Genomic DNA, 288,358 nt, shown 5'->3' with positions numbered 1-288,358 from the left:
GTTTGAGCTGATTTAGTAGAACTTGATATTTATATTGCTCGCTGAGGTGAGGATGACTATTCATCAAGTTCTCTAGCGCCATCTTGAGTAGGGCGAAATCACTTTCCCGGCCACTCTCAAACCTTGGAAGTACTGGTTTGGGAATGCCATAGGATGTAGCGATCAGCGTCTCGATGCCCGGGTAGGACCAGGGTGGTGCTGCCGGGGCTGGAGTAGCAGATGGTAATGTGTATTGAACATACTGCCCAGCAGGAGGAGGTGCACCAGCTGGAACTGGTGGTTGTGGTACAGAAGTTTGCATGGTTTGTGGCACTGCGGCTGCATGTGTCATTGTTGATGCATAACTAAATGTTGGAAAGACTGGTATATGTTGACTTGTGAAAGACCCAGATGCAGGCAAGGTGACAGAGACAGGAGCTGTGGTGGGGGCTACTAAAGTCGGGACACAAGTTTGTGCACTTTGGACAGGAATGGGAATCGATGTCAATGGCTGTGTAATCGGGATAGCGGCAGCGGATTTCTTTGGAGTTATTGATGGGAGCTGAAGCATGTCAGCAGCGGGCGGAGCTGACGTTGTTGACATTGCATCATCTTCAGACTCCGACAGGAAAGACTTGACAATACGGGCAATGTGTAAGTCTTTCTCCAGTTTCTTTAAGCGTCTGCGCCGTTCCATTTCCCTTGCCATATTCTCCTTGGCAAGGTGAGCATCCTCTTGTAGTCTTTGTCCTTCTTTAGCTTGTGCATACAATCTATTCGCCTCCAAGTCAGCTTTCCTTTCCTCCTCTATTTCTTGCTGTAGGTCAGCAAGCTCCAAACCTTTAATTCGCTCCTCTAGGGCAGCTGTTTGGACATCCGGAATATTTTGGAGCAGTTGAAGCCCATGCGATCGCCGAGAGGATCGACGTGAAGAAGCAGATGACTGGTACTCTGACGCACTCCTAGCTCTGGTTGGCCTTGCTTCACCGCGTTGTCCTACTGGTAGTGAGGAGATTTGGGCAGCAGGCAGTTGAGAGGGAAGGAGGGTGACATCCAAATGCTGTGGTAGTCGAATGTCTCTCTTTGGCCTGACAGAGGGCTGGTGATCAGCAGGTGATGACTCCATAGTGTCTGATGGTGGAACTCTATCCGGCTCGAAGGACCAATGTAAGGAAGGGATAGTAGTTCTTTTAGAGTTGGGACACAATGGACAGATTCCGGCCAGAGAATCCTTTAATCATCTTTATTGCTGAAAGGTAGATTTGAATGTGTATGGTTTTGTGTGTGTGTGTGTGTGGTCTAAACAAATAAAGAAAAGAGGAAAAATTACAATCCAATTATATACTCATTAATATGCAGCAATATACATGGATATGCATACATAATATAACATAATATAATATAATATAAAGGTGTGCATAACAACAACATATATACTGCATTTAACTATGTATGAACTTCCAACAAGTTTCTAAGCTTCAGAGCCATACATGGCGATTATGTGGTCTCTGTCGCCATCTAAAGGCCAAACTCCGCCATCGCAGTTGCAATGACGTTAAATAAACTACACGTGAATGTAAACGCCGTCAACGAGACTAATTAGCTCTCAATCGACCCAAAAACAACTGATCTTAGCATACAATGCACCAAACATTTGCAGAAGTAGCAAGGCACGACAGTCAGTTCAAATGCTGTAACAGTATGTGACAAAACTTACATTTAGTCGTCAACGCACACAAGGCTGGCTGCCACCACTGATTGAAACCGGCTATTCTGACAAAGACGTGCTTTAAATGGGAAATGACGTCACAGATTGACCTATCAACTTAAAGACACAGAAACATTACAGAACTGGTTAAAGGCGCACAATAGGCTTTCGTACAATGATCGACTTTGTAGTTGTGTCATCGGATTTGCGGCCTCATGTTTTGGACACTTGGGTGAAGAGAGGGGCGGAGCTTTCTACCGATCACCACCTGGTGGTGAGTTGGCTGGGATAGTGGGGGAGGATGCCGGACAGACCTGGCAGGCCCAAACGCATTGTGAGGGTTTGCTGGGGATGTCTGGCAGAGTCTCCTGTCAGAGAGAGTTCAATGCCCACCTCCGGAAGAACTTTGAACATGTCACGAGGGAGGTGCTGGACATTGAGTCCGAGTGGACCATGTTCCGCACCTCTATTGTCGAGGCGGCTGATTGGAGCTGTGGCCGCAAGGTAGTTGGTGCCTGTCGTGGCGGTAATCCTAGAACCCGTTGGTGGACACCGGCGGTGAGGGATGCCGTCAAGCTGAAGAAGGAGTCCTATCGGGTTCTTTTGGCTAATAGGACTCCTGAGGCAGCGGACAGGTACCGACAGGCCAAGCGGTGTGCGGCTTCAGCGGTCACGGAGGCAAAAACTCGGACATGGGAGGAGTTCGGGGAAGCCATGGAAAACGACTTCCGGACGGCTTCGAAGCGATTCTGGACCACCATTCGCCGCCTCAGGAAGGGGCAGCGATGCACTATCAACACCGTGTATGGTGAGGAAGGTGTTCTGCTGACCTCGACTGCGGATGTTGTGGATCGGTGGAGGGAATACTTTGAAGACCTCCTCAATCCCACCTATGAGGAAGCAGTGCCTGGGGAATCTGTGGGGGCTCTCCTATTTCTGGGGCTGAGGTTGCTGAGGTAGTTAAAAAGCTCCTCGGTGGCAAGGCCCCGGGGGTAGATGAGATCCGCTCGCTTAAGGCTCTGGATGCTGTGGGGCTGTCTTGGTTGACAAGACTCTGCAGCATTGCGTGGACATCGGGGGCGGTACTTCTGGATTGGCAGACCGGCGTGGTGGTTCCTCTCTTTAAAAAGGGGAACCGGAGGGTGTGTTCTAACTATCGTGGGATCACACTCCTCAGCCTTCCCGGTAAGGTCTATTCAGGTGTACTGGAGAGGAGGCTACGCCGGATAGTCGAACCTCGGATTCAGGAGGAACAGTGTGGTTTTCGTCCTGGTTGTGGAACTGTGGACCAGCTCTATACTCTCGGCAGGGTCCTTGAGGGTGCATGGGAGTTTGCCCAACCAGTCTACATGTGCTTTGTGCACTTGGAGAAGGCATTCGACCGTGTCCCTCGGGAAGTCCTGTGGGGAGTGCTCAGAGAGTATGGGGTATCAGACTGTCTGATTGTGGCGGTCCGCTCCCTGTATGATCAGTGTCAGAGCTTGGTCCGCAATGCCGGCAGTAAGTCGGACACATTTCCAGTGAGGGTTGGACTCCGCCAAGGCTGCCCTTTGTCACCGATTCTGTTCATAACTTTTATGGACAGAATTTCTAGGCGCAGTCAAGGCGTTGAGGGGATCTGGTTTGGTGGCTGCAGGATTAGGTCTCTGCTTTTTGCAGATGATGTGGTCCTGATGGCTTCATCTGGCCAGGATCTTCAGCTCTCACTGAATCGGTTCGCAGCTGAGTGTGAAGCGACTGAGATGAGAATCAGCACCTCCAAGTCCGAGTACGTGGTTCTCGCCCGGAAAAGGGTGGAGTGCCATCTCCGGGTTGGGGAGAAGATCTTGCCCCAAGTGGAGGAGTTCAAGTACCTCGGAGTCTTGTTCACGAGTCAGGGAAGAGTGGATCGTGGCGTCTTCAGTAATGCGGACGCTGTATCGATCCGTTGTGGTGAAGAAGGAGTTGAGCCGGAAGGCAAAGCTCTCAATTTACCGGCCGATCTACGTTCCCATCCTCACCTATGGTCATGAGCTTTGGGTTATGACCGAAAGGACAAGATCACGGGTACAAGCGGTCGAAATTAGTTTCCTCCACCGGGTGGCGGGGCTCTCCCTTAGAGATAGGGTGAGAAGCTCTGCCATCCGGGTGGGGCTCAAAGTAAAGCCGCTGCTCCTCCACATCGAGAGGAGCCAGATGAGGTGGTTCGGGCATCTGGTCAGGATGCCACCCGAACGCCTCCCTAGGGAGGTGTTTAGGGTACGTCCGACCGGTAGGAGGCCACGGGGACGACCCAGGACACGTTGGGAAGAATATGTCTTCCGGCTAGCCTGGGAACGCCTCGGGATCCCCCAGGAAGAGCTGGACGAAGTGGCAGGGGAGAGGGAAGTCTGGGCTTCCCTGCTTAGGCTGCTGCCCCCGCGACCCGACCTCGGATAAGCGGAAGAAGATGGATGGATGGATGGATGGATGTTACTGAATACATAAGCAGACTAATTAAGAGCCTTTGTTTGCTTACTTACTAATAAAAGACAAGCTGTCTTGTATGTTCACTATTTTATTTAAGGACCTAACTGCAATAAAAAACATATGTTCAATGTGCCCTAAGATTTTTTGTTGAAATAAAGCCAAAAATGCTATTTTTTTGTGGTTCCCTTTATTTAGAAAAGTACCGAAAAGTATCGAAATAATTTTAGTACCGGTACCAAAATATTGGTATCGTTACAACACTAATCTGTACAGTAATCTATTTATTCATATCTGCACATTATTGCTCATTTATCCTGCACTACAACGAGCCAATGCAACGAAATGTTGTTCTTATCTGTACTGTAAAGTTCAAATTTGAATGACAATAAAAGGAAGTCTAAGTCTAAACAAAGAAATCAAACACTGAATACATTTACAAGACACTTCCAAGTGAGAAAAACTATTGTATCTGTAAATGAAACATTAATACAACATTTCTACTAGCCTCTGTGATCAAGCAGAATGTCTGCATCATCATCATCATCACTACAATACCCGTAAGTTCCAGAGTGTACCAGTTATCTCCAAATGCTCCCGCCAGCCAGTTATACTCCGCCACATGCCCTTCCATGCACTCACATATGCATTCTTACACCTGCATGGGAGCTAATGTAACTTCTTGCGACTGTCTGCATTGTGAGGATGATGAAATAGCCATCAGCCACAGGCAAGCACGTGTGAATCCCAAATGAAGACGAGTGTCTCCTTCGCTAAATTGTAAATGAATGGAACATTTGGAAGTGGAGGCAGTGTGTGAATGTGTGCCCCCAGGCTAGCCGTACTACACTATATGTCCTTATAAAGCGCCTCGCACTCACTGAAATAAAGATGCAGCCACCAATTACTCCCTCGCTTTTAGTTTAATCCCCTTGTGCTGCTTTCGGCACTTTTACTTCTCTCTTTGAAGACGGTGCAGCAGGAAGTGGGTCAGCAGAGAGCAGCGTCAGCTGTTTGCTGATATTTGCACTGTGTGGAAATGAGGCGTGTGTGTGTGCGTGTGTGTGTGTGTTGTGTTTGATGTGAGTCATGCCCATGCTGATGTTCATTAAGGTGCTCTCCAAGGGTCTTGCTCATTCATGATCAAATGCTGATGAAGGCCCAGCCCTAATACTTGATGGCAATTTAAGCACTTGAGGGGCTGTGACTATTAAAGCTACTCCATAAAACGGAAGGTCTACAATTCAAACGCACGCTCCTTGCCTCCATTGACACGACAAATGAAACGTTTGATTGCAAAGAAATTCTTTGCATTTGTTCGCTTTTTCCAAGCTGCTGTTTCATCGAGTGGAGGGGAAATTATACATCTGAAACACTGAAGGTCCACGTGGTTTTATTCAAAACATTTGAACAATGCATCTTGCAATCACTTGAATTGGAAGGGCAGTTCTTTGTGATGTCTCTTCCACTTCATGTCCAATAGAATGTTTATATATATATATATATATATATATATATATATATATATATATATATATATATATATATATATATATATATATATATATATATATATATAAACTCTTAATGTATGTACTGTATTTGGTCATCTGTCTGACTGCGTGTGTGCACACATATTGATTTCAATTACATATTTTCAAAAAGATACAATGCTCAAAGTGTCATTTTAATCAACTGTATTGTAGATTGATTCACATTCACAATTTAATTAATTTTCTTGGTTGCTTTGTTGGGTCTGCTTTTGGGTGTTGAGAGAGTTGGGTCGAAGATAATACCCAGATTCTTTACCGAGTCGCCTTGTTTAATTGTTTGGTTGTCAAATGTTAAGGTAGTATTATTAAATAGATGTCGGTGTTGAGCAGGACCGATAATCAGCATTTCCGTTTTCTTAGCGTTGAGTTGCAAAAAGTTAGTATTGTTTAATTTCATTAAGACACGCCTCCAGCTGACTACAATCCGGCGTGTTGGTCAGCTTTAGGGGCATGTAGAGTTGAGTGTCATCAGCATAACAGTGAAAGCTAACACCGTATTTGCGTATGATGTCACCTAGCGGCAGCATGTAAATACTAAAGAGTGCAGGGCCAAGAACCGAACCCTGGGGAACTCCGCACGTTACCTTAACATAGTCCGAGGTCACATTGTTATGGGAGACACACTGCATCCTGTCAGTAAGATAAGAGTTAAACCAAGACAAGGCTAAGTCTGTCATCCCAATACGCGTTTTGATACGCTCTAATAAAATATTATGATCAACAGTATCGAAAGCGGCGCTAAGATCAAGAAGCAACAACATAGATGAAGCATCAGAATCCATCGTTAGCAATAGATCATTAGTCATTTTTGCGAGGGCTGTCTCCGTAGAGTGATTTGCCCTGAAACCGGACTGAAAAGGTTCACAGAGATTGTTAGACGCTAAGTGTTCATTTAGCTGCTGTGCTACAATTTTTTCGAGGATTTTCGAGATAAACGGAAGGTGGGACACCGGCCGGTAGTTTACCAGGAGATCAGGATCGAGGTTAGGTCTTTTGAGTAGAGGATGAATAACCGCTTTTTTGAATGCTAGGGGAACAGTGCCAGAGGAAAGTGATAAGTTTATAATATTTAACACTGATGGACCTAGTAATACAAAAAGCTCCTTGATAAGTTTCCCAGGAAATGGGTCAAGTAAACATGTTGTTTGTTTTGTCCCATTTACACATTTTGACAATTCCTCCAATGTTATTTCATCAAAGAGAGAGAAACTATTTTGGAGGGCAGTGTCCGTCGTATATACAGTCGTATTTGTGTTAATAGAACCCAGTTGTAGCTGAGATGCATTGTCTTTAATCTCTTTTCTAATGACTTCAATTTTCTTATTAAAGAAATTCATAAAGTCATCTGCTGAGTGGGTGGAGCTACTGGAAGAAGTCCCTTGTTGGGTTAGCGATGCTACTGTACTAAACAGAAATTTAGGATCATTTGTGTTGAGGTGGATGAGATTTGAGTAATATTTAGCTTTAGCTGAGGTAAGCATGCGTTTATAAGTTATTAAACTATCACACCATGCTTGATGGAAAACCTCAAGTTTAGTCGCACGCCATTTGCGTTCCAGCTTTCTACATGATAATTTCTGGGCTTTAGTTTCTTCTGTAAACCATGGGGTACGCCTTTTAGGGGCCCTTTTTAGCTTTAGCGGTGCTACAATATCAATGGTGTCGCGCAGGGCGTCATTAAAGTTGTTAGTGAGGTTATCAATAGAGCCCACATAATTTGGGAATGGTGCCATTACCGAAGGCAGTAGGTCAGTAAGAGTCGTCGTTGTGGCAGCATTAATGTTGCGGCTGCTATAGTAGTTATTATTATTATTATTAGTTTGTAGACAATGAGTCAGAACTTCGAATTTTATAAGGTAATGATCGGACACTACTTTAGTGTACGGGAGTATCGTAACTTTAGAGGTGGTGACACCCCTGACAAGCACTAGATCTATCGTATTACCGTTGCGATGCGTGGGTTCATGTATTATTTGTGTAAGACCACAGCTATCAATTATAGTCTGGAGCGCCACGCATGGAGGGTCCGATGGGGTATTCATATGGATATTAAAGTCCCCCATTATGATTATATTGTCGGCGTGCGTCACTAGATCAGCAACAAACTCTGAGAATTCACTGATGAAGTCCGAATAGGGCCCAGGGGGGCGGTAGATAACAGCCAGGTGGAGAGGCAGCGGTGTGACAAACCTCAAAGTGAGCACCTCAAACGAGTTATATTTATTATTTATGTTAGGTGTAAGATTATAGTTTTCATTGTATATTAGTGCGACACCCCCTCCCCTTTTAAGAGGTCGGGCAACATGTGTATTGGTATAGTTAGGAGGAGATGCCTCATTTAGCGCAAAAAAATCGTCTGGTTTGAGCCAGGTCTCGGCGAGACCAACGACGTCAAGTTTGTTGTCTCTAATGACTTCATTAACTAATAACGTTTTGGAAGATAATGATATTATGTTTAAAAAGCCCATATTATAGGTAGTGGGCTGTTTTGAGGATTGTTTGTTGAAATTTTCCGAAGTAGCAATATTAATAATGTTGCGTTTATTATGTGTATTGCACTTTAAATAGTTTCGACCATATCTAGGAATTGATACGACGGGGATATTCAGATTGTTTGCTTGATGTTGCGATAAACTGAACGCATCATAGTTAGCTACCTCAGTATGTATGTCTGCCTCTGACACGGTACAAAAGAAAAAACATTATGTGAGTTGTGTTTTATTCTAAGAGAATTGCTATGTGTGCAGGGATTATCCAGCCTGACGCCGGCTAGTTCTAGTTTAAATGGCTTCTTACCCGGAGACTCCACACTTCTTTGGTTAGCTTTTGTCTTTGTTGTTAGCCCAGCTCGGCATCCCCGCTTCTGCTTCCGCTCGCACCGCTTATGTCGTCTCCATTGGCGGTCACCGCTAGCACTTGACTCCGCTGCTACAAAAGCCGCTCGATGTAGCCCACGAAGTATTCCCATGCTAGCGAGGAGGTCCACCGTACATGCATCTTTCAGTCTATAACGACCCGATCCATCCACATCCAGAATTGTCTGTCGGTCGTATGTGATCACAGAGTGTTCACGCTTTGAGCCAGCCATGAAATTGACAGAAATGACGGGTGTTTTTTGCCAAATCGCTCTACACTCCCAAGAGCGTTAGCATAGCCGCAGGATACCCATGCGCCGCCATCTTGCCAATATATATATATATATATATATATATATATATATATATATATATATATATATATATATATATATATATATATATATATATATATATATATATATATATATATATATATATATATATAAGAACATAATGTCATGGCTGTCTTGAGTTTCCAATAATTTCTAAAACTCTTACTTTTTTGTGATAGGGTGATTGGCGCACATACTTGTTGGTCACAAAAAACATTCATGAAGTTTGGTACTTTTATGAATTTATTATGGGATCTACTGAAAATGTGACCAAATCTGCTGGGTCAAAAGTATACATACAGCAATGTTAATATTTGGCTACATGTCCCTTGGAAAGCTTTTGGTAGTCATCCACAAGCTTCTGGTTGAATTTTTGACCACTCCTCTTAAAAAAATTGATGCAGTTCAGCTAAATTTGTTGGTTTTCTGACATGGACTTGTTTCTTCAGCATTGTCCGCACGTTTAAGTCAGGACTTTGGGAAGGTCATTCTAAAACCTTAATTCTAGCCTGATTTAGCCAGTCCTTTACCACTTTTGACGTGTGTTTGGGGTCATTGTCATGTTAGAACAGAGGGAGACGGCGTGGCGCGGTTGGGAGAGTGGCCGTGCCAGCAACCTGAGGGTTTCTGGTTCGATCCCCACCTTCTACCAACCGAGTCACGTCCGTTGTGTCCTTGAGCAAGACACTTCACCCTTGCTCCTGATGGGTCGTGGTTAGGGCCTTGCATGGCAGCTCCCGCCATCAGTGTTTGAATGTGGAAATAGTGTCAAAGCGCTTTGAGTACCTTGAAGGTAAAAAAGCGCTATACAAGTATAACCCATTTACCATTTACCATTTAGAACACCCAACTGCGCCCAAGACCCAACCTCCAGGCTGATGACTTTAAGTTGTCCTGAAGAATTTGGAGGTAATCCTCTTTTTTCATTGTCCCATTTACTCTCTGTAAAGCACCAGTTCCAGCAAAACAGGCCCAGAGCATAATACTACCACCACCATGCTTGATGGTAGGAATGGTGTTCCTGGGATTAAAGGCCTCACCTTTTCTCTTCCAAACATATTGCTGGGTATTGTGTTTCATCTGACCACAGAATTTTCCTCCAGAAGGTCTTATCTTTGTACATGTGATGTCATACGAAACAAAAATTTAGCTGGCAACCAGAACAGCTGTGTCCTGATTTTCAACCAGGACAGGTGAGGGAGCCAGCACTCAGACCAAAGGAGTGGTGGTCAATGTAGGCTAACAGGGACTTGAACGTAAAATAAAGGTGCAGAACAGGAAATAATATCAATTACAGGAACTAATGTATGTAAGATCATGACACCGCTTGTTTATGACTATGCAAATTCATTGCTCTTGTCACAAAGATATATGAAAACAATTACATCATAACAAAAATTTGTTAATTTGACTTTTGTCTTTACTGCACAAAAATGTTTGGGATTTTAACTGGCATTTTTTTTTCTGTTGTTTTCATCCCTTTATCTCCAATACCACTCAGGTAATTCAAGGAGCGTGAGTCTACCCCAGCTGCTGGAACCGGTCATTTATTTATTTTTTTATTGGTGTGTTTTTAAGAGACTTACTGTGTGTTATCATTGTGAAATAGAACAACAAACCCAGCAGTAACCATCAATTGTATCACACTCGCATGTCCTGTCATACATGTGCCACTTGGCCACTGCCAGCGGTGTTTGCGATGCGTTCAAGATCGATCGATCACACATTCTATGGTGTGTCGTCTGTCTTATCACAGGCAAGTGTTGCTTGCTGTGATGGTCCAATCGCTACGGCTGCATCGCTGTGCGTGTTTGCATTCATTTGGGCTGCACTCGCTGTGTACTACTATGCACTATTTATATGCATGCGTGCTCTTATTGCTGTAGGTGCGCTTATAGTTAGGCATTTTACTGTGTGTGTGTGTGTGTGTGTGTGTGTGTGTGTGTGTGTGTGTGTGTGTGTGTGTGTGTGTATATGTGGCTGAGAAACACTGCGTTAGTCGCCCTCAGACACAAAGAGGCTAATATATGTATGGAAGGGCCTCTGTGTCCCAGTCTTATGGAAATACAGTCCAGCTCAGTGTCGCCGTGCTCCCTGCTAATGCATGCTGCTAAAGCCCGAATGGAACCATTATGAGTCTGCAAGAGTGGGAGGGTCAAGAGACCCCTGATGGAAATTGGCATAGGGGGAGCAGGGATGCATTAATTCAACTTAGGTCTAGTGAGCCTCTCAAATCCCATGTGTTCATTCCACAATGCATGCACACCAACACACACACACACACACCTACGCATAAATTTACATTAAATGTCTGAATATGCGCATATACAAATAAGACGCATGTAAACTATGAAGGGTATACATGTATGATGACCTCTGCATTCAAAGATACACACGCACAGTCTTAAGACACACAACAACATAGGAACATTTTTCTTTGTATGCTTGAATCGGGGTGGACATTGAACTAAATGTCCTTAATCAGAATGTTCTGAACTTCTATTTTCATGACAGCGTCGTATGGATAAGGATAATACGACTTGGAGCTTTTCATCGCAGATGTCTGCTCGTGGGCCTTAAAGGTTGCCATATGTAATAATTTCATGTCAAGCCATCATTAAATGGCCCTGATATGTCAAAAGGAATTAATAAATAATGTTCATTTCGAATACCTCTATAACTGATAACAGTAGTTCAGCCGGGATATGCTTATTTCAAAATTAAATTTACAGCCCCAAAATCTTGTTTATGTGTTCATTCCGATTCCCCGCCCTCGACCGTTCAACAAATTAGAAAGTCCGTGAGTGTGTCACATCTAGGTTGCCAGTTTCGCACCGCCATCTTCGTCTAGCTACTGCCACTGGTAAAGTTACTAAACATGTCAGAATTTAGTAAATCTAAAAGGCCTTGTTACGATTCTCAACTTATCCATGACAAAGCCAGGAACAAAACGAGGGTTTGTATCGGGGATGCCTTTGAAAGATGGAGACGATTGAAGGCGGAGAAGATTTTTTCATGTGACGCATGTCGGTCAGTGACATGTCGACATATAGGCTAACGGGGGAAATATATGCCCGTTAGCCTGTCAGGGACTGACAGGGAAAAAATATGTGGTTATGGGTAGTGTCCGTGCCTATTTCGTATGCTGAGGAAATGCGTTCCAACATTAGCACGGCTGTGCTAATTTTATGACCTCATATGATCCAACGCTTCAACCTACGCTGTTTTGTTATGTTGTGGAATATGCAGCAAACATCGCCTTTTCTGGGGGATATACCGTAGAAGTATGATTTAGACAACATAACTTATTTTTATCACGCCAAAAATGGGCTCTGGGATGAACCAGAATGCATGAAAATACATGTTACAAGAAGTAGTCTTATATAGGGATGGGTACCGAATCCGGTACTTTTTTGGCATTGACCGGATCCAGCCAGTGCTACCAGGCACTGATTTATGAAAAATCCAATGGTGGCATATTACGGTACGTGGGTTGCGCGTGACGTCACGCCCGGTTGCGTACTTCGGCACTTGCCAATCACTCCAGCAGTACTGAGAGCGGGTTCATTCAAATTTCTTCTAGGTAACGTTGCAATTTTCAATGCCAACAAAGTATTTGACTCAAAATAATGCTCCAACGTAAGAAAGGTAAGGCTCTAATTTTACAAAAACGTGCAAGCTTGATGCTATAATACATTGGCTTTATTATTGACAGGCTAGAGATTAGCATTAGCGATTTTACATGTCGATTTCAACACCTCCAAATTTGTTTAGGAAAACTGCAACCAAAATGCACATTACAATCAAACAGCTGGTGCGTAATAAGTACTTAATAACTTTTTGGGGTGGGCAGCATTCATGCAGCCCCAGACCATGATGTTACCACCATGCTTGACTGTAGGCAAGACACATGTACGTTGCTAAACACATGTATTTAGACAAAATTGCTGATTTAAGTCATTTCCGTGGCATTTTAGATATTTATATCAAGGATGTCCAAAGTGTGGCCCAGAGGCCATTTGTGGCCCGCATTTTTTTTTATTTGCCGGTGACACCTTCTACAGACAAAATGATCACATTTTTGATTAGAAAGCAGCCCAGCCCAAAGCAACCCCCTAACCCCCCCCCCCCCCCCCCCCCCACCACCACCAAAATGGGACCAGAAAACCAAAATGGCCGTTAACCTGTGCATCTTCTACATGCCGTTTCATTAATTATGTACACATTTCTAAAATACTGCAATAACTAAAACAACTGAAATAAGTAAAACAACTGAAGGAACTAAATCAACTAAAATAATGTAATTACTAAAACAACTCAAATAAACAACCAAAACAACTGCAAGAAATAAAGAAACCTACAATACCTAAAACAACATACTTAAAACACCTGAAATAACTAAAACAAATAAACCAACTGAAATAACTAAAACAACTGAAACAACTTAAATGCCAAATCAACTAAAAAAAAAAGAAGAAATAAAACAACTGAAATAACTGAAACAACTAAAACAACAGAAATTACGGAAATAAATAAAACAATTAAAACAACTGAAATAACTAAAACAACTGATACAACTAAAACAACTGAACTACTAAAACAACTGAAATAACTAAAACAATTCAAACAAATAAACCAACTGAAATAACTAAAACAAATAAAACAACTGAAATAACTTAAATACCAAAAAACTAAAAGCAATCAAAACAACTGCAAGAAATAAATAAACCTACAAGCCATTCCGGCAAATAATATTGTTGATGTAGATATCACCAGTGTCCTTGGGCACTGTTTTTCATTCAGCTCTAAGATTTGTTACTGGCTGTCGTAGTCTCACCCACCATTGTCAACTGTATATGAAGTCAGACTTATCTTCATTGAGTGCACGCAGATACACACATTGGCTGACTTTAATTTATAAGGCTCTTTTAGGTTTAATACCTCCATACTTGTGTACTCTGTTACAAAGAAAAAGCAGCTCTTACGCATTACGTTCTAACAATTTGTATGTTTTAACTGTTCCTCATGTACGGACTGAATTTGGCAAAAGAGCTTTTGGCATTGCTGCCCCTATGGCATGGAATGAATTGCAGACGAAACTGAAACTTACAGAACTACTTCTATTTGGAGCCTTCCGTTCTGTCCTGAGGGACAAACAGCGAGAGACGTTTGCACAGTGCCTGTGTTTTTAAAGATGTAAATCTCTGTTGTTTTACAGTTCTCTTTTGTATTTTAAAATGTATGTCTTAATGTATTTATTTTGAAACTGCTCTGTGACATGTGCTGTTGACCTCTTGGCCAGGTCACCCTTGTGAAAGAGATCTTGATCTCAATGGGTTTTCTTATCTGGTTAAATAAAGGTTCTAAACCAATATCTAACAGTACAAATTTGCTTTACAAAAGAGAAGTGTGGAATTCTCTTGTTGCCTTATTTGTATTTGACTTTATTAAATCGGTTTATTCAGTGTTTGGTGCAGCCAGGGATAGAAAGAAGAAAAAAAAAACAGAGGGGGAAATTGCGGGGACAAGAGGGGCATAACACAGAAAGACAACAACAACAACAACAACATAACTCCATCAGCAAATAAATATGATACCAACAATTCTAAAGAAGAACCAGGTGATGAAGTAGACAATGAACATTATTGCACTATAAATTTAACAATAGAAATACTAATACAAATACCACTATTTATAAGGAATAATAATAATGACCTCTATTATCAACATTACAATTGCTTCAAATGCAACAATTCATAAATATAATGTCTCCTTGGGCTTTTTACTGTCAGGGAGTGTTGGTGACGAACCCCAAGATGCAGAGATGGCAGGCTTGGTGCAGGAAAACATGATTTAATGTCCACAAATGCAGGTAAAACACGAACCAGGAACCAAGATAACAGGTTACAGGATACCAGGAAAACAGGTGACAGCACACAGGAACCAGGAAACAGGCAAACAGGAAACGAGGAACTAGGAGACCGCAAACTGCAAACAGCTATCAATACTCCAGCACTGACTGGAGGGCGAGGCAGGTATAAATAGTAGCCTGATTGGCAATTACCACCAGGTGTGCCAGACTGCCAATCAGGTACAGGTGAGGGGAAACAAGCGCTCAGCGAGACGTGCAGGAAAAGGAACCAAAATAAGAGCGCTGACAGGAAATAAAACACAAACACAGAGGAAAAACCAAAACATAACCAAACTGTCTGTGACGATCTGTCACTTCCTTTCTGTTTGTTTCCTTGTTTTTGTATTTACTCCCCATCAGTGCTCTTATTTTGTTCCATTTCCTGTTTGTTACACGGAGCACTGTTTTTTCCTCACCTGCCGTTGATTGGCCTGCTGCCAATCAGCATATGTTGTATTTATGCCTTGTCTCGAGCACTCCTCAGTGCTCGAAGGTCACTTTGTGTTGTGGAACATTTACGTGCAAGACTGCTTCCTCTCTGTTGATGATAATAAACTCATCTTACCTGCTCCTTGCTCTCCTGGTTCCTGCATCTTGGGGTCCCAAACAATTGCAGCAATGTATGCAATTGTTTGGGACGGCATCAGGCTTGTGAGGAACTCGCATGGCTGAAATTGTTTGGGACCCCCAGATGCAGGAACCAGGAGAGCGAAGAGCAGGTAAGATGATTTTATTATCATCAACAGAGAGGAAGCAGTCTTGCACGTAAAGGAGTGCTCGAGACAAGGCATAAATACAACATACCGTATGTCCTTGAATTGCCACCGGGTATATACTATGCGCCTGCCTAGAATTACCGCCGGGTCAAACTCGTTTCGCAAAATAATTAGCGCATGCTTGGAATTAGCGCATGCTTGGAATTACCGGCAGGTCAGAATTACCGGCGGGTCAAACTCGTTTCGCAAAATATTATTTTTATTAGCGCATGTCTAGAATTACCGCCGGGTCAAACTCGTTTCGCAAAATAATTAGCATATGCCTAGAATTTCCGCCGGGTCAAACTCGTCACGTCACGAGTGACACCACCTGTCATCATTTTCAAAATGGAGGAGGCTGATTTCAATCATTTGAAATCGCATAAAGGGAAGAAGATTAAGAGCTATTCGGTAGGATTTCAGGTCCAAGCTATTGAATTTGTTAAAAAGAACACTAAGGAGGGGACTGCTCGAAAGTTTGGAGTAGATGCTGCAGTCTGCAGGTGTACCTAATGTTGTGGCCCAGCAGCGACTGCAGCACGGATTTCATATTTCAGTCATTCACAACTCCTCCAACACAAACATTATTGTTTTTGCACTTTTTGGCTTCTTATGAAATAACTTTTTTAAATAGATTCAATCTTGCACGTGGAAACTTTAAGTGTGGGCTTTAGTTGATATAACACTCCCGTTAGGGGGTGTATTCTACGGCGGGGGTGCATTATCCGGCACAACACCGGGATGATTTATTGTGCTTTAAATTTTATTGCGGCATTAAGCGATGTCACGATGGTATCCTTACATCCCACTCAAATTTATAAGCGCATGCTTAAATTTACCGCATGCCTTTGGTAAGCGCCGGAGTGAGAAGGGGGGGGGGGGGGTTTAAAATAATTAGCGCATGCTTAAATTTACCGCATGCCTTTGGTAAGCGCCGGAGTGAGAAGAGGTTTTAAATTAATTACCGCCCAGGCGCTAATATCAAGGAAATACGGTATGCTGATTGGCAGCCGGTCCACACCTGCAAACAAAGGCAGGTGAGGAAAAAACAGTGCGCTGCGGAACAAACAGGAAATGGAACAAAATAAGAGCACTGAAACAAAAACAAGGAACCTGGGGATAGGTTGATTGGCAACACTAAATTGGCCCTAGTGTGTGAATGTGAGTGTGAATGTTGTCTGTCTATCTGTGTTGGCCCTGTGATGAGGTGGCGACTTGTCCAGGGTGTACCCCGCCTTCCGCCCGAATGCAGCTGAGATAGGCTCCAGCACCCCCCGCGACCCCAAAAGGGACAAGCGGTAGAAAATGGATGGATGGATGGAAACAAACAGAAATGAAGTGACAGATCGTCACACTGTCAGTGACAAGCCTGGAATTTACATCTTTATGCTTCAACTTTATCAGATCTTGCTGGTAAACGTTTGGACACTCCTGATCTATACTGTTATTCAAGTTGTACACTGACTACTTGTGAAGTTTAGTTTCTATAATATTTTTCTTTGAGGAGATATACCGGTTGCTAATGGTGTATAATCAGGCCACTTTGTTGGCGAATAAAATCAGAAAGGCCACTAACAGCAACGGTGTTCCTCCATTACTGTTACTGACGCACGCTTCCATTAAACACACGTCATTTTCAGCGAAGACGCTGACATTTTCAAAAATCCTCCGCGTTTCAGGCTGGCATGTAAATGAACGTCATTTTCCAAAAACAGTCAGGCGCCCTTATCTCGTACGCTGAATCCCACGATGCACCAAACTCCATCCCATAATCTGCACTGACCACATGCCTGAACAGATCAACGGCGTGATTAGAGCAGAATGTCTCTTGTCTTCGCCCTCTTTGGTCCTCTGCGCTCTCCAGTGCCACCTAATCTCTCCGACTTAATCAAATTGCCAGTGAGAGGTAGAGGCTGCAGCTGAAGGTTGCGGGGCGGGGAGAGAGGGTGAGGAAGATGGAGTGAGAGGAGGAGGAGGAAAAGGAGGAATGAACACAAGCAGCTTTAGAAAAGGAGAAAGGTGTGGTAGAAAAATGTGGAGCGATATTCTCTGTCAGCACCTTGGCGCTCAGTTCTGGTCTTGAGTGGCAACACCATCGCTCCTCACACCACCACCTCCCCCCTTAATATAACCTTCTGTTATCTTTGTCTGTCCATCTCTTCTTGGACACCTCCTGTCTTTCTTTGAAGTCCTCAATGTGTGTCTTTTCCAGCTCTTTCTCTGGTCTGCTGTTGTCAGCATGCATTAATTGACATTTTGCATCCACCCCCCATTCCTCCCCCCCCCCCACTATCGGCTGCAGGCGCGCGTCACCAAGGCAACGGCGATAGGCCCACCTGTCTACTATGCATGGCAGAATGAGACAAGGGGGTGGGGGGTGGGGGGTCTGCTGGCCTGTACATTGACTTGTTCTCTATAACACACACATGCACAGCCATCCTTTGACCTGGCAGGACCCTGAGCAGCCCACTAAGGGAATAGATAATAAGTAGGGGAAAAAAATAATCATGAAGGTGGCCTTCAATAAGGGCGTTTAAGCTAATATAAGGAATTAATGAGCATTTTACGATCCCCCAGGGCAGAGAAGGCATTTCCACAATGAAGACATACGTATCGTCCTTCAGTACCTTGTGTCCATATGGCTTTTGATATAGAGCGCAATTAAATAGAAAAGACGTCTCGTTGGCGAGGGGGACACTTTGTTCATCATGGACGGATGCTACGGAATCCTTTTTTTCTAGGCTATGTCTACACTAAGCCGGATAACCCCTTAAACAAATAACTATTTAGCCTAATCCTTGTGTCGGCCACACTAAACCATCGTTTAAGGAGTAGCGCTTCTGTGTTTATAGCTCCACCAAAATAGTAAATACATCCATTTTCACTCCTCTGTCGTCACACTGTTTTTGCTTGCAAGTGTGTGTGTGTGTGTGTATGTGCGTGTGTTGACTTAACATGCACCGCGGCTTGTATGCTAACATTGTCAGCGTACTTCATGTCGATTAAAGAAAAGTACCAGTATTTTTCAAAACCAGTATAGTACCGTTTTTAATTAATTAGTACCGCGGTACTTTATTAGTACCGGTATACCGAATACCTGTGTGTGTGTGTGTGTGTGTGTGTGTGTGTGTGTGTGTGTGTGTGTGTGTGTGTGTGTGTGTGTGTGTGTGTGTGTGTGTGTGTGTGTGTGTGTGTGTGTGTGTGTGTGTGTGTGTGTGTGTGTGTGTGTGTGTGTGTGTGTGTGGGTGTGCGTGTGTGTGTGTGTGTGCGTCCTTTTATTGCTTTGATTTAAAAATAGTATATTTCATTTCATAACAATCAGACATCATACACTGACAGTGATAGTATAGTAGTAGTAGTTTTACTACAAGCTTTATATTATATATGCAGTCAGCTCTGTATATTTGTATCTACAAAGAGTTTCTTCCAGTTGTCTGGACAAGACAGATTAGGGAGTTTATCAAATTAAAACAAACAAGAGAATGTGTAAAAATAGTCTATTACTGACCAATCATTTAAGTGGTGTCCTCAGTCCTTACTGAGTGTAAAACTCGTTGTACTATGGTGATATTTATTTTTTAAATCCTCTACAATAACAAACATATCATAAACAACTAAGATATGAAATATACCTAATCTTAGTGCCACTGATATGAAAGAAACGTGTCAAAACAATTAAAGCAAAATATTTTACCTGGAGTTCTTCCTGTGACCGTGACGACTTGTACACGACAATGTATGTACTGAAATAAAATGACCATGTGGGGTTTTAAAATCAGATAAGAACAAACTTTTTAAAACAGTGTCGACAATAAAGGAAGCTTTTCTTTTGCACTTTTTTGGATCCACCATCGTAATTCCTGACAGGAACCAATGGGAGCTCCTCTATTGCGCCTATAAAATCCAATAAATAACCATTCAAAAACAGCCAAGTATACTCCATTTACATTTCATGATTCGAATATTAACCAAGTATAGTGATATTGTTATTATAAGCGCTAACACAGAAGAACAATTTATAGTAGTGCCGTAATCACTACCGTGTGTCCCTATGTTTATATCATTGAGTGGTCTGCTGTTTCCTCGCTTCCTTGCTCCCTGTAAGTTTATTGTAGATCATAAATCATGCAACTCGCCTGGTTAGAAGACATCCGAGTAGGTATTCCGACAAGTTGGGACACTTTGACTGCCATTTAGGACACAAAAAGACGCTTGGTCCCGTTACTACATTACATGTAGCAATCCACTATGGACTGGACTTTCACACTATTAACTAGATCCACTCGACGTCCATTGCACCGGTCGCCCAGGGGGGGTCCCCACATCTGCGGTCCCCTCCAAGGTTTCTCATTGTATCCCATTGGGTTGAGTTTTTTCTTGCCCTGGGATCTGAGCCAAGGATGTCCTTGTGATTTAGGGCTATATAAATAAACTATGATTGATTGATTGATTGATATACTTGCATCATGTATTTAAAACCTCAATGGAGGTGTTTGGATGTTTTTTTAAGGGCTTTGTACGCACAATTGCGCGGGTCTCGTTGGCTTCATTGTAAGCAGACTTTTGATTGCATTTATTTATTATTTAGAATGCAAAAGAAAAAAAAAACATCCAACGTCTTTCATAATAATTGTAAACGAAAATTCCAAAAAAAGTGCAGTTCCCCTTTAAAGGCCTACTGAAAGGAAATGTTCTTATTTAAACGGGGGTAGCAGATCCATTCTATGTGTCATACTTGATCATTTCGCGATATTGCCATATTTTTGCTGAAAGGATTAAGTAGAGAACATCGACGATAAAGTTCGCAACTTTTGGTCGCTGATAAAAAAAGCCTTGCCTGTACCAGAAGTAGCGTGACGTCCCAGGTTGAAGGGCACCTCACATTTGCACATTGTTTACACCAGCAGCGAGAGCGATTCGGACCGAGAAAGCGACGATTACCCCATTAATTTGAGCCAGGATGAAAGATTTGTGGATGAGGAACGTGAGAGTGAAGGATTAGAGTGCAGTGCAGGACGTAACTTTTTTCGCTCTGACCGTAACTTAGGTACAAGGGCTCATTGGATTCCACACTCTCTCCTTTTTCTATTGTGGATCACGGATTTGTATTTTAAACTGAGAGTCGAGAACGTGAAATGGACATTCACAGCGACTTTTATCTCCACGACAATACATCGGCGAAGCTCTTTAGCTACGGAGCTAACGTGATAGCATCGTGCTTAACTGCATATAGAAACAGACGAAATAAGCCCCTGACTGGAAGGATAGACAGAAGATCAACAATACTACTATTACTATTAAACCCTGGACCTGTAACCACACGGTTAATGCTGTACCGCCTGTCGAAGCCTAGCAATGCTGTTGCTAACGACACCATTGAAGCTAACTTAGCTTCGGGACCTCGACAGAGCTATGCTAAAAACATTAGCTCTCCACCTACGCGACCCGTGCTCATCTGCGTTCCAGCGATCGACGGCGCGACAAAGGACTTCACCCGATCATCGATGCGGTCGGCGGCCCGGAGACGGAGGAAGTCAAGGTGAGGACAGCGGCGTGGCGGCGGGCGTTGTAGCTTTCGACGACACCCCGGCCACCATCAGAGTCGGCAAGAAACATATATTTCCCCAAAGTTACGTACGTGACATGCACATAGCGCCACGCACATACGGGCAAGCGATCAAATGTTTGGAAGCCAAAGCTGTACTCACGGTAGCACGTCTGCTATCCAACTCAAAGTCCTCCTGGTTGTGTTGCTGTAGTCAGCCGCCAATACACCGATCCCACCTACAGCTTTCTTCTTTGCAGTCTCCATTGTTAATTGAACAAATTGCAAAAGATTCACCAACACAGATGTCCAGAATACTGTGGAATTTAGCGATGAAAACAGACGATTTAAGCTGGCGACCGTGCTATTCCAAAATGTCTCCTTCAACCCTTGACGTCACGCGCAAACGTCATCATACCTCGACGTTTTCAGCCGGAAGTTTCCTGGGAAATTTAAAATTGCACTTTATAAGTTAACCCGGCCGTATTGGCATGTGTTGCAATGTTAAGATTTCATCATTGATATACAAACTATCAGACTGCGTGGTCGGTAGTAGTGGGTTTCAGTAGGCCTTTAACAGATGCAATCTACTTTGCACATGTTTAGTAGATCAGCTTTGCCTGGGCTATCAAGTTTGCGTGTGTTTTAGTACTCGCACACCTTTAGTAAATCAGGCCCTAAATAAAGCCCATGTTTTGGTGTTTTCATCTGCTTGTCATTGACTTAGCCATATTGTACTAAGCGACCAGGACAGAGGTGTGTGTATTATTATCACTAAACTGCAGCAAGGTTTTCCTTTCACTCAGATGAAAACTTGTAAAATATGTCAATGAAATAAGAATTGCGACACGTCACATTTATAACCTACCAGAGTTTTTTTACACTGGGATTTTAGTCTATTAAACTCTTTATATGCTGCTTGCTGCCACACACAATATTGAGTGTTCCAGGTGAATAATCAAAAAGGTAAAAAAAAATTTAAAAAGTACAAGTGACGAAAATGTCAAAAGTTTGTCTTAATCAGTGACAAAATAGTCTACCGACTTCCTCACACAATTGGCACACTTCTTTTCTCGCTTCTAATGACGTGCCAGGCATTGATGCCAGCCAGCCAGTGAAGTCGTGCCAAATGTGAAGGCAGACAACCCTGAGGGAAAATGGAGGATCAATATGAGCAGCGTGGTTGAAACATGTTACAGCACATTTGTGGGGTTTTTTGTGCATCTCGGAGCCAAGTAATGAGGAAGCAGACATGCTGGAGTTGTCACTATTCTCTAATTCAATAGGCTCTCTTTTTTATTCTGCTTGCTGCCTTGAACATGCACGTATTTCCTGCAAATGCTTTCCTTAGTCTATATTTGTTTTGGAACTACACGTACAGCAACTATAGTTAGATGTGAATATGACATACTATATGAGCAAAAGTAAATCTTTGAGTTGCTTGTTGTCTATTAATGAAATAATTGAAAAGCTGAAGTATCAATAGATTTCAACTTTTTTGCCTTATGCAATGATTGTATTTGTTTGCATGGGTCAGAATTGTAGTAGACAGTATGTGTACTCAAATTATAGTTGATTAACTAAACAAATATCAGTTTACATTGTGCTTATCCCTAAAAGGCAGCCCTTTGTTGTTCAACTGTGGTTGTTTTTAAAGGGCTTTATAAATAAAGTTGGTATGGTATGTATGTATATGTAAACAGCATATGTGTATATATACAGTATATGCAATTATATATATATATGTGTGTGTGTGTCTATATTGTGTACATATGTCTATAAATGTGTATATATGTATACATATATGTATGTATGTATATATATATATATATATATATATATATATATATATATATATATATATATATATATATATATATATATATATATATATATTTATATTTGTATATTTATATTTGTATATACATGTGTATGTATATTTACATATATGTATTTATATTTATACGTGTGTATATGTATGTGTGTATATATATATTTATATTTGTATATATGTATATATATATATATATATATATATATATATATATATATATATATATATATATATATATATATATATATATATATATATATATGTGTGTGTACATATATTAGGGCTGCGAATCTTTGGGTGTCCCACGATTCGATTCAATATTGATTCTTGGGGTCACGATTCGATTCAAAATCGATTTTTTTCTATTCAACGCGATTCTCGATTCAAAAACAATATTTTTCCGATTCAAAACAATTCTCTATTCATTCAATACATAGGATTTCAGCAGGATCTACCCCAGTCTGCTGACATGCAAGCAGAGTAGTAGATTTTTGTAAAAAGCTTTAATAATTGTAAAGGACAATGTTTTATCAACTGATTGCAATAATGTAAATTTGTTTTAACTATTAAATGAACCAAAAATATGATTTATTCTATCTTTGTGAAAATATTGGACACAGTGTGTTGTCAAGCTTATGAGATGCGATGCAAGTGTAAGCCACTGTGACACTATTGTTCTTTTTTTTTTTTTTTTTTACAAATGTTTAATGATGTCAATGAGGGATTTTTAATTACTGCTATGTTGAAATTGTTACTAATATTGATACTGTTGTTGATAATATTCATTTTTGTTTCACTACTTTTGGATTTTTCTGTGTCGTGTTTGTGTCTCCTCTCAATTGCTCTGTTTATTGCTGTTCTGAGTGTTGCTGGGTCGGGTTTGGTTTTGGAATTGGATTGCATTGTTATGGTATTGCTTAGTATTATTTTGTTGGATTGATCAATACTTTTTAAAATAAATAAATAAATAAATAAAAATTAAATTAATAAAATAAAATAAAAATAGATTTTTGGAAAAATGAGAATCGATACTGAATCGTACAACGTGAGAATCGCGATTTGAATTCGAATCGATTTTTTCCCAAACCCCTAATATATATATATATATATATATATATATATATATATATATATATATATATATATATATATATATATATATATATATATACACACACATATATATATATATATATATATATATATATATATATATATATATATATATATATATATATATATATATATATATATATATATATATATATATATGTATACACATATATATATATATACACACACACTCATAAATATTGGTTATTGTTATCAGTATTCGTTAAGGAGAGGATTGGAGGGTTTTCATTGCAATCTTAGGGAATGTAGGGTATAAATGTGTTTGTGGAGCAACATTTACGCAAAATTACATTTGCATAAGGCAAACAAATTGTCCAGTCCAATGTTGACAGAATTAAAAACATGAAAACGATCTGCACACTTATTAAAGTTTTTTTTTTTAAACGACTTCTGACTTGTTGCGATTAACTGTAATTAATTATGAGTTAACTACGGATAAAAGGTGATTAATCACGATTTAATATTTTAATCGTTTCACAATCCTAGTAAGAAGGCGTTAACCACTCAAATGTTTTTTGAAAACCTGTTCTCAATGGTCCTTTTTAAGTCTGTTCCTTCTTTTAGAATACATGTCAAAGTCAAAGAAAAAGCATTAATCCATTGATTTTCTATCAGATGAAGAGGGGCAAGGTGACAAAACAGATAAAGCCGGAACAACACCTTGTAAGCGCAGAGATGCTAAATTGAAGAACACTGCAATTTCCTTTGGGGGCGTGAATTAATAGCACTAGCAAGGGAGATCCCAGCTTGTGATTGTGGAGGGAATGTACGAGATATGCTTGGGCACACATATATTAATGTCGGTTAAAAATGCATCTATTTTGCTCGTAAAGAAATGTGACAAAGGCAGTGTTCGGATTATGTCGGCCTTGTTCTTCTCCCCCTCAGGAACCTCCTCGATTATTTCAATTAAAGTGTCACCTGTTAGCCAGACAGCTCCAGGTGATGTTTTACCATGTTGAGCCAACGCCAACGTTCCCTGAACCTCAAGCACCAACGGAATTCATTTCAATCATCTCCACTGTGCTCGAATGAAGCCAGGGACTGAGACTATCCCCTAGCACACACACACACCCAAATACACACACTTCCCATTTAGTCTTACCTCACCACCTCCCCCTCCTTCCTCCCTCTTGTGTCCCCTCACTTTAATTAGCTCCAGATTAAATTAAAAGCTATATGTTGGCGTTAATTGATTTATCTAGCAGGGTCTATAATTACAGGTTCTCAATGGAGAGATCGGCGCTGCGATGCCAGAGGCTTTCCTCGCCTCTTTGTCTACACGAGTGTGTGTGTGTGTGTGCACGTACATCGTTCCGTCGCCCCGTGTTTGTGTGTACGGGTGATCGCTACCGTAAGCATAATAAGCATTGTTTGAGCCAGTCGGAGGTTAGCGAGCAGGCGCCGCACTTCCATCAAGCAAAGAATAGATGATGCAAATAGATGCCGTCTCTCACCATAATGAAACACAATTACGGGTTTATTAGAAGATGTAATTACTTTGTTAGAACGTCTCAATTTGTCCTTGTTGTGGGCCATTTAAGCTATTACACAGTGTACATGCTCATTCATACTTGACCTGCTTTGTAATGTGTGACACTCTCGTTCAGTAACTATTGTGGCGAATTGTTTCTATGACTCGCCAACGAGTACAGTCAGAGCACATGCTTTGCAGCGTAAAGATCGACCGACCAACATGCTACACAATAACCGACATCTGCACAATGTCATGAGATCCAAAATAGGAGCTTTGTCACAAATTTCCTGTTGGCCCCGCTGTGGACTGGACTCCCGCTGATGTGTTGGATCCACTGTGGACTGGACTTTCACAATGTTATGTCAGACCCTCTCGACATCCATTGCTTTCGGTCTCCCCTAGAGGGGGGGGTTACCCACATATGCGGTCCTCTCCAAGGTTTCTCATAGTCATTCACCGACGTCCCACTGGGGTGAGTTTTTCCTTGCCCGTATGTGGGCTCTGTACCGAGGATGTCGTTGTGGCTTGTACAGCCCTTTGAGACACTTGTGATTTAGGGCTATATAAATAAACATTGATTGATTGATTGATTGATTGAGATGGAGAAAAGGCAGCTGCTAAAAGACCACGCCAAAGGCGACGTGCTGCTGAAAAGCAGACGCAGACGGGAGGAAACCATCCTCGGCTACCACGGGCACGACGGAGCCGTGCTGCTGAAAAGTAGACGGCAACCGAAGGTGACGTGCTGCTGAAAAGCAGACGGCGGACGGAGGGAAACCAACCGGGCGCTCACGTAAGAAGCAGCTGCTGGAAAGCACCCAAAGACTCTGTTGCTGTAAAAATAAAGAAGTCTAACCCGTCTCATGAGAATGTCTTCCCTGAAATGGTCCTGAGAACCCGCACGGCAGTGGGGACGGCCACAGTGTGTAATGCTTAAACCAAAAACGAACAAAAGGGAAAGGAAAAGGCAATGAAGCATAGGGATGGCTATGTAAAACGACAGTAAAACTGAACTCGCTACAACTGAAGCAGAATGCTGGACGACTGCAAGGTGTGGAGCAGAGACGGCGTCCACAAAGCACATCCGTACATGACATGGCAAGCAACAACGTCCACACAAAGAAGGATAGCAACAACTTAAATAGCCTTGCTTGCTAACACAAAGCAGGTGCGGGAAATAGCGCTCAAAGGAAGACATGAAACTGCTACAGGAAAACACCAAAATAACAGCACAAGACAAAAACTACAGCACTACACACAGGAAAACACCAACAAACTCAAAATAAGGCACGAGGACCTGGTGGAGTTTCATTTTTTAACGTTTTCTGCTGGTGGTGTCCCTCCGTATTTTTGAATGAAAAAAATGTGCCTTGCCTCAAAAAAGGTTGTAAAACACTGCGGTAGATAGATGATAGAACTGCAGTAATATGCATTATAAACCAACCAGCTATTAAACAGTAATCAATTCAACCAAACCAGCAATCAAACGTAACCAAACCCAACTAGTGATCACACCCAACCCAAACAAATAAACTAGCAGTTTAAACCAAACCTAACTCAACCAACAATCAAACTTAACCATTGGAACACAACCTGTGACTAAACTAAATATAACTAACAATAAAAACTTGCAATAAAAACCCAACTAGCAATTAAGCCCAACACAACCAGCGATCACACCATACTCAACTTGCAATCAAATCCAACACATTCAGCGATCAAACATACACAACTAGCGATCAAACCCAACACAACCAGCAACCAAACCATACTAAACTAGCGGTCAAACCATACTCAACTAGCAATCAAACCCAAAAAAAACAGCAATCAAATCACACCAAACTACCAATCAAAACCAACCATTGATCAAGCCAAAACCAGCAAGCAGTCAAATCAGTAATCATACCTATGCCAACCCAAACAGTTGTTTAATCTGACTTAAAATCTGTCTAACAATCAAACCCAATGCTACCAGTGTTCAAACAAAACATTGATTTAGAATCTACCTAAACAGCGATCACACCCAACGAACCAGAACTCATACCCAATTTAACCAAATATTTCACCCACCAACCTAAACAGCAAGCATACATAACCTAAACAAACCAGTGATTAAACTGAGCCTAACTAATCATCACACCGAACCCAACTAGTGACTGGAACTCAACCAAGTTAACGATTTGTCCCAATCAGCAATCATACCTGTACCTAACTTCACATCTAATCCCAGACAAACCAAATTCCAAACAGTGATTAAACTAAACCCAATTACCGACAAAACCCAAACATTGATCATGCTTAACCTAGAAAGCAGTCAAACCAGTAATCATACTGGTTTGACCGGACTAAAAGTCCGACTAACTGTCATTAAACCTTCTGGCGGTTGTTGGCAAGACTCCAGGATGCAGATAAGAAAGGTCCTTTAATCATGGACCGGATAGGCAAATATCAAAAGATACACCATGAACATTAGTCAACAAACTAGTGTCTCAGTCCTCTGATCATTAATCTAGAGCAGGTGTGGAGAACAGCACTCAGAAACAGTGGTGAAGTCACTTAAAGACAAAACTAAATCAGGAAATGGAACAAAAATATGAGCGCTAAACAGGACGAAGCACTTAACGTAAGAAAAACATCACAAAACCCCAAAAACCGCCATGCAGATCAGGACAAAAGCAATCAGACCAAATGCTAAAAGTGATCAAACCCAACCAAACTATCGATTTCGAGCCCACCCAACCAGCAATCAAAAAAACAATTAAGTCAACCCCAATTTAACCAATGATTTCACCTACCAACCCAACCAGCAAACATCCATAACCTAACCAAACCGGTGACTAAACTTAACCTAATCAATGATCAAATCTAACCCAGACCCAATCATCAATCATAACTTAATCAAATGCACCCCCAACTCCAAAATGTGATTAAACCAGACCGACCTTTATACCAACCCAACCAGTGATCAAAACCAACCTAATCAGCTTTCATACCGAAGCTAACCAAACCAGTGATTAAAACCCAACCCATAATAAGCATATTGTTTAATAATAACTCTGTGACAGTCTCATTCAAAACTGGCCTTTATTATATTTTTAAAGGTAGAATTTTTGACTCAGCTCCTGTGTTGGGGCTCAATGGATTCAATCGGATTCATGTTCTTCTTTCCGGTCCACTGCGTGCATCCCAATGCAGAATACTGGTCATCTGTCAAGTCTAGCCTACCTTGCTGTGTGGAATTGGTATAGTGGGGCAAGAGCACATGTCAAGAAGGGTCGAACATCAGGGTTAGCATAGTGGCAAAAAGACAAAAAAGAAAAAGGTTGGTAGGGAACAAAGAGGTGAGACTGGAAGATGAAGAACTTGTGAGGAGAATAAGGGAGAGTAGAAGATGGATAGAGAGTATGAGATGAAAAGAGACATGGCTCATCTGCTTTTGCTCTTTGGCTGCTGCAAGATTGCAGGATTTCCTAGATCAGCCAAGTGTGGAAGTGAATTTTTCCGTGGCTTTTCCTTCGCCCGCCCTCGCCTCCCCCCTCCAGCTCTCTGGTGCAATTTCTCCCTCATGGTCTTTGTCCCCCTTTTTTCTTTTCCTGTTACACAGCGATGGATTACGTTTCTATTTTATATCAGATTAGGTTTCCTTATCCTTTCTGTGCTACTTGACTAGATCCTACAGTACATATCACTCCAATATCCGGGATTTCGTAGAATCTCTCCGAAATTAGAACATGGTATCCTTAAAGAGAGAGAGAGATGTTTGAAAGTCATCACTCCCCTCACATTTCAGCATTTTTTGTACTACAGTACTGTATGGGGCCTGATCTGCTAAACGTTTGCATGTACCAAAACATGTGCAAACTTCCTAGCGCATTCAAAGCTGATCTAATAAGCTTGTGCGCTAAGGATTGTGTCTATTAAATGAGAACAAGAGCCAGCGAAAGTGTTTGTCTTAATGTATATGGAGAAAATACACTGATTATCAGAACGCCTGATGACTTAAGGTAATGATTGGAGCCAACAGACACCAATAGGAATTAATTTGATTCGTTTTAGTATCTGCTAGTGGTTTTTTTTAATGGTGTTCGTTTTTTTCATAGGATATACTGTATATCATTCAAATATATCCTATATTATAGATATTATTAACATATATCATACCCAACTAGCGATCAAACCCCACACAACCAGCCCAAAAGTTATATCCAACAAGCGATCAAACCCAACACCATCAGCGATCAAACTATACCCAACTATTGATCAAACCCAACACAACCAGCAATCAAACAAACAATACTTATATATTGTGTATATGTATATATATATATATATATATATATATATATATATATATATATATATATATATATATATATATATATATATATATATATATATATATACGTATATATATACATATGTATATATATATATATATATATATATACGTATATATATATATATATATATATATATATATATATATATATATATATATATATATATATATATATATACATACACACGTTAGGTCACGAAAAAATACAGAGGCTATATCATTCCTACAAGCAAGTGTTAAGCCTGTTTCGCAGGTTTCCCCTAGTCAGGGGATTTTAGATAAGGGAAACCTGCGAAACAGGCTTGTAGGGAAGAAATAGCCTCTGTATTTTTTCCTGACCTAACGTATATTCCGCTCTCCTCCGGTATTGAGCACTGTATAACGGATAAACCACAGAAACCTCGACTATATATATATATATATATATATATATATATATATATATATATATATATATATATATATATATATATATATATATATATATATATATATATATATATATATATATATATATATGTCTTAATTAGATTATCCAAAAAATAGTGCTCGATACCGTGGTAGAGCGTAATATGTATGTGTGGGAAAAAAATCACAAGACTATTTCATCTCTACAGGCCTGTTTCATGAGGGGTTTTCCTCAATCCTCAGGAGATTTTCCTGATATATATATATATATATATATATATATATATATATATATATATATATATATATATATATATATATATATATAATATATATATATATACAGTATATCTACAGTATATCGTTGTTAGCTTCAGCAGTTATCAGCAGCAGTTTGTCGACTCTGACGGCTGTTCTGTTGAATCTTTTCTCCGATTGTGTTACCTCTGGTTAATAAAGAGAAGAAGCCGCCGCCCGCCCCCTCCAGCCGCCGAAGCTACGGAGTGGGCAAGAAAGCTAAAAATCACAAGACTATTTCATCTCTACAGGCCTGTTTCATGAGGGGTTTCCTCAATCCTCAGGAGATTTTAATGGAAGCATTCACATACCATGGTTTATATAGGGCACAGAGTGGGTGGGTACAGGCAGGCGTGGGGGCGTGGTGATTGGCTCATGTGTTACCTAGGAGGTGTTTCCTTCTGTGACGGCATGCTGATACAATTTCGCTGCGCTTGTTGAGGGATGACAAGTCTGGACGGTATATGATAAACAGTTTCTCTTTTAAGCATAGGTTGCATCTTTTATTACCACTGTTGTAAGGTGTGCTGGATGCAAGAATTTGCCATGTTATTGAATATTCAACATTATTGTCTTTGAGATTCCAAATGTGTTTGCTGAGTTCTGTAGTGTTCCGCAGGCTTTTGCAGCTGAAAGAAGCCTTGTGATTGTTCCATCTGGTTTTGAATTCTCCCTCAGTTAATCCTACATATGTGTCGGATGTGTTAATGTCCTTGCGTGTTACCTTTGCTTGGTAAACGACTGATGGTTGTAAGCACCCCCCGTTGAGAGGGCAATCAGGTTTCTTGCGGTAGTTACAGCCTTTGTCGGTTTTGGAGTCGTTCTGCCTGGTGGTGGGCGGCTCCTTTTCAATTGCTTTATTGTGGTTTGAAATGATTTGTCGCATGTTGTTCATGCAGCTGTAGCTCAATTTAATGTTGTTCTTGTTGAATACTTTTCTTAGGGTGTTGCCTTTGGGGAAGTGTTTGTCGATCATGGTGAGGAATTTGTGGCCAATATTAGTTGAGACGTTTTTGCTGTATGGGGGGTTGTACCAGATAATGTTGTTTCGTTTTCTGCTCCTTTTTGGTTGGTTTCCTGGCGTGGGTTCTTAGGTGAGTGTGAAGTTGTATCCGCTTCCATCAAGTGCTTTTTGGTACGGGGGGGTTGCTTCGTCGAATTCAGCTTTGCTAGATGACAGCATCGATAGTCTTTTATTAATTCCGGTAGGTATTCTTTTCGTGGTGGTGGGTGAGTGGTTGCTGTCATGGTGCACGTATTGGAGTGGTGTGTTGGGTTTCGTGAATGGTTGGTAGCTGTTATTTCTCAGGTTGAAAGTGACGTCGAGGAAGTTGACGGTTTGCTTGTTGGCTTCAATCGTGATCCGTAGGCCGTTCTCTTTGAAGATTTGGCATATACGCTTTTTGGTATTCTCGCTGCTCCTTGGCGAGGCGCGACACACTGCCAGTCCGTCATCACGGTAAATACCAAGGTTCAGGTTGAGGCTAGCGAGCTGGGAGAGGAGGAAACTCCCAACAAGTTTGCACGTTTCTGCTCCGTCAAAACTCCCCATAGTGACGTCGAATGTTGAATTGTTCTTTTTTTTGGTTTAGCAACATCCAAGACAAACAACAGCACAACTTTATCTCCTTTATCAAGTTGTGGTGTTGTTTGTCTTGGTTTAGCAACATCCAAGACAAACAACAGCACAACTTTATCTCCTTCGATGTCGAAGAATTTTACCCTTCCATCACGCAAGACCTACTGACCAAAGCACTAGACTTTGCCTCTGACTACGACTCAATCACAGGCAACGAAAGAAACATCATCATCCACGCAAAGAACTCCATACTCATCCGCAACGGTACACCATGGCAAAAAAAGAACAATTCAACATTCGACGTCACTATGGGGAGTTTTGACGGAGCAGAAACGTGCAAACTTGTTGGGAGTTTCCTCCTCTCCCAGCTCGCTAGCCTCAACCTGAACCTTGGTATTTACCGTGATGACGGACTGGCAGTGTGTCCGGATCCGGCCCGCGGGCCGTAGTTTGGGGACCCCTGGTTTGAAGAGTCTTATATATAAAAATTAAAACAAAGCATTGCAAAGGCCCACAGCATGTGTTGATGCGATATTATTTCTGCCCAATGTCGAAATTCAATGAAGCGCGGGGATAACTATCAAAGTCAGCATTAAATGATATCATATATCGGTATGCCGGTTTGTCTTAAATACATATATCTTTTTAAAATATACTGGTATAACTCGTAAAACCTGTATATCGCTCAGCTCTAGTTGTACTCCACATCATGTGCCATAACATAACAAATCACCACAGTTTGGAGCACATAGATGCAGTAAATGAGTGTTTCCATGGTGACAGCCCATAGTACACGCAACATCCTCTTTTAAGTAGGGCGGTTTGCACCACTTTTGTACTTGTTATCAATTGTACACGCAGTCTTAGTAGATATCCCCCAACACACCCACTAATAATACACACGTTTGTTGTTTGCACATGCTATTTACCACTTATTTGGATCTTAGTAGGTCCATAAACTTGTTAATGCCAAAATTGCAGATATTTCTTCTATCCATTGTTTTGATGAATACAAAACATATATTCGAATGGATTTAAATTACTTTGGTTAGATTAATGGGTCCCTAACCTGTTTAGAGACGGCAGTGTCTTCATATTGTTTATATTGCTCATCATCGGCCACACAATCTTACATTTACAATGTAGGAAGCCCCTGCCTCCAAATATAGTCAACCAATCAATACAGTTTACCTCTATTGGTTGCACAAAAGCATGTATAGGTTATACACAGTAGATGTGTATGGGGCAAGGGCTTCTCAGCAGTCTGCAGTTCTATGTTGTTACATTCTGATCAAAGTGAAATCCATCAGCTAAACTTCATTAGGAGGCACAGCCTGGGTAAGTCTCTCCAAAACGCTGCAATTTTCTCAGCCAGTGAGTGCTTCAAACCTGGATGACAATAAGCAGGTTTCTCTTTGAATGCCCAAGTAGCTTTTTTCAAAAGTATTTTTTTAAATGACTCTGGGGAAGTCATTTTTATAGGATTTTAACATTTGAGGGTAATTTTCAGTTTGAGCGTTAATGGATTAAAGCAGCTCGGTGGGCTCAAAATGCCTCGAGGTGATGTAACAGAGTGAACAAGTTCTGGACAAAAGCACAAAGCTCATCAGAGTCCAACACACGATTTGCATTAAAACTGCCTTTATAAGGATTCTACTCAGTTTTGTCAGTAAAGTATAGAGATGGGTAACTTTCAAATTTGAACCTACTCAATGGTACCAATTGTTGGTACTTTTGTCTGTGGTAATACATATACAGTATGTTTTTTTTAATAATAAAATATTATTTTTATTGGAACATTTAAAAATGAGCTGATTATGATTTCTGTTTAGTTCTTATATATTGTTTTATTTTATTTATTTCATTATCTCATTTGCAAGTATGACATTAAGTGGAAAATACAGTTGTAAGTCCAAGACGCTAGATAGCAGTAAAGTATAGTTTATAGTGTTTTTTGTTGTTTTTTGTTGCACCCTAAAAAGTGTTAATACTTTAGAATTGTACTTTTTACGCATCAGTTATTTGATTGTAACGTGCATCATAGTTGTAGTTTTCATTAACACATTTGGAGGCTACCATGTAAACTTGCTAATGCTAATCAGCAGCATGCCAATAACAAAGCCAATGTATATTAGCATCAAGCTACATCATTTTTGGAAAAGTGGAGTCTTACTTAAGTTGAAGCAATTTTTGAGCCAGTTGATTTGTTAGCAATAGAAATTTCAAAATTACCATGAGGTAGTTTGACTGAGTCCGCTCTCAGTGCTTTTGGAGTGTGCAAAGATCCGGATGAGTCAACAAATAGATGTGCTGTTACTCTCACCCCGGATACCGTAACAATGCACAATTGTATGTACGTGAATCGGTACCTGGTAGGACCGGCTGGATTTGGCTGGTGCTAAAAAAAAAAAAAAAGGACTGGATTCAGTACCTATTCCTAATGATAATGCCAGCCTAAGACGTCAAAGTAATTTATTTTAACCGGAGCACATTTATCCATGAAAATATGGAGAAGATGTTGGTGTGTTTGACGTGTAGCAGCCTGCAGAGGTTTTAACCGGCGTGCATTTATCCATGAAAATATGTAAAAGATGTTGTTGGTGTGTTTGACGTGATGGAGCTTGCAGAGATACCGTAGAAGTCTGCTTTCCAAGGTTAATGCTATACTTTTTTTTATTTACGTTTGAAAAAGGCATGTTACACACACTAAAATTGTGCTGTTTTTGGGGGGGCCAAGCACTGATTAAATGTATTTAAATTTATTTTAATCAAGAACATTGATTGGAGATGCATGTATTTTGAGTTACAAGCTCCGTCAGAGAACCAATTAAACTTGTAAACTAACTGTACTCGTATGTCTCTAGAGCGTTAGTTTTTGAATGTGTGTTTTTGGTGGTAGTTCTCTTTTGTAAAACCAGTAACTTTCTTTAGAAGAGAACTGCTCAGTTTGTTTGTAGTTAGTCATCAAAATTGTGATGGCAGCTGCTCAAATTCTAGATTCTAGCTCTTTTCCAGCCTGCTTCCATCCATCGCTCTCCTCTTTCTACAGACGTACGGACAGCAGATTATGAGGCAGTGTGTTACGCCCCATCATTTCTTAGGGAACCTATGATTAATTGCACGTTATTAATTTAACTGAGATTGTTCTCCAGACACATAGCGGTCAATAATCTCGGATTTCTTGCTAATGGCCGAATTATTCATAATTTGCCATTTTACCCTTCCTAATGTGTTCTTTCTTTGTGAAAGTTCATCTAACTTGGGGATGAAGGAAATGGAGCAAATAGGTTGATTATCTTTTGGAAATGATGAAAAATAAAATGTCCTTTACTTTAAAACCCAGGCCAAATTGCATAATGCCATTCAACTCTGGAATAATTGTCATCATTAAATAATAAATAATAATAAAAATCATTTTAACAGTTCCAATGTAAACGGGACATCATAGTAAACAAGATAACGAGTTAACGGAAGTTTCTTTCGACGTCACTTTTTTTTTTGTTGTTGTCTTTTCTGTCTTACCCTCAGTCCATACTGTTTACAGCTGATGTTGAGTCACCGGAAGGTATAGAGAGCAGAAATGGGCAAAGAAAAAGTATAATGAAAGGCAAGTTTAGCTTTAAAGCTTTGTCATGTTGTTCTTTCTACAAGACAAAATGTACTGTTGCTTTGGGTTATCGCCCAAGTTCCTAGCTGCTGCAGCAGCAGTGTTGCCAAGTCTGCGTATTATAAGCAACTTTTTTTCTAAAGTCACTTAGAAAGTTTGTGAATTGTGAGTTGTGTTTTTTAGGGGGGCTTTGTGTTTGTGTGGTTGCTTATTTTGGTTTGTTTTTAAAGTTAAATTGCCAATGATTGTCACACACACACTAGGTGTGGTGTAATATGTCCTCTGCATTTGACTCATTCCATTGTTCACCCCCTGGGAGGTGAGGGGAGCAGTGAGCAGCAGCGTGTGCCGCGCTCGGGAATCATTTTGGTGATTCAACCCCCAATTCCAACCCTTGATGCTGAGTGCCAAGCAGGAGGGTAATGGGTCCTATGTTTCGTAGTCTTTGGTATGACTCAGCCGGGGTTTGAACTCACAACCTCCCAGTCTCACGGCGGACACTGTAACCACAAGGCCACTGAGCTGGTTTGAACATCTGTTTGCTTATTTGGGCTTATCGGGCTTGCTTTTGAATGTGTAGTTGCTTATTTGGGCTTGTTTTTGAATGTGTAGAACTTGTAGTTGCTTTTTCGGGGGCTTAAATTTAAACATATAGTTTCCTATTTGAGCTTGTTTTTGAATTTGTAGTTGTTTAATTGGGCTTGTGTTTGACTGTGTGGCTGCTTATTTGGGCTTGTTTTTTAACGTGTGGTTGCTTATTTCGCTTGTTTTTGAACGCATAGTTGCTTAATTGGGCTTGTTTTTTTAATGTGTAGTTGCTTATCTGGGCTTGTTTTTGGACTTGTAGTTGCTTATTTGGGGCTTATTTTTAAACCAGTAGTTGCCCATTTGGGCTTGTCTTTAAACGTGTGATTGCCTATTTTGGCTTGTTTTTTAACGTGTGGTTGCTTGTTTAGGCTTGTTTTTAAAAGTGTAGTTGCCTATTTGGACTTGTTTTTTAATGTGTGGCTGCTTATTTGGGATTGTTTTTAAATGTGTAGTTTCTTATTTGGACTTGTTTTTAAACACATTTGCTGGCTTGTTTTTGAACTTGTGGTTGCTTTTTAGGGCTTGTTTTTAAACATATGGTTGCTTATTTGGGATTGTTTTTAAATATGGTTGCTTATTTGGGCTTGTTTTTGAATGTGTAGTTTCTCATTTGGACTTGTTTTTAAACATGTTTGCTTATTTAGGCTTGTTTTTGAACTTGTGGTTGCTTTTTAGGGCTTGTTTTTAAACATATGGTTGCTTATTGTGGGCTTGTTTTTGAGCATTTGGTTCTTTATTTGCCTTGTCTTTGAATGTAGTGTTGCTTATTTGGGCTTGTTTTTTAACGTGTTTGTTTGTTACTGGATATTTTCTAGCACGCCTGTGCCTTGGAGACTTTGTATGTGTAAGGAATACACAGCTACATTTGTTTGATACTTATTTATAATGAAAAATGTGCGGTTTTAGACTGCAATATTGCTCAACTAAGGACACTTAATTACCTACGATTAGCTTGTGTGCTTTTGTGTGCTTAGCTGTTGCGTAGCTGCTAGACCAACCGTGTGCTATGGTATGGTATTAAGCGGTTAACTGTCAGCTTTGCACAAGTGAACACGATCCAGGTCTGCCTGTTTCTGAGCTTATATCGGACATTTTAGATGCAAGCAGATATAGATAGATCAGGACACCCCTGAACATTTGCACCTCTTCGTTCCTTTTCTTTTTCCCTTACATGTTTTGTGTGTCTTTCTGTATCTGTTTTTGTTAGTACACACATGCAAATGCGACTGCAGGGCAGCAGTCACGTAGCCACCGTCTTTGCTGCAGCACGACTAGAAAACACACGGCGACTACATGAACAAAATTCCTCGCAGGAAGTCTGCTTGTGCAAACCTTTATCAGATAGCACAAAGGGACGAAGGACCGCCGCTTGTGTGCCGTCTGCTGCTGTCCACCAGCAAAAAGGCAGGCGTATTGTTTAGTCGTGTATGTAACTGGGCTCCACTATGCGGCAGCTGATGTTTCTACCTGCTAAGATCGCCATCGCCACAGCGGGGGGTCACGGTAATAACGCTCTGTTGACATTAGCCCAGGTGGCAATATGTCAGCCTGGCGTCATCTCATTCTAATTGTGGCTGCCATTGTTGTATAATTAATGTTTAATTAGGAAACTCGCTTCAGTAGTGATGGGGTCGTTAAGAACACTACACACACACACACACTTCATCCCACACTTTAAACAAATGTTACTTTGCAAAGGTAAATAAAGGGGTCGGTTTTTTCCTTTTTTCCCCATCTCATGGCCTCTTTACTTCCTTGTATGAAGATGTTGTCAAACATAGCAGGTCGACCGCTTTTCTCGACATATATAATTTGTTACCCAATGGGGTTTTTTTCTATGAAAAATTGTTCCATAAATTATCATAAATCATATCAGTTATTTTTTGGTGGTACGCAGGCTCCATCTACTGGAACGCCAAACAATCCTTTGATTCAAGTACAGCGTTTTATATTATCATATATTTAAACACAGTGTTACTGTTCAAATTGTGTCTAATGTTACAGTGGTCAAAAATATTAAATAAACCTCTGCCTCGTTTTTAATGAATACTTAGCCTCACTACGCTACTGTATTTTAATGTTGGTCATTATGGTGGTACTTGGAGAGACAAATGTTTTTTATGGTGGTACTTTGTAAAAAAAACAAAAACAAATAAGGTTTACATTTGAGAACCACTAAACTACGGTATATTATATTATATTATATTATATTATATTAACTACTTACTGTCTTTTTACATAGTATATAAATGTGCACATAGTGACTTGCTGTTCAGTGCAAAATAAGTTCCAAAACATTAGCATAGTAGTATTAACCAGGATTGTACACCCATGTTTTTGTTTCGATTGTTAGACACTACATGTGTGCAAATACAAAATAATGCAGGTGTTTACAGGGTGGTCACATAAGTTTTTACCTCAGTATTGAGTGATTACAAAAATAATTTAACTCTGCTTGATCTAAAAATGAAACTGTTACCGACTACCACAATTTATAGTTTAGCCACTTTTGAAGCCGGAAAAGTGTGTGATTGTTTCGAGAATGTGTCTTGACATGTTTTGATGTCGGATCGACTGTTTGCAATGAAAAAAAGTCTCCTTTTGACATCCTGCCAGCCGTTTTTCATTTCTATTGAGCTTTTATGTCATCTTACTTACTAAATCAGTCGCAGTAACAATCTAAATGTTATGTTATTACTGCACCTTAACTGTAGTCTGAACACGGAAATAAAGCACCACCCACCTCTTTCAATGCACACAGCAGGCGTTTGCTGTAGGGACGTCGCCTCTTCTCACGGCGAAAAATAGTCCTTTCTTGTCGGTAGACCGACTTGCCATGGCTTTGAACCTGATATTTCCATAAGGTAGACTTTCTTTTGTCCATTTTCTGCTTGCTTGTGGCTCATCAGTAACAAGTGACCTACAGCCAAGTTCCCCTGCTACTGCATGGCCCGAGTGTCAAAAAGGAAGAGTTTGCGTTAATCAGCCGTTAAAAAAATTACTGCCGTTATTGAAATTTATAGTTAACGCGTTATTATCGCGGTAACTTTGACAGCCCTATTATATATACAGTTGCGATCAGTTCTTTACACTTGTAAAGAACATAATGTCGTGGCTGTTTTGAGTTTCCAATAATTTCTACAACTCTTATTTTTTTGTGATAGAGTGATTGGAGCACATACTTGTTGGTCACAAAAAACATTCATGCATAAAGCAAGGTTAATATTTGGTTACATGTCCCTTGGCAAGTTTCAATGCAATAAGGTACTTTTGGTAGCCATCCACAAGCTTCTGGTTGAAATTTTGACCACTCCTCTTGACAAAATTGGTGCAGTTAAGCTAAATTTGTTGGTTTTCTGACATGGACTTGTTTCTTCAGCATTGTCCACATGTTTAAGTCAGGTCTTTGAGAAGGCCATTCTAAAACCTTAATTCTAGCCTGATTTAGCTATTCCTTTACTACGTTTGACATGAGTTTGGGGTCATTGTCCTGTTGGAACACCCAACTGCCCCCAAGACTCAACCTCTGAGCTGATGATTTTAGGTTGTCCTGAAGAATTTGGAGGTAACCCTCCTTTTTCATTGTCCCATTTAAAGCACCAGTTCCATTGGCAGAAAAACAGGCCAAGAGCATAATACTACCACCACCATGCTTGACGGTAGGTATGGTGTTCCTGGGATTAAAGGCCTCACCTTTTCTCCTCCAAACATATTGCTGGGTATTGTGGACAAACAGCAACATTTTTGTTTCATCTAACCGCATAACTTTCCTCCAGAAGGTCTTATCTGTGTCCGTGTGATGTCAGATGAAACAAAAATTTAGCTGTTTGGTGAAACAGGCTTGTAGGGATGATATAGCCTCTGTTTTTTCTGACCTAACGTGCGTGTGTGTATATATATATATACGCATACATACATACTATTATTGATACGTCTTTTTCTGAAATAATTTTCTTCCGACATCTGATTGACTGTTGCTTTGGCTTGCGGATGCATTTTAATGTGGACACAAATGTTTTAACCCTCAATTTCGCTAAGAGAAAAGATAGGAGTTTTTTTTTTTCTCTCTCGAACAGTTCCTTTATGTTTCCTCTTGGTTTTTCTCTTTTTTTTTTCTTACAACCATGGCAACTCCAGCTTGGTTTATAATGTTCTCGAGCTTGTTATTTGAAGACAGATCCTTTTTCCCCCTACACTGGCAGATATCAGCCGAATACAGGAAGGGAGGGGACGATTCATGTGGAGGTGTGAGGTTGTTGGATTGTTTGTGTGCGTGCGTGCGTGTGTGTGTGTGTGTGTGTGTGTGTGTGTGTGTGTGTGTGTGTGTGTGTGTGTGTGTGTGTGTGTGTGTGTAGGGCATAAAGATCAGTTGGGGGGTGCAGAGAAAGAGCGTGCAGCTGGAAGAGGCAGAAATGAACAGAGGCGTGAAATTGGGACTGCACCCTCCACCACCCACAGCCCCCCTTTAATCTCCCGCCCAGCGCCTTCCCCTGTCCCCTCCACTCCGTTCCACCAAGGAAGGGAGCGTGTCTGCTCTGACTCCATGTGCTTGTGTGCTTGCTACCTTCCTTTGCTGCTTGTACTTGCTATGCCCAAGTGATGCATTGTCACTCCCCTCATGTACGCATCATTAACACACATATTCACCTACACACACACACACACACACACGCACAAGCTTAACCCACCCCACCACTCCTGCTCCTTCTCTGTAGCGGTCATAACTCACCTTAATTGTATTTGGTAGGTGGCGCTCAGACACAGAGTGCATGATGAAATGTAGCCGAGAGAGAGAGAGAGCAGTAAGTGGAGTGAGGGCAAGGCACTGGAAGGAGGGAAACCATCGACCTATTGGCCCCTGCAAAATACACTCAGGGTACATTCAAACTCACCCTTGGCTTGGATAAGATACACATTAGGGAATTGCCCAAGTACTACACACTCGTATATTCTTTGCATGCAGTGCAACCATCTCATTGGAGCATAGACAATCTGAGATTAGAATCCAAATATTAGACACAGCTCTTATGATGCAATGTAATTCAGCACCACCCTAACTAAAACCACAGGAATAATATAAATCTAAACATTTTTCACCAAGTACCACCTCAGAAAAAACATAGCTCTTTAAGTAGCACCATAATGTTGGTGAAACATCTGGTTGAGTGGTGCAGAACCAACAACCTGGTCCTGAACGTCGACAAGACCAAGGAGATCATCAATGACTTCAGGAGGCATCAGTCCAGCCACACTCCACTCTTCATCAACGGCACAGCAATGGAGATCGTAAGCAGCACCAAGTTCCTGGGGGTGCAGATAACTGACAATATGACCTGGTCCCAGACACCAGAACTCTTGTAAAAAGAGCTCAGCAGTGCATGCACTGTTTGCGTCGGATGAAAAGAGCACAGCTCCCTCGCCCCATTCTCACCACATTCTACAGAGGCACTATAGAGAGCCTGCTGACCAACAGCATCTCTGTCTGGACTGGAGCCTACAGTGCCTCAGACTGGAAGTCTCTGCAGAGAGTGGTGAGGACGGCGGAAAATATCATCAGGACTCTTCATCATCTTATCCAGGAAATCGCAAAAAGCCGCTGCCTGACCAGGGCTCAGAAAATCTGCAGAGACTTTTCCCACCCCCACCAAGGACTGTTTTCACTGCTGGACTCTAGAAAGAGGTTCCGCAGCCTCCGTAGCAGAACCTCCAGGTTCTGTAACAGCTTCTTCCCTCAGGCCATAAGACTCTTGAACGCATCTTAATAATCCCCTCTACTCCCCCCAAAACGGATTAACTCGCTGGAATATAAAAGCAAATATAACATACATCCATAAACGTGGATGCATATGCAAAAGTGCAATATATTTATCTGTACAGTAATATATTTATTCATATCTGCACCGCATTGCTCTTTTATCCTGCACTACAACGAGCTAATGCAACAAAATTTTGTTCTTATCTGTACTGTAAAGTTCAAATTTGAATGACAATAAAAGGAAGTCTAGTCTCTAATGACCAACAATATTATACAGTAGCGTAGTAGGCCTAAGTATTCATTAAAAACAAGGCAGAGGTTGTATATAATTAATATTTTTATATTTTTGGCCACTGTAACATTAGTCAAGCTTTACACACAGTTTGAACAGTAACACTGTGTTTGAATATAGGACAATAAAGCTCTGTATTTAAATAACAAACCAAATATTTGGCGGTACCACTAGATGGAGCCCATGTACCATTAGTTATACATCTTCCAGGCTTAGAAAATTACTGATATATATAGATTATGACATTAATTTAATCAAAATTAGGCCATTTATATTTTCCAAAACTTTAAATAGATCCTATTAGATAGTGCAGGTGTATCTAATATTTTGATTACCGATAAGCATAAATAAATAGTTTTCCTCCTTCGCGGAAATTGACCTACTAGCCCACTTATATATAATGTAATATTATATTATTATCCAACACTTAAACCTAACTCTTGCGAAAATCAAGGGAACACACTGACCGTATACATACAGCATCGTACACGATAGGAGTATACACGATACACACAAAAAAAAGAAAAAAAGATGGCACTGTAAAGGTTGAATTGGCAAAATAAAGATAGCGAAAAATGTTTTAAAAAAGCATTTAAAAGTGGTATTTTAAAGGTCAGTCTTCAGATTTCCCTTTAATGTCCGTCTATGTTCAGTGACATTTCCCCCCCAAAAATTGGTATCATTATCAATTTCAACTTGTTGGCAGTGTTATCACATGGCGTTGGAAGGCTTATTGTGGCTTTATCACCTACATATTCAATGTAAATATTAAAATGGGCTTACTGTACAAAACGTGGTGCATGTTGTTAATGAGGCTATCAAAAGGGAGAATTATCTTTGTAGAGAGAAAATGTTATGGCTATGGTGATTTAGGTGAAGTGAGCGAATAGCTTTTCCTCTAGGACTTGGGTTCTGTGCCAGAAGCATTAGAAGGCGCAGAATGTTTGGACAATGTTGTAGGGACAACAATTGGACAAAGTTGACTATAACAAACAGAAGTGCATTTGAAAAAAATACATATGCAACATTTTTGTTTTTGCTCACATTTTTGACGAGTTGAACGTTTAGATCTAAATCTTTTACTACATTTACAAAATATCTATTTCTCTCAAATATTGTTCACAAATCTGTCTAAATCTGTGTTAGTGAGCATTTCTTTTTTGCCAATTTAATGCATCCCATCTCACAGGTGTGGCATATCAAGATGCTGATTATTGCACAGGTGAGCCTTAGGCTGCCCACAATAAAAGGCCACTCGGAAATGTGCAGCTTTATCACACAGCACAATGCCACAGATGTCGTACGTTTTGAGGACGCTTGCAGTCGGCATGCTGACTGCCGGAATGTCCACCAGAGCTGTTGCCCGTGAATTGAATGTTAATTTGTCTTCCATAAGCCGTCTCCAAAGGCGTTTCAGAGAATTTGGCGCTACATCCAACCGGCCTCACAACCGCAGACCAGGTTTAACATGCTTGTCGTCTTCATCGGGGTCTCGACCTGAATGCGGTTCGTCATCGTAACTGACTTGAGTGGGTAAATGCTCACATTCGATGGCCTCTGGCATGTTTCCCTCTCATGTCCGTCTATGTTCAGTGACATTTCCCCCAAAAAATTGGTATCATTATGAATTTCAAACTGTTGGCAGTGTTATCACATGGCTTTGGAAGGTTTATTGTGGCTTTATCACCTACATCAGGGGTGTCCAAACTTTTTCCACGAGGGCCGCATTCTGAAAAATCAAAGCAAGCGGGGGCCATTTTGATATTTTTTATTTTAAAAACCAATACAATATATGTATAAAAAATATACATTTAGGCCTCCACTCAGGCTTGATCCCAGGGACCCCAAAGGGTTTTGGTCAAAAAAATATTAAAAATGTGTCATTATTCAGTATTATTATTTTTTATTATTATTCAAGTTTTAAATCTCTAGATCAACATTAGGTCTATCTGTCAATATAACGGTTTTAAAGATATATGTTGTATGCTCTTGTTGTCAAAGAAAACCCTGTTTTTTTATGGAAAAAATACAAAATATGCAATATTTTCACACAATACAATTTTTAAGTGGAATATTTGAGATTATATAATAATTGGAGCCTTAAAAAGGTCAATAACTCATAACAACATTGATTTTAATTCATTATTATTTTTTGAGCAAAGACATTTAAAAACAAATCACACTAAAATTATTGGGGATCCAAATAATTATAGTGTTAAAAAATAAATTATATATTTTTTTTTTACTGTTTACTTTTAACACAATAATCTCGAGATCAACTTCAGATCTATCCGTCAATTACACGTTTTATTGTTGTTTATGTTTTTCGTTTGTTCGTTTTAGGCCCTTCTTTATAAAAAACAGCTCAGTTTTTTATAAGGCAAACACAAAATATGCAATATTTTCCCCAAAAATATCTCAGATGTGACATAATTGGAGCCTTGAATAGGTCAATAATTCATAATGACTTTGATTTTGATTCATTATTATTTTTTAAAGAAAGAAACAGCCTGCATGGCAGCTTTGTGTTATTAGAGTAAACATTGCGACATTTTCTTGTTACATTTCACCTGTTTGCTCTTTTATACCACTTATCATGTTTTTAATTTTTTTCATTCGTATTTTTAAAATGTGCCGTGGGGCCGTTAAAAAATGACCTGCGGGCCACAAATGGCCCCCGGGCCGCACTTTGGACACCCCTGACCTACATATTCAATGTAAATATTAAAATGGGCTTGCTGTACAAAAGGTGCATGTTGTTAATGAGGCTATCAAAAGGGAGAATTGTCTTTGTAGAGAGAAAATGTTATGGCTATGGTGTGTACCTAATGGATTGACTGTTGAGTATGTTCAGGGTTAAGAACCAACGCTCCTCAATCGAGTGATTCCCGACTCTTACACAAATACAGTCACACACTTAGCATATGTCTGTTTATACACACACACAGACACACACACACGCTTGCGTTTTTCTCCCTGGACAGCTTTGTTAATCAGTGTCGTAGTAAATCAGGGGCCCGGGGTGCAATGGTGGGTGGCATAATAAGCCGTGTGACTGGTGAGAAGGTTTGTGTGCTGTTGTGTCGACTTGGGCGCAGCTTGTTAAGGAGCAACAACAGTTGTGCGAGTCCTTCACTGTTTGACAATCACAAAACTCACTCTTGTTTTTCAGCCACGTTAAAAGTATAACGTTGCAAGGTTAGGCAGCTGTGGTGAGGAATTAGTTGATCAAAAGAATACATTTAAGTTAGAACAATAGAATTGCTTGAATAATTATGAAGGATTTGTTCAAATTAAAGCTGCACTAATTACATATGGCTCATCTTATCCCCAAGCCTCTTTTAGCTGTGTGTTTAGATCTAAGGAGCAACATCCTAATAAAACCTCATTATAGCCATCATAGATAGACTTCTAATTAATTTAAAAGGAAAACAACTCAAAAGGCTGATAATCTCAATAAACTCAATACACTGCAAAAAGCCAGTGTTCAAAAACAAGGGGAAAAAATATATATTTTACTTGAACTAAGCAAAATTATCTGCCAATAGAACAAGAAAATTTGGCTTGTCAAGACTTTCCAAAACAAGTAAAATTAGCTAACCTCAATGAACCCCAAAATACCTTAAAAGAGGTATATTCTCACTAATAACAAGTGCACTTTTCTTGATAGAAAAAACAAATATGAGACCTTTTTTCTCAGTATGTTGAAAAATATTCTTAAATTAAGTAAATGCTAGTGCTATTATCTTGACATAAATGTATGCGCTCGGGATTACATTTCTTGAAAACAGCAATCTTATACTAAAAACTAGTTTATTTTTCTCAATGGAAAGGCAACAAGGCAACCGCTTGTTACTCTCGGGGTCTACGAGCCGCTCAGGCAAATCATATGGTCTAAAAAGGCATTTTCCCATCGATAACATGACATCATCACACCAAGTGCGTGCTCTTTCAGTCAATTAGTGCGCAAGGAATATATATATATATATATATATATATATATATATATATATATATATATATATATATATATATATATATATATATATATATATATATATATATATATATATATATATATATATATATATATATACAGCCCGACCCCCGGCCAATTTTTTTTATTATTGTAATTTTGAAGAATTTATCTGAATGTGCATGAACTATTTCTGTTCACAATTGTTGGAAATGTCAAATGTTTAAATATTAACGGTCAGTTCACTGTACTGTGCCAACTGTACTACTATAAGAGTACATCTTTTCTATTGTTACATTGAAAATAAAACAGCAAAGTCCATTTGGCTGTCATCTGTTTTAATTATGAGACACAATTGTGTCAAAGTCCTGATTTTTTATTTCATGCTCGAAATAAGAAATTATTACTTTGAAAAAGCAGTTTTATACTTGTGAGTGTTGATGACACAGCTTTGCAACACTTGATATTCTAGTTCCAAGCATGTTTTACTCAATATAGGTCATAAAATCTCAGCTACAAGCTGTAATATCTTACTGAGATAATTTAGGACCAAAACACTTAAAACAAGTAAAACACTCTAACATAAAATCTGCTTAGTGAGAAGAATTATCTTATCAGACAGAAAATAAGCAAATATCACCCTTATTTGAGATATTCAATCTTTCTTAGATTTCAGTTTTTGCAGTGTATGCTCCCATTTCTGTGGCAAAGCAGGTTTTTATAAAAGGTAAAAATATGATTACCACCATAGAACAGAAAATGGAATATGTTGTGGTGAAAGAAATCTCTTATGTTCTGGCTTTGGGACTCAATTTGTTTTCTGTATTTTGGTTCTATTTCCTGTCCAGCAATCTTGTTATTGTTGTCCACTTCCTGTTTGGGCATGCCAGGTGGTAACTTTACCTCTGTTTAGAGTGCTGATGTCCTCACCTATACTCGATTGCCAATCAGGAGGCCTCTTGGTTCATTGTTTGTGTCATGTTTCCTGCATTTGCATGTGTTTTGAATTATTGTTTTTGAAGAGCTTTTGACTCACCCGTAGTCCACTGGTGCAACAGGCTTTTTCCTTGTTGATATATACTGAACAAAAATATAAACGCGACACTTTTTGTTTATGCATTTTTCAATGAATTGATCTCAAAGATCTAAAACTTTTACTATATACACTAAAGACCTATTCCTCTCAAATATTGTTCACAAATCTGTGTAAATCTGTGTTAGTGAGCATTTCTTCTTTGCCAAGATAATCCATCCCACCTCACAGGTGTGGCATATCAAGATTACTGCACAGGTGTGCTTTTACAAAAGCTGCCAACAGTAAAAAGCCACTCTGACATGTGCAGCTTTGCTTTATTGAGGTCTGGGGGGGTCAGTATCTGGTGTGACCATCATCTACCTCAACTCATGTGTTTATTCACAGAAGGGACCAAGATAGCCTTACAAGATTCCATGGTCAAACACAATTTGTTCAAATTCCCGGCCTTTTTTTCCAAAAAGTATGGCTTTGTAAATAATGATCATTATTCATTCATGCACCCCCTGCATCTGAGCATGTGAATTAAAAAAAATACGGCAGCGTAATTCCGAATTGAAAAAGTATTTCACACTTGTTACACTAAATAACACTATATTTTCATGTTTCACATGTATGATTTTTTAGGTTATAGTTTCATGTGAAGATGTCGAAAATCAAGTGGCGCACCTTTTCGGAGCACTTTCAGTTTTAGCAGCAAATACTAAATAGAACCTTGTAAATTGTACATTGGATCTTTTGCAGTGCGAAACATGCATACTACATGAGAAAAATGTTGTATAATATTTCATCAATGTGCAATTACATATAGACTATGTTTTCACTGCAGGCCAGAGTGGACCAAATCAGATTTTTTTCCAAATGACTGTTTACACTGCAAGTAAAATGTGATTTTTATCAGACTCCAGTGTAACAGGCCTCAATGTGGCCTTGACGTCACTTGCATGCACACTTTGATGAAGTGAAAACAAAGGAAGTTGACCGGGAGGAAGTTGCTACTACTACAAAATCAAATAAAATTTGCCTTAAAAATTTGTGTGTTTCTATCATACTTGCCAACCCTCCCGATTTTTCCGGGGGACTCCCGAATTTCAGTGCCCTTCCCGAAAATCTCCCGGGGCAACCATTCTCCCGAATTTCTCCCGATTTTCACCCGGACAACAGTATTGAGGGCGTGCCGTGATGGCACTGCCTTTAGCGTCCTCTACAACCTGTCGTCGCGTCCGCTTTTACTCCATACAAAGAGCGTGCCAGCCGAGTCACATGTCGTATGCGGCTTCTGCAGACACGTAAGTGACTGCAAGACGTACTTGATCAACAGCCATACAGGTGTTACTGAGGGTGCCCGTATAAACAACTTTAACACTCTTGCAAATATGCGCCACACTGTGAACCCACACCAAACAAGAATGACAAACACATTTCGGGAGAACATACGCACCGTAACACAACATAAACACAACAGAACAAATACCCAGAACCCCTTGTAGCCCGCTACCACCAAACACCCCCCCCTCTCCCGAATTCGGAGGTCTCAAGGTTGGCAAGTTTGGTTTTTATGTGAAAGTAAATGGAAGTAATATAATGTATGAATGGATTTGTACAGTGTAATATATTTGGGAGGGTTCTAATCTTCTGATGGTTGTTAAGTAGAGGAGACATGGACATCAGCGTGGCTCTACGTGAGCTTTATTTTTCAACTCAAACGTAAGCAAATGCGTTGCATCAATTCCGGTCTTTCAACAATCATTATTTCTCCCGAATCAAAATATGTATTCGTATATTACATGTAGCCTATTATTTGCGCGCTATTGACACGTGATGCACCGAAAATTCCGTCGTCTTAAATAGACTTTGCTCACTGAAACCGGATGTTGTGATGAAATATTCCATTGGCGACTACGTCTTTCCCCGCGTACACGAGGGACGTAGCTCACTCAAAGCTGACAAAAAAGTCCCATTTGGGTCGCATTCAGGTCGCATTGCGTTTAAACTGAAGTCACATTTGAAAATATCAGATTCCAATCGGATTCAGGACTACCTCCTGATGTGGCCTGAATCTGATGCCAGAAGATCAGATTTGAAGCACTTTGGAGCGTTTAGACTGGCAAAAAAAAAACCGATCTGCGTCACTTGAGGGCAAAAAAATCAGATTTGGTGGCCTTTGATTCATTCGCAGATGCCAGTGATGTGTGAAATACAATGGGATGTACGTGGGGCGGTATAGCTCGATTGGTAGAGCGGCCGTGCCAGCAACTTGAGGGTTGCAGGTTCAATCCCCGCTTCCGCCATCCTAGTCACTGCCGTTGTGTCCTTGGGCAAGACACTTTACCCACCTGCTCCCAGTGCCACCCACACTGGTTTAAAAATGTAACTTAGATATTGGGTTTCACTATGTAAAGCGCTTTGAGTCACTTGAGAAAAGCGCTATATAAATATAATTCACTTCACTTCACTTCACACGTCTGGATTAATGATCGCTAATTACATATTCACTGTGTTTGGGGGAAACAAATTAACAGATTGTGTTAGAGTTTGGAATCTCCTCTGTAAACGATAGTAAATTTGCTCCTTAACCTTAAAGCTCAATAAAAGTAAGGCTATCTTTGTGGCTTTCATGAATAAACACATGAGTTGAGGGAGTTTAAAGGCTAAATTTGCTTGGGAGGCACCGGGTGTTTAGTGGTTTTCCCATCAGACCATTATGGTCGATAGTAAAAAAAAAAAAGAAGCCATTGACTCTTCATTGCAGACCCACACGACCAGGAGGAACACAGCAATCCCCTGCATTGTTATCTCCTCCTCCTTTCCTCAGTAGCCAAAAGAAGGGAAGTAATTCTAATGGGGTCCTACTTCACACCATCAATTTGTCTTTTACTGCTCCCTCCCTCCTCTCTTCTCTCAACTGCCACCCTCTCCTCCTTCCCTCTGCAGCCATGGTGCAAGGTGATGGAGGCGTGTGTGTGTGTATGTGTATGTGTTGGGGGAGCACGCCTAAGGGATTATACAGCCTCCCTACATGAAAGATTCATGATGCAGTGTGTGTGTGTGTGAGTGTGTGTGTGTGTGTGTGTGTGTGTGTGTGTGTGTGTGTGTGTGTGTGTGTGTGTGTGTGTGTGTGTGTGTGTGTGTGTGTGTGTGTGTGTGTGTGTGTGTGTGTGTGTGTGTGTGTGTGTGTGTGTGTCAGGCATGGCTGCAAAAAGGGAACACAGACAGTGGGAAAAAGGAAATAAAAGTGGGGGGTATAGTCGGTACAGAGTGTGAGACAAATAGGCTGTGCACAGCAGGGCTTACTCTCCAGGTTGTGATTATACCACTGAGCTCTTTGCACAAATGCACACGGCGTCTCACTTTGGTAGGACATACAATAGAAAATAGCACTGACAAAATATGGTTTCTTTGCATAACTTTAAATAACTAGTGTTTACACACACAGACAGAAGGTACTGTATCATAATGGGCTCGATTAATATACAGTAACAGTGAAAATATGAGGAACATTACTGAACTTTTCAGTTTCTAAATCAGGGGTGTCAAACTCATTTTAGATCGGGGGCCACATGGAGAGAAATCTACTCCCAGGTGGGCCGGACTGGTAAAATCACGGCACGATAACTTAAAAATAAAGACGACTTCAGATTGTTTTCTTTGTTTAAAAATAGAACAAGCACATTCTGAAATTGTAATCTTGTTGGGTTTTTTTACACTTACATGTTGCGGTTAATGGTATTCTATCTTTATTTGTCGTTATTTATATTTTCTGAACAAATTATATGATAATGTTCATCAGTCAACTCATTAGTGTTAATTTTCAACCTATCAAGATAAAAAAAATATGGTAACACTTTAGTATGGGGAACACATATTCACCATTAATTAGTTGCTTATTAAAATGCAAATTAGTAACATATTGGCTCTTAATTAGTCATTATTAAGTACTTACTAATGCCTTATTCTGCATGGCCTTATTATACAACAAGTAAGCCATTAACTAAGAGTCTTCTCTCAATAACCTCAGAATTATATATATATATATATATAAAGGTTTATTTGAAATAGGGACAGATACAAAAACATAGACATCTGAAACAGTTATCCAATGTATGCATCATAGTGTTTGTAGCCAAAGCTAATTTACAACACTTGTCCCCAACAACAACAACACAGATCCAACATCATTAAAATAGAAAAATAAAAAATAGAAAAAGGCAAAGATAAGTCGATAATAGTAATAATACAGATAAAGTGCAAACTAGATAAAAGCCAATAATAATAATAACACAGACAAAGGGCAGACTAGATAAAAAGCAATTAGTAAAAATTAGTAAAAACTAAACATGGGAACACGATTGTTGCTCAACTAGCCATAATTTTCATTCTTTTTTGAAAGTGACAAGTGCAGGTATACTTTTCAAAGTGTCCGGTAAAGAGTTCCATAGTTGTGGTCCTTTTATTGAAAAGGCAGTCTGGGCAAAAGGTGTTCTACGGAATGGAACGCAACAGTTGCCTTTTGACATTGCTCGGGTGGTAGATCTGGTACCACTTTGCAGTCTTGTAATTGCCTTGCAGAGCAATTGGGGAGCAGAGTTATCCAAGCATTTAAAAACCAGTTTGACTGTGTGTAACAAAATAAAATTGGTAAAACTTAAAATATTGTATGTGGTTAAAATTTGACAATGATGATATCGTATCGTTATTGCTCATTAGTAACCCTAACCTGTATATGTTCCCCTAGTGTCCAAATAACTCAAAATTAAGTCTTTGTTACTTTAATAAGCAACTAATTAATGGTGAATATGTTCCCCATACTAAACTGTTACCAAAAATGTTTATCAAAATCAAATTACAGTATGTTATTTATGTAGTTTGATCATTTTCCTCGACTGATGTACCAACATCATGTGGTTTATTTTGTACATATGTAGCATCATCTACAAATATACAAAAAATTGCTATTGCGACATCCAGTGGACACATTTAGAACAGCTGTTTCTTTCATTCAAAAATTTCAGGTTAATTTTCATACTTGGCAATCTCATCCCGCGGGCCGAATAAAACCTGTTCGCGGGCCTGATCCGGCCCTCGGGCCGTACGTTTGATACCCCTGTTCTAAATCGATGAAGACGTCTGACAGGCATGACTTGGTGTGACAATGTTGTGTGTCACCTGCTTTCTGCAAAGCTTTATGTCTTCAGACATGCTGATCGCTAAACCTTATGACTTCTTTTTTAGTGCAGCACGTAAAAATACAGAATTTGCAGCCAGGAAACTATCTTCGGCCAGACTCTATTAATAGTTCCCATTCATAAAACAATCACTTCTCCCTTGATGCTGCCCTCGTTTCCTCCAGCAGGCGTGCGCCAGGAAAGTGCGTCTGACCAAACGAGCGGTGTTCGGAGGAAGCGAGCCATTGTGCCAAGAGTCTGTTGCTCCGTGACAACTCCATTCACGAGTCTGTGAACACATGGAAGAGAGGACGTGTTTATCAAAATCTTCACTATTGGCTAACACAGGTGTTAAATGAGTTTTTATTACAGGATAATAAGTCTATCCTATCCTCAGAGGGCCACTTGTAACAGTAAATAATATACAGTGCATCCGGAAAGTATTCACAGCCCTGAACATTTTGTTATGTTACAGCCTCATTCCAAAGTAGAATAAATCCATTCTTGTCCTCAAAATTCTACACACAATACTCCATAGTGACAATGTAAAAAGGTTGTTTTTTTTATTGCAAATGTATTAAAAATTAAAAATCCCATGTACATAAGGGTTCATAGCCTTTGCTCAATACTTTGTTGATGCATCCTGGATGAAAACCATCGCTTCCCATCCAATCTGATGGAGTTGGTAGGTGCTGCCAAAAGGAATGGGCAAAACTGCCCAAAGATAGGTGTGTCAAGGTTGTGGCGTTGTATTCAAAATGACTTGAGGCTGTAATTGTTGCCAAAGGTGAATCAACAAAGTATGTGAATATTATTTTTAATAAATTAGCTTTTTTTTTTTTAAATCACAATGTCATGGTATAATTTTGAGAAAAAAATAATTTATTCCATATTGCAACAAGGCTGTAGCATTACAAAATGTGGAAAAAGTGAAGCACTGTGAATACTTTCTTGATGCACCGTAAATGTAAAATAATTTGCATAGCATTTGATCATTGTATATATTATTTTACGTACACTGTAAAATAATCTCTAGATTTTACATTAAAAAACGTGTCAGAAAAGTCCCCAGAATGTTACCGTAAGGTCTACGATTGTTGTTTTAACAGGGTATTTGGGTCATGTTTTTTTTTTTTATATATAGTTCTCCTATGTTTAAAGTCTATTTCTGTTAAAGCGCTATTTCTCTTGTTTATAGTCTGGTTGCTAGGTGCGCTGATAATACACATCAGTTTCTGTATATTGAATGGTATCCCCACCTGCTGCCGCCACTAATCACACCCCGTTATAAACCTGTGTTGCCGCTTACATGCATACTGCTTCTTGTCGGTCCTTTCGCATCCTGCGAACACGACCGTTGCTACAATGTGACCCGAACCCAACAGTATTATTGTAAACTGAAATTCACGCGAAAATTTTAGCGACTCGGCTGCCAATTTTTTACTGTTAAATCTTTTGTCATCTATGCAGTGTACAGTTTCATGAAAAACTTGCTTTAAAATCATAAATATTGTTTTTGTTTTAACAAAATAATGTTTGGAACGTATGATACTGTATTTGTTGTAGTGTTGTCCCGATACCAATATTTTGGTACCGGTACCAAAATTATTTCGATAATTTTCGATACTTTTAGGTACTTTTCTAAATAGAGGGGACCACAAAAAATTGCATTTTTGGCTTTATTTTAACAACAAATCTTAGGGTACATTAAACATATGTTTCTTATTGCAAGCTTGTCCTTTAATAAAATAGTGAACATACTAAACAACTTGTCTTTTATGAGTAAGTAGGCAAACGAAGGCTCCTAATTTAGTCTGCTGAGGTATGCAGTAACATATTGTGTCATTTATCATTCTATTATTTTGTCAACATTATTAAGGACAAGTGGTAGAAAATGAATTATTAATCTACTTGTTCATTTACTGTTAATATCTGCTTATTTTCTCTTTTAACATGTTCTATCGACACTTCTGTTAAAATGTAATAATCACTTATTCTTCTGTTGTTTGATACTTTACATTAGTTTTGGATGATACCACAAATTTGGGTATCAATCCGTTACCAAGTAGTTACAGGATCATACATTGGTCATATTCAAAGTCCTCATGTGTCCAGGGACATATTTCCTGAGTTTATAAACGTAATATAATTTTTTTTTTAAACGAAAGAAGATGTTGTGATGCCAAAAAATATCAACGTAATCATAGTAGTATTGACTAGATACGCTCTTGGTATCATTACAGTGGATGTTAGGTGTAGATCCACCAATGACGTTTGTTTACATTTTGACGTGTAGTGTGTAGTGAAGCATATTTAGCTATTCCTCGTCTTGCAGGGATGATACTTGTAAGAAACATACTTTAATTGTCGCCATGGAGGCGAGGATTTTCAGCGGCTGGTACATTTCAATATGATTCATTAGTATCGCAGTACTATACTAATATCGGTAAACTGTACAACCCTAATGTGTTGCATTATTCGATAATATTCAAGTTTAAAATATATGCAACTGCATGCAGTACATGTATTTCTTTCCGTTCAAATGAATATAGGTAGAAAGATAAAGTACTTTATTGCACATATTATTATTTACAGGCTTTCGCGGGCCGTATAAAATGATGCGGTCTTCCAGATCTAACCTAATGCTCCCTTTCTAGCGTCCTCAAACACTTTCTTTCATTATTATTATGGCTGCCTTTGATTGCATTTCAGATTAGAGGGGTGGACGGCGGGTTTGAGGGGCGACCAGACAGCGAGAGAAAAAGATGGATGAGGATGAGATGATAATATGTGAACGCCAGGAGTGAGCAAGGGCAGATGAAGGAGAGGCAGACGGACAAGCAGAGTGAGAGAAAGGCTTTAAATGAGAGATGTACAGGGGGGAAAAAACAGTGGAAAAATAGCCTCTAGGGGAGCATACTGTTTGGATGTTCCCCCCCCGCACCCCAACACACCACCCCGCCGGTGCAGCAGCGAATAGGAGAGGCCGAGTCGCCACTATTGCAGTGACCTTGCAGGTCAGCTGGCGGAAAGCAGCATTAATCAAAGTGACGTGCAAGCTGAGGCGGCTGATAGCATTTAAGCAGCAACACGCACAACAAACCTCCTTACACACACACACGCACACACACACACACACACACACCCCCCCCCACACACACACACACACACCCCCCCCCACACACACACACACACACTTTCGTCTACCATCGTTTTTTTCCCCCATCTCCCCCATCATGCATCTCTCTCTTTCTTCCTCCATCTCTTTGCATCGCCCCAAACCCTGTGTGGAGCTGCTGGTACAAACAGTGAATTAACCCATCACCACCTTGTCTTAATGGACTTCTAAATATCAAACCTTGCCCGTGGTTATACCACAACATTTACATGAGATTTAATCAGTTGCCTTCAGGCCACTGGCGGGTAGTTTGATATCGATTTGCTTGTTTTCGAGTGTGGGTTTGTTTCGACGCGTGTTTTTGTGGAAAAAGCTGGTGGGGAATAATCATAAAAGATGGATGCTTGTCTGAAGGTGTGTGTGTAATGAATGTGCCAGAGGATGAGAAAAGTGATATTCAGGGCTATGACTGATATTGGCCTTTCTATGTTGCCTCTACTGTGCCCTTTCCCTCCAATGGAAAGCATACACACTGTATATACATGCAAAGCATTTACAACACGGGTGTCAAACTCATTTTAGATCGAGGGCCACATGGAGCCCAAGTGGGCCAGACTGGTAAAATCACGGCACGATAACTTAAAAATAAAGACAACTTCAGATTGTTTTCTTTGTTTAAAAATAGAACAAGCACACTCTGAAATTGTACAAATCATAATGTTGTTGGGTTAATAGTATATATACTTTATTTGTCGTTATTTATATTTTCTGAACAAATTATATGCTAATGTTCATCAATCAACTCATTGGTGTTAATTTTCAATCAAGATAAAAAAAATTGGTAACATTTTAGTATGGGGAACACATATTCACCATTAATTAATTGCTTATTAACATGCAAATTAGTAACATATTGGGACTTAATTAGTCATTATTAAGTACTTATTAATGCCTTATTCTGCATGGCCTTATTATACAACCAGTAAGTCATCAAATAAGAGTCTTCTCTCAATAACCTCAGAATTATTGCTCATTAGTAACAATAACCCTAACCCTTATATGTTTCCCTAGTGTCCAAATAACTCTAAATTAAGTCTATGTTACTTTAATAAGCAACTAATCAATGGTGAATATGTTCCCCATTCTAAAGTGTTTCCAAAAATGTTTATCAAAATCAAATTACAGTATGTTATTTATTTAGTTTGATCATTTTCCTCAACTAATGTACTAACATCATGTGGTTTATTTTGTACATATGTAGCATCATCTACAAAGATACAAATAATTGCTATTGCGACATCCAGTGGACACATTTAGAACAGCTGTTTCTTTCATTCAAAAAGGTCAGGTTAATTTTTATACTTGGCAAACTCATCCCGCGGGCCAGATAAAACCGGTTTGCGGGCCTGATCCGGCCCTCGGGCCGTACGTTTGACACCCCTGATTTACAATAACAGTGTTCTGGGAGGAAAAGGTTAAATATTTTAACATTGTGAGATCACCAATGTAGTAAAAATAACTTAAATGGGGACTGCACTTTTGGGGGAATTTTGTCTATCTTTCAGAATCCTTATGTGAGACAATAACACATGTCTTTCTTTATTTGTATGCATTCTAATTCGTAAAATACTTCAAGTACAAGGATGCTAATAATGCAGATGTTGAGAATACTCTATTGCGCCCATAACACCTTGTTAAAAACATTCAACAACTGCCAACAATACTCCATTTACATGTTTTGACCTGAATACTTACCAAGTATTAACGATGTTGTTATTATAAGTGCTAATGCAGACAAACTACTTCTAGCCGCGCCGTGATCCCAAGAGAAGTAACTAGCTTATGCTGCTATATTGACATACTGAGCCAGTGAGTTGGTGAAAGTTAATTCTAGGTTATAAATCATGCCTCTCACCTGGATAGTGGAAGGTTGTGGTCAACTTTGACATCCAACTTAGACTCAAAGATGGCGAGAAATACCTTTTTTTTAACCTTTTGTGGGGATTATGATGAATTCTTCACCTAAGCGGAAATGTATAAACATTGCATCAGTTGGCATCCCAGTAAAAGCAGACTGTGGAAGTCGCTTTCAAGCAGTTCCACTGAAGACACGGCACAAGAGCCAAGCGTGCAGTTTTTAACAAAGGTTTTAATGTACATAGGTTTTTTTCCAAAATCTTTCTCCCCCAGAACGTGACTTTTCAGTCACGTCCGTATCCTCTCCCCCTCCTGCTCCCGGCCGCTTACTGTTAAAGACAACAGATGATTAGATTTACACGTACCATCTGTGAATTCTAATCACCTGCCGGCTGTGTCTCGCCGTCAGCACTGCCACGCCCCCGTCTGATGGTGCTCTGTCCTCAGCACCATGGACAGAGGCGGTGACTTTTGCTCCTGCAGGCAGCGCTGGCTACATCTCCCTCCACACAGACATTGTACAGTAAGTGAATGTTTTGTTATGTTCGTAGTTTGTTTATCTTATTTAGCACTTAGTAGCTTTGATGTAAGCTACAAGCTACATGGGTGTAAAAATAACTAAGCGACAGGAAAAGATACTCGTTCAAAAAGTAGCTAAGCTACCGCCAAGCTACTGGGAAATGTAGTTAAGCTACGTACGCCTCTTACTCGCAGTTTTGTTTTTTTACTATTTGGAACACACGGAAAAGAGAGACATGTTTTTCTCTTACATAAGGATTGTGAATGATGGGCAACATTTCCCCAATGTAGTTCCTCTTTAAGTGCTTTATAGATACACGTAAATACTCATAATCGACCCTTTAGGAATTTATTTTCTGAATGACTCCTTTTCATTTTTAACAAGTAAAAATTGCTAAATGTGCTATTTGTCTGATCAAATAAAGGGCAGAAACTTCAGATGAGTGTCTCCTCTCGTCTTAGTGCACATACCCTCTAAGTTCAATGCGCTTAGTGCTTTCAGTCTGTGGAATGTCTTGAAAGGGAACCTATTTTGCAAAACCAACTTTTTTTTACCATTTGGTACCTGCTGTTGTGTATTTGGGATCTGCATAAGTCCTGAAAATTTGAAATCAAATCATGGAGGCATTGCGGAGATATTTTTAAAATAACCTTGCCTGAGGCTATACTTCCGCCAAATAAGCCGTTCGGAATTTGCAAAAACCTTTGACATTTTTCGCAACGATTATGTTACTAGAGTATCCATATATGTTTTAAATCTACCCAAAGTTCTTTGCACGGGTCCGCCATTAATAAGCTCCTTCTTTTTTACTATCCTCTTGTCGTGGGGCAGACTGGCTCGTACATGCACATGAATTCTCCACTGTTGCCATTTCTAATACAAAGTAGCGTATAGTTCGAACTTTATCTGTCTGTAGACTCCAAATGGAAGTAGGGTTGTCCCAATACCAATATTTTGGTAACGGTACAAAAAAGGCTGAACGATTCTTTCCACCTGCGACTTCATCAAACTGCATTTTTTTTGTTGTCTTCAAGATAAGCCTGGAGGTATTTTCTGAAAACGATACTTTTCTAAATAAAGGGGACCACAAAACATTTCAATGTTGGCTGTATTTTAAAAAAAATTCTTATGATACATTAAACATACGTTTGTTATTGCGATCAAAAAACAATTTTGGAAGTAAATAACAGTGAACATACTAGAAGACTTCTCTTTTAGTAGTAAGTAAGCAAACGGGTTACAAAGGCAGTAACATATTGTGTCATTTCCAATTCATTCCAATATTTTGTCAAAATTATAAGGGACAAGAGATCGAAAATAGATGGATGAATGGATTATTAATATAATTGTTTCGGTACTTTTCGGTACTTTTCTAAATAAAGGGGACCACAAAAAAATTTCAATATTGGCTTTATTTTAACCAAAAATCTTAGGGTACATTAAACATATGTTTCTTATTGCAGTTAAGTCCTTAAATAAAATAGTGAACGTACAAGACAACTTGTCTTTTATTAGCAAGTAAGCAAACAAAGGCTCCTAATTCAGTCTGCTGACGTATGCAGTAACATATTGTGTCATTTATCATTCTATTATTTTGTTAACTTTATTAAGGACAAGTGGTAGAAAATTAATTATTTATCTACTTGTTCATTTTCTGTTAATATCTGCTTACTTTCTGTTTTAACATGTTCTATGTACACTTCTGTTAAAATGTAAAAAGCACTTATTTTTCTGTGTTTTGAATACTTTACATAAGTTGTGTATGATACTACAAATTTGGGTATCGATCTAATATCAAGTAGTAACAGGTTCATACATTGGTCATAATTAAAATCCTTCTGTGTCCAGGGACAAATTTCCTGGGTTTATAAACAATAACAAAATGGGAAAAAAATTGTGACAATAAAAATATCAATCATTGTAGTATCGACTAGATACGGCTCTTGTACTTGGTAGTGTAGATATTTGTGTAGATCCCACTTTTTGTTTACGTTCAGGAGCGCTAGATTGCTGTTAGCAGTTAGCTATTATATCCTATGGTGTGAAGTGAAGCATGTTTAGCTAGTCCTCATTTATTTGTCGCCGTGGACGCGATAATTAGTGATTTGGAAGTATTTTAAACATTACGGAGAGATGTGAGCCGCTCTGTAATTGGTGTTTTAAAATATATCTAGCTCGTAGCTTGCTAGTAGTTTTGTTTAATTTCAGATACATTTTCAACATAAATTAATACATCTGTTATTATAACCATATCATATCATACCATCTCCTAAGGATTTCAATAAAACATTTTTAGAAAAATAAGAATACAATAACTAGAAATAAATTAATACTTTTTAAAGGAGCTCAGCTGTTTGCAACTTGCTCTCAGTTACATTTTTGAGACAAAAAATAACAAGAACACCAAAGACTAAGTTATGTTAACATTAGTGGTTTAACGGAACATTTTTTAAAGTGTCCATGTTCTTTACAATTACTAATTATGTTGAATAAAAATTGCTTACCTATCTGAGGAATCTGTTTGCCATTGATTAGTCCTTCTGATGGCATGTGTTTATATGTTTGAGTGCACGTATGTTACTGTGTACATTGCGTGTTATTAGTAACATTTTGTTATTTAGGACATTTCATAATTATTGCTCCTATTTTTTTTTTCTGTACTACTAAAAACCCGCGGAGACCTGGCATTCCAGGCTACAGCTCCCAGACTCTGGAACAATTTGCACCAGTCCCTCCGTGATCTTGACTGTGTTGAAACTTTTAAGAAACATTTGAAAACTTCTCTTTTTAGTAAGGTTTTTAGTTAATGCACCTTTTAACTATCATTTTTAATCCACTTTGTATCCTTTTCATGATGTTGTCCCTGTTGTTTCAATAGAATTGTTGATTTACTTCACCTATGTTTTGTACAGCGCTTTCTGATTTTAACTGTGAAAAGCGGTTTATAAATAAAATGTACTTACTTACTACTAAATTGTTTCATTTGGTAGCACCTGTGCTTTTAGTGAATAGACTAAACATGCAGCCCTGTAATTGGCGATTTGTATTAACTAATGCTCACTGTATTACTATTATTGATTAGAGCACAAAAGGTTACAATAATTGATATGAACCTGACCGCATTTATTGAAATGTAACAAACCTGATATACTGTAAACATACTTGCCAACCCTCCCGAATTTTCCGGGAGACTCACGAATTTCAGTGCCTCTCCTGAAAATCTCCCGGGACAACCATTCTCCAGAATTTCTCCCGATTTCCAGCCTGTATGAAGTAAAGAGACGTAACTTCGTCACCTCGCCTGGTTATTGACTCCAACCCAGAATATTACACTGCCCATACCTACGCTCCTTCAAAGGCTGTGCTACTGGCTGCAAAGCATTGCACTTTCAAATACAACAATGAGTAGAGAGGAGTGTTATGTGTGTATATATGTAAATAAATGAACACTGAAATTCAAGTATTTATTTTATTTATATGTATATATACTGTATATAATATATATATATATATATATATATATATATACATATATATATATATATATATATATATATATATATATATATATATATATATATATATATATATATATATATATATATATATATATATACATATATATATATATATACATATATATATATATATATATATATATATATATATATATATATATATATATATATATATATATATATATATATATATATAGCTAGAATTCACTGAAAGTCAAGTATTTATTTTATTTATATATACATATATATAAGAAATACCTGAATTTCAGTGAATTCTAGCTATAAATATACTCCTCCCCCTCTTAACCCCGCCCCCCGGCACCGTCCATTCGACCCCGCCTACCTCAACCCCCACCCAAATCTCCCGAATTTGGAGGTCTCAAGGTTGGCAAGTATGACTGTAAATATCCTAGCACTTTTTCCAACGTCTAATCAGATTACACTGATGTCATTCCCTATACGCCTTGCAGCCATTTCAATATTATTAATGTAAACAACATTCTAGTCCATTCTAGTCCTTTTGTTCCTTTTCTATCACTCCGAACCATAAAGAAACTGCAATTTGTAAGTTTTACAACGTAGCATAGCTTCTCTCACTGACAGCATGCAATCCCAGCCAGGCAGTTAAAAAGAACGTCAACAAGCCATTGTGCACATGGTGACGCTCCTCTCTGACAGTCGATACAAAGCAATCAATACAACCCGCAGACGCTCACTAGATAAGGTGTGTGTTTTATTGTGTGTGTGTGTGTGCGATACAGACAAAAGAGTGTGTTTGTGTGACTCCAGACTTGGGGGGCTAAGGGTAGTTATAGCTGGCTGAGTAAATTTGTGGCCGCTTGTCTTGTTGCACTGATGATAGTATTGATCTGGTGAAGATCACCTGAAGGTTGAGATGTGTCGTCTCTGTTTGGACTGGCCACACAACACCTTTTACTGCTTTTTTCCCCCAGCTATCCCTTTTTTTTTTTTTTGATTGACAGTTGTGCTACTTTCATTCTCTGTAAGTCATTATAACACTAGGATAAAACAGAAAGTAGACTTGTTAGCCCTTAATTAGTCATTTGAATCCATAAAGGCAATCAATTAAGCTTAAGTGTGCAATAAATCTGATTAAGCAGTCAGTTCCCAAAACACCATAAAATCCATGCAGGTCTTATACCCTGGTAATGAGTTTGCAAATAGGGAGGGGGAGGGGGGCTAATAAGTGATGGTGCTCACCCACACAAACACACAAAACGTGCTGTACAAACCACGTGGACACTTCTTTTTCCGCCTTTCATGGGTGTTAATTCAACATATTATCTATTGGGGAGAAGGATAAGTGAGGCTTAATATATGCTAATATTAAGGCCTGGAGAATGTAACTATAAATCAAGGTCACCAGGAAAAGGCGGACTTGTGGGGATGTTGTACAGGAAGGACCCTGGTCTTTTGTAAAGTTTGAAGATTGTTCCTGCTATTTAGATGCGTTAGTTGTAAAAAAAAAGAAAAAAAAGAAAAAAGAACGATGTTATACATATTAATAATATAATATAATATAGCCATGAAAGTTTGATCATATACGTTGCCAAGACTATCTACACTCCCTTATCAAAAATACTTACCCAGATCCCAAACATACACAAAAAGGTACCAGTAGGCAAGAAAAGTTGGTTTTGCATAATAAGCCCCCTTTAATACCAGCTTTACAGTTTTAAAAAGCTGGTTTCAACCAAACCAATGCAATAATTACTTTTTAGTAAACATACCAAGTGTGTGTGTGGGGCAGCAACGTTGGGTCATCCAGGACAGCTCGAAGGGGAAGGGGTATGCTGCCTGCAAATTTTGTAGATCAGACTTCTCCATTGAACATGGTGGCCTAACGGATATACTCATTCATGAACGGATTATTTATATATATATATAAGAAATACTTGAAAATATATACACCCCCGAAACACACACACACACACCCCCATCTCCCGAATTCGGAGGTCTCAAGGTTGGCAAGTATGATGGGGGACCCTTTAAGAGTCTTATGTAAGGGGGCCAATAATTAGGTGTAATACTCCTGCTTGTGATTAATAGATTAATTCAAAAAATAATAGGCATTTATTAAGAAGATACATTTGGAATACATTTAGAAACGTTATATTAATGCTGGTATTCCAAGGATGTGCCATCCTTTCGGTGAATCCACCACTGTATCATTCCTCCCTATTCTGTGACACCCTCCCTCCATCCTCGCCACCTTGTCTCCTCCCTCCCTCCTGGCCTTTACCTGCTTGCTTGTCTCAGGGGAAATTACCACAGCTCCGAATCGCTGTCCTATACTGCCCTGCACACGCACACGCATATGGACAAGCAAACACACACACACACCCTTGCGATGATAGTGCAGGCATGGCTACACATGCCTCACCACATCACGCACACACACACACACACACACACACACACACACACACACACACACACACACACACACACACACACACACAGATGTGTGTTACCCTAACTTGCCATGCTGTCTATTGTGCTTCCTCTCATAACACGGTATTACATTGAGGATTATAAACATTTATGCTGCAATTGTGGGGAAGGGGCTAATCTAATATTGCATTTATATAAACTACACAGCAGTTGCTGCATGCATTGTGTGCATAAATGTGTGAGAAAATGATATCGGATCTTTGTTGTGATGTAATATTTATTCTGTGTGAGAGTAAATGAAAAGGATCCCCCCCGGCCTTGCAGCACTGTCTTATCTGGCAATTTTGCAGAGCGCCATTATGCTCAGTAGTCATATTTGATGACAGGAAATGTAACTAATGGTTCAGTTATTAAACTATTAATTGATTGTTGAGGTTGTTGTCCATAGTATGCAACGGCGAGTGCAGTATTCAACCAGCAGAGGCGCTTTGGATTCAGTCTCAACTAGTTAATAACGTGCAGCCAACATCAAGACTCCTCTGTGCAACATCCGCGATAAAACAGTGCCATCAAAACAAGTTAAAAACATTCGGAAAATCATATTTAAAAACTAAATATTGATAAATCCAATTTTCACTGAAATAAATTAAAGCAGACAGGGGTGTAGCACCAAATTCTGGACCCACATACCTAAGACTCCTAAAGGGACGCTCATCCCACCCTTAAATCTAATCGCTACTCCATGCACACAAATAATTACTGAATGGATTTGGTTGAAACCAGCTTTTTAAAACACATGTATAAAACCTTAATTAGGTTTGCGACTTTTCAAAGGTGGAATAACCTTTCTATAACATATCTAGCTAAACCCCCTAAATCAGTGGTTCTCAAATAATCAATAATCACTTCAGAAAACACTTGGCTCTCCAAGTACCACCATAATGAGCATAATTAAAATACAGTTGCGTAGTAGGCCTAAATATTCATTAAAAACAGGTTTTGTTCAGCAAATATATTTAATATTGGTGGCTACAGTAACATTACACACACTTTGAACAGTAAGACCGTGTTTTAATATTTAACTTTGTGATTCTTTGAGGTACCACAGGATGGAGGCCACAGTACCACAGTTTGAGAATCACTGCCCGAAATGACATAGTTTCGTTTTGGGAAAAAAGTTTAGTTTTTTGTATTTATTTATTTATTAATTTTCCAAAAAAAGCAAACACATTCAAAATAAAGTGGCTAAAATATTAATTTAATGAATAATATAACCTACTTAAATAGGATTATAAATATGTCAAGTGTTCCTTTACTTTCTCGTGTGAAGTAGAGATTATCATCAATTAATGGGATATTACCAATCATAATAATACCTCATTATTAATATCATCATTATTATATTATTAGGACTTAACTCTCCTGAGAGTTAAGTCTCCCCCGGTCTTTAAAAGAGATGCCTCGGTTTGTAACTTCCATTGAGTGTCCTTGAACGCACCACAGATATGGGCAATGAGATGCAAAAGTGAAACTTGTACATACCTTTCTCCTATGCCGCCATATAGAAATGTATTATATGTTTCCCTTTCTCCTATCACCTCACCCTTGTTCCAAAATGCTGGTGTGCTGTGTGCCGATGCTTAAAGATGAACTTTGATGATTTTATGACGTCTGTGTTGAGTGAAGTGTTAGAAGTTAGGTTTGTTGCTATCAAGGTGGAACAAACCGTTTCATGTTCTTGAGAGGGGTAAACTTTATTATACTTTACTGTTTTGATTTTATATTAACATTTATGATATATTTTTTTTGCAAATTACATATGTAAATGGAGGAAAAACATCTTCAAGCTTTACAACATCCCCACCTACCCTACCCCTCAAACCCCACCCCCCAAAGGCAGATGCCCACCCCTACCTACGTAATGGATATGTAATTCCATCACATCGCTAGACAGCAAAGCGAAACTAGGATACTCCCTTAACGCTTTTACCGGCCCCCCCTTCTTCCAGTCCGAGTGGCCATTTTGCATATGTCAAGTCCAGCCTCTTGAAATGTCACTTTGAGTCAAGCAGCAGTAGCCCGCTGTCTGCATTTTGATTGCACACGTGCATTAAGGGCAGTGTGCGGAAGGTTGTGTATCCATAATCAATACGAGAGTATCTAACTCATCTTTCACTGACAAAGGCCCATCTGAGGAGGGGAGGTTTATAAGGTCTGCTTTTGGGGCTCAGTGGGGATATTGGTGAGCCTTTGCAGTCTGGAGTGGGGCAAAACACAGTAGAAAGTCACACCTTTTGGACAGAAATGTTACAAATGATCATCAGGAATTATATTGTGGGAGATATCAGCAAATGTCAGCTCAGTGGGCAACTACAGGACTAAGTGTGATGATAACCATAGAATCTGAAAATATTGCAATATAGCAATAGGGGAGCAAAAAAAGTGGTACACTGAGCTATTAAGTATATTATGGCAACAATAAGTCAATAGAACAGTCCCTCCATGATTTAGTCAATTCACACAAATTCAACCAATCCCCAGAATAATGCACGTCCTGGCAACTTTATGAGTGGCCAGACATGTCAGACTTTCCCCCCAATCAAATGTGTCTTTGAACAGTGCTCAAATGTGTAACAATATAGCAACTCTTATTGCTTACATGGCACAATTACATAGCTCTCACCTACTTCCTGTTCCTGTCTACAGTGGGTAATGTAGTATATAAACAATTACTTCCTTTACATTTACATGTGTTTGTATGTTTATTTAACCTTTATTTATCCAGGGTAAGACAGTTAAAAACAGATTTTCATTTTCAATGCTGACCTGGCAAAGAGGCAACATTTACATGTAAGAGATGTTGAAGCGTGATGACAATCTCTCATCGCCACTCATGTAATAACAAAAACTACCATTTTAGATTGCTCTAAGCAGTTCACAAATGCTCTTAATGTGCGGGGGTAAATCTTTTGGGACATGAATATTTAAGATGGACAAAATACTGTATGGATAATGTCTGCAATTTGTGGATGACAGACCAGACAGCAGACAATAAGGAAGACTTTGGTAGTGTTTCTTTCTGTAGTTATAATTAATTATATAATTAATTTACTATTATCAAAACAGTATAGTAATTTCACAATGAGCTATGGGTATGTGCTTTTACTGCAATCTAGTGTCTACTTTTACATATGTGTGTAAAACAATGAGTAAAACATCAATACTGTATTTATTTTCCAATTTTTGCTCCAATCCTGTGCTTTTTGAGGTTAAGGTTACATGAAACACATAAACCTTACAAATAAAGCTGAAGTCTTTTTTTTTTTTTTATTAAAAAAATAATAATACTAATAGTAACAAATACAATTGAAATAAATAGTAGTAGTTTATTTTGGACATGTTAAAACAAAGCCAAAGAAACAATAACAATATAAGGTGATCATTTTAATAACATTACAGTAGAGCAGGGGTCACCAACGCGGTGCCCGCGGGCACCAGGTCGCCCGTAAGGACCAGATGAGTCGCCCGCGGGCCTGTTCTAAATTAAAAAAAAAATAAATAAAAAAAAAAAAAAAAATTTAAAAAAAAAAAATTTTTTTTTTTTTTTTTTTTAAATTAAATCTACATAGAAAAAACACAAGATACACTTTCAATCAGTGCATCAACCCAAACAACCTCCCCCATGCACACTCATCCACACAAAAGGGGTTATTTCTTTCTGCTACCAATATTCTGGTTCCCACAACATAGACAACACATCTGCAAGGGACACAGTCCCTGAAGCACACATGATTGTATAGGCTGCTGGTCCACTAACATTTTCATTAATTACTATTTTTTATGTAATTATTTTTATATTGTTTTACTTTCTTTTTTATCCAAGAAAATGTTTTTTATTTATTTATCTTATTTTATTTTATTTTTTTAAAAAAAGGGCCTTATCTTCAACAGACCAGGTCGTCAATGAAATTAGATTTTTTTAAAGGGTTTTTTAAACCAGGCCCAGTCCAGATAATGTCCAAGTCGGACTCAGCAACACACACCTTCATTCATGTACACAGAAAAAAATTAGGGAACACAACAGATTGCATATAATTTATAAACAAAACACTTTGCATTCCATTCGAAAGGACGTTCCCTTTAGATTTCCGATCCTTAACATTTTACATTTATCATAATTAGGCTTAAGGCCAGATTGCTGTGAAAATATGTCCAAAAGATTAAGAAGGTTCCGCAAACAATGAGGAAAAATCTTATCTTTGTGAATCAGCCTTTTCTGACATGAACTTCATCAAGAACAAACACAGAACACGCCTCACTGATGCACATCTGCAAGACTCACTCAGAGTTGCAGTGTCAAGTTACACACCAGAGTACAACACACTAGTTAACAGCATGCAATGCCAGGCTTCCCACTAACTGACAAAGAAACAGATAACAGATTTGGTGTCCAGTTCAAAGTGTGACATGATTTAAAAATTTGAGAGTTTACTTTTGTATTTTACATGAGTTATTATTTGTACAAACATGGTGCAAAGTAATTCATGATTTGTTAAAAAATGTTAGTGGCTAGCTAGTTAAAATGGGATATTGTGATTTCAGTGATCATTTGAAAATGTTCAATTTGAAAAATGTGCACTTAGAGAAAATATAAAAATAAAGTGTTGCATATTGATATTTATCTGTTTCTATATATATTTATTGTGAGAAATCATTAAGATGATCAGTGTTTCCACAAAGATAAATATCATTAATTATTAATAATAACAGAGTTAAAGGTAAATTGAGCAAATTGGCTACTTCTGGCAATTTATTTAAGTGTGTATCTAACTGGTAGCCCTTCGCATTAATCAGTACCCAAGAAGTAGCCCTTGGTTTCAAAAAGGTTGGTGACCCCTGCAGTAGAGAAATAGGAACAAATACTTTGCAGTGAAAACAGATAAACAATGAAAACCATACATAATGGTGAGGTTTTTCATATCCAAAAAGGAGTGGGAAGAAGTGACTTACTCCCACCCCCTATTTATGAATCAAATACCTAGCTTTTTTATCATCATTATTATTATATACAATGATTAATTTACTGGTCTTATTACAATATATTATCAATAATATTTTACTTACTTTACTCACTTTTATTTGGCACAAAAATACAGTACATAAGTACAATATACACATACTGTATATAGTCACATGAATACAAGTACTAATGATAGTAACACCAACCAATAAATTACTATCCACAGAATTAGAATAATAACGTAAGCCCCTTGTGATTGTCATTCTTGTACATAGTAAAAATAATGTATTTGTATCACTTCTTAAACTGAACTAAGATTGAACATTTGTTTAACCCTGTATTCAAACTGTTCCATAGTTTAACCCCACATATTAAAACACAACTGTTTTGGTCGTACATCACAAATTTTACAATTGAAATTAACCCTAATTTAAGAGCCCCTTCCATTTTAATGAATTGTTTTAAATGTAATGTGTGCTTTAAATGTAATGTGTGCTGTTTATAGTTCCACAAGATCTTTAAAATGTAGTCGTTTTGAGTGTAAAAGTAAAAATAATTAGTCCATCCATCCATCCATCTTCTTCCGCTTATCCGAGGTCGGGTCGCGGGGGCAGCAGCCTAAGCAGGGAAGCCCAGACTTCCCTCTCCCCAGCCACTTCGTCCAGCTCTTCCCGGGGGATCCCGAGGCGTTCCCAGGTCAGCCGTCAGACATAGTCTTCCCAACGTGTCCTGGGTCTTCCCCGTGGCCTCCTAACGGTCGGACGTGCCCTTAACACCTCCCTAGGGAGGCGTTGGGGTGGCCTCCTGACCAGATGACCGAGCCACCTCATCTGGGTCCTCTCGATGTGGAGGAGCAGCGGCTTTACTTTGAGCTACTCCCGGATGGCAGAGCTTCTCACCCTATCTCTAAGGAGAGCCCCGCTACCCGGCGGAGGAAACTCATTTCGGTCATAACCCAAAGCTCATGACCATAGGTGAGGATGGGAGCGTAGATCGACCGGTAAATTGAGAGCTTTGCCTTCCGGCTCAGCTCCTTCTTCACCACAACGGATCGATACAGCGTCCGCATTACTGAAGACGCCGCACCGATCCGCCTGTCGATCTCACGATCCACTCTTTCCTCACAAGACTCCTAGGTACTTGAACTCCTCCACTTGGGGCAGGGTCTCCTCCCCAACCCGGAGATGGCACTACACCCTTTTCCGGGCGAAAACCATGGACTCGGACTTGGAGGTGCTGATTCTCATCTCAGTCGCTTCACACTCTGCTGCGAACCGATCCAGTGAGAGCTGAAGATCATGGCCAGATGAGGCCATCAGGACCACATCATCTGCAAAAAGCAGAGACCTACTCCTGCAGCCACCAAACCGGATCCCTTCAACGCCTTGACTGCGCCTAGAAATTCTGTCCATAAAAGTTATGAACAGAATCTGTGACAAAGGGCAGCCTTGGCGGAGTCCAACCCTCACTGGAAACGTGTCCGACTTAGTGCCGGCAATGCGGACCAAGCTCTGACACTGATCGTACAGTAAGCGGACCGCCACAATCAGACAGTCCGATACCCCATACTCTCTGAGCACGCCCCACAGGACTTCCCGGGGGACACGGTCGAATGCCTTCACCAAGTCCACAAAGCACATGTAGACTGGTTGGGCAAACTCCCATGCACCCTCAAGGACCCTGCCAAGAGTATAGAGCTGGTCCACAGTTCCACGACCAGGACGAAAACCACACTGTTCCTCCTGAATCCGAGTTTCGGCTATCCGGCATAGCCTCCTCTCCAGTACACCTGAATAGACCTTAAATAAATAATTAGTGTGATCCTTATATCTTGCTTTGTGAATGACCCTTTTTGCTTTTTTTCTGCTGGGTGATGAGTGGATATATTGTGTTGATGTAATTATTGCCCCAAACCTCTCCACAGTAGGTTAGATATGGAAGGATTATTTAACAGTATAGACTACAGAGTGTTTTGAGAGTTTTGCTATGCTTTGTAAAACTTTGGTTTGTATATGTTTAATATGCCATTTCTAGTTGATATGACCATTGTTTGTAATAAATTAAAAACATTTGGAAATTTTAGGCCGCAACTATCACAAAAAAAACACAGAGGTAGCAAAAGAGGGGACTTAAACAGTCAGCTGTAGTGACTCAGGATGCTCTTCCTGCACGTTAATTATTGCATCTGTCTTGTTTACACAGCACGCTTGACTTATTTCACACTTGTATGACTATTTGGGTGTTTTTTGTCTTCTCGTCGCTGCTTTATTTTTACATCGAAAGACCTTTCTGATGCCTTTATCTGGGCTTGTTTGGCTGGGTGTTGGAGCACTGGCCAGGAATGTGCTGTTTTTAAGAAAATAAATCACATGTACGACTATGCTGCCACTGTTCTTGTGCATAGCAATCAAATAATGTTTAGAAATCTATCAATTTCCACTGTTTGCAATGAAAAGAGTGCATCAAATCCAAGATTAGCCTGCAACAGAATAAGCCTAAAGCTGGTCTTTAGTGATATACATTTTGACTTCAACAAAAGCAGAGACTCTCTGGATTATTTTTGTGCAATTGTCCTGGTTCTGTTTTATGAGCGTCTGTGATTATTAATGTTTCTGGGTAGAGGAACTTCCCCCCGTGGGAAATGTGTTTAAATGACAAAACGGAGACACGGAGCATGTGCGTTAAATATGCATGAGATAAAGCTGAGAGTGTGCTTCTGCAATATGAGACCAGTGTTGTCTGCAACTCTGTGGTTTGGTGGATGCACGTGCATGCTGCTGAGAATGACCACAGACTTCGGCAGCAGGTTTAGAATAATTTTAAAAAAGAGTCTAGCGTTCTAAAAAAAAAAATAGAGTGAAGCAGCGCTTTGTCTTCAAGAGGAAGACGTGAGTGAACTTTATTTCATGAGAATGTCTGGCAAATCTCTCTAATCGGCTTAAGTCTGTCAGCAGCCTGCCTAAATGTGAAAGCAATTAGGGAAATTGGTAGAGTCAAAGAAACATTAGAGAGGCTCCTAAAGGAATAGACGGAGAGGATGAGTAAAAACTTACAGTGAATGCTGGAACAGTAAAATGACACTGTTCCTATTAGTTGTGTGTGGGTACGCCATGATCACGGTCCGGTAGGTACCTCGGTTTGAAGGTTCATTTTCAGCACAGTTGTTTAAAAAATGTTTAAATTTAAACATAATATACATCTTCAAAGGCTAGATAAATAAATGAATACAAATGTTTAGAAACGGTAAAAATGTAAGAAAAAACATGTACTATGAAGAGACAAAGCTGAGATGTTGATACTAATAACTTGAGGTGGGACTCTTTGGGCATCCCATGATTTGATTCTATTCTGATCCTTGGGGTGACAACTCGATTCAGAATCAATTCTCGATTCAACACGGTTCTCGTTATATATTTTTTGGGGTATAAAAAAATAATAAAATATTTTCAAAACATATAACGTACAATTTACAGCATACGTGCAGTGTTGGCCTGAAAAAAACTTGTTTTTAGAAATGTATTATTAAAATGTTATTTTGAAAAACCACAAAAGGTTAATCTATTTAATAAAAGAAAATAGTTCTACAATATTAGGATGGAAAGCAATTGTGAAGACAAAACAATATTGAAAAAATGAAAACCACAAATTAATAAAGGCAACCTTTTCAATATAATAATATCAATATTAGTTGATGTTTTTAATCCAAACAATTATTTTGAAAAATGCAACAAAAAATTACAAAAAGTGTTCAGATTAAAATTTTTTTTTTTCTTTGATTATTATTTTCCAATTGATTCTCAAAAATTAGGAATCAATTTAGAATCTCAATAAAATAATTAATAATAATAATAATAAATAATTGGACGTGAATGTTTTTTTTTAGCACCCTTACTAATAGCTAATAGTATTTAAGTTGTTTCACCTGTAACACAAAGCTGACTCAAAGTTTGGTCTTTTAAGGATGAACATTTATTATCACGGTTATTGTGACTAAAATTATCATGGTTATCATTATTATCACGGTATAGCTCAAAAAGTACTTATACATATTATCAAGCAATCAGATTGCGCTAGTTAGTGACCAGAGCGCTAGCTGCTTCTCCTGGAAATAAGCAGTATCACCATGGGATGAGTTTATTGAAGCGCAATAATCACCGTTTTGCAATAAATATGATTTGAAATGGTAATATAAACCATCTGGAATTTCACAACGATTTATGAATAATATCTGTTTTTCTCTTTATTTATTTTTTTTTTTACAAAAAAAAATTCCCCCTCATGCCTTGAATTTTCAGTATGTGACTCATTGTAGAAAAAGTTTGGACATCCTTGGTTTAGACACAATAACCCACATCATTCCTTATGAAGTACAGTGCTTGAACAATTAACAACAACACACACATTTGATCACATTGAAAAGGATCACGCTCGCAACTCTGGCACTATTTACTACTTTCTATCATATAAAAATGTATTGATGGATAGAAGAAGTTGTAAATACTGTATATGCAACATGAATGCAACATTGCAATAACCATGGGAGCATACAGTATATCCAGAAATGTTGCCAGTCGAAATAAGCTGTCTTTAATGACATCAAGTTGTTGGAAACCATGATATTCAAATATAATACATTTTCAGGTCAATTTTTTTATTAAAAAAGATATATTGTTTGCACTTTTTTAAGTGAAATTATTTTTTGGGACGGCGTGGCGAAGTTGGTAGAGTGGCTGTGCCAGCAATCGGAGTGTTGCTGGTTACTGGGGTTCAATTCCCACCTTCTACCTTCCTAGTCATGTCCGTTGTGTCCTTGGGCAAGACACTTCACCCTTTGCCTCTGATGGCTGCTGGTTAGTGCCTTGCATGGCAGCTCCCGCCATCAGTGTGTGAATGTGTGTGTGAATGGGTAAATGTGGAAATACTGTCAAAGTGCTTTGAGTACTTTGAAGGTAGAAAAGCGCTATACAAGTATAACCCATTTATCATTTATAATACATTTTTAATAAACCTAGGATTTAATTTATTGCATGTATTATACTAATTCATGGTAAATAAATTGTTGAATAATTTATATATATATATATATATACTGTATATATATATATATATATATATATATATATATATATATATATATATATATATATATATATATATATATATATATATATTTACCATAATTAAAACATAAATGTGCAAACGTTCCTGAGACAACTGCGACCCGCAAACACACTGCAAAAATGTGAGCCTCTCAAAAGTATGTTTGAACTGAACTCGCGGGCCTCACTGCAAGTTGAATAGCCCAATTGATGAACAAATGAAACCTTTAGGAACACCACTAGAAGTTGAACAAATGACTACTGATTGCATTTAGATTAAACAAGCTACAGAAACACCTTTGTTACATAAATCACATTACAAAAAAAATGTGTAACTGCCAAAAAAAGTGGACTTAAAGGAGTGCCTTGAAGAACGCCTCAGTTATGTTAATCACGAGTTTGGACCTTAGTGTTCTATGTTTGCTAGCAAGGTTACAATGTCAATGCAAGGATCTGCCAATGTGTTTAGGAGCATTGTTTTTAGGAATTTGCTGCAAAAATGTTTGTCTGTCCTGAACTTGGGGGGCCGGTATGGTGTCATTCCTGGGCCGGATCTGGCCCCAGGCTGCCAGTTGCATAGCACCGTCGTACATACATTTCCATCCTCTTCCTTAGGTGATCTGACCAACAATATAATGTAGGCACACGTTTATTAAAATTGTAACAAAGTGCTAGATTGATGTTACCAGCTGAAAGGTTTCTGGTAAAACATAGTTGAAGTGGTTTGCATGAACCCCAGAATAAACTACATAAACCTCAAGGCATTTTTTTTCTGAAGACATTCCCCTCTGCTCTCACCCTTGTTAACCCCGCGTACGGAACATCTGCTTTCCTCTATTCTGTTGGCTATGGATGTCTGAAAAGCTTTGGGCATCTTGCCTTGAAACCCAGCAAGAAAAAAAAAACTTTAGGGCCCCTGGCTTTCTCTTTAGTAGTCTCGTAGTGTGTAGGAGACCTCAGCTTTTCTAAGCAAGTTCTCACTGGTCAGCCTTCGCCTTTGTAGACCGCAACTTTGACCTGTTCCCACTGCACTCAGTGTGTGTGTGTGTGTGTGTGTGTGTGTGTGTGTGTGTGTGTGTGTGTGTGTGTGTGTGTGTGTGTGTGTGTGTGTGTGTGTGTGTGTGTGTGTGTGTGTGTGTGTGTGTGTGAGTGTATAGTCTGCACACAGAGCAGTCATTTCCATGAGAAAGGAGTGCAGAGAATGGACAGGGGCCACATTTTCTTTCTCCAGGATGTGTGCAGACGCGATCCAGGGAGCAGAAGGGCGACCTCATCCATCATGCCGTGAATAGGCAGGAATTATCGCCCCCAGGTCTTTGCACAACACCTGATCAAGACATTCTTGACAAAAGCCGGGTAGAAAAACTATAAGAGAAGAGTTGAAACTTTGCTGAATAAAGTGCATGATTGAACAAATTGAATTATTTAATTATATTGTGTTGCATATTATAACTGTAAGGACGCGGTGAGGGAAATTACAATTATTCACAAACTTTACACATACTTTCTTGTATTTAATTAATACGGTCATCCCTCGCCACATTGCGCTTCAAATATTGCAGATTTGCCACTTTTTTTTAAGCATGTTCTACAATTTTTTGGTCCTAAATTAAGCATTTCCAAGAATAAAAATGGCTAACTAAAATAAAATGTCAATAACACAGTAGTATTGTTCACAAGATGAGACCAAACCAATCAGAGCACGCTGTTCAATATCGTGGCCTCCGATTGGCTAAGCCTCAGGCAGCATTACTCTATACTGGGTTAAAATAGTTGACTAAAGGGTGTTATTTCATGCCAACAGGGTTGAAAAATCTATTTAGAAAGTACTAAACCATTTATTATGCTATAGCTAGGAATATATTCAGTTTATAATTAATTATTCCTACTTCGCGGAAATCAATCAATGTCTGGAACCAATTAACAGCAATAAACAATGGATTAATATTATTATATTTGATGTCTCTTTTGACACTTAAGCAATGCAATCTAGTGAGAGGCCAATACCAATCTCACAAATGGTACTACACAATGTCTTGTTACACAGACATGTCATATTCACATCAAAAGGCAGGGAAAATTGAGTTTTTTAGGCAGCATTTGTCTATTTACGCAGACATCCATTAGCAGTCATTATTATGTTTCTTCACGTCTGACTTGGAAGGGCTAACTATGTTCATTTTCCCGCCATCAACAGCGCCTTGTGGTGATAACAAATGTGGACCAACCAACACCACAAAGGCGTATGTCGGTATGTAAAAGTAGTGTAAGGGATAGCGGTGGTACTGTGTGGGATTTGTAAGCATGATAAGTATCTCAGAAACATATTACAGTCTTGACAGTATCTGGTGATACACAGTGCATTACTATATTGGTATTAGCATTATCTATTTGCTATCTTTCCATGTAAATGAAAATAAGGATGAGATTTTCTGTGTGGATTTTTTTCCCTACATTGAAAAATGTATTTATGGCATGTGACCCATGAAATACCTTCTATTGGTAAACCTTATGGCTGTCAATGTTTGGGCACCACACGATTCCATTCCATTCGGTTATTGTGGGTGACGATTCGATTCAGAATGGATTCTTGATTCAAAATATATACTTTTTTGATAACATTGGATGCCAGTTCTATGATTAACTACATTCCTCCATAAAATAGATAAACAGCTCTGATCAATTTCTATATTACTTAAAAGAAAACTGGTTTTGTGTGAGAATCAGCACCTCCAAGTCACCTAGAAAAGGGTGGAGTCCCATCTCTGGGTTGGGGAGGAGATCTTGCCCCAAGTGGAGAAGTTCAAGTACCTCAGAGTCTGGTTCACAAGTGAGGGAAGAGTGGATTGTGAGATCGACAGGCGGATCGGTGCGGCGTCTTCAGTAATGCGGACACTGTGTCGATCTGTTGTGTTAAAGAATCAGCTGAGCCGGAAGGCAAAGCTCTCAATTTACCGGTCGATCTATGATTAAAAAAAGTCCCATCCTCACCTATGGTCATGAGCTCTGCGTTATGAACAAAAGGACAAGATCACGGGTACAAGCAGCAGAAATGAGTTTCCTCCGCAGGGTGGCGTGGCTCTCCCTTAGAGATAGGGTAAGAAGCTCCGTGAGGAGCTCAAAGTAAAGCCGCTGCTCCTCCGCATCGAGAAGAGCCAGATGAGGTGGTTCGGGCATCTGGTCAGGATGCCACCCGGACACCTCTCTGGGCAAGTGTTTAGGGCAAGTCCGACCGGTAGTAGGCCACGGGGAAGACCCAGGACACGTTGGGAAGACCATGTCTTCCGGCTGGCCTGGGAAGGCCTCGGGATCCCCGGGAGGAGCTGGAAGAAGTCGCTGGGCAGAAGGAAGTCTGGGCTTCCCTGCTTAGGCTGCTGCCCCCCCGACCCGACCTTGGGTAAGCAGAAGAAAATGGATGGATGGATGGTTTTGTTTAAAGAAATGCTTCCCAAACATTTAATACAGTTGAGTACAAATGAGGCAAGAGAAGTATCCAACACTTCTATTTTCTAATGTAAATCTGCACAGCAAATATGGGCAACTGCATTAACAATATGATTTGCCATAGTGGCTGGACAGAACAGATTGAAAAACGTATATATACACTACCGTTCAAAAGTTTGGGGTCACATTGAAATGTCCTTATTTTTGAAGGAAAAGCACTGTACTTTTCAATGAAGATAACTTTAAACTAGTCTTAACTTTAAAGAAATACACTGTATACATTGCTAATGTGGTAAATGACTATTCTAGCTGCAAATGTCTGGTTTTTGGTGCAATATCTACATAGGTGTATGTGCCCATTTCCAGCAACTATCACTCCAGTGTTCTAATGGTACAATGTGTTTGCTCATTGGCTCAGAAGGCTAATTGATGATTAGAAAACCCTTGTGCAATCATGTTCACACATCTGAAAACAATTTAGCTCGTTACAGAAGCTACAAAACTGACCTTCCTTTGAGCAGATTGAGTTTCTGGAGCATCACATTTGTGGGGTCAATTAAACGCTCAAAATGGCCAGAAAAAGAGAACTTTCATCTGAAACACGACAGTCTATTCTTGGTCTTAGAAATGAAGGCTATTCCACAAAATTGTTTGGGTGACCCCAAACTTTTGAACGGTAGTGTATATACCAGGGGTCGGCAACCTTTACCACTCAAAGAGCCATTTTGGAAAGTTTCACAAATTAAAGAAAACAATGGGCGCCACAAAAAAATTTTGAAAATTTAAAATGAAAAACACCGCATATAAAGCTTAAATTGCTTTGCGCTATGTTAACCAGGGGTCTCTGACACACGCACCGGCACGCATCTTAATATGGAAATTTAATGTTAGTGCGGCCCGCGACTTTTAATTGAATGGCGCTTCATAGCCTCTTTCTTGCCAACCCTCTCAATTTTCCGGGAGACTCCCAAATTTCAGGACGTGCTGGCACTGCTTTCAGCGCCCTCTACAGCCTGCCCAAACAGCGTACCTGCTTGGCCACATGTTGAATGCAGCTTTTGCTTGCTCACGTAAGTGCCAGAAAGGCATACTTGTTCAACAGCCACACAGCTTACACTGACGGTAGTCGTACAAAAACAACTTTAACACTGTTACGTTACAAATATGCGCCACACTTTGAACCCACACCAAAAAAGAATGACAAACACATTTCTGGAGAACATCTGCACTGTAACACAACATAAACACAACACAACAAATACCCAGAATCCCATGCAGCCCTAACTCTTTCGCTCAACCGACGCACGGAGAGGAGGAGGGGGGTTGGGGGTGGGGGGTTGATGTGTGGGTGGGTTTTGTGGTAGCGGGGGTGTATAATGTAGACCGGAAGAGTTAGGGCTGCATGGGATTCTGGGTATTTGTTGTGTTGTGTTACGGTGCGGATGTTCTCTAGAAATGTTTTTGTCATTCTTTTTTAGTGTGGGTTCACAGTGTGGCGCATATTTGTAACGTAACAGTGTTAAAGTTGTTTTATACGTCCACCGTCAGTGTAAGCTGTGTGGCTGTTGACCAAGTATGCCTTGCTGTCGCCTGTGTGTGCAAGTAAAAGCAACATATAACATGTGGCCGGGCTGGCACGCTGTTTGTAAATGCTATAGAGGACAATTAATGCAGTGTCATTAGGGCACGCCCTTGATTAAGTAATTAGAGTGAAATTAGGATAATATTTGCCCTGGGAGATTTCTAGGAGAGGCAGTCTCCTGGGAAAATCGGGGGGGTCGTTAAGTATACTGGGAAAACCGGGAGGGTCGGCAAGTATGCAGCTGAGCCGCATCAGAGTGGTCAAAGAGCCGCATGCGGCTCCGGAGCCGCGGGTTGCCGACCCCTGGTATATACTGTATATTCCCACTTCACACATACACACACACAGAGACGTGTATATATATATATATATATATATATATATATATATATATATATATATATATATATATATATATATATATATATATATATATATATATATATATATATATATATATATATATATAAAAATCGATTCAAATTCGAATCGCGATTCTCACGTTGTGCGATTCAGAATCGATTCAAATTTTTAAAAATCGATTTTTTTATTTTTTTTTTAGTTAAATTTTTATTTTTATTTTATTTTTATTTTTTAATTAATCAATCCAACAAAACAATACACAAAAATACCATAACAATGCAATCCAATTCCAAAACCAAACCCGACCCAGCAACACTGCAATAAACAGAGCAATTGAGAGGAGACACAAACACGACACAGATCAATCCAAAAGTAGTGAAACAAAAATGAATATTATCAACAACAGTATCAATATTAGTTACAATTTCAACATAGCAGTGATTAAAAATCCCTCATTGACATTATCATTAGACATTTATTAAAAAAAATAAAAAAGAACAATAGTGTCACAGTGGCTTACACTTGCATCGCATCTCATAAGCTTGACAACACACTGTGTCCAATATTTTCACAAAGATAAAATAAGTCATATTTTTGGTTCATTTAATAATTAAAACAAATTTACATTATTGCAATCAGTTGATAAAACATTGTCCTTTACAATTATAAAAGATTTTTACAAAAATCTACTACTCTGCTTGCATGTCAGCAGACTGGGGTAGATCCTGCTGAAATCCTATGTATTGAATGAATAGAGAATCGTTTTGAATCGGGAAAAAAATCGTTTTTGAATCGAAAATCGTGTTGAATTGAAAAAAAATCGATTTTGAATCTAATTGTGACCCCAAGAATCGCTTTTGAATCGAATCGTGGGACACCCAAAGATTTACAGCCCTAATATATATATATATGTACATATATACGTATATATATACACACATGCATGCATGCATGCATGCATATTAATACTGACCAAAAGTCTAAATCTGAAAAACAAATCTTAAATCTTAAAAAGAAAGATCTGAAATTGAAAAAAAAATCTAACTGAAAAAGATAAAAATTTAATCTGGAAAAAAAACATAACCTTAAATATCAAAATATATGAAAGTGGAAAATTTAAATCAATAATTCATTCTAAATAATTACCAGAGTAAATCCTAATTGTATTTAACTTGAAAAAAACATGTGCACCTATTTTCTTTTTAAATACATTAAATCAAACTTAATTTTTTAGTTTCAAAGTTTCAACGTGCAAACCTTTTGGCTTTAATTTAGGTCCTGGTTGTTGTTTTTTTACTTCATAATGTGAGATACATCAGAAACTGTGAATACAATGTTCACATCGCACTTCAAATATTGCAGATTTTTTTATTTACATTTTTTAAGCGTATCCTAGTGTCAAGGTGACTAAATGGTGTTATTTAATGTCTAGAAAGCTTTCATAATGTAAAAAATGTTTATTTTGAAGATTGTTCAAACAGTTTTATGTTCTAGTTATGAAAACATTTGATTTATAATTAATGATTCCTACTTTGTGGAAATTTGCTTGTCATGCCGGAACCAATGAACAGCAATAACCGAGGGATTACTGTAACCTGAAATCCATTTTCTACCGTTTGTCCCTTTCGGGGTCACCGGGGGGTGCCGGAGCCTATTTTAGCTGCATTCGGGCGGTAGGCGGGGTACACCCTGGACAAGTCGCCACCTCATCGCAGGGCCAACACAGACAGACAGACAACATTCACACACTAGGGCCAATTTAGTGTTGCCAATCAACCTATCCCCAGGTGCATGTCTTTGGAGGTGGGAGGAAGCCGGAGTACCCGGAGCATACTTGCCAACCCTCCCGAATTTTCCGGGAGACTCCCGAAATTCAGCGCCTCTCCCGAAAACCTCCCGGGACAAATATTCTCCCGAAAATCTCCCGAAAATCTCCCGATTTTCAGCCGGAGCTGGAGGCCACGCCCTCTCCAGCTCCATGCGGACCTGAGTGAGGACAGCCTGTTTTCACGTCCGCTTTCCCACGATATAAACAGCGTGCCTACCCAATCACGTTTTACCATACGAGGAGTCCGGCATACCGCCGATGAGCATGGTGCAGATGGAGAAGATCTTCTCGGCGTCCGTGTTGGCGCACACGTTGCCAAAGCCGACGCTGGTCAGGCTGCTGAGGGTGAAGTAGAAGGCGGCGATGTACGAGCTGCGCACCGACGGGCCGCCGACCGTGCTGTTGACGTTGGGCATCTCCAGGCATTTGCCCAGCTCATGGAGCCATCCTCGGGGAAGAGACGGGAGGACAACAGGGTGACAAGAACTAAATCATCCAGACTAGAGATAAATTGTATTATTATGTTTATCTTACCTAAAAATAAATATATTTATTAATTATTTTTTTAAAACTAAATACATTTTTACTATATTGTGCTAAAAACATCAAAATTAATTGTATTTTTAATTGTATTTTTTCTGACTCCTTATTACATCTAGCCATAGAATTATACATTAAAATAAACATATTTGAAATAATTAATTTTAAATGATCATAATAATTCATTTAAAATGACCATATTTAATTATTAAAATAATTTCTTGTTTATCAACAACTTTAGCATTTTATTCATTATTACATTTTGAAGCTCTCAGAAGCCAAGTTATGTTATATTCCTTAAGATTTATTTATGCAAGTTTGAAGTATCAATTCTTTCTTTTCTTTCTTTCTTTAGTTTATTTCGAACATGAACACACTTACATCTTAATACGTCACACAATTTCATATCATTTCATTTTACATCATGCCCGAAAAGGAGTAGGAAGAAGCAAAGCTTATTTAATCCTACCCCTTCCCCACTTCAAAGCGTTTACAATGATATAGAATCATTTACTGACCTTTTTATATAATAAAATAACATCTATGAATTAGTATACACAACAGTTTAATAATATGTAATTAATTAATTCAGTCATTATTAACATACTGAGATGAAGAATATCTTATTTTTAATAAGGTTAGAAGTATTTCTCATAATTCTTCTTCTTTGTACTTTGTAAGCACTATTATTTTGAACAACCTCTTAAACTGGATCATATCAGTACAATTTTTAACTTATTTACTTAATCCATTCCATAATTTGATTCCACATACTGATATGCTAAAAGTTTTAAGTGTTGTTCGTGCATATAAATGTTTTAAATTATTTTTTCGTCTAAGGTTATATTTCTCCTCTTTAGTTGAGAAGAATTGTTGTACATTCTTTGGTAGCAGGTTATATATTGCTTTGTACATCATATTAGCTGTTTGCAATTTTACCAAATCACCAAACTTTAATATTTTTGACTTAATAAATAAAGGGTTTGTATGGTCTCTATATCCAACATTATGTATTATTCTAACTGATCTTTTTTGTAACACGGTTATTATCTAAACATAGTTTTGTTTGCATATTTTCAGGATGTAGATATATATATATATATATATATATATATATATATATATATATATATATATATATATATATATATATATATATATATATATATATATATATATATATATATATATATATATATATATGTCTTAATTAGATTATCCAAAAAAATATAGTGCTCGATACCGTGGTAGAGCGTAATATGTATGTGTGGGAAAAAATCACAAGACTATTTCATCTCTACAGGCCTGTTTCATGAGGGTTTCCTCAATCTCCTGACGATTGAGGAAACCCTCATGAAACAGGCCTGTAGAGATTAAATAGTCTTGTGATTTTTTCCCACACATACATATATATATATATATATATATATATATATATATATATATATATATATATATATATATATATATATATATATATATATATGAAATACTTGACTTGGTGTAGATATATATATATATATATAATATATATATATATATATATATATATATATCCATCCATTTTCTACCGCTTATTCCCTTCGGGGTCGCGGGGGGCGCTGGAGCCTATCTCAGCTACAATCGGGCGGAAGGCGGGGAACACCCTGGACAAGTCGCCACCTCATCGCAGGGCCAACACAGATAGACAGACAACATTCACACTCACATTCACACACTAGGGCCAATTTAGTGTTGCCAATTAACCTATCCCCAGGTGCATGTTTTTGGAAGTGGGAGGAAGCCGGAGTACCCGGAGGGAACCCACGCAGTCACGGGGAGGACATATACCGGTATATATATATGAAATACTTGACTTGGTGAATTCTAGCTGTAAATATACTCGTCCCCTCTTAACCACGCCCCCAACCACGCCCCCGGCCCCCCAACCATTATTCTGTAAAAGTAGCTCTCACTTGAAAAAATGTTGGAGTTAGAGAGTGTTGGTTGGTTTCAGAATACATACATGCATACCATCCATCCATCCATTTTATACCGCTTGTCCTTTTAAATAAATACTCTACTGTACCGCATCCACCCATGTAATCTGTGCTGCTTGGCCATCCTCAAGTGTTTTTGGGGGGCGGGTCTCAAAACAGGGGGCGGAGTTAAGTCGCGTCCTCTGATTGGATGGTACTGAGTGACGTTCCTAAAGCCGCTTCCTAGTCTGTCTGCTCTCCGGGGGTGGAGAGAAGCGACACTGCGGTGTTTGCTAGTCGGATCAAAATGGCTGCGAGACCACTGACACCGAGAGCTCACTGAACGCCTACCATGACTGTGCTCTCCGCCGTCTGGACCCACACAGAATGTATTTTACCGGAGTCGCTTCTCACTTTGCATTTGCGGTAGCCGGCGCATCACAAGTCGTCCCGCTGGCGAGCTAAACCTTTCTTTTTTAGCACTTTAAACCTAGTTAGCCGGCTGGCTTTCGGACGGCCGTTTGCTAACACGGACAAAAAACTGCGCCATAATTGTTTTTGTTGAACCTCTAGCAGCTAACGTTGGCTCCAACAATTTTATCCGGCTTTCAAGCGCCGTTTTTATCCGCGTCGTTTATTTTTGTTGTGGTTGCTGGCTGCGCTTCGCCCCCTTCCCCGCCCCTTTCCTGTATCGCATATGACGTTTTAGCATTTCATATTTTGGACAAGTGCTTTTTTTGTTTTGTTTACATGTTTCCCCGCCCCAGCTATACATTATAATATTGTGTTTTTGGTATAAGTGACTGAAGAGGGGTCGTTGTTTACCTCGCCATCCGGTCACCAAGCTGCTACGGCGGTCGTCGACGAAGCTGCCGAGTCTTGACTGAATCTCTGTCGTCGCTTTACGGGTAACTTTGCAGAGGACACCGGGGGGATGATTTCAAGCTGCCAAAGCCGTGGTTAATGCAAGGTAACGTTGCATTTCATTTGTATTTCTAAACACTGTATGTACTCTCAATTTGTAAACCATTTTGTTGTGTATTCCAATGTTGCTATCCTGCAGAAATTACACATGCATGATGCTGAATGTGACTTTTTTTTTACGCCATGCATCACTCATTTCATGAGCATTAGATGTGTTCTCCAAAGTACTTGACGTGAAACTTTTTGTCTTACATCACAACTCTGCCGTGATTGGTGGGAGTTGGGTTGGAACACACCGTACATGTGGGACTTCCACATGCATGCAGAAAGGATTACTATAGCTGGCCATTGACTAAAATAGCATATTAGGCTTTATATTTTATGGAAAATGCATGGTTATATTTTGCAGCACAGAGTATCTTGTGCATGGAAAATGCATGGTTATATTTTGCAGCACCGAGTATCCTGTGCATGCATTCCACTAGACACAAGTACATTAGTAAAACATTGCTTCCCCCGTTTCCCTGTGTTCAAGTTCCCAATTCTGAGGGTTAAACACAGCCTTTGATATCTCATCTGCATGTCTTAATTGAAGTACATAATTTCCTGTTCAATTTCACCCATCCCCCACTCCTCTGTCGTGTTCCGTCAGAACTGTCTTATCTCAATTGTCACACACCAGTGGCGTGAAGAAATGGAAAAATTGGTGTGCGAAGCGGGTCGCACACATACAGTACATGTGCGTGGGTATTTCTTGCCAGATGATGTTTAATAGTCATGTGCAGGAATTTTTTCACCAAGCTCGAGGGTCCATGCCCTGCTTTTGCTAATCGGGTCATGAGGTGCCCCCAACTGGTTCACAGACCCCTCCATACACACTACTTACCCCCACCCCCCGATGGTCAAGTGTCCTCCTGTCTCAACTGCCACCCGGTCTTTTGCAAAGGCTTGAGGAGCAGGACAAAAGGGGTGGCTGTGAAAAGATGTTGCAGAGGCTGTCAGGGAGTAGTGGGAGGAGATGGAGCCAAAGCTTGTTAAGGAGAGGGAGTCTGTAATGTAGGTTCCTTACAGTCTGGCTTTTAAGCCTGCACGTCTGTTTGAGCGGGCCGCCCAGGTAGATAAAATCCGTCTGCTTTTATGATTAATGATCGCCGCTTAAATTTAGCGGCCATGGCTGCCATAGGATCTTTATAGTATGTCAGTCCTCCCTTTTTACGGCATTTTTAATGATTGGTGTGAAACATGAAATTCCAGTTTGCGGAGCATTATTTACTTGTCAGCTTTTCTTGTTCTTTTTCTCCTGCTAGTGTTTTTACCATTATGTCCCAATTGTTTATACAGGGGTGGGCATCATTGATCTTTAAGAATTATCTCGAATGTTGTTGACTAATGTTGCGTCATGAAACAATTACAACAAAATGGACTGTTGGGTGGATCTCGTTTAAACAATATGTCATCAGCTATGACATTAGAGGTTGAGCTACAGTACACATTGTAAACTAATATAATCTAGTGTTCTTCAATACAGTGGCAACTCAATTTATAAGATTTGGTTCTGTAACAGAGCTCTTAACTCAAAACACTTGTATCTTAAATCAACGTAATGTATTGGAAAAAATTTAAATCAATTTAATCAATGCTCGGTACTCAAAAAAAGGCCAATTTTAACATGTAACATGCCTGTTAAAAAGAAAAGCAAACCTTTGGATGAAAAATATTGTATGAAAAGACAATACAATAGGATATACTACAAGCAACTACAGTAGTTTTATGAAATAATTTAGTGTTAATAATAATGTAAAGTATTTACTTTAGAGGGTAGACTTCTACGGTATCTGCTTGCAGCTGCTTCTCCGTCAAACCCACCATCAGCAGCTTTTCTATATTTCAATGGATAAATGCAGACTTGCAGTGCTACATTCCAACTCCTTCACCAAATCGACTACACACTTTGTCATGTTTTTGTTGATGTTGTTCTTTAATTCAATTAATATAATCTGCTTATTCTCAGCACTGTCCTTCACACTTACTTTCTTCCTTCCAATGGTTGAAAAACAAAGTTTGGTGAATTTTTTAATTTTACAAGGCTGAAACTTAAAGAAATTTAAGGAAGGCCACCACCAGGAGATGAGCCTGCTGCTTAATTAGACTCAACACGGGAAACCTCGTCCGGACACAAAAAGGATTGACAGATTAATAGCTAGTCTATTTTTGCAGTACTTTTTGTGTCTCACATTTGCAAAGAAAATAATTATTTATTTATTATTATTTCTCGCTAATGCGAGCAAGTAGGACCAGACATTTTGGTGGCATTTGCTACGCCAAATAATGGCGGGGATGCCTTTAACTTACATTTTGGCTTGCAATTTAAAGCATAACAATTAGCCTAGAGACCGCTCTTATCTTAAAACACGCTTAATTTGAAGCACTCTTAAGTTGAGGTACCAGTGCAATGAGGACATCTCCCAAAACAACAATTAATTGAATAATTTATCATTAATTTAAGAAAACTTAAATCAAACGCATTCTAGTCTGGAGTCCTTGGGTCTTGGGAATTAAATTCAGGGCAATCCTCTTGGTACTCTCTGAGCAATGTTTCATTTTTATAAATCCAACAAATTTGTTAGAGGAGTAAATAAATACTTGCTCGTGTTATGTTGCCTTCTGTGGCAATTTGTAAACTATCCAGCAGGAGAGCACAGATTAATTAATCAATCTGTGCCAACACGTGCAAATGTGCATTTAAGACGTTTGAGTTTAAAATAAACTCAGTCTCAATATTGTTTTCTATTGATTTTTTTGGCAGCACAGTAGGTGCTGTCGGCTGAGCATGATTTATTTTCATTATTTTTATCTGCAGTCCTTTATCGGTGCATTCCCCACTTCCAGGGTTGTCTGACCTTTTACAGATAATCCACTGCTGCATATCTGGTCATTAGGTTGCAGTCCTTCCTACTACATTGTCAACAAAGGAAGCTCGATCAGACGTGCTTGCTTTGTGTCATGCTATCCCACAACTCTTAAGTTTTTGTATGTTTGACATACTTAGTCACTTTCCTACAAGGCTCTAAGTTCCAATGAACAACAAGTTCTTTCAGTCCAATGTCAGACTTTTTTGTTGGCTCTAGTAAATCCCACTTAGTTGTGCTTCGGAAAAGTGGCTTATGTGGTCTATCCCCTTTCACCCCCGTCATTGACCTTGTCCCAGGACTGATCGTGGTGGTCACTGAGCCTGTGATTATGAAGCCTTTCACACAACTGGCACAGACATGAGAGAGAAGATGCTTAACATCACTGCAGGATGCTGCTCCAGTCAGGAGGGCTTCATTGACAGCGGTATCAACTGCATTCAATTTTTGGCTGCCAAAAGCCATTAACCTTGTTCTCTAGTTTGTGCGTGGCTATTTTCAAGTGTAGCGGGGCAGAAGAAATGGATGCCAGTTTAGTGTGATGTGGACATTATGATAATGTGCACTTTATTTGTTTTAAACTATTTTAGTTGCGTTCTGTACAAAAAGTGCACTTTAATTTAGTGTTTTTTTGATATGTCATCTTAGTGACATCATGCACAAAAGTGCACTAATAGCTTGTTTTAAAATGTCTCTGACAATCTTGCACTTTCTGTTTGGAAATTACATGAATGTTTGTGCCACTGCTTAATAACTCTTTAATAAATACAGTGTTGGTCAATTGACTTAGTTGTGATTTCCCTCTCTGCATGAAAGTTTAAAATGAGCATATATTAATGCAGTATGAACAAGAATGTTTTAATGTAGACACATAAAATCATCATACTGCTGTGGTTACATGCATCAAGTGTTCATTCAAGGCTAAGGCAAAATATCGAGATATATATTTTGACATGGCCTAAAAATATCGAGATAAAAAAAAAAAGCCCATATCGCCCAGCCCTATGTTCATTACACAGTTTTCAACTTTCCGCCTCAGGAAGTCTGTTTGTTGGCAAAACTTGCTGCACTATTACTTCCGTTGTGTCTCTCCCATCTTTTGTGGCTTAAAAATGTGTTACAGTTTTATTTATTGTATTTTGGCGTTTATTTGTTGTGGCTTTTGCAATTGTGCTGTAGCTGAAAGTTGTCGTGTTTTGGCTTTGTGATATTGTCTTGTGGCGTTTGCGTTTGTTCCAACTGTTCTCGGCCTCCATAGGTATCCGCCATTCTTGTTTTGATGACTGATGGCGATGATGCCCCAGACAGGCAGACAGACTTGAATAATGTTTAACGTCCTTATCAAAAGTGCTACGGTAGTAAGCGAGATTTTGAGCTCATTGTAAACAAGGGATAAACATGGCAAAAGTTACCTGGCAGTCTGAAGTTACGAAAATTGATGCGAGAGTTAAAAATCCCTGGCGCTGGCCTTGTCTGTAAAAAACTATTGATAAAACACTACTAAGACTTGTTTTTGACAAGATTGATAAACATGGCTTTGCGAAAAGTAAGATTTTCCCCAAGGAAATCAATTATGGGAAACATGGCCATGTCTCTCACAAAGATCATGTTGCTTGATCAAAACACAAGGAGCTGGTTTATATTCAGAAGACAAACTATGCATTACCTGGTAAAGTGATAATAATTTCATGAAATCTCCTAAGCATGTTCATTTATTCTTTATAATAAATATAAACGGAAATTTAAACTGCAAAGTTAAGATAAACAGTTACAGTATTTGTCTTTTGGTGTATCTTCTGTTTGATATTTTATATGTATCAGCATAAATGAAATACGTTATGTGTGAAAAGATATAAATAAATAATCACTGGAAAAATTGGGACTCTAATCATTGTTAGGATATAACTAAAATGCATGTTTTAAAAATATGTTGTCCACCTTTCAGTGATGTATGTCTGTTAGAGGCTTATAGTCCGGAAAATACGGTAGCTATATTGGTGTTAATTTAGTGTAAATTTGTTGATGGTGGTGGATTTTATCATTATTTTGTCTTTATCTGCTAAAAAAGCCCCTAAACAATATTTGGTGCATTACATGGGACATGTAAGTGTCAAAAAGATAGTTAAAAGAGTTTGCTGGATGAGAATAAACCCAAAAGTAAAATAAAGTGTAGAAATGCACCCAATTGCAGGAAATGCTGTCTTGATTTTCAAAATTGTATTTTGGGTTCTGCGTGGCAGCACTTGGTGCTGATAGAAATCTTCTTATTTTTCCCTCAAAGGGTGCTCACATCCCTGTAAATGTGTATGTGACTTTGAATATATTTACTTTTAACATCATTTTATAGATGGTTGTACTGTACCTAAATGTAACATTTATTTTCTGTAGAAGTTTAAAATATAGTTTAGTCTTTGCGTCTGTTTTACATCTTCCTCAACGTGTGTGCCAATGGAGGGGGCAGGGTTTAGGGGGGCCCCAGCAGGGATATGCCAGGTCAGCTTTGAATAGGGGGAGGGTAAGAAGGGAAAACCTGGCAAGCTGCTTGCCTGTGAGTCCTGGCGTGGCTCCAGGGGAATGTTCACTGTGCGGAGGTTTATTTGGGGGGGCCCCTGTTCCCTCCCTCGCCTCCATGTTGGCTAATTGAAGAAACACGGTGGGAAGGCGAATGGCATCACATTGAAGCTGACGGGGAATATGCAGGGCATCCAATTCAAATGTTCTCTTCTTCACTCCCCAACAAACATTGGACAGCCTTACTCATTATATAACATGCCTTGAGCCCTACAGCACGTCCAAAGCCCACAGTTAAAGCCATGTAACTAGCACTAGTATACAACAGCTGGTTTTACGCTCAGGGTTGTGGCTTGTACAGCCCTTCGAGACACTTGTGATTTAGGGCTATATAAATAAACATTGATTGATTGATTGATTAGATTTAGACAGATTGTTTACTGTTTGCTTTGTCGCCAACATCAGCACAGTGAACTAAAAATGTATCCCAACGGGTACACTCTGATCCATCTTCTGTGTGGTCTTTGTTATTGCTGACACCATTGTCAACTTCTGAGTTGTTGACTGACATTTTGGTGCATGCAGTGTCAGGAAGCTGTGCCAATGTAACCTTGATAAATCTATTCCAGTGGATTATTCTCATTCGTCTTGGTGAACATCTGGTTTGTCATCTTTGTGTGTAGTTTGGCTCTCGTGATTCTGACAGTTTTTACACTATAGGGCCTACCATGATATACTCATTATAAACAAGTTAAGTAACAGAATGTTTATGTCTGGTCCTACTCTTGACTTGTATGTGATAATGTGTTTGAGAGGTAGGCCTGGGTTGATAACAAATTTTGCCTGACGATATATTGACCTACGAACTATTGCCGATAAACGATATTGCCATTTTTATTTTTATGAGACCAAATTAACTTTTGATTTAATGATAATACATAATAATGCATGTATATCCTTTCAAGTGCAATTAACTTGTATTTCTTGTGTATTTAAGCATTGTAACTGGAATGAAAATGTTTAAATCTTCAAGTTAAATCAAATAAAATCAATTAAATATACTTTAAGTGAAAGTTTGCACTTGAATAAAATTAACATTTTAAGGAGGGGATTGGAGGTGGCTCATATATACACAACATATACCATAACAATAAATGAAATGGCTAAATAAAGTATTGACAAACAAAGTTGCACTTCAATATTGAACATGCAGGGAGAGGTAGAGTTGCACATTAACTGACGATCAAGTTAGGACCTTCTTAAACAAAAGTGCAAAGTGACAATATAAATACTACAACTTAAACATATGTATTAACAGTCCTATGCAAAACAAAATTAAGTTTGACAGATGCTAGTTTTAAACCAGCATGTCTTCGGCGATGTGTTTAACCGCACTTTCTGTATGCGCACACTGTTTTGCACCGTTTTTGTTTACAGAGACCTGGCTTCTTCGCCAAACACGAAGTGAGTGTGGACTGTTGAGTGGTTGTTTTCCAAATGGGTGTTGTAGTCGCGCACTGGCCGAATGTGAGTGTTGATCGGCTCATCTTGTTCCAAAGGTTTAAACTGAAATATTCCCATATTGGTGCGGCGGTATTTGGTTTTGTGATAATTCTGTCCGTGTTAGCTGCTGCATGCTAACTAGTTGCACTGTGTGATGCTAGCGGGCCCGTGTCGCTGCACAAAGAGTCAAAGACACTTAATGAGGACAAGACAATTCACCCCTTCTTTTCATTCCGCTATGGTACCAACGTGCGTAGCCACTAAAGCGACAAAAAGTGTGGATGATCTTGAATGTATGCACATGGTGATTTATCGACGCTGGAAAACTTACCAACTTTAATTTTCATTTATCGTCTGTTAATTGACTTATCGAATATCGGCCCAGGCCTAAAGAGAGGTTAATACATATAAAGGGAATGTGAGGCATTGCAATATGGATAAACAACATGATCAAATTTGTTGCTCTTGGTTGATTCTGTGGAATTGATTTCTGATTATCTGCAAAATGGACTGCCCTACTTGGCTCTAACCAGCAGGGACATTATTGATGCAGTCTCAACTAGTTTGGTCTTCTAGCAAAAAGTATGTGCTTTAATTGTTGTGTTTTCAAGGTACCATAGGTGTAAAATATGTTTTTGTTGTCTCCCGTTGATGGACAATGCAAATTGCAATATCTTAACACAAATAATTGAAATATTAAAATATGCAAGCATGTGCAGAATATGTGCCGTCCTGCATAGACAAACACAAAGCAATCAAGAATGTGTTGCTTGACAGCTCATTGACTTCAGTCGACAATTGAGAAAGTCATGGCATCTGCGAGCAAGTATTCCTGCTCGATCCCGTGCTGTTTTCCTTCTTAATGAGCTGTCACCGTGTTAAAGTTTCAGATCGACTCGGCTGCTTCCTCAGCAAACACACTGCGAGCTCGTTTTGCCGAGGCAAACCTCAAAGCTGTTATTTATAGAACCATTCCATAACTCTCTCGCTATTTCTGTCTTGGACTTTATTCCCCTGCTCTGGCTTTTTCTTTCATCACCATTCTTAAGTCACTCAACAAATCCCAGCATCCACAAGTTTCACTGGCACATTTAATTGATCAAGCCCAGTCGAGCAGAAGTGAAGCATGTTTGTGTTTGTTTACACACACCTGTTGATGACCAAGCTGGTAGGTGTAGAATTCTTGGTAAACAGTGTTTGAAGCACAACAACCTTGCTGCTGGAATTTACAGGCTTGTTTCAGTCACCCCAACATCACCATGCTGAGTTAATAACCACCCATATTACTCTGTATAGAAGTAAAGATGCAATAAGGTAAGCACTGATCCTGTTCCATGTCCGTTAATAATAATAATCCTCCAGAGACTCTTGTGGCTTTTTTGTAACCCACAGGAATGACTGGCTTAGATAAATGGTAACAGTGGTGGCGATAGCTTTCCCACATTGTGTAGCTATGGCCAGATCATATTGCTTCACCACTGAGACTGTGCTCTACCCGAGCCGTTACCATGTGAAGCATTGTGTATTCTTTTCGGCGTCTTAGCGTTTTTAAATTTTCTTTGTCTTCTCCTTCACGGCTCGGCATCTCTTAGCGGCACTATTTTATGCACTGTTTCTTTTCATACTGCAATCTTTTCCCCCATATTCCTATGGTTATTAGTAGTCAAGGCACATGGATCTTTCTGTGTTTCCCGTCCTTACTCTGCTGACTCTCTCCCTGTCTGCCAGTGCTCCAGTGAGGATTCTCTTTCCAACTTCAAGCCTAGTCTCCTTTATAGCCATGTCTGGTTCTCCGGCGGCTGTCGTTCTTATTACTGTTGTTCTGCGTCTGCTTTCATCCTCCGCCTGTTTTCCCCCGCCTCGTCTGCCCACCCCATTCTCTTTCGCCTACACCCTCCATGCATCTGTAACTGAAAGACAGGCACCAGATACACATCCCCCGCGTCGTCTTTCTTCGTCAAGCTCTCCCTCTTTTTCTTTGTGAGTCTGTGACCTCATAATTCCTGCATTCCTTCTTCATTGTAGCTGTGCTTTGAACATATTGGGAGCTCCTTTGGGCAAAACATTTCTTATATATAAACAAATATGTTAATTGGATTCAGTCCCTTAGTTTGTTGTATAGGGCACAATACTGGGTCACCACTGATGAGATACTTGTGTCAGCAGTACTGAGGTAGAGTCAGATAGACAGGTATTTTATGTGAGGCCTAGGTTTTTACTTTGTCAGCTAAAAAGCCAGCTGTCCCTACTGCCGCATTTAAAAGATAAACACCCTCAATAAAATCCAGTAGTTTTCTCTGACGTGTGCCACAGTTTATTTTTGCAATAGCAGCATATTGAAAGTGGCAAAGCTGTATTCGAAGCAGCATATGATTTAAAACATGTAGTGATTGGACGCGGCAGTGGAACAGTGATTGACAACATGGGGCTAGAAATGATGGAATGTGTCAACCGGGATGTGGCAGGAATTCCCAGCAGATTGGGAATTTCTACCAAATGTTAAATTAGTGAATACTAAAGGGAGCTGCTTTGCTGTGTGTCACAAATAAATTTAAAGTACCAATGATTGTCACACACACAATTTCTAGCATTTGGCTGCATTTCACATTGTTAAAATGACCTCTTTGCCTTATCTTCTTCTATCATTAGCATTGCTAATTTGTTATTGACTATTCTCCCGGAGATTAGTCTGACCTCCGACCTCTTATGCTTGCTATGCAGCGTCAGTCGCGGGCACAAATCAGTTTATATACCACTGCCTTCTTCTGGGTTTCATCCTAATGTAAAACCATTTTAAACTGACTAGACTTCCTGCGTAAATTGTCAGTTTTTCTTTAAGTGTAAAAATAAGGTAACCAATGGGTTACATTATTGGTAACATAAAAACAAAAACCCTCTCCAAACCCTCTTTTAACACCTTGAGTGACCGTGAAAATAAACTTGATAACACCTGAACATGTTTATTAAATAGCAGAATTAAATGAAGCAGTGAATCCACTTGTCAGTCATCTACAATCTTTGTCTTGATGGGTGGAGGCAGGACCGATAACTTACACACACAGAATGCATGAACAGAGAGCCTCACTAGTCTCTAGTGAGAAGCAGTGCAAAGTAACAAAAATTAGGATAAATAAAGATTATTGCAAAGGCAAATGTCTGTTGTGGGAATATTTGGCCTTTAAGCGAGTGAGCACCACGGACGAACGAGCAAGAATGCACAATTTGTTCAAAAGTGGTAGCTAAAAAAAAAAGAGAAAACATCCAACCCAGTTTTTCCAAATGGGGAAAAAAACTGCACTTCAAAATGTGCAATATTAAATTTATTTTTGCGAACTGAGATTCCGAGCCAATTACATTTTTGTTTGTTTACTTATTGGGATACGCAATGGTGAAAAACACTAATGGAAAGTCCAAAGTACATTGCGTTTAAAAGGACTACTTGCGGGCAGCCCGGTGAAACAGGGGTAAGTGCATGTGTCTCACAATAAAAAGGTCCTGAGTTCAATCCCCAGGCTCAGGTTCTTTCTGTGTGGAGTTTGTATGTTCTCCCCGTGACTGCGTGGGTTCCCTCCGGGTACTCCGGCTTCCTCCCACCTCCAAAGACATGCACCTGGGGATAGGTTGATTGGCAACACTAAATTGACCCTATTGTGTGAATGTTAGTGTGACTGTTGTCTATCTAGGTGGGCCCTGCGATGAGGTGGCGACTTGTCAAGGGTGTACCCCGCCTTCCGCCCTAGTGCAGCTGGGTTAGGCTCCAGCCACCCGAGAGGGACAAGCGGTAGATGGATGGAGGACTTACTTGGATTGTTGTTGTTGTTATTGTCATTATAATTATTATTCAGATTGGTATTAGTATTTATGTTAATATTATTTTTCATTATTGTTATATATAATGATTAAATTAATGCTTCATTTGGTATCAAAATAATGCTGATATTATCGTCGATCTGCAATAATTGGTGGGACAATATATCGTTCAGCAAATTTTATTGACAGCCCGGGCCTACTTTTAACTTAAAAGACCAATTTAAAAAAAGTTGCGATACACTTACCTTGTGTAAAAAAAGTTAAAGGCCTACTGAAATGAATTTTTTTTTTTTAAACGGGAATAGCAGATCCAATCTATGTGTCATACTTGATCATTTCGCGATATTGCCATATTTTTGCTGAAAGTATTTAGTAGAGAAAATCGACGATAAAGTTCGCAACTTTTGCTCGCTGATAAAAAAGCCTTGCCTGTACCGGAAGTAGCGTGACGCCACAGGAGGTAATATTCCTCACAATTTTCCTTTGTTTACAATGGAGCGAGAGAGATTCGGAGCGACAAAGCGACGATTACCCCATTAATTTGAGCGAGGATGAAAGATTCGTAGATGAGGAACGTTACAGTGAAGGACTAGAGAGGCAGTGATGGACGTATCTTTTTTCGCTCTGACCTTAACTTAGGTACAAGCTGGCTCATTGGATTCCACACTCTCTCCTTTTTCTATTGTGGATCACGGATCTGTATTTTAAACCACCTCGGATACTATATCCTCTTGAAAATGAGAGTCGAGCACGCGAAATGGACATTTAAAGTGACTTTTATCTCCACGACAATACATCGGTGACACACTTAGCTACTGAGCTAACGTGATAGCATCGTTCACAAATGAAGATAGAAACAAAAGAAATAAACCCCTGACTGGAAGGATAGACAGAAGATCAACAATACTATTAAACCATGTACATGTAACTACACAGTTAAAAATTTTCAGTCTGGTCAGGCTTAACAATGCTGTTGCTAACGACGCTGAGGCTAGTTTAGCAACTTAGCAACCGGACCTCACAGAACTATGATAAAAACATTAGCGCTCCACCTACGCCAGCCAGCCCTCATCTTCCCATCAACACCTGTGCTCACCTGCGTTCCAGCGATCGACGGCGCGACGAAGGACTTCATCCGTGGGTTTGGCGGCAAGCATCGGCTAGGCGTAGTAAGTAGTCCTTGTTGTGTTGCTGTAAGTATTGTACTTAGCCGCTAATACACCGATCGATCCCACCTACAACGTTCTTCTTTGCAGCCTCCATTGTTCATTAAACAAATTGCAAAAGATTCACCAACACAGATGTCCAGAATACTGTGAAACTTTGTCGAAGAAAACAAGAGGTTTTTATATCGGGTCAGATAGGGTCCAACCACTTCCGTGGATTTTGTGACGTCACGCGCATAAATCATATCCAAAGGAGTTTTTCAACCGGAAGTGTGGCGGGAATTTTAAAATTGCACTTTATAAGTTAACCCGGCCGTATTGGCATGTGTTTCAATGTTAAGATTTCATCATTGATATATAAACTATCAGACTGCATGGTCGGTAATAGTGGGTTTCAGTAGGCCTTTAACTACTATATAATGTAAAAAAAACATTGCAGAATTTGTGCACTCATATTTCCCACCCAAAGTTTTAGTTACTGGTACTCTCTTTTAAGGTATTACAAGTTTTGTTTTGTCTATACTGTACTAGGAAGCCAATTAAATAAACATATCAATATCCCCAAAGTATCATCATAGTGTACACAAGTGATGTTTTTTTTGTTACAGAGGTGTATAATACATTTGATACAAAAAGAGATGAAGACACATGGTGCACAAACATGCACACTGAAGTCCTGGTCCTCAACTCACGCCTGCAATAGTTTCAAGGAGCTGTCACCAAACCAAAGCCAAAGGAACTACAGGCAGAGACAAAACATTTTTGCTTTGTGTGGCTTCAGGCGATCTATGCAGCAAGTTTGACTCATGCCGCCACAATAAGATCTCAGCGTACTTTGTAACTTAACACGGTCCTTCTCGGACTGTCCTTCTCGGACTGTCAGCGCTCTGCCATCTTGCTCGTCATGCGAATTCCTTTCCAAATGGCTTTTGCTATTCACTTTCTTCATATGTCTCCTTATTTCATGTATGCGTCTTTTTGTGCTGTCACTTCCCCTTTTTACGCTCCTCTCGTTTGTTTGTTGTATCCTATTACACTTCATGGGCTGGGAGGTGAATGTTCCTTGGACCTGCCAAATACATTTACATATGAAGTGAGTGTTGTTGATGGGAAAAAAAAAAAAGAATCTTTACACACTGTGTACTTCTGCTCCGGTTTGAAGTAAATCCTGGAGGCTTTAAGGAGGCTTAACATTCATATTTGGAATGCATACACAGATGCTTTGACTGTATGCCTCAATGGTACACATGTCTACATCTATACACATGTCAAATCTGTCTAAATTGTTATTGTGGAAAAGTAAACAATGCAAATCAAAGACTGGAATTATTTCCTCATGTTTGAGTCATCCTTTTTTTTGTACAGCTGAGAGAGGCTAGCAACACAAGAAAGAGAACCATTTGATGGAAGAAAAGAGAAAGAAAAAGCAAGAAGAAAAGATCAAGAAGGATAACGCTCAAAAAAAGGTAGGGATAAATACGTAATTCCATTGATTGAAGTTACAAATATGCAGTAAATCTCATTTTAATCTTAGAAGTGAGCACATATTGGAATTGACAATTAAACACCAGATTGAGACACATGTGCAGTTCTGTACTTCCAACTATATAGGAACAGTTTAAGGAAGGCCATTTGTTCCAGAACAGGGCTTTTATACACTATACTAGCCCTCGAGTTGAGTCCCAACTTGGGGAAGACTAACTTTTTTGCAGCAAATTAAATGTAATAAAAACTAGGGCTGTCAAAATTAACGCGATAACGTAACTGTAAGTTTCTTTAACGGCCCTAATTTTTTTGACGTCCAATTAACGCGCATGGGTCCTTTCTGACCCTCGTAGTGTGGAAAAATGTAGCTGCGTTCACCGTTTACTGATGAGCCACAAGCAGGAAAATAATGAGCAATAATGGCCATTATGAAAATACCAGGTCCAAAGCCATGGCAAGTAATTCTCTCGACAAGACAAGACTTTTTTTTTATTCACGATCGCCGTGAAACGTCATCACTGGAGCAACTGCCTGCTGGCGTTCTTGCAGAGGTGTAGTTTAGTTCACTTTGATAACATAAAATGTACATTGTTACTTTAACTGCTTTTGTAAGTTGGCATAAAAGCTAATCAAAAAGGAAAGATGGTCGGCAGGAATTCTAGAGTCACTTAACTATATTCTTTATTGTTGTCACAACGTCAAAATATGTCAAAACACCTCTTCTCAAACCAATCCCATACTTCCCGCTTCACAACAATAGCACTATGCGGGACATCTGGTCCAACTACAGTAACAAAATGCTTTGTCAAAATTGTAATGTTTTCTTTTGTAATGTAATTAGTGATCTTTCTACCTAAATAGATGCTAGTACATCAGTTGAGGAATATAGAGGGGGACTTTCTCTGGAATTTTGAAATAATGTGTATATTATTTTATAACATGTTCTGATTGATAGTCCTCAACAGAATGATGAGCTGGCTGACTATTAAACTTGATTACTAAATAGAGATAGTTAAAACATTGTCATGTGGTGAAATACATAGTATTAACTTGTACAACACATAATGTACAGAATATCAGAAGCATTTATTCAGGTAGAAATATCAGACTACATTACCAAACATTTTTGACAATCAAACCATGATCGTAAGTAACAATCCATCATTTTGTGTTATTAATGCGTGAAACTGGTATTTAAACATAGTGTAGCTCCTCCTCTGAATGCAAATGCTCCTATAGCAGGAATTGAAATTCTGTATTCCTACAAAATACAAAATCTGGCAAGACACTAAAGCACTGGAGATCATTTTCACAATCGTCATTAAAATTGTATTTGTCTTTTTGTGTTGAGCTGTTTTAAAAAAATAGAATTTTAAAAAAAGCTTGATGTTTAAAAAAACATTTATTAAAGCAAACTAATTGTCTAGTCCTGGTATTGGAAACTTGAAAATCATCTGTCTATGGTACACTTGTTAATGATGAAAAATTATATCTATCTGCAATTATTTGTGATTAATTTTGAGTTAACTATGAACAATAGGATTAATAGCAATTAAATATTTTATTCATTTGACAGCCCTGATATAACACTACAGCTTTTTTAGCTAACCACGAACAATGCAATTAATCACGATTAAATATTTTATTCGTTTGACAGCCCTAAATAAAAACACTAGAGCTTTCCTTTTGTAGAGAGGAATTTTCACTAGTGTAAACAGATTCTTGTATTGACATTTTAAGCTCTTAAAAGACTCGTGTCCACTGTAGAGTGGACACTTGTATTTTGCATAGGGCGGCAGTGTATTTGTAACTATCAAAAGAAATAGAAAAAAAACAAATGTGCACTACATAGGGTGCTTGTTCTCAAAATAAAAACAATAGTGAGGATAGAAGTCCGTACCCCGGATCCTTTGCTTCCTGGAAATATGGCCCCTAGAACAGTTTAGTTGACTAGCGCTGTTCTAGAATGTGACTTGGAAACTGTTACAGCTGCAATAAGCGGGCCAACCCCATATTGTTTTTGTTGGAGCTTTATATTAAAACCCATTTGAATTTGAATTTTAAGTTTTCACCCTTGCTATATTTATCTAATGGAAGTCCACTTTTGTCTTCCCCCTGCAGGCTACAGAACAGAAACCCAAAGGTGAGTACTTTTTATCCTTTACCTCCTAATACTATGTTACCACACATAGCATTTACACTCAGCCTTTTGGGTTTACACGCACCTCTGACAGTGAGGGTGTGTGCGCACACATGTGCAACTGTGTGCCCCACGTCCTAACGTCTCAAAAACACACACATAGAGCAGAGCCTATGCAGTGGAGTGAAATGCAGAGAGACGTCTGGTTTGCCCGCAGCAGCAGGCAGTGGAGCGTGAGGGCACCCTGACATAACAGAGAGTGTGTTGTGGGTAGAATGGGGTAAAGGGGAAGTGGTAAAGAGAAAAAAAGAAGCACAGGGAAAAAAGACATTCAGCTATTATGCCTCAGGCTGAAAATCCAGTGTCCTCACTTACCCTTGATGGTATTTTTTAAAGCAAACCGAAATAAAGCATTCTGGAGTGTTTCTAGGATTGATTGCTATCCTCCCCTAGATTTAACACCATTGTGTCCATCTGGGTGTCACTTTATTGAATGTCATAAGAGCTTGTCTTGACCCCTGAACTGCCTATTTTGTTGCCAGCACCCATCACCGCCTCCTTCCATTACAGCTTCCACTGCGTTGCACAAAGCCAACATCTTCCTAATTTGAAGATTTTTTAATACCATCTTTTAGCTTGTGGATTACGAGATGGAAATCCCTTTTTATTATTCAGAAGCAGAAGCTAAGACACTCTTTTCAGTCTTAATGCATTAATGGCTGCTATGCAGTACATGAATGGATATCTAGAGTACAAAGTACGGCTTAATCTTTTGACAACCGTAGAGTTGTGCTAGTTCTCTCAGCTTTAAACATAGACAAGGAGTTTTCTCTTATAGTTGGTTATTATCCGTGTGATATGTTGATATAGAGTGTTGAGCTTGTATTCATTCATTTATTTGAAAATCTTGAAAAAAAATACAAATATGATACTTTGGGTTACTCGATATAGGTAATATAAATATTGATTTGGCTGACAGAGCTTTCAATACTGCCATATTGTGATAATGCATGTTGATGACAAGGAATGGCTAAACATGCTACATAACACACCGTAGGAGGATATGCTAACAATTAACCGCAAGCTAGAGCTCTTCAATGTAAACAAAGGTGGGCAGATCGATGCAGATACCAACAGTAGTCATACCAAAGACTATAAAAATGGGACCCATTACCTCCCTGCTTGGCACTCAGCATCAAGGGTTGGAATTGGGGGTTAAATCACCAAAAATGATTCCCGGGCACGGCACCGCTGCTGCCCACTGCTCCCCTCACCTCCCAGGGGGTGAACAAGGGGATGGGTCAAATGCAGAGGACAAATTTCACCACACCTAGTGTGTGTGTGACAATCATTGGTACTTTAACTTTAACTTTAACTTAACTTAACGATACAAAGTATAACATCATTGTACGATCGATACTATATTGGTTCGATCGATATTTTTTTATTATCCAAAAAAAATAGTAATTTTTGTTATGGTTTACAAACTCATCAAATACGTCACAGGACACAGTAGGACTTTAAGGGCAAAAACCAAAGGATTTCAATCTGAGCCAGTAGTAAGAAATAATTGAATTATTTTAATTTATATTGTTAAACCGCCACTGCTTGGTTTGGATACCAAATTTTTAGTATTACCCAAAACAAATGTTAAGTATCCAAACAATAATAAAAGCTTATTACATTTTGACAGAAGTGTAACTCGAATCATGTAACAGAAAGTAACTGTCTATTAACAGTAAATTACCAAGTAGATTAATAACACATTTGAGAAAATAATACTGTTGTAAACGAAGCAATATGCTACTGCTTACATCAGTAGCCAAATTACGAGCCTTTGTAGTCCGCTTTGAAATGGCTCTATTATAATTTGTATACTAAATTATATACTGTATTGTTATCGCAGGAGGCAGCACTATATATAGCGATATAGATTTTAGGCCATTTCGCCCATTCCTAATGATCAGATTAACTGAATTGGGTGATTCTGATTGGAGCGACAAAAAAATGGAGCTAAAGTTGTGAGTAGGGCCATGACTGAAGTGATGGAGTTGAGAGGTTGTCGAACACAATGAGGCAGTAAGTACTTAAGACTTGCCAAAAATATCCAACTGGAGTCAATGACGGTGCAAATATTGAACATTTCTCTTTGCATGGTCATTTATTTTATGGTTATGTTTAATGAGCGAGAAAGGAACACAGGATGAGGAAGTGATTGGCTATTTCTTTTGAAAGAATGATAAAGAAAGTAGGGTTGTTGTGTTGACTAATCGCTCAATAAGCTACCTCTGATTTTGCTCATAACCTCTGTATCTCTTCTAGGGAAGGCATTATTGACCGGAATGAGTTGTTTTCATGTGTAGAAAAGAATAGATGTGTGTGTGTATGTAGGAAGGTAGCAATCAGTATGCAGAAGGGATTTGTGTCTTTCCATCCATATCGGTAAATTCAGAAATTCACAGACACATACAGATGCACGCCGCCTTCCCCCATCACGTTTATTCTGCTCACCGCTCTGCAGGTCTTTTTTGGTCTCCAAGCATTTCAATTTGTTTGTGGTAATCGATCTCGGCCAAGCTTGTTCATATGTATGAAAATGAGATAAAGCTCCAGCACAGTGGAATTAACTTCTTTGCCCCCCATTAGGCATAGAGCTTCGCACCAGCATAGGGCTCCATCCAGCAGGCGGCCTCATACTGCCCCTATTCAGCCCCCGTGCGCAGGCACGCACACACATACACACACACAGGGTGGACCTTTGATACAGGGCCCCCCATCCGTCTCCTTTGTCCTATTTCCCATTACTTCCAAAGAGATGCTGATTATTCACTCCATGCACACACACAGCTTCATCACAATCTCTCAATACCACCACTGCAATCACAATCAAGTCGGGCTGTTTCACATTGGCTCCTCAAACGGAACAAAAGCATACTATTGCTAACAGTGTGAGAGAGCGAGCAGGAAGAACACAAAGTCAAACCACATGTATCGTATTAAATCTTTTAAAAAGATGTGCACACTCCTGTCTTCAATGTAATAGTTTCAAGCAAGTGCTTACCTTGCCGATTTAGAAAAGCAGAAATATTTGAGCCGTGGTGGCATTTAGCATGCTTGTAACCTGCCAAGAATCACAATTATGCAAATGCACTATCCGAGCAAAACGCTACTCAAAAGCTATTTGTGAAGCAGGTGCTGCAGTGCCGCAATGCAATATGTCAAATTCTCGAACACCGATAGTCTAAAAAACCGGCATTTGCGTTTTTTTGCTGCTCTAAAAATCCATTAGCCTATATGGACACTTTCAGTTCTGTTTTGTTCAGATTTAGAATTAATCTGCTTTGCTACATTTTATTAGTTGTCATCACATTTTTCTTCCTTGGGATCACTGGTACTGGAATTCAACATACCAAAGAAAAACACTTATTTTGGGGTACTGAGTTAAAGTTTCAGAATGATGAAGTGTAGGGACTTTTGCTAAAGGGTTTTATAATGCCATGCTGTACCATTGTACAACTTGCATCTTATTGTTCCCAAAAGTTGAGATTAAATTCCAAATTGTACTGCTCCAAATTGGAGGTTCCACAGTACTGTGTATAAAACGAAGGGTATGGATACCCCGTCCTGTCCTGTCAGCCACACCCTTTGCATGTCCACTTATTGTTTCATCCCATCCAGGCAGCAACATCATTAACAAAGTGATAACAGCATCAATGGTTATCAAAGTGAGACACACAAATAAACACAAGTGTCGTGCATGTTTCCGTATTGGATTAATTTGCAATTTCATATGCTATTAATTGCGTCAACACAACAAGGGAATTTCATGAATCACAATCCAATTAGAGGCTAATTTATTTAAGCATCGACACAGCTCTTCTCTTCACTTAGCCACATTCATAAACACCCAAAAGAATTAATAGTGTATTGCCCACGAATTACGTCCCGTGGATTTATGACTGCCACGCATAATTGTTTTTCCGCTACCGCACCCCCACCCCTCTTGTGTACTCATCCCGCATGCGTGTCAAATGTTGGAGGAGAGCGAGAGATGAAGGGGAAAGCCTGGGGTCAGAGCGACAGGAAACAACAGGGCCACACAGACCTAAACAATGCTTTGCTCTTTGTCAATTCATACGGCAGAATCACTCACAGGCTGCTGGTAAGAGAGGCCATTTGATGCCTTTGGACCCTCCCCCCTCCCCTTCATCTTCGCTCTCCTCCTCCACATAGCGAGAAGCTCCGTGTCAAATGTCTGGCAGATTATTAATAACATGTGGCTTAGCTGCTCTGAGTGACAGTTCTGCTGTGCTGTGAGGCCAAGATGTTTGCATACATGTTTATACAGTTAAAGGCTGTGATTGTGTTTGCATTGAGAAGGCTTTTCACTCTTGACAGCTAGTCCCCGTTGAAACAAATATTTTTACTCAATTCTGGTACTTATGGCCTTTTTCTCATACATTAAAACCCTGGTGTTTGGTAGTTTGACACCACTACAAACTATACCCCCATACAAAGAAAATGCTTCTAGATTTATTTATTTTCCATCCAAAACAGAGGCTTTTTGAAGGATAAGAACAAAACACTTCTCACTGGACTGTATACCTCTCAAAAGTCAGCTTTTATAATTGTGTAAAATTAAACAAATGTATGTACGAGATCCTATTATACTGCACAAGTGGTCATAATGTTTTAGAGCAGTTGCTGTATATGTTGTAAAACAAATCAACCTCCCTAGAAAACATATTACTTTTTATAGAACAGTACAGTGCCACACAATTTTCTTGTCCTGCACCCGTGTTTAAGTATAACCTTCCGTCATTATTCACTCCCCATTTTTGTAGAAACATATTTTATTGCTAATAAACATGCTCCCTCTGCTTAATATTGCTACTCTGTCAATTACATTTACACAATTAAATTTGATGCATCTTGTGTACACAAACCAAATTAGCGCTTTTAATTGTAGCTCCTCTTTCCAACACATACTCTAGCAGTGAAAAACAACCATGACCCATGAGAGAGAAAGGGGAGCCTGGCATTGGGATGGAGATGGGAAATAGGGGGTGGGGGGCACTAATTAGATGGAGAAGATGGAGGAGGCATGAGAGAAGGTCACATGAGGCCACAAGAGGCAAATAGAGGTGCGGGGAGGCAACAGTCAGTCTCTATGGTAACTGCCTTTTATATAGAAAGGGTGAGGGGTGAGAATGTTTTTGCCATAATGTGGTGTGAGAGTGCTAGGGAGTTTTTCCCCTATTAATACAAGCAGATGGGACCTCAGAGAGACTCCCACCACCAGGTAGTCTATAAACTCACAACATATACAATGAAATAGTAAATGCAAAACAGGAGATTAACACACGTGTAGTGAAATAGAACAGAAATGGTTTAAAGTCGAGAGCAGATTTTAAATCTGTCAGACTGAAACCATGCATTACTTTGTTACTAACTGTAGTATTGTCAATGGAGGAGATGCATTTATAACATTTTGTATATAGATGTAAATTCCTCCTTACATTATCATCTCTTCTTGGCTTGGGGGGATGGCACCATTGTACAGGGCGTATAGGCCCGTGCGTGCTGTCCATCCCCCCCACGACAAACATGGCTGCATAATGAAGTGGTTCTGCAGACAATAGACAGAAGAGCTATGGGAACCTGCGCTGCCTGGCACGGTAGACTTATGTGGCTCTGTGCCACACTGTACCATATATACTCGTCTTTTTGTCCTCCATGTTAACTTGCCCTTTTCCTGAAGCTGTCTAGCCATCCACTTGACCATTTAGTGTGGAGAAAGGCTTTCTGTATACCCTAGCTTCATTAGATGCTTTAAGTCGGTCACTATTTGACAATCCTGGCCCAAATATGCACATTTCCTCCACCCTTCAATGATTTGAGCTGTGTTTGCTACTTCACATCGTTGAACATGTTTGTATCATACTATAATCCTATTTTGTTCTGTGAACCAAATGTGTTTATCTCTGAAGCGCCCAGTTAAACTGCAAAGGTCTTAAATCCCTTCATATAATGCCATCTTTTGTGAGACATTTGCGTTATTGAAGGCTGATATTGGTTGCTCAGTAGCACACCAAAAGCTGGGTTGCTTCATTATTTATTAAAGCTTAATTTATGATTTGGCCCGTGTGCCGCCCACAGAACATGAATATTGCTGATGCAAAATAAATAAGACATTGATTCAAGTCAACAAAGGGAATGTTGCAAAACACACCTGTAATCTTCGCAAATCTCGTCAACTACATCCACAGAGAGTCTGAACTAGCATATTTTATTCATTCAGATGCAATACGCGTGTAACCTCTTTAATTTACTGTGTGCAGATCTCATTCCCTTTCAATGGCAGTAAATGTAATGAGCATACTCTTCACATTCCTCATTTAATCTTTCATAGACATGCTCTTATCTGAGGGATATCCCTACTAGACTATTTTTTTTCTTTGTGGTGTTTTTATGTGAAGCCTTTTTAAAGAATGTGCCCACCTCTCAAGAATTAAGAAAGGAGCTGTCTTCTTCAAAATTAAAAAGCACGCCCTGGTGAATGTATTTCTGATTGATCAAAGCAAAGGAGAGCTATTTCTCTCGCAGGTACTATTTACTCACTTTACTTATTCTGGATGCCTAATTTCCACGAGGGAGCTTACATTCTCAAAGATACTGTTTGCCAGACACTTGACAAGTTCTATTGAGTTTTTTTTTTATTATCACATTTTAATAATATAGATGATAAATTCTCACGTCAATGCATCTTGTAGGGAAAATAGTTAAACAAGGATGTTTCTGACCTTTATTCTTGCTTCTTATGAATGCACGTAACATTGAAATTGCACTTTCACCACGGAAGCATCACTTTATACTTGCATTAAAAAATGTATATAATTTAAAAAAAAATGTGTAGCCTCAAACTAGATATGATAAATAACAAACCATACTGTACAAAAAGACTCTCTGATTAAGTATGAAATATTGATTGACAATATACAGTACACATTTGAAAAGGTAATAATTGGAGGAATGGTCCAATGATTGTTGGACAAACTCACTAGCATTAACATAAAAACTGTAAATGCCATCATGTCACCACATCCCCCATGTGTTTCAATAAAACATTTAATTTTTAAGTCAAACAGATGGTTACCTCACATTAGATGTTACATGCCCAAAATATTTTCACCTTTTTTCTGCTCGTTTGCTGCTCTTAAATATACAGGATGCTTTCTGGTAATGCTGCATTGTAGATATAGTGCTATTGTGAAATGCCACCTCTGTTTGACGTTGCAAACATTTCACCACTGTCTTTTTCAGTTTTTTTGATTAATCATAAAACTTATCTCTCCTCTTCTCTGGGCTCTTTGCTCTTTTTCCACTTTCTTTGAGCATGTCTCTTGCTGTTCCCGCTCTTCCCTCCCACACACACACAGGCCACTACAATGGCGGTGTGAACTACATCACCAATAGGTGCACCACTCTTATGCGTGCTCTATAGGAGCAGTCTTGCGTAAACAATGTTAGCATATTTAATCTATTTAACAAATCATTGAAGCAACAAAATGGAAATTAATGTTTTTTTCTAATCAAAATAATCAATTTAATTATTGAATCGTTGCAGCCCTAAAATACATGCAAACAAAATACACACAACCATGATCTTACAGCTGTGTAGCAAGTGCAACCTTGTGTAGACGTAGACATCTTAAAGCCATGGTTAGATTGCTGCCCAGAAGGGCGCTCGCGTTGGAACAAGCCTCAAGTAATATAACCAGCCGTCATCCTGGTCTATGTCAGCTATATGCCCCATTAACATACACGTACATAAAATATATGATCTCATTCACCCCTTCGACAAAAATATAGCATCCCTTTTTGAATCCTGTCGCTCTTAAAGTCCAATATCTACTTTAGTTTTACTTCCTTATTGTTCAGTCGTTTTTTTTTTTTAGTGGAGGATTATTCTTGTATGCGTTTTCTCAGCCTCCCACTGTGTACAGGCAGAATTGCTTGGTGAAATACAGCAGCTTTAATCAGTGTAATGCTTTTATAAAAGTGTCAGCTACATCCTGTCTCATATTACTGTTATAGCCTTTGCCAAAGCGCTCACAATTGTCAGCTTCTATTCAGGCAGGTGCGTCTATCATATTCTAGAGACCAGTAGCGAAGACCTGGTTCTGGAACCCTTTTAATGCTAATGTAAGTAAAATGGTTCTTTCAAATAGATGCCTCAAGTAACTATTAGTTTAAATTGCGGTACTCATTATAATACACATGTAACTGCTATGTGGTAGCTTACATTCCGTTTGGGGTTGAAAATCGGTGCTAAAGTGAGTCCAACCAGATAACAAGGTTTGCATTTTTTCCGTCCTTCCAAAAGGTTGCATGGTTTCTTGATTTGTCACTGCAGTCTACTGCACCATACAATGGTGGGCGGGATCAAGATGGATGAAGGCTCAGAGAGAGAGTAACACAGAGAACATCAGGCTGAGAGTGAAATAATGGAGAAACCGAGAGGGAGAGCAGGTGGGTTTTAGAGTTGCTGTGATGGAAAGACAGAGGAGAGGGGGTGGTTGCAAATGCAAGAGAAGAAGTAGTGGATGAAGAGGATAGCAGGGGGGCAGGGAAGCATGTTTTTGCTATCCTGTTGTCTGATTGGCTTGGAGCAGCATCAGGCGGGCTGAGCAGGATTTAATCAGAGATGTGCGTCAGCGGCTGCAGTTCCAGGCCAACAGCCAGCCAGATACTGCTGGAGGGAGGAAGCGGGGAGGCTCGCTCTCTCAACATCCCTCCCCTCTTTCAATGTTTCTGCAAGTGTGTTTGAAATCAGAGAGGGAGGGGGTGTGCAAACATATGTGTGTGCACTGAATATTTATGTGTTCTACAAAGATGTGAAGGCGTTTGAAAGACACCAACAGAAAAAGGGGGCAATGCCATGTCTTCCCTCTCAATGTACGAAGTGTATCTCCACAGGACATACTTATTTTTGTTTCCGGCCTTTGGATTAGGTTTGTGTTTGCTGTGAAGGTTTTGGACAAGGTCTTGGCAGGCACAGTAAAAACCTGTGTAATCTTGGCCCACTCGGACCCCCATTGTAGCTTGTGTGCGGTGCACAACCGCTCATAGATGTACTTGATTGGTTAATGTACATTTCCCCCTCTCTTGTTTTTACAAGGCACCTTCTTATATAAACATGCAGAGTCTTTTTGCCTGTCCTCCCTTCAATGAAAACAGTCTCCGCATCAAATGTTTCATATGCCCTGGGACAACAGAAAACAACATTATTAACTATTTATCAAGATTAACAAAGCTTTGTTCACAACCTATTGCCTGTCACAAGTTAGCTGCAGCAGAATGAGCAGATTTTTCAATGAAGTAGGCAGATAGTAAATAGCATCCTAAGAGTTGTGTATTTGTGCACATTGGAGAGGATATTTTGGCTTGATGAATGTTTTTCTCACCAACCTTTGTATTCAGTGGTTCCAGTAATGGCACTTTTCAAATTAGTTACATTGAAGAGAGATACTTCGGAAAGAGGGTTACAATCACACCAGGCTAGAAAGAAAGGGCACAACACATCAACTTTAGATTCAGAAAATACCCCTTTCCACCAAGAAGTTCAGTACAAAAATAAGTAATTTTTACTACGGTTCTGGCACCATCAGACAAAAGCAGTATCTGTATAACCCTAACCATGAAATTAATACCTTGCTTACTGCATGTGTCGTCTGTCTGTGTGTGTGTGGGTGTTTCCATCCAGTGCCAGAGCCTGCTCCCACTTACCCCGGCACATCCAACCACCACCCCCCTGCCAGTCCTAAGCTACCACTCTCCTCTTCATTTTATTCTGGCAATGACCAGCGCAACTCCTCCAGTAGCCAGCCACAGAGTACGACTTCCCCTCAACTGCAGTGCCAGTTGTCATCTCACGGTGCTCGCTACCCGCCAAGAGAGGTTCCCCCACGCTTCCGCCAACAGGAGAACAAGCAGCTACTGAAGAGAGGCCAGCCATTACCAGCAGGAGCCTTCAGTGCTCTCACACAGTCCTCCTCCTCGTCTTTGTCACCTTCATTACCTTATTCTTCACCTTCTACAAGCACCAGCATCACTACCCCAAACTCTACAGAGGTCACTGCAGGCAAACAGCAGCCAGGTTTGTGCATCTTTTTAAGCCCTGCGCTAGAATTCTGATTCATTTAAACATGGTAAAAGTGATGGGTGTGTGCCAGTGCTTAGCATTCATGTTACAGCGTGTCAATGCTTTTTTCAGATTAGTGTGAACAGCGATATTTTGACAAAGATGTCATTTGTATGTGAAACATTTCAAAAAATGCCAAGATGTAATGTTTCTATTTTTACAAGGTCAATGCTTAAAGCAACCCTAGAATTATACAAGTATGTTGATAATGGATAGCTGTAAGAACCGTCCATGTAGTCAAACATACTGGCGACCTAAATACTGTAGGTGTACAAATACAGGAAATCATGCAAGCATCTGTTTTCTTCTTTGGGCAACCACTCACTATAATAATTGCTAACTTACATTACAAATACAACACCTGGTATGCAGTGAGCAGATCCGTTGCAGCTGTGCTTTACAACTAGACAGCTAGTCAACAAACTATAGTCATCAGCTATGCAGCAAACGACCCTGATATTTAACTCATCTCTGCTTGACTATTAAGTATTAAGACAATCCGCACATTTATTTATAGAGTGTTATTGACAGTTTGACAATATTGCGACTTGTTCCCTATTCTCTTTTATTACAGACAACTGTTTTATCAAAATTAAGTAGATAGTACACAATAATTTAAATAAAATCAGAAACTACTATCTATTGTTTAAAATAATGTTTGCCCTCAGTCCTCCAGGGACCGACTGTCTGAGTTTGTAAAATTAGCTAGAACAAAAAAAATGATTTAGAGAAAATAAAAATATCGATCTCATCACTGTAGTATTGAGCATATAGGTATCGACACCACTTGCGACATTGCTGACATACCAACAGATGTTATATTTTTCTGTCTCTCTTATTTATCTACTTGTCTATTTCCTGTTACGAACTGCTTAGTTTCTGCTGTTCCATCTACACTTCTTAAACTTTACTATGCACTTCAATCAATCAATCAATGTTTATTTATACAGCCCTAAATCACAAGTGTCTCAAAGGGCTGTACAAGCCACAACGACATCCTCGGTACAGAGCCCACATACGGGCAAGGAAAAACTCACCCCAGTGGGACGTCGGTGAATGACTATGAGAAACCTTGGAGAGGACCGCATATGTGGGTAACCCCCCACTTATTTATTCTGTTGTTTCTAGCTAGCTTAGAATGCCATTTACAATTTGCTGTCTGTGTGTAACATGTTTAGCCTTGTCCTAATACTTGATAATGATATCTAAGATATTGGAAAATGCAGTTTATTTGTCGTAATAGAGGTGATTAATTATTTATTCAGGACAGCGGCTACATATTGTGTATGAAGACACGCAATTAGCTGCTAGCTTGTCGGAACGGGATTAAAAATTAATACAATGTTAGGTTTGGCGTTTGTGATAGATATTTGAAAGGCATTAATCAGAAATGGCAATCACATACTTTTTTAAGAAGATGGGCCAATACTGATCGGACCTATCAATCGGCACATCCCTAGTTCAACTTCAAGTACAAACTTTGCTCATCTGTGGGCAAGGAATTTGAATACAGACATAGAAATACCGCTAAATCCTTTAGAAGACCAAACCTGAAAATCTGTGTGTCTGTAGATGAATAAACCTTTGGCTTTCTGCATAATTAATAATATATAATAAATTACTTTTAGGACACCACACCACTTTTACTGACCTCTGCTGGGGTTACTATGGCTCAATGGTTTTATATATCCGCCTTACTTAAACAGCCCAAGAATTGTGTCCACACAAACGCATGCACGTAGATGTTGTGGGTGTGCAGCTGTAGGAAAACTAGAATGACCTAGTTGTGTCGCCTCAGATCTGTGTCTGCCTTGCAGACTAGCTGACACTCCCACACGCTAGTTTATACCAAAGCTATTGTGGTGATTTTGTATTCTCCCCAATGGACACAGTGACAATCACCAGGTCATAGTTGGTTTGTTCAGAATGTGTCGGCAAAAAACATGTGACTTAAAGGTCTGAAAGGGAAGCCCCATATAGGGTGAAGGGTATCCCAACTTCCCTCATGCAACCCTTATACCAGACCCTGCTCCCACCCTTTGTTGCTTCCACATGGAGAGACATGTCAGTCTTTCCAGCTGACTGGGGACCATTAAGTTGACCAGACCAGATTGGCTGCCCTGTAGCAGGTGCTAAAGCGGGGGCCTTTTAAGACTGTGGGAACTTGAGCCCAACAGCTGTTATGTTGTGGCCCAGACAGTGCATGTAGCCAGCAATAAGTCGCGTTTAAGGACACTTGGACTATTGTTTAGGCAAGCCAACATATAGTTTTTGTTCATATATTTTGTTTGTGAAATGTTCAGTGCAGCTGAATAGTTTGTATTTATAAATTGCACAGTGCTAGAGGCACCAGTTTATGAAAGCTACACTTCTATTAAATAATGTAAGCACCATATAAATATTTTACTTGTATATTTCAAGTCATCAAATAATCACAGAAGTGCTGGGCCCAGAGTAAGCCTGGGTGGTTTATGTTGCCCCTTTTGCTGTAATACGCACACTCTCAGAGGCACACAAGTGAATCCCCTGGTGGCTTCATTAATCCAGCCTCCTTCAGTGAAACCAGAGAAGTCACCATCGCTCTGTTTTTTTCTTTGCCCAGTAGAGGTAAACAGACATCTCCCGGTTTCCAGAAAAAACAAATGTATGCCTCCTTTGCCCCTAGTGGGCTCTAAGGTATCTTCAAAGAGTTATGGATCGGACCTATTATGTTACTGAAGACTACTAAACATTCACTTTACTCCGACACACAACCTCTTGACTGATCTAACCTATGATTTCCTCAATGCAAACTGGCGAAAAATGATTTTTGTGTGTCTCATTTCCTTTAGTTTTTGCAAGTGCCAACCTTTACCCATAGATGTTCTTGGAAAAACACCCTTCCATCCATCTCAACCCTCCTTTTATTCAATTTCAATGTTTTCTGGAAACTCTTGTGTTTACTGAACAACTATACATGTTGACTTTACTTTCGTCTTTAACTTTCAAACTCAATTTACTCATTCACACTTGTACATCTGTACTGACAGATTGCTTGTTGCTGGAATATTTATTTCTCCTTTTGTAGAAAGTGTGCCAGCATTAGCATTTTTGGAATGTGCATGACCTTATGCGATTAAGCTGCCTGAGAAGAAGATAGATTGATAGATAGAACAAAAGCAACTTAAAGTACTTGTGTGTACCTACTCAGCCCAAGCACATACATTTTACTTCAACTGACTTGCTTGTTTTTACCCCTGATTTTGTATCATGATGTTTAACTTTAGCATGCTGAGAAAATTATACTCATAGTATTGTTATAGGATAGTGATAATAGTTTACTTTTCATTGTCACCTGTTTAATATATACCATGTAACTTTAAAAGCTAAACAATATTTTCCTATTTGATAATACACACTTAGTATTTCTTCATTCATTGTACAATTCCCCCATCATGTGCTTGCTTGGCCAGTGTGCTGGTTAGATTAATGATAGGATTTCCTATTGTTTTGAAGACCGTCCCCATGAGACTGGCTGGCTTGTATTCTAGGTGTTTGCATGCCGGATCAATAGCTTTTTCTTCTCTCTGCTTCTTGAATTAACAAGATCATTGATTTGCTGCCTCCAATTGATTCATTTCCTTGTTATAGCACCGATTCGATCTATTACTAGTCCCCCCTCTGATGCCTTTGGGCCTAATGAGATTTCTTTTGTGCAGTATAAATTAAAGAATTGTTGGGGTGGGGGTGGAGTTTTTGGCTGTGTGCTACTGATGTTTTAAACACAATATATAGGTATAGATAAACCTATAGCAATTGGATAAACCGTATAATATACCTGTACTGCAATCAGAGGGTGAAACATAGGCCCATTTTTGCCTTTTTTAATTTCATATTGTGTTTGCGGAGGAGGAGCGTTGGGTATGATGGATGAGAAGCCATCTTGGTTTCATTTCGATAAATGAGCAGCGTTCCACTTGAGCTTTCTGGGGTTAACAAAGCCAATGGAGACGGATGGGTCCCTACTGTGCTAGGTGTTAGGTGGGAGAAAAAATAAGGGATAAGGAATAGCATTTCGGGCACAAAAGACAAAGACATGTACGGAGACTACAAGCGTATGGAAAGAAGAGGAAAATTCTAATGAAAAGAGGAAAGCTGTTTCCTGCCAAGTTTCGTGCTTAGGTAGTTATTAAAACGTAGGTTCGAGGGACTTTATAGGACCTTCCCGGCCTTATCATTTCCTCAATTTTCTTCTTTGTGGTGTCATTTTTTTGTCAAATTCCTTTACTCAAACTTTGCTGTAATACATCATTTGTTGTCCTTTGTCTCATTTCTCTTTAGACATATCCCTGCCGAGTGGCAATTGCTTTTTGGGAGCATCCTTGCAAGCTGACAGCGTTTCCCGTGCCAACAACAAGATTATTGAGAGAAGTGACACTAAAGCTTGGCCCTCCATTAGCCGCAGCAGTGACCCCAGCCATCCTGCAGCACCAGAATGCCCCTTGGGCTCAGCTAGTTTCAGCACAGACGTCAGCGCTGTCACTCCCACCAGTAGTACTTTTCTGAGTATGGCCACAGGTGCCACAGGCCAACCGGCCAACTACCCAACTCTTAAATCTAACAATAACATGATGACAGGACCTGGGTCAGCCAACACGTTATCTAGTAACAAAGGTTGGGGCTCAGACACTAAACAAGATGGAATTAATGGAGGGCGAGTAGGAACGCCTAATCACTGGGGTTCACCCGGTTTTAATTTAAATCTCAATCCCAATGCCAACCCATCAGCCTGGCCAGTTCTCGGTCATGAGGGGGGTGGTGTTATTGGCCCTAATGGGGTGTCCACCTCATCTCACCCACCAAGTAATGGGAATGGAAACCTTGGGAAAGGGGGTGTTGGAGGCGCAAATGCTTGTGGCGGAGGTTGGGTTAGCATGGTTGGTGCTAATGAAAATGAACAACAACGGTCCTCAACGAACACAAGCTTGTCTTTCAATATGGAAACTAACCGGAACATGGATGGACCAAACCACAACAAGCAACAAGCTCAGGAGCCTATGAGCCCTATCCATGGCTTAACTGGCTGGGGAGGCCAGTCACCTACTGAATCATCTCAACTTAATGGAGACACAACAGGCAGCTCAGTATGGGGTAGTCCAGAAACCAAGGCAGTTGACTCCCCAAAGGACTCTGCCTGGGAGGCAGCTCCCTCTGCAGGCCTCTCTTCCTGGGGCCGCCAAGGTAGTGGTGGGGGGAGTAATGGAAGCGGTGGCTGGGGAGACTGGGGAAAATCCTCCGGCGGCGGAGATGCATCGAAGGCCTGGGACTCTCTTGATGCCGGCAGTTCGGGTTCTGGTCAAGAGCAACAGCTTGGCTCATGGGGTAAGCAACCTGGAACTGCTCCAGAAAGCGAGGGGAGTGGGGACAGCAGAAATGGCCTATCTCACAACAGAGAGAGGTCGTCAAGCATGGATTGTACCCCTCTGTTACCACGACAGGACTTGGACCCAAGAGTACTAAGTAACATGGGCTGGGGGCAGACTCCCATTCGACAGCACACAGTATGGGAGATGGAGGAGGCAAACTCTGATGATGGGAAAAGCAGCAGCAGCTCAGACACATTTGAAGGTTCCAGCTCTAGTAGTGGTCCTTCTTCCACAGATAGCAGTACCGTCAACCCCAATACTGCTGCTAATCAAAGGCATGAATCCGAAGGAAAACGTGACAGCGATGGATCTTTAAGTTGGGGAGGCCTTCCACCTCAGCAGGTCAAGACTGGATCTGGATGGGGTGATCACCCACAGTCACTGAACGAAGCAGCTAATGGCACCACCAGTGGCTGGGGAGACTCAATGCCAACCAATGGACCTAAAAATGTGGGCATGACAACTTGGGGCTCTCAGGACAAGTCCCCTACTTGGGACAGTGACATGACAAAAAGTCAGTCCAATAATTGGGGGGAGGGCCCACGTAGTAGCTCCCATGGTTGGGGCACTAGTAATGGGGGCTCCAACAGCTCGAGGGATTGGGGTGAACCAGAAATCAAGAACAATGGGTCCCCCAGCAGCATGTGGGAAGGTGAAGGAGGAAATGGAGGTAATAGTGGTTGGAAAGAAAATGCTAGAGGAGGAAACCGAGGAGGTGTTAAGCTAACTTCCTCTGTGAGCAACAGCACTTGGGGAGAGACCTCACGTGCCAATGGCCCAGTACAGGGCACCTGGGGCTCGTCTAAACCCAATGAAAGCAGCAGCAGTAGCAGCACTGGTAGTGGTGGAGGAGGTAGCATTGGTTCTTGGGGAGGTCCTGGGTCTGTGAAACAGAACACCTCCAATTGGAGCAATGTCAACAAACAGGACCAGTGCTTGGAGTCCACTGGTTGGGAAGAGCCCTCGCCACCCTCCGTCCGCAGAAAGATGGAGATTGATGATGGAACATCTACCTGGGGTGATCCTAACGCATCCAACAAGACTGTCAACATGTGGGATCGCAATAATCCTAATGGTAACCAAAGCAACAGTGGCCCGCCCTCCATTAAGAATGGTGGTATGATCCCACCCAACAATACCAACAACAATCATTCTGTCAGCCCTGGAAACAACAATCACAACAATCACCATGGTCATCTGATGCACCACCATTCTCACCATGGCAACGCACCAAGCCATTTGCAACACCACGGAAACAACTATGGCTCACCCAACAATTGTGCCCCGCACCAGGGTGCAGGCCCCCACGGTAGACCTCCTATTGCTAACCCAGGTAAGACAGCTAACTGCAGTATGGCTATATCTGACTTTGTATTTCTGCTTTCTTTTATGATCGTGATAGAAACAGCAGTATCGTTCAAGATCTTTTCCACTCATTCTCACATGACGTGATGGCATTACCATTAAAACCATTAGCGTTAAGGATTGTTAGGTATTCCAAGCATTATTTCTTGAAGTATTTTTTTCATAGTCATTAAGTGGGTATTGAAGCATAATTATAATCATATATGTGCCATTAAAGATTTCCACTTAGCTAAATTTAGTGTAGAAATATATTTCAAGACAAAAACTACATCTAGCATGCATACTTGTCAAAGCTTTGACTACTCAATTCTTATCCCGCTGCATTTGATTGAGTGAAACCATCGCCCCCTCTTAATAATCAGCCGCATTGTATATATTGATGGTGATTAAGACTGAAAAAAAACATCCTTCAAGTGAGATACTCAAAAAGCAAATTCACTCGCTGTGTCAATAACACTTTTCCAAAATAGCAAGTCTCTTTGACTTTGATTGCATTTGATGGTGCAGTGCAGTATGAGTCCGGTTTTTAAATGCACCCAACACATAATACACCCCCTCTCTTTTTCAGGCTGGGGAGAGCTTCCCAACGTACAACCCAAGTCAGAGCCTGCTTGGGGAGAGCCTGCCGCTCCGACATCAGCTGTGGACAATGGCACCTCCGCCTGGGGTAAGCCTCCAAGGGGAGCTGGAGGATGGGGAGGAGATGGTGGACATGAGCCCTCCGGGCCTTATGGCAGGGCCAACGGACCCTCCTGCAAGCCTGGTAAACGTCTACCTTTGTTTGCATTTATGGTAGATTATGTACATCACCATTAAACACAATGTGCAGTGTATACTTTTTTAAGGGACTAGTCAGAATATTTTCCCTGTTGCTTAAGATAGTTTTTTTGTATTATCTTAATCTTAAAATTGTAATCAGTTCAACACCTTGTATAGATTTGAAGGTATTTGTGAACCATAGAGGACGTTGCTGTGTGCAAGGGAAGACAGTGCCATCAAGTGGTTACATTCAGAACTACATGTACTACGTATACTGTTTTTTTTTCTCTCTTGAGTTTTTACTAATTATATTATCTCATTGTTTCCCTGATTTTGACACAATGTGATTTCCTCCTTATAGGTCCAAAACCTATGCAAGACAGCTGGGGAAGCGGAGGCGAGGAAATGGGCATCACTACAAACCAGTGGGACACTGAGGACGGGGACATGTGGAATGGCCCCACCATGCAAGAGAGCACTTCTTCTTGCAATTCTTGGGGCAATGGACCCAAGAAGGGCCCGAGCAAGGTGCATGTCCCCCTAATTCTACACACAGATATTATTCATGTGAATTCACCACATTGATCTTGAAATTATTAAAATTATTTGATTCGTTCCCTCAGGTGAAGATGGGTAACAAGCCGGATGAGACATGGATCATGAACCGTCTTATCAAGCAGCTCACTGACATGGGCTTTCCAGTACGAGCCTGATTTATTGTTCAGATTAGCAGACTGATATGCAGTCCATGTAAAAAGCTAAGGTTCCTTTACGTTTCGACTGACTGATTAATAATGTTTGTGTTACAGAGAGACCCTGCTGAGGAGGCTTTGAAGAGCAACAACATGAATCTTGACCAGGCCATGAGTGAGTTTAGTTTGAGTGGCTTGACCTAGTAGGATATATATATTGTTTTATTTTAACATTAAAAAAACCTCTCCTCCTCTCAGGTGCTCTGCTAGAGAAGAAAACTGACTTGGACAAGCGTAGTGTAGGCATGTGTGATTACAGCAACAGCCTGAACAAGCCTCTGGTGTGTCGACCATCTGTGCTCACTAAAGATCACTCTGACCGCAACGCCTTTCTTGACAAGGTATTAAACACCTCGCCATAAATTAGAAAGTATAATATTTATGTTTGTTGCGATTTCTGTTTTTTTCCCCCTCGTACCATCAAATTTTACTTCTGCAGGATGGTGTTCTGTCCGATGATGCCACCCCATCACCGTTTCTGCCTTCCCCCAGCCTGAAGCTCCCCTTGGCCAGCAATAGCCTTACTGGGCAGGGTCTGGGACCGGGCCACTCGGGGCTGGGGATGCAAAACTTGAACAATAGACAGGTATTCTCAATAAATTGTAACTAACAAGCTCAATTCATTGTGCCTACCATTTTGCATACCCCCGCGACCCCGAAAGGGACAAGCGGTAGAAAATGGATGGATGGATTTTGTATTCCGTCCCCAACATCAGGGCCGGCCTGTGGCATAAACACTCTATGCGGTTGTTTAGGGCCACAACCACTAGGTGCCTGGGCTTTTGTAAGGATATGAAGCTATTTTTTCTTTCATTTAAATCAGTTAGGCAGAGGGGTTATTGCATCTGCCTCACAATACAAAGGTCCTGAGTAGTCATGAGTACAATCCCGGCCTCGGGATCTTTCTGTTTGGAGTTTGCATGTTCTCCCCGTGACTGCGTGGGTTCCCTCCGGGTACTCCGGCTTCTTCCCACCTCCAAAGACATGTACCTGGGGATAGGTTGATTGGCCCTAGTGTGTGAATGTGAGTGTGAATGTTGTCTGTCTATCTGTGTTGGCCCTGCAATGAGGTGGCGACTTGTCCAGGGTGTACCCCGCCTTCCGCCCGATTGTAGCTGAGATAGGCTCCAGCGCCCCCCGTGACCCCGAAGGGAATAAGCGGTAGAAAATGGATGGATGGATAAAAGACTACCTCATAAAAGTTCAGATGAAATCAATTCCACTGTCAAAGTTACTAATGTGGTTGTTTTAATCAAATTAGGAATGTGTGACAGTACCTACACCCATTGCAAAAATGCAAAATGGTTTATTACTTCTTACCCAGCATGGAACACTTCCTGTTCACTCAACACAGACATCATAACATCTTCAAAGCTCACATTTGTGCATTCACACAGATCGCCAACATTTTGGTACCAGGATAAAGCTAGGAGTAAAGGTTAACATCAACAATATGACAAATATATTTTTGTTTGCATAGGACAAAGTTATTTTTAAGTTTCACTTTTGCATCTCATAGCTGCTAAACACATAATTGTGGTGGGTTTAATAAAACATTTATTTAAGTTTAAAACGGAGGCATCACTGGTTTATAACGACATGGGAGACTTAACCCCAGTAGATGCACAAATAATATAATAATCATTATTATAAATATGTATTGTTATGATTATTATTATTATCCACTGATTATGAATCAGATCATCTCTATCTTACATTATGAAATAGAGGGAAACTTGATCGACTTATCATATTTAAGTGAATAATGTCTTCTTTGATTTTAAAACTTACATTCTGAGTACTTAATATTACATTTGTCGGCACCCATTTGTTAAAAAAAAAAAAAGTCTAAACGTATGTACGTGGAGCGGTGACGTTAGGTTTAGGGTGTGGTGGGGCCCTTTAGGAGTCTAACAATAAAGGGGTTTACCCTTATTTATAGATATACTTAACAATATTTAAGTAATATTAAAGACCAAAATGGGGCCACAAACAAAATCTTGAGGGCCACACAAAACCAAAGACCAGCCCTGCCCAGCATTCCCCCATCGCTCGCTTCTGTATCAATGACATCGCCTGAAGTACCTTTTGAAACCAGATTATATCATGTTTAACTGCCAGATCTAGCTCTAGCACACATTAACTCTTTGTCCTTGAAGCCCAAGCAAAAGTGCTATTTTGTGTTTGGAATTGGGATGGCAGCTGCCTTATAACAACTTGTTTATTGGGCCTTACAAATATAAACAGATTGCTACTAGCTGACTGAGCATATTCACTGCTGGACGCTGTATTGTATTTTTGCCACCCTGCGTCAATGACAGACATTGCCTGAGGCATCATGTTTCTGGGTTGCCCATTCCTTCCCTCTGATTGTCCCCTTTTCATGAATATGTAATGTCTACGGGGACGTGCTTTCATTTTTGTCCATTTGGACTCATGGGTGAATCTATCAAGATTTTGTCTGTCAAAAACCAAGGTTACCTTGGGTGTCTAATAGTTTTAAATGCACCAAATCAAAAATATCCTTACGATTTATAAAAAAAAAAAAAAGAAAAAAAAGTGAATGTTTTAAAGGCGTGAAATCTTTGATTGGTCTTCTAGATACCCAGTGGAATGTTTGGCAGCAGTGGGGCAGCACAAAGTCGGGCCATGCAGCAGCCTCCTCAGCTACCAGTGCCACCTCTCAGCTCCTCCCAGCCTAGTTTACGTGCTCAAGTGCCTCCGTTTCTCTCCCCTCAGGTACATGGGTACACCTTCATACCAGACACTTTATTAGGCACACCTGTGACCTCCAGTACAAGAGCTATATCAGAGATTCTGCTTTTATTAAGGCAATGCTCAGTTTTATTCTAAATGAGTCCACTGGGTACAAACTGCATGCGCAATTGTAAGCATATTCATCAATTATTATTCTGACAGTGCAGTTTATCCACTACTTTCAAATTTGTTTGTGGAGGGCCGCAACAAATAGATTTGGCGCTACCTGTTACGGCCTCGCTAATGAACACATTATAATGCAGCTTGTCGTTCCAACTCTGTACTGTAGATGGCGAGCTGCTTCTTAACAGACCTCATAGGACCCCCATTCTGCCAGATAATAAAGATGTCCCTTCCCAAGTCAATGTGTAAATTGAAGAAACCAAATTATTTGAAAAATCAGACTAATAAAGTGCAAGGAAACATACCCCTCCCGTCTCCCAAACATCACAGGGTCAATCAAAACTATTGCCGCAAACAAACATTGTGAATATTTTTACTTGTTGTGAGTCAGTTTTTTTGTTTTACTTGTTACTAGTTAAAACATTTATTTTTGCTCCTTACCTTGGCAGGTCCAAGCACAGCTCTTGCAATTTGCAGCAAAAAACATTGGTCTGAACCCTGCACTTTTAACCTCGCCAATAAACCCTCAACAAATGACCCTGTTGTATCAACTTCAGCAACTGCAAATGGTGAGTTGCTCCCTTTTGAACAAGTGTTCCTTTTATGTGGCTGTAATGCTTTGCTTCCCTTTTGTTCAGGCATACCAGCGTTTACAAATCCAGCAGCAGATGATGCAGGCGCAACGCAACGTTTCCGGCCCCATTCGACAACAAGAGCAGCAAGTGAGTCAACAACCGCAACATCGCACCTCACTCACACCATCCTTTGAAAAATGTGACTAACTGAAGCAAAACCGCATGACCACACATTTATCTGAACAGTGGTTTACGGATGCAATTTCCTCATTCACTGTATTTCTGCTTTGCCACCCCTCCTCTTCTAGGTCGCACGCACAATCACCAACATGCAGCAGCAGATCCAGCAGCACCAGCGTCAGCTCTACCAGGCGCTGCTGATGAAGCAGCAGCAGCTTCCCTCCCATTCCACCTCCTTTTCTTCCTCTTCCGCCGGTCTGCACGGCCCCACTGGAGGCTCCGCATCCGGCAAATCAAACCTGGATCCTTTCACAGGCCCACATCAGACCTCGGGCCTGGCCGACACACTGCACACCAAAGAGTCGCTGTCCTCACCCAATGCCTACAGCACCTACTCTCTTTGTAAGTCCTAAAAAGTAACAACACATGTTCAACACTTCATTGATAATGTGACTTGTCTTCCTTGCTGACCATGGTAACAGCAAGCGGAAGGGTTGCAATAATAGCTTTTGCTTGATGCTTTTTACTGCCGCTAAAAACAATAAAAGGAGATAATTTACTTGGGGTGTCTCAATCAGATATTGATATTAGATATTTGTCCGATATCAACCAATCAAGTATCGGATGATATCGGCTTGCATCTAAAATCTCCAATACGAACTACGATACCAGCAGTCCTGGAGTGTGTTTACTTGTGCAAAGCTGGACATTTAACATCTAAATGTCCACCAATAAGAACACAAATTTGATCTTTCCTTGTATTTTAGTCATATCCTTTACAAGATGTAAACATAGTGGCTATAGGCTAGTTCATAATAAGTCTCCTTTATTGAACAATGTTGCAGTCTAAAACACGTGTCATTGAAAAAACAAATATCAAATTATTATGGTTGCATATTACATACAGATACAAAGTATCCAGTAACAAACATGTCTGCATCATTCAACTTCCTGTATCATGTTCTTAATTTAATAATTTATTGTCGCCAAAACAAAAACTCTCCACTTCAAAAGCATGAAGCTCTTGTAAGGTTGGTGTTTTTATTCCTCCCATTGTTCTCTGTTTGACTAATTTCACTTGATCAAACCTTTTTTAACATTTCACACTACAAAATAATAAATGTATGTTCTATGGTTCCTGCTGTTATCGTATCAGGCAAACAGTCAATGCCCTAATATCGGAAGTGGAAAAGTCGTATCAGGACACCCTTAATAATTACTGAAATTTGTTGCTCAGCACTTGTCTTTCCAAAACACAGTCTTGTTTAGACAATGTATTTCCAGAAACAGTGAATTCATTTACTCAAACCTGTATTTATTAGAGAGGTTTTATTTGTATAAAGACATTTTCCTAAGGAGAGCATTGTTTTTATTTTTATTTTACAAATACAGTGGTCCCTAAATTATCATGGGGGTTATATTCCTGACAAAGTAGGGACTATTTATTTTATGCTTTCTATGAAAATTATATGCATTTAAAGTCTTATAAGCCCTAAGCACAGCTTTCTCACACACTTAAAACACTTTTTATGCTCTTAAAAAACACCTCACACGTACTAAAACCTACGTAATTTTAACAAAGAATCTCAGTGTATTCATTGTTAATTTCGATGCACCGAGACCGCAGAAAGTAAACTGCAAAGTGGCGAGGATACACAGTAAAAATGTGTGTTTTACGAACTTGAACCAAAACCTTGACTTCAGTTTTTCTCATCATCAATGTACTGGAAACATTGTACTCTAATACTAAACATAACCCAGCCCAGAGAAACACTCTTCTCTTTAAACTCCTGTGTGAGAAAAGCTTCCTTTTTACAAGCTGATGATGCACTTTGGAGATCATTTAGCACGGCTATTTTACAAAATACTCAATTTCCTCTTTTGCGATATAGTATAGACCTCCTAACTAGCATCTGCCACATTCTGCACACTGCATCTTGTATGTGCTTTTTTTGAGCTGTTAAACATTCTCATTTGTGTGTTCTTTGTGCAGCTGGACTCAATCCAAACATGAATGTAAACTGCATCGAGGTCGGAGGTCTGTCGCTAAAAGAACCCCCACAGCCCCAATCCCGCTTGTCCCAGTGGACACACTCCAACGCCATGGACAACCTCAGTGGCAACACCTCAAACTTGGAGAACAACCTCAACAAACACGGTGAGTTAAGCATTCAGCAACAACTTTTTGGGAAACCGTACATCCAGTAAAGAACAAACTCAATATGTGTGTTTTTCCCATACATTAGGTGCCATATCTGCTGCCTCAAATCTAGGGCCCCCTGGGAAACCTCCCCAGTTGGAGGACTCCTACAGTCCATACAGTCTGATGTCCAATTCAGAGTCGCCTGCCAGCCCTTTGGTGCCCCCAGACAGCTGGGGCCAAGGAAAGAACCCTAATGAAAAGATCACCAACGGGACCAACATTAACTGGCCCCCAGGTTAGTACAAATGAATAGCAAGTAATGATTCTTTATTTAGGACTGCACAATTATGGCCGAAATCATGATTTTTAATCAGGACTATTTATTATGTCAGGTGAAACATAGTGTTGATGTAACTTCATGTAATTTCTAATGAAATAGCCTAAATAAAGGTTATGCGTATATTTAGGGACACATCTTTGTGTTTTCTTCATTATTTCATCTTTTTTTGTGTTTTCTTCATTATTTCATCTTTTTTTATATACAAAATTATGCTTTTATCTATAGTTAACCATTCTTTTTTTTAATATCAGAATATAATAACAACACAGGTTTCCTGCCCCTCGCCCAAACCAATCACCCCTCCTCCCCATTTCATTTTTTTATCCGTTTGTATTTGTTACACCTATCAAACGATTAATCGAAGCAACAAAATTTAAATCAATACTTTTTTCTAATCAATATAAACAATTAAATCATTAATCATTGCAGCCCTAGTGTGAAACATATATATGACAAAACAAAAAATATCATTATACTTGAGTTGCACTCTTGTTAAAGAGTCCTTCAATGGGCAGTTACATTTCCGCATTACCTGGATTCATGCACGTGTGAACATGAGAGGGGTGCACGAGTTAAATTAATTGTACGTCTCGTCAGAACACCAGCAAAAATGTTGGCATGCAATGGAAAAGTTTGCCCAGACTTTGTTTAGCTCGATGGCTAGCGGTTAGTCCTGCTTGTGCAATTACAAGGAGACGAGCAGGGTAGCTTGTTGTGCAGGCCTCCACACCTGTCGCCGTTTGACAACAGTGGTGCGGTTTTTACCTCAAGCCGAGGGCTCCACGGAAGTAAAACCACGAGCAGGGTCAATGTGGTCAAGGAGCTCTGTGCGCATACACGATGGCATTAGGCGTGGGCCGGGGCTGCCTCATGGTGCTTTTGATATGCAGCAGAGCCTGAGCTTGTTGATATAGTCGGCGATCACCCTTGCGTAATGGTGGCAGCCAAAATCGTGATTTAAATTGTATTAATTGTTCAGCCTTACCTTGATTACATCATTACTCAGCACTTTATTTTTGCTTCTTTCAGAATTTTGCCCAGGTGTACCATGGAAGGGCCTCCAGAACATTGACCCAGAGAACGACCCTAACATGACGCCCGGCAGCGTCCCCAGCGGTCCCACGATCAACACCAACATCCACGATGTTAACAGATACCTGCTGCGTGACAGAAATGGAGGTACGGACACACGAACTGAGCTAAAAAGTAGGTCGACTTTCTTAGCTTCAGTCTCATGCCACTTCCTTTGCACGTTGAAACCACAAAGAAATGCCCCACCTCGCTTTCAGTTAGCATTCTTTGTTTCTGTCCGTTTTCATAGGAATTCAACAAGAGTTAAGAGACGTTATTGTTAGTTGCTCTGTGGGTAAAGTGTCTTTTGCTGTTCAAGGTAAACTGTCGGATGTGAAATCCACCTGGTCCTCGGGACCTATCTCCCAGAACCAAGGCTCTCTGACCCACGAGCTGTGGAAAGTCCCTCAAGGCCCACGCGGCTCCACAGCCCCATCTCGTCCTCCGCCAGGCCTCACCAACACCAAGCCGCCATCTTCCACGTGGGGGGGGAACTCACTGGGCCTCTCACAAGGCTGGAGTGGCTCCTACTCCTCTGGTAGGCAAACATATACGTTATTGTTTTTATGAACTCTTTTTTTTTTTAAAGTTATTGCACAGGTACTACCATGGTAGCAAATTCCCCTCCCCAGAATATACTTTTTTTATTGGGATTCATGTCCCATCAAAGGCACTTCACTGATTGAAGCAGGTGTGGAATCACACTCCTCATGCATGAACCCCCACTTGAGCCAGGCACACAGAACGTTTTTACATGTGACTGTTTAAATTTGACACATTAACTGCACTCCTTTATTTATTTATTTATTTTAATTGCGATCCCTCGCTACGTCACAAAACTGCCATCAGCTATCAGCAGCTGTCCGGGCAATGCGAAGTGGAGATGAACTTGTCAAGATGCACTTAATCTTTGACATCAATAAGAGCGTGGAATAACAACGCGGCACACGCAATGCTAACAACACGGCTCACGCAATGCTAACAACACAGCTAATGATCGTAGAAGCGACTGCTTAGTTGAGCAAGCATTTCCCGAAAACTTGCGCCTTTAATTTCAACACATTAAATCTAATTTTAACTTGGAGGAAGTACCCAGGATGTGACAAGGTATTTCCACATATTGGTCGGGTTTTAGACGGCCAGAGCAATGACGCTTCTTGGAGCATCCTACTGGTCCTAAAGGTACCTTATTATTGTGCAATACTTAAAATACTCAAACACTACAGTATGACGCTGCTAATCGCTAACAGGCAACTAGGGCCGCTAATTGCTAGGTGGCCACTAATGCACTAATCGCTAGCTATCTTAAATGCTAAGATGAATATATTAATATAATTATTCATGTTTTTATTTTAGACCTGCAAGGTACATTGAGTAGGGTGGCCATATCTAAACTACACTACAGTAGTTTAAATACTATGTATTTTATGAGATTTACATTTGTGGAATAATTGTGGTTGGAATATTAACAATTATCCCATTAAAAAAAAAAGTCTAACAAACCAAAAATTTCACGACCCCCTAGTGGTCACAGGCCCCCCTGTTGAAGACCTCTGCAGGGTTGTTTTCATGTTTAGAGGGCTCTAATTATTTGATGTTAAAAAAACATTTTTTTTAATGCTCGAATTATAGAAAAATTTGATTTAGTAATAATAATCCTACATTGTGGAAATGTGTTTACCACGGTCAGGCCTAGAACCAAATACCTGTGATAAACGTGGGACGACTGTAAAGCTGTTGTGCACGATCATGAGATCATCTTACATTTTTTGAGGTAGCGCCAACCAAATGTGTTCCTTGCAGAGATAACATCTGCTTGCCTTTAGTTTCTCTCTGGACAAACAACCTGTTAAACTGCCATCCTGAGCTTGAGTGTCTCTTCGACAGCATTCTCTTGACTGTGTTGTTAGTTTGCGGCTCACTTAGTAACCTTTTAATGTCATCACATCATTCTGTTTAGCAACATTTAGCCAGCTTACAAAATGTGACATTAGTTTGTTCCTTTTCCGAGCAGAACATTTATTGCTGTGTTTCTAGCAGAGGGAACTACCTGGAGTACAGACAGCTCCAACAGGACCAGCAGCTGGCTGGTGCTCAGGAATCTCACACCTCAAGTAAGAAAACGTCTTTTTCTATCCAGCATGTGTTTGCTTCTTGGTAGCTTCTGTGTCAAACTCAATCACACAGGGGGACGACATTCGATGCACACTTTAGATTATTTGACACCATCTGCCACGTTCACATGCCTGCATGTGTCGTGTAACAAAATATTCATCTTGTTTCCTGCCCAAGTGTTAGTGCTGATTTCAAAGATACAGAAGGGTTATGTGCCAGTCATCTGTGGTTGGGCCAAAATGTGCAACAAGAGGTCAATGTGTTTTGCAAATGACAGACGGGCGCGTGGGTTTTGACTCGTGAAAAAGACGACAGTTTTGGCTTGCAGAACGACAACTTGAAGCAGCGACACAACGGTAACATCGTCCCTGGCGAGCGTTGTAGACACACGACTGTCACTAACAACGACCCTGCTTTCCCGGGACCCGTATCAGCTGGCATTTGGCACAGTACCCCATATGCGCACACATAGCTGCCCGGGATATGCAAAGGTCCTAGGTTCGATCCTGGGCTCGGGATCTTTCTGTGTGGAGTTTGCATGTTCTCCCTGTGACTGCGTGGGTTCCCTCCGGGTACTCCGGCTTCCTCCCACCTCCAAAGACATGCACGTGGGGATAGGTTGATTGGCAACACTAAATTGGCCCTAGTGTGTGATTGTGAGTGTGAATGTTGTCTGTCTATCTGTGTTGGCCCTGTGATGAGGTTGCGACTTGTCCAGGGTGTACCCCGCCTTCTGCATGACTGCAAAAGGACAAAGATGGACAAAATTTGCATTTGGGTCAACCAGGTGAAATTTTCAAAGTGTAAAATACGATCCGCCTTGAAAGTAAATCCTGTCCAACACAAGCAGATTTTAGCTCAATTTAACTGATTTGTTGCACATGTTGGTGCCGTTCCGCGGGCAGTGGAAACTGACATGATGACTTCAATAGAAAGGGAATGAGACCGCAGCCGTGGCGATGACGTTCCGCAGTCGTTTGGCATCCTGTGGAAATCCTTGTGAGAGTCCATTAATGCGTGGTGACTGGTGAGCGGGACTGATTGCGGGAAACTCGGAGAGGAAGACACTATGAGAGAGACGCTTCGTGTGCACGCTGACACAGCTGTGGTTGCTCGTTTAATAAAGTGATTGTTGGTCGACCAGCTCCTCATCATCCTTTTAACGGGACAAAAGCTCCAATATTTGATATGCACACAAAAGATGAGAATCTGGGAGATTTGTAACTTCAATGTGCGGGAGTTGGCTAGTCTGAGCATGCGTCTGATAAGGAAGTGTTTTTCCCAGCATGCTTTGTTGTCATGACAATGATCACTTTTGACTGTAATTATGCATCTTTATCTGTTGTTATTGGTAATCGTCTTACACAGTTACATTATTGCCACTTTTGGTGGTAACGTGACATCCTCGCGTTACGCATCTTAACACCACTGTGGCCTCTAGTGTTACATATTTGACATCAGATGTTGTGAGATTGTGTTGATGGACTGGTTCTTATTTGATGAAAGTCGCCATGCGGGCCAGATGCATGAGGATTATCATATGGTCCTGCAGGCTGCATGTAACACCTCCCTGGGCTGGATCTGGTTCACGGGCTGGGGGTTTGACACCTGTGCTTTAGAACGTGCGCCCCCGGGACTATCTGTCGTCATTTGTAGGCCAAGGAACCGAATTTGGCGACTGAAGTATAAACACGTGCCACAAAGACAGGATAATCATGTGTTTTCTCCCTGCCAATCAGTGGGGTTTTCATTAAGGAGAGCCGAGGGACATTTTGAGCCATTCAGTTATTTTCAAGCCATCTTATATTACAAAAAAATCTTCAAATTACACTTAAAAACCTAAATTACACTTAAATACCAACAAAAATGGTCATTGAAAATGCCATAGTTTTACAAAATCTAACATGTATCGTAATATAAGCCAATGCAATCCATGTTGGAGATTTCAATTTGGACAATTGACTATCACTTTTCAATGTTTGTATTTGTTTCAATGTTTATTTGTTTTTCCCATTCAAAGCATGCAGCAGAAATTCCTGTCTTTTTTTACTGTCTTCGGCTGAAATGATCATTGTGTGTTATTGACACAAGAAAAGTGCTTGTCTTGTTGTTGGTATATAAACATTAAGTAAACAGACTTTAAAGTCATAAAATCCTCTCAAAATATAATTATTTCAGGCAGATTGATTAGTTGAATGTGGAATTATATTTCCTGTGATGAGGTGGCGACTTGTCCAGGGTGTACCCTGCCTTCCGCCCGAATGCAGCTGAGATAGGCTCCAGCACCCCCCGCGACCCCGAACGGGACAAGCGGTAGAAAATGGATGGATGGAATTATATTTCTTTATATTATTTTATTATATCTACAGTATATAAATTAAAAAAGATTTGAGCTCAAAGAAGGATATTTAGTATATTTACGTTTGAAGAGTTAGTACAAAAGTTAATGTTTATTAAACACTAGTGCCTTCAAAGGAATACTTTTTTGGTCAAATTAATCACACTTTTAAATGTTCATTAATCATGATTAATCACAGTAAATTACTTGCTTGCATAAATAAAATTCACTTAAAGAACAACCCAAATGTCATTTTATTGTCAGAATGTCATACAGGAACATTTTAAAATGTTTTACTTGAATGCATGTCATTTATTTGCTGGACAGTTTTATCTCAAGTCCCCTCTGGGTTTATTTTCAAATAGAGCTGGGCAATATGGCTGAAAACTGTATCACGATATACCGTATTTTTCGGAGTATAAGTCGCACCGGCCGAAAATGCATAATAAAGAAGGAAAAATACATATATAAGTCGCACTGGAGTATAAGTCGCATTTTTTGGGGAAATGTATTTGATAAAACCCAACACCAAGAATAGACATTTGAAAGGCAATTTAAAATAAATAAAGAATAGTGAACAACAGGCTGAATAAGTGTACGTTATATGACTCATAAATAACCAACTGAGAACGTGCCTGGTATGTTAACGTAACATATTATGGTAAGAGTCATTCAAATAACTATAACATATAGAACATGCTATACTTTTACCAAACAATCTGTCACTCCTAATCGCTAAATCTCATGAAATCTTATACGTCTAGTCTCTTACGTGAATGAGCTAAATAGTATTATTTGATATTTTACGGTAATGTGTTAATAATTTCACACATAAGTCGCTCCTGAGTATAAGTCGCACCCCCGGCCAAACTATGAAAAAAACTGCGACTTATAGTCCGAAAAATACGGTAAGTGTTTTATATCGGTGAGTATCGATTATTGATATTTTTTATGACCTATCGTATGAAATGTAATGATTTTTATTTAAAATGTAACCTACTTCCGCACTACTTTTCATTCAGGTAACTGTCTGCGGGTTAAGGTAAAGGAGGATGTGTGTTTAATCTGCATTTATACATGATTGATGCAATGTTTTTGTTACATGTGTTACCTTGACAGCCCTAATTAACTGCATAAAGGATTTTTATACCAACATTGAGAAAAACTAAAGAAACCCGTGGCTTGTAGAAAACCTTGTTGTAACGCTCCTCTTTGTTTTTTTGCAGATCGACGGCTCCACTCTGCGGACTCTGTGCATGCAGCACGGCCCCTTGATCACATTCCACCTCAACCTGACCCAAGGGAACGCGGTGGTGCGCTACAGCTCCAAGGACGAGGCCGCCAAAGCCCAGAAGTCTCTGCACATGTAAGTGTCAGCTCTTTTCTCACGTCCTCTTGGTTGCACTATACGTTTTAATATTGAATGTGTGTTGTTTAAGTATTGTACTAAAACTAGCATAACCACTGCTGCTGATTGTTTACTAGGATCCCCATTTGTCTTCCTGGGGTCTAAAATGTCAAAAGGCTTTGATACGTGTACAACATTAAGGAAAAAAGTCATGCACACACATGACAAATAACACAATAATAGAACTGCTCCACATTATGCTAATGTAGGATCAAACAAAACAATTCAAGCTCATACAAAAGGTACTAATTATTTGCAGGTAAATCATAAATAGACCAAAAAACAAGGAAATGATTTGCGTGTAAATATATTACATCTTAATCTTTTACAAAAAGTTACTGAATTCAAAAATTAAGGAAGTGAATCCCAAGCCACCATTGCGTTATTATACTGCATTAACTTGACGCACCAAATGTTTATAGATATCACTGAAAGTATACAATTTAAATTATATCAATTTGGCCGACAATAGAGCTTTTAGTACTATCGTGATATCATATGCTGATGACACATTCTAGCTCTGTCCTGCAAATTTGACTGCGGAAAGCTAACGACTCATAAAAGAGTCTCAAAGCAACATAGCATTTTTGCTAGCAGCTAATGTTCCTTCTCAATGCAGGGCCACTTTTAAGTCACTAATCATGGCAGAAAATTAATTTCCTTACAGATATTATTATCACTGGAGGACAAGGAATAGCTAAACCTGCTAGGACACAATAAGCCATGCTAACCGCTAGCTAGAGCTCTGAAATGTAAACAGAAGTGTGGATCAATACAATATTGACAATAGTGATACCAAGCATAGTGTGGTCGATGTTGTAACTTATGGGTTATATAGTTCATTTGTGATGATCATTCATAATTTGCATACTTGATTTAATTGCTGATCTATTATTATTTACAGTTAAAGAGTTAAAAGGGAATTGATTTGATTTATACATGTATTTGATATTGATTATTTGAGAAACACTGACACTGAATTGAGTTGTTTTCTACTTCATAGCCTAATAAAGGGTTAACTAAAATACTGCATGTTCCACAATTCATTGCGGCAAACCGGATGTAAGAAAGACCGGGAGCAGGTGCATTGTGGTTGATGAGATTGAGGATTACGAGCCTACGGGTGAATGAACGAACGACAGATAACAAGATAAAAGGATCGTTTCGTACCGTTTTGTCAGCCCATTTTTGTCTCATATAAAGTACAACTTTATTTACACATTTACGACGTCCTGTCCAATACTTTGATCGTAGTTAATCTACAGTCGATACTACAGTGGTTAGATTAATATTTTTTATCATCCGAAAATGTTTTTGTTTACAAACTCATGAAATAAGTCCCTGGACACAGGAGAGCTTAGAAGGCAATAAACAAATGATTTAAATCAGAGCCAATAAGTTAAAGTTAAAGTACCAATGATTGTCACACACACACTAGGTGTGGTGAAATTTGTCCTCTGCATTTGACCCATCCCCTTGATCACCCCCTGGGAGGTGAGGGGAGCAGTGGGCAGCAGCGTAGCCGCGCCCGGGAATCATTTTTGGTGATTTAACCCCCAATTCCAACCCTTGATGCTGAGTGCCAAGCAGGGAGGTAATGGGTCCCATTTTTATAGTCTTTGGTATGACCCGGCCGGGGTTTGAACTCACAACCTACCGATCTCAGGTTGTGAGTTCAAACCCCGGCCGGGTCATACCAAAGACTAGTCGGAAATCATTTAAAAAATATTTGATATTGTTATACCGCCATCCTGTGTTTTTGTCAGATTATAATTTAGCAAAAATGGAATCAGTCAATGATCTTGAAAATTGTGAGTAATCAGTATCAGCATTGGTATGGCTGATACTGCCCCTGTATCTACTTGGTATTGGATCTATACCCACATATGTAGTATCGCCTGAAACTATTGTAAAGTATCCAAACAACAGAAGAATAAGTGGTTATTACATATTGACAGAAGTGTAGATAGGACCATGTTACAACAAAGTAACCAGATTATATTAGTCAATTAGCAAGTATATTAATAATCATTTGAAGAAAATAATGATGCAATATGTTACTGCATGCATCAGCAGCCAAATTAGGAACTTTTACCCATTTTGAAATTATTCTATTATATGTCAAATTATATAACGTTGAGTCTGTAATATATATAGTGTGATATAGATTTCAGGCCATCCCGGTATTATTGGCTTTTTGACTAGATTGTTTTGAAAAATAAAATGAAAAATAGAATCATTTATCCTAACCTGCACAATTATGTTGTCATGGAAACAACATTTTGCTGACCCATGTCGTGCTTCCTGTGTCAGGTGTGTGCTGGGTAACACCACCATCTTGGCGGAGTTTGCCGGCGAGGAGGAGGTGAACCGCTTCTTTGCACAAGGCCAGTCGCTGGCCTCCAACAACACCACCAGCTGGCACGCCAACCCGGGACCCAATCAGAATCGAATGGGCGGGGCAGCGCCGTCCCACTCCATGGGCCAGTGGAGCAGCGGCGGAGGCAAGTCCAGCGGCGGCGACCTTCTTTGGGGGGGCGTGCCCCAGTACTCCAGCCTGTGGGGGCCTCCCAGCGGAGACGACGCCCGGGTGATGGGGAGCCCCACCCAGATTAACACCCTGCTGCCTGGAGACCTGCTGAGTGGGGAGTCCATGTAGGAGGACGCCACGCCACGTCCACGGAGGAAGGAGGGGCTTGTACAGGAGCAAAATCCAAGCAAATCATGTGGCGATAATCAGCACCATTTTGGAACTGTGAAATGTGAAGCAGAAATCTGAGGTTTTCTCCCACACGGACTTAAGACCTCAGTCTTTTATTTTTGCAACAAACTGACACATAAAACAAAAACCATTTTTTTAATTTTATTTTAGAAGAAGCAATCAAAGCTGCCATCTACCTTTTTCCTCCAAGATGAATGAAATCATCCCAAACAAAGCAAGCATTCCCAGCATGCACTGCGGCCAATGAGGTGGTGGGAGGACCGTTCCTCGCTACCTTGTTTCTCAGCACTATAATTAGCCTTAAGTGCTCTCTGGCCCAGGTTCTTCTTCCCAAGCCGCCTTTTTCTTTAGTGGACTCATGAAGTATGTGATGTAGTCTTGCACACTTTCACCTTCTTTAACCGCAGCGTTTGTCTTCTCTACGACGCTGCTGGCTGCTCGGGGTTCTGATGTCTGTCCCAAAATGTAAGCTGTGTGCATATTAATCACTGACAAGACCACCCGGCTAATGGGGGTCACCTCCAGTTCTTACTGGTGCTTTTTCTCTTCAGTCTGACTCAGTGGGCAAGGAGGAAGAACACGACTCCACCTTTGACAGTTTACATTGTGCAATATACACTTTTGCTTTTCTTCTTGTCGTCGTGTACTCCATTGTTTGGAACTTGAAAGACCTTCCTTGGATTCCCTCCAGAGCGCCGATCCCCCGTCCCCCCAAGTTTTTTAAAAAGCAGCGGGGACTGAACCCTGCAACAGAGGAAGATGTCCTCTTTGCGTGCCGTACCCAACAAAAACTGGATCCACAGGCCTCTGGGTATCTGGCACACTACCAAATAAAAGGACGGCGGTGCTCCTAATGCAGTAAACTTACGAGTGTTCTGGATCAACAAAGGAAAGACCTTTTTTTTTGTATTATTATTTTTGTTTGAAATCATAGCACTTATGAGGAGCTGCAGGCTCCAATCCAAGAAATCAAGACAGCTCTTTTTTGGACCATTGATATCACTGTTACTCCAAATGTTTCTAAGCCTCGTGCTCTTCGGGAGACCTGAAGCGTCTCCGGAGGCGGGGCGGTGGGAAAGGGGGGGTGGGGGGGGCGGTTGTTTGGAAGCCACCGAGTGCCTCTGTACTGTGGTCTCCCCCCTTAAGCCCCCTTATCGAGTGTGCGGCGGCCATCGCCACAGCAGCATCAGCCGCACTTCCTCTTAACGGGCTCAATCTGGCAATAACCACCTGCCTGCCTCTGATGTGGCCCACGCCCACCGACTCTTAAAAAAACTAACAAAAAAAAATACACAAAAATCACTTTAGCTGGAAGATTTAATAGTCATATTTCTGGATTTTTTTGTTGTGGCGTTGACACGCTGAAGTAGCCCTTCACTGTTCATATGCAGAAAACACTCGAATGGGATCAATACTACAGACTTTGATTGTGTTGGACAGTATTCTGTACTACTTCCAGTCCAGGTTGTTTCTTGTTCAACTCTTGTTTTGGTCCAAGCTGCTCTCATCGCCTAGCTGCTATGCTGTCATCACCCCCCCCCCCCCCCCCCCCCCCCTCCAGTGGGCCCTTGTACCAGTTTCTATGCAAAAGACAAGAGGCCCTTTTACAAGCAGTCCCCCACCCGACCCCACCCACCCCTACTGCGCACTTCACGATGGCCGCCATTTCTCCAAAACACTGTCGCTATCTTTAGTCGGAACACGTTATCAACAACACCCGCCGTGTCCGAGCATGATCTCAGGGTAGGGGGGATGGCGGGGGGGAGCGGACGCCACCGCAACGATGCAGCTCTGAAACTCTGGCACACCTCGGCCTCCCAACACGTTGTGGTGTGAAAAAGAAGCCAACAAAGTGTGCCAACTTGACTGAAAGCACCCTAAGGGCGGGGCTGGGGGATGAAAGTGTTGACGGGCAGCAGCATCACATCCTGGAACGACTGACATTTCTCTTTTATGTTTTTGTGGGACAAACCTAACCTCGCGTTGGACGGTTCCAGTTTGCTACAGTGCACAGTTGATGATGGGTAATCCCGGGTACATATTTTTTTAAAACCAAAAAAAAAACTGAAAAAAAAAATATCACACATTTTAACATCATTTTTATGAAGTTTGACAGAAAAAAATCTTAAAAAACAAAACAAAAAGTATATGTTAAAGCTCTGCACTTCTAGCTGAAGGGTCGAGTCTCTCGTAACCCCAGGAAGAAGTAGACCAGCGACCCGGCTGCCTTTTGTTTGAATCGTTTTTATGTTGACGTCCTGCTCAAAGCCGGCCCACTGATATGAACTGAACATTTCCACACAGCCAAAAAAAAAAAAAAAGGCTCCTGCGGGCCCAAACTGTATCAGTCTCGCTCACATGGCGACGAGTTGGAGAGGTACAAAGTCTTAAAGGAAGAAAAAAAAGGCTACCTTTTTCAGGACATGACGTCCTGCAGCACACAAGCAAAAATCACTATTGCCTGTTTCTGTAACTGCCTTGATGATCCAAGCTCAGACAGACCCAATAGCCGAGGAGTGGAAAACATGCTGCACCAGCACTGAGAGGCTCTCTTCTACATAGCAGTATCTTGCAACAGCAACACGCCTCCGATTGTAGCCTCTCAAATGTTACCTTTGTGTTTGCTTCACCTGAAGATGAGCAATATGTTCGCTTTTTTTCCTCTTTATTTTCGTGCCCCCGCAAATATGCGAAGAAACCAATTTGGTTGTAAACGGATACTTGATCGTACAAAAGTTGGAGGTTGAATTTCTGCACATTTTGCTTTTTATGGACAAGATGCAGTACATCGAAGCAAGTGTACTCTATTGTGTATTTGTTTAAAGTAAAAAAAATAAACCCGCCAGACATGATTATTCCCCTCAGCTTAGAGCATTCCGAAAATAACATCACTTAGAGAAAATAAATATTAAACACAAATACTTGAATCAATGAAATACAAAGGAAAAAGGGCCACACTCAAAAGAAAAAATAATCAACATTGAAAAGGGAAAAAAGTCACAAAAATTCCTTATTTAACTTGGAAAATGAACCTTACAAGAATTTTTTTTTTTCCCGGGGACAAAAGTCCATCGTTTAAAAAAAAAAATTGCAGACAAAAATGTTTTATTACGCAAGGAAAAACTATTGTTTTATCAAAACAAGTCGATATTTGACCAAGCAAATGTCATTTTTGTAGTAAAATGTGAAGTCAAATTCGAACATTTTAAAAACAAGCTACTATGAGGGGAAAAATATTTTACAATCAAGTTGTATTTTTGCTCACATTTCCCCAAAAATTGTGAAAACCCTTCAGCGAACTGTCACATTTGTTGTAGGCGTGTAGATTTAACATTCTAAACTTTATTCAACGTACAAACTTATACAATGTAAAAAATGCAAACCGTATACAAGGTAAAAAATGGAAACTTATACAACGTACAAACGTATACAAGGTCAAAACATACATTTTATACAATGTAAAATATGTCAACTTTATACGTCAAAAACACTTTATACTACGTAAAAAGCGTAAACTCTATAATATAACGTTCAAACCTACACAATGTTAAAAGCTTAAGCTTTATATACTGTACAAGTGTATACATTTTAATAAACTTAAACTTTTTTTCTTCTATCTTTATAGCGCTTATCCTGGTTAGGTTCAGGGGTAAGCGGGAGTCTATCCCAGCATGGGGAGACAATGCAAACTGATTGTGCGGCCTACATGATGGTCCATTGTGCGCTTTTTTTACATCACTTGTAAAAATAATTTCTATGTAAGATTACAACTTTAAATTATTGCACAACTTTTCTTGTAACGTAACATCTGTTTTCTGACTTTATCCTCTTGAGACGACCAAATAATTCTTGCAGTTGAATTACTGTTTTTCTTTGAAAGTGTGGCCCTAAAATCTCCTTGGCAACGGCGCACCAAGCAAGGCAAATGTTCGTCTAAAAGCTAGGCTGAGAGGGTTGAAATGTGTTTGCATTGAGTTACAAATCCTTGCAAAAACTTTGAAATGCAAGTGTGTGTGTGTGTGTCACCTTCTAATGTTGCACTTAGTGTGTCGTAGCCCTCACTCAGCTAATCGTAGATAAAAGTACGGAGGGGAGACGGTGACAATTCATGTGTAAATGTTTACTCAAGGACTTAATGGACTTTTTCTTTTCATTGTATAAAAGTTTATCTACCTTATAGTGGCTTTTATTGTGGAATAATCCCCATGCAGGATTATCAATGAGTATTGCACCATTTTGTTCCCATGTAAAAAAAGGTTGAAAAAAACTATTAAGAGTTGAAAAAAGGTTGAAGATAAGAAGAGGTGTGGCCATAGGACTGGTGTTAGGTTCAAGAGCAATGGGAAACAGGAGGGGAGGTCATTTCAGAGGTGCCTATAATTTTGTTTGATTCTTCTTCTGCAAAAGCCACTTGTTGTCGTTTACAAGCATTTCATTTGTGTAACCGTGGAGCGAGTAGGAATCTATGACAGGAATGTTGTGTGTTTCATAAAAGCGTCAAACACGGACATGAAAACCTTGCAAAATGAAGATTTATGCTACTTTGCGAACTCTGGGATTGATCAGTGTTGTGTTGTCCTATTTCAAGTTGTTGACACATGATCTCTTTTTGTGTGTGTGTTTGTGTTGTTTGCCATTATGTTGGGTCACTATCTTGCACACTTGTAAAAAATTCATGGATTTTTGTCTCAGGAAGGTCAGGGTTCTAACATCCCAACTCCTCCATCGTTTCTTCACAACTAAGCAACAGGCACCGGTGAAGCGTTTGCTTTCTTTGTTTGTTTTGAGTTGAAAAGACAAGAAGAAATGTTTGTAGCACGTTCCGCATATTTACCAAATAAGACTGAGAATCAACTGATTTTAAAGAGAAAAAGAAAGTGCTTTACATGTGAAATCCCAAGTAGACGTTGCTTTACATTTGAAACCGATCAATGAAAATGTTCTTGCTTCTTTGTGTATTCCTGTGCAGGATGTTACTTGTCAATCATCTCTCCGTGCAAACAGCTGGTTTTTAAAAGGATCATGATCTATGCACAAAGTGGGAGGGGCAAGTCCTTGGGGTTCAGGGTTTGATGTCGGCTTCTTTTTGTCTCTTGTCATGTTTTAGCGAGCCCTTACATCGCCATGCTGTGTAACCCTTTTAACCAATGAGCGCTTGTCCTTCTGCTAAAGCACTGTGGGTCCTACTGAGAAGAAGCCCAGGATTTTAATAAAAGGCTCTTTAAAGGGGTTTTTAGGATTGGGGGGCGGGGGGGTAATGTGGGTACTTTTGCCTTTACTTTAAAAAGAAAATAAAAAAACGTGGGAAAAAAAAATGTCTGTAACTGAAATACAAAGTTGTGGCTTTTAATGTTGTTCCTTTTCCTCATAGAATGTGATTGTTAAGGACATGCACCGGACAAAAACAAGTTTCCATGTGAATTTATGGAGCTTATTTCCGATTCTATTAATAAAGTACAGATTTTCTTGGCTGTTATTTCAGTTTGTCGTCTTTTTCTTTCTTTTCAGGAAAACGGAACACTATCAGATCATACAAGCACTTTTAGCTTTACTTTTCAAAGAAAAATGTATTTTATTTATTCTCTAATGCATCCAGAAAGTATTCTAAGCGCTTCACTTTTTCCACATTTTATGTTACAAGTTATTCCATTCATCCATCTTCTACCGCTTGTCCCTCTCAGAGTCATGGGGGTGCTGGAGCCTATCCCAGCTGCACTCAGATGGACAAGTCTATCGCATTCACACACTAGGGCCAATTTAGTCTTGCCAATCAACCTATCCCCAGGTGCATGTCTTTGGAGGTGGGAAGAAGACGGAGAGGAGTTATTCCAAAATGAATTAATTAATGTTTGTCCTCAAATGTGGAAAATGTGAAGCGCTGTGAATACTTTGTGTGGACTGTAAATGGTTTTGTGACATAGCTGGTATTGTGAAATGCCGACTGAAAGGAATTATAATAAATTATTGGTATTTGGCCGTTATTAAAGCAAACAGTTTTAACATGTCTTTTAAAAAGAAAAATAAACTTATCAAATAGGAAATATAGAATACAAACAACATATCTAGAATGCACTGCAAGCAATTACAGTAGTTTTAGAAATGTACAGCATTTACTTTGGGAGAGTGGACTTCTACACTATGAGCTGTTTCTGTCAAACACACCATCAGCAGCTTCAATGAATCTGCCATTTATACAATTTTAACATTCTTGGCTGGCATTATGGACTCAGTTTGGTGCAAACTTGCAGTGATACACCAACTACTTCAAGTCAGCTACACGCTTTGTCATGTTTTAGATGTTTTTTTTTTTTTTATTCAATTAATATCTGCTTCTTCCTAGCACTGACTTTCACACGCACTTTCTTCCTTTCCGTCGTGAAAAAAACAAAGTTATGTCGATTTCTAGCTCTAAGCTAAAGCTAGCGCGTAGGACATCGGATGTTTTGGTTGGATCTTACAGGGTTCACTGTAACATTTGCCAACTAGCTGGTAACCTAAAGCATAACAAAAAGCAGCAGGACAGCTGGTATACAGAAAAGCTCGTGAGCTGGGGCACTTTTAAATCATAAACATTATACTATTTCTACTTTTTGCTGTCAAGTATTTTGTCAATTTCTGAAGAAATGTAAAATAATAGAATACATTTAATACTTTAAATAATTACGTCCTGGTGTTAAGTCTGATAAACAACCTTTTGAATCATTCCAATGTTCAGGAAGTAAAATATTGGATGGAAATGTTGTGCAAGTCACAACGCGGGAATGGCACGGAGTTGTGGGAATGACCCAAAAATGATAATCATTGTACATCTGGCAATGCTTTGTGTCCCACAAACATAGGAACTGCCCTCACACTTCGGCAAAAAGCAAGGAAAAATACTATAAAAGTAAAACGTCTCTATACTTTAGAGCAGGCCTGGGCAATTATTTTGACTCAGGGGGCCAAATTTAGAGAAAGAAATGTGTCTGGGGGCCGGTATATCTATTTTTAGGATCACTAACACAAAACCTCACAATAATGTCGGATTGAATGCTAAAACATTAAGACAGACTGCCTGAAAAAATGGAATGGAATTAAAAACATTTTTACTGAATGAGGCACCCAGAATGTGCATGAAAATAAAGAATGTGGGATTTGCAATATTACTGTATTTTTCGGACTATAAGTCGCAGTTTTTTTTCATAGTTTGGCCGGGGGTGCGACTTATACTCAGGAGCGACTTATGTGTGAAATTAACACATTACCGTAAAATATCAAATAATATTAATTAGCTCATTCACGTAAGAGACTAGACGTATAAGATTTCATGGGATTTAGCGATTAGGAGTGACAGATTGTTTGGTAAACGTATAGCATGTTCTATATGTTATAGTTATTTGAATGACTCTTACCATAATATGTTACGTTAACATACCAGGCACGTTCTCAGTTGGTTATTTATGCGTCATATAACATACACTTATTCAGCCTGTTGTTCACTATTCTTTATTTATTTTAAATTGCCTTTCAAATGTCTATTCTTGGTGTTGGGTTTTATCAAATAAACTTCCCCAAAAAATGCGACTTATACTCCAGTGCGACTTATGTTTTTTTTCCTTCTTTATTATGCATTTTCGGCCGGTGAGACTTATACTCCGAAAAATACGGTAACTATGAATGATAAAACACTGAATATTGACAACATATGAACGTCACACCCCCTCTCGATCGACATATTTTACAATCAAGCGAAATGCAACAGAAATGCAACAAACAGCGAAATATGAACGCGATGGCTAACCCCTCCCCCCCCTACAATCTGATATATCTGAGATATCACTAAGCTTTAGAACTTTGTAGTAAAAATCTCCTTCCGCGTCTGTCCCTGATACCAGCATTTCAGGCTGGACGCTCTGGAAACACTCTGTGGAAACGCTCCCACACTGCTTGGTGCCTCGTCTGAGCTGCTGTGACTTAGGTTACCATGGTAACTAGTATATCATGCAAAAGCACAGATTCCAACCATTGTAATACTTTGTATAGTTCAAGACTTACGGTCATTTGAAAACATCACTGCACATCATAATGGCAGCTACAGTTTCCATCTTAAAAATCTAAAAAAAACACTTGGGAATGTCCGGTGGGCCAGATTGAAAAGTTTAACGGGCCGCATGCGGCCCCCGGGCCTTAATTTGCCCAGGTCTGCTTTAGAGTAGTAGGTGTTTAGGTTTAATATGCACTGAGAATGTTGTGAGAATATTTTGCGACACAAGTGAACAGCAAGATAATGTTGTGGCCGCACAAGAGAATATGCTCCGGATGTTTGAGGGTGATATATTTTCTGACTTTGAAAAGTTCATCTAAGGAGTTCAGACGGACGCAAAAGGGGAATTGGGAGAGCTGCGTTTGTGTGGATGTACCACGACATAACTTATTGGCGAGCATAGACGTAATGTTTGCATCAAGCTATTCAGAATCCAGCTAGTTTGACATCTGACTAAACGAGTTCTACTTTACTTTTAGAGCCCCGCTTGAAGTTTCGTACTCGTTTTCTGGGCAGGATTTCTTCCCCCGGCAGTTTCTGTACACGCTCGGCTCCTCCAGATGCAGAGGATCCAATTTGTCAGTGGGGGTCTGCACGCCAACCATCTCCTCGTAGATGGGCACTTGAGGGTGCTGCTTGGAGCCGCACGCTTTTTTCTGCAAACAAAATCAGTGAGATGCATTTCCTGTCAATCAAATCAAAGTTTCATGGGTGTTGGCTGCCTTCATTGTGAGGAAAGAAAAGCTGTTGTGAAACTGCTGTGGTGAGCTTGTGAGAGGAAGTGGGGTAACGCCCTCGACCGGCAGGTGATGGCAACACCAAAACTTACTTGGCAGAGCAGCAGCGTGGCGAGCAGCAGGAGGAGGACGACCACAGAGGAAGAGAGCGCGTACAGCAGCGTGGTGTAGCCGGAGCAGCTGCACTGACCTGACAGGACCAACAGAGACAAAAAGAAGCGCTCGGTCCTCTGATGTAGAAGAAGTAATAACAGGAAGTGTGGCAGTTAAAGAGTTCAGTGGAATTGCAGAAGCCAATGAGGCCACTTCCTTCCTAGGCTGAACAACAGATGGGGATCTTGAGAAGGTTGCAGCCGTTGTGCAATGATTAAGTGTTAGGAGGTGGAAACCAAAGATGCTGTTAGAGGTTAATTGGGAAGCGGCCGTGAGGTCAGCACCTACCTTGCACGGAAACAAAGACAGCCCGTCGGCTGTCTAGTGACGTGCTACCGTCATGGCGGCCGCGCAGGAGGAGCTGGCAGCTGTACAAGCCGCCGTCCTCTGGCTGCAGCTGACGCAGGGTGAGGTTGTACGTGAAGCCCGTGGGGCCCGGGGACGACCACAGCTGGAAGCGTGAGGAGGAGGAAGCGGAGGAGGGCGGCGGTCCGGTGCGGTGGTGGCGCTTGGAGTGGTAGAGCAGCTCCACGGGATCTCGGCCCCTTCGCCTCGTCAGGCTCACCCCCTCCACTGGCAGGTCCTCGCCGTGGGGGGGGAGACAGGGGATGACGGCCGAGCCCCCGGCGCACACTTCTATCGGCCCAACGTCCACCCAACCACCGGGGGCGTCTCAAGAAGGGAATGTAGGGATGAAAGCTCAGACAATGACCTTTTTAGCCTCAGTGGCTTCATAGAAACTACACCAATTGCCTCAGCATCATCACCCCAGGGTGCAAGTGGACATACTGGTGCTACTAAATTTGAATAATATTTTTTGTCAATTTGTTTGACTAATAATCCATCCATCCATTTTCTACCTCTTGTCCCTTTTGGGGTCGCAGTTGACTAAGACAATGACATATGTAACTGACATTTTATTCAACGAATAAAAACAAAACTAAAATGGTCGAATCAAATTTAATTTTGTCTTGTAGTTGGGCGGAGCAAGTTTGGAATTAGGGATGAAACCATATAAGAATTTAATATCAGGTTTTTCGTGACTAAAATGATCAGGGTTATTAATACCGTTGTATTGTTGAATGAACATTCAACAACACACAGTGAAATCTTTAAAAAAATATAAAAATTTAAATAACTAGAATAGACACACTGTTAGAAAACCCACTATTTTGCAGGTTTTGTGTTCTACGCTTCACTGATAATGATTTAGTCTTAGTATTTTATCTGTTTTAATGGTTAAGATTTTATTGTCTTAAATATTGGTTTGTGCTGTAGGACTTTAAGATGCATTTCAATGCGTGCGCAACAAATAAAATCTATTTTTTCTGGTGGGCGTTGTGGCGTCCTATAATACTAGTCTGTTCAGCGGTCCTTGAACGCGCCTTAAAAACACCTCCGAGTATAGAACAATCACACGCACAGCTTTTTTGCACATTTAAAGGCCTACTGAAATGCGATTTTCTTATTTAAACGGGATAGCAGGTCCATTCTAAGTGTCATACTTGATCATTTCGCGATATTGCCATATTTTTGCTGAAAGGATTTAGTAGAGAACATCGACGATAAAGTTTGGAACTTTTGGTCACTGATAAAAAAGCCTTGCCTATACCGGAAGTAGCAGACGATATGCGCGTGACGTCACAGGTTGTGGAGCTCCTCACATCCGCACATTGTTTATAATCATGGCCACCAGCAGCGAGAGCGATTCGGACCGAGAAAGTGACGATTTCCCTATTAATTTGAGCGAGGATGAAAGATTAGTGGATGAGGAAAGTGAGAGTGAAGGACTAAAGGGCAGTGGAAGCGATTCAGATAGGGAAGATGCTGTGAGAGGCGGGTGGGACCTGGTTTTCAGCTGGGAATGACTAAAACAGTAAATAAACACAAGACATATATATACTCTATTAGTCACAACACAACCAGGCTTATATTTAATATGCCACAAATTAATCCCGCATAACAAACACCTCCCCTCTCCCGTCCATATAACCTACCAATACAACTCAAACACCCGCACAACACACTCAATCCCACAGCCCAAAGTATCGTTCACCTCCCCAAAGTTCATACAGCACATATATTTCCCCAAAGTCCCCAAAGTTACATACGTGACATGCACATAGCGGCACGCACGTACGGGCAAGCGATCAAATGTTTGGAAGCCGCAGCTGCATATTCACGGTACCGCGTCTGCGTATCCAACTCAAAGTCCTCCTGGTAAGAGTCTCTGTTGTCCCAGTTCTTCACAGGCCAATGGTAAAGCTTGACTGTCATCTTTCGGGAATGTAAACAATGAAACACCGGCTGTGTTATCCGGCACAACAGTCAGGGGGTGCATTTCTCGGGTGTGCGTTATCCGGCACAACACCTGCCGCAATACACCGCTTCCCACCTACAGCTTTCTTCTTTGCTGTCTCCATTGTTCATTGAACAAATTGCAAAAGATTCACCAACAAAGATGTCCAGAATACTGTGGAATTTTGTGATGAAAACAGACGACTTAATAGCTGGCCACCATGCTGTCCCAAAATGTCCTCTACAATCCGTGACGTCACGCGCAGGCGTCATCATACAGAGACGTTTTCAGCAGGATATTTCGCGCAAAATTTAAAATTGCACTTTAGTAAGCTAACCCGGCCGTATTGGCATGTGTTGCAATGTTAAGATTTCATCATTGATATATAAACTATCAGACTGTGTGGTCAGTAGTAGTGGGTTTCAGTAGGCCTTTAAGCATCCTAATTTTTCAGATAGCAATGTGTTCATAAGTTTAGATTAGGGTATATCCTTTTTTGATGATAAAATACGTTAAATGTCTCTTGTTTTCATGTTAGCATTTAAACTAGCAACCTTCCCCAGTCAGTCCAAGAGTGCAGCTATTAATCATGATTTTTCCATAATTTATTTTAAAACAGTTAATACTGTCACAAGTTTTATCGCGGTTATTAGCACTGTTTTTCCTTACATCCCTCTTAGAAATATATCCAATCACAACTCTTAAAAGGTGCATGAATGAGTTACAAAGGAGAGCCAATAAAATGGTTTTCTTTGTGAGATAAGAAAGTTGGATTTCTCACCACCAAAACAAAATTGGCTGCATCAAAGAAGTCCCACATCAAAATGTGTACACCTGGGAGACAGAAGAGGACTAATGTTGACTAAATTTACTGTAATTTTAGTTGACTAAAAAGGTTTTAACAATGTAAATCAATTTAGATGACTGAAATATGATTAAAACTAAACAGCATTTTGCTCAAAAGACAAATACTAAAAATAAACTGCTGTCAAAATTAACAGTGCATCTGAGTAAGCATTAAAGGGTATTATTGTGAAAAAGTTTTTCTTTTTCTTTGGCTTGAAGTCAGCGGACCAAGTTAGTGTTTGGTTGTTTATACAGGTTACAGTAGTTCACCTCTTTTTACAATTGTATGAACAAATCATTCTACTTTACATTCTATTACAGGTGAAAATATTTCTGATTTTATCATGTTTGCAAGTTCTCCTGGTGACTGCGTGGGTTCTCTACGGGTACTCCGGCTTCCTCCCACCTCCAAAGACATGCACCTGGGGTTAGGTTGATTAGCAACACTAAATTGGCCCTAGTGTGTGAATGTTGTCTCTGTGTTGGCCCTGTGATGAGGTGGCGACTTGGCCAGGGTGTACCCCGCCTTCCGCCCAAGTGCAGCTGGCATAGGCTCCAGCACCTCTGCGACCCCGAGAGGGACAAGCGGTAGAAAATGGATGGATGGGATTTGACAGTAATGAGATTGTTTTCAAACATATACAGTTAAGAATGTAAAAACTTAGCGCAGGTAATGTTTTATGATGGTGACAGTTTGACTTTGGAACAGATTTGATTCTTGTCCATAATGTAAACAAACATGAATCAGCGTCCTAATTTGATTGAAACAAAAATGTACATGGCTGTTATTTGTCAAATCACGTTAGTGGTAAAACAAGCCTGCTGGTTCGCAGTAATTGTTTAATCCCCGGTATTAAAAAAAAGCTTAAAGGAACAATATTGATGACTAAGTTGCCATGGCATTCACACCAAAGCATATCCAGCACATATTATCCAGAATACAAGGTGTTTTAAATGCAAATCATCATAGGTCTCTTTTGAGGATGAAGGCCGTTTTGAAGTCAAAATGTCAAATTTAAAAAGGAACAAAAATATACAGCGGGAAGCAGTGAACGGAGCTCGCAAGTTAATGTGGATGGCCATAACTCAGCACCTACAGACAGAATAAGCCTGCTGTTTACAGTGTTTTATATTATTCATGTACCACTGTGTACTTAATGTTTTGAGTTAATTTATGTGTAGCTGAGATAGGCTCCAGCGCCCCCCGCGACCCCGAAGGGACAAGCGGTAGGAAATGGATGGATGGATGGATAGTCCTGTGGTTGACAGGTGGGCAGACCCTTGACCTTTAAAGGGGAGCTACAGTATGATGATTTTTGTCTTTTGAGTTATAAATGTTACAGTGTTGGATACTTGTGTTAAACTTGTATTACATTTTGGAATAAAACTAACATAATAAAATGTAGGAAAAAAATTACGCGCTGTGAATACTATCTGGATGCATTGAAGGTTCTCTGCTCGTTGCTCTGCTGCCTGGAGCTTCCAGTGTTACTACTGCTCGTTTCATACTTCACTGAAGTCTAGAAAATAAATACGTCCGTGTTGTCCATTCGCCATGTTCCACAAGACCTTTTTTTCAACATGGACCAGTAAGAATTAAATTGAATTAGCCGCTAAACTCAGACAAAAGACATCTTAACATTGCAACGTGGTTTGAGGAAATACAAGAGAAGGTAGGATAAATAAATATTTTCATCTAATAGTGGCATGTGCACAATATCACCGATATGCAATGAGATATGTTGTGATCAGGGATTCCCAATACGGTTACTGAAGTTAGTTTTCGACTGTGACAAAAAAAAGAAATAGCGGTGATGTTTGGCTTAAAGATTTATATTAACAGCGTACATCAAAATATAAAACGCTGATACTTTGGAGAAGGTGGGGCATGGATGGTTTCATTAAAAGGGAATGAACAGTTTGCAAACAGTCTTAGAAAACGGTTAATAAAAGTGACTTTGGTGCAAAATTTACACTAAAAGATGTCCAATACATTTTATCTAGACCACAAGGAAGTGTATTAAATGCAGATTAGATTAATCAAAAATCCCATTTAACAGGATAAGAACTATTTCACTGAATCTGTGCCATTTGAGTCTCTAGAAAGTAAACTGTATCAAGATAAAATAACAAATATTTATTCTATTTAGCAAATCTACACATTGATGTGATCGCATATTCAAAATATAGTAGTAGTTTAAAATAAATATTTAAACTACTACATTGAACACTAGAAAAAGAACTCGGGCACTTTTTACAAGTGCATCTTTCAACAAAGCCTGGTTGGTAGTATGTGTTACAAGAACAAAGCCTCCAAAATACACCAGTAAGGAGCATATTTGCCAACCCTCCCGATTTTTCCGGGAGACTCACGAATTTCAGTGCCACTCTCGAAAATCTCCCGGGGTAACCATTCTCCCGAATTTCTGCCGATTTTCACCCGGACAACAATATTGAGGGCGTGCCGTGATGGCACTGCCTTTAACATCCTCTGCAACCTGTCGTCGCGTCTGCTTTTTCTCCATACAAACAGCGTGCCGGCCCCGTCACGTGTTGTATGCGGCTTCTACAGACATACATAAGCGACTGCAAGACATACTTGATCAACAGCCATACAGGTCACACTGAGGGTTGCCGTATAAACAACTTTAACACTGTTACAAATATGCGCCACACTGTGAACCCACACCAAACAAGAATGACAAACATTTCGGGAGAACATCCGCACCGTAACACAACAAACACAACAGAACAAATACCCAGAATCCCTTGCAGCCCCCACCCCCATCTCCCGAATTCGGAGGTCTCAAGGTTGGCAAGTATGGTAAGGAGGCATTAGCCCATTCATTCAGGTCAAATCAAGTCTGGGATTAAGACTAGAACTTTTTTTTTCGTTTCCTAGATTAGATTTGACTAATCTAATCAACTGGTCTGATTTTGTTCTAGTCCAGATCTAACCTGGATCCATAGAGACACACCGTTTGCTACACCTGCGCTCGTTGACCTTTGGAGGCTCAGTTCATGTTAACACACCATAAACCACGCTCTGAAAATTTCTACTTGTAAAAAGTGATGAGTTTTCTTTGGGTAGAAACACAAGTCTAAAGTTTAAACGTTTACAATACCACAAAACATATTTTTACTATTTGATGATTTTCATAGCCCATCAATTAATTTTCTATATCTTTTACTTGTTAGCCATTTACTTGTTGTAACTCAAAATAAACTGTTCTGTCTTTTTAAAACTATACATCTGGTTAATACATATATTGAACTTCAATATATGTTAAAGTCCTAAAACGAAGAGGACTCCACATCCACAGGGCAGGCAGGAGTGCCACCACAAATCTTTTCTACCCACAGCCATAAGAATTTACAACACACTTATAAGATTACTGTGATCTTTTTTTTCTTGGTGTGCAATATGTGTGTTTATCCATACATAGTACAGTACAATTGTTAGTGTATTATTTATGTTTAATTTTTCATTACATTTAATTTTGTTACCGTATGTAAAAATCTGCACTGAAACTACAAAATGTCCACATTGTGGGATGAATAAAAGTTTATCCTATCCTTAACAGAACTGAAAATAACAGGAGTGTGTTTTAGCATAGAATTAGCTAATTAGATTTGTCAGATTTAGCCCAAGAAACAAAAAGAAAACCTCCATTAGTCAACCGTTTGGAAGCGCATGTGGAGTAAACACTGTTGTGGGTGTCTCTTATTCATCCAGGTCAGATCTAGCCTAGGACTAAAACTATATCTGACCAATAGATTACACTGGTCGGAAAAGTTCAACAATCAATACTTTTATTTTGTTTTTGGGTGCGTTAACACTAATGTTAACGCACCAAAAATTAACGTCAATGTTTTTATAAGATGTTAAAACATCTTATAAAAACTGACTTCAGTTAGGAACAGCTTTCCAATTTAAATTAGATATTTTCAGTCCATCAGCCCGTTTAAATCTAAGCTAAAAATATATTTGTACTCGATGGCGTTCAATATTGGTCGTTTTCCTTCTTATTTTTTGCATTTTATTTATTTATTACGTTTTACTATTTTAATGTGATATTTTCTTGCACTTCTTTTAGGGCATACTTGCTGCTAGTGTATTCATCTTGCTGTATTAAAATGTGCATTTGACACTGCTTTGCACTATTTTTAAATTGTATGTCTGTAGAGCACTTTGGCACTATGTTTAAATGTGCTATAAAAATTATGAAACTGAACTGACCTGAAAAACAAATGACTCCATAAAGCCAGTTTTTTTTGGTTATGTATCAATCTTTTGATCTGCCACAATGAAATACAATTTAATCAATACCTTACATTGAAGGCTTTTCTCAATATTTATTAGATCATAATTAATCACAAATTAATTTTAATCACTTCAAAGCACTATTGTCTTCTTATCGTGGCATGTGCACTGTATCACTGACCAACTGATTAGATTGATCAGATTTAGTTTGGGGTACAAAGAGAACGAACGCCTCCAAAAGTCAACCAGTGAGGAAGCGCAGGTGTAGAAAACATTGTTGTGAGTCTATGAATGTTCACATTGTTCTAGACTAGATGTAACAAATCTAAGTCTATAAGTATGAACTGATGAAGCCTGTTTGGATGAGAGGCGAAACATCTTCTGAGACAAATGGAATAGTTCAACTGCGATCGATTGAATACCCTGAGAATTGTTGTTGTGCATCAACAGATCAAGCGTACTCACCAGTATCAACAAGGAGGAAGAATTCTGTCTCTCCTCTTCGGTGTTCATCCTCAGAAGAAGGGTTCTCTATCACAAACTCACAAACGTATCGGTCGGTGTCATTGGCTTTGAGGTCAGACATTGTCACATTCACAGAGTGGCTGCTTGGGTCGCCGCTGACCGCCAGACGCCGTTTGTCATGAGCCTTTTCCACATGCGCCTCTGTCCCCTTGTACTTGAAGAGAACATCATCAGGATGCAACCAAGTGCGCTTTAAAGAGAAGGCTGCAGGTGAATGGATGCTGGACTTGATGGAGCAAGGAAAGACTACCAAGTCGCCCTCCTGCCTCTCAAGGAATTGAATGTCACCGCACACTACCAACACAAAAAGGACCACACAGGTTAAAGAAAAGCATAATTCATCCTGAATTGGAATGGCTCAAAGTCTAACTCACCAAACACACAGTGAATCACCAACAGAGTCCACAGGAAACGGATCCCAATCATCTTCATATCACTCAAGGCTCTTCAGTCCCAGAGACAGCAGGGAGTAACACATGCAAGAACCAAAACTGCACGTAGAACAGCGACCCTAACTCGGAGGAACTCTACCAAGCTCCACCTTCTTACATCAAGGGCGAACAAAAGAGGAAGCCTCAGTTAGCCCACAGCGCAAGTTGGCTCAAAGATAAACAGCAAGAAGTGTAGCTCCCTTTTGGAATTCACGCATGCTGATGAGCAAAAACAACAACCTGACAAAAACAGAACTCTTGAGACCTCAAATTACATCCAATCAAAACCAACAATTGTTAATAATCAAATGTAGATACTTTTTCTTATGCTTTCTGATCTGTCTCTCTGTCTATGTCCACTACTTGCTGTACATATCCTACCAAGTCAGACCTATGTCCATTTCTGTTCTCAATTGTTGATGACTGAAGTGATGATAACAACAAAACCTAACCCCCCCTCCACATCCCACACCCCGGATTGTAAATAATTTAAATCATTCAATGTATATACCCTGATGATTATCTTGTGTATTATGATGATAGTATATATCTGATAGTATATATCTGTATCATGAATCAATTATGATTAAACAAGTTGAAAAACTTATTCGGGTGTTACCATTTAGTGGTCAATTGTACGGAATATGTACTTCACTGTGCAATCTACTAATAAAAGTCCCAATCAATCAAAATCAAATGGAACTAAGACTGAGGTGACCTTTTTCCAATAGCGTGGAAAATACTTTAACTTAGTTATCTTTTTTACTTGTTTTTCTCAGAAAAGAGGATAGAATGAGGTCTAGTTTGTGATTGGCTACATGATGCTATTTCAAAATAGTGTGAAGACTTTAAAACATGTTAAGACAAAAGGTCAGAAAATGTTTGTCATTGTTGGTATGTTTCAAAATTCTCAATCCAATTTACATCCGAGCCTGCTAATGAAATACTTTTTACAGTACCAAAGTGGAATATAGATATTAAAACATTCGCAAAATGCGGTCATATGAACTGATTGTTTACATTAACTTTCTTTTGTAAAAAAAATAAACATTTTAAAAACAAAATGTGCCTAGAATTTTTCAATTGCCAACTTTGTTAGTGTTCCCAAGTAACATTAACACTAGCTAAAATGTCTTGTCTCAACCCAGCACAATACCATAGACAAATTTATTTCATTGTATTGTGTATTTGATGTGCTATGCTTCTGTAACCAAGGCCAATGTGGCTCTGCCAGTATGTACAGTTAGGCCCATAAATATTTGGACATTGACACAATTTTCAGTATTCCAGCTCTGTACAACACCACAATGGATTTGAAATGAAACAGTGTGCTTTAAGTGCAGACTTTGAGCTTTAATTTGGGGGTATTTACATCCAAATCAGATGAACAGTGTAGGAATTACAACACATTTTATATGTGCCTTCCAACTTTTAAGTGACCAAGAGTAATTGGACAAACTAACAATCATAAATCAAATTGTCACTTTTTAATACTTTGTTGCAACCCCTTTGCAGTCAATGACAGCCTGAAGTCTGGAACCCATAGACATCACCAGACGCTGGGTTTCGTCCCTGGTGATGTTCTGCCAGGCTTCTGCTGGAGCTGTCTTCAGTCTTCAGTTCCTGCTTGTTCTTTGGGCATTTTCCCTTCAGTTTTGTCTTCAGCAAATGAAATGCATGCTCAATCGGATTCAGGTCAGGTGATTGACTCGGCCATGGCAGAACATTCCACTTTTTTGCCTTAAATAACTCTTTGGTTGCTTTCGCAGTATGCTTCGAGTCATTGTCCATCTGCATTGTGAAGCGCCGTCCAATGAGCAGATATTGCCCGAAACACTTTAGAATTCATTCTGCTGCTTTTTTCAGCTGTCACATCAATAAATATAAGCGATCCAGTTCCACTGGCAGCCATGCACGCCCACGCCATTACACTACCATGCTTCACTGATGAGCTGGTTTGCTTTGGATCTTGAGCAGTTCCTTCCCTTCTCCATACTCTTCTATTTCCATCATTCTGGTACAAGTTGATCTTTGTCTCATCTGTCCATAAGATGTTGTTCCAGAACTGCACAGGCTCTTTTAGATGTTTCTTGGCAAACTCTAATCTGGCCTTCCTGTTTTTGAGGCTCACAAATGGTTTACACCTTGTGATGAAACCTATGTATTTCCTCTGGTGAAGTATTCTCTTAATTGTTGACTTGGACACAGATACTCCGGGAGAGTTTTCTTTATCTGGCCAACTGTTGTGAAGGGGGTTTTTTTGACAAGGGAAAGGATTTGTCTGTCATCCACCACACTTGTTTTCCGTGGTATTCCAGATCTTTTGGTGTTGCTGATCTCAGCAGTGCGTTCTCTCTTTTTAAGAATGTACCAAACAGTTGATTTGGCCACACTTAATGTTTTTGCTATCTCTCTGATAGGTTTGTTTTGATTTTTCAGCCTAATGATGGCTTGCTTCACTGATAGTGACAGCTCTTTGGACTTCATATTGAGAGATGACCCCCCCAGATTCCAAATTAATATACCAAACTTGAAATGAACTGTAGCCCTCTTATATGCTCCTTGTAAATGAAATAACGAGGGAATAACACACCTGGCCATGGAGCAGCTGAGTAGCCAATTGTCCAATTACTTTTGGTGCCTTAAAAAGGTGGAAGGCGCATATAAAATGTGTTGCAATTCCTACACCGTTCACCTGATTTGGATGTAAATACCCTCAAATTTCAGCTCAAAGTCTGCACTTAAAGCACATCTTGAATGTTTCATTTCAAATCCATTGTGGTGTTGTACAGAGCTGGAATACTGAAAATTGTCTCAACGTCCAAATATTTATGTACCTAACTGTACGTTAGTAAACCCTACTCCCAAACACTTGAAGGGCTTGCGCTAGACAGAGTTGACAGCTCTGGCTTTTACATGCATATCGCGCTCGACACTTACAGCAAACTAAATCTATTCGAGCAACACAAAACATAGGCTGGACCAGTGTTTCCACGACCTGGAGGACAGTGACGTTTATGGGGTGTCAAACAGGGATATAGAAGGCTGCTCTAGCAACTACTGTCCACTAGGTGGCGGTGGATTTAATGTCTCACAAACTTAAATTCAACAATTGAAACACACCAACCAGAAGAATGCAATGACGTGTTTATTTGCGCAAGTTTTAAAACACAGCAGGTAAATTAATACATTAATGCTGTCTCAACATGCAAAACATTTTTACATTTTGGGTGCCAAAAAAAGCTTACATTCCATGTTTTATATTTTACATTTCACAAAGGAAATGTCAAAGGAAATTCATGTTGTTACCATTTCAAGTGGATGGTAAATGGTTATACCAGGGGTCACCAACGCAGTGCCCACGGGCACCAGGTAGCCCGTAAGGACCAGATGAGTCGCCCGCTGGGCCTGTTCTAAAAATAGCAGCACTTACCAGTGAGCTGGCATTTACAGAGAAAAAAAGTGCTGCACTTTCCCTCTGTGCAGATGGTGCTGAAAGACAATGCTTCTGCATCTGAGGCTTTTGACAAAGTTGCAGAAAAGTACTCTCGGGGGACGTGTGGCGAAGTTGATAGAGTGGCCGGGCCAGCAATCGGAGGGTTGCTGGTTACTGGGGTCCAATCCCCACCTTCTACCATCCTAGTCACGTCCGTTGTGTCCTTGGCCAAGACACTTCACCCTTGCCCGATGGCTGCTGGTTAGCGCCTTGCATGGCAGCTCCCGCCATCAGTGTGTGAATGGGTGAATGTGGAAATACTGTCAAAGTGCTTTGAGTACCTTGAAGGTAGAAAAGTGCTATACAAGTATAACCCATTTATCATTTATTTACTCTCAGGTCATAAACAGAGTTTGGCAAGAGTTTGAGAACAGGTTTTGTGACCTGGATCAGCTTGAGCAATGTGTATCGTTCATTTCTAATCCTTTCATGAACGTGGACATATCATGCATTGCTGAGCAGTTAAGTGCAACATTCAGCCTGGATGTTGAACAGGTGGAGATTGAAATTGTAACACTGCAAAATGACCTCCACCTCGAAGCCCACCAGGCTGCACCAAACCTTTGGTGCCTTGTTGACACAGAAAAGTACAGTGGTGTATGCGCAGCCGCTATGAAGGTTGCAAGCCTGTTTGGTTAAACTTATCTTTGTGAATCAGCCTTTTCCAATTCATGATTTGTTAAAAAATGTTAGTGGCTAGCTAGTTAAAATGGGATATTGTGATTTCACAAGACTGTCTTAGAAGTGATCATTTGAAAATGTTCAATTTGAAAAATGTGCACTTAGAGAAAATATAAAAATAAAGTGTTGCATATTGATATTTATCTGTTTCTATATATATATATATATATTTGTGAGAAATCATTAAGATGATCAGTGTTTCCACAAAGATAAATATCATTAATTATTAATAATAACATAGAGTTAAAGGTAAATTGAGCAAATTGGCTATTTCTGGCAATTTATTTAAGTGTGTATCAAACTGGTAGCCCTTCGCATTAATCAGTACCCAAGAAGTAGCTCTTGGTTTCAAAAAGGTTGGTGACCCGGGTTATACTTATAAAGCTTCTACCTTCAATGTACTCAATGCGCTTTGCCACGATTTCCAAATTCACCCACTGATGGCATGAAAGGCCTTAACCACGACCCATCAGGAACAAGGGTGAAGTGTCTTGCTCAAGGACACAACAGATGTGATTAAATGGTAAATGGGTTGTACTTGTATAGTGCTTTTCTACCTTCAAGGTACTCGAAGCGCTTTGACACTATTTCCACATTAACACACTGATGGCGGGAGCTGCCATGCAAGGCCCTAACCACAACCCATCAGGAGCAAGGGTGAAGTGTCTTGCTCAAGGACACACAGATCGTGACAAGGTTGGTAGGTGGGGATTGAACCAGTAACCCTCAGGTTGCTGGCACGGCCACTGTCCCAAATGCACCACGCCGTCCCCAAAGTCAATTTATTTAATTAATATGGGAAATTAACACATGGCTGAAACCTGCCTAGACGGAAATGTGATATTTACATTTTGGGAGCCAAAAAAAAGTCATCTTTAATGTTACTTTAACATTTTGCAAAGGAAATAACAGTTGTTTTCATTTATACATTGTTGGTGACTTCTTTACATGACTGCAAAATTACACTGCGTACAAACCTGCATTTGATCAATCCCGCATTTGCATGTTAAAAAAAAAAATCACATCTCCAAGTGTTTTTATATGAATAAAAACGTTTGAAAATGCATACTTTTTGGTCAGAAACAAATATGACAGTGTTGGTTCAGTTTAACAAGGCTGTTTAAAAGCCCTTTAAACTGATTGTTGGTTCACTTACCATTTCAGTCCCTCCCATGGCTACCATTTCATTTGACGTGCCTCCGCTTCTACCATCTCTACTATGACAGTCGGAATTACACAGCATATTTCCATCACACATGAATAAACACCAGGCCTAACATCCAGTTGTACAGTACAGACCGACATTACAAGGAACAGCAGGTACTTACTGAGATTAAATGGCCTGTAGCGCCAGTTGAGTGGGCACAAGGCTGAAAAGTTGAGTGGGAAGGGCTACAGACGACAAACAGATACAAAGCAAGCAGTAAGTGAGCGGCAGCAACACTGACTGGTGTAATCCATTTTTAATCCAGGAAAAAATTTGACAATCTTTCTTTTTACTGTCTTCATGTGACCAACCTGACTGTATGTCCCATACAGCAAATCCCCCCCACCCCCCAGACGGATGACCAACACTCAACAATGAACATGTAAGCATTTTAAATACAGAGGGTAATGAGATCTACCCTAGAATACACATACTGCAGTAAATAAATTCTAGTTCAGCTCTTTCTGTAACAACAATTTGTTGTATTCATTAGTTAAAAAGGTTAAAAAGTAATGTAGTTTGGATTCCCATTACATTATAACCCATTTAAATGATTAGAGCTGATATTTGCTGCAGATACTGTATAGCTGGGTGATATTTGCATAATGTGTAAACTTTGAACAACATAAGTTAATGCTAAATTACTAAATAAAATACCTTTAATATACTTTCAACCATTTGTTCATATGCTTTGTGATATCATGCAGTAGTTTGGACCACAAGTTGACCATCATGGTTCAAAGCAAGCTTTTGGGTCATTTAAATTTGAGGTCTTTAAAAAATGTCAGGTGGGTGCCACAAAGAGAACGATGGCCAACTTGCATCTTAAAATAAAAAGCATGGTACAAACCTTCGTGACTCACCTTCGCGCACGTCAGAACAAACCAGCACTGCAGTTTTAAGGTGGATTTTATTACAACAGATTGATAAAACATTACAAAGGATGCACACAGGTACCCTTTAAGCAGGAACATCTTAAAACAAGCCTGAAATAAGAAGAGAGCTAGAGACTTATGAGCTGCAGATTGGTAACACTAAACATCTTTATCACCGAGACCCTCACCAACCAAGGTTGGGGACGCAAGTCCAACAGCACCTAAGCATGCTGTGAGGGCCCGAGTGATCTACAAAAACAAACAAAATCCAATAAATGGTTTACAAGGTAAACTTGCCTTTGTAAGGGGTTGGTACGTTCATGTAAGTCCAGCAGCTTCAACAGAAATATGATTCACTTTAACACACTTCACCCCTAAGAACCTGAGTGAAACCTATGAGGGAAAGAATTTAATCTTCACAAGTGATCAAATAACAAAAAAAACATTCAGGAACTTGTGTGGTGTTGGACTGTGGGTACATTAAATGTCCATGTGTTGCTAACAAATAATTAAGTCTTCTCCACCACTGGGGTTACTGCTCTTTGCTCGCAGCTAGGTCAGAAAATGTACAAGGATGAGAGAAAGGTGTTAACCTCAAACCTAATGTGGTGGCTGCTTTGCTGCTTCAGTAGCGCCCGGCAGGTGACATGGCAGGTGGCCTCATGCCCATGGGGGGGCCTCCCTGGTAAGAGGGCACCAGAGGAGGAACCTGCCCATACGGAGGCATCCCTCCAGGCATGAAGGTTGGCATACCCTGTGGAGGGGCACCATACTGACCTACAGAGAGCACACAAGAAAAGAACACAGTTAATCAATGTTGTTCAACAAAAAAACCAGCAGTTTATTCCATTGACCCATTTGCTACCGAGAATATCCAGATTATAGTGAAAATTAAAAAACGGAATGTCTCAGAGGCTGTACTATTCGAAAACCAATTCAGCGTTAGGTGGTGGTTCTTGGCAGAAGTCAAAAGATCTCAGTTCAGTCACCAAATGATTAACTGCAGAGTTTTCCCTTAATGTAACTGATGGTGGCCCACCATCACGGCAAAACCAAAGCCACCACACCCTAAAAAATACCTTTTTAAAAAAAAAAAAAAAGTGAAATCAAATTTAAGAAATATAATGTATTGTAGCCTCCAGAAAAAGTCACAAGTCCAACAATATTTTTAACTTTTACTAACCGGCCCAATTCAAACAGGTTTTCCTTTCCGTGCAAACACTTTCGTCTCCGTGCTTCCCCAAACACAACACTTTCTCATTCTCCGCCAATCCACTTTCAGGCACAGACAGAGTTTGCAATCATGAGAAAAGATAACATATATAAGAACATCAAATAAATAAAAACATGAAACATTACCATAAACAGGTCGTTACAGTATGAACGGATGTATAACCTATTATTTGCGCACTATTGACTAGTAATGCACCTAAAATTTGGCAGCCGAAAAAAAGGCTCACCAAAAACATCACTGCCGATGACGTAAACAAGATGCACGCAATTGTCTGGAGCGTAGTCAGCATGTCAGTGATGTGGATGTAACTAATATATATACCCACAGACAGCGATCTACAAAATGTGCAAATTTAAAAACAGGACAGTGGCGGCTTTTAAGGAGAGCAAGTCAAACTGAAGTAGCAGAGCGAAACAAGTCTGACATGCTTGCTGCAGCTCACTTTTTGTTGGGAACATCGAGGGACAGAAGTAAAGTCTCTAAACACGAGTACATTCTGTCATAACACCAGGAAAAAATACTAGATTTGTTGGTGGTCGTTCTTAAGAAAAATTACCTACCGGTAATAATCTCAAAAAAATTAAAAAATTCTCAACAGAAGTACATTGTACAAAAAGCAGCAACAATAGAAAATATAGCAAAATGATAACATATTGTATTTATATATTATAATACTAATTAATCATGGAGATTTGTTTTAAAAGCATGTATACATTTTTAAACCTTTTTAAAGAACATCATATCATCATAGCAAATTATGCGATGATGTCATGGTCACCATGGCCTTAATCTTACCCACACTGCCACTGGTATTTTGGATATCTCCAGCTTTTTGCTACAGTTATACCAAAAATAAGTCTTCAACTTATTTTCAGAGTTGTGCGGCTGTTAATGTTGCTTTAAAAACACTGCCGATAGCGGTTTTATGATGGCAACAGCTATACCCTGGAATGAACTATTCCAGTGTCTATTATTTCCAATGGAAGAAACTGAGAACTCAACTAAAGGAGAATAAATGCTTCCAACCTGTCAATCATTGAGTATTTAGACAAATCAGACAAAGGTGAATTTGCAGTGCCCTCCCACTGCACTACTTTTCTCCAGTAGTTGTTTTGATCATTGACGACACGTACTGTAGGCCTCCTGAAGAAACTCACTTTTTCATGAATGGTAAACAAAAAGAAGTAGCTTAATGTAGTATTATTTTGTTTCGTAAACAACACAGCCGTGTTTTTGTAGCTACAGCCTTACGGAAAATACGTATTGTTTTTAATGAATATCATAGCAGTAGCTTGTAGTGGAACGCAACATTTCTTACGTACTTTCTTTAATGTGGCTATCTTTGGTTAGGAACAATTATAGCATAAGGAATCTTCTATTTTTCCTGGTAAATTTGAGTCAATGTTGTCCCATGCCAGGGACCCCCTACTTATATATCTTGTAAAAAAGTGTTATGTTTTATATTACTGTTCACAAAAGCGCATTGTTATTGTGCAATATTAAGATATCTGAATTATAGCAGTAGTGCCGCTAATCGCTACCAAGCAACGGACATGTTAATCGCCAGCAGGCAATTGGCACACTAATTGCTTGCTGGCAACGAGAGCGCTAATCCCTAGCTGACAACTAAACCACTAATCGCTAGCTGGCAGCTAGAGTGCTAATCACTAGCCATCTTAAATGCTAACATGAATACAATAATATAGTTTTAATGTTTTTATTTTAAAACTGCAAGTTAAAGTGTGAAGGGTTTCCAAGTCACTACCATTTATAAACACTAGTGCGTTGAATCAAAATTAAAGTGTCTACCATTATAAACACTAGTATGTTGGATCAATATTAAAGTGCTTTCAAAACATTTACATTTGTGGAAAAATAATATATAAATGAAAAAGTCAAATCAACTAAATATTTGACACCTTTGTTGAAGACCTGAGTGGTGGCTGTTTTTTCCTCATTGACCGCCGGCACTTTGCATAAACAGCAAATTACAATTTCCGCCTTCCAAAAGACAGATTTCATAAATGTACACTTTGGTAAAGTAAAATTAGACCCCTCCTAAGTGATCATTATGACAGATTTTTAGCATCAGGAAGGAAAGATTTGCTAATTTTGTATAACATTCAAACGACTGATTGCTGATCTTTGCCCATTTTTGACTTAATTATGGGATGTGAGAACAGTAATAAAAAGGGCATGGCTTAGCAAGCAAAGTTTGAGGCGTGCATTGAGCTCAAGTGCTGAAAGGTTGAAATGGCCCATTGTGAATGTGTCTTCTCGTGCTTCTCACCATGCATGGGATGCCTCATGCCCGGCTGCTGTAGTGGCAGGCCTTGCTGTGGGGCCATCATGCCGCCTACAACTGCCACTGGTGGAGCAGCCACATGGGCCTGACCTGTCCTTGCTAAGAGACGCTGGTAACGGGGCAACTGTGCCCTCAGCTCCTCCTGTTAGAGACAACACAAAGAGCGGACTTTTAGACTAAGGAATGACTGCTACGACCCTTTCAATAATGACAAATATTCATAAAGGTGTTAAAAATGGTGGTACATTAATTCCTTATGGAGAATAATCAAGCTTGGATTCATCTTTTCACATGCACACTTAACCATAATAAGTCAACTCTAAACTACAACAATTCAACTTGCGGTATGCTGTGATACATATTGACTAAATGTTCTATTATATGTATCAGTCATTACTTACTGTGATAAGGGCAAAAAAAAGAGTTCAAGCAACTTACCAGCGAGATATCCTCATCAGGGTGGATCAACTTACTAGTTGCACTCGAGGTGGTGAGGGTGGCAGGTTTAGTGGACACTGTGGCTGGGGGTTTGGCCACAGTACTGCTAGATGGGTTAGAGGAGGAAGTGGAGGAGGAAGAGACAGAGGGTTGGGTATATGCAGGGAATGTTGCTTTGGGCAGGTCGGAGGAGCCTGCTGTGCTGTGGGAGTTCGATGCTGCGGCTCCTGAAGCACTTTGCTGGGCCTGCAGATGGACGACGAGGGTAAATGACTAATATAACTTGTGTTTATTGCTTCTTTTGACACAGCATACCGTTGACTCTGGAAGACATTGATCTGGACACACAAACCCTCAACTTTAAAATAAATATAATCCTTTATGATTTTAACCCTAGCTTCAATAGGCCACTTTGGTTTTTATTTCTTCCATTTTGGGTATTGATCTCACTACCACAAACATAAACATCCACTTAGTACTGAAACTAGAGCTGGGCGATATGGCAAAAAAATCATTAGGATTAATTTTTTCATATCATCCGATCTTGATTAATATTATAACTTTTTTAAACTGAAGGCGGATTTGTCCCGTACAGAATTATACAGAGTACCATCGCATCCCTACTGTTTACTACTGCAGTATGTTGTAACATACATTTTTGGATTGGAGGTAGTACATGCTAAACCCTGACAACTGTCATTTTGTTCATATAATTGTGCTCCCTGGAGGTGCAAAGGTACAGGTAATCACTGCTACGGTCCATACCTGTTTTTAGGGCCACGGTTTAGCTTCTTTTTCGGTATGTTTTGTGGGGGTAAAGACAACAACTTTTTTTCCTCTCAAAGTTATTTTGTTTTTTTGCTTGTCATCACACACATTCTGCAGTAAAAGTATCAGTAATGAATACTTTAAGACTTCGATTTCAAGTTAACATTTACCAAACAACACTTTAAAATGGTGAACTATTAGTATTCTTTGATTACTTGTATACATCAGTGCTTCTCACCAGTGCTTTGGCAAACGGCAAGCGGTGACCCAGATTGTGGAATTTAAAAAAAAACAACAACCGCATCTTATACTTAATAAAAGTACATTTAAGCGCAATTTGTATTTGAGGTACTGTAAAATAATGTGTTCCAACACATAAAACATGCTTGATTATTTCAGGAACAAAGTTTTTTTATCCACAAACAAATAAATATTTTAAACACAAAATGTGTCTGCACAGTTTTTAGTACCCGTATTTTCCGCACTATAAGGCGCACCGGATTATAAGGCGCACCTTAAATGAATGGCCTATTTTAAAAATGTGTTCATATATAAGGCGCATAGAATAGACGCTACAGTAGAGGCTGGGGTTACGTTATGCATCCATTAGATGGAGCTGCGCTAAAGGGAATGTCAACAAAACAAATAGTGATTGTACTGACACTTCTACTTGCTGCTCTCTGTTCAACAACTCAATGTTCGAGTTAGTTCTCCAACTGTAGCCATCTCGCTTTGTTCCCTAGGAAACTGTTTAGTCTTATTTACTTGCCGCAGGTCATCATGTTGCTTCCTCCACTTCCGCACCATTGATTCGTTAATGTTAAATTATCTCGCTGCTGCTCTATTCCCGTGTTCTACTGCGTGACTGATCGCCTTGAGTTTAAACTCTGCGTCGTAAGCGTGTCTCTTAATAGGAGCCATTTTTGGGTCTTTACATAAAGTTTAGGTCTCGCAACTACGGTAAGCAGCCGCCGACTTCATTTTCCCCCGTAGTAGAAGCGCTTCTTCTTCTTCTTCTACGGTAAGCAGCCGCTGACTTCATTTTCCCCCGTAAAAGAAGAAACGCTTCTTCTTCTACGGTAAGCAGCCGTAGAAGGGGAAAAATGAAGTCGGCGTAGTTACGAGACCTGTTGTGGCTCAATATTGGTCCATATATAAGGCGCACCGGATTATAAGGCGCATTGTCAGCTTTTGAGGAAATTGGAGGTTTTTAGGTGCGCCTAATAGTGCGGAAAACACGGTACATGTTATATCAGAGGAGTTTAATCTTTGCAGACACATGAAAAAAAAGTCTGTTTAAAAGATATTAAACATAAACATTTTTCTTTCTGATTAAATTAGTGGGTGTGTTTCTATGTCGGGACCAATACAGTAGTTCAGTCACAAAGACATTCTGTGCCTGACAGCATGCGATTCGCATTCAGGACAGGATTACTGATATGCTGCAGTGAGACTAAAGTCGCTGCTCCTTCTCATTGTTGTGTTTTAACTTATAAAAGGTAGTGTTACACACATTTCTTTATTTTATTCTTCTGGGTTGCACTTTCAGCTGTGTAAGGGAGAAGTGGCACAAACGCTGACTGAACATAAATTACGTCGTGACGAGCCAGACTTACGCAACGGTGGAACGGGATGGGACATCAACACAGCCAAACAACAACGCAGGATCATGGTCAATAAAGGCGGATTGTTCCGTGCAGGATTATTCCAAGCATTGTTGCTTCCCCACTGCAGTATATTTTAGCAGACATTTACGCCATGATTGATCGAGGTAAAAATGCTAACAGGTGACTACCGTGATCTAAATCAAATTAATCGCGATCACAATCACATAATCGCCCAGCCCTAACTGAAACCAAAAGTAGTTAAGGCAAAAGTCATGCATGTCTGACAAAGTTATGATGATGCAAACGGTAATCCTGGTCAAATCTAACAAAGCTCATGCATGGTAACAAAAATCACAGCCAGGTGTAGTTGGGGAGTATTCCATGACACCAACTGTGTAGCGCTTGTACTACCTTTGCTGCACAAGTGGGCTTGCAAGGCAAACACCAGTAGCAATCTGCCTGCTTTCCAACTCAAACTCTACAAGCGGTTAGTGAGAAAGCGACATGCAGCTGACAGCCACAGTCCTGTTTGTGAGCGTACTTGTGGCGTGTTAGGAAAGGGAAGTTGAGAGGAGGCAGACTGAAGGTCTGCAGATGGAGAGGAAACGGCTGCTGTGCTGCAGTGAACACCAGAGCCCATCTGCAGCATGTGGAAAGGAGATTACAGCATTGGCATATCATATCATTTAAGGGCCTAAACAAAAAAAATTGTAGACGGGCTGACTAAAGGCTGAAAAAAGGTCGTAAGAAAATGTCCGCAATTAAAAATTTTAAAAACCGCTATAAGGCAAGCAAATAAACATGTAATCTCACAAAACTGATGCAACAACCCTCAAATGTAGGGAAGATGCTCTCACAGATGTGTAATTAGAAAATATATACATTGTGAGGTTCCAACCTGTGCTGCACTGGGGAAAAGAGGCTTGGTGACAGCTGGTTGGGCCACTGTTACCGTTGGTCGTTGTATCGCTCCTGCTGTGGGGACCGGGGCCATGAGGGGCATCCCTGGCCTTGGAGCCATGTGCGGTGGCATTCCTGAGCAAGCAGAAAAAGGCCAAACACGTTAATGGCACTATCTTTTCCCAAACAATGTTTAGAGTGAACAATTTTTATTTTCTTAAGATGTGTCAACTTTGTGTAACCTATGCAAATTTGGTGTTTGCAAACCCGGAAAATCACATTCTTCCTTGACTGGATGAGTTTGTCGAAGGCAAGAATAAGGGAGATGTCAGTGTGTGTGGGTGCGAAGAGGGAGACTGCTGTACGTTTGTGGAATGTTATTTTGGCGTTGTTGCGGCTCATAGTTACAGTTCGTTTAAATAAAAATATTACAGATGTGAGCACCCTATGCGAAAAAAAGAGGATAATAAAATGTATACTAAAGACTACATTTCACTGCAATTGGCTGCATTTCTACATTATATTTTATCCCTAGATTTGTCATTTACCAACCTCTTTCGGCTGTCTTGACACTTACATGTCCCATGTAATGTACCACATAATTTTTAGTGGGTTTTTTGGTAGATAATTTTTTAACATTTACAATCAATCATTGAAAATGTAATGTAAAATTCCATAACATGCATGCAAAATTAATAGAAAAATGTTTCCCATTTGGAAACTATCCTGTAGTCACATCTCCTCAGGTAACAAACATACTACTGGTGTTGTGACCTCTGTTTACATCAATCACGTCAAAAATTTTACCTTCTTGCTGGCTACTAATAAATACTCTAGAACTACAACTGGTTCGTAACTAACAGTATTGGAATTACAGGCCTCGACTTGTGACTTTTTAAGGTGAAGGCAAGTGTTGCCTTAAAGGAAGGCTCATATTTTAGGGCAAAAGGCACATATTTTATTTCGAAGCAGGAGATTATCTATCTATCTATCTATCTCTAATCGATTCGTTGGAACTATGCTATGCGCATGCACGGAGGCTTTTTTTTTTGTTTGTTTTATAAACCTTTATTTATAAACTGCAACATTTACAAACAGCTGAGAAACAATAATCAGAATAGGTACAAAAACAGTACAAAACAGCGCCAGGGCGGCGCTGAGGCTACGTCTCATGAGGTGGCGTAAGCTAGCCAATGATGTGTCATGTGCAGCTCACGTGACGACGGTGTCTCCTTTGCTGGAAAAATTCGAAAAATGGCGCAGGAAAACACTACAGATAGTTTAGCGGAGAAACATCTTGAGGTTATTGCTTCAATGTAGAAAAGTGTACGACCTAAGTCGTCAAAAGTGTGGGAACACTTCACTTTAAAGACTTCAAAGAAGACCGTTTCCTGCAAAATGGCACGGAAGTACAACATTGCTTCAGGAGCACCTGAAGAAGAAAAATGTTGGAGCCATGGATGAAGGGAAAAACTCACAGTACGTAACTTTTTAAGTCCATAGTGGCAACAAGTATTCATGAGTTCAGCTTTTTTGTGAGTAACGTTAAAGTTATGCCTTTGTTGCAACGCGGGGCTGATAATGTGTCTCCGGCACATTTGACTCCGTTTTGAGAGAGAAAACGCACGGTTACCAATTTTGAAATAAACGTAACAGACAGAAATATCTCAGGTTGGTTTCATAATCAAACTCGTCGGTTTCATCAATGTAGCCGGGCTGATAAAGCTGTATAAATATATTTAGATTTGAGTGACGCTTTAGTATAACTAAACGTTATGAAGGTGCTGGAATATTTCATGCTATTATTCAGAGGCAGCCTAAAATGAATCCTTTATTATTCACAACAGAAATGTGTACAATATCTGATTCAGTTCTGACGAGTTACATTTCTGTGTTATTATTGGTGTATGCTGCACCCCCAATGTGCACAACATGGTGCCAGTATGCTGTTTTTTTTCAATAAAATACTGGAAAGGATAGAAATGTAGTTTGTCTCTTTTATCCGATTATTAATCGATAATCGAAGTAATAATCGACAGATTAATCGATTATCAAATTAATCGTTAGTTGCAGCCCTAATATATATATATATATATATATATATATATATATATATATATATATATATATATATATATATATATATATATATATATATGTGTGATGAAATTATTTTGAAAGCTGGCACCTGATGGCCATGAGAGGTAACTGCACTTTTTGTCTATATAGATAAAAATAGTGTTCATGTATGAGATCTAGGGCTGCCAATTATGGCCAAAGTAATAAGGTTACTGTTATCAATATTAAAATCATGATTACTGATTGTTAGGTAATGCAGTTTTGGGGTCTGAATGTAATACCATCATGTAATTTGCAATGTCTAATAAAAAGGCTATAGATAAACGTTATCCATATATTTAAAGACAAATATTAGTTTTTATTCTTTAATAATATCAACTTGTCAACTTTTTGTCATTACATGATGCCTTTATCTCCATTTGTACATTTTGATAGAGGAAGTTATTTTTTTTAAAGTTATGTACATTTATATGTACATGTACATGCTGTATCGGGACCGAGCCATTAAGAGTTTGACCAGAAATATGTCGTATAGGAATTAACTACACACAATATTACAGTAACAAAATTATGTGTCACATGAATGATTTTTGAAGTAATAGCTTTGTGACATGAAAAAAACACAAGTAATGTAAAACAGACATGGCGTTTACTTTTTGATATCAAAATAAAACACAAAGCAGTTTGGCTAATGAAGATGAAGTCTAATAAACAAGCTATGTTCTTGTGTTTTGCCCTACCTAAAAGTGTTGCACTGATCTAGGTGCGGTATAAATGCAGTTTAACATTACTAAAGTCAGCTTACCTGGGGGCATACCAGGCAAGCCTGGCATCATGGGAGGCATCATCCCACCCATTGGCATCATCCTGCACGAATAGAACAGAAATGCATTTGATAGGCACCATACAGTTCAACATAGTTCCATAACAATTAATCCAATAGATGTCCTATACAGAGAGTTTGTAGCTAATAACTTCCCACTCTTGCCCTAACTTGGGAAGCAAGTGAACTGGAGTGGACACTAAAGTACAGTGTTGCAGCTTGTGATTTTATTTTGAAATATGCTGCTTTTTGTTTTTGTTGTTTATTACTAAAAATATGGACAAACAGCAGACAATGAATGGATGGATGCTAAATGTACGGTGTTTCCCTCTTAAAATATATTGTTCAGTCAGGCAGTGACACTTTTGCACAGCAGACAAAAAACAAAAGTATGTTCTGTGTACTGGAAGTAGTGTTGTTGGGAATTGTATTTTTGTTTCTTTAAGATGAGGAAAATGTGTTTGTTAACTTTTGCACTACAATTTTTACACAAGAGAACGAAAGCCTTTTCTATGTACTTAAAGTAGTGTTACTAGAGTATCTTATTTATTTGTGTTCTTTAAGGTGTGGAAAATGTTTTGTTTGGTAATTCTTGCACTATTTTTAGATTACAAAACCTTTCCACTGTTGGCATTTGCCTTACAGAAAAGCTTACTTTAAGTACTGTTCACAATATCCACTTTATTTTTGTAAGAATTTTTGTACTTCTGAGGCACTATCCTTAATGCTGTTCTTCTGCACAATAAATGCTCACAAAATTACATTATAAATGTGCTTTTTTGTTGTTTTTAAAAAAACTATTTAGCTTTGCTAGGGGACTACAAAACCCATTCAGAGACACTTACATTATAAGTTAAACACCGCAACATTTATACCGCGATATACACCATTACCGTGAAGGGATTTAATTTATACCGTGATATGAATTTTGGGTCAAAGCGCTCAGCCTTACTTACCAGCATTAAAACCAAAAAGTATGATGAGTAACCACAAATGTAGAGAGATTGTGAACCTACCCTGGAGGCATTCCATGAATACCATGATGCATGCCATGCATCATGGGAGGAACACCTGGCATCATTGGAGGCATTCCTATAACATTAAGGGGAAAGGCATGTTGTAACTGTCTCAGATCTGTATAGTTAAACTTGTTTTCTAAAATCTGGCACTCACCTTGATATCCTCCTGGAGGCATCCCCGGCGCACCCGCCACAGGAGGGATCCCAGGCTGAGCCATAGGTGCAGCATAGCCTACCTGAGGCGGCACACCAGTCACTTGCTGCACTGATGGTCCTGCTTCATCGTCGTCATCATCCTCATCCGAATCATCTGGGTTCCTTTTTTTCCCTCCATCTGAAATTAGGGAGGCAACAGTCAGAATATATCATTAAAAGCTCAATCCATTCATTATATGCAACAGGGCAATTCACTGTGAATGTATCTGCTTGAATAGTGCATATCAAAAAGTAAGCCTGGGACGATAATCAAAACAATTCATCTCAACGATAAATAAAATCTATATTTTTGCCAGCATCTATAAGGTGCCATGTCTGTGTGTGTCTCTCCGAGAGTGGAAGCGGGAGTGCTAGCTTACGCACACGTTAGGCAGCAATAGAGCCTTGCTGGTCACTAATTCGAAGCAATGCAATGTAACAAAATTAAGGAGGGAAAAAAACATTTTAAAGCCAGATGTCTAGAATGAGCAAGATAAGCCTATCAAGCCTATCAACAAGGACAAATGAGCCAGAATGTTGAATTTTTTAGAAAGTGATGGCAACAAAAGAAACAAAACAAACCACCCGGCCGGCAGTTCTTCCTACTGGGGAAAAAAACTGCATTTAAAGATGATCGATATTTATTGAAGTGCTAAGAGAGATTGAGAGTGTATTTTATTCTTAATATTTGTTTACTTATTAGGGATAATTTATATGTGTGTATATACATACATACATACATACATACATATATACATGTATGTGTATCTATATATATATATATTATATATACACATAAATTATGTGGGTAGATATTTGTTCTAAAAAGGGTATTTCAACAAGTAAACAGTACAGTAGGTAGTTGATGTTGATATATGTAATGCACATAAGGGTATTCTAGTCAGATGCGCGTGTGTAAATATGCGATGTGTAAATATCAAAATATTACGTACGTCGAATCACTTTTTGTCAGGCAATATTACATTTAATGACAATTTTACATAAATGAATACATCCAAACACGTTGTACATATTTATTATTTGCAGGAAGAAATAACAGTTACAATTGTGCGTGTATCTTCCAAGCAAGAAAGAAGTTTGATCACATCAACATCGGACTAACTGACACACTCCGCTTCGCTGCAGGTCCGCAAGCCACGCCCACCCCCCACAGCCACAGAAGAGGAAAACTGTCCTTTCCCGGCATGATAAAGTCTTAAATAATGTCAAACACGTAGCGTTACAATAACCAGGAAGATAAAGTGTTTGTCTCACACCTACTAATCAAGCATTCACATTTTGCCACAACACACATGGGGGAAAGTCCTAATTGGAAATACAGCCATATTAACTCCTAAACTGCCATTTTAACACACACCAAACCATCAGCACGCATCCAATGCTTTCTCGTGGCCACGAGATACATGTCTAAAAAAAAAAAATTCCCATGTCCCTTTAGGGGCTCCGTAGAAATCAAGATAGCAAGCATATATTAAAGTTCAGCTGTTTTAGATGTATTTAAATAGGGTTGTATTAAAAATGCTTTGAGTAGTTTCTTGTAATAAATAATAAGCGTCCAGATAAAGAGACTTCTGGACATGATGGAGACATCGGAGAAGTGATCGTCTGCCAATATAGACAAACTAACATCAAGCGTTGAGGTGGAGACGTGATAGTGACAGGCCGAGTTAGACTGTTCCTTACAACCACCCACTCTTACCCGAGTTTTTTTTTTTTTAGTTATGTACATCATGTAGATGATGTATCGGGACAGATCCATTATGAATTTGAGCAGAAATATGTCGTATAGGAATTAACTATACACAATAACACATTAACAAAATGATGTCACATGAAGGATCTTTGAAGTGACATGAAAAAAAAACACAAATTAATGTAAACAAAACTTGGTGTTTTACTTTTTTATATCAAAATAAAACAAAGCAGTTTGGCTAATGAAGATGAAGTCTAATAAACAAGCTTTGTTATTCTCCAACGCCTCCCTAGAGTTTCAGTACAACAGCTTGGCCAACAAAAAAAAACCCGGAGTGATACCTCACACATCGAATAAACAATCTTCACCGCCTGCGTTCAATTCGATAAGATGACAAAACAATATAGCTGGTATTGATGTTGTTTGAACACTGATACAGTTTGCAGTTAAAGGAGTGAACATCCCAGTAAACAAAGTAAAGACTTTATAAACAAGTTGTGACAACGTTCACGACACATCGCCTGCTGCAAAACATCAGTTTTCTCCTTCGCTGTATACTTTTAGTTTGGTGACAAGTGTGTCTGTCTCCAATATTGTCCACACCCATCTCCATCTAAACACAGCAGTGTGCTCTTAAAACGCACGACGGGAAGCGAGGGAAAATGACGTTAAAACAAGCGCTTGGCTCTGTTTATTCCGAGGGGAAACCTCCGTAGCAAAGTCGGTGTCGTTGGTCCGCGATGATAATCAAGCCAAACGATGCTAGCGCGCATGCGCCTGACGGCGTGTTGCCGAAAATGCATTAAAAAATGACGTTTTTTCGGTCATTAAAAAATGAAATGGTATTACTAACAGTCAGGAATTTTCAGAAATTATCATTATATCGTTTACTGTTACATCCCTTGTCCATTAACAAGTAAAAAGTCAAGGGTGGTCACGGCATGTTCCTGCCGCAAATGTTGGTCAATTTTTGGGGCATTAGGGCAAATGACGAGGGCGGTGGCGGAAATTCGAGCGCTGCATTTTTTGTTTTGGTTGTGTATATTTGACGGTCCCCCACCCCTCCTTAACAGAGATAGAACCTATTGTATTGCTTCTGGTTGTGATTAATATTAAAGTGCAAAATGTTGGTAACAGAGTATAATTTATTTGTATTATTTATTTTATTTAACTTGGAATTTTTTAACTTTACATTCCAATTACAATGTTAAATTATAAAATAAATACAAGTTTATTGCGTTTGAAAAAGTATACCTGCATTATTAAGTATTATCATTAAATCTGTGGTTAATATGGTCTAAAAATAATGTTGACAATACTATCCTTTTTCGGCAATAATTTGTAGGTCAATTTATGGTCGAGCAAAATTTTTATCAACCCAGGCTTTGTTCCCATAATCGCGCACAAGAACCTGAAAGGGGACCGGCGGAGATTCTGCAAGTTTTGTGTTTCTGGGGAAGCACATAGACAAAAGTGTGTGCACGGGAGGGAATACCTGTTGGAATTAGAACCTTGCATTATTATTATTATTATATATGATTACATTAGTGCTTAATTTGGTCTAAGATAATGCTATGAATATCGTATATTGGCGATAATTTGTTGGACAATGTATGTCGAGCAAAACTTGTTATTGGCCCAGACCAGGGGTCGGCAACCTTTACCACTCAAAGAGCCATTTTGGCAAGTTTCACAAATTAAAGAAAATGATGGGAGCCACAAAAAAAAATTTTAAATTTAAAATGAAAAACACTGCATACAAAGCTTAAATTGCTTTGTGCTATGTTAACCAGGGGTCTAAGACACACGCACCGGCACGCACCTTAATATGGAAATTTGATGTTAGTGCGGCCCGCGAGTTTTGAATGAATGGTGCTTGATAGCGTCATTATTTCCGGGAGACTCCCGAATATCATGGCGTGATGGCACTGCATTTGGCGCCCTCTACAGCCTGCCCAAACAGTGTACCTGCTCGACCACATGTAGAATGCAGCTTCAGCTTGTCACGTAAGTGTCAGTGACAGCAAGGCGTACTAGTTCAACAGCCACACAGCTTACACTGACGGTAGCCGTATAAAACAACTTTAACACTGTTACGTTACAAATATGCGCCACACTTTGAACCCACACCAAAAAAGAATGACAAACACATTTATGGAGAACATCTGCACTGTAACACAACATAAACACAACACAACAAATACCCAGAATCCCATGCAGCCCTAACTCTTCCGCTCAACCGACGCAGGGAGGGGAGGGGGGTTGATGTGTGGGGTGGTTTGGTGGTAGCGGGGGTGTATAATCTAGACCGGAAGAGTTAGGTCTGCATAGGATTCTGGGTATTGGTTGTGTTGTGTTTATGTTGTGTTACGGTGCGGATGTTCTCCAGAAATGTGTTTTTCATTCTTTTTTGGTGTGGGTTCATAGTGTGGCGCATATTTGTAACGTAACAGTGTTAAAGTTGTTTTATACGGCTACCGTCAGTGTAAGCTGTGTGACTGATGACTAAGTATGCCTTGCTGTCTCCTACGTGTGCAAGTAAAAGCTACATACATGTGGCCGGGCTGGCACGCTGTTTGTAAATGCTATAGAGGACAATTACTGCAGTGCAATTAGGGCACGCCCTTAATTTAGTAATTACAGTGAAAATATGATTATATTTGCCCTGGGAGTTTTCTAGGAGAGGCACTGAGATCCATAAGTCTCCTGGGAACATCGGGGGGGTCGGCAAGTATGCAGCTGAGCCGCATCAGAGTGGTCAAAGAGCCGCATGCGGCTCCGGAGCCGCGGGTTGCCGACCCCTGGCCCAGACCAACCAAAAAGTGCACAAACCTTGAGATTTCTGTTCCAACGTTCGTCTTCTTTCTTGCATATCTTTCTCAGGAATCCCCTCCATACCATAAATCTCCAGCTCAATGTCGATTCTTCCGGGAATTGCATTTGGTACACTGTCGATTGTCTCTTTGTGCACCTGAAATACACGGAAAGTGAGCAAATATTGTATGCACCACATAAGAACTTAGCAGGGAGTAGAGCGTGTTCACCTACCTGCATGCAGTGAATGGCCAGGCCCGGACCAGTGTATAACTTCTTATGGCAAATGTGACATTTAAAGTGTTTGGCCTTTTGATGCTGAATGAGGATCTTTTCATCATCAAAATCTCGATTGCAGTACCTTGATGAGGGAATTAAGGTTTGTTCTCGAAAAACCAGGATGACGTGGTAAAAGCCAAAATTACATTAAACGAGACAATTATTCGATGACTTGCATTGAACTTCCCTGCATTTTGTGCATCTGTGTTGTGTGTAGACTGTACGAATTGATTAGAAACAGCTTAGTGTGAATTTAGGCTTTAGCAGTTTACGACATTAGCACAGCTAACGCGTTAGCCAGCACCGAAAAACGAATTATTACACAAGCGAGCGGAATAAGAAACACATTTTACAAATCCACTCGATTGTGAAAACTTTATGGACGTGAACATTGCTTAATAAAGTCATTGTAGCATGAAATGTCATTATTCGAGCTAGCGTTAGCCTACAAACAGACAAATAAGCTAGCAGAGGCCTGCCTTTTGTCGAGTTGTTTCAGAACACTCCGCCTTTAATCCTAAAGTTTGGTCGTTTGTACGAAAGGATACCAGCACCACGGCTTCATCTGCTTCTTCTTTTTTCTTCCCATTGTGGAAACAAATGTGAACAATCAAGGTATACGTCTCTTTGAGTTCTTATTATCTGTTTGACAACAGCATGCTGTAATTCAGCCTCTACGCCGAAAATGGCGCCTGTCGCAGGAAGTAGCGACGGCCTGTTTAGACGTGACGCCATATAAAGTAGATACGCCCCGATTTACTCGGGTACTTTAATTGCAAGTATTTTGATTTCAACATGATATGGAGCTTATTTTATTATTTATGATTATTTTTTTATACCGGCAGTAAAAAATGTTAATTGTTCTGTCTGCGCTATTTTTTCGGACAATGCGGACGAGAACGAGCACACCATCATCTCGCGAGAACACTTGTATTTCGTCATGTGGTCGCTAGATGGCAACAACGGTGAAGAAGTCACATGATCGGGTTAAATACTTCATCAGGAGGATACGATAGACTTTAATTATCCCACAACGGTAAAATTACAGTGGTGTGCCGTCGGGGTCTGCTGGCCTAACATAACCAGAAATCATGATCATAATTAAAGATAAAAGCCATTTTTAATTTATTTTCCCTAAATATCTAAAAGTATTCATATTCGCTTCATGTCATATTATGCTCCTTACAGTGACGTTGTTTTTAGGTTATAGAGTTTTTATCCAATCAGAATCCAGCTAGAAAGGGCATCTCTATCCTCTTTCAAAACCGCACTAAAAGAACACCTCCAGGCAACTTCAACCCTAAACTAACACCCTCCCCGGATTGTTAATAATGAAATGTAAACAATCAAAGGTTGATACTTTTTCTTATGCTTTCTGATCTCTCTCTCTCTCTTTCTCCATGTCCACTTCTTGCTGTACATATCCTACCAAGTCAGACCTACATTGTTTCAATGTCCATTTCTCTGATGATACAATTGTTGATGACTGAAGTGTTGTTAACAACCAAACCTAACCCCTAACCCCCCCTCCACATCCCACACCCCGGATTGTAAATAATGAAAATAATTCAATGTATATACTCTGATGATTATCTTGTGCGATGACTGTATTATGATCTGTATCATGAATCAATTTAAGTGGACCCCGACTTAAACAAGTTGAAAAACTTACTCGGGTGTTACCATTTAGTGGTCAATTGTACGGAATATGTACTTCACTGTGCAATCTACTAATAAAAATCTCAATCAATCAATCAATCCAGCTAGTTTATGTTGCCATGATGTACCAAATCTGCCCGGGGCCTTCAGAATCAACAATGCTGGCGTCCGTGCACTGTAAGTGAATGGACAAAAACATTTGACAGACAGTTGCGATAGCCAATCATATCACGCGTTGTTGTCAGTAAGGCCTTCTAGCTGGCCTAAGGCAGATATATATTGTGATGTTATGAGCTAGGTAACATTAGAACTCCATTACCCAGCATGCCACAGTAGTGAATAGCATGGGCAGTAGCCCCGTTTAGGTTGAAGTAGCCATGCTGGATGTGTTTGATGAGCACACTGTGGAGTAAACTTTAAAAACTCAGCCAACACGCCTCGTCTGCATCTTTTATGATTAGACAAGACAACATATATATTTGCAAGGCCATTTTCAAGAAGGATATTAAAAGAGAAACTACATCTTGTGAGACAATGTCAGCCAACCAGAAGCTCGAATGGGTTCTACAGATTGTGACTTCAGATGTTATTTCTTTTTTTTTTTTTCACGTTTAATATGTTTTATGCAATTTTAATTTTGACAGTAAAACATAAGATATGTTTTAATTGCTGACGCGGGTTTATTGATTTTTAAATGCGACAGAAAATAACCCGTTTTGTAAACTGTTGATGTGGGTCAATGCCCAGTACTGCGTAAATGTGTTCCTGTAGAGTATTTCTCCAGCAATGGTCATGTGGGGACATAAATAATGGTATTTTGAGAGGTAATCATTGGACACAGGACATCACTGAAGGCCTAGGTGGGAAACGCATGGCCCGCCACTGTAAAATTATATAGTTGTTGCAGATACAAAGTCCACAAAAATAAGTTAAAACACATGAAAACAAAAGACATACATCAAATGACATAAAATACACTAAAAGAGGACCGAGCTGTTGCAACCCAGCTGCCATTTTAGGGGCGCTCCTTCTACATACAGGTACAAAAGTAAAACACAACTCTGGGCGGACTCTGCAGCACCTGGTCTCCGGTGCAAACATGGCCATGATCAAAGGATCGCCCGAAGTGGATCCAAGTTCACGAAAACGCTAAGAGGCATAATACACATTAAAACAAAAGGAAAACATGAAGAGAACAAAAGGAGGAAACACAAGAGTGAAGAGCTCCTGCAACCAGCAGCTACAACAGCGGCGCCATCTTGGGGGGAAAAAAAAAGTTATTGCTCAGTTTGGCCTCATAGATATGAAGTTGAAATTGCCATTTTCAGAATAATACCAACAAATCATGTTTCTTTAAAAAATGTTTAATGTTCTCCAGTATGTACTGTACATCATGAATCTACAAAATATCCACGTTGTTAAAATATTTAGTAATTTAACCATCAATTTTATGTCACGGCCCAGATAACATACATCCAGATACTCTCTTTAACGGACTTATAAATAGGATACATACAAGATATTGCTAACAATACATACGGGCCACAGAACGTACACACCATATCAGTATCTCATGGTAGAAACAATCAACAGCAAACATGTTAAGCTGTGTTTAACTACCCAATAATAAGGTTTGTGCGAAGCAGTTACCAGAGTAACGTGAGGTTAAAATACAGTACTGTTTACCGCTGGGTGCTGCCTGTGGTCACCTTCATTATACTCAATTAAGAACTTTAACAGGGCGAGAGAGAGAGCACATTGATTTCTTTCCCGCTTTGCATTATGAGTTACCAGTTGCAATGTAGCCAACGCTACGCCTGTGTCCCCCAGCGCACTTTTTGTCACCGTCTCATCAATAAATAACTTCTTGGCTGATTTCAACGATCTCTAAAAACACCACTTGGCATCACTTTTGAAAGCTTAAAAGTCTGAATGGCACTTGTGCATTTATCTGTACACACATGTTGGTGCAGTTACACACAAAAAGGTCAAATACACAAGTATGAGGTTCGTGTAACACTAAACAAGGACAAAACTGAATTGTTACCCATATCTGCCTCGCAAGTGAATATTGTCTATGATGTTTCAGCTGGGCTTCACTTGAGAACACTTAATGCAGAAGAGGCTACGATGCTCGACATGCTTTCACAAAGCTTCACGAGTAGGCACCTTTCGGTTGCGTGTAGGAGGATTCAGACATTATATGCACATAATGTCTCACATCTGAGGCAAAGTCCACACATATTAAAATCATTCATTTGTATTCCAGGGTCAAATACAGTATCTCTATACCATACAACAGTGTTTAAAAACACAGGTTTAGAACATGCCAAAGCAAAAGACGACGCTATGTTCTCTGTCATTTTAGCCAATCAGAAGCAAAACACATTCAGGGAAAGAGGGAGGACGATGGGGTCTATAAAGTTGACAAAATATAAACATGAAAAAATAAATAGTACACTGCAAAGCTTGTTCTTGGAATTGATCAAAGCAAACATAACTGTGGAAAAGCCACCATTGTTAAAGCAGTAATTCATATTAAAATAGTATATACTGTAGGATTACTCAAAAATACTAAACCCGATTTATACCAAACTTTGTAGCGGGATGGCATGTAAATCAAGAAAGAATATATAACATTTTTGCAGAGTGATGTTGAAGTTATATACGGGCCTTTTATTGTCGCAGACGTACATTATCTGTGGTCAATGTTTTTTTTTGTTCATGTGGATGTCCATGATAAGGACTATGCGTGGTTTCATGATCTTAAAGGGGAACTGCACTTTTTTGGGGGGAACTTTGCCTATTATTCACACTCTAATTTGTAATATACGCAAGTAAAAGATGGCTAACAATGCATCTAATGGGAGTACAGTAATCTGTTGCGCCCATAAAGCCCTCTAAAAAAACAAATAAAAATGCCAAACCTAAATATTAACCAAGTATTAATGATATTGTTATTATATAATATATAATATTATATAATAACTATATTTATAATAAAGTATTTCTGATTCTGATTCTGATAATGGCGTGGTGCCGTTGGGATAGTGGCCGTGCCAGCAACCTGAGGGTTCCTGGTTCAATCCCCACCTTCTACCGACCTAGTCACGTCCGTTGTGTCCTTGAGCAAGACACTTTACCCTTGCTCCTGATGGGTCGTGGTTAGGGCTTTGCATGGCAGCTCCCGCCATCAGTGTGTGAATGTGTGTGTGAATGGATGAATGTGGAAATAGTGTCAAAGCGCTTAGTATAACCCAGGGGTCGGCAACCCGCGGCTCTAGAGCCGCATGCGGCTCTTTAGCGCCGCCCTAGTGGCTCTCTGAAGCTTTTTCAAAAATGTATGAAAAATGGAAAAAGATGAGGGGAAAAAAAATATATTTTTTGTTTTAATATGGTTACTGTAGGAGGACAAACATGACACAAACCTCCCTAATTGTTATAAAGCACACTGTTTGTATTAAACATGCTTCACTGATTCGAGTATTTGGCGAGCGCCGTTTTGTCCTACTAATTTTGGCGGTCCTTGAACTCACCGTAGTTTGTTTACAACGTATAACTTTCTAGGACGTGTTTTATGCCACTTCTTTTTCTGTCTCATTTTGTCCGCCAAACTTTTAACGTTGTGCGTGAATACACAAAGGTGAGTTTTGTTGATGTTATTGACTTGTGTGGAGTGCTAATCAGACATATTTGGTCACTGCATGACTGCAAGCTAATCGATGCTAACATGCTATTTAGGCTAGCTATATGTACATATTGCATCATTATGCCTCATTTGGAGCTATATTTTAGCTCATTTAGTTTCCTTTAAGTCATCTTAATTCAATGTATATATCATGACACACTATCTGTTTGTAATATGGCTTCTAATTTGTTGTGGCTCCAGACAGATTTGTTTTTGTATTTTTGGTCCAATGTGGCTCTTTCAACATTTTGGGTTGCCGACCCCTGGTATAACCCATTTACCATTTATAAGCGTTAACGCCAACAAACTACTTTTAGTGGAGCTGTGATTACAGAGAGGTAACTAGCTTATATAACTATCGACATAATGAGCAGGTGAGCTGCTGCATCGCCTCTGAGTTGGTGAAAGTTATCTAGATTATACATTATGCCTCTCACTTGTAAAATAAAACGTTGAAGCCATAAATCGAGAAGTTGGTCAACTTTCACATTCAATTTAGACCTGGATATGGCGATAAAGACACAAAGATGCTCGCATTCTTTTTTACCAATGTGAGGATTATGATTCATTTTCATCTAAACGGGAAGATATAAACATCCCATCAGTCAACATCTCAGTGAGAGCAGACATTGTACAGAAAATTATTGTTTTATTATGTTCGTAGTTTGGATTTCTTGTTAAGCATTTAGCACTCGCTGATCTGCTTATCGCTCACCTTCTAAAACTTGTAGATAATCTTACATTTATTCAGGTTCAGAAATATAAGGTTCTTGATCATCATTTGTCCCAAAGCAATTGTTTGGTCTTTCATGACGTCTGCCATGATTATTAGTTGTTGTTAAAGGAAATAGCAAATGTTGTGATGCGTCTGTGAAATTAATACACCGCCATATGCCTAAAACGACCGAAATATGTAAATATTACATGTTATTATGCATGTGTCTGTTACTACATTAAACATATAGCAAGTACATTATATAAAACATTGATAGATGTATTTGAAAGTTTTTTTAGAGCACTTTATAGGTGTAGAGTAGAGCTCCATTGTTAGCTGATTATGCAGGCTATGCTGCACCTATGACAACAATTTATTTCCTTGTTAGAATGCATTAAAAAAAAACAACATATGTGTGCTTGTCTCACATTAGGATTGCGAATGACAGGAAACATTCCAATAAAAGTGCAGTTCTCCTTTAAAAGGTATGTAAGGCTTCTTCTAGAAATGGAGACATTTACCTAATAGCATCCTTGCATCAGATCTATCTGATCCATTGTGGCTGATCCCACAATGAGTTTCAGCATATGAGGTATTGATGGACGAAGGAGGGATGCAGTGTCTTTTTAGCTGCCACAAAATAAGCATGTCACGGCGATGGGGGCAATCGCACGTCGAGCAAGCTGTACGCAAAAATGTTCCAAAAGACAGCGCACAGCACAAACAGCGTGTAGACGCAGAAGAAGATCCAAAACAGAGACTGCTCCTGGAGTCGCTGCTCGTAGTTCTGAAGAACCACCACGCCGAGCGTGAGGCCCACCATCACCCCGCCCAGGTGAGCTACGAAGCTGGGGTTGGGGCAAGGAGGGAAGGCCGGGGGATAGAAGCGTAGCCACACGGCACGGCCAAATTCTACACTCACTGAGTGCAAAAAAGGAGGAAAAAAAGGATTTTAAGATCACATATAAATATCAGGTATTTACTGTACATATACAGTATACTGTATATATATACATATATTTATATGTATATACAGTATATGTATCCATCCATCCATCTTCAACCGCTTATCCGGAATCGGGTCGCGGGGACAACAGCTCCAGCAGAGACCCCCAGACTTCTCTCTCCAGAGCAACATTAGCAACTTCCTCCTTGGGGATCCCGAAGCGTTCCCAGGCCAGAGAGGAGATGTAATACCCCCATCTGGTCCTTGGTCTCCTTCCAGTGGGACATGCAACGAGGACCTCCCTAGGGAGATGCTCGTGAGGCATCCGCACGAGATGCCTGAACCACCTAAGCTGACTCATTTCCAAGCGAAGGAGTTCCAAATAAGTGTTTGATGATAATTTCTCAACTTTCTCAGTCTTTTTTGCCACTTGTGCCAGCTTTTTGGAAAAATGTTACAGGCATCAAATTCCAAATGAGGTAATATTTGCAAAAAATAAAATTTTCCAGTTCGAATGTTAAGTATCTTGTCTTTGCAGTGTATTCAATTGAATATATGTTGAAAAGGATTTGCAAATTATTATTGCATTTTGTTTTTATTTACAATTTACACAACGTGCCAACTTCTCTGGTTTTGGGGTTTGTAGGATATGTTGTGTGATGTACATCACCATGCGGTAGATCATCCTCTCTCAATATACGATCTTTGGTCATGCACAGCCTGCTGCAACTCCAGACAATGTAGCGCAATGAAGTCCACTTTTACTTTATACATTATCTGATCCGAAATGTGCGGTCAACATAACGTTAACATTGAATTATACTGATTTACCTAATGTTGGTTTTATTTGTATAGAATTAATGTACCGCCCCGACCTAAATGCAGAACACGCGCTATGCGTAGGGATGTCCGTGGAGGGACCCCGTTTTGTGTGAATAAGCGCATGTCAAAGGTAAATTATTGGATGACAAGGCGCTTCCTATAAAATTCTATCCCAAATGTATTCCTGGCCACGTCATGCACTGATTCGAATATGAATACAGATTTCCGGTGGCGTCACTAGTACTTGAAATTTAAAGCACAAGGTTGTGAGTTCAGACCCATGTTAAAGTTAAAGTTAAGGTACCAATGATTGTCACACACACACTTTGTGGTTAGAGTGTCCGCCCTGAGATCGGGAGGTCGTGAGTTCAAACCCCGGCCGAGTCATACCAAAGACTATAAAAATGGGACCAGTTACCTCCCTGCTTGGCACTCAGCATCAAGGGTTGGAATTGGGGGTTTAATCACCAAAAATGATTCCCGGGCGTGGCCACCGCTACTGCTCACGGCTCCCCTCACCTCCCAGGGGGTGAGGGTGATGGGTCAAATGCAGAGGATAATCTCACCACACCTAGTGTGTCGGAGATGAAATGTTGAAAGGGTTTTAAACTTATGTTTTAATGATGGTAAAATTGTTTAATCCGCTAAACTTAAGCTTTGTTATAAAAAAAGTATATTGTTCATTGGTTCATTGCTCAAGGTAATATTATTCATATGGTGCTGGGATACCCATGATTTCAGCCTTTCAAAACTCCTCTTGGACCACCAATGTATTTGTCGGTGTATATTATTATATATATTACAGACTTTTACTAAAATATGAGGCTTGAATCCATTACTCATGTTTACATTGTTTCTTATGGAAACATTTGCTTCAACAAACTACCATTTCTATTTACAAACCCTGTTCAAGAACCATAAATTAAGTTAAAGTTAAAGTTAATGTACCAATGATTGTCACACACACACTAGGTGTGGAGAAATTTGTCCTCTGCATGTGACCCATCCCCTTGTTCATCCCCTGGGAGGTGAGGGGAGCAGTGGGCAGCAGCGGTGCCGCGCCCGGGAATCATTTTTGGTGATTTAACCCCCAATTCCAACCCTTGATGCTGAGTGCCAAGCAGGGAGGTAATGGGTCCCATTTTTATAGTCTTTGGTACGACTCGGCCGGGGTTTGAACTCACAACCTACCGATCTCAGGGCGGACACTCTAACCACTAGGCCACTGAGTAGGTAAGGTTCCATTATCTATCCAAAAAAAAACTATTGTAAGAGAGAATCACAATTGTCTTTTTAAACAGTCAAAATATGAGGACATTTCATGTTGCTTGTTCTGGACTTACACTGGATTTGTTTCCAAAGACAAGGTAAGAAGTAATAGGAGGTCAAAAAGGAGAGTGTATAATTAGACTTACTGCACACCAGAGCCATGGCCATCCGGAATAATTTAAATTGACACTTCATACCAGACCAATTCTGAAAAAAAGAGAAAAATAGTTGACGGAGAACATAAAGATGTTTATTACAACCAAGGATAAAAGCATGCTTTTCTTTTGACATCACAAAATGCCCAGGAATGTATGGCACGTGCAGATAGAGCTGCACCTGCTGGGCCCCAAAAGACACCGCTATGAGGATGGCTGAGTGATGTTCTAACCATCCACACACGCATACATGCACAGACTCAGAACACAACCTACCATGACTACATTGGCCAGGTGTGCAGAGACCAGGGCGTACACGCCGCCAGATGAACCGACCACGGGAGCTGTCATGTCGGTGACGGACACTGCCAGAGACCCTGCAGTGATCAGACACATGACAGGTCAGATAACCTCACCCAGATATACTTTCTTACAAAAATAGAACATCTGCATTGATTCATGCTGTTGAACTAGACACAAACTATGTTGCTTTTCCTCATGTGCAAGTGCCACTGAGTTATATATCCTGTCAGGTTGGGTGTACCCACACATGGGTCTAAATGGGCCCCTATATGCTCATGTTAATCAAATAATGACAACTTGTTTTTTCACATTTTTTCTCCGCATTTGCCTCATATTTTCGACAGTTTGTGTTAAGTGCTTACCTGCACTATTTTTTTACACTTCTAAGGGAAGCTCGATTCTTTAGATTCCAGCATATTTAAGTTAAAACTGTTTTCTTGTCGACACGTTGGTTATTATGCACTGTCCTAATTCAAATAGATAAAGAAACAGAAACCACTGGAAACAAAGTAAGTGTTAAAGGACAGTTCTGAGATGAAGTGGATGACATTCATTGAATTAAGGAACAAAATATTCAAAAAACATGACTGAGCGTGAAGCCAACTTGGCAAAGGAGCCGAAGCACTGCTAGTCTGCGCCATACTGAAGCAGAATGAGTCGATAATGCCAGCCATGGACGTTGAAATAATATCAAAACAGTTGACATTTATACATGAAAATATGGAAAAGCTGCTGATTGTGTGTTTAATAAAAAAGCAGCTTGAAGTATATACCATAGAAGTCCATCTCTCTAAGGTAAATTATGTAAATTATTATTACATTACTTCATAAGACTACTGTAGTTGTTTGTCGTACATTCTATTATATTGTTTTTCATCCAATTTTACTTATCTAATATTTTTAACTTTAACTTTAACAAGGCATGTTACATGTTAAAATTGTGCTGTTTTGGACAAGCCAAGCACCAATTAAATTGATTTGAATTAATTTCAATAGGCAATGCTGATTGGAAATACAAGTGTTTTGAGTGAAGAGCTCCATCATTGAACCTTTTAAGCTTAGTAGAGGTACTACTGTCCTACAGTATACTGTAATTACGCAAAAAAAAATAGGGCTGTCAAAGTTAACGCATTAATGCATGTAACAAAAAATATTGCATCATAATATATATAAACTCCTCTACCTTAATCGTCTGTGGATGTTTACTTATACCGTCCATCATCAAGTCATTGCATACACCAGTGCAAAGCTGAGAAAGGCATATGTGGCATATTTCGTTTCAAAATACACTCCGACGGGACTTTAGATAAAACCAAGGTAATTTGTGTATAGTACATTATCTATTGGTGTACGTCAGCACTTTGCAATATAATTGCAGGATTGTTTGAAATGTGCACTTCATTATACACTGTTACAATATGCATTTAAGTAAACAAATGTTTATATGACAGTTTCACTATTACACTCCATTTGTGTCAAAATATTGTAATTTTTTAACGTGAATTTAAATCATACTTGCCAACCCTCCCGTTTTTAGCGGGAGAATCCCGGTATTCAGCGCCTCTCCCGACAACCTCCCGGCAGAGATTTTCTCCCGACAAACTCCCGGTATTCAGCCGGAGCTGGAGGCCACGCCCCCTCCAGCTCAATGCGGACCTGAGTGGGGACAGCCGTTCTCACGTCCGCTTTCCCACAATATAAATAGCTTGCCTGCCCGATGACGACATAACATCTACGGCTTTTAGAGAGTAGAGTGCACAACAAGGTTCTTGGTCTCTTATGTGGGTTTATTGTTAGGCAGTTTCATTAACGTCCTCCCAGCGCGGTAACAACACACAACAACAGCAGTCACGTTTAGTCTACCGTAAAGCAGTTCGTCTGCCGTAAACAGCAATGTTGTGACACTCTTAAACAGGACAATACTGCCATCTACTGGATAGCCTGCAGAACACTGAAATTCAAGTATGTATTTTATTTATATGTATAATAAAAAAAAATTTAAAAAAAATATATATAGGTAGAATTCACTGAAAGTCAAGTATTTCATACACACATATATATATATATATATATATATATATATATATATATATATATATATATATATATATATATATATATATATATATATATATATATATATATATATATATAAAATACTTGATTTGGTGAATTCTAGCTGTAAATATACTCTCCTCTTAACCACGCCCCAAACACGCCCCCCGACCAGCCCCCCCCCCCCCCCCCTCCCGATATTGGAGGTCTCAAGGTTGGCAAGTATGATTTAAATTACCCTAGCAAGTTTTAATTGTGATTCATTGTGATTCATCCAAAAGTCTGATTAATCCAATTTGAAAAATCAATTGTTTGACATCACTATGAAAATAAAAAAAAGTAGACTTAAACTAATGTTAGGTTTCACAAATTATATTGATGGTGGTGGTTAAGCAAAAAATATGAGGTGTATGTTTCTTAAAACAAAATATTAAGTGATTACGACAAAACACAATTGTGGCTTGACGTTAATTAAACTCAACATGTTTTTCTTCTTGAGTGCGCCTCATTCTCTTGTATTACTCTCAACATTCCCAATAAGACCTGCTTTTTTCTTCTTCTAACATAAACAAATCCAACCTCAACTTTGATATTTTCATTAAAAAGACCTCATGTAAACAAATGGGAAGCAAATGCTAATTTAACGTGTTATTATCATCTCCTATTGTTTACTTACCAAGACTCAGCTGTCAACATACACATTAATTCATCAATGTGTGTCGCACCAAGAGGGTCAATGACCCCTCAATGACTCATTACCTGACCTCTGAACTTTGACAACCCCCCCATGTGCCAGCTGAGCTTCTGAGTCTATCCACCTCGCTCAATTGGATTTTCCTCAGACAGGCCTTTTTTATACATAGATATAGAATAAAGACAATTCTAAAACAACACAAATTATTCACATAACTAATGTGAAATTATGAATCAGTGAAAAAACTAATAACTACTGTGACAGTCCATGTCTCATTCTGTCATATTCAAAATAGACATACAGTTTTAGGAATAATGGTGGTATTGCTCTTTAAATAAACTCTAGATTCATTGCTTCTTTTAATACCCTTGAACAAACTTGTTCCATTACATTTTACTACTGCACAATGAATTCAGCTGTCAAAGAGTAATCTAAAATAGTAATGGGATTTGAATAGTAAACGTCATTAGGGTAATACTATCTCCCCTTCGTTAAGGAGGACCATAAAATCCGCTGTGATGACACATTTACGCTTGTGTTCTTTCTATCACGTTGAGCCGCTTGATGCCAAACAGTCTGAAAGGAAGTATCATTTCCAGCCAGACACAATGAACCAAAAACATCAGAATCAATAGAACCCCCCCCCCTCAATGGTGGTCGATATCTAATTAAAACCCCGACTTGTGTGTCTCGGTGCGCCTGTATGTTAATGTGGCTGATTTATGCTGCATTTCCTCCTCATTTCACTGGCAGCCTAATACTGTGTGGGCCACTTCAGCTGGTACACACAGTGGGGGGGTCGATGCTGACCCCTTGCACTCACACACACACACACACACACACACACACACACACGCACACACACACACACACATCATTGGAGAAATTGAGAGATTGAGACGATTTTCATGAATATTAATCAAAGTCTCAATGCATCATTTTATATACAACAAATTAGTGCTTCCACTACTTTAGTGAAACACACGCCTACACACATATATGAGACTAGAGTATGGCATTGTGGTCGCAGTTAAGAAGGAAGAATGTGGAGACAATAGTGTTTATTATAACAATAAACATCCATCTCCCTACTTGTATCAGTTTATATATATATATATATATATATATATATATATATATATATATATATATATATATATATATATATATATATATATATATATACACCGGTATATAGACATAGGTTAGTGATCGCAAATGATAATTTTTTAAATCAGATCAATCACACTTTTGAATTAGGATTAATCATGATCAATCACAGGGTATTAGTCGCTTGCATAATTTTATTTAACCTAAAAAAGGCCCCAACATTTGGACACAAATGCAATGTTATTGTCAGAATCATTATGTCATTTAAGAACATTTTTTAAATGTTTTACTGAAATGCACACCATTTACTTGCGCAAAACCTGTTAACGATTTGATCTTAAAGGGTGACCTTTGAAATGGTTTAAAACACTTTCTTTTTGTGTAGATCAGGGGTTCTTAACCTTTTTTGACCCATTTTTCTACTACAGATGGGACCGGGGCCCACTCAACTATTAACACTGAATAGTAATGTTACTCTTGATATTATGTCTAACTTACTTGCAGTTTACAACCTTGTATGAAACCATGTGTAATCACAAAGATTATTATTTATTTAACACATACAATTTAGTCTTAAGTCAGGCTGATTAGAAAAATAATGAAGGGACTCAAACAACTGACAACAAATTAATTTACATACACCTATGTTGTGCTAAAATAATTCAATTCAATTAACAATAAACATGTCAATATAAGTAAACTCCAAATGAAAACAGATTCACCACTTTAGTCATAATTTTTGCACTGAAGAAACTTCTCTGTAACTTTAGCGACAGACTTCTTCTGTTTGTTTGAGATTGTCATTACTGCTGCAAGTGGTGGAAAAGTGTTTTACAATGGCCCATATGGAGCACAGCTGAAAAACATATATTTTTTGGCGGCCACCGATTACAGCGTCTTGTGTCAGGTAAACACACGACACAACGTCTGCGTTTTGTTCAGGAGAGAACACACAGAAGCTAAAACAAATAACAAAAGAAATTAATGCATTTAAGAGATGGTTTGACAAATCTAAATATCTTTGAAACTGAGTAAAACTAAAATAATTGTAATCTGTGACAGTAAAAGAGAAACTCAAACACAAATACAAATCGACGGACAATGAAAAAGTAAAATAAACCATTTTTGGGTGTAATAATAGATGATAAAATGAACTGGAAATCTCATTAAAAAAGAAAAATATGTTCCGGACCAAAAACCACTCCATATTCTCTACTGCTCGCCAGTGTTACCATATATGAGTTATTGTGCAGAAATATGGGGAAATAACTACAAAAGTGCACATATTCACTAAGCATGTTACAAAAAAAGATCAGTTAGAATAATAAATAATGAGTAATACACGTACAATGGAGGCAGCCACCACAGTTGACATTTTTCACACAAAAGTCATGATTTTTCTGTGATTGTTGGTCCACAGCTAATGGAAGACTTTGGCAAAATGAGGGTAATAAGTTATTTTTTTTGGTCGTTCTGTGTATTTTTCTAATGTTTATTGCACCGTCCGGTGCTTGTTTGAGTGCTTGCTGGTCGCGAAACACTGAAGGAATGTAGCAGCAGTCTTTCTGCAAGATGTTTGATTGTACAAACTGTATATGTGTTTCTAGATTGCAAATTAAACCATGCCCCACCCTCTCCAAAAGTATCAGAATGTATCTTTTTTAAATTTTTTTACTGTTTAGATGTATATCTTGAAGTCATCACTGCTAATTTTCCCCCCGTCACTGTCGAAAATAAACTTTATTAACAGATTCACCCGGTCACAACATCTGGTACGCCCATCAATTCAGACTCTGAAATAAAAAGCCCCCCCACTCTGGCTGAGAGCTTGACTTAATGTCTAGATCAGGGGTCGGGAACCTTTTTGGCTGAGAGAGCCATTAAAGCCAAATATTTTAAAATGTATTTCCGTGAGAGCCATATAATATTCTTTAACTCTGAATACAACTAAGTGCGTGCATTTTTAAGTAAGACCGACATTTAGAGTATAATAAGTCTCTTTTTCTTTTTAATAACATTGTTATTCTGAAGGTAACCAATAATAAATCAAATACTTCTTACCATTAATGCTGCATGGTTTTGCTGATGGCTTTGTAGTCTGGTTGATACGTGGTTATTTTTAACACTGTGATGACCAGCGGAATTATTCATTACTTATCGTGTTAAGCAATGTCAGCTAGGATTTATCTGAGAGCCAGATGCAGTCATCAAAAGAGCCACATCTGGCTCTAGAGCCATAGGTTCCCTACCCCTGGTCTAGATAAATGCGTCCACGACAAAGCCAGAATGCAAAACACGACGAACAGAGGCATCAGAAACTATGTGCAAGCTCAAACCAAAATACATGAATCTTATGATTTGATACTTGGGCACTGTTTAACATGAGTATCCAACATTGTAACATACATAATTTAAAACATGAAATTCATCATAGGTCCCCTTTAAGTCGGAAGGATGTGGAGACTATAGGGTCATTAAAATAATACAAATCCATCTCCCTTCTTGCGTCAGTCAATTTTTTTTGTGTGCCTATTATGTGTCTGTGCCCTTTTTGTACACGCACTGAAGGGAAATGTGGGGGGTTTGAATGGACATTGTACAACCTCCAGGATCCCTCCACAGCTGGTAGAAACACAGAAACACAAAGCCATCTGCCCAGAAGCCTACACAATCAAACACATGTTTGATTCTTTACGTGACTAAATGGAACCTGATAGGCTGCTGTTAATGGAATAGAAAACACACAACAAGCAAACGCTACATTTGAAAAGTGAAACCTTGTGTGTGTGATTTTGTCTCAGGATCTGTGTGTGAATATCAGAGAAAATGTATGCAAATTGTCCTCTAATGTGTGCTCTTGTCGCCCAGCCCACCTGCTAGAACGCCGCACACGTAGACAAGTCCAATCCTGGCGGCTCCGTGGACCATTTCTAGGGGGACTCCTACCAGCAGCTGCATGGCCATGTTCAGGCTGAGGTGTTCAATCCTGTTACACACACATAGACCATGAACAATGAGGAGTTCAAATGCATGAAAGCCCTCCCTTGTCTTGTTTCAGTGACATTTACGGTGGCCGACAGCCAAAGTACATGCAACATGGGGAAAACAACAGACGTACGATGAAATCAGAAGTTAGTTATTGAGGATAAAATGGGACAGAATTAAATAAATCTTTAAATAATGACTTAAATCTGTCAATAATTAATTTTAATCGGAATTGAGCACATAAATGTGTTCATAAATGTGTCATAAATGTATTTAATGTCAAATTACATTTAGTTATTTAATCAATAAATCAGTTTATTATTTAATTAATTATTTCATGACTTAATTATTTTAATATTCATTAAAAAAATATTCATGATTTAATATATTAATGTGCACACCTGCAGTCTCTCACAAATGTTCTCATTGTTCCCATTCGGTTGAGTTTTGTCTTGCCCGAATGTGGGTTCAGATCCGAGAATGTCGTTGTGGTATGTGAAGCCCTTTGAGGCACTTGTGATTAAGTGCTATATAAATACATTTTGATTGATTGATTGGATTGATTTTAATAATGGTTTAAAAATGTATAAACTTGTAGTTTTCCATCAAGCATGGAGTGATAGTTTAATAACTTATAAACACGCGCTTACCTTTGCTAAAACCAATTACTACTCCAATCTCATCCGCCTCATTAAAAACGATCCGATCCTAAATATGTTTTCAGTACAGTAGCATCCCCAACCCCTAATGGGACTCCTCCCTGTAGCTCCACCTACTCGGCTGACGACTTTATCAATTTACTTACCAAGAAAATTGAACTCATAAGAAAGGAGATTAAAGACGGCACGTCCAAGCTACAACTGGGTTCTATTAACGCAGATACGAATGTATGTACGACGGATATTGTCCTGCAAAATAATCTCTCTCTTTTTGAAGCAATAGATCTCCTGCGACTTGTAAATGGGACAAAACAAACAACATGTTTACTTGACCCACTTCCTGGGAAACTTATCAATGTATAATTAGGACCATCAGTGCTAAATATTATTCACTTATCACTTTCCTCTGGCACTGTTCCCCTTAGCATTAAAAAAAAGCCGGTATTCAACCTCCGCTCAAAAGACCTAACCTCGATCCTGACCTCATGGTAATCTGGAAAAAATTGTTGCACAGCAGCTAAATGAACACTTATCATCTAACAATCTCTGTGAATCCTCTCAGTCCGGTTTCAGGGCAAGTCACTTTATGGAGACAGCCCTCGCAAAAATGACTAATGATCTATTGCTAACTATGGATGCTGATGCGTCATCCATGTTGCTGCTCCTTGATCTTAGCGCTGCTTTTGATACCGTCGATCATAACATTCTATCAGAACGTATCAAAACATATATTGGTATGTCAGACTTAGCCTTTTCTTGGTTTAACTCCTATCTTACTGACAGGATGCAGTGCGTCTCCCATAACAATGTGACCTCAGAGTATGTGAAGGTAACGTGCCGAATTCCACAGGGTTGGGTTTTTGGTCCTGCACTATTCAGCATCTACATGGTGCCGCAAGGTGACCTCATACGCAAATACGGCATTAGCGTTCACTGTTATGCTGATGACACCCAACTCTACATGCCCCTAAAGCTGACCAACACGCCAGATTGTGGTCACCTGGAGGCGCGTCTTAATGAAATTAAACAATGGATGTCCAACAACGTTTTGCATCTTAACGCTATGAAAATAGAATTGCTGATTATCGGTCCTGCTAGACACCGGCACCTATTTAATAAAACCATCTTAACATTTGACAACCAAACAATTACACTAGGCGACTCTGTAAAGAATCTGGGTATTATCTTCTACCCAACTCTCTCATTTGAGTCACACATTAAGAGTGTTACTAAAACATCCTTCTTTCATCTCTATAATATCACTAAAATTCATCCCATTTTGTCCACCAGCGACGCTGAGATCATTATTCATGCGTTTGTTACGTCTCGTTTCGATTACTGTAACGTATTATTTTCGGGTCTCCCTATGTCAAGCATTAAAAGACTACAGTTGGTACAAAATGCGGCTGCTAGACTTTTGACAAGAAGAAGAAAGTTTGATCATATTATGTCTATACTGGCTCACCTGCACTGGCTTCCTGTGCACTTAAGATGTGACTTTAAGGTTTTACTACTTACGTATAAAATACTAAAGGGTCTAGCGTCATCCTATCTTGCTAATGTATTGTACCATATGTCCTGGCCAGAAATCTGCGTTCTAAGAACTCCGGCTTATTCGTGTTTCCCAGAGCACAAAACAAGTTTGCGGGCTTAAGAGTGTTTTCTATTCGGGCTCCAGTACTCTAATGAACGGTTAGAGATGCTACCAAAAGTAGAAGCATTTAAGTCCCATCTTAAAACTCATTTGTACTCTAGCCTTTAAATACACCCCCCTTTTTAGACCTGTTGATCTGCCGTCTCCCTTTTCTGCTCTGCCCCCCTCTCCTCTGTGGAGAGGTTATCAGGTGACCACGGAACAGCCTCCACGGAGGAGGCGGTGGCTGTTCCAAGTCAGGACCCGGGGTGGACCACTCATCTGTGCATCAGTTGGTGACCTCTCTGTGCTGCTGACTTGTCTACATTCATGATGATCCCCTGCTGGCCTCCCAATGGACTGGTCTTTTACATTATGAAGTCAGAACCCAGGGTGAACCACTCCTTATGCATCAGTCGGTGACGTCTAAGCGCCCCGACTTGTCTATATGCAAGAGGATCCCCTGCTGGCCCCACTTTGGACTGGACTCTCACATTATTAACCGTATCCACTTGCACCGGTCACCCAAGGGGGAGGATCCCCCACATCTGTGGTCCCTTCCAGGATTTCATGTTGTTCCCATTGGGTTGAGTTTTTCTTGCCCTGATGTGGGATTTGAGCCTAGGATGTCGTTGTGGCTTGTGCAGCCCTTTGAGACATTTGTGATTAAGGGCTATATAAATAAAATGTGATTGATTGATTGATTATTTATTCAATTTTATCCCATTTGGCCCTCCATAGCTACTAGGAAACAAGTCCTACCAGTGCCCTGAAGAAAGTTTGGGGAGTAAAAAAGTATATTTTCTGTTTTCATTCAACTTTTTTTAAACCAATATTATATAGATACCGATTTAATGAACTGTGTTTTCCCAGTATTGCATGTGTTCTGGGGGTTTGTGTGTGTTTTGGATGTTGCTGTGCGTTTCCCCTGCATCCGTGTGTTGTGTTTTGTGAAATTACTATTGTTTTGGCAGTTTGTGTGTTTTTGGACACTGTTGTGTCTTTCAAGTTGCATGTGTTTTGGAAGTGTGGAGTAATTTTGGTTGTTGTTGTGCGTTTACCCCTGTAGAAAATTGAATACTTTAAAGGGGCCCTATCATGCAAAACAAACTTTATTTTTACCTGTTGTTACTTTCTGTTGTGCATTTGGGATCTGCTTAAGTCCTGTAAATTTGAAATCAAAGCGTAGAGGCATTGCGGGGATATTTATAAAACAATCTTGCCTTCTTAGCTACGTCCTCCAAACGGTTCATTTAGAATGTGCACAAATGGTGACGTCACTAATTGGGAACATCGTCAGCGGATTATCCATATAAGGTATACATCTACCCAGACTGCCTCGCGTGTGTCTACCATTGTTAGTTTATGTGCGCATCTGTAGTTTCGACGACAAAATGGCCAAGATTCGACTCAAAGAACAAAAATGCTGTTATTGGTTGTATTACCCAACATAGGACACTACATTTGAACCTCCAGTCTGATCTGAAGAATTATTTACTTTTTTTGTTTTTCAGCAATGTGCCTTCAACTGTGAAGAAATTACTTCGAGTGTGAGCCAAGAGTCCTGCTTCACTAACAAACTTTCCCAAAAGGTTAAAATACTTTTTATGTTGGGCTCAGTGACTACTATTTATGGCAATGGAGGAAACAATGAACTGGTAAGTAAAAATGTGTTAGACCTAGGCAACATATCGATATATTCGAGTTTTTTGTTGCAGATGATTTAAGAAAGAAAAATAATAGATTTTTTCTCCTCTTGCTACAGCATTATTTTTGCCCCTCAGGAGCTTCCGTAACTTGTGCCGTCCCCTTACTTCCTTTGTGGCACACATGGCAAAAACATGGCTAATGCTAACGCTAACAAGATCAAGAGGTTTGTTCCACAGAAGAGAAAAGTGTTGTCAGTACTTTGGTTTTGCGGCAGCAGGCATGGAACAAGTGACTGCATGGTGCAAAGTTCATTTTAAAAAGGTAGCAACACAACAAACAGCGTCTGAAAGTACCGAAGCCTCCAGCTGAGCGTGGAAAATACAACTCTTTCATGTCAAACAAGACGCAACATCAAACTCCGGGCTAAAATTCACTTTAGTATGGTGCAACCATTTACTCCAGGTATGTTTGATGATGCCATGTATGATGAGAAAGAAGCACAATGCGTAGAACGATCACTAAAGCAGTTGCCCTGCACAAAGCCAAGATGTGTGAATGAAAAAGGCTGCGTTTACTTTATCCACTTACTGAAACAAACTTTAGTCCTCTCAATGTTTTACTTCATATTTTATTTGGATACAATGTATAATGCTACATTTTTATTGACAGAAGTATTTTATTCAAGACAGAAGTTTGAAGTTTGCACTTTATTGATGTTGGAGATTGTTTATTTACATGCAAAATGTGCAATACTACATTTTGGTTAACAAAAGTAATCTATTCTAGCAGAAGTATTGCTTTCCAAGTACAATTTATATCTGGTCTAAAAAAAACAACATTATACAAATTAGAATTTTGCTAAGAGTAAAATAGAGTGATTCATTTAAAACTATGAGTTTTTAATTAAATTAAATAAAAACTTGTTTTGAATTATCTCTGTCATTTGTATTCAAAGGTTTCCAGTCGGCATCCATTACATCGGTCACCCCGCATCTGCGGTCCCTTCCAAGGTTTCTCGTTGTTCCCATTGGGTTGGTTTTTTTTCTTGCCCTGATGGGGGACCCGAGCCGAGGATGTTGTTGTGGCTTGTGCAGCCCTTTGAGACATTTGTGATAAGGGGCTATGTAATTAAAATTTGATTGATCGATTGGTTCTTAAAAAAATCGGAAATACATTTTTTTGTGAACAAATCTGGAATTTTAATTTTAGGCCATTAAGCCTAAAATGTGTGAATATTGGTTAGCAATGTTAGCTTGAGTTAGTGTATAACTAGCTTAGCCTTCTACTGTAAGACAATAGCATCACCGTCCTCTGGCAAAATAAAAAAATATTTTCCTAAAAATTACTTTTCACTGGATCAGTGCCTATTGTGTTTGGCAATTGACAAGTAAATTATATAATCCGTTACTACATTCACGAGGCAGCTCTTAGCATATCTGATAGCCTTGAGACTCTATTGTTTACAATTCGAAGCAGCCATAGACTGACTTATTTACCATACATGATATAGAAAAGAAAAGCCTTTTATTGTCAATATACACATGTATACGTCCAGGATCTAGCATTAGAAAGTTAGACTCGCTCGAAGTTTAACCTTAGCCAGTGTGTAAAGTTCCAGTACGTCAACCGGGCTTCCTTCCTCCAATAAAACCCAGAAAGTTAAAAAACTACAAAAAGCTGATGGTGGAGGGGGCGTGGTGAGGAGAGGTTCATTTGCATCTAACAACTCCGCCTCTCAAAACTAACTGTTGGTCTGAAAATTGGTTTGTAAAACAGAATCTATGCACATTTTTCACCAAAGAACCACCATTACATGTTATGCATACCTCTAGGAGGTGTTTTAAATGTAGAAAATCATGATAAAATCTTTTAAAATGATTGAAAGATTGCCAGGCTAGTAAGTGGCGATGTCACTTTGTAAAGAAGCACATACAGTATGTCCATAACCATCAAATGCATGTTCCCTTTAAACTTATCTAAAAGCATATTGTAAATACTTCTGTTTGTCGTAAGCACTCACAAGCGGCTTCTTTTCATTTATCACATAATAAACAAAAAGAAGTAACAGAAAAAAGTTACTTGGAATTTCTTAAGACGTTTTTACTCACTTTTGTCTTCTACTACCCGTTTGTCTGTTTTGTTTATTTTTGTGCTCCAGAAGTCTGGTTTTAATGTCAGTTAAAGCTTTGTGCAAACAGGCCTTTGAAGCAGGAGATAAATTACAGATTACACCGAGCCGCCGCAGGTGCAGATCTTGGTGGTAGTAGCAAATATTCAAACGAGAATTATTAGTCCACAAACGTTCCCTGTGTCCTTCATTGCTGCGATGTCCTCATTTAGCAGCAGAAACAAAACTCAGCTGTGTCCAAAATACAAAAGCACAGCAGCTGTCTTCCTCTGTCCCATATTTGCTTGTGTTCTGTCTGACTTAGACCTTCATCTCTATTTCATGTTTGTTTACAGCTAAATGACACAGTCGCATGGCGAAGCTGAAACAAATACGGCCGGGATCCTGCTTGAAAGTGGAGTGCTCTGTTTGTGGAAAACACAAAAAAAAAAGCTGCTGTATCCTGATAGGAATGAGCACACATTCACAGCAAGCAAACAAAGAAGCACGCACAAACCTTTCCACTGAGACAGCGTCAATAATCTATTTAGTTCGTGATAAACACAGCATCCCCACCACAATGACAAGCTGAGCGATCGTTTGATGATCAGGAAGGAGACAATAGGAGATATCGATCAACTGGGGGAGGAAAGTCCAAACACACAAGGACATCTCCAGCCCAGACAGCAAACACTTTGATTTATGGGATCCAATATGATACCAAACTGTTAATACGGATATATTACTCGACCAATCACCAGAGTTAATTTATTTCAACCCAGCTTCTGCTTAGTTTTTACAATTGCAGTGCAAGTCTACACACAATGCAACTAAACCAGCTTGTGTCCCATATTCCTGCTTCACATTAATAAAAATGTATTTTTGTAAAAGTGATCATATGTGCTACATATGTAGCAACACATGTGTAGAGTTAATCCTTTGATACTCGCTGCACTGAGGTCTTAAAGTGTCAGTAGAGTGGAAAAACAAGTTGTCTCTATATTGAAGCTATGCTATGTATATGATTCATGACACCAAAAGACTTCCAAAGTCTGCAAATAAATAGACATGATCAAAGTAGTATCAATCTCAAGGAGAGTCCTGAGCCATTTTGAGAGATAATAATGAAAGCCACTCCTGTGATCGCGCGACATCGCGCTACAAACCAAAGATCCCTTAGGTCGTGAGTTCGGCCGAGTCATACCAAAGACTATAAAAATGGGAGCAATTACCTCCCTGCATGGCACTCAGCATCAAGGGTTGGAGTTGGGGGTTAAATCACCAAAATGACTCCCGAGTGCGGCCACCGCTGATGCTCACTGCTCGCCTCACCTCCCAGGGGGTGGAACAAGGGGATGGGTCAAATGCAGAGGGTTATTTCACCACACCTAGTGTGTGTGTGACTAATGGTGGTACTTTAACTTTAACTTAACCCATCAACAACAATGCTAATCAAGCAGACTTTGTGAAAGCCAACAATGATTACTTTGGGAAAAACTATGATCCAGGATCTTACATTTTTGAGCTCGAACACAAAGAGGATGAGCAATAAGTTTTAGAAAGCCGACTGCTGCCCGGATGCAGCTTTATTGTGACACTAGCATCCACAGCATTGGTAAGTAAACATACAACATAACCATATTAAACCATAATAAAACAAACACTTACTGTAATATTTCCACTCTCGCTGGAATGCCGACCGACGGGACGCTCACAAAATCTTGTTTAGATGAAGAATCAATCACAATCCTCAAAAAGGGTTAAAAACAAGTTGCTGCAACAAGCGTCTTCTTGTGTCTTTTTCGCCACCTCTGGGATGAGAAAGTCGACCAGCCTGTCAGACCATGGCCACATTGGTCTACTACCAGGTGAGAGATGCATGAATTATAATCTAGAATTATTACTTTTAGCAAGTTTGAGACGAAGTAGAAGCAGTTGCAAACTTATAGTATGTCAACAATAGCAGTGTAAGATAGCATTAGCTCATTGCTATCAATGCGCCGCTAAAATAGTCCATCTGCGTTGGCGCTTATGAAAACCATATCACTTATATTTACTTCATTTTCAGGTCACAACATGTAAATGGAGTATTGTTGGCGCTTTCTGGATGTTTTTAGAGAGAGTACAATGAGCGCAACAGAGCACCCTCGATCTGTTGACTCAATGGTTAGCTATTTATTTATGATTTTGAATGCATAAAAAAAGCCAAGCATATGTGTTCTTGTCTTACATAAGGATTGTGAATGATGAACAGCACATCTCTTTCAAATGTTTGCGTATTTCCAGTACAACTGATCTAATAACATGGTCAGAGTGCAGCAGCGTTGCGCCAGTGACGCAGATTCTACGGAAATTACCGATGATGTTCGGAGCGGAATATTCAAAGTGGCTGACTGAATTTGTGGCATTTTGTGACATTTTAGACGGTACTTTCACATACTTTGCGGATTGTAAATATAATTTGATATGGTTTATTGGAAACACAAATAAGCATATATAGTCGACGTGTTTTTCCACTCTACTGGTACTTTAAGAGGTTTGCTGATGCCCTGCGTGAATTTCAACATCCATCCATCCATTTTCTACCGCTTATTCCCTTCGGAGTAGCGGGGGGCGCTGGAGCCTATCTCAGCTACAATCGGGCGGAAGGCGGGGTAAACCCTGGACAAGTCGCCACCTCATCGCAGGGCCAACACAGATAGACAGACAACATTCACACTCACATTCACACACTAGGGCCAATTTAGTGTTGCCAATCAACCTATCCCCAGGTGCATGTCTTTGGAGGTGGGAGGAAGCCGGAGTACCCGGAGGGAACCCACGCAGTCACGGGGAGAACATGCAAACTCCACACAGAAAGATCCCAAGGCCGGGATTGAACTCACGACTACTCAGGACCTTCGTATTGTGAGACAGACGCACTAACCCCTCTTCCACCGTGCTGCCCGAATTTCAACATATTTTTCCAAAACATTTTCAGATGAATTCCAAATTGCTCATTCAAATTTAGAGGTTCTACTGTAATGTACAAGTTCGAATGTCAGAGGTATTAATTTAATAACGTGGCCCAAGTCTGGCTCGGATGTGAGCGCGCCCTTCGGCTCAGTGCAAAGACGCAATCAAACGTTCCTACTAAAAATAAATGTTTATGTGGCACAGGAAAAAAAATAGCTTAATATAACTCACCCTGTGTGCATGAAAATATAGCTGAAGTACCTCCAGGCCTGAGCCCGGAGCTGGGGGTGGTAAGGTAGAGGACTCTTAAGGAACGATGGGCTCGACACCTGCAGAACTAGACGGTCCAGATGACATCCATAATATAAGAACACAACTACCTAGAAGAGGAAAAACAGAGAATGGAAATGACAGTAAAAATCTAGGAAAAAAAACCTTATTGGGTAGGAATTGTAGTTAATGTTGAACATATATTTGACATTTATCGCTAATCAATTTAATGTTATTTTCAGGCAGGAAACAATCAATACAACTCATGGCATTTGTAGCACCCCCTTTGTTTTTTGGGGTTTAAAATGCTATAAAAGACACAAATACCACACAGATATCCTCAACGTTGTATATTCATTAGACAAATGCTAAATTACTTGTAAGCAAGTAGTTGCTAAACTGCAAAGGCCGTTTTGCAATCAATCGTTCTCAAAGTTCACACACATGTTAATTGTCAGTCCCCTAAAGGTATGCACCAAATTTTGTGGTGAATTAGCCAACCGCTGTTAAGTTCCACCGGGTGTTTTATAGAATGCATGGAGCTGTGAGAGAAATTGCAAGTCAATACAACTTGGGGGTCAAACTTTAATAGATTTTTTTTTCCCTACATGCCAATACACCAAGAGTACCCTTGGACCCTTTAAGAAAGATTCCTGTAACCACAATGCAAATGACAGAGATGTTGTAAATAAGATATAGGGTGAATAGAGCCAAAACACTCGCCAAGTTGACTCATACACATAAGGATGGGTACCTTTCACATTTGAACCGATGCACAACTAATTACCTATACTTGGGAATTGATACCAAAACTCAACAGTACCAAATTTTGGCAATCTTGTGTGTGTGTTTATATGGTAGTAATAAATGTTCATTTGTTTGATTATAAAATAAAATAAAAATTATGTAACATTTAGCTGTGCGTCCAGTTGTTATATTGTGTCTTTTTACACGTATGAGTATCACTTGCAAGTATGCATTCATTTCAGTTTGTCCTAGGTGGGTTGCCATAGTCAGGAAGTACTGTAGTCATTGCCATTAAATTGAACATTTGTTGCGCCCTATAAAGTGTTTATGCAGTAAGTATTGTACTTTCACTTTCACATTCTGTGCGGGAGGCAGTGGGTCACATCAACAGAGCAATAGTGTGTCTGGAATGACTAAAACGCATGGAAATGCATCAGGGAAGACATATTTTTATGTAGGAGGTATATTGTAGTAATATATTTCTACGATATAAAAAACAAAAAAGCATCAATCGAAATCATTGTAATCATCCCCATAAGTCATCCAGCAGCTATAAAATTATAAAAGGAAATTGCTGAATAGACGATATGTTCGATATATTTTTTTCTGACCGTCCACCAAAATGTTGACACACACATGTAGAAAGGATAATTCTCACCTGACCATCGACTGTCTGTGAAGCGCGAGCGCTGATCCAGCTGCCATGTGTGGAACTGTCAGTTTGCACGTCCTTCTGACATGTGCTAAATAAAACGTTAAATATTGCTCGCAAAACGGTGATGAGTGTTGATAAATCACATTGCGCGTGCTAAATATTTATATTTGCATTTTCTCCTCCCAGTATTGTGGGCTTTTTGATGATCAGCGTATATTTTGCCTACTAATGAAAACAGAGATGCTAATTGGATTGCACGCCTTATTCTCCTCACTTAACACAATCCACTTTGCACATGATTAGTAGATCAGCATTGCGCGTGCTATCAGGTTTGCACATGTTTTAGTACACGCAATCCTTTAGTAAATCAGGCTCTAAGTGTGCAGTTTTAGGTGTATCGACACACAGACATTATGTTATGCTTTCTTTTCCCAGTTCGGGTCTTTTGAGAGACACATACATCATTTCAACAGTAGAGCACTTTACCTCAACAACGGTGATGGTCAGGATTAGCCAGGGTGGGGGCCAGTAGTTGTAGCTGTCAAAATACCACTTGCGATCGACTTCACGGGGCAGCGTCTCGTAAGCCACGTGTCGGACCAGGCGCTGAGAAAGACCCAAACCCACCTCGTCTCTGAGACTGCTGCCTTTAATTTGCCGGCTCCCTTGCAGGATGGCCCTTCGAAAACTGTTGGAGCGCTTGTTGCTCATCTGGAGAAAGGACAATTGTTTATTATAATTATGTGTGTTTATTCTAAACAATATACACTAAATGTAGCAAAATACATGTACATCTCCTAATCAATTACGGTAATATGGGTTTTGGAGGGACCTTACTTCCACTCAAAGGGCTCGATACTGGGACCTCTATTGTTCAACTTGTACATGCTACCGCTAGGCCAGCTAATACGCAGCTTCAATGTGTCCAACCACAACTACGCAGATGACAATCAGATCTGCGTGTCACTGACGGCAGGTGAACGTCGGCCTGTTGATTCACTTTGTCCCTGCATGGAACAGATCAGTGTGTGGGTGCAAAACTATTTTCTTCAACTCAACTCAGACAAAACTGAGATCATTGTCTTTGGCTTACAGAAACAATGAGAAATTATTATTAGTCACATTGAGACCCTCTCACTGAAACCTAATAATCAGGTTAAAAATCTAGTAGTAATAATGGACTCAGACTTCAACTTTAACAACCACATTAGTCAATAACTTCAGCAGCTTTTTACCACCTAAAAAACATTGCCAAAATCAGAGGGAAAATGTCTAAATCAGACTTAGAAATACTAATCCATGGCTTTGTCTCCAGCAGGTTAGACTATTGTAATGGCCTTCTCACTGGGCTCTCTCAACAAGCTGTAGAGCAGCTGCAGTACATCAAAAATGCTGCTGCTCGAGTTCTAACTAGAACCAGGAACTACGACCATATTAGTCCAGTGCTTAGATCACTGCACTCGCTTCCTGTTACTCCGAGAATGGACTTTATAACGGCTCTCCTTGTGTATAAGTATTTTGTGCCAAAGTATATCTCTGACATGTTAAAGCCATACGAACCATCTCGAGCTCTGAGATCCTCAGGGAGTGGTCTCTTGCTAGTGCCTAGAGTCAGGACCAAACATGGTGAAACTGTGTTTCAGTTTCATGCTCCTAAAAACTGGAATAGTCTTCCTGAAGATGTGAGACGGGCCTCAACGTTGGCAATGTTCAAATCCAGGCTGAAAACACTTTTATTTAATTATTCATACGACAACTGAAATTATTTTATCTACACTCTTTGATGAATTAATAATGATTGTTTTTACGACGATTGTATTTTGTAATTAAATCTGATTTTACATTTTTGCCATCTTTTAATTTTCTGTAAAGCACTTTGAATTGCCTTGTGTATGAATTGTGCTGTATAAATAAACGTGCTTTGCTTTGCCAAGAATATTCTTCAATTCCTCATCTCCCCAAGTCAGACAAATGTATTTTCTCAATCCACAAAACAAGCGCCATGGTTTGGACTTGAAGTGTCCCAATACTTGTGTCTGTATAGTATATTGCAGTAACCTTTAAGAATCAGTCAATGTAACGCTAAACCCTCATCACACAGCTCTCTGAGCACAGCCCGCACAAACTACGGAATGCCATTCTTATCACCTAGCAACCAACAAACCCCTCCTCATCCCTGTCAAACCTCAAAGGAGTACAACTCCAAACAAAAATTTCCTTTTTGGTGTGTGGGCCATCTCACAGTCTTCCAATTCTCGCAGACCCTATTGTGAACCATGTATTTTGTTAGGTACAGTTGCTGCGGTCAGTAAAAGTAATAATATGGTCTAAATCTTAATTTGAAACCGACTTTAGCACAGGGACTTACTAGAGTCCGTAGAAAGTAGTTTCTCCTCTGACATTGAGGCTGCCTTACAACTGAACTTTCCGTATTTTATAACAGTCTCCATGACAACATAGTGACTCTTTGCTCCCTTGTCTCCCGCAGACTGCTTCACCTTCCATGATCTCTATCTTATTTCTATTTCATGCCCCATAGCTCAGTTCTGTCATTGTTTTTGTGTGCGCCCAAGTGAGTGGATGTGTCATATTTTAAAGCTATATATTTACAAAGGCGGCACAGGCTGGGTTGGTCAGAATACATCAAATAAATAATGATAATTTGTGTGTACATCATTATATTGTGTTCTCTTGGAGCGTTTATAAATGGTTATAAAAAAGTTTATTAACCTCATGTTCGCCAAATGCAACTCCAACTTGAGCTTTGATACTTTCTTATAAAGGGGACGGTACAAATTTGTGTAACGACATGACTAAGCGATAGGTGAATCTTCTGATTTATACATAATACAAACCCCAAAAGCAGTGAAGTTGGCACTTTGTGTAATTCGTAAATAAAAACAAAATACAATGATTTGCAAATCCTCTTCAACTTATATTCAATTGAATAGACTGCAAAGACAATATATTTAATGTTTGGACTGAGAAACTTTATTTATTTTTGCAAATAATTATTAACTTAAAATTTAATGGCAGCAACACATTGTAAAACAGTTGGCACAGGGGCATTTTTATCACTGTGTTACATGGCCTTTCCTTTTAACAACACTCAGTACACGTTTGGGAACTGAGAAGAACATTTTTTTAAGCTTTTCAGGAGGAATTCTTTCCCATTCTTGCTTGATGTACAGCTTAAGTTGTTCAACAGTCCGGGGGTCTCTGTTGTGGTATTCTAGGCTTCATATTGTGCCACGCATTTTCAATGGGAGACAGGTCTGGACTACAGGCAGGCCAGTGTAGTACCCGCACTCTTTTACTATAGAGCCAAGCTGTTGTAACACGTGGCTTGGCATTGTCTTGCTGAAATAAGCAGGGGCGTCCATGATGACGTTGCTTGGATGGCAACATTTGTTGCTCCAAAACTTGTATGTACCTTTCAGCATTAATAGTGCCTTCACAGATGTGTAAGTTACCCATGCCTTGGACACTAATACACCCACATACCATCACAGATGCTGGCTTTTCAACTTTGCGCCTATAACAATCCGGATGGTTCTTTTCCTCTTTGGTCTGGAGGACACGACGTCCACAGTTTCCAAAAACTATTGGAAATGTGGACTCGTCAGACCACAGAACACTTTTCCACTTTGCATCAGTCCATGTTAGTTGAGCTCGGGCCCAGCAAAGCCGGCAAGGTTTCTGGGTGTTGTTGATAAATGGCTTTTGCTTTGCATAGTAGAGTTTTAACTTGCACTTACAGATGTAACTGACAGTGGTTTTCTGAAGTGTTCCAAAGCCCATGTGGTGATATCCTTTACACACTGATGCAGTACTGCCTGAGGGATCAAAGGTCCGTAATATAATCGCTAAGGTGCAGCAATTTCTCCAGATTCTCTGAACCTTTTGATGATATTGCGGACAGTAGATGGTGAAATCCCTAAATTCCTTGCACTAGCTCGTTGAGAAATGTTGTTCTTAAACTGTTCGACAATTTGCTCACGCATTTGTTCACAAAGTGGTGACCCTCGCACTATCCTTTTTTGTGAATGACTGAGCATTTCATGAAAGCTGCTTTTATACCCAATAATGGCACCCACCTGTTCCCAATTAGCCTGTTCACCTGTGGGATGTTCCAAATAAGTTTTTGATGAGCATTTCTCAACTTTCTCAGTCTTTTTTGCCACTTGTGCCAGCTTTTTTGAAACATGTTGCAGGCATCAAATTCCAAATGAGCTAATATTTGCAAAAAATAAAGTTTTCCAGTTCTAACATTAAGTATCTTGTCTTTGCAGTCTATTTAATTGAATATAGGTTTAAAAGGATTTGCAAATCATTGTATTTTGTTTTTATTTACAATTTATACAACGTGCCAACTTCACTGGTTTCGGGTTTTGTAAAATACACATAAAATACAATAATAGCAGTGATAGTTTTGTTGTGTGAGGAGCTCCTGGCACTACTTAATGAGACTTTTAGTATCTTGGTAGCAATCACTCTTTTAAGGGCTTTGGTAGAGGCCAATTATTTCTGCCTTTCTGTCAGGAGACGAGAACTGTGGGAAAAAGATTACAAGGTTCCATGGCCCCATGCAGACGACACACCAGGAAGAGCGCGTACACGGCTGTCTTTCTATCTCTATGAGGATGTTCTCAGACAAAGCATTAACCTCATTACTATGCAACCCGAGTCTAACTTTAACTTTTACAACATGTCTTGTAGATATCTGAAGGCTGGCCAAAATGTGTTCAATAGGATGTTTTCAAGGAGGACACACACATGTATTCAGACCTCCCCTGGGTGGGGGGCAGCCAATGTACCATAAAGAAATGCAATTCTTCATGTGAAGTGACTGCACTTCCTCTCTTTTATTGTACAGAACACAAAACACAAGTGACGTTCTGCCTGTTTACCCACCGGCAAGACACTGGGGGAAAAGGAAGATAAAAGGTTAAAGGGGACAAATGAGAATTCAAGACAATCTGATGAGAATGGTGAATGGCGCGGAACAGGTAACACACAGAAGAGATGTAGTAGGTGACAGATGGAAAAAGAGGAATACGTTCTGTCATGTGACAAAAAGACATTTGGACATTTCACTCATATTTTCTACCAATAACACCTTACACTATTCTAGAAAACGTTCTTCAAAAGCTTGGCATTTGAATATTAAGAATCTGAAAATAGTGGCAAAGTTACTGATGTTAAGCGAGAGAAGCACAGCTGGCTCTGTTCTAGTTCGCACATACTGCATTTTTTTTAGCCACTGCTTTTGAGCGAGTTAGAATGACAACACAAGACAGGCAAAGCTAACAACACGACTTATGGTCGTAGATGCGACTGTCAAGTTGACCAAGTTTTTACAATGCGACACACGCCAGTGGTTGCAGCACCTCAAAGCCTAGTTCTAACTTAGGCCCCGTTTACACTAAGCCGGTTAAGGTTATCCAGGGTAAATCACACCTAACCTTATCCGTGTCCACACACAACAATGCCACCGTTTAAGACCCCCGCCCCCCTCCGTCCGCCGGCGCAACGCGACCTAGTACGCATGCACGGAAAATGCGCACATAGTCATCTCCAGTGTTGCTTTGTGTGCAAGTTCTTAAATGTAACTTATCTGAACAATATCCAGTGTTGTGGTATTTCAATTAACTGGAATTCAGTGTGCTGCGGGGCCCTATTGTAGTGAATCACACCTGAGCCATCGTAAATTAATCAAATCTTTATTAGACACGTAAACAATATGATAAAGAACATTTAACATTAATCAATCTAGGGATCTAGATATCTGGTCAGCACACTCATCACTCTTTTGCCTTCACCTTCATTGTCCATTTGTTTTGGTGACTTTATATACTCTGGACTGAGACGTCGAGTCCACGACATACATGGCGGACAATAACTGATACAGTTTGCTTTGCCAGTCCAAATGCATTCGACGTTTCCTCGACGGCCAGATAATACAAAAGAACACGCTATTTTTTTTTATCACATCCACGGAAGCTCGCATTGGGAGCGTGGTTATTTACAGCTAGAATTCACCAACTCGAGTATTTCATATATATATATATATATATATATATATATATATATATATATATATATATATATATATATATATATATATATATATATATATATATATATATATATATATATATATATATATATATATATATATATTTTATTTACATAAAAGAAATACTTGAATTTCAGTGTTCCGGTGGCTATCCATTAGATGGCAGTATTGTCCTGTTTAACTTCTCCGTTCATGATGAGTATATCATTTCGGACACCGTGTTCAATGGAGAAGTCGGTTCTACATATTTACAGGCAACATACACCTTCCCCTTCGAACGTCTCCTTGTTGTGTGCGCAGTTGTGCACTCTACTCTCTAAAAGCCCTAGATGTTATGACGTCATTGGGCAGGCAAGCTGTTTATATTGTGGGAAAGCGGACGTGAGAACAGGCTGTCCCCACTCAGTCTCAGGTCCGCATTGAGCTGGAGGGGGCGTGGCCTCCAGCTCCGGCTGAATACCGGGTGTTTGTCGGGAGAAAATCTCTGCCGGGAGGTTGCCGGGAGAGGCGCTGAATACCGGGATTCTCCCGCTAAAAACGGGAGGGTTGGCAAGTATGATCTAACTACTATCAAATTTATTCGACCAAACAAATCACATTAATACAAGGCAGGGCTGTTATTTATTTTAGATTCGTTTTGCTTACAAAATGTTTTATCTGAATTGATCCGAACAAACACAAAGTCGTCCATAGAACGTCTCGGTTGATTGTAGCAATCCATGCTCGCCTTCCATTTGTCCAGAAATACGCTTAGGAATGCGATAAAAGCTAGGAATATCTCTCCCACCTCCATTGTGGCAGTTGACAATGGCACACGTCATCTGCATTATGAATATTACTGGGGTCCCCTCCAAGGTTTCTCATTGTATGTAGCCCATTGGGTTGAGTTTTTTCTTGCCCTGTAGTGGGATCTGAGCCGAGGGTGTCGTTGTGGCTTGTGCAGCCCTTTGAGACACAAGTGATTTAGGGCTGTATAAATAAACTTTGATTGATTGATTGATTGATGAATAAGGATTTTGCGTACTCTACGGGGGCATCACTAAAGAGACACTTTAATTTACTGCACATGTCCATATCATCATACTTAAGTTTTTTTCATATAAGAACAATTTCAAAAGTATATATTCTATGTGAAAAAAACTAACCTCATTAAAAAATTATTAAAGGACAAAACGCATCAATTGAATTTGTATTAATCAGCCCTTTATGTCCTTTTGCAGCTATAAGATTATAAAATGATGTTGCTGAATAGACAACATGTCTAATATTTTCATTTCTGACCATCCAAAATGTTGACACAAACATAGGATTCTTGTCTGTCCATCGTCTGTCTTTGCAGCGCAATTACGGATCCCGCAACTCTGTGTAGAGCTGTCAGTTTGCACATCCTTCTCACAGGTGCTAAATAAAACGCAAATTAGTGCTCGCAAAAGGATGATGAGCAGGGCCGTTGCTAGAAATTCTGGGCCCCCTGAAAGAATATCCGTGTAGGTCCCTATTCAGTTCAATTTGGCTGTTTAGCTTTCTCACGCTGAAATTTTTTTACATGTGTACTTGTCAGAAGATACAATAAAATAAACATTTAAAATCACTACTTACTTGTACACAAGGCAGCTGCTTTTTGTTCAAGGCAAATATGTAAAACCTTTGTATGTGTGCGCATACTAAGTAGCGTTGGGGAGCAGACATCTATGGGTAGCAGACATTGACAAAAAAATCCTATTCTCCATTAATTGCCACCTTCAATTTTGTTGTTTTTCCAGTGTTATTGGCGGTGCATGGTGTAATACACCCAATTGGTTTCCTTTTTTACGATTACCAACTTAAAAAGTCAGAGTATTGTCATGTAAATGATGTATTAATGTTTGTCTTATTCTCTATTCACTGATTTGCAACATGTTATTACACCTCTGATTGCAAATACATGTTAAATTAACCACTCAACAAATAGGCAGTGGGTATTTTATTGTATTTAACAATCAAGTACTGATGTGCAAAAAAACAAAGGGCCCTGGCTCAGGATAGTCCACAGGTAAATATGTAGCATTTAACTAGAGATGTCCGATAATGGCTTTTTTGCCGATATCCGATATTCCGATATTGTCCAACTCTTTATTACCGATTCCGATATCAACCGATACCGATATATACAGTCGTGGAATTAACACATTATTATGCCTAATTTTGTTGTGATGCCCCGCTGGATGCATTAATGTAACAAGGTTTTCCAAAATAAATCAACTCAAGTTATGGTAAAAAATGCCAACATGGCACTGCCATATTTATTATTGAAGTCACAAAGTGCATTATTTTTTTTAACATGCCTCAAAACAGCAGCTTGGAATTTGGGACATGCTCTCCCTGAGAGAGCATGAGGAGGTTGAGGTGGGCGGGGTTGGGGAGCGGGGGGCCTCAGGGAGGTATATGTTCAGTGTATGCACAATAATTTTTGGGCCCTTAGAATTGTCATCACCTTTCCCCCTTATACGACGGCCCTGGTGATGAGTGTTGATAAATCGCGTACTAAATGACAACGTTTGGATTTTCCCCTCCCAGTATTGTGGGTATTTTAATGATCAGCATATATTTTGCATAATAATGAAAACAGACACAAAATGGATTGCATGCCTTATTCTGCTCACTTAGCAGACACAATCCACTTTGCACACGGATGAGCTTTACGTGTGCTATCAGGTTTGCAGGTGATTTATTACACGCAAACCTTTAGTAAATCAGGCCCCAAGTGTACAATGTCAATTTGAGTAAAATATTTAAGATAATCCATTGAGTGAAGGAAGTTGAGTACAACTCAACACGTTTTGTGCAATTTAAAGACAACATTTCAGATATCAGCATTTCAGAACGGTTGATGGCTGATAGAACAAATTATGGCTTACAGTCAGCATTTCAAAAGTTTGATGGAGTTCGAGCAATTAAATTGTTCCATGCATCAGAGAAACATTTCTTTATAAAACTTTACTAACTTAATACGTTTTAGCACTAGGGTATAGTAGTCATTATTAGAAAGGTGTGGCCTTATTCACAATGACCGTAAAAAGCTTGCACTTCACATAACTTTGTTTCCATGGGGTAAAGGGAGATGAGTATGTACTAGGAAATTTTCCGCCTTAGGACTTGGTATCAGAGCCAGGATGCCACTATTGTATAAGGGTGGTCTGCAATGCTGGGACACATACCCACATTGGTATAAATCTGAGATCTACTGTTTCATCTCTGATGCAACCATTCTGCGCTAAAAAGGTTATAGTTAAGTTATATGTAAAGGCTATAGGTAAACAGCACTTCCATGGGCAGCATCATTTCACCTCCAAATGGAAAAAAACAACTTGCCTCAGGGAGGTATATTAATTACAGGAGGTGTGGAGATATAAATGAAGCAACACTGCAGTGTGACATTCGACAGAAGGAGCGATAAGCACTGATGCAAAGGATAAAAGAAAGAAGGAAAGGTAAAAGAGAAATGGAAGGAGAGGTGGAGGGATGGGAGAAGGGGACTTGAACACTGCGTCATCAGGCAGTGGCTGTCAGTCATATTGATGAAAGAAAGTGCAGTGCAAAGAGAAGACAGCAGAACAAATAAAGCCTGTCCTCTCCCGCATGCCCTTTCAAAGACTTCTACTTTGTTCACATGGGAGAACTAAAAACGGAACCTAAGAACATCCACGTTTAGGTAAATGTAATACACTAATTCCACACTAACATTATCTTTTATGTGAGTTACAGTGCAGGAACCTCAAAACAGTTTGGACGAAGCTAAACTCCAAGTGCATATTTTTATTTTTTTGCATTTTCTTTGGCTTTGTTTGTACATAACCTTTCACAAGTGCATTGAAAATAGTGATGATGACGACAGAACTGAATAAAAAATATCTAACCATAACCCAATCAACGTATGCCATGTACACACAATCAAACACTGGCCTTTTCCTCAATCCAGTGTTTAAAAAAAATCTCGGCTGTTGTATGTTTTGTTCAATCAGAAGGCTGAGAAAGCAAACACAGCTGACTTGGTCATGCTTTAAAATGTTGTTGTTTATCTTTAAAACCAGTACCCACTTGCATAGCACAGCAATGTACAGTTGTTTTTCTATTATCACTAATGCTTGTTTATTTTCGACCGCAGCACATAATTAAACCAGGTCCCGTAATTCAATATTAATGTTGAATGAGATTTATAAACACAGCACGGTAGAAAATGGATGGATGGAAGATTTATAAACACAAGATAATGTCGCACTATACTGAGATCAAAAAGCTCAGTAATTCCTACACACGCGCAAACGCTGAAGCCAGATTTGTTGACACAGTGATTTTTAACTAGTGGCTCGCGGACTCATTTTCAGTGGCTTTTACCTAAACCTGAGGCAATAGGCAACGCTCATTCTCAAACAGTCTCAAAAAGAAAAGAGCATTTTGTGATGATGATAATGATGATGTGTTTAGAAAGCTGCACACGGGTATACAGTATAAACAGCTAGCTAAAAATGTTTTTGATTGATTGAAACTTTTATTAGTAGATTGCAAAGGAAGAGAATACATTATATGAAACAGTACAGTTTACACAGTACAGTACATATTCTGTACAATTGACCACTAAATGGTAACACCCGAATACGTTTTTCAACTTGTTTAAGTCGGGGTCCACGTTAATCAATTCTTGGGCAAACTAACAGTCTTACCAAGGGGAGTCCGAGTCTGACAATAATATGCTTTAAATGCTCGCCCGTCACAAACGTACTGACCTAAAAAAGAAACGTTCGCTTTGCAAATTGAGCAAATTGTTGAAGTTAAATATTCAAATAATTTCAATGTTTTCGCTCGCGTTATTGTTGTAGAGGTCGCAGCCATTTTTCTCTTCCTGTTTCTTGCAGATCATCGGTCGCACTGACGTTCGTTTGTTCTCATACGGAAAAACACGAGTAATGACGTCACTGACTATTATACTAATATACTATGTGTAGTAATATATGTCTGCGAAAATTTTCATGATCGATTTTTACGTCATTCATTATAAACAGCTAGCTAAAAATGTTTTTGATTGATTGAAACTTTTATTAGTAGATTGCAAAGGAAGAGAATACATTATATGAAACACTACAGTTTACACAGTACAGTACATATTCCGTACAATTGACCACTAAATGGTAACACCCGAATAAGTTTTTCAACTTGTCCACGTTAATCAATTGATGGGAAAACTAACAGTCTTACTAAGGGGAGTCTGAGTCTGACAATCCTATGCTTTAAATGCCCGCGCGTCACAAACGTACTGACCTAAAAAAGAAACGTTCGCTTTGCAAATTGAGCAAATTGTTAAAGTTAAATATTCCAATAATTTCAATGTTTTTTTTCGCGGTATTGTTGTAGAGGTCGCAGCCATTTTTCTCTTCCTGTTTCTTGCCGATCACCGGTCGCACTGACGTTCGTTCGCTCTCATACGGAAAAACACTATGTATAGTATACTATGTATAGTAATATTTGTCTGCGAAAATTTTCATGATCGATTTTTACGACTAATTGCACCCCATAATGAACATAGGCCTACATGGGTCCTCTTATGCATATTACCAGTTGGTACCTGTTTTTGTGTAGTTGGTATCCCGAAAATTTTACGAGACATTTATAAAAACAATCATCCCTTCTTCATAACTTGCTCTAAATGAGCAGTTGTAATCAATAAGTTACTTTTTCTTCTCTTTTCTCTTGTTGTGTGGCAGACTGGCTTGTACATGCACATGCATGCTAAAATCCCTTGCTAAAAAGTGGCGTATAGTTCTAACTGACAGTATATCTGTAAGTTGACACAATATGGAAGCGCTTAAAACTACAACGTGGCTGACAGGGTGGAGACGCAGTTGAAGGCGGCTTGGCCTGGAGGAAGGCTTTGCACGTAAAAAAGACTGCCCCCAAAACGCCAGAAAGCGGGTTGAAGTTGTATGTAAAGTAAATTCTGTGCAAGGAAGTGTTTTAAATGTTGAAAAAATATCATAACATGACCCCTTTAATATCAAAATCTGTTTATACTCTGTATCGGTGTACTCCAAATCCGTGCAAGAAAAACAAAATCTACTTGTGTAGCTTGTTTTTACACTTTTATGAGTAATGACTGGGGCTGCACGGTGCACCAGAGGTTAGTGCATGTGCCTCACAATACGAAGGTCCTGAGTTCAATCCCAGGCTCGGGATCTTTCTGTGTGGAGTTTGCATGTTCTACCCGTGACTGCATGGGTTCCCCAAGGGTACTCCGGCTTCCTCCCACCTCCACAAACATGCACCTGGGGATAGGTTGATTGGCAACACTAAATTGGCCCTAGTGTGTGAATGTGAGTGTGAATGTTGTCTGTCTATCTGTGTTGGCGCTGCGATGAGGTGGCGACTTGTCCAGGGTGTACTCCGCCTTCTGCCCGAATGCAGCTGAGATAGGCTCCAGCACCCCCCGCGACCCCGAAAGGGACAAGCGGTAGAAAATGGATGGATGGATGGAGTAATGACTGTGCTAAAATGTTACTGAAAACAAGAGCTGTATTGATGGTTTATGTTTGGAGGAAATCTTAATAACTTAAAGATCCAACAACCCCCTCCAATGGATTGCATTTAACTACTTTGGTTACACTCTATGCAAAATATTTGAATATACATTTATTCTGAGCAGAATATGTTTGAATGGGACTTTGGGCAACCAGCAGAAGGTTGCAGTTAGAAGATTAAACTGAAACCAGAGCAAGTTGTGCATTAAGGGGGGAAATGTATGATCTGTCAGGGAATATTTTCTTACAAAACCTGGTAGTTGCAACTCAAATACAGTCAAAAAAGTATATCTTAACAGGTACAGTTTTTATACAAACAGACTCAATACTATTTCTAGTGCTGTTGGCTCGCAGCAAAATGTTTCAATGTTTGAACCATCAGTAATTTGGGCTTTTTTGTGTGGAGCTTGCATGACGTGGGTCCTCCCACAGTCCAAAACATACATGTTAGGATAAGTAGCCATAGGTGTGTCTTCCCTATTTCTTAAGTGTCTCACCAGGTTGACAAAGTCCTGGTAACAGATCTTCCCATCCGAGTTACCATCGGCGAGGGCCAAGAGGACTTCAAGTTTGTGGGGGTCGAGCTCGGAGCCATGGGTTGCCAATAGGTCTCTGAAGCGCTCGGTACTGATGAAGCCCGAATTCTCTGGGTCATACTGTAAACACACAAATAAAAAATTTTTGGATTAGCACAAGCCTGGGCAATTATTTTGACTCAGGGGCGACATTGAGAGAAAAAAATGTGTCTGGGGGCCGGTGAGATATATATATATATATATATATATATATATATATATATATATATATATATATATATATATATATATATATATATATATATATATATATATATATATATGTATATATATAAATAAATAAATAAATAAATAAATAAATAAATAAATATATATATATATATATATATATATATATATATATATATATATATATATATATATATATATATATATATATATATATATATATATATATATATATATATATATATATATATATATAAATAAATAAATATATATGTAAAACTGCTGCGCAGTATGTGTGCCTGGGTCCCTTTTTTCAGGAACACTCACAATAATGTTTGATTGAATCCTAAAAACTTTATGACTTTTTTATTTTTACTGAGTGAGACACCCAGAATATACATTAATGGATGGATGGATGGTATACCGGTATTAGTATAGTACTGCGATATTAATGAATCATATTCGGTACGATACCGCCTCTGAAAAGTAACGGTCCGCCACCCTCCCGCGCTACCGTCGTCGTCACGTTATGTCATTGCTGGTTTACGAGCAGACGAGCACAATTACGGAGTACTTACAAGCAGACACAGTGTGTAGACGCAAACTAAAGATAAAGCTGAAGTTATAACGCTGAAACGCCCTCAGGACGAGGTGCTTTAAAGGCCTACTGAAACCCAGTACTACCGACCCCGCAGTCTGATAGTTTATATATCAATGATGAAATCTTAACATTGCAACACATGCCAATACGGCCGGGTTAACTTATAAAGTGCAATTTTAAATTTCACGGGAAATATCCGGCCGAAAACGTCTCGGTATGATGACGTTTGCGCGTGACGTCACGGATTGAACAGAAGTATTGGGACACCATTGTGTCCCAATACAAACAGCGTCCGTTTTTCATTTAAAAATTCCTCAGTATTCTGGACATCTGTGTTGGTGAATCTTTTGCAATTTGTTCAATGAACAATGGAGACAGCAAAGAAGAAAGCTGTAGGTGGGATCGGTGTATTAGCGGCTGGCTACAGCAACACAACCAGGAGGACTTTGAGTCGGATAGCAGACGCGATCATTATATATCAATGATGAAATCTTAACATTGCAACACATGCCAATACGGCCGGGTTAACTTATAAAGTGACATTTAAAATTTCCCGGGAAATATCCGGCTGAAACGTCGCGGTATGATGACGTATGCGCGTGACGAAGTCAGTTTAACGGAAGTTATGGTACCCCGTAGAATCCTATACAAAAAGCTCTGTTTTCATTTCATAATTCCACAGTATTCTGGACATCTTTTGCAATTTGTTTAATGAACAATGAAGGCTGCAAAGAAGACAGTTGTAGGTGGGATCGGTGTATTAGCAGCGGACTACAGCAACACAACCAGGAGGACTTTGTTGGGGAATTGTGAGGAATACTAGCTCCTGTGACGTCACGCTACTTCCGGTACAGGCAAGGCTTTTTTTTTTTATCGGCGAGCAAAAGTTGTGAACTTTATCGTCGATTTTCTCTACTAAATCCTTTCAGCAAAAATATGGCAATATCGCGAAATGATCAAGTATGACACATAGAATGGATCTGCTATTCCCGTTTAAATTTAAAAAAAATCATTTCAGTAGGCCTTTAAGACATGGCTAGCTAGCTAGCGGCTAACGTCCTGCCCCAGTCGGCAGTGTTTTAGCTACTTCTAAATCACTAATCCTCGCCTCCATGGCGACAAATAAAGTATGTTTCTTACAAGTAGAGGAATAGCTAAACATGTTTCACTACACACCGTAGCTCACCGGCGTCAAAATGTAAACAAACACCATTGGTGGATCTACACCTAACATCCACTGTAATGATACCAAGTACAGTAGCGTATCTAGTCGATACTACTATGATTACGTCGATATTTTTTGGCATCACAACATCTTCTTTTGTTTTTTTTTAATGTATATTATGTTTATAAACTCAGGGAATATGTCCCTGGACACATGAGGACTTTGAATATGACCAATGTATGATCCTGTAACGACTTGGTATCGGATTGATAACCAAATTTGTGGTGTCATCCAAAACTAATGCAAAGCATCCAAACAACAGAAGAATAAATTAGTATTATATTTTAACAGAAGTGTAGATAGAACATGTTCGGTAGGTTGGAGTTCAAATCCCAGCCGAGTCATACCAAAGACTATAAAAAATGGGACCCATAACCTCCCTGCTTGGCACTCAGTGCAGAGGACAAATTTCACCACATCTAGTGTGTGTGTGACAATCATTGGTACTTTAATCTTAATCTTAATTAAAAGAGAAAGTAAGCGGATATTAACAGTAAATGAACAAATAGATTAATAATTAATTTTCTACCACTTGTCCTTAATAATTTTGACAAAATAATAGAATGGAAAATGACACAATATGTTACTGCATATGTCAGCAGACTAAATTAGGAGCCTTTGTTTGCTTACTTACTACTAAAAGACAAGTTGTCTTGTATGTTCACTATTTTATTTAAGGACAAACTTGCAATAAGAAACATGTTTAATGTACACTAAGATATTTTGTTAAAATAAAGCCAATAATGCAATTTTTTGTGGTCCCCTTTTTTTTTAGAAAAGTATCGAAATAATTTTGGTACAGGTACCAAAATATTGGTATCGGGACAACACTACAACATTATCAACAACAGAAAGGAAATACCTCAACCAACCATCAGCTAGTGAGTGATGATGTGTTATTCAGTCCCAGGGCACTATTATTTTTTGTCCTTTTGACACATACACAGAAATAAATAAGAAGTCATTCTACCATTGCTGAAAAAATATATATCTTATGGCCAGAGCCAAGACCCCTCTCATGTTATGTTAGCCTTAGCACCATTACCTTTGTAGTGATTTATGTAGTGGTGTTAGACATTAAGTAATGCAGATGTACCTACTGTAAGAGAGAATGAGTCAGCAGGGCAACAGACAGCAAAATACAATTTGGCTAGCAGCCATGTTGTATTCCCTGTGGAGTAACTGAAATAATGAACTTCCACATAGCACCTGACATGCTGCCAATATTGTTTTGTAGGTGGTGTACACACCTCCACAGACGCTCGCACAAAAACACACACAGACATACCGGTAGTTCTATTGCCGTAGAAATTAAAGAGGGATGCCGCAGCATGAGAAAAAACTAAGAAAACATATTTTGACAACTATTAAGCTATTTTTATAATGCCCTATGGATTGATTTACGCTCCTGCAACTGTGTGGGGTGAGCAAAAAAATCAGAGGTCAATGATACGCATGCAGTGTCAAGACAGTAATATGAAAAGCATCACATTGATCTACTTTGTGTCAGACATAATTTAGAAAAAAACCTTAATGAAACATATTGACAGAATATGTGTTTATCCTGGGTGGGAGACGTACAAACAAAAATTAAGTGCACTTGTACTAGACGTGAGCTGTGCAGGAATAAGTCAAAACATTTACCATCTGCTGCGGTGGATGAGGAATGTATGCTATCCCCAATGAGAAGTGCAGGCAATCATTAATTTAACCTGCACAACATCTCAACATTCACACTTAACATTGTCCCCTTGGAAGTATCCCAGACACAGCATAGCAAATTTTGCCTCACTGCAGAAGTGTAAGCAAAGCTCTACCCCACAAACACAACCAACCTTCTCTTGCAGTAAATCAGCCAGTGTCTGCTGCGGACACTTTCCCATGATCAATCAATCAATCAATCAATGTTTATTTATATAGCCCTAAATCACTAGTGTCTCAAAGGGCTGTACAAGCCACAACGACATCCTCGGTGTCGAGTGGGTCTGACATAATATTGTGAAAGTCCAACACATCAGCGAAAGTCCAGTCCATGGTGGGGCCAGCGGGAACCATCCCGAGTGGAGACGGGTCAGCAGCGTAGAGATGTCCCCATCTGATGGACAGGCTAGCGGTCCACTCCGGAGCAGAGTAGAAAAGAAAAGAAAAGAAACGGCAGATCAACTGGTCTAAAAAGGGAGTCTATTTAAAGGCTAGAGTATACAAATGAGTTTTAAGATGAGACTTAAATGCTTCTACTGAGGTAGCATCTCTAACTTTTACCGGGAGGGCATTCCATAGTATTGGAGCCCGAATAGAAAACGCTCTATAGCCCGCAGACTTTTTTTGGGCTCTGGGAATCACTAATAAGCCGGAGTTCTTTGAACGCAGATTTCTTGCCGGGACATATGGTACAATACAATCGTCAAGATAGGCAGGAGCTTGACCGTGTAGTATTTTATACGTAAGTAGTAAAACCTTAAAGTCGCATCTTAGGTGCACAGGAAGCCAGTGCAAGTGAGCCAGTATGGGCGTAATATTATCAAACTTTCTTGTTTTTGTCAAAAGTCTAGCAGCCGCATTTTGTACCATCTGTAATCTTTTAATGCTAGACATAGGGAGACCTGAAAATAATACGTTACAGTAATCGAGACGAGATGTAACGAACGCATGGATAATGATCTCAGCATCGCTTGTGGACAAAATGGAACGAATTTTAGCGATATTACGGAGATGAAAGAAGGCCGTTTTAGTAACACTCTTAATGTGCGACTCAAACGAGAGAGTTGGGTCGAAGATAATACCCAGATTCTTTACCGAGTCGCCTTGTTTAATGGTTTGGTTGTCAAATGTTAAGGTGGTATTATTAAATAGATGTTGGTGTTGAGCAGGACCGATAATCAGCATTTCCGTTTTCTTAGCGTTGAGTTGCAAAAAGTTAGCGGACATCCATTGTTTAATTTCATTAAGACACGCCTCCAGCTGACTACAATCCGGCGTGTTGGTCAGCTTTAGGGGCATGTAGAGTTGGGTGTCATCAGCATAACAGTGAAAGCTAACACCGTATTTGCGTATAATGTCACCTAGCGGCAGCATGTAAATACTAAAGAGTGCAGGGCCAAGAACTGAACCCTGGGGAACTCCGCACGTTACCTTAACATAGTCCGAGGTCACATTGTTATGGGAGACACACTGCATCCTGTCAGTAAGATAAGAGTTAAACCAAGACAAGGCTAAGTCTGACATCCCAATACGCGTTTTGATACGCTCTAATAAAATATTATGATCAACAGTATCGAAAGCGGCGCTAAGATCAAGAAGCAGCAACATAGATGAAGCATCAGAATCCATCGTCAGCAATAGATCATTAGTCATTTTTGCGAGGGCTGTCTCCGTAGAGTGATTTGCCCTGAAACCGGATTGAAAAGGTTCACAGAGATTGTTAGTCACTAAGTGTTCATTTAGCTGCTGTGCGACAATTTTTTCGAGAATTTTCGAGATAAACGGTAGGTGGGACACCGGCCGGTAGTTCACCATGAGGTCAGTCACCATGATGAAGTCAAAACATCTGAGCAGTGTCATGAGCAAGCCATTGTTTTTGTTTGCATGCGTGCGTGTATCCTCATTGTTTATGCCAGACTGTGCAGGGTCATTTCCAACCAGGGCGAAAGGATTACAGCGCAATCAAAGACCCTCAACACACACCTCCCCCATTTCTTCCCCATGCATGCACACATTTTAATAACACTCATATCAGCTCCCTCCCAGCCTTTTTGATGTGCACCTAAGAGAAGCCCCTGTCAGCCTGCATATTGAGTGTTTCTACAATCAAGAGTTGATTAGTACCATAATGTCACTCATCCATTACTTATTTTCTTCCACTACTCTTCTCTCTCTCACACACACACACACACACACACACACACACACACACACACACACACACACACACACACACACACACACACACACACACACGCACACACATCCTCGGTTGCAGTTTGTGACATGATGGCTGATTAAGTCCTGTCAAAAGTCAACAGGCTTCTGGGGTGGAGCTGCTGCATACACCATGACATCAATTTCATGCAAGGTTTAACAGATTTTGCCACTCTAATGTGTGATCATTTTCCACTCGGCACTCTCCTCACAATACTTGACATGTCTGATTAAAGTTGAGGTGCAAAATGCATTGGAATTATTTTATTTGTAAGGTAATGGTAGGTCAAACACTATGGCCCGTACAGTAATGCAGGTAGGCTATGTATCAAGAAAGATACAGTAGTCACTCCGAAGTGTTTTTGGTAGGGATGTCCGATAATGGCTTTTTGCCGATATCTGATATTCCGATATTGTCCAACTCTTTAATTACCGATACCGATATCAACCGATGCCGATATCAACCGATACCGATATATACAGTCGTGGAATTAACACATTATTATGCCTAATTTGGACAACCAGGTTTGGTGAAGATAAGGTCCTTTTTTTTTAAAATTAATAAAATAAAATAAGATAAATAAATTTAAAACATTTTCTTGAATAAAAAAGAAAGTAAAACAATATAAAAACAGTTACATAGAAACTAGTAATTAATGAAAATGAGTAAAATTAACTGTTAAAGGTTAGTACTATTAGTGGACCAGCACCACGCACAATCATGTGTGCTTACGGACTGTATCCCTTGCAGACTTTATTGATATATATTGATATATAATGTAGGAACCAGAATATCAATAACAAAAAGAAACAACCCTTTTGTGTGAATGAGTCTAAATGGGGGAGTGAGGTTTTTTGGGTTGGTGCACTAATTGTAAGTGTATCTTGTGTTTTTTATGTTGATTTAATTAAAAAAACAAAACAAACAAACAAACAAAAAACGATACCGATAAAAAAAAAAAACGATACCGATATTTTCCGATATGACATTTTAAAGCATTTATCGGCCGATAATATCGGCAGGCCGATATTATCAGCCTGCCGATATTATCGGACATCTCTAGTTTTTGGTATTTTTTAATTGATCATATTTCTCAGACAACATAGGCCATTTTCCACCAAAGTTTCAGGGACTCTTCTGGAACCCTTAGTTCCTGCAACTATAAGTAGACCTATAGAACTGGGTGGTTTGCATTTAGGGTAGTTTTTACAAAGCAGGCTATTGACGTAGTACAGTAATTTTTACATTGTTGCCATGTAAATAAACAGGCAGTATTAGGTCATATTTATTTTACTTGAGAGTAAGTAAATCATGTCTACGGTTCTCAACCTTTTTTTCAGTGAAGTACTTTTTTATATTTGATAGACACTTTTGGAAATAAATACATTCTGTATACAAAGAAATACAGTAATTCACTTAATTACGAATAAAGCTTTGTGCACAAAAAATATATAAATTTGAGCGGCTTCTTTTGGGCTTATAATAAATGTGTTACTATTTTATTTTTTTGTCCTTTTCAGCTTCTCAAGCAAATCATATTGTTGATGTAGATGCCCATATCTACATCAAATTCTCTTTTGCAAATTTACTTTACAAAAGAGAAGTGTGGAATACTTCTCTTGTTGCCCTATTTGTATTTGACTTCATTAAAAGGATTTATATTATTATTTGGTGCAGCCGGGCCGGAGAAGGAGGGGATAGAAAGAGAAAAAAAAAGGAAAACAGAGGGGGAAATTGTGGGGACAAAAGGGGGATAAGACAGAGAGAAAAAAACAACAACAGCAAACACAACAATAACAACAACAACAACAATAGAACAACATCAGCAAATACGATATGTACAAATATGATATTAAAAGTGATAGCAAAGAAGCAGTTAGTTAAATAAATAATAATACAGAAATGACTATGAACATTATTACACTACAAATGGAGCAATACAAATACCAATAGAAATAGCACTATTGATAATGAATAACAACAATAATTTACCTCTATTATCAACAATACAATTATTCAAATGCAACAATACATAAATGTAATGATAACTTGAAATACAAAAGAAAGCAGATAAATGGAGGGGAAGAAAGAAAAGCCAGCCATATTAACCTTGTAAATTGTTATAGCAACAATAGGTTAAGCTTTGTCAGTGTGCCATGTGTTACCCAGTTTACCCTAGGGTAACAACATTAATATATGTTTGATGAAACATGATTTTATGAATGAGTGTACGTACAGTATGTGTATATGTATGTTTATAGGTTCAAAGTTCAAGGTTTTATTCGTCACATGCAGAGTACACCACAGTGAAATGCTTTTTTCCATGCTCTTCAGATATTGCGTACAGTGGGATCCAAACACTAGTTGCTGAATCTAATACACTAAATACCAAAAATACAAAAATTTGAATAGCTCTGATGTACATTAATTACAAGACAATAAGTTGCACAATAAGTCCCAGTAGTTATGGTAGAAGTATCAGTACAAGTAAAAGTACAGTAGTCACATGCAGTACCAGTGCAATATCAAATAGTATAACAGTATATACAGTATACACAGTATATACAGTATAGGAAGTAATAAATATTAAGATGTCTACAGTTCTTTTGGCAGTTGAGTAGTGACAGTAGTATGAACAGAGGTAATGGAACAGTATGACTTCTTTATACTCTTGTTTTTACATTATTTACAGTCATTGAATGAAGAGTACAGTGGTTAAGTAAAGTGATTCTTGTGCGTGCAGTTTTGTGCAATTGTGATAAGTGTTAATCAGCGGTGCAGTTGAGAAGTCTGATAGCTTGGGGATAGAAGCTCCTCCTGAGTCTCTCTGTGTTGGCCATGAGACTCTGGTAGCGCTTGCCTGACTGCATTAGTGAGAAGAGGCATATACAGTGAATGTATATGTACAGTATGTGTATATGTATGTTTGTACAGTGAATGTATATGTACAGTATGTGTATATGTATGTTTGTACAGTGAATGTGTGTGTGGATGTCTGAACTTTGAGTGTGTAGGTATGTACTGTATTTGTGTATGTATGTGGGAGCATAGGTACCTATGTATGTATGAATAACTGTGTGTATGTGAATATATATGTGTATTTGTATGTACAATATATTTGACTCCCAGTATGTGCGGGAGCCGGAGTACGGCCCCAGCCACCCAGAGTGCCCAACCCACAAACAGCAGGTGTGGCGCCCAGGGAACAAGGGACCACCGGCCCCACGCAGCCAGGCCGGCCAGCGACAGGAGCCCTAGAACCCGGCCTACCGTGCCGCCCGGAAGAGCCAGCAGTAGTCTGCATATAGACGCGCCCGGCAGAGGACAAGGCACGGGAGAAGCAGAGGACAGCTAGCCGCCAAGCCAGCGAGAGACCACCCCCCACACGGGCAGAAAGGCGGGACGTACCGTCTGAGGGGCCTAGAGACTCCCCGCAACCGGACGGGAAGACGGCCCATTAGCAACCGTAATAAATGTTTTCTTAAATATAAATGCAAGATCGGTAGGTTGGAGTTCAAATCCCAGCCGAGTCATACCAAAGACTATAAAAATGGGACCCATAACCTCCCTGCTTGGCACTCAGCAACAAAGGGTTGGAGTTGGGGGTTAAATCACCAAAATGATTCCCGGGCGCGGCGCCGCTGCTGCCCACTGCTCCCCAAGGGGATGGGACAAATGCAGAGGACAAATTTCACCACATCTAGTGTGTGTGTGTGACAATCATTGGTACTTTAATCTTAATCTTTAAAAAATCGTTCATATGTTTGTACATTAAGTAGACACACTTATAAAATAAGCAAACGTTATTTATTTTTGGTCTAAATTAAACATTGAAGGGGTCCTTAGGATTTTTTTTTCTACATATAAAACACTTCCTTGTGGTCTACATAACATATAATGGTGTTTCTTTGGTTAAAATGTTGCATAGATTATGTTTTACCGCTTTTTGACCATCTCTTCAGGATGCGGCTTTTTGTGGGCAGGTCCTATTTACGCGCCTGCACTTCAACTGCATCTTCTCCATGCCCACTTTGTTGTAGTTTTTAGCGCTTCCATATGGAGTCTACCAACAGATATAAGTTACAACTAAACGCTACTTTGTATTAGAAATGGTAACAGCGGAGCCAGTCTGCACCACAACAAGAGAATAGCAAAAAAAGCATATTGACAACAGCACAGACTACAATGGCGGATACACGCAAGGCACTCTGGGTACATTTGTACCAGATATGGATAATCCACTGACATCACACACGGCAACAACGTCACAAAAGGAGCACATTCCAAACAGTTTGTTTGGGGGAAGTAGGAAGAAAGGGATGAGCTACCAGCAGAAGCTCTCAAAGCAGATATCGAAACATCCTCCAGCATGCTTTTCCATCTCATGCAAGCTATCTGGGAGGAAGAAAAAGTCCCATCAGACTGGAGAGATGGCAACATCATAAAGATTCCCAAGAAAGGAGACCTCAGGGAGTGTAAAAACTACAGGGGTATTATGCTCCTCTCAACGCCAGGGAAGGTGCTTAACCACATACTACTAGAAAGGATGCGGAAATTGGTCGATGCACAACTGAGGGATAACCAGGCTGGTTTCAGAAATGGAAGATCTTGTGCTGACCAAATTGCCTCCCTCAGGATTATAATAGAACAATCCATGGAATGGAACTCACCAGTATATATTAATTTCATAGACTTTGAAAAGGCGTTTGACAGTGTCGACCGTGAGACACTGTGGAAGCTGATGGCACACTATGGCATCCCACCGAAGTTCATCAACATCATCAAGAGCACCTACCAAGGGATGCGATGTCGTGTCCTACATGACGGATGCCCATCGGAGGCCTTCGAGGTCCTGACTGGGGTGCGGCAAGGATGTCTGCTCTCGCCTTTACTTTTCCTCCTCTGTATTGACTGGACCATGAACCAAACAACCAAAAACAGCAAAACCGGCATACAGTGGAGCCTTACCGAACAACTAGAGGACCTAGACTTTGCAGACGATCTAGCTCTCCTGGCTCACACTCACCAACAGATGCAGGACAAATCACAAAAACTACAAAGAACTGCTGCATTTCTTGGGCTTAAGATCAATTCACAAAAAACAAAGGTCATGCGTATCAATAACAAGAACAATACACCAATAACAATGGACCATAATCAATTAGAGGAGGTAGTCAGTTTTACATACTTGGGGAGCATAATCAGTGTAGATCAGGGGTGGGCAATTAATTTTTACCGGGGGCCGCATGAGCAACCCGAGCACTGCTGGAGGGCCACATCGACAATATTTCAATTAAATTTTGCTCAATATTATTTTTGATATATACCGTAAGATAAATAATAATAATAATAATAATAAATAATAATAGTAATACTTCAACATAGTGTGTGTAACAGAATTCCATGACTAATATAAATAAATTAACATTAATAATAAATGACAGTAAAATAAGCACACGTATGACTGAGGAGTCATAGTGTAACTTTGTGTGGTGTTTGAGTTGTCCGACTTTTTGTGTGGCCATAAACGCACCAGTGGTTTAGTGCTATGCGTGTTGGTGACAGATGACAAGTTGGTTTTGGCCTGGTTTGTACGGCAGAAAATTACTCGTTTTTCGAGATAGAATTGTTTTACTCATGTTTTTGGTGTGGTTATGTCCGAATATAAACAGTTTTGCTCGATAAAGTGATCGATATAATTCCTGTCCTCGAAGCATCTCGATAGACGTTACAATAATTGAACGGTGTTCAATTGAACGGTGTTGATAAACACCGTTAGGGCCGCTTGTTGTCACTGTCACGCATTGCAAAATTACATAGAATAAATATGTTTATTTTGTTTAGAATTCAGATGGGATTTAATTTGGTGCGCGGCATATTTGCTGCGCGCAGCGGACGCTTGAGCAGTGCGCAATTGCGCAGGCATGCACCTTAGAGGGAACGTTGCTTTGCAGTCCATGTCTTGTTGGAAACACGCCATTCGTCATCAACTTTTCTCTTTTTAGCGTCTCGGGTGTAAACCGTGCATCACTTGTCGCTGCATGTGCACCTTCACTCGCAGGTTACACACAGACACACGCCCATAAATAATACTTTTCAAAATAAAAGCAGCACAGTTGTATTGCGCGCACGACATAGATGTTTTTTCAACTTTATTTTGTAATTTGTGATTGCAGCTGTTCACATTCACTCACAATCACGCACACGCGTACGTCAACACGGAAGTAATACAAACAACGATTTTCAAAACAAAAGCAGCACCGTTGTATTGCACACTCGACATAGATACTTTTTAAAATTTATTTTGTAATTTATAATTGGCCTCACGCAGGCCGGACAGGGACGCACAAAGGGCCGGATGCGGCCCGCGGGCCGCAGAATGCCCAGGTCTGGTGTAGATGGAGGAGCAGATGAAGATGTCAAATCCAGAATAGGGAAAGCAAGAACATCATTCAACGTACTAAACACAATATGGAGAGCAAAAAAACATTTCTCTCAAAACCAAATTGAAAATATTTAACTCAAATGTCAAATCCATCCTGCTGTACGGATCAGAAACATGGAAAACCACCAATAGCATACTCAATAAACTACAGACATTCGTAAACCGTTGCCTCCGTCGGGTCCTAGGAGTCTACTGGCCAGACACCATCACCAATGCCAACCTGTGGGAACTCACCAAACAAGAACCAGTGGAACTGCAAATCAGGAGAAGGAAGTGGAGCTGGATAGGCCACACACACAGAAAACCAAATAAATCAATCACCAAACAGGCACTAACATGGAACCCACAGGGAAAAAGAAACAGAGGGAGACCAAGAACAACCTGGAGAAGAAGCACGGAACAGGAGATGAGGGCTGAGGGGCTGTCATGGCAACAACTCGACCGAAGGGCACAAGACCGGAATGGATGGAAGGCTTTCGTCGGCGGCCTATGTTCCTCAGGGAATACTAAGGCCTAAGTAAAGTAAGTAAGGAAGAAAGGGACTTATGCTGAACCCAGAAACACAACAGCAGGTACCAATAAGTAAGAAAAGTTAGCCTCTTTAAATTAAGTATTATTTATGTTTGTTTTATGTATGACAGTACAATATGTGTCTTAGTTTATATTATTATATTGTTGAGATCACAAGATGCTTGTATACATACAGTAGAGAGATAACTACCATGGGGAACTTCCGTTTCCATGCCGATGAAGCTATTATTTACGTGCCTGTTTTTCATGTTAGAAAGAGAGTAATACTGTTGATGCACTTCATTTTCGACTCTCGTCTTATCAATAACATCTCCACAATGGTAAGCCTTTGACGTGAACTTTGCAAACAGTTGGAACAACATGGCAGGACTTGCGCTGCTCAATGTTAACGACATGGCTAATGTCAGCGCCTTCTTTGCTGCGCCGATTAATTTGACCAACTTTTACAAAAAATGGTTTGAAGGTCGCAAACAGTTTTTTTTTATGCCCTAGCTATGAAAACAGTCTATTTAAAAATAATAACTTCCACTTTGTGAGAATTAATTTATCACGGTCAAGCCCAGAAACAATTAGGCGCGATTAACAAAGAATTTAAGGATTAGTAGTCTATTTGAGTCATTAAAAACTTGATAAACTTCAATAGCATTTTAACTAGCATGCTCTTATGCCCCACAGAGGGCAAAAATGACAGGGAGCGTCGGTCTGGTGGGGCTAGCGATGGGAATTGATACGATTTTTCCAGTTCCGATTCTGCTTAACAATTCGGTTCTTTATCGATTCTCTTATCGATTCTTATTTGGAAAAAAAAGTTGACAAAAATGTGAATTAGCATTAACATTGCTTAGCTTGAAGGTAACATGACCTCACAAAAGCCAACAGTGAGGTATTAAGAGCCACATAACATGGAAAAAAGCTTAAAAAATAAATAAATATAAGAAATAAATATTCTTCTGTAGCATTTACCAAAATAAAACATTTGCGGAAATTACACAATAATGTAACATTTACATTTACTTAAACTGTTTAGGGGTTTGTACTTAAAGTTGAGACTTGTAGTCATCTCCCAAATAAATATATAATGGGAACATCTCGTTAGAGGAAAACATGCAGCTTTTCTCTGGCTGCAATTGAACATTTACCTACCGAAAATCAGGAGCGTCTACTGTGGCAAATGGGTACAAGCCTTTGACCACAAACTTTGTCACTGCTCTGTGACATCGGAATCTGTCGCTCGTCATGCTTATCTAAATAAGAAGGCATTCATTTCAATTTAAAAGCTAATAGCAGCTTTGACAATTACGCAAGTGGCGCTAACATGTTAGTCGGTGTACCTTGCTGTTTTATTTACGGGAGATGACTATTGCTTGGATAAGATTGGTGCGGTTCAAAAACGACATTCATATACAGTTACAGTGTAGCATGCCGGGAGTTCAAATTTTTCAACATATTGCTCGTATATTCCTACTTTTGTTGAAATAACAACCGAGCAATTGTTGAAAGTTGTGCTGTTGCAATCATTTTCGTAAAATATAGCTAAACTTTGGAGCGTTTCTTTCGCCTGGCGCCATCTTTCTGCTGTCTGACGTCACTACGCTCGTTGCATAGTGACTACGCCCGTTGCGTAGTGATGTCATTCCCGCCCGCATAAATCGTTTGAAAAATTTTCAAGCGATTCCAAGGAATTGATACACTGTGAGAACCGGTTGTGAACAGAAACCCGTTTTTGATTCCCGTCCCTAGGTGGGGCACAGTCACACTTGTACAAATGCATGTGACATCCGTGATAATAAAAGCAAAAAAAATCCCATTTAAAAGTGGTTATTCAATTGCTGGTTTTGAACTTCACTTACTTCCAGATTATAAAACTTTAACCACAAAATCTATAAATATTAACATCACTGCAAAAGAGTAAAATATTAATTGTCAGTCATCTTTTTTACTGGGTCACAGTTGTGTATGTTTGTTTTGGTTTGGAATATATGCATAGTAAAGATTTGGGGGTTATTTGCTTGGTGTGCATTTGCGGTGTAATTATATACAAACTTTATATTACGGTGATTGATTGTGACCAAAATTATAGCGGTTATCATTATTATCACTGTATTGTTGAATGTGCTCAAAAAGTACTTACACATACACTGAATTATTTTAACCAAGTTTTATTTAAGAAATGAGTTAAATAAATATACACAATATACTTTCTTGGCAGGAGAAACAAATACTTTTTTCACATATTTTTATTTGAGTGTTTAAGTATGTTTATCTTCTTTTATTTTAATTTGTAAAAATAAAATGTTTTTTATTCATAAGGCAAATTAAGAGTTCACTTTGCTTCACTTCAGGTTTATGTAACATCAAGAGAGTTCACTTCCTTTTGTAGATTGTGTTAATAATGTTGTTAAAAAAACGAAACACCTCTGTCTGTGTTATATTATTTTGAGTTCAGATCGACCACTCTGTGCTAAGAGAGCACAGCCAGTATGTTCAATATACAATGTTGAATAGCTTCATTGCTTAGACAACCTATCAATACTTACACGCTTCCATGAGTGGGGTCAAAAATGACCCCAGTTCAATCAATGCGTTTTTTGCAATAAACCGGGTTGTTATTCTTCAAAATCTTTAAAATTAAAAGTTGTAATATTTACATATTTTAGGTATTCCCTATGAAACATGTTTGTGACATGAGGCAATTTGCATTTTTCATTATTTTTAAGAAATTGCAGTTTTTGTATCACAACAACCCTCTTCCAAAGGTGGGGTCAAAAATGACCCCAGCCGTTTTTTTTTTATACCGCTTTTGCAGATTAAGAAAATACATTTAAGGACCTATCACTGATCTGCATCTAGTCAGAGGTATATATGAACTATATGTTTGATGATTAAAAGTCCTTGAGCTTTAAGGGACTACTGTCACCTTATTGTGAGTTTGTTAGTGTTTTTCCATGTTTAATGTTGAGTTCCTCTCCTGCACACCTATTTCGTAGTTCCACTTTCTTTTTGAGTGTCCTGCAGCAGCTTTATTTTGTCTCCCAGCGCAGCTGTTTTGAGTTTAGTCGTCGCTATTTAAATCCAGCTGGTGCTGTGGTCTTTGTCGGGAGATTGTTATCTGTATGGATGCTGTTGAACGCTGTTCCCTTTTGTGAGGCTTCCAAGTAAGTTTGTTTCTGCATAGTCCTAGGATTTTGTGCATTCCCTAACGCATTAGTGTTGGTTTGGCTCGCACCTCGCTGCATGTGCCTTCGTGTTTTTGTCTTTGTTTATCAAATAGCTCGTACCTGCACGCGGTCTCCTGCTACCTTATGCATCTTGAATCGCAATCCTCGCTATCATGCGACCCTGAGGTCCTGAAACTGAAACTGAGGTGTTGGGCTGTTCCATATTGTTACAGCAGAGTGGACAAAGCTCCTGTCAAGGAATTTGGTGTTTGACTTTGGGATTTCCAGTGCATGGCTTGGTAGTACCCTCCGGGTGATACAAGCGGAGATGTGGGCTGGGGGTAGCAGTGCTTTACAATCCGCAGGACAGCTGGGGGTGTGCATCTTATAAAGAGTAGTTGCTGCAACTGCTCGTCGATGACACAGCTTGCTGATGGCGAACTGCTGTAGGGCAAAGTCCTCATTGACGGCAATGATTTTTAGAGCCTTTTTTTGGATGATGTCGAGCTGCCGGAGAGTGGTCTGAGCCAGGTTCATTCAGGCTAGGCAGGAGTACTCCATAATGTTCCTGACCCGGATCTTGTCGATGTTGGCTCTGCCTTTAATCTCAAGCTTGTTGCCAGCCTTACGTAGCGCTCCGAGACGTTGACCAGCACATTTGCAGATGTTGGACAGGTGGCTGGTCCACGTTAGTTTGGAGTCAATACAGAGACCCAGAACCTCTATCTACTCACAGAGCCCAATTTTAGTGGCCCCGAAGAAGAGATCTGGGCGGGATGGTTTCCTCTTCCTGGACAGGATTATAGCCTTGCACTTGTTGGGCTCGAAAGTGACCTTCCAGGTGTCAGCCCACTTTCGGCTGTTCTCCAGGTCTTTGTTTAGCGATGCAGCTAACTCCGGTCCATGTTGTTGTAGGTGTAAAGATGGTGGAGTCGTCCGCATACAGGAATATGGTGTTCTCACACAGTTCCATAACATCATCTATGAAGATGGAGAATAGTAATGGGTCGAGAATTGATCCCTGGGGTACAGATGCGTTGATGGGAAATGGATATGAAGATTGACTAGAGAGCACAACCTTGATGGTTCTTCCTTGAAAGTAGTTCTGTAGCCAGCGTGCAGTCTTCCAGTTACGCCCTTTGAAATGAGTTTAGCACAAAGACCATTGTGCCAAACCTAGTCGAATGCACCCTTAATGTCCAGTGCGACAGCGTACACTTAGCCACTTTTGTCAGGAGATCTTGTTTTTGTTATTGACAAAACTGTAAGTAGGTCTGCTGTGCACGTGGTTTGGTCTTAAACCATATTGTTTATTGGAGATAAGGTCATGGCGGAGGAGCTATATCTCTGTAGCTGTTTGTGGACAGAGGATTCCATGACTTTACTGATGAAGCTGAGCAGGGATATGGAGTTGTACTTGGATGGATCTGATTTAGAGTCCCTTTTGTGAATTGGGATCACTCTTGCAGTTTTCCAGTGGTCAGGAAACAAGCCACGAGAGAAAAGTAGTTGAAAGAGACGGCTGAGGTCTTTGAGGACCCTTGTAGGGATTTCATCCGGCCCTGAGGCCCTACCTGGGTTTAGGTTGTATAGGATGTTCGTCACATCTTTGGGTTTGAAGTGGACATTGCCAAAGTGAGAGGACGGTGGTGGGCTCTGGAGCTGAGGTTGTGCTGATGCCCCAGGCAATGTATACTTCTCCACAAAGGTTTGGCAGAAGATGTTGGCCTTTTCACTTGCTGAGATATGGGGGATACCTTGATGTTTGATGACGGGTATGTCCGTAGAGCAACTTCTTCTGGAGACTGAATTCACAATGCTCCACCATTTCTTCAAGCTGAGTGCTTTGTCAGCGTGTCGTTATATTGTCTCTTTGCTCGTTTTTAATTTTGATTGAACACTGCCCTTTCTTCCACAAACTTTTGCTTTGATACCAAGTCGTTGGATGTCCGCATCTTGCAGTGGAGCCGTCACTTTTTCTTGGCACTGTTTGTCAAACCAAGCTATATCCCCAGGCTTTCTGGTTATGATCTTGATGGGTATGAATGCGGCCATGGCGTCTTGCAATAAGTTGGTGAGAGTGGTGCAGATTGTTTCAGGATCTTCTTCCTTGAAGACACTTAACCAGTTCATGGATGTTAGGTACGCTCTCATTTCCCATAACTGAGACTGTGCACTTGTTTGGCTTATCTCTGAAGACTGGTAGTTTTAGCTGTATTTGTACAGTTCCTATGGAATCTTCTATGAACCTTTATTTCTTAGCAACTTTGACTGTCCCACTTACACATCTGATGTCATCTCTCACATCTGATGCAGCTTTGACTGTCAATACTGTCCCACTTACACATATGATGTCAGCAGTCTCATCCTCGGGGAGGGGGAATTTCTGATCCACTAAAGACTGTAGGACGACAGAAAGCTAATGAGGTGATTTCAAATACTTTAAAATCTGGAACTTTCTACATTCTTATGGCTGTCTCTATAAATGTAAAAACCATGGTACATGAATTTTATCTGCTGATAAAATTAATTATTAATTAATTTGTTGTATTTATCTGCCAAACACAACTGGTCACGTGACTCCCATGCCAACATGGCCAGCAAACACAACCAGTCACATGCATACTTGCTGACCCTCCCGATTTTCCCGGGTTACTCCCGAATTTTAGAGCCCGTCCCGAAAATCTCCCGGGGCAACCATTCTCCTGAATTTCTCCCGATTTCCACCCGGAGAACAATATTGGGGGCGTGCCTTAAAGGCACTGCCTTTAACGTCCTCTGCAAACTGGCGTCACGGTCGCTTTTCCTCCATAGTAACAGCATGCCGGCACACACACATGTGAATGCAATGCATACTTGATCCACAGCCATACAGGTCACAATGACGGTGGTCGTATAAACAACTTTAACACTGTTATATATATGCCCCACACTGTGAACCCACACCAAACAAGAATGACAAACCCATTTCGGGAGAACATCCGCACCGTAACACAACATAAACACAACAGAACAAATACCCAGAATCCCTTGCAGCACTAACTCTTCCGGGACGCTACAATATACACCCCCGCTACCACCAACCCCCCCCCCCTCCCCCCCTCCAACCCCGCCCACTTCAACCCCCCCCCAATATCCCGAATTCGGAGGTCTCAAGGTTGGCAAGTATGGTCACGTGACTCCCCTGCCAACATAGCCACCAAACAAAACTAATCACCTGACTGTCCTGCCAACATGGCCACCAAACACAACTAGTTACGTGACTCTCCTGCCAACATAGCCACCAAACAAAACTAATCACCTGACTCTTCTGCTAACATGGCCACCATACAAAACTAGTCACGTTTCTCTCAGATGTGAGCGATGACATTAGATGTGTAAGTCGGACAGTCAGAGTTGCTAAGAATTAAAGGTTAACAGAATAACCCATAGGAACTGCTGGGGATCATTTTTGTCCCCACTTGTGGAAAAGTGGGTTAGTAACACAAAAACTGCAATTTCTTAAAATTAATGGAACAATAAATAAAAATGCTCATGTCACAAACATGTTCTATGAGCAATAGCTAGAATATGAATATATCACAACTTTTCATTTTAAAGATTTTGAAAAATAACAACTCGTGGGGTCATTTTTGAGTGTGCATATAACACTAATTTGTCTTGTATTCAGTTAGTATTTAAGATAGCCAGCGCACTAACTGTAGTTGGTCCATGAATGTATCAATATGCAAAATTCAACCATGGTTTTTCGATTGTTTCAGTTTAAAACGATAATACTAACCATCGGGAGTTAACATCATTACTGTCTGTCGTTACATCCTTAGTGTGCATCAATGGAATTGATTTTAAAAATACTTTTATAGCAGAACATTTAAATAAAATTCAAAAGTTATTGACATTAAGACCTATAATCAATTAAGCTTAGACAAACAGTGGCAGGCTAATTCCTCAGAATAAAATAAGTTTGTGCAGGCTTAATATCCAAAACATTGACTATGAAACAATGCTTTCATACGGAGAACATCTCACCAGCCCTAAATCGCTGCAGTGAGAGGCGGCAGAGGGCATTTAGGGTCTTGGCATTGGGCAGTGGTCCCAGTGAGGGGGTGCATACAGAAAACAATGCCGGGTGTTTTATATTCCCTTTTTAATAAACATGAATAATAAGAACTTGCCTACAGCATGTATTAATTTGTTTAATATTTTCCAGAAGGAAGATGCTTTGACAAGACATGATGTTTTGTTTTAACACTGCATGGTGCAATATTGTATACTGTATACCTGTAATGTTTTTAAATGTGTAAAATCTCATTTAAAAAGTGGTTGCCGTAATAATGTGAGAGGTATATTACAGAGTTTAGAGTCAAAATACTGACGATTTTAAAGCTTATTATGGGTCCATTATTGGCCATTATTTTATAGGGTTATTGGAATTTGACCACTTATGAATAGCAGGGATCTACTGTACATGCTTATCATTGGACAGTTATGTCATGCTAATGTTTAAGCATTGTGAAGCCCATCTGCTTAATAGTGTAAAAGCGAGTTGTTTGTTTATTGATATAATTAAGTATATTTAAATTATTAATTGTTAACTGTTGTTTTGATCATATATTTCCCAAAATTGTAAAATGTTCAGGAAAATATGTGACAAAAAATTTACATTGATAGGGTTATATTTTCCATTTCCATTAGCTGTGTTTTAATTGTTGCATTATTGTATAGTATTTTATATTGTATTCTATTCTAGTTGGCCAGGAAAAATTCAGTACAGTCATACAGGAACATGACCTTATATATAATATCCATCCAAATGTGAATCAATTCATCAAATTGTAAAACATCTTATTACAGTGTCTATTAATTAATTGAATTGTAAAATTAAATAATCTAATAGGATTGTATTGATTTATTTTGTAACTAACTTATGTATTTCATGAACAATTTGTTTATTTATTCATTCCGTGACCAGTCAAGCGGCTACTTTAGCTTTAAATGTAATAATTATCTATAAACTAATTATCTATCCTAATAAGGAGTATGTAATGTATCTGAAGTGGTGTCTAAAGGTCATATTATTGCTACATTGCTGGAAAAAACAGACTGCGAAAGCAAGAAAATCAGACACAAAGTGCAAGGCAGTGATGGGCATGAATCACTGTCAACATACCCAGCCTGTCTCGTTACGCATGTTAACGACCTCCTCAGGTACAAATACTGTGCAAAGAATGAGTTATAATTCGCTTGCGTGACATGACAGACGGATAGGTATAGCATAAAAATAAAATGTGGCCTGTGACAGAGCTAATGATTTCAAAATGCCACGTGTTTTAATAGTAACATCTCCCTGCATGCTGATGCAGAATGGCAGGCATGACTGTGGTTAATCACCGTGGCAACTGGCGTGACAAGACCCACACTGTGTGCATCGGGCTGCCAGGAGGAAAGATATGCAAAAATAAACATGGTCTTTGCAAGTGGGTATTTAATACGAATAAGAATCAAAGAGCAGAATATACCATCACAACATATCATAACAATCCCCAGATAGTGTGCGGATATGCCTCTGAGATAATTAGCGATATGGGATGACGTCAAAGCATTCTGATTGGACACATTAAATTAATTTTGCCAAATGAGAAAATAAACAAGCTAGCACAAGTAAAACAAAAATCATATTAAGGTATGGCAGCACATCAGAGCATCATAGTGTTACTCACACCTGTGCGCTCTGAGGTAATGGAACAATTAGCAGCTGCAATAAAAATACACTCTCGTTAGAGCAGGAGACGCTTGCTAATTACACTGCAGCTCCAACTGAGAGCAGACGGGTCGGACAGAAAGAAGAATAGAAACACATTTGGCTTCTCATGTTAATTAGGTCCTTCAGACCATGCCCTTAACACTATGGTGGGGTGGGAGGCGCGGCGGTGTCTATGTGATACTCTTCCAGACTATTTCTGTATCACACGTACTCACATACACGTGCACACACATTATTTTGTTACATTATCTGTCACAGCTGAGAGAGTACATTATCGGTGCTGTTGGCTGCCGTAAGCCCAGGGACACTCTTTGGGTCCGGGGTCTTATCGCCGGGCCCGCTAGCAGACTTGGCCTCATTTAGCAGACTAGTTCGACTTGAATGGAGCCGACAGCTTGCCAGCGGGCCGCAGCTTTGAATGAGAGGTGGGGGCCAGTGATGGAGACGGGAGGTTTAGTCACCCTCTCTGAAGGGCAGCTAAAAGTGGCTAAAAAGATCATCTTCAATGGTGAGAGGAACTTAGATGTCTTGTACTGTAGATGTACATTTTTCTTGATATACAGTAACAGCATTGCAGTCGTTATTGTACGCTTGAAGGTACGCCCTGGGAGATGCTGGCACTACCTACGAGCGTGCGCTGGAATGTTCCAGATGCAAGAAAATGCATTTTGCAAGAAGTTTTTTTTCAACAAACACCATTAAAAATAACGCCATAAAACACCAAAATGCATCAATTGACATTGTTTTAATAAGCCCCTTAAGTCATTAAGCAGCTATGAAATTATAAAATAATATTGCTGAATACGTCCTTTCTGGACGTATGAAATATAGATGAAAAACAGAACAGTTTTAGTCTTGATAAATCCCACTTTTTTGTTACTTTTTTTAATCTTTGAGTTAAGGCTGGGCGATATATCGACATACTCGATATATCACGGGTTTGTCTCTGTGCGATATAGAAAATGACTATATCGTGAATGTATGTTCTCAGGCAGTTGCTTTTAGCTGCGGGGCATTAAACTGCATGCGTTTCTCACTCTTTCCTGTCTCTCCTTCTCACAGAGACTTAGAACAAGCGCACCTTCTTACATACGTCACATACTGTCACGTGAGCAACATCACACGCTCCCGTGGAGCAGAGAGGTAGCGACATGGTAACGTTAGCTGTGATGCTAACAGCTAATGGTGTGGTTTGAGTGGTAATACGAGAGAAAGAAGGTGCGAATCTGGTAACAAATGGAGGAATAATTAATTTCCAAGAAAAACAGCACGGGATCCATCGTCTGACGGTGGTTTGGCTTCAAGCGGGAATATGTCTTTACATGTCAACATCTCCGTTCGGTGCCACACCAACTAAATGCCGAAGCAACTATTTCCACATCAACACCGCAGGACATATACTATTTGATATGCAGCTCATTTTTATGTGACACGTATTGAAATATCTTGTGTGACATCATGTTTTAAACTATTGTAGTGGCGTTCTGTACAAAAAGTGCACTTTATTTTAGTGTTGTTTTGATAAGTCATCTTAGTGACATCATGCACAAAAGTGCACTAATAACTTGTTTTAAAATGTCTCTGACAATCTTGCACTTTCTGTTTTGAAAATGACATGAATGTTTGTGCCACTGCTTAATAACTGTTTAATAAATACAGTTTTGGTAAATTGACTTAGTTGTGATTTCCCTCTTTGCATGAACGTTTAAAATGAGCATATATTAATGCAGTATGAACAAGAATGTTTTAATGTAGACACATAGAATCATCATACTGCTGTGAATATATGTATCAAGTGTTCATTCAAGGCTAAGGCAAAATATTGAGATTTATATCGTGTATCGCGATGTGGCCTAAAAATATTGAGATATTTAAAAAAGGCCATATCGCCCAGCCCTACTTTGAGTACTTTTCCTGTATTTTGGTTTTACCTGCTGCTGCTGGAATTTGACTTTCCTAAGGGATTAATAAAGTTCCTATCCATCTGTCTGTCTAATGTGTGTGTTAAATTATTATAATTGCATTTTCTCCCTACCAGTATTGTGGGCATTATGAGGATCAGCATATATTCTACGTATTCATGACGACAAACACCCTAAAGGGATTGCACTCCTTCTTTTGATCGTTTAAGAGACGCAATCCGCTGCGCACAAGCTTCATAGAACAGCTTTGCATGTGCTAACGAGTTTGCACATGTTTGGATAGACAAATGTCTATATGACATGTGAGTGGACAGAGAGATGTTAACATTTATTTTTTTCTGTGTAGCATGTCTGCACCTGATGCTAACAAAATAGGGGTCTGAGAAAAATGGCTTACATATTTATAAATAGCAATATATCAATCTCACGATAGAATACGAAACTAGATATTTATTACGCTGTGGACCACGCTTCTTAGTTTTGCATTTAACCATATGTATTAATTTTACGAATAATCGGTCTTTGGACCTTTTTGTAAATCAATTCAAAATCGTCCACGTCCGAATTGCGATGCATCCAAGAATTGGAAATTTCCCCCACCCACTTAAAAAGAATTGCATACTAAAGTAGGGCTGTATTTTAATCGCGATTAATCGCATTTTTTCTTTAGTTAACTCATAATTAATCATGATTAATGACAAATAATTTTTTTAAATCTTTAATAAGTGTAGCTTAAAAAATATAAGTCCAACATGGCACTAAACAATTTGTTTGGTGTATGCAAATGCATGTTTATTAAACATTATGCTTCTTTTAACAGCTCAACACAAAATGGACACAAACAGACACACACACGCACACGCAAGACATTTCCACCTGGGGTCTAATCCTGTCCTTTAGCGCTCGCTTTTGCTGTCATTATTAAAATAACCAGGGAACGTTGTGTCAAAAAGGACAAACTAACTAGTGGCACATATGTGTTTTGCTTTATTGCGGAGACAGAAAGGCAAGCCCAAATAAGCAACCGCATGTTAAAAAACAAGCCCGAAAAAACGCAACCCGCGGTTCACCAACACTGCAAGCAACATTAGAAAAATACTCCCTTGTAATTCGCGGACTTGGCAACACTGCTGCTAGCGACGTGTCAGGGCTTCGCAGCTAAAGCTGCCGTCATTTTTGCTCTCTATTTGTTTTCCACCACTACAGTACGGACTGAGGGTCACACAGGATGCACGTTAGTTGTGCAATAAGAAAATATATTGCCTTTAAAGAAAACTTTCGTTAACTAGTTATCGCGTTAACTTTAACAGCCCTTTTAAAAAGCTAACATACTGCCGCAATACCACGTTCCTCCATTTAAATTACCTCAAATAGCCTTTCCACTGTGAACGTTTCTGCCAGCAATATTTGAGTAGATCTAATACAGCTAACTTCCAATGCAGAGAGAAGTGAAGTACAAATGTAACTTTGTCCACCATGTTGAAGAGGTCAAGCGGACAGTGTGGGTCTGACCTCAGAGCTCCTGGCACTGTTGCTGACGTTCTAGCGCCCAGACTTGCTATCCAGTGGCTTGTCTCATTGTTCTCAAACAGAGAAAGGATTCAAAGTAATCCAGACAAAAGAAGTATTGTTTTCGGTACAAAGCTCAAGATACAGGAATGCTGCAAAGAGAAGTATCGCTATTCTGACCGTGACATGTGCTGCGAGTGAAATCTAAGAACGCAGGACCGAGGGATGTGACAAGCTGCCATTACTTCACACCATGAATTACCCAGACATCACTTTCCAATCAAAGAGAAGTCCTAAAGAAAAGGTCAGGCCTTTGGACATACACAGAGTCCAGCTCCCCATTCATGTCAACCCGCTTCACCGCAACCTGGCCCACACTATGACCACGCACATCACATGACTATTGCCCCTACTTGACTTCTAATAGTTTAAAAAATGTCACAGCTGTACTTCCGATTAACTATTTGAAAAGAAACGAGCGGCTGCAAAGGTGAAGGCCTTAGACACAGCGAAGGTAACGGAATGACTATGTTCATAGAACTGTACACATGTCTATAGGTTGGACATACACATATATATACAGTATATATATATATATACACATATATATATATATGCTTATATATATATACACACACACACACACACACACACATACACATATATATATATATATATATATATATATATATATATATATATATATATATATATATATATATATATATATATATATATATATATATATATATATATATATATATATATATATATATTAGGGTTGCAACAACTAATCGATTAAATCGATTATAAAAATAGTTGGCGATTAATTTAGTCATCGATTCGTTGGAACTATGCTATGCGCATGCGTGGAGGCTTTTTTAAATTTTATTTAAAAAAAAGTTTTTTTATTTTTTTTATAAACCTTTATTTATAAACTGCAACATTTACAAACAGCTGAGAAACAATAATCAAAGTAAGTACAAAAACAGTACAAAACAGCGCCAGGGCGGCGCCGAGGCTACGTCTCATGAGGTGGAGGTAAGCTAGCCAATGATGTGTCATGTACAGCTCACGTGACGACGCCGTCTGGAAACATTCGAAAAATGGCGCAGGTAAACCGTACGGATAGTTCAGCAGAAAAACATCTTGAGGTTATTGCTTCAATGGAGAAAAGTGTACGACCTAAGTCGTCAAAAGTGTGGGAACACTTTACTTTAAAGACTTCAAAGAAGACCGTTTCCTGCAAAATGGCACGGAAGTACAACATTGCTTCAGGAGCACCTGAAAAGGAAACATGTTGGAGCCATGGATGAAGGGAGGAACTCACAGTACGTAACTTTTTAAGTCCATAGTGGCAACAAGCATTCATGAGTTCAGCTTTTTTGTGAGTAACGTTAGTTATGCCTTTGTTGCAACGCGGGGCTGATAATGTGTCTCTGGCACATTTGACTCTGTTTTGAGAGAGAAAACGCACGGTTACCAATTTCGAAATAAACTTAAGGGACAGAAATAACTCAGGTTGGTTTCATAATGGATCAATGTAGCCGGGCCCGATAAAGCTATATAAATATATTTAGATTTGAGTGACGCTTTAGTATAACTAAACGTTATGAAGGTGCTGGAATATTTCATGCTATTATTTAGAGGCAGCCTAAAATGAATCCTTTATTATTCACAACAGAAACGTGTACAATATCTGATTCAGTTCTGATGAGTTACATTTCTGTGTTATTATTGGTGTATGCTGCACCCCCAATGTCCAGAACATGGTGCCAGTATGCTGGTTTTTTTCAATAAAATACTGGAAAGGATAGAAATGTAGTTTGTCTCTTTTATCCGATTATTAATCTATTAATCAAAGTAATAATCGACAGATTACTTGATTATTAAATTAATCGTTAGTTGCAGCCCTAATATATATATATATATATATATATATATATATATATATATATATATATATATATATATATATATATATATATATATATATATATATACAAAAATACATATACATTTATATATATATATATATATATGTACAGTCGTGTGGTCAAAAGTTTACATACACTTGTAAAGAACATAATGTCATGGCTGTCTTGAGTTTCCAATAATTTCTACAACTCTTATTTTTTTATTATCTGTTATTGCTGGGTATTGTGGTCAAACAGCTCAATTTTTGTATCATCTGACATCACATGGACAAATATAAGACCTTCTGGAGGAAAGTTCTGTGGTCAGATGAAACAAAAGGTGAGGCCTTTAATCCCAGGAATACCATCCTACCGTCAAGCATGGTGGTGGTAATATTATGCTCTGGGCCTGTTTTGCTGTCAATGGAACTGGTGCGTTACAGAGATTAAATGGGACAATGAAAAAGGAGGATTACCTCCAAATTCTTCAAGACAAACTAAAATCGTCAGCCCGGAGGTTGGGTCTTGGGCGAAGTTGGGTGTTCCAACAGGACAATGACCCCAAACACACGTCAAAAGTGGTAAAGGAATGGCTAAATCAGGCTAGAATTAAGGTTTTAGAATGGCCTTCCCAAACTCCGGACTTAAACGTGTGGACGATGCTGAAGAAACAAGTCCATGTCAGAAAACCAACAAATTTAGCTGAACTGCACCAATTTTGTCAAGAGAAGTGGTCAAAAATTCAACCAGAAGCTTGTGGATGGCTACCAAAAGCACCTTATTGCAGTGAAACTTGCCAAGGGACATGTAACCAAATATTAACATTGCTGTATGTATACTTTTGACCGAGCAGATTTGGTCACATCTTCAGTAGACCCATAGTAAATTCATAAAAGAACCAAACTTCATTAAATGTTTTTTGTGACCAACAAGTATGTGCTCCAATCACTCTATCACAAAAAATAAGAATTGTAGAAATGATTGTAAACTCAAGAAAGCCATGACATTATGTTCTTTACAAGTGTATGTAAACTTTTGACCACGACTGTATATCCATATACTGTATGTATACATACACACATATGAATGAAAAAAAAAGCTTTGATTTATACTCTGTTGCTTCGATTAATTGTTTAATGAATAACTAATAAGACAATGAATAAAATCCGGACTGCGTGGAGTGCCCAGAACTTGTGTGATGTGTGGGTGCCGTGATCCGTGTGTCGGCAAACAGCGAGAAAGAATGATGGCAAGCAAAAAAGTCATAGTTTCCCTTAAAATGCGCATTGAAGCTATAAAGTATGTTTATACTCTATTACTCCAACAAACAAATTGATAGATTACTTGATTAATAAAATAATCAATAGATGCAGTTCTAGTAAGTTTCAAAATTAAAAGTAACATATTTTAAATGTTTTTTCTATTATTTTCCTGCACACTTTCATCCTGAGTCATGCTCACATTACATTCAGACGTTTGCTGTTCCCTCTTGCAGCAGTGGTCTCCCTGGCTCATGACCCATACACCTTCAAAAGGCTGAGAGCCCCTGAATCAACTGGATGAATTCTATCGAGATGGTCAAAGTCTGGATTTCCGGCAGGTGTTAAATACACTGAGTTACTGACACTCTTAAATTAAATTATTGCCAATATTACAATTAAACGCCAAATCTCTTGAAGTCGCCGGATGCGCCGTTGTGTACAAAAACAAACAACCGCCAGGTATCTAAATAGAATCAACAATTTTATAAACAGCTGTGAGTGTGGGCAACCTTCTGAGTTTATTATTAACTCCAGAAGACAGCAATAGCTGATTTTTAAGTATTGTGACTGGTAAACATCGCGGAGCTGTTTGTACCTCTGCGTGAGCTTTCAAGTGGACCTTTTATGCAAAACCAACTTTGCTTACTTTTTGGTACTTGTTTTTGTGAATTTGGAATATTTAGAATCCATGGAGGCATGGCGGTGATATTTATAAAACAATCTTGCCTGCCTTCCTTCATACTTCCTCCAATCGAGCAGTTTGGAATTTGCACAACTTGTGACGTTTTTTCAACATGTGACGTCAGTGGATATCACTATATATTGCAGAGGTTTTTCCGGAGTGCTTTGCCATTGTCGTGTGATCCTTTTGTTGTGGGGCAGACTGGCTCGTACATGCACGTGCATCCTCCGCTGTTGCATTTTCTAAAACAGAGTAGCGTATAATTCTAACTTTTATCTGTCCTTAGAATCAATATGGAAGCGCTAAAAACTACATGTCTGATGGGGAGAAGACGCAGTCGAAGTGGAGGCACGTAAATAAGTCTGCCAACAAAACGGTGCATCCCGAAGAGAGGGTTAGAAAGAGGTTTGAAGATGTTCTGTAAAACAAAATCTGCACAAAATGTTTATTATAGAACCACCATTACTGTTACGAATCGGCATGGCAATTATGTTTGTGATCCCAGATGCAGAGGTAGGAGACAGCGGGACGGTAAAATGAATCTTTTTATTCCAAAAACAAAGCAAAAAACACAAGGACTCGTGCCGCAGGGAAGCGCACGGAAGCATAGACAGAGCTGTGCAGACTAGCAAGGCAAAATACCAGGAAGAACTGCTAACAGGCCATACAGAGTTTAGCAATGAATGTGAACAGTAGCATTAAGCAAACAATAATCCCGTGAGGAAGACAGGGTGACTCTGGCATATAAAGCTGTCTTATTAGTGATCAGAATCAGGGGAATCTTCTGGTGACTAATCGGAGACAGGTGAGCTCAATCAGCACTCCTAACAACTAGTGGTAATCAAGGAAATGAGCGCTGAAGCAGAAATAAACCTTAAACACAGGAAAACTACAACAAAACCCAAACAAGGCATGACCTGAAGGGGCCGGTCATGACAATTACATGTTAAGTACACCGCAAGGAAGTGTTTTAGATGTAGACAAAAGTCATAATATGACCCCTTGGTTGATGTGAAACTCATGCCTGTACAGTTGCTGTATTGTTGTTTACAATAATTCCATCATTAATAATGCTGTCTGAGTAGTACCGCTATTATAACATTGGTTCTGTTGCTGCTGTGTTGTAAAGTTGTTAATACATTTGGTCAAAGAGAGCTACGTATTGACTTGCACTTTTTCATACACAATGATTATTAAGGTTTGAAAAAATGTAGTTATTAAAGGCCTACTGAAACCCACTACTACCGACCACGCAGTCTGATAGTTTATATATCAATGATGAAATCTTAACATTGCAACACATGCCAATACGGCCGGGTTAACTTATAAAGTGACATTTAAAATTTCCCGGGAAATATCCGGCTGAAACGTCGCGGTATGACGACGTATGCGCGTGACGTAGTCAGTTTAACGGAAGTTATGGTACCCCGTAGAATCCTATACAAAAAGCTCTGTTTTCATTTCATAATTCCAAAGTATTCTGGACATCTTTTGCAATTTGTTTAATGAACAATGAAGGCTGCAAAGAAGACAGTTGTAGGTGGGATCGGTGTATTAGCAGCGGACTACAGCAACACAACCAGGAGGACTTTGTTGGAGAGCAGACGCGCTAGCCGGCGACCTCACCTTGACTTCCTACGTCTCCGGGCCGCCAAACGCATCGGGTGAAGTCCTTCGTCCTTCCGCCGATCGCTGGAACGCAGGTGAGCACGGGTGTTGATGAGCAGATGAGGGCTGGCTGCCGTAGGTGGAGAGCTAATGTTTTTAGCATAGCTCTGTGCGGTCCGGTTGCTAAGTTAGCTTCAATGGCGTCGTTAGCACAGCATTGTTAACCTTCGCCAGCCTGGAAAGCATTAACCGTGTATTTACATGTCCACGGTTTAATAGTATTGTTGATTTTCTATCTATCCTTCCAGTCAGGGGTTTATTTTTTTTGTTTCTATATGCAGTTAAAGCACGATGCTATCACGTTAGCTCGTAGCTAAAGCGTTTTGCCGATGTATTGTCGTGGAGATAAAAGGCACTGAAAATCCATTTCGCGTTCTCGACTCTCATTTTCAAGAGGATATAGTATCCGAGGTGGTTTAGAATACAAATCCGTGATCCACAATAGAAAAAGGAGAGAGTGTGGAATCCAATGAGCCAGCTTGTACCTAAGTTACGGTCAGAGCGAAAAAAAATATGTATTTCACTGCATTCTAGTCCGTCACTCTAACGTTCCTCGTCCACGAATCTTTCATCCTCGCTCAAATTAATGGGGTAATGGTCCGAATCGCTCTAGCTGCGTTGAAAACAATAGGAAAATATGAGGGAGTGAACAACTGACAACGTCACGCTACTTCCGGTAGGGGCAAGGTTTTTTTTTATCAGAGACCAAAAGTTGCGAACTTTATCGACGTTGTTCTATACTAAATCCTTTCAGCAAAAATATGGCAATATCGCAAAATGATCAAGTATGACACATAGAATGGATCTGCTATTCCCGTTTAAATAAAAAAATTCATTTCAGTAGGCCTTTAAATGTATGTGCATTTTCTTTTATTTTCTAATTATCACCTGCTTCCAATTAATGCACCGCGGTTTAGGTATATAAATGTACCGGCTATAGTAACAGCATTTGTGGTATGTAAAATGAAGATACAAGTCTGATTGATAGCTTTTGTTCACCTTCGTTTGCAGTGGTATGGGTGGGGCGGCAAAATGCTTATGAATATTCAAATAGTAATTATAATTTAGTCGCTCTAACTGAGACAGATCTAAGTCTTTTTGATAACAGACTCTCTTCTTAGTGTTTATCATCCAACCATGGGGTCACCTGTCTCCTTTGACAGCTTGAGCGCAGTCACATACACACCCACGCGGACATCCGAGACCATCACAGATTTACACCATTTCCTAGACAAATTGGTCTGTAACCAAGCAACCGCCATGCCCTAAGCGCACATATGTGCACACACACTCACACATATGGGACTTAAAGATGTGTGGATGAATGTCACTGAGGTTTTTATATTAAATCCCTAAGCTCGTATGCATGCGCACACTTTAAGACTGTAAGAGTTTTCACAAGTGTTGAAAAATCCTGATTGAAGCTAATATTATTCTCAGCACAATACGGTATGTTAATTTTCCTGACATTAATAGTGCTTCCACACTCCTAAAACTGAATGAGGAATTCCTGATTTTACAATGAAGGTGTGAAATTAGCCTCCTTTTTATTTTCTCCGCCAACCAGACTTTATAGTGAATAACTTTGCCATCCTTTTACTTGATCAATCAACGCTGAATAAAACATTCCTGAGCCGCAAGCTGCTTTTATCTGGGGAAAACAACAGAAACATCCACAGATTTTAGTTTGTGTCAGTCATTAACCCACTCGTAATCCTGTATATCAGGGAATCCGCTGCATTCACATCGACCTATAGTAAAGTGATTTTGCAAGGCATCGTGGAGGCTCGGTAGCCATTGTTGCATTTTTTGTTTACATGGCTCTACTCAACCAGCGGTATTGAGAAAGAGAGCTGCAAACTGGATTAAAAGAAATTGTACGATATAAAAAAAATGACTGGAGCCTGTCCGGTCGCTCGGTCGTCAACGGATTCAGTTTTTATACAGGCCAAACATTTCGGAATGCCAAGGCTCACGGACAAACCAACTTTGGGTGTGTGCAAGACCTCAGAATTTTACATCAGAAGACAGTCGTCCTTTCAGAGGTAAGTCAACAGGACTTGCCACTGTGTGGTGTCTCTTGAGGAAATTTGTTTGAAACTACACCGTGCTTTAACGTGGGAAATATTTAAAGTCTTTACAGTTGTGTCTATGTATGTCCATGTGTCTATGAATAGGGCTATTGGCTTTTTTCCCAAATACTGTACATTGTTCATGACCCGCAGCTACTTTAGCTTAGCTAAAGCTAATATCCTACTAAATGCTACAAGTGCAAGAGAATAAAATCGGCTTTGATTCTAACTTACCAGTGTGAAAATGCTGTCAAGAAACTAACGTGTACCAGGTGATGGCGTTAAAAGTGATGTTTGATCATCCCACGACTGCTACCCAGGCTATTCATCGTCTCTTTATCAGCTCACTAAAGTTAAAGTTAAAGTCCCAACGATAGTCACCCACACACACTAGGTGTGGTGAAATTATCCTCTGCATTTGAGCCATCCCCATGTTCACCCCCTGAGAGGTGAGGGGAGCAGTAGGCAGCAGCGGTGGCCGCGCTCGGGAATCATTTGGTGATTTAAACCCTAATTCCAACCCTTGATGCTGAGTGCCACCCGACTTTCTTGGCTTTGCTTCTACATTGGAAATGAGACAAATCTTACCAAATCTTTTTGTTTTGCCTGAAGCAATCATGACAACCATTGTGGCAGTTAATTATGTTGCACGTTCACGCCATGTTTTGAACTTGTTAAAGAAAAGAACACAACTTTAGGACTTTAGGATGTATTCAGCCATGTAAATAAGTTATTTAGCCAACAACAACCACAATGCATTGAGTTTCCATGTCACACTTTTGAGCCCTATAGAAAATATAAAAATACTTTCAATACTTAATGCAGGCTAGAAGTTGGCAATATCACTTTTGAAAAAAACAAGACGTAGACCAGAATGAGCGCAAAGTACTTTCCCTTATAGAGCTTACTTATAGCTAACAGAGAGTATTCCAAATATAAGTGGTTTGAAAATGTTATGTTCAAATTTGACATATTCTGTAACAAGTCATGTGATTCAGTAGGATGCAGTGGTAGTGTAGTATATGCACATTTTGCTGGAAAAGGGCCTTTGTAGTTTTGATTGTGACATACTCGTTAGTGGTAGGAACGAATAGCCTGAATGCCACAATATTCGCCCGGTCTCTGTTAAAAACAGTTTTTGTTTGACAAGAGGGCAAGACAGATGGCTGCTGATGGTTGCAAGTATAAAGGCGGAGACGAGAAAGTTAGGAGCGGAGCCCATTTGGTGTCTCCAGAAGCAAAGGGGGTTGGAACCAAGGCGAGTGGAGCGCCTCTCAGCAGGCTCTTCAGCATGTGTTCATATAAACACTTAACCTCCTGCTGCTCCTTGCTAACATATTCACACTGGAGAAAGAGGCTTGTGTGCACATCTGACCAAACACATAAACACTCTGCTCTAAGATGCACAACCCCCCCCCCCACCAGAATGGCAACCTTTCGTCTGCGTCTGCAATAAAAGTCACTCTCACTGAGACACAAACAGATGCTAAAACCCATGTCAAAGGCACACATGCATAATTAAATAATTGATGAAGTGGCCGCGTCACTCAGGCAAAGATCACCCTCGGGTCAGCATAGAGACCGACACAGGACCGTGACCTTTCCCCCAAAACCGCCCATTTACAGCGAGGTGAGAACCCTTCATTACCGTCGAGCCAAACCCTCCATCAAACAACCCCTTATTCTGGCTCTTATTGAGAAGAAAAAAGGGTAACAAAAAGTCAGGAGAAACATTTAGTCAACGAGCCTTCCCGTGGTTCTCTTCCTCTTCCATTCAGTCGCTTCATCTGCTCGAGGCCTGCCCTGAGGTCAACATTCTCCAAGCCCAGTCAAAACCCAGCATCAATAGCGGCAGCAGTTCCATTCAGTGTAGATTTATGATCTCTAATAGCCTACAAATGGACCCACGCCTGGAGCAGCACCTCCTTCTAGTACTGCTAGTGGAGTTGTCAGAAACATTTTCAAGGTTGCCATCTGGGTCGGGTGGGTCCCTTCAAACTGCCTGTCAATCCCCAGTAAGAAGCCCTCCCCTACCTGGAGGGATGAATGGACGTCCTGACTGCTCTTGCTGAGTTGTTTCTGGAAAATGCCTGAAGGGGCTTTTGATTTTCAACCTTCAAGGAGGCAGGCAGGTAGGCCGCTGATCCTCCACGCTTGTGGTGGTGAGCCCCATTCAGGCGCTCTTTAATTCACAATCCTCTTAGCAGGTCAGCGTACTAAAAAACATGTGCTACCTAAAACCAACTCTCTTGGTTGTAGTACTTACAGAAAACTTGGAGGAATATTAAACCTTTTTTCCACTGCAGGAACTTTCTCAAAGTACCCCCGTGTTGCCACCAAAAACTACTAAATATTTAGTTGCACAGAAACTATTTTAGTTTCTAGTAGCGAGGTGGAAATTTCGGAAGTTCTCCACGAACCTTAGAAGGGTGGGCTGTGCTGTCGCCGTTCCTAAAACTTTTTCATGCTGTTTAATAATTTTTACAAACTTCACTTAAATATGAGAAGCTGCGAGAATGTACACTACCGTTCAAAAGTTTGGGGTCACATTAAAATGTCCTTATTTTTGAAGGAAAAGCACTGTACTTTTCAATGAAGATAACTTTAAACTAGTCTTAACTTTAAAGAAATACACTCTATACATTGCTAATGTGGTAAATGACTATTCTGGCTGCAAATGTCTGGTTTTTGGTGCAATATCTACATAGGTGTATAGAGGCCCATTTCCAGCAACTGTCACTCCAGTGTTCTAATGGTACAATGTGTTTGCTCATTGGCTCAGAAGGCTAATTGATGATTAGAAAACCCTTGTGCAATCATATTCACACATCTGAAAACAGTTTAACTCGTTACAGAAGCTACAAAACTGACCTTCCTTTGAGCAGATTGAGTTTCTGGAGCATCACATTTGTGGGGTCAACTAAACGCTGAAAATGGCCAGAAAAAGAGAACTTTCATCTGAAACTCGACAGTCTATTCTTGTTCTTAGAAATGAAGGCTATTCCACAAAATTGTTTGGGTGACCCCAAACTTTTGAACGGTAGTGTATTCATGGAGGAATATAATGTATTCAGACAAAATTTTAAACGTCGAGGAGAGACTCAACAATGTTGTAGTTTGAGATAAATGTGAAATGAAGAACGAGTGGAACGAAGGTAAATCACATCAAATATTCACTATTTATTTTGTTACATGTAGTAAAAATAGTCAGTGACACGCTATTTGTGTAGTTATTTGTCTCAATCCGAGTGAACCGAATGCTAATGCTAACAGGCTATGCTAAATCTGATGTGTTTAGGTTGTCTCTGTTAGATAAACACTGACATTTATTATGTATTTATTGTTATTTACGGCTGAAATGGACCATAAGGAATCCCCTGTCCCTCAAGTCTATAGATTACTTTATAGACACAATGTATAGCCTGAGTTTGTAACCTAAAATCACCAGGCCAAGCAGAATCTCAGGAAACAGCACCACACTTATTGATAATATTTTTACTAATGATTTTGATACTAATACAACAAGTGGTCTGCTAATGTCCGACATCAGTGATCATCTGCCAGTGTTCATAATCTATGACGGAAACGACAAGAAAAGGAACACTGATGACAAAAAGACAGTTTGAAGAATATGCACAGAACAAAGTATGACAACTTTCAAGAATTATCTGAGACATCAAAGATGGGATAATGTATTCAGTGAAAATGATGTAGATGATGCATATGGTATTGTTTTAGTACTTTCGAGATGCTTCATGACAAACATTGTCCATTTAAACAACTTAGTATGAAGAAAAAGAAAAACAACCAACCATGGATGACAAAAGGACTGAAAAATGCTTGCAACAAAAAATACATTATTGTATATAGAACATTTCTAACACAAAGATCTACAGAGTCAGAAAACAAGTACAAAACAACAGAACAAGCATACTACGAACACGTAGGGAAAACGCCAAAAAATTATTAAACCAGAACAAAAACAATATGAACATACAAACCCTTTCAGAAATATTGTAATTCAAGAACTAAGTGCATTTGCAAACAGCTAATATTATGTACAAAGCAAACTATAACCTGTTACCCAAGAATGTACAACAATTCTTTTCAACAAAAGAGGAGAAATATAACCCAAAAGAGAATCTAATTGAAAAACATTTGTACGCACGTACAACACTTAAGACTTTTAGCATATCAATATGTGGAATTAAATTATGGAATAGATTAAGCAAATAAATCAAACAAAGCACCAATATGATTCAGTTTAAGAGACTGTTCAAACTATGAGTATTCACAAAGTACAAAGAAGAACATTTAACATAAATATCTTATAACTTTTTTTTTTTAATAGAGATAATGGTTATATATGTATTTAATACAGGTTTACATGCTTATGGTATATTTATTTATTCATGTTTCTGTTACAAACAGGGAACAAAGAAATGGGATAACACGCTACGATATGAATAGGGGTTGGATTAAATAAACTCTGCTTCTTCCTACCCCTTTTCGAACATGCTGTAATGAAACAACTTTAAATACGTGATGCATAACATTGTAATTGTATTGTATGCATGTTCGAAATAAACTGGACTGAACTGAACGGAACTGAACAAAAACCTGACTTTTAATGAACAATTTGGTACACTTTGTTTTTAAATCATATCGTTTGGTATATTATTGCTTTGTGTTTTACTTACTTGCACTTTATTATAGGAAATATGACGTATTATTGTCTGTTTATTTACAAATGTACATCGTATAAGTGTAGAAATATACTGTACCACTCATCCATCAGCCGGATGGTTACTAACCTGAAATGCGGTGGAATCACAAACCACACACTTCTACAGCAATCTTTAATTTCGGTAACTAAAGGTTCCAGGAATTTAGAGTTCCTAAACTTTTGGTGGAAAAAGGCCTATTAAGAGAAACCGTCCAGAAAAGTGAGCCTGACACAGCTCAATTATTAAGCCCATCCCTACTACACATTATGTAAGTATAATTAGGACAGGGTTTTCCGTATATTCAATTATTTGTTGCGGTCTGCCACAATTACTTTTGGACCGCAAGAGAAGGACTTAGTGCAGTAATTTTTATTTAATTTTATGATTTGTTTCAACCTCTCAAATCATATCCTAATGACTCACAAATCTGCATACTAAAAATGGCATAACTCTACTAATCCAAAGTACATTCGAATGAGGCACTTCCTGTAAAGAAGTTAAACCTCCATTTGTAAACGGTAGCCACCGCCTTGCTTGACACTGCAGTTCCAACGGACAGATGGTCATCAAACAGTACGACAGTGTTACTCAAGGTACAAAACCAAAACAGCACAACAAGCAACAAGTAAGTTAACTGGTAACAACATGAACATTTCTTCATTCAACTGTGCGTGTTGTACAAAAATACATTAAAAAGTTGTATTAAAATGCACACTTGTGGGAAACACTGTCCAAATCATCATAAAATAGACAACTAAGCGTTCAACTACCCCGACATAAGATAGGAAAGAAATGGTTGAAAATACAGCCAGCCATTCTGTCACAATCAGCTACTTCAGCATTTTGGCACAGCTCACAGCCTTTGGCAGTAGCGTCCTGTAAGATGATACAGGTGCAGAATGAAGGACGGACCGCTATGAGTAAGCACTGTCACTCACCTTGGACCTCTGCTGAGTGAGACCGAGTTTGCAATGACAACACTAAAAGCAGCAAAGCAATCAGCAGGTCTTACCACAGTCTTTAATTAAAACAAAGTCTGATTTATTTGACGTTCAAAGGGGCTAAATAATAATTGCTACAAAGGTGTAGCTAAGGTCCAGGATGACATTGACTGGATAAAACTGGATAGTTAAGTCAACAATTTGTAATAACATGACCTAAAAATAACAGCTTGAAGATCATCTTGATGGTACACTGGTGTGTAATAAGGTGCATAGCAGGAAGACCTACTGTACCTGTTATTGTAAGAAGGGTCTAAAAAGGGTCCTGCTATACAGCTGTAAATATACTAATTTAGACTAAATAGTAAGCTCTTTGCCGGTTTGTGCAGCTGCATATCACTGCTAAAAGCAAAACCTATTAAAGTGTCTAAGGGGGAATATCTTACAAAATCATAAATGAGCTATATTCTTATTCTTTGATTAGTCACGGTGAATCAACACTTTCCAAAATGCCAACGGTTCCTTTTTTTAGGTCTTCAGCTCTAGGAACTGGGACAAGTGTGTGAAAGCCCCATCTGAGTGTTCACATGGCGCTGCATGGAAGGTTTAAGATATTACTGAGCACAGTGCTGCCACTAAAGGAGCCAAAACTCATCTGCTTTATGCCAAAGAAAATAAGCAGAACATTAGTGCGTAAAGAATACAAGGCCCGCACAGCAAAAGCATTTACAGCCATCATGTAAATACACACACTGGGAGATCAGGTGAGTAAAGTGCCAATGAGGAAGTTTATTTAACGGGGAACTGCACTTTTTTTGGAATTTTGCCTATAATTCACAATCATTATGATAGACAAGAAGATGGTTGTATTTTTTTTAATGCATTCTAACTCGTAAATAAACCTAAATAAAAGTCTGCTTACAATGGAGTCAATGGAAGGTCCTCTATTTCACCCAAAAAGCCCTTTAAATGACCATCCCAAAAGCGCCAACAATACTTCATTTACATTTTGTGACCTGAATATTAACCAAGTATTAGCGATATTGGTATTATAAGCACTAACGCAGACAAACTATTAGCGGCGCTGTGATCACAGAGAGCTAACTAGTTTGTGCTGCTGTAATGACATCATCCAATAGTGAGCTACTGCTTCGCGTCAGAGCTAGTGAAAGTTTATTCTAGATTGTAAATAATGCCTCTCACCTTGATAATAGAAGAAGGATGACAAAAATCCGACAATTGGTCAACTTTTGGCATCAAATTTAGAACCAAAAATCGCGAGAAAGACACAAAAAGACGCATGTTTTTTTCTTTGCGAGGATTATGAGTCATTCTTCATCTAAACCGGAATGTATCAACATCTTAACAGTCAGCATTCCAGTGACAGCACACATCATACAGTAAGTGATGTTTTATATTGTTTGTTGTCGCTCATGAAGTCTGCAGTAAGTAGTAATCAGTGACGTTGAAGGAAAAAGCAAACACTGTGATGCGTTTGTGAAATGAATGCACCGCCGTATGCTTAAAATGAGCAAAATGCATAAATATTTACATCTTATTACAAATGTGCCTTTTCTTACATTACATATATTCTTACAGTGTGTATATAAAACCTTAATGGAGGTGTTTGGATGTTTTTTTAGTGCTTTATAGGCGGAATAGGCTCCATTGTAAGCAGACTTTTGCCCACATTTATTTATTAATTAGAATGCATAAAACAGACAAACGCATGTATGTTTTTTTAACATAAGGACTGTGAATAATGGGCAAAATTCCCCAAAAAGTGCCATTCTGCTTTAAGGCAGCTTTATGGACAGATAAGCAATCTGAAAACAACAAACCTTTAAAAGAGTGTATCTGGCATTATAAATATAACATACACGTGGAAACATGGGGCCTGTAGTTGTCTGCTTTTGTTTGAGGGGATTGTCAGGGTGCCATCTGCCTGGATTGGATAAACTTTCTCCCCCACAAATTGCATTCCCTAATGTGACACAAAAGAGGCAGTTATTGTGCGCACTCACAAGCAAACATTGTTATTGTAGTCATAGTAAAGTGAAAGGACTACACTACTGGGGCGGCGTGGCTCGGATGGCAGAGTGGACGTGCCAGCAACTTGAGGGTTCTAGATTAGATTCCCGCTTCCGCCATCCTAGTCACCGCCGTTCTGTCCTTGGGCAAGACACTTTACCCACCCACTCCCACTGCAACCCACACTGGTTTAAAGGTAGCTTAAAGGCCTACTGAAACCCACTACTACCGACCACGCAGTCTGATAGTTTATATATCAATGATGAATTCTTAACATTGCAACACATGCCAATACGGCCGGGTTAACTTATAAAGTGCAATTTTAAATTTCACGGGAAATATCCGGCCGAAAACGTCTCGGTATGATGACGTTTGCGTGTGACGTCACGGATTGAACGGAAGTATTGGGACACCATTGTGTCCCAATACAAACAGCGTCCGTTTTTCATTGAAAAATTCTTTAGTATTCTGGACATCTGTGTTGGTGAATCTTTTACAATTTGTTCAATGAACAATGGAGACAGCAAAGAAGAAAGCTGTAGGTGGGATCGGTGTATTAGCGGCTGGCTACAGCAACACAACCAGGAGGACTTTGAGTCGGATAGCAGACGCGCTATCCGACGCTAGCCGCCGACTGCACCGATGATCGGGTGAAGTCCTTCGTCACGCCGTCGATCGTTGGAACGCAGGTGAGCACGGGTCGTGATGAGCAGATGAGGGCTGGCGTAGGTGGAGAGCTAATGTTTTTAGCATAGCTCTGTCGAGGTCCAGGTCCCGTAGCTAAGTTAGCTTCAATGGCGTCGTTAGCAACAGCATTGCTAGGCTTCGCCAGGCTGGACAGCATTAACCGTGTGGTTACAGGTCCAGGGTTTGGTTCGGTGTCTCCTGATAGTAGAAGTAATAGTAGTAATAGTAGTAGGGGCATGTTTCTTCTGTATCTATACGCAGTTAAGCACGATGCTATCACGTTAGCTCCGAAGCTAAAGTGCTTCACAGATGTATTGTTGTGGAGATAAAAGTCACTGTGAATGTCCATTTCGCGTTCTCGACTCTCATTTTCAAGAGAATATAGTATGCGAGGCGGTTTAAAATACAAATCCGTGATCCACAATAGAAAAAGGAGAAGGTGCGGAATCCAATGAGCCCTTGTACCTAAGTTACGGTCTGAGCGAAAAAAGATACACCCTGGCGTCCTGCACTGCACTCTAATCCTTCACTCTCACTTTCCTCATCCACAAATCTTTCATCCTCGCTCAAATTAATGGGGTAATCGTCGCTTTCTCTGTCCGAATCACTCTCGCTGCTGGTGTAAACAATGTGCAGATGTGAGGAGCTCTTCAACCTGTGACGTCACGCTACTTCCGGTACAGGCAAGGCTTTTTTATCAGCGACCAAAAGTTGCGAACTTTATCGTCGATGTTCTCTACTAAATCCTTTCAGTAAAAATATGGCAATATCGCGAAATGATCAAGTATGACACATAGAATGGACCTGCTATCCCCGTTTAAATAAGAACATTTCATTTCAGTAGGCCTTTAAATATGTAGATAATGGGTTTTGCTATGTAAAGCGCTTTGAGTCACGAGAGAAAAACCGCTATGTAAATATAATTAATTTCACCTGGGATATGTTCCCTTGAAAGTACAGTACAGGTGTTGGGAAGCGTTAAGCCTGCCAGAAACCCAGCAGAAGAAGAAACAGAAGCCAAGTAACAATCTCAAAGCCAACGTTAAGTTAAAGTGCCAATGATTGTCACACACACACTAGGTGTGGCGAAATTATTCTTTGCATTTGACCCATCACCCTTGATCACCCCCTGGGAGGTGATGGGAGCAGTGGGCAGCAGCGGTGGCCGCACCCGGGAATCATTTTTGGTGATTTAACCCCCAACTCCAACCCTTGATGCTGAGTGCCAAGCAGGGAGGTAATGGGTACCATTTTTATAGTCTTTGGTATGACTCGGCCGGGGTTTGAACTCACAACCTACCGATCTCAACGTGAGCAGCTTGTACCCGAAAGGAATTCTGTGTTGTTTGGACTCACTTTGGCTACAATAAGGATGGCATATAGTTGTTGAGAGTGGATTAAACAGAGTTTAACCTAAATCAAGGTAAAAAGTTAAATTAATAATAATTGAGCTTTTTTGGAATAAACGCCCAGCACTAGTTTAAAATATTCTTAACATTTTCAAAATTGGGTAATTTCCTATTTCTCAGCTTAGAGCCTACGACAAGAACAAGACAGTTTTCAGCTACAGAGTTGGCTCAGCTGCCTTGGCTTTGCACATCAAAATAGTACTGCTGAAACCCCGCCGCATTGAACACATCTGTCAGAGCAAAACACACTAACAAACTGTGGAAGAGACAGAGGATCTCTTGTGTTTACGTCTCAGCATTTGAGGCTCATTTTATCCCAGGGGACATCGAGGGCAGCAAGAAAACGGATGTCAGCAGCAAAGTGGAGACTGTGGAGTGCAGTGCTGCAGCGTCCAGAGGTGAGGTTGTAAGCTCCCATTAACACGAATGTCATTTCTAGCTGTGCACCTTGAAATGTTCCAATGCCACTGTAATGACATGCTGTCAATCACTGTTAAACCAATAAGCAACAAGCAGAAGTTCTTCAAGTCCAGGGGTGTCCAAACTACAGCCCGCGAGATGTCAATAGTTTAATAAGGAATCTGGCCAGCGGATTGTTTTCAAATTAATTATAGATATCTGATTGGTGCCAATACACCACCTCCATCCTGTAGTCAACGTGAGTAAATTGCAGGTAAACAGCACAGCAATCACTTATATGACCCAATCCAAACAATCTTTCTTAGGCATGGTGCAAAAAAAATGCAACCAACAAAAAAAGTCAAAACACATGGTCACACATAACACAACCTGTTCACTGATCTTTTTAGATATTATAAAAATTGTCCATGAACCAGAAAAAAAATCAAAAATACACCTATATAAATGCATTACAATGCATGATGGGAAAGATGCAAAACACCTTCTCCACACTTATATATATATATACACACACACACACACACACACACACACACACACACACACACACACACACACACACACACACACACACACACACACACACACACACATTTATATATATATATATATATATATATATATATATATATATATATATATATATATATATATATATATATATATATATATATGTATATATATATATATATATATATATATATATATATATATATATATATATATATATATATATATATATATATATATACACACATATACAGTGGGGCAAAAAAGTATTTAGTCAGCCACCCATTGACAATCAATGGGTGGCTGACTAAATACTTTTTTGCCCCACTGTACATATATATATACACACACACACACACATATACACAAAGCGCTTTGAGTCACGAGAGAAAACCGCTATGTAAATATACATATATATATACACACACCTCCTCTCTGAGCTGCCACCTTACCGTGGTAGAGGAGTTTGCGTGTCCCAATGATCCTAGGGGCTTTATGCCCCCTGGTAGGGTCTCCCAAGACAAACTGGTCCTAGGTGAGGGATCAGACAAAGAGCAGCTCGAAGACCTCAATGAAAAATAAAACCTATGGACCCAGATTTCCCTCGCCCGGACGCGGCCCCCATCTGGAGCCAGGCCCGGAGGTGGGGCACGATGGCGAGCGCCTGGTGGCCGGGCCTGTCCCCATGGGGCCCGGCCGGGCACAGCCCGAAGAGGCAACGTGGGTTCCCCCTCCAATGGGCTCCCCACCCATAGCAGGGGTCATAGAGGTCGGGTGCGATGTGAGCTGGGCGGAAGCCGAAGGCAGGGCACTTGGCGGTCCGATCCTCGGCTACAGAAGCTAGCTCTTGGGACGTGGAACGTCACCTCGCTGGGGGGGAAGGAGCCTGAGCTAGTGCGCGAGGTGGAGAAGTTCCGACTAGACATAGTCGGACTCACTTCGACGCACAGCAAGGGCTCTGGAACCAGTTCTCTCGAGAGGGGCTGGACTCTCTTCTACTCTGGCGTTGCCGGCAGTGAGAGGCGACGGGCTGGGGTGGCAATTCTTGTTGCCCCCCGGCTCAGAGCCTGCATGTTGGAGTTCAACCCGGTGGACGAGAGGGTAGCTTCCCTCCGCCTTCGGGTGGGGGACGGGTCCTGACTGTGGTTTGCGCTTACGCGCCAAACCGCAGCTCAGAGTACCCACCCTTTTTGGATTCACTCGAGGGAGTACTTGAGAGTGCTCCCCCGGGTGATTCCCTCGTTCTACTGGGGGACTTCAATGCTCATGTTGGCAGCGACAGTGAAACCTGGAGAGGCGTGATTGGGAAGAATGGCTGCCCGGATCTGAACCCGAGCGGTGTTTTGTTATTGGACTTTTGTGCCCGTCACAGATTGTCCATAACAAACACCATGTTCAAACATAAGGGTGTCCATATGTGCACTTGGCACCAGGACACCCTAGGCCGCAGTTCCATGATCGACTTTGTAGTTGTGTCGTCGGATTTGCGGCCTCATGTTTTGGACACTCGGGTGAAGAGAGGGGCGGAGCTTTCTACCGATCACCACCTGGTGGTGAGTTGGCTGCGATGGTGGGGGAGGATGCCGGACAGACCTGGCAGGCCCAAACGCATTGTGAGGGTTTGCTGGGAACGTCTGGCAGAGTCTCCTGTCAGAGAGAATTTCAATTCCCACCTCCGGAAGAACTTTGAACATGTCACGAGGGAGGTGCTGGACATTGAGTCTGAATGGACCATGTTCCGCACCTCTATTGTCGAGGCGGCTGATTGGAGCTGTGGCCGCAAGGTAGTTGGTGCCTGTCGTGGCGGTAATCCTAGAACCCGTTGGTGGACACAAGCGGTGAGGGATGCCGTCAAGCTGAAGAAGGAGTCCTATCGGGTTCTTTTGGCTCATAAGACTCCTGAGGCAGCGGACAGGTACCGACAGGCCAAGCGGTGTGCGGCTTCGGCGGTCGCGGAGGCAAAAACTCGGACATGGGAGGAGTTCGGGGAAGCCATGGAAAACGACTTCCGGACGGCTTCGAAGCGATTCTGGACCACCATCCGCCGCCTCAGGAAGGGGAAGCAGTGCACTATCAACACCGTGTATGGTGAGGATGGTGTTCTGCTGACCTCGACTGTGGATGTTGTGGATCGGTGGAGGGAATACTTCGAAGACCTCCTCAATCCCACCAACACGTCTTCCTATGAGGAAGTAGTGCCTGGGGAATCTGTGGTGGGCTCTCCTATTTCTGGGGCTGAGGTTGCTGAGGTAGTTAAAAAGCTCCTCGGTGGCAAGGCCCCGGGGGTGGATGAGACCCGCCCAGAGTTCCTTAAGGCTCTGGATGCTGTGGGGCTGTCTTGGTTGACAAGACTCTGCAGCATCGCGTGGACATCGGGGGCGGTACCTCTGGATTGGCAGACCGGGGTGGTGGTTCCTCTCTTTAAGAAGGGGAACCGGAGGGTGTGTTCTAACTATCGTGGGATCACACTCCTCAGCCTTCCCGGTAAGGTCTATTCAGGTGTGCTGGAGAGGAGGCTACGCCGGATAGTCGAACCTCGGATTCAGGAGGAACAGTGTGGTTTTCGTCCTGGTCGTGGAACTGTGGACCAGCTCTATACTCTCGGCAGGGTCCTTGAGGGTGCATGGGAGTTTGCCCAACCAGTCTACATGTGTTTTGTCGACTTGGAGAAGGCATTCGACCGTGTTCCTCGGGAAGTCCTGTGGGGAGTGCTCAGAGAGTATGGGGTATCGGACTGTCTTATTGTGGCGGTCCGTTCCCTGTATGATCAGTGCCAGAGTTTGGTCCGCTTTGCCGGCAGTAAGTCGGACACGTTTCCAGTGAGAGTTGGACTCCGCCAAGGCTGCCCTTTGTCACCGATTCTGTTCATAACTTTTATGGACAGAATTTCTAGGCGCAGTCAAGGCGTTGAGGGGATCTGGTTTGGTGGCTGCAGGATTAGGTCTCTGCTTTTTGCAGATGATGTGGTCCTGATGGCTTCATCTGGCCAGGATCTTCAGCTCTCGCTGGATCGGTTCGCAGCTGAGTGTGAAGCGACTGGGATGAGAATGAGCACCTCCAAGTCCGAATCCATGGTTCTCGCCCGGAAAAGGGTGGAGTGCCATCTCCGGGTTGCGGAGGAGACCCTGCCCCAAGTGGAGGAGTTCAAGTACCTCGGAGTCTTGTTCACGAGTGAGGGAAGAGTGGATCGTGAGATCGTGAGATCGACAGGCGGATCGGTGCGGCGTCTTCAGTAATGCGGACGCTGTATCGATCCGTTGTGGTGAAGAAGGAGCAGAGCCGGAAGGCAAAGCTCTCAATTTACCGGTCGATCTACGTTCCCATCCTCACCTATGGTCATGAGCTTTGGGTTATGACCGAAAGGACAGGATCACGGGTACAAGCGGCCGAAATGAGTTTCCTCCGCCGGGTGGCGGGGCTCTCCCTTAGAGATAGGGTGAGAAGCTCTGCCATCCGGGGGGAGCTCAAAGTAAAGCCGCTGCTCCTCCACATCGAGAGGAGCCAGATGAGGTGGTTCGGGCATCTGGTCAGGATGCCACCCGAACGCCTCCCTAGGGAGGTGTTTAGGGCACGTCCGACCGGTAGGAGGCCACGGGGAAGACCCAGGACACGTTGGGAAGACTATGTCTCCCGGCTAGCCTGGGAACGCCTCGGGATCCCCCGGGAGGAGCTGGACGAAGTGGCTGGGGAGAGGAAAGTCTGGGCTTCCCTGCTTAAGCTGCTGCCCCCGCGACCCGACCTCGGATAAGCGGAAGAAGATGGATGGATGGATGGATGGATGGATATACACACACATATATATATATATATATATATATATATATATATATATATATATATATATATATATATATATATATATACTGTATGTATTTGTATTACATACACACATACTGTATATGTGTATATATATATATATATATATATATATATATATATATATATATATATATATATATATATATATATATCTATACACACACATATATAGTACATATATACATACATAAGTATACATATATACATACATACATAAGTATACATATACTTATATATGTATACATATATACATACATACATATATACATACATGTATACATTAGGGTTGTATGGTATACCGTTACTAATAAAGTACCGCAATACTAATTGATTGAAATCAGTACTATACTGCCTTTGAAAAGTACCGGTACCGTTCTTTCATCTGAATGCCGCTGTGTGGCGGTGACTACAGAGCCGAGGCGCATGATATTGAGTGTGTCAAAACGCACACACAAAGTGCATACAAGCAATAACATCTTGGAGAGGAAGAATGGCAAAAAACGACAATTCTACTTTTTAATACAGAGGATGCGTGAAGCGCAATATGGAAGTATTTGGGCTTCAAAACCAACGATAAAGATGACGCTATAAACAAGGAAGCGCCGCGCTTCAATTGTTGCTTTAAAACACGCCTCGCCAAATATGGCGATTTGTATTACCACCTTTGCTTCAAACTTAGGTCAACATTTATATAATAAGCATTCAGATGTGCACAATGAGTTATAAAATAGTGACAGGTAATAATGTAGTTGTTACAACTGCCCTTCTGTTCTGCTACGGTGCAGACCGTAGTAGAGGAGCATAGGGCAGACGTTCCCTTCAGGGTATATGTTTTCGTCGGAGGGTAACACCCTTCACTTTACCCTCCAATGGCTCTGTTAAGCTCCGCTTTCGGGTCAGAATTTGAGGCCGCCGATTCGTGACAGTCTGGTTGCTTTACTATTAGTTTTGCAGGACACAACCGGACCCATTCATCCTTCTACTGCCCAGTGCATGCCATTAACGTGGACCCCGACTTAAACAAGTTGAAAAACTTATTCGGGTGTTACCATTTGGTGGTCAATTGTACGGAATATGTACTGTACTGTGCAATTTACTAATAAAAGTTTCAATCAATCAATCAATGCGCTACCTCTCTCTCTTTACTCGCCAACTCACTCACTGACGTCACTGAGACAACACGTTGCCATTCTCGAAAACACACATACACTACTCTCTTAAATTAACCAGCTACGCTGCTGTGCACATGTAGACACATAATATTTAGATACATAGACACTAACACAGCTGCTTGGATTGATGCCAAATATTAGCGGAGTTAAGACCCATCTAACATCAACTAATGCAAGTGAAATGACTACATTATGTAACAAATTGCTACAATTTGTGTTTTATCTTTAACAAATGTGTGTTTTACCTGCTACTTGGCTTATCTGGGTACATTTATCTTTTGCAATTTGTTTAATGAACAATGGAGACTGCAAAGAAGAAAGCTGTAGGTGGGATCGGTGTATTAGCGGCTGGCTGCAGCAACACAACCAGGAGGACTTTGAGGATAGCAGACGCGCTATCCAACGCTAGCCGCCGACCGCATCGATGATCGGGTGAAGTCCTTCGTCGCGCCGTCGATCGCTGGAACGCAGGTGAGCACGGGTGTTGATGAGCAGATGAGGGCTGGCATAGGTGGAGCGCTAATGTTTTTATCATAGCTCTGACGAGGTCCCGTAGCTAAGTGAGCTTCAATGGCGTCGTTAGCAACAGCATTGCTAGGCTTCGACAGGCGGCACAGCATTAACCGTGTAGTTACAGGTCCAGTGTTTGGTTCGGTGTCTCCTGATAGTAGTATTGTTGATCTGCTGTCTATCCTTCCAGTCAGGGGCTTATTTCTTTTGTTTCTATCTGCATTTAAGCACGATGCTATCACGTTAGCTCCGTAGCTAAAGTGCTTCACCGATGTATTGTCGTGGAGATAAGAGTCACTGTGAATGTCCATTTCGCGTTCTCGACTCTCATTTTCAAGAGGATATAGTATCCGAGGTGGTTTAAAATACAAATCCGTGATCCACAATAGAAAAAGGAGAAAGTGTGGAATCCAATTAACCCTTGTACCTAAGTTACGGTCAGAGCGAAAAAAGATACGTCCTGCACTGCACTCTAGTCCTTCAGTCTCACATTCCTCATTCACGAATCTTTCATCCTCGCTCAAATTATTGGGGTAATCGTCGCTTTCTCGGTCCGAATCGCTCTCGCTGCTGGTGTAAACAATGGGGAAATGTGAGAAGCCCTTCAACCTGCGACGTCACGCTACTTCCGGTACAGGCAAGGCTTTTTTTTATCAGCGACAAAAAGTTGCGAACTTTATCGTCGATGTTCTCTACTAAATCCTTTCAGCAAAAATATGGCAATATCGCGAAATGATCAAGTATGACACATGGAATGGATCTTCTATCCCCGTTTAAATAAAAAAAAATCATTTCAGTAGGCCTTTAATACTATAGTTAATACCTGATGTGTTTAAATGTGTATTCACTTTTTTTTTCCTATTTAAAAAATATATGGATCATAGCAAATCATGCAAAGACATCATATCGACAACGCTCTCACCGCCACAGGTATTTTGGCAATTTAGGGGAAACCCTGACATTAACAAAACAAAAATGTCTTACATTACCACAATGCTTTGTCAGAGATGTTTTGTAATGCTATCCTGTGGTATTTGCACCTAAATAAATGCTAGTAAATCAGTTGAGGAATATAGGGACTTTATAACATGTTCCGGTCGAGTCCTCAATTCCAGAATGGTTAGCAGGCTGAATATTACATTTATTTATTAATTAATAGAGAAGGTTAAGACATCGCCATGCAGCAATATGAAGACCATTAACTTGTACAACATGTAATGTACAGAATATCAGAAGCATTTATTCAGGTAGAAATATCACTGATTACAGCTGGGCTAGTGAGAAATAAGATAAGAAAGAAAACAAAATAGCAGACTCTCGCATACTCATCCACTCACATGTACACAGTGTTGATGAGAGGAGTCACCACTCGCTTGCATTACACACTGGCAACAGATGTGTAGCTATAACCTAATGGAAGGTGTTATAGTTCAAGCAAGTAATGCCTCAGCCAGCTGTCTTTGATACCCAAAACAAACCCACTTATATGCAGCGAGAGCTTTCAAGCTCTCTGCCGGCACTTTTTCAATTACATGGCAGAGTTTTAACTGTAAAGCCAACGACAGCTAAACACGTCGTCTTTTTCCGACATAACGATCAACAGGCGTGTCAGCTATTTTTACCCCAACATAAAAGTGGGAACCGTTTTTACACTCCGCCAGCTGGAACGCTGCCTTTCAATAAGACAATCTATTTAGAGCCCAGAAAGCAGCAGCAGCAGAAAACAATGAGTTCGGATGAATATCTTTAAATTAAAAAATGCTGTGGGATATTTTTTTTTTAATAGAGCATCGCGGGTGCCGAGCGGCTTTTCTGAACGGTTTGTGATCTGCAGAACTCGGTTGCTGTCAATCATTCTGGGAATGTTGGATGAGCAGGTCAGCAGAGTGTGACCCTGCCATCTGTGCACAAGTGGATGGCAATTATGCTGAGAAGCATATCAGCATGCAATATATAATATGGAAGAAGAGGAACATATTCATTGGGAAGAAAGGGGAAATATGAAACCGTTCAACTACAGTCCTTCAGGTGGTGGTAGTGCACATTAAAATGTGGATGTCAACTGCCCCACAAATGTTTTGTTAATTATTTTGAGTTTGTAAATCTGGTTTTGCACAACTTGGCCCCAATGCAAGGAGACATTTGGGGAATCAAAGAGTAAGTATCAAATTCAAAGCATTGTAGAATTATTACCTAACCCTAAGGTTACTGTTGGTTTTTCGTTTTTTTCTGTTCGTCAGTTGGTCGGTTAGCAACATAAGTCAAAGTCGGAAAGGTGAATTTTCATGAAATTTTAAGAAAATATTTCAAATTAAATGACGAAAAACTTAATAGATCTTGGTCCTGATCTAAATCATTTTTCTGATGACCTTACGTTTACGTTACGACCCTCCACTTCTCTGTGTGTGTATGCTTGCGGCCCCGCAGAGACATAGACAGTGGATGACTAACTAGAGTGTTAGGCCCAGTTTACACCAATAAGGTTATCCAGGGTAAATCACACCTAACCTTATCTGTGTCCACACACAACAATGCCACCGTTTAAGACCCCCTCCGTCCGCCGGCGCAACGCGACCTAGTACGCGTGCGCGGAAAATGCGCACGTCATAGTCACATCCAGTGTTGCTTTGTGTGCAAGTTCTTAAATGTAACTTATCTGAACAATATCCAGTGTTGTGGTATTTCAATTAACTGGAATCCAGTGTGCTGTGGGACCCTATTGTAGTGAATCCCACCTGAGCCATCATGAATTAATCAAATCTTTATTAGACACATAAACAATATGATAAAGAACATTTTACAACAATCAATCTAGGGATCTAGATATCTGGTCAGGACACTCCTCACTCGTTTGCCTTTACCTTCATTGTCCATTGGTTTTTGGTGACTTTATATACTCTGGACCTAGACGTTGAGTCCGCGACATACATGGCGGACAATAACTGATACAGTCTGCTTTGCCTGTCCAAAAGCATTCGCCATTTTCCGTAGTTAGTCTTCCTTCGACGGCCAGGTAATACAAAGCACACGCTACCTTTTTGATCACATCCACGGGAGCTCGCATTCTCGTTGACTCTCCTTCGACAAATGGACAAAGTTTTTCGCTAAGTAGAATCACAGCTGACCTGGACATTGGAAAGTTCTCTTGACGTCTGAGAAGTGTTGTATCCGAAATAGCTGCAATCGCTTTCTCTTAAAGGCCTACTGAAATGATTTTTTTTTGTTTAAACGGGAATAGCAGATCCATTCTATGTGTCATACTTGATCATTTCGCGATATTGCCATATTTTTGCTGAAAGGATTTAGTAGAGAAAATCGACGATAAAGTTCGCAACTTTTGCTCGCTGATAAAAAAAAAGCCTTGCCTGTACCGGAAGTAGCGTGACGTCACAGGAGCTAGTATTCCTCACAATTCCCCATTGTTTACAATGGAGCGAGAGAGATTCGGACCGAGAAAGTGACGATTACCCCATTAATTTGAGCGAGGATGAAAGATTCGTAGATGAGGAACGTTACAGTGAAGGACTTGAGAGGCAGTGATGGACGTATCTTTTTTCGTTCTGACCGTAACTTAGGTACAAGCTGGCTCATTGGATTCCACACTCTCTCCTTTTTCTATTGTGGATCACGGATTTGTATTTTAAACCACCTCGGATACTATATCCTCTTGAAAATGAGAGTCGAGAACGCGAAATGGACATTTAAAGTGACTTTTATCTCCAAGACAATACATCGGTGACACACTTAGCTACTGAGCTAACGTGATAGCATCGTTCTCAAATGAAGATAGAAACAAAATAAATAAACCCCTGACTGGAAGGATAGACAGAAGACCAACAATACTATTAAACCATGTACATGTAACTACACGGTTAAAAATTCTCAGCCTGGTAAGGCTTAAAAATGCTGTTGCTAACGACGCTAAGGCTAATTTAGCAACTTAGCAACCGGACCTCACAGAACTATGATAAAACATTAGCGCTCCACCTACGCCAGCCAGCCCTCATCTTCCCATCATCAGCCGTGCTCACCTGCATTCCAGCGATCAACGGTGCGACGAAGGACTTCATCCGTGGGTTTGGCGGCAAGCATCGGCTAGGCGTAGTAAGTAGTCCTTGTTGTGTTGCTGTAAGTATTGTACTTAGCCGCTAAGACACCGATCGATCCCACCTACAACGTTCTTCTTTGCAGCCTCCATTGTTCATTAAACAAATTGCAAAAGATTCACCAACACAGATGTCCAGAATACTGTGGAATTTTGTCAAAGAAAACAAGAGGCTTTTCTATCGGGTCCGACGGAGTCCAACCACTTCCGTTGCTTTTGTGACGTCACGCGCATAAATCATATCCAAAGGAGTTTTTCAACCGGAAGTGTGGCGGGAATTTTAAAATTGCACTTTATAAGTTAACCCGGCCGTATTGGCATGTGTTGCAATGTTAAGATTTCATCATTGATATATAAACTATCAGACTGCGTGTTTGGTAGTAGTGGGTTTCAGTAGGCCTTTAAAGTATTCATGTGTTAATTCCACAAGCGTCTGTACATGTAGAAGAATGAGAAACACGGGCATGTCTGGATGACTCGCCTCCATCTTTCTAATGGTTAGCTCCGAGTTACCAAACCGCTTTATTATGAAGCTGGCTGTGGTGTGTTCTTTCTGACGTCACTTCCTGTGTGGGGCGCGGTTCTGGCGTCACTTTCTCTCCGAACTCAGTTTGTAAACGATCAATAAGTGCATACAAAGCTAAGTGCCGGAGATTCAAGAAATACACGGCGCACTTAGCCGTGTAAAAATTTGTCCGAGGAGGGGAACCTTAAAGGCCTACTGAAATGAATTGTTTTTTATTTAAACGGGAATAGCAGATCCATTCTATGTGTCATACTTGATCATTTCGCGATATTGCCATATTTTTGCTGAAAGGATTTAGTAGAGAAAATCGACGATAAAGTTCGCAACTTTTGCTCGCTGATAAAAAAAGCCTTGCCTGTACCGGAAGTAGCGTGACGTCACAGGAGCTAGTATTCCTCACAATTCCCCATTGTTTACAATGGAGCGAGAGATTCGGAGCGACAAAGCGACGATTACCCCATTAATTTGAGCGAGGATGAAAGATTCGTAGATGAGGAACGTTACAGTGAAGGACTTGAGAGGCAGTGATGGACGAATATTTTTTCGCTCTGACCGTAACTTAGGTACAAGCTGGCTCATTGGATTCCACACTCTCTCCTTTTTCTATTGTGGATCACGGATTTGTATTTTAAACCACCTCGGATACTATATCCTCTTGAAAATGAGAGTCGAGCACGCGAAATGGACATTTAAAGTGACTTTTATCTCCACGACAATACTTTGGTGACACACTTAGCTACTGAGCTAACGTGATAGCATCGTTCTCAAATGAAGATAGAAACAAAAGAAATAAACCCCTGACTGGAAGGATAGACAGAAGATCAACAATACTATTAAACCATGTATATGTAACTACACGGTTAAAAATTCTCAGCCTGGTAAGGCTTAACAATGCTGTTGCTAACGACGCTAAGGCTAATTTAGCAACTTAGCAACCGGACCTCACAGAACTATGATAAAAACATTAGCGCTCCACCTACGCCAGCCAGCCCTCATCTGCTCATCAACAGCCGTGCTCACCTGCATTCCAGCGATCGACGGCGCGACAAAGGTCTTCATCCGTGGGTTTGGCGGCAAGCATCGGCTAGGCGTAGTAAGTAGTCCTTATTGTGTTGCTGTAAGTATTGTACTGAGCCGCTAATACACCGATCGATCCCACCTACAACGTTCTTCTTTGCAGCCTCCATTGTTCATTAAACAAATTGCAAAAGATTCACCAACACAGATGTCCAGAATACTGTGGAATTTTGTCGAAGAAAACAAGAGGTTTTTATATCGGGTCAGATGGGGTACAACCACTTCCGTGGATTTTGTGACGTCACGCGCATAAATCATATCCAAAGGAGTTTTTGAACCGGAAGTGTGGCGGGAATTTTAAAATTGCACTTTATAAGTTAACCCGGCCGTATTGGCATGTGTTTCAATGTTAAGATTTCATCATTGATATATAAACTATCAGACTGCGTGGTCGGTAGTAGTGGGTTTCAGTAGGCCTTTAAACGCTGGTTTAGTGTGGCTGAAACGGGGCTTATGCTAAATAATCATTTGTTTAAGGGGTTAAACGACTTAGTGTAGACATGGCCTTAAACTCTGTGTCTTTCATTCCGCTATTGATAAATCACGTTACGAGCCTTGACTTCTGTGTGTGTATGCTAGCGGCCCCGCCGCCCCCCACAGGGACAGACAGTGGATGATTTATTCCCCCCATTCACATGGATTTCTTTAATTCTGCTATAGATAGCTCAAAAAGTTATGGGCGGATTTTGAATAAACTTTCACGAAATGTCAGAAGTTGGATAAAGAGCAAATGATTGCATTTTATGGGCAATCTGGATTACAGTCTGGATTCAGGACTTCTTTATTGGGGGATAGCGAAGGTCTGCGCTCCCCGATTGATTTTTTAGTAGATTTTGTACTGGGGGTAACTGTTCCATTGCAAATTAAGAGGAAAACTTAACATTGTTGTATGTTTTTAATGTTTGCTAGTCCATTTGTTTCTTAGCAGAGTACTTTGAGGTGTAAAAAAATGTGTGAAATGGTTTATGGACTGATTAGATGAACAAAACGTCACCATTTGCATTTTGAGACGGGGGCGGGGGGTGGCGTATCTTGAGTGGCAATTATTATTACTATTGTTATTCAATTATTTTCCGCTCCACAACCATTTAGTGGATTACACTATGAGAACTGAAGATAGATTTTGCACTTTGACAATCGATAAGTATACTAAAAAAAATATTTAAAAAAATCATTTGGACCCACTGTAATTACCATCTCCAGTCACAAGTCTTCACATTCAAAGGCTTTTCTGCATCATGCAAGAAAAAGCCATTTCATAAAGATATGCAGCCATGTGAAAGTGTTTAATCACTAAGCTTGTGTGGGTGCATGCCTGGGGCATTTCCAACACTGTGGGGTGGCTGTCGACACAAAGGCAACTGTGGCACACACACACACACACACACACACAGACACACACACGCAGAGGGCTTTTATTCTCTCTGTCAAATAACACACAATAACACTAAATTATTATGCTGAAGTAGGACCCACCTGGATGATAAAAAAACGTCTTACGTTCACACAGAGAACTTCCACACTGGCTTCAAAAACTCTGGGGCATTCCCATAGCTTCAATGTAGGTGTCTCTGAGTCAGTAATTTGTACAAGATCACTTGCAGTATCAAGTCGCAAATGGGATCTGTAAGAGATTCCCCCCTGGGGAGAGCAAAACAGATTCACACAGTGGTGTGATCTAAACAAGCTTGATACGGTTTATCAGCTAAATCCTGAATGTGCATCATGGTCTATCTTCAAATCCCCGGAAATCCCTACCAAAACAACACTTTAGTGAGGTTAAAATAGGTCGGCAGAGATTAGCCAGGCCACAACAGAGTTCCTGTTTGTTCGTTTTTTGTACAGTATCTCACAAAAATTGAGTGCACTCTGTTAAGTCTTCTCAAGGGACAATCCTATAGAAAAGACACTTGGATATAATTTTGAGTAGGCAGTGTACAGCTTGTGTAGCAGTAGAGGTTTATTATCTATTGAAAATAAACCTCTGCACACACGTTATTATTGTCTTAATAGCTGGCGAGTGAATTCCAAGATAATTGTGTCTTGCCTCCAGTCCAGCATGGTGGTGGTGGTGTCATGTGGGCTGCATGACATGCGGTTCATTACGGGATAAACTAATCTAAGATATACTGTGACATTTTGAAGAAGTGCACCAGCCCCTCCCTGGGGAAGCCCGGCTCCTTTCCAAAGTCATTTTGTGAAATACTGTATCAATATTGCAGTTTTTCTGGCTGGTTCATCCGCACATTACTTCATAAGACATTACGTCTGCCTGTGTTCGGCTCATGTTCAAATGTCCTACATGCAAAGCAATGCACACACTGAGCAACAAAATCCTCCTCTGGAACCAGTGGTCTGAAACCCAGATATTGATGGCAGCACGTATAGGGTCAGTAAAAATATATTACAATATATATATATGTGTTGAACTGCTCAAAATAAAGAATATTGTCACAACTAAACATAGAATTCTGTCTTGCCCTCGGAATGTGTTCTGTATTTAGCAACAAAGGACAAGTCTGCAAATTACGGGTGTCCCGATACGATACTGATATTGGAGCCTTGAGTGTTGGCCGATAGCTATATTAATTCGATACAATCAGCATAAATCATAGAACATACTTTATCATTTTATTGAGTGGAAAGTAAGAAAAGATTTAATCAAGCGAAATTACTCAGAGAAGAATGGTAGGTATGAAAACATATGCTTCTGAAGTAGGGTTAATTTGTGTTTTGGCAACACACAGTGGTCACAATAATTCATTAAGATAAGGGCCTGACGCAGTAAGTTGAATGATGCGGACACGTTTGTTACTGGATATTTTTACTACGCTTCTGCCTTGGAGACTTTGTATCTATAAGTAATATGCAACTAAAATTATTTGATAATTGTTAATATTGACAAATGTGCTGTTTTAGACTGCACTATTGTTCCAACAAGGACACTTATTAAGTAATATAGCTTGTGTGCTTGGCTATTGTGTAGCTAAAAGCTCCTAGTAGCCCATAGCCTAGCGTGTTTACCTTTTGTAAAAGACTTCACTTGCTACGTTTCCATGCACTAAATTAGTCTGATTTCTCAAATAGTTCGTTTTTTTTGTGTCTTATTAAGTCCAAGTGTCCATGCACACATTCAAATACGACTATTGGTCATACACCATGTGCCTCCCGAACACTTAGGGGCGCTTATTTCATTTTAGCGCGGAGAACTGAATTCCTTTTCCGGTTGACCTATGAAGTATTTGGGGATCCTTACAACTTGTTTTAAGTGATGTCTGCTGTAATATTGGCACAGATTAGAAATATTACATATCTAATGGCTATGCTGATGTGAGATAGCAGACAGCATCAAAAAAGTATCTTGGATTGTGCTACAAACATGGCGCTACTACCAAGAATGTATCGGGTCGGATGCAAAGAAAGGCGACGGAAGAGTTTTTTCGAAGGAATTTTCGGATGAAAATCGTGGAAACAAAAATTTTGAATGTCTCAAATTTCATTCATAACGTTCTGTGGATTGATGGAGGGAGTTTTAAATCCGAAAGAAAAGACCGTTCGTGCCCTGACAGATATCCAGAGGAAGGTTGCTATTGTTCTGGACTATCTTGCCCGTTGTGTAGAAAGTTAACCAGTTGGCTTGCACAAATGCAGCCTGAAGAGGTTTGGGGACCCTTAAATATACATGCTTCATTCTATTACATATCACTCGTATTTTGCTCGGGAGTCCGAATTAGGCCGGAATTTTACAGTTCCTTAGCTACCTTCTTAAATAAATCTCAGTTTCTTTTTTCTACCATCAATGCACTTCAAAATGTTCTGTCCTTTTAATTTGTGAAGCAAATAAACAGTCTCTTCTTCATTACAATTGTTGCTATTTTTATTGAATGGTACCTGCTTCCGGGTTGTATTATGCGCGTGGAGACTGACGCATGCGCGATACAAAGGGTCCTCTGGGGCCACGTACACCCCCTCGAGAGATCTGGTTTCCAATCGCATAGTCCAGGTGTGTTAGTCTGACTTCGCAAGAACCAAACATGATCGAATTAAGGTGTTTCCATGGGTAATAGGAGGCTTATTTAGAGCCAAACTATTTGAGAACTCTGACTAATTTAGTGCATGGACATGTACTGAATTAAACACAAGGAAAGGCCAACCTTGTTTGCTTATTGGAGGACATTTAGATGTTCACTGGCTGTCCATCTGGTACTTGGTTTTTTATGATATCAGACCGATATCCCATATCAATATCTGATCGGGAAACCCTCTACTGCAAACGGCGAGCCCCTCCAAACCCCTAACAATTGGACCAACTCATTGTGCGGCGTGAGGAGGCAAGTTGAATAAAAGAGCGACAGCACATTTGTAACCGCCAGACCGGGCGTTGACCTCGCCATTTGGACGAGCTCTCCCTTTTTCATACTGACATCCACTCCGGCAAATTCAAAGCCGCAACATAAAGGAAGACTTAAGACTTTATGTGTGTTCATTGAGGATGCTCTAATAGCAACACACACAGGAACTCCATACACCCCCCATCAACCCCAGCGGTCTGGCTTTCCCGTAATCCCATGTGACCTCAAGTCTCTGCAGAAAAGGGTGAGCCTGACACGAGCCTCTGATTCACCCCTTAACATCCCATATGCACACACACACACACACACACACACACACACACACACTTATGCATAAAATTCTCTCTAAGAGCAAGAACGGGGCCCCAGGGCAGGCAGGTGCTGGGGCAGCCGGCCAGAGTGAAGACTGTGTGTCAGTAGGGGGCCTGTTCACCGTCTGCCAGCCCAACCTGCTGCTTGCATCAGCTCGGCTGGTCTGTGTTTCCCTCTTGGCTTTACTACCAAACGGGTGCGGCTAATAGATGCATGCACCCAGGATTGTGTGTCACATTAATTGCATTGTCAAGGCCAAAGGTGACATCCACAATCTAAAAAGCGTGTCCCTGCTCCGGTGTCAGTCTGCAAAAGTTTGCGTTGACAAAGTCACAGCCGATTTTTTCAAACGGGCCAGCAGCAGGCTTTTAAAAGAAGGATTTAAAGCAAGCAGCATGAGGCACAGTTTTAATCTAAAAAAAAAATACATTTGCCTAATGAGCCAAAACGAAAACAGAGCAGACAGGAAACAGGAGCAGCCAATCTTCACCAGCTGAGTCCATTTGGGATACAAATTGAACCGCATTGGTTTTGCCAGCGCAAATGCCGTATAGCTCGGAGGCATAATATAAAAATCGAACACAGCTGAGGCCGCACTATTCGGAAATTCTAAATATATTTATTTTTGGGTGGGATGGCTGGGGGTAATACGCTCCCAAAGTCATGTGAGCAAGACAGAGATGATGTCAACATGTGTTATGCATTTTTTATCTTTGGATTTGGATGAGAGAGTGAAGACAGTGTTTCGAACAGATTGACAATCTATTTGTGGTTGTGGGGGTGCGGCCAGGGTGGTGACAATATGACGTCATCGAACATTTGCATATTGGCTATGATGCATGTATCTTCTTTAAAAAGGCTAAATAAAAGTGTGTGTGTGGATGCGGCCTAATTTTTAAAACAAATAACGTAGTCAATGTTTTGTAGAACATGATTGCCAAGAGATGCCAGCAAATATATCACCTGGATGGTGAAAATAGGAAAATAATGAAAAACAGAAGAAAAATGCCACTGGAAGTCATGTGAAGTGCGCAGACTCATAATCAAAGCAACAAGACTCCACATTGCAAAAATTGAAGTCCACGCAAGATTTTAAAAAATGAAATAAATAATCAATAATACTTATTTTTGATTAAAAATCAATGTAATATCTGTAGAACAGAACAAATAAAGATTAACTTGCCAAAACACACAATTTATTTTTCTGTTAGCAGAATAGTATTCCTATTTCATGTAATCATAGTATTACTATTTACAACAGTGCAACATCAACATATACTTCCTTGTTATAAAATTTAATCAAGACCTATTAACAGGTGTTTACTTCTTCTTACACTTGTTACGTTAAAATATTACTTAAAACATTGCATGTATTAGGTATTTTACTATGTAAACAGTTTGACACTGGAACTGATTATTTCTATGTATTCTTATAGGAAATATTGTTATGAAACCTTAACAGCATCCCTGTTGTGATTGAGTTTGACAATCCAGTGTTGTCAACAAGACACATAGATCAAATTTGAAAAATACTACACAAGAAAAGCCATTTATCCACTAAAAAATTTCCCTTGGATGTACTAAATTCTACTGTAAGAACTTTGTTGCCCCTTATCAGCTAATAACTAACACAGGTCCGGTACACATTAAAAACACACGAGCACATGCAAGCATCTTCTGGTACATACCTTATCAAACAGAGCCTTCCATTGCTGAGGAGGGAGAAGAAGAAAATAATAAAATGTGAGTGAATTGGAGGATTATGAAGGTAAAATCAAGCTAAGAGGCAGGTGCCAAAATGATGGGGCATTCATGGAGCGCCTCTTTGGATAGGATGTTACTAAAAATACTGTCCTAATAAATAGACTGTGTATACTTGGTTATTACCTCATCACTGTGTTCAAATAGCCTCAGCTAAAGACAATATCACTGAGTACAAATTAGCTGCTCTCATTTGTGTGTGCATGTTCAGCAGGGATGTCCAAAGTTTTCCACTGAGAAAAAAGTAAGTACCGTATGCAAGAGACAATTTTATTTTTTTTGTTACTTTTTTTTTCATATTTCTAAACCTCTTTACAGATGTCATTTCAGGTTTGTGCTACAATGACAAGGGTATTAGTTGGAACACTTTATTTATACTTATTTAATTTAATTTTATACAATTTTAAATAAAGCTGTAACATAAAAATGTGATAAAAAATGTATGATGTGCTATGTGGATATAAGTATTGGGACAATTGGCCATTACAGCTACAGAAAGTGAAATTGTAAGACAACGCACCCCAACTACCTCTCTTGTTGCAAGACATACTAGTTTTATTAATCTACTACAACAAAAATATGTGACGTTTGAAGAGGTTTTAAAAACAAGCACTCAGAATTAGAGGCCGATAAATGCGTTAAAATGTAATATCGGAAATTATCGGGATCGGGTTTTTTATTATATCGGTATCATTTATTTATTTTTTATTTTTTATTAAATCAACATAAAAAAAACACAAGATACACTTTCAGTTAGTGCACCAACCCAAAAAAACCTCCCTCCCCCATTTACACTCATTCACACAAAAGGGTTGTTTCTTTCTGTTATTAATATTCTGGTTCCTACATTATATATCAATATATATCAGTACAGTCTGCAAGGGATACAGTCCGTAAGCACACATGATTGTGCTGGTCTACTAAAAGTACTAACCTTTAACAGTTTATTTTACTAATTTTCATAAATTAATAGTTTCTATGTAACTGTTTTTATATTGTTTTACTTTCTTTTTTATTCAAGAAAATGTTTTTAATTTATGTATCTTATTTTATATATTTTTTTAAAAAGTACCTTATCTTCACCATACCTGGTTGTCCAAATTAGGCATAATGTGTTAATCCCACGACTGCATATATCGGTTGATATCGGTATCGGTAATTAAAGAGTTGGACAATATTAGAATATCGGATATCGGCAAAAAGCCATTATCGGACATCCCTACTCAGAATTGTTGAATAGTGGTAATTCACTTCAAAGTATGCCCACATGTGCAAAAGGGCTCTTTTGATAGTAAAGGTTGCACACCAATGATCTTGAAGATGGCTTTTCAAATTGTGGCACTGTATAATACAGTAAAACTTTGATTTACGAACCCCTCATTGTACGACTTTATAATTTATGAACCACAGATTGAACCTTGTTTCAGTGTCCAAACGTTTCATCTATTCATTGCTTGCCTCAAAGCACAGCGATTGTGGGCGGGCTGATCGATCTCAACTGAGCACTGCTGCTGCTGTTAGCTACTGTGCTATTTTGTGTGACTTTCAAATGTTGTTTTAGCCTTTTTACAACATTTTGTTCTTTATGTTTCTGAAGCTGCCACACCTCCCCTGATGTTTGAAGAGACACTGTTGAGGTCACAGTTCACTGAGGATATAAGACATGGGTATCCAAAGTGTGGCCATTTGCGGCCCACACCTTCAGTTTTGTTGGCCCGTAGCATATTGTCGAATGTAAAACAACAGAAAAAAATGGAAAAAAGAAAAAGAACGCAGAAAGACGTAATGTAATAAGAAAAAGCTGACATTTTGGTATGAATAACAAATACACTTTGTCACTTATACCACAAAGCTGACACAAAGTGTTGACTTTAAATATGTGTTTTTAGCATTAAAAAAATAAAATAAAATAAAAAGAATTATCAAAATGGCCCATGCACTTGTTGGGAAAAGTTTGGACACCCCCTGGTATAAGATGATGAATCAAAATCCAATGTACATTATATTGCCAAAAGTATTTGGCCACATGCCTTGACTCACATACGAACTTGACGTGCCATCCCATTCCTAACCCATAGGGTTCAATATAATGTCGGTCCACCTTTTGCAGCTATTACAGCTTCAACTCTTCTGGGAAGGCTGTCCACAAGGTTGCGGAGTGTGTTCAGTTTACGTGGCTGAGTTGCTGTTGTTCCCGAACTCTTCCATTTTCTTATAATAAACTTATAATGACTTTGGAATATTTAGGAGCGAGGAAATTTCACGACTGGATTTGTTGCACAGGTGGCATCCTATGACAGTTCCACGCTGGAAATCACTGAGCTCCTGGGAGCGGCCCATTCTTTCACAAATATTTGTAGAAACAGTCTCCGTGCTTGATTTCACACACCTGTGATTAGGACACCTGATTCTGATCATTTTAATGGGTGGCCAAATACTTTTGGCAATATAGTGTATATCTGATTGACTGATTGTTGTGTCCCAATACTTAAGTAAAAGTAACTAAGATGTACTCACGTCCTCCGGAGCCACGGGAAGAACATCGGTGCTCTCCAACACTTCAATCTCCTCTCCCTCGGCATTGGCTGCTACCGCCGGGGAGGAGGTGACCGTCAGCTCCCGGTTCCCTCCTGCCATCCTCGGGCAGCGGGCGCTGGTCTTCTCCTGAAAATCCCCTTTACCAATGATTCCGCATGGTTTTGGTACAATCCTATTTGGCTCCTCAGGGTGTTTCAAACACTACAGACGGCTTGAAGGGGAGCATCTGGACCACCACCATCATCATCATCATCACCATCAAACCAGTTGGAGTACGAAACGCATTGAAGAAGGTGCTTCCACAAAGATATCCACTGGGGGAAAGTTTGCATAAAATTGCAATGAAATAAAAGTAGCCGCGCGCAGGAGAGATGCTGGGGAGTAGGCAAACAGTCCAAGTTTGGGAAGCAGGATGCTGCGCAACAGCAGCAGCACGGAGGAGTCTGAAAGCCCCCCAAAAAATGACATCATCAAATAGTGCCTAACAATGTCTGAATGCTTGAAGCAACATAACACTTTGGTCAACACCGACACGGTCTGGCTACGTTCATTCTTATTATAAAAAAAAAGTGCGTCACAATACCTTTACACGTCTTTTCCAGCATCTGCCGCCGTCTCCACCTTGTGGAAGTCCTGGAGGCGGCGTTGACTGGCGTCGTCCTCGGCTGGCTGCCTGCTGGAAGTCCCGGGGGGGCTCCGGAGCTCCGTTACGTCCCACATGAGGTGGGAGGGGACAGGATGGTAACGCTCTCCTCCCTCGTGGTGCTTTTGTTTGTACGAAGTCAACGACATACCAGCAACACACACACAAAAAAACTAAACTATATATTACCGCTCGTACTGACTTTTTTTCCCCTATTTCAATGTGTCTCCATGACAACACGACAGTCATCCATGATAAAAACTTAAATAGCATTTCGGCTAGCTTGTCAAGCAACAGGTTAGCTCGGTCATTTCCGGGGTCACGTGACACGTTTCACGCGCCAGGTAGAACTCACAGATGCCCCCGCAGTGTTCCCTCTAATTTTTCATGTGTGAGCAAACAAAAAACTCCCTGAGCATTCAGTGGAGCCCATGTGAGCAACATCAGACGTGCACACTGTGGCTACACCAGCAGCACACCTGCCCCAAACCTGACTAGATAACAAGTTGAATCTCCATCCATCCATCCATTTTTTACCGCTTGTCCCTTTCGGGGTCGCCAGAGCCTATATCTTAGCTGCATTCGGGCGGAAGGCCGGGTACACCCTGGACAAGTCCCCACCTCATCGCAGGGCCAACACAGATAGACAGACAACATTCTCTTATTATTATAATCAAATGACAGCAGTCATTTCCATTTCTAATATAAGTGTTTAGGCCCACTTACAATGACAATAACAAAAAATATTGTTTTGAATGAACTGTGTACCGTATTTTTCGGACTATAAGTCACAGTTTTTTTTCATAGTTTGGGTGCGACTTATACTCAGGAGCGACTTATGTGTGAAATTATCAACACATTACCGTAAAATATCAAATAATATTATTTAGCTCATTCACGTAAGACAGTGGTTCTCAACCTTTTTTCAGTGATGTACCCCCTGTGAACATTTTTTAATTCAAGTACCCCCTAATCAGAGCAAAGCATTTTTGGTTGAAAAAAAGAGATAAAGAAGTAAAATACAGCACTATGTCATCAGTTTCTGATTTATTAAATTGTATAACAGTGCAAAATATTGCTCATTTGTTGTGGTCTTTCTTGAACTATTTGGAAAAAAAGATATAAAAATAACTAAAAGCTTGTTGAAAAATAAACAAGTGATTCAATTATAAATAAAGATTTCTACACATAGAAGTAATCATCAACTTAAAGTGCCCTCTTTGGGGATTGTAATAGAGATCCATCTGGATTCATGAACTTAATTCTAAACATTTCTTCACAAAAAAATAAATCTTTAACATCAATATTTATGGAACATGTCCACAAAAAATCTAGCTGTCAACACTGAATATTGCATTTCTTTTCACAGTTCTTTTTGACAGACATTTAAAAAAAAATCTCACGTACCCCTTGGCATACCTTCAAGTACCCCCAGGGGTACACGTACCCCCATTTGAGAACCACTGACGTAAGAGACTAGACGTATAAGATTTCATGGGATTTAGCGATTAGGAGTGACAGATAGTTTACCATAATATGTTACGTTAACATACCAGGCACGTTCTCAGTTGGTTATTTATGCCTCATATAACGTACACTTATTCAGCCTGTTGTTCACTATTCTTTATTTATTTTAAATTGCCTTTCAAATGTCTATTCTTGGTGTTGGGTTTTATCAAATAAATTTCCCCAAAAATGCGACTTATACTCCAGTGCGACTTATATATGTATTTTTCCTTCTTTATTATGCATTTTCGGCAGGTGCGACTTATACTTCGGTGCGACTTATACTCCGAAAAATACGGTACTTGTATTGTTTGTCTGGGTGGAGGTCCTGCTTTGGAAATAATTTGTACCCCTTTCAGACATTGCATTTAGTTCACATTAAAACATTCGCATGTTGCACAATGAGATGTAAGCAGGGGATCATGTGTACATTCCTGCAACTTCCTGTTTGTAAAAAATATATTTTTATTAGTAGTTATTTAATATATTAACAGCATTTCATGATTAATATTTATAAATTAAGATTCTTAATAAATGACACTAGAACAGGGGTCACCAACCTTTTTGAAACCAAGAGCTACTTCTTGGGTACTGATTAATGCGAAGGGCTACCAGTTTGATACACACTTAAATAAATTGCCAGAAATAGCCAATTTGCTCAATTTACCTTTAACTCTATGTTATTATTAATAATTAATGATATTTATCTTTGTGGAAACACTGATCATCTTAATGATTTCTCACAATAAATATATATAAAAACAGATACATATCAATATGCAACACTTTATTTTTATATTTTCTCTAAGTGCACATTTTTCAAATTGAACATTTTCAAATGATCACTTCTAAGACAGTCTTGTGAAATCACAATATCCCATTTTAACTAGCTAGCCACTAACATTTTTTAACAAATCATGAATTAGAAAAGGCTGATTCACAAAGATAAGTTGAACCAAACAGGCTTGCGACCTTCATAGCTGCTGCGCATACACCACTGTACTTTTCTGTGTCAACAAGGCACCAAAGGTTTGGTGCAGCCTGGTGGGCTTTGAGGTGGAGGTCATTTTGCAGTGTTACAATTTCAATCTCCACCAGTTCAGCATCCAGGTTGAATGTTGCACTTAACTGCTCAGCAATGCATGATATGTCCACGTTCATGAAAGGATTAGAAATGAACGACACACATGGCTCAAGCTGATCCAGGTCACAAAACCTGTTCTCAAACTCTTGCCCAACTCTGTTTATGACCTGAGAGTACTTTTCTGCAACTTTGTCAAAAGTCTCAGATGCAGAAGCATTGTCTTTCAGCACCATCTGCACAGAGGGAAAGTGCAGCACTTTTTTTTTCTCTGTAAATGCCAGCTCACTGGTAAGTGCTGCTATTTGAGCTATTTTTAGAACAGGCCAGCGGGCGACTCATCTGGTCCTTACGGGCTACCTGGTGCCCGCGGGCACCGCGTTGGTGACCCCTGCACTAGAATGAGCACACATTTGATTGCTAAACCATAGTGTAACGACCTGGAATGACACCTTATGTGTGGTGTTGGAGTTGTCCGACTTTCTGTGTGGCTGTAAACGCATCACTGGCTAAGTGCCATATGTGCATGTGTTGGCGCAAGTGAGAAAGAGCGAGCGGCTGCTGTTGATATAACAAAGTTGTTTTTGGTCTGGTTTGTACTGCAGAAAATGACCACTTTTGCTAGATATCTTTTTTTTTTACTAATGTTTTGGTGATGTATTTATGGCCGACAATAAAGAGTTTTGCTCAGTAAAGTGATTAAGATTTATCTGAGAGCCAGATGCAGTCATCAAAAGAGCCACATCTGGCTCTAGAGCCATAGGTTCCCTATCCCTGCCTTAGAGGGAACATTGTGCCCCTGAGGTCAGTGTTTTTCAACCTTCTTTGAGCCAAGGCACATTTTTTTGATAAAGAAAATCCGGAGGCACACCACCAGCAGAAAACGTTAAAAAGACGAAACTCCAGGTTGTCGTGCCTTATTTTGAGTTTGTTGTTGTTTTCCTGTGTGGAGTGCTTTAGTTCCTGCCTTGCGCTGTTATTTTGGTGGCCTTTCCTGTTTTGTTGGTGTTTTCCTGTAGCAGCTTCACGCCTTCCTTTGAGTGCTATTGCCTGACCTGCTTTCTATTGGCAAACAGGACTATTTCAGTTGTGCGGACGCGTTCCTTCTTTGTGTGGAAATTGTTGATAGTCATGTCATGTTCAGATGTACTTTGTGAACGCTGTCTCTGCTCCACACGCTGTAAGTCTTTGCTGTCGTCCAGCATTCTGTTTTTGTTTACTTTGTAGCCAGTTCAGTTTGACTTTTGTTTTGCATAGCCATCCCTATGCTTCATTGCCTTTTCCTTTCTGTTTTGTTCATTTTTGGTTTAACCTCTTAAGGCCCAAGCTGTTTGTTTACATGCTTTTTTTCCCTCTTTGCTATTTGGGTTTATTGGACCCTAATTAGAATAAAAACTAAGAATCATCTTTTTATATGATGTACTTAGTCCATAAGTAACAAACATGTACTTAGTGACATGCTAATTCTTATTTTTAGCCTTTTTTTTTCCAAATTCCATTGTATGTTATACTCTTCTGACACCACCAGGTAGCAGTATAATTGTCCACATAAGGGCCATAAGACCCAAATTCAGTAGTGTAGACAATTTTGGAAATAAGAGCTAAAGGGCACTGTCCACGCATGTGGCCACTCAGGCCTTTAGAGGTTAAGCGTTACATACCTTTTTACCTGCACGCCGTCTCCCGCTGTGCTCTGCATATTGGGGTCACGACAAACCATCCTTGACGCGTTTCGACTTCTACAAAGCAATTAACAACCTGCTGCCACCTACTGATATGGAGTATTACATGGTTACCCTTCCGAACTCTATACAGCACAGACACTAGACAACGACACATTATTTGCAGATTATAATTATTGATTTGCAAAAAATATTTTATGGACCAATTTGGTGAAGTTGCATAATTTCCCACGGCACACCAGACAATATCTCACGGCACACTGGTGTGCCGCGGCACAGTGGTTGAAAAACACTGCTCTAACCAACACATTTTACACATAAAATAGGCTATTTTCAAGTAGAAGTACGTCATGCCTGCGTACAATATCACAACAAATGGCAATCATATGGTTATTGTCAGTACTATCCAGGGGCGCCGAAAAGGGGGGGTAAAGAGACGGATTCTAGGGGCCCATGATGGAGGGGGGCCCAGAGAGGCCCCTAATGATGATGAAATTATAATACAGGGGGCCCTGTAAAGATTCTTTTCATGGGGCCCAAAATCCCTAGCGGCGCCCCTGGTACTATCAGAAAACAAAGACTAAAACCAACTACAACCAACTCTAGCAATGGTTATACTGGTGAAAATAAGTAAGAGCATGCTTAGCAGCCTAATGTACGCCCAAAACTAAAGAGAAGACATTTTACCAAGGTATGCCTGTAGGCTACTGTTTCAAACGTTTTATTGGTTTGCAAACAATATTTTTTTGACCAATTAGGTAGAATTGCATCATTTCCCACGGCACACCAAACAATATCTCACGGGGGATGAAAAACACTGCCCTAGGTCAATAAAACTTTAGTTTTATGGGTGAAAAACAATATGCCACAATAGTTTTGTCCGTAAAGTGAACCAACCGAAAAATTGTTTTATCCATCATCTTTACGGTTTTGGTAAGAAGAACACAACATTTTTGTGCAAAACAAAAAGCTTGACTATACTGTATTTTCTATATCCCATATTACCATTGTTTAACATTACCTTAAACTTCTCTTGGTTTTGGCATTTTCTGCAGTTCAAGCCACACTTTTTCAGTCTTAATGTAAACGATACTGCAAAAAAAGCAGTTTTTCATCTTAGTTCCATGTATGCATTAAAGCATCACATTTGTTGCATCGACCATCTTTATCTTTTTATTGGATAAAGTAGCATATGTCCACATGTCCAACACAGAGGACATTGGAAAGATAACTGGATGTTACCAAAATAATTTCAAACTATCGATTTAACACATGCCTAATAACCACTATGTTTCCGATATGAGTCCGATATCAGGTATGGTATGGTATGTTTATTTTTGTCATAAAGAAATACAATCATGTGTGCTTACGGAGTGTATCCCTGCAGACTGTATTGATCTATATTGATATATAACGTATATATTGTGTTTTTTATGTTGATTTAATTAAAAGAAAATATATAATATATATATTTTTTCTTCCTGTAATTATAGTTGCATATTACTCACAGATACAAAGCCTCCAAGGCAGAAGCATATAAGAAAGTATTCAGTAACAAACGTGTCTGTATCTTTAAATTAAATGCATGTGAGTGTGAATGTTGTCTGTCTATCTGTGTTGGCCCTGCGATGGGGTGCCGACTTGTCCAGGGTGTACCCCGCCTTCCGCCCGTGTGCAGCTGGGATAGGCTCCAGCACCCCCTCTACCCCGAACATATATACATATATATATATATAAATAGTATATATACATATATAAATACATACATAAATATACGTATACATGCATGCATATACACACATATATACATGTACATGTGTATACATACACATATATATGTATATATATATATATATATATATATATATATATATATATATATATATATATATGCACACACATACATACATACAAATATATATATACATACAAATACAAATATATATATACATACAAATACACATACATACATACATACATACATACATACATACATATATATATTTTTATATATATATATATATATATATATATATATATATATATATATATATATATATATATATATATATATATACATACACGTACATATATACACACACACACACACAGACATATTGTATATATATATATATTTACTTACATATATACTATATATATATATCAGTGGCGTGCAGTCACTAGAGGCAGGGGAGGCACGGCCTCACCTGCCATCATGGAAAGAAAAAAAAAGTAAAAAGAAAAAAAAAAAATTAAATTGTTATATGTATCCAGTGATTATACTAAAGTTATTTTCCATTTAACTTCACCAGTTTTAGATTATTTTTATTTTTATTTTCACATTTGCCGTTCAAATACTGAGAAGAGACGGTGCGGTGATCAGCAGCCAGTTGAGGCACGTCACTGATTTGTGCCTCAACATGGATTGTGTGCAATGACTCGGCTAACTGCTGGCCTGCTGTGCAGTGAGACCGTATTGCTATATGAATTATATTATACATTTCCATAGTTTAGTTAGCTGAGGTGTATAATGTACAGTGTATTTTGTCAACAACTGTATGTGTGTAACGTATTTATTGTGCTGAGCGATCATAAAACTGGAGGCTCGTCTCATAACCCCGCCTCCTGGTGCCAAGCACCTCCGCCGCAGAATGCACCGCCCGACGGGAGCGCCGCGGCCACACCAACCAAAGCCCACACCCAAACCCTCCACGTGCAAGACCGAATCCACCCAAAAAAAGTCACTTAACAAGAAGCCAAAAAGTGCAAAAACAACAATGCTCGCGCGGCGCGCCGGAGGAGCCGTGAACAGGGACACAACATTAGGTACACCTGCACTGCAGCGTGGATTTCATATTTCATTCATTCACAACTCCTCCAACACGAACACCACTGCTCCCGCACTTATAAGTAAAGGTAAGACCATAATAACGTTTTTTTTTATTAAATGTGCTTTTTTGTGTGCTACAGTTTGTAAGTGTAAAGTTAAAGTTAAGTATACCAATGATTGTCACACACACACTAGGTGTGGTGAAATTTGTCCTCTGCATTTGACCCATCCCCTTGTTCACCCCCTGGGAGGTGAGGGGAGCAGTGGGCAGCAGCGGCGCAGCGCCCGGGAATAATTTTTGGTGATTTAACCCCCAATTCCAACCCTTGATGCTGAGTGCCAAGCAGGGAATAATGCTGGTATGAGCTTTTAAACATAACCCGTTAACTGCTGCCAATCAAATGGTGAATAAGATACTCTTTAGGGTTCATATGTTTGTAAATCTGACTGTGATGAAGTCCGTGCCTCACCTGACATTAACCTCACTGCACGCCACTGATATATATATATGTATATATATATATATATATGTATATATATATATATATATACATATATATATATACATATATATATATACACACACACACACACATTCATACATATATACATATACTGTATATGCATACATACATACATGTACAGTATATAGACACATATATACATATATGTGTATATATATATACACATATATGTGTATAAACATGTGTATGTATATACATTTATATGTATATATGTGTGTATATACTGTACATATACTGTATGTATATACATACATATATATGTTTATACATACACACCCAAATCCTGAATTATGTTTTTACAATTGAAATTTTTCATACAAGCGAAAGTAGAAGAGTGGATGGGAGCGTCAACCAGAGCCCTAAGAGATACTGGTTTACTTGAGTTAGCCTCTATAACCAGCCATAACGGAGGATTATCAAATGCTTCAAAATATTTAAGAATTCTAATGTTGGTGGCCCAGTAGTAAAACCTAAAGTTTGGAAGTGCTAATCCTCCCGACGCAACCTAATGAATTATTGCTGCCACTATATGTCGCCAAAAATATTTACCACTCCACTTCAGTTTAAAGACAGCGTAAGTCCACTACAGATGGTTACTCATAAATTGGCTAGTGTTTTTCATACCTACCATTGTTTTTGTTTGATTAATTTCACTTGGTCAATAATTTTTTAACATTCCACACTACAAAATGATAAAAGCATGCATTATTCGTGCTGATATCGGCATGGTATCGATAGTGAAAAAGTTGCATCGAGGCGCCGCTTAAAAAAACAAAACAAAACATTTTTTTACCTTTAAAATCACAATAGGATACATTCATAAAATGTACTTCTTAAGTGCCTATACAATATGCTGATGGGTATAGCAGCAAATATTGGGAACACAGAAGCAATTTAGAATATTGGATATTATTCAGAATATCATTATATATGACCTGTTTTGAATGCAAGATACATAATTTTGCAGTATTGTTATTTTTTTTTTCTATTTAAGTTGTTTTACCTGTGATTAGCTGTAAGTACAAACACTTTCTGTTCATAGTAGTCTGTTATAATTGTCTAATAAATGCTTATATCTTGTCAAATTGCACATCATCTTCCTTCAGAGGTTCTGAGGGAAGGGAGCATCCATGCTTGTAAATTCCAGGTGTTTTAGAGCAGTGATTCTAAACTGTGTTACGTGTACCACTGTGGATGGAGCATCTAGTGGTATGCCTAAGAATAACATAATCAAATGTTTAAACACAGTGTTACTGTTCAAACAGTGTTTAATGTTACAGTGGCCACACATTTTAAACATACTTGTTAAATAAAACCTCTGCCTCGTTTTTAATGAATATTTAGGCATACTATGCTACTGTACTTTAGCGTTGGTCATTATGGTGGTACTTGGAGAGCCAAGTGTTTTCTGAGGTGGTACTTGGTAAAAAATGTTTGAGAACCACTGATTTAGAGGAAAGTCCCACACAACACCCACTGGAGTGTGGCAATAAAATGTTAATTAGAGGTGGTATTCAGACAAACACCCATACATTAACTGTGCAGACACATAATTGTGGGGTGGAATCATGTGTGAGGCAGTGGGGTGCGACACGAATGCGCTCTGTAGTGTGACAGTTAATCAACACTGGCAGAATAACATACAGCGTTAAACTGTGAAAAAGAAAATGTTGACATGTTAAAATGGAAATGGACAAAAAAAAAAAAAGAGTGCATTTGCAGACAAATTGGCTTGAACACAGGG

General features: G+C 39.8%; 4 protein-coding genes across 16 annotated transcripts; 1 reads left to right on the top strand and 3 right to left on the bottom strand.

Moving 5' to 3' along the window:
• Window positions 1-84,166: 84,166 nt before the first annotated feature.
• LOC133634027 (trinucleotide repeat-containing gene 6C protein-like) lies at window positions 84,167-140,065 on the top strand. 4 transcript variants are annotated; one of them, XM_062026948.1, is made up of 23 exons: window positions 84,167-84,281; window positions 84,693-84,862; window positions 98,081-98,181; window positions 100,322-100,343; window positions 110,107-110,499; window positions 114,865-117,282; window positions 117,883-118,077; window positions 118,435-118,601; window positions 118,697-118,774; window positions 118,883-118,940; window positions 119,024-119,166; window positions 119,265-119,411; window positions 121,427-121,564; window positions 122,155-122,274; window positions 122,344-122,427; window positions 122,589-122,862; window positions 124,454-124,618; window positions 124,707-124,898; window positions 125,973-126,122; window positions 126,334-126,552; window positions 128,052-128,128; window positions 131,694-131,833; window positions 134,189-140,065. In XM_062026948.1, the coding sequence occupies exons 3-23, from the start codon at window positions 98,119-98,121 to the stop codon at window positions 134,532-134,534; spliced, it is 5,589 nt and encodes a 1,862-aa protein (XP_061882932.1). In that variant the 5' UTR covers window positions 84,167-84,281; window positions 84,693-84,862; window positions 98,081-98,118; the 3' UTR covers window positions 134,535-140,065. The 4 variants fall into 4 exon arrangements, with proteins under 4 accessions (XP_061882932.1, XP_061882933.1, XP_061882931.1 ...); XM_062026949.1 differs by having other exon boundaries at window positions 84,168-84,862; window positions 128,055-128,128; XM_062026947.1 differs by having other exon boundaries at window positions 84,168-84,862.
• LOC133634028 (uncharacterized) lies at window positions 139,828-155,542 on the bottom strand. The gene is made up of 6 exons (XM_062026952.1): window positions 155,185-155,542; window positions 151,819-151,988; window positions 151,385-151,738; window positions 143,799-144,182; window positions 143,450-143,547; window positions 139,828-143,276 (listed from the first exon to the last, which is right to left on the bottom strand). The coding sequence occupies exons 2-6, from the start codon at window positions 151,874-151,876 to the stop codon at window positions 143,085-143,087; spliced, it is 1,086 nt and encodes a 361-aa protein (XP_061882936.1). The 5' UTR covers window positions 151,877-151,988; window positions 155,185-155,542; the 3' UTR covers window positions 139,828-143,084.
• Window positions 155,543-158,150: 2,608 nt separating this feature from the next.
• LOC133634026 (BUB3-interacting and GLEBS motif-containing protein ZNF207-like) lies at window positions 158,151-175,104 on the bottom strand. Of its 9 annotated transcripts, none has more exons than XM_062026938.1 (12): window positions 174,858-175,104; window positions 174,265-174,391; window positions 174,049-174,187; window positions 169,462-169,641; window positions 169,305-169,380; window positions 168,271-168,332; window positions 165,439-165,521; window positions 165,028-165,126; window positions 162,147-162,357; window positions 161,659-161,815; window positions 158,728-158,911; window positions 158,151-158,527 (listed from the first exon to the last, which is right to left on the bottom strand). In XM_062026938.1, exons 1-12 carry the CDS (start codon window positions 174,896-174,898, stop codon window positions 158,453-158,455), a joined length of 1,434 nt encoding a protein of 477 aa, XP_061882922.1. In that variant the 5' UTR covers window positions 174,899-175,104; the 3' UTR covers window positions 158,151-158,452. The 9 variants fall into 9 exon arrangements, with proteins under 9 accessions (XP_061882922.1, XP_061882921.1, XP_061882923.1 ...); XM_062026937.1 differs by having other exon boundaries at window positions 165,385-165,521; window positions 174,858-175,097; XM_062026939.1 differs by having other exon boundaries at window positions 158,735-158,911; window positions 165,385-165,521; window positions 174,858-175,090.
• A 2,239-nt stretch (window positions 175,105-177,343) lies between these two features.
• On the bottom strand, window positions 177,344-279,236 carry LOC133634025 (rhomboid-related protein 3-like). 2 transcript variants are annotated; one of them, XM_062026935.1, is made up of 10 exons: window positions 278,932-279,236; window positions 278,328-278,791; window positions 275,738-275,761; window positions 214,511-214,669; window positions 201,873-202,097; window positions 199,946-200,094; window positions 190,599-190,711; window positions 183,840-183,940; window positions 183,555-183,615; window positions 177,344-181,292 (listed from the first exon to the last, which is right to left on the bottom strand). In XM_062026935.1, exons 2-10 carry the CDS (start codon window positions 278,445-278,447, stop codon window positions 181,021-181,023), a joined length of 1,224 nt encoding a protein of 407 aa, XP_061882919.1. In that variant the 5' UTR covers window positions 278,448-278,791; window positions 278,932-279,236; the 3' UTR covers window positions 177,344-181,020. The 2 variants fall into 2 exon arrangements, with proteins under 2 accessions (XP_061882919.1, XP_061882920.1); XM_062026936.1 differs by having other exon boundaries at window positions 199,976-200,094.
• Window positions 279,237-288,358: the final 9,122 nt, after the last annotated feature.

This window comes from Entelurus aequoreus, linkage group LG18 (genome assembly GCF_033978785.1).
Source record: "Entelurus aequoreus isolate RoL-2023_Sb linkage group LG18, RoL_Eaeq_v1.1, whole genome shotgun sequence".
Lineage (NCBI taxonomy): Eukaryota > Metazoa > Chordata > Actinopteri > Syngnathiformes > Syngnathidae > Entelurus > Entelurus aequoreus.
This window is presented reverse-complemented; position numbering and strand designations above follow the sequence as displayed.

Bases quoted from the DNA above. Each gene is read 5' to 3' on its own strand.
- LOC133634027 (XM_062026948.1), top strand. From the start codon at position 98,119: ATGGAAGAAAAGAGAAAGAAAAAGCAAGAAGAAAAGATCAAGAAGGAT. The intron at 98,182-100,321 runs GTAGGGATAAAT...TTCCCCCTGCAG, and splicing joins AGGATAACGCTCAAAAAAAG to GCTACAGAACAGAAACCCAA. The intron at 118,078-118,434 runs GTAAACGTCTAC...TCCTCCTTATAG, and splicing joins CGGACCCTCCTGCAAGCCTG to GTCCAAAACCTATGCAAGAC.
- LOC133634028 (XM_062026952.1), bottom strand. From the start codon at position 151,876: ATGAAGATGATTGGGATCCGTTTCCTGTGGACTCTGTTGGTGATTCAC. The intron at 151,739-151,818 runs GTGAGTTAGACT...TTGTGTTGGTAG, and splicing joins GGTGATTCACTGTGTGTTTG to TGTGCGGTGACATTCAATTC. The intron at 144,183-151,384 runs GTGAGTACGCTT...TCCCTTCTTGAG, and splicing joins CTTCCTCCTTGTTGATACTG to ACGCCCCCGGTGGTTGGGTG.
- LOC133634026 (XM_062026937.1), bottom strand. From the start codon at position 174,898: ATGGGAAGAAAAAAGAAGAAGCAGATGAAGCCGTGGTGCTG. The intron at 165,522-168,270 runs GTAAGCTGACTT...CTGCTTGCTCAG, and splicing joins CTTGCCTGGTATGCCCCCAG to GAATGCCACCGCACATGGCT. The intron at 161,816-162,146 runs GTAAGTTGATCC...TGTCTCTAACAG, and splicing joins CACCACCTCGAGTGCAACTA to GAGGAGCTGAGGGCACAGTT.
- LOC133634025 (XM_062026935.1), bottom strand. From the start codon at position 278,447: ATGGCAGGAGGGAACCGGGAGCTGACGGTCACCTCCTCCCCGGCGGTA. The intron at 202,098-214,510 runs GTGAGACACTTA...TCCTTTCTCCAG, and splicing joins ACCAGGACTTTGTCAACCTG to ATGAGCAACAAGCGCTCCAA. The intron at 200,095-201,872 runs GTAAAGTGCTCT...TTCCTCTTCTAG, and splicing joins TGACCATCACCGTTGTTGAG to GTAGTTGTGTTCTTATATTA.